Source organism: Hemiscyllium ocellatum, chromosome 6 (assembly GCF_020745735.1).
Source record: "Hemiscyllium ocellatum isolate sHemOce1 chromosome 6, sHemOce1.pat.X.cur, whole genome shotgun sequence".
NCBI lineage: Eukaryota > Metazoa > Chordata > Chondrichthyes > Orectolobiformes > Hemiscylliidae > Hemiscyllium > Hemiscyllium ocellatum.
This window is the reverse complement of record NC_083406.1, coordinates 123,945,778-124,234,135: the sequence shown is the minus strand read 5'-3', so window position 1 is coordinate 124,234,135 and position 288,358 is coordinate 123,945,778. Positions and strand designations below refer to the sequence as shown.

General features: G+C 47.1%; 3 protein-coding genes across 9 annotated transcripts; all 3 read right to left on the bottom strand.

Annotated features, from left to right (window-relative positions):
- Positions 1–35,133: 35,133 nt before the first annotated feature.
- On the bottom strand, positions 35,134–71,462 carry LOC132816913 (cholecystokinin receptor-like). The gene is made up of 6 exons (XM_060826934.1): positions 71,424–71,462; positions 47,874–48,125; positions 43,121–43,382; positions 38,617–38,744; positions 36,584–36,592; positions 35,134–35,740 (listed from the first exon to the last, which is right to left on the bottom strand). Exons 1-6 carry the CDS (start codon positions 71,431–71,433, stop codon positions 35,217–35,219), a joined length of 1,185 nt encoding a protein of 394 aa, XP_060682917.1. The 5' UTR covers positions 71,434–71,462; the 3' UTR covers positions 35,134–35,216.
- A 32,699-nt stretch (positions 71,463–104,161) lies between these two features.
- On the bottom strand, positions 104,162–236,344 carry stim1b (stromal interaction molecule 1b). 4 transcript variants are annotated; one of them, XM_060826389.1, is made up of 13 exons: positions 236,160–236,344; positions 185,699–185,829; positions 163,056–163,170; positions 161,210–161,321; positions 155,241–155,356; positions 145,214–145,391; positions 142,562–142,739; positions 141,789–141,956; positions 135,476–135,576; positions 134,176–134,411; positions 130,118–130,198; positions 124,579–124,900; positions 104,162–104,747 (listed from the first exon to the last, which is right to left on the bottom strand). In XM_060826389.1, the coding sequence occupies exons 1-13, from the start codon at positions 236,248–236,250 to the stop codon at positions 104,162–104,164; spliced, it is 2,415 nt and encodes an 804-aa protein (XP_060682372.1). In that variant the 5' UTR covers positions 236,251–236,344. The 4 variants fall into 4 exon arrangements, with proteins under 4 accessions (XP_060682372.1, XP_060682374.1, XP_060682373.1 ...); XM_060826391.1 differs by having other exon boundaries at positions 124,831–124,900; XM_060826390.1 differs by lacking the exon at positions 130,118–130,198.
- A 3,728-nt stretch (positions 236,345–240,072) lies between these two features.
- On the bottom strand, positions 240,073–275,631 carry rrm1 (ribonucleotide reductase M1 polypeptide). Of its 4 annotated transcripts, none has more exons than XM_060826385.1 (19): positions 275,493–275,631; positions 270,089–270,177; positions 263,892–264,069; positions 262,449–262,549; positions 261,995–262,054; positions 261,877–261,916; positions 260,240–260,402; positions 258,409–258,550; positions 256,083–256,166; positions 253,440–253,601; positions 252,888–252,967; positions 251,907–252,108; positions 249,918–250,067; positions 249,233–249,454; positions 246,130–246,206; positions 243,711–243,846; positions 243,505–243,600; positions 241,537–241,725; positions 240,073–240,800 (listed from the first exon to the last, which is right to left on the bottom strand). In XM_060826385.1, the coding sequence occupies exons 1-19, from the start codon at positions 275,509–275,511 to the stop codon at positions 240,618–240,620; spliced, it is 2,373 nt and encodes a 790-aa protein (XP_060682368.1). In that variant the 5' UTR covers positions 275,512–275,631; the 3' UTR covers positions 240,073–240,617. The 4 variants fall into 4 exon arrangements, with proteins under 4 accessions (XP_060682368.1, XP_060682371.1, XP_060682369.1 ...); XM_060826388.1 differs by lacking the exon at positions 275,493–275,631 and adding an exon at positions 274,574–274,591; XM_060826386.1 differs by lacking the exon at positions 275,493–275,631 and adding an exon at positions 273,643–273,904.
- Positions 275,632–288,358: the final 12,727 nt, after the last annotated feature.

The window sequence follows — 288,358 nt, the reverse complement described above, 5'->3', positions numbered from 1 at the left end:
CACACAACACTAGGCTATAGTCCAACAGGTTTATTTGTAAGAACTAGCTTTCAGAGCATTGCTCCTTCATCAGTTAGCTGACCAATAAAGGAAAGCATACTAAACGCCTTCTTCACTATCCTATCTACCTACGACTCCACTTTCAAGGAGCTATGAACCTGCACTCCAAGGTCTCTTTGTTCAGCAACACTCCCTAGGAGCTTACCATTAAGTGTATACGTCCTGCTATGATTTGCTTTCCCAAAATGCCGCACCTCACATTTGACTGAATTAAACTCCACCAACCACTTCTCAGCCCACTGGCCCATCTGGTCAAGATCCTGTTGTGATCTGAGGTAACCTTCTTCGCTGTCCACTACACGTCCAATGTTGGTGTTATCTGCAAACTTACTAACTCTACCTCTTATGGTCATGTCCTAATCATTTATGTAAATGACAAAAAGTACTGGACCCAGCACCAATCCTCGGGCACTCCACTGGTCACAGGCCTCCAAGTCTGAAAAACAACCCTCCACCACCACCCTCTGTCTTCTACCTTTGAGCCAGTTCTGTATCCAAATGGCTAGCTGTCCCTATATTCCATGTGATTTAACCTTGGTAACCAGTTTCCCATGGGGAACCTTGTTGAACACCTTACTGGTCACATCTGGCCTCATCAATCCTCTTTGTTACTTCTTCAAAAAACTCAATCAAGTTTGTGAGACATGATTTCCCACGCATAAAGCCATGTTGACTATCCCAAATCAGTTCTTGCCTTTCCAAATACATGTACATCCTGTCCCTCAGGATTCCCTCCAACAACTTGCCCACCATGAGGTCAGGCTCACTAGTCTATAGTTCCCTGGCTTGTCCTTACCACCCTTCTTAAACAGTGGCACCACGTTAGCCAACCTCCAGTTTTCTGGCACCTCACCTGTGACTATCGATGATACAAATATCTCAGTAAGAGGCCCAGCAATCACTTCCCTCACTCTCTACACTAAGAAACTAAGTGAGAGAAAAAGCGAGAGAAAGAGACCGAGAAAGTGTGAGAGAGAAAACGAGAGTGAGTGGGTGCTAGAGAGAGTGAGTAAGTATGAGAGACAGTGAGAGAGAGAGAGACCAAAACAGTGAGAGAGGGAGAAGAAGAGAGAGTGAGAGAGAGAGAGAGAGCAAGAGGGAGCGAGAGAAGGTGAGAAAGAGAGTGAGAGAGTGAAAGTTAGGGAGAGAGAATGCGAGAGGGAGCAAGAAATGAGAGAGGATGGAGAGAGAGACTGAGACAGCAGAAAGAGAGAGCAGGGAGAGGGGAGAGAGAGAGAGAGAGAGAGAGCAGGAAGTTTCTGGAAGGGGGTTATTGAGCTTTGTGCAGGGAGCAGGGTCATTGATGGTGCAGGAATAAATGTTGGGAATAAATGTTGCGAATGAGATTGCGAAGGGCAGGGGGGAGAGATGTTTCCAGAGATTGAGACAAACTGGTTCTATAATTTACAACAGACTCATGTTCCTCTGAGACTCTGATATCCAATGAAACAGTGAATCCCCCGGGGGCTAATGACAGAAGATAACAGCTGAACCAGATCAAAAACAGAAATCCACTCCCTCCTGCACCCGACGCTCAGTAACAGCAGTGTGTAGCATCTATAAGGTGCTCTGCAGAAATTCATCAAAGATCCTCAGACAGCACCTTCAAGACCCACGACCCATTTCCATCAGGAAGGACAAGGGCAGCAGATACAGGGGAACACCACTCCCTGCAAGCTCCCCTCCAAACCACACAACATCCTGACTTGGAAATATATCGCCGTTCCTTCAGTGTCTCTGTGTTAAATCCTGGCATTCCCTCCCTAAAGGCATTGGGGGTCAACACACATCACATGGACTGCAATGGTTCAAGAAGGCAGCTCACCCCCACCTTCTCTAGGAGGGCAACTAGGGACGGGGTGATGAATGGTAATGAAATGAACACTGACAGTGATTGTTGTTAGAGCCTAGCAAACATAACACCGAATGAGATTCTTCACATAAGTAAACCATTTGGCCCATCAGAGCTATGCTAGCTTTGGTTGAGCTATCCCATAATCCCACTCCCTCTACTCTTTCCCACACATTTCTGGAAATGTCTCGACCTCAGTTTTGTCATAGTTCCCTTTTGGAATGTTCCTCTCAAATCCACCCCTTCAGGCAGCATGTTCCAGGTCACAATCACTCACTATGGGGAAAGCATTCACTCCTCCCCCCAATCCCTGAACCCCACACCCAGCCTCAACCCCCCTGAATTACCCCCCCACTCCCAATCCCACACTCCACCCACTGACAACCACTCACTGACCCCACACCCACCCTCCTAACCCCACACTCCACCCACCCACCTAATCACTGACCCTACACCCACCCTCCCAACCCCACACTCCACCCACTGACACCCACCCACCCACTCACTGACCCCACGCCACCCTCCTAACCCCACACTCCACCCATTGACACCCACCCACCTAATCAATGACCCTACACCCACCCTCCCAACCCCACACTCCACCCACTGACCCCACACCCACCCACTCACTGACCCCACACCCACCCTCCCAACCCCACACTCCACCCACTGACACCCACCTACCCACCCAATCCCTGACCCTGACCCTCACACCCCCCTCACTTTGGGGCTTTTCCTGACTCCCCTCAAACTGTCAAACCCCTTCCTGATGTTGACCCCTTTGATTAAATCTCCCGCTGAATCTCCTGCAGGAGGGCAATCCCAGAGACCCTCCGTTTCATAGATACCCCTCATCCCCACGAGCACGCCTGGGGAAGTCTCTATATAAATGGAGGCTGTTGCCAATGGAAAATGCTCCTTATTTGCCAGGTTGTGAGGGAGGTCCCTACAATCAGTAACTGGAACTTGGTTCTTTCTCACTCTGTGACCCACCCCTCCCACACCCCAGGAGAGAGTCAGAGAGCTCCCAGCACTGACTGTGTTCCAGGGAGGGGCTGCTGGCTGGGACTGGGGGCAGGAGCATTCTCCAGAAGATTCCTGACCTCATCGTTTCCTCATTAGGGGAATCCAGAGTGAGGACTCGAACAAACTGTCTCTGAGGAACCCACACTGACCTCATTATACCCATGGCATCGACAAAGAGACATGTGAAATGAAGCAAAGTGTCTTCATCACCCACCGAAAGCAAGTTTGGAATGTAAAAATATCATCAAGCTCTGTTTTCTATCAGCTTCTATTTATCCTTTTTCACTGACAGGAAGCTTGTGGGAGTCACTGTGTCAGTGTCAGCTCAGTGTGCTTTGATCAGGTAAGTGCTAGGACACAGTGACAGGCTGTAATTCAATAAAACAAACACTCAGCCCAGATTGACTGTGAGGACACTCAAGACAGACTCAATAGACACTGAGCTCGAAACACAATGCTCGATCACAGACACTCCGTCAGGATCACTGCATTCTGAGAGAAGGCAGGCTTTATATTTCAACTACACCTGCGAGAATTCAGCTCATTACCCCACGTCCACCATTCTGCCCTCATCAATCCTCTTTGTTACTTCTTCAAAAAAACTCAATCAAGTTTGTGAGTCATGATTTCCCACGCACAAAGCCATGTTGACTATTCCTAATCAGTCCTTGCCTTTCCAAATACACGTACATCTTGTCCATCAGGATTCCCTCCAACAACTTGCCCACCACCGACGTCAGGCTCACTGGTCTGTAGTTCTCTGGCTCGTCCTTACCACCTTTTTTCAACAGTGGCACCACGTTTGCCAACCTCCAGTCTTCCGGCACCTCACCTGTGACTAACAATTATCTCAGTAAGAGGTCCAGCAATCACTTCCCTAGCTTCCCACAGGTTCTAGGGTACACCTGATCAGGCCCTAGGGATTTATTTATCTTTATGTGTTTTAAGACATCTGTAATATAGACATTTTTCAAGATGTCACCATCTATTTCCCTACATTGTATATCTTCCATATCCTTTTCCACAGTAAATACTGATGCAAAATACTTGTTTAATGTATCCCCCATTTTCTGTGGCTCCACACAAAGGCTGCCTTGTTGATCTTAGAGGGACCCACTCTCTCCCTATTTACCCTTTTGTCCTTAATATAATTATAAAATCCTTTTGGATTCTCCTTAACCCTATTTGCTAAAGCTATCTCATGTCCCCTGCCTTTACACTCTCCGAAAGATTCACTCAATCTATCCTGTCTGTACCTGACACATGCTTCCTTCTTTTTCTTAACCAAGCCCTCAATTTCTTTAATCAACCAGCTTTCCCTATACCTACCAGCCTTCCCTTTCACCCTGACATAATATACTTTCTCTGGATTCTCATTATCTCATTTCTGAAGGCTTCCCATTTTCCAGCCATCCCTTTACCTGTGAACATCTGTCTCCAATCAGCTTTTGAAAGTTCTTGCCTAATACTGTCAAAATTGGCCTTTCTCCAATTTAGAACTTCAACTTTTAAATTTGGTCTATCCTTTTCTGTCATTATTTTAAATCTAATAGAATTATGGTCGCTGGCCCCAAAGTGCTCCCCCACTGACACCTCATTCACCTGCCCTGCCTTATTTCCCATCAAATACTAGTTTGTGGTCTGAGATGAGTTAAAATGATTTTGCTCAGAGGATTATGAATGTTAGGAGATGTCTTCCTCAGAGGGCTGTAGGAGCTCAGTTTAAGGCAGAGATTAATCGATTTCTGATGACCCGTGAGGATGTAGGGTTATCGAGATGAGATGGATTAGTGGCTTGCAGTGTTTGATCAGCATTGATCGAATAGGGTCAGAAGTCAGGCAACACCAGGTTATAGTCTAACAGGTTTATCTGAAATCACCAGCTTTCAGAGCACTGCTCCTTCCTCAGGTAAAGTGAAAAGAAGCATACAGACACAGAATTTATAATCAGAGAGATCAAAATGGAGTGAGTGGAGTGTCCGCAGGCTGAGTAATAGGTCTCTGCAGATGATCAAGAGTGTTAGATGGTGTGAGTAAAGTGTCAACACTGAATAACAAGCAAAAGATGACCTATAATCCGATTAATTGAGGCAGAGGGATAATTATAAAACGTTAAAAATAAGGTGGAGCTGAAGACAAACCAAATGAGTGGAATAACAGAATAGGTATAAGAGTCACATGTCAAGGGTCCAACCAAAGTAACGAGTTATCCAAGACTGTGAAATAGCAGGGGCAATGGTCAGAGGGGTTGAATGGCCTCATCCTGTTCCTAGGTTCCTGAGAGCTAGCAGATTCTCAATGGGCTGAGTGACCCCTTCAGGACTTTGTATTTTGTATTTCTGTTCACAAGCTGCTACATTAGCTGTATCGTGGCGGTGACTGGTCAGCTGTTAACTGTCATCGTCCCCTTGCTATGAAACATCTCTGTCCATTTTCAGCTTCTGGTCATAAAGCTGGTGGATCAGGCTGCTCTGTCATTGAAGCAGGGGCCTGTGTGCTCAGTCCGATCCCAGGGAACATGCTCATTCTAACCTGGACAGGAGATATTTTGAGAGTCACAACCCAGCATCATGGAAAGATTCGCTGTAAATCCCTGAGCTCAGGAACAATGTCAGCCAGAATTACTGCTCATGGTCAGAGTACTCACATCTCCATTTGTCAGCTGCATTGGCAACTTCATTTTTTTTTAGAAGATTTGTTTACCAAGGAACCTTTTAAACCGATTGAAATGAAAGCACATGCTTTCTACCCTGATGGTGAGTAAACAGTTTCATTTCCCCAAGGGTCAGTAAACCTGGCTGTCAGTCTGTACTGAAAGGACACTCACGCTCTGATTCAAACATGCCAACAGGAGTAGGCCATTCAGCCCTTCGACTCTGCTCTGCCTTTCAATGAGATTCAAATAAATCCCAGAGGCCGGTATTCCATCACCTAGTCCTTCTTTCTTGAAGAAGGGCTTATGCCCGAAACGTCAAATCTCCTGTTCCTTGGATGCTGCCTGACCTGCTGCGCTTTTCCAGCAACACTTTTTCAGCAGCATCACCTAGTCCTCCTTTACTTATACATGGAGAGTCCTTGATACTGATCTAGCTCCCTCAGAGCCAGCTCTCAGAGTGAACAGAGCCCCTGACCGTCCTGTTTGTATCTGTCAGCCAGGGCTCCCTGATTGGACCAGGTTAACAGCCCCAATCAGGGAACCCAGAGTCTCTGAGGTCCACTTGGCTGACATTGTTATAATCAGTACAGGGGCGATGTCTGAGCTGTTGTCTAACTCCATATTCCTGTCGTTGACTCATTTCCCATAATACCTTGCTTAAAGAAACTTTATCGATTACAAACTTAAAAATTAACAACTGATCCAGCACCAACTGCCATTTAAGAAGAGGCATTGCTTTAGTCTCAGTCAATTTTTGTTTTAAAACTTTCACTGAGTGTGAGCTGTGAGCGTGAGCAAGGGCAGTGTGAGCAGGGTGAGTGTGGTGAGTGTGAGCAGGGTGAGTGTGGTGAGTGTGAGCAGGGTGAGTGTGAGAGAGATCAGTATGACCGGGGTGTGTGTGAGCGGGCTCGGTGTGAGGGGGGCAATGTGAACTGGGTGAGTGTGAGCTGGGTGAGTGTGAGTTGGGGTAATGTGAGCTGGGTGAGTGTGAAGGGGAGCAGTGTGAGCTGGGTTAGTCTGAGTTGGGGTAGTGTGAGCTGGGTGAGTGTGAAGGGGAAATGTGAGTTGGGTGGGTGTGAGTGGGGCAGTGTGAACTGGGTGAGTGTGAGCGGGGCAGTGTGAGCTGGGCGAGTGTGAGCTGGGGCAGTGAGGGTGGGATGAGTGTGAGCTGGGGCAGTGTGAGCTGGGCGAGTGTGAGCGGGTCAGTGTGAGTTGGGTGAGTGTGAGTAGGGCAGTGCGAGCTGGGCGAGTGTGAGCTGGGTGAGTGTGAGCGGGGCAGTGTGAGCTGGGTGAGTGTGAGCTGTGTGAGTGGGATGAGTGTGAGCTTTGTGAGTGTGAGCAGAGGGGTAGTGATTGTTGATCTGTGTCACTAACGTTCTTTCCCTGGTCTGACGTACACGTGACTCCAGACCCACAGTGATGTGGCTGACGCTCACCTGCCCCCTGGCTCATTAATGGACGGTTAATAAACATTCTCATCCAGTGAAATTAAAAAAAAACTGTTTCCAATTTGTTTTCAATTTTCTTCCAGTGTTTCTGAGAGGGACCCTCTCTGCTCTTGGTGCTTTGAGGGACACTCTCTACACTGTTTAATGTCCTGATTTAAAATCCTAGTCACAGTCATCAACTGCTGAGGGTCTAGTGGTTTGTCAGCAAAGTACCTGTTGATTAAAAATCCGACCATTTGGGGATTGCTGAGGAATTAATTCAGGAAAAAACAAGGTCCTGACTTTGCACAGAAATGGTTTCACTAATAGGACACAATTTCTTGAAAGCACTCTGTTCATTTGTAGAGAATCTGGTGATGAATCACCCAGTTATCATCACATTCCTGAACTCAGTGCCAGTGTGACAGCATGTCACACATAGAGAGTGATGGAGACAGACATATTATTCCTTAAAAATCTCCTTTCATCTTTAAGATGTAGGTCCAACTCACCCCAGACTGAGACAAACAAAACGAATGCTGAGGAAAGAGATTGGAAAAGTTTTAGCTTAATGGAGATTTCCTCAGCTCCCCATTTTCACCCACGTCCTGTTTACACACATCCAGAAAGAAAACAATCATTTCCCTTCAGGAAGCAAGGTGCAAGGTCACCTCACCCTCTTTCTGACTAAAGCAAATCTTCTCCCTTTCCTCAGTGAGTGGCATGATCCCAAAAGGTGAGCTGCTGAGGATAGAGAAATGCATTGAATTGAATTTATTGTCATGTGTCCCGAGGCACAGTGAAAAGCTTTGTCTTGGAGCAACACAGGCAGATCACAGAGTTAAGTAGCATCGATAGTAAATACTAGGGAAACAGCAGCAAGAGCAAAACACAGGGACAGGTGAATGTTGAGAGTTTGTGAGTCCATTCAGTATTCTAACAACAGTAGGGTAGAAACTGTTTTGAAACCGGCTGGTGTGTGTGTTCAGGCTTCTGTACCTTCTCCCCGATGGTAGAGGTTGTAGAAAAGCATTGCCAGGGTGGGATGGATCTTTGAGAATGCTGGCGGCCTTTCCTTGACAGCAGGGCCTGGGAGATGGATTCTATAGATGGGAGGTTGGCCTTTGTGACTGTCCAGGCCGAGTTCACCACTCTCTGTAACTGTCCCCGATCCTGAATGGTACAGTTGCCATACCAGGGAGTGATATATCCAGACAGAATGCTCTCGATGGCGCACCTGTAAAAGTTGGCACGGGTTATGCCAAATTTCCTCAGCTGTCTGAGGAAGAAGAGACGTTGTTGGGCCTTTGTAACCAGTGCGTCCACATGGAGAGTCCAAGAAAGCTTGTTGTGGATGACCACTCCCAGGAACCTCACACTCTCCACTGTTCCACCTCTGTGCTGTTAATGTGTAGGGGGACATGAGTAACATCCCGCTAAATGTCACACACACACACACACACACACACCCTCCCTCACACACACTTACACTCTCCCTTACACACACACTATCACACACACACACACACACACACACACACACACTCACTCTCTGGAATGGGTCTGGATGGTTTATTCTTCAGAGGGTCAGTGTGAACTTGCTGGGCCGAAGGGCCTGTTTCCACACTGTAGGGAATCTAAAAAAATTCCTCTCAGCCGCGTTCTCTCTGAGGAGCTCACTCCCAACTCCTTCAATCTCTCTCCATCACTGAAGTGTCTCATCCCTGGGACTGTTCTTGTAAATTGTCTCTGCACCCTCTCCAATGAATTCACATCTTCCCTGTAAAGTGGGGCCTACACCTGGACACACTCCTCCAGCTGAGGTTGAACAGGGGGCTTGTACAAGTTTACTATCACCTCCTTGTTCATGTACTCCTTGTCCCTATTAATAAAGCCGAGGATACTGTCTGCTGTATTAACCACACTCTCCCTCCTGTTCTACCTCCTGCACATATACGCCCAGCTCCCTCTGCTCCTGTACCCTCTTTCAGAGTTTCTAACTCTTTCAAGGGATATGGGTGTCACTGGTTGGACCAGCAAGTAATGCCCATCCCTGATTGCCTTAAACTGTGGGCTGGTTTACCCATTTCAGGGAGCAGTTAAGAGTTGGTCACATTGCTGTGGGTCTGAAGTCTCCTGTAAAGATCAGGTAAATCTGAAATTCCTTCCCGAAAGGACCTTAGTGACCCAGGTGGTTTTACCATACTCACTAATAGTTTCACAGTCACTATCACCGAGTCTCACTCCAATCCCACATTTTCTTCATGAACATTCTTTGCTGGGGGAGGACGTCCCAGGTCATTCAGCTGTCTCTGGATTGTGAGTGCACTGACACTCCTTTCATTAGAGCTACAACTCTCCTGAATTGTATCGTTTATGTTACACAGACTCCCACATCCTTTCCACAAACTAAATCTTTTCCTGACAGCAGTTTCTCACTGACCTGGAGATTCTCACTGACCTCCCAGGGCACACGCAATCCTTGCTGTCGGTGGAGTTTGAGATTAGGAGTTGAAAACATGTTCCTGCGTCGCAGAGCAGGGCTGGGAGGAGAGCGGGAACTCTGCCTGATATTGAGGTGGTGCTGAAAGGCCTGGCTGTCAGATATACAAAGAGCATAAACTCTCAGAGGGTCATAAATAAAACAAGGCTGTTAGTGAGCCAAGGTTCTGTGGAAAGTTTTTGATCCATTTTCTCCGGCTGCCTGCTGGATGGCACCTTCCCCACTGACTGAGGGACTGAACTTTCTGTGATTGACATCCCCAGCTGGGAAAATACACAGGGTCTGCAGGGACTGGGATTGTTTGTCGGGGGTTTGGACGAGGCTGAGCTGATTGGATGGTGGTGTGAGAGGCTGCTGCTGGCCCACAGGAGAAACCCAGGGCACAGGCTCACTGAGTGAGAGAAGCCTGGACCAGCTCAGATCAGCACACTACCCCCTCGTGTCATGTCCCAACCTGGATCCAGAGACAGGGGGAGTCGGGGGGAAGGTGGGACTGGGGGAGACTGGGGGAAGATGAGACTGGGGGAAGATGAGACTGGGGGGAGTCTGGGGGAAGGTGGGACTGGGGGAGTCGGGGGGAAGGTGGAACTGGGGGGAGTCTGGGGGAAGGTGGGACTGGGGGAGTCTGGGGGGAGGTGGGACTGGGGGAGTCTGGGGGAAACTTGGAACTGAGGGAGACTGGGATAAAGTTGGCAATGACTATTATCAATAAGAGACATTCAGTGGTATTAACATCACTAAATCCCTCACTATCAACATCCTGGGGCTTATCATTGACCAGAAACTCCACTGGACGTGCCATATAAACACAATAGCTGGTCAGAGGCTGGGAATCCTGCAGCAAGTAACTCTCCTCTTGACTCCCCAAAGCCAGTCCACCATCTACAAGGCACAAGTCAGGAGTGTGAGGGAATACTCCCCACTTGCCCCTGGATGGGGGCAGCTCCAACAACTCTCCAGAAGCTCAACACCATCCAGGACAAAGCAGCCGCTTGACTGGCAACAAATCCACAAATATCCCCTCCCTCCCCCCACCGACGCTCAGTAGCAGCAGTGTGTACCGTCTACAAGATTCACTGCAGAAACTCACCAAAGATCCTCAGGCAGCTCCTTCACAGCCACTTCCATCCAGCAGGACAGGAGCAGCAGGTACATGGGAACACCACCCCCTGCAGGTTCCCTCCAAACCACTCCCCATCACGACTTGGAAATATATCACTGTTCCCTCACTGTCACTGGGTCAGAATCCTGGGAATCCCTCCCTGAGGGCATTGTGGGTCAACCTACAGCAGCAGCTCAATAAGGCAGCTCACCCCCACCCTCTCGAGGGGCAATTAGGGACGGGCAATAAACACTGGGCCCAGACAGTGGTCCCCATGTCCCACAAATGAATTTAAAGGGAAGGTGGGTCTGGGGGGACACGGGGAACGAGCGGGACTGGGGGAAATGTGGTCTGGTGGGTTTGGATTTTGGAGAGGGAGCTGTGTTTGTAATCACTCAGTGCTGTTGGCTGTGTTACTGAGTCAGCGCTCAGGGCTTTGATGAGTTCCATGATCTAACTGCAGCCGACAGTACCCTGTAAATAAAAATAAATTATTGAGGAAGATGGGCTTTGGGACCAGAGCACGTGTCACGGACAATCGACTCAGTCTTTGTGATGATTTTCTCTGTGTCCCATTTGATCAATAATTGTTTGAATTTTATAAATGACCATCTGCTGCGTATTGACGTGAGTTTCAGATCAAATCCAGTTACCTGCAGCGTCTTGAGGATGGAATGATCTGATGGAATGATCCTGTAAATCACTGACACATCGTGTTGCAGCAGGATCTCTCTCTGGCCACAATCGAATACACTGTCCCCGAGCAACACGGCGGGTTTGCCAGAGACATACCAAGGTCCTGCATTAACCACGTCCTACAGTCATTCCGTGTCCACACCCCCACCCCCCACACCCACACACCCCCACACCCACACACACCCACACCCACACACCCCACACCCACACACCCCCACACCCCCACACACCCCCACACCCACACACCCCACACCCACACACCCCCACACCCCCACACCCCCACACCCACACACCCCCACACCCCCACACCCACACACCCACACACCCCCACACCCCCACACCCCCACCCACACCCACACACCCCCCCCCACACACCCCCACCCCCACACCCCCACACCCAACACACACACCCCCACCCCACACACCACACCCCCACACCCCCCACCCCCCACACCCAACACACACACCCCACACCCAACACACCACACCCCACACACCCACACACCACACACCACACCCCCACACCCCCACACCCCACACCCCCACACCCCCCCACACCCGCACACCCCCACACCACACACACACACACCCCACACCCCACACCCCACACCCCACACCCCACACTCCCACACCCCACACCCACACACCACACCCCACCCCACACCCCCACCCCCACCCCCACCCCCACACCCCACACCCCACACCCCACACCCAACACACCCCACACCCCACACACCCCCACACCCCCACACCCCCACACCCCGACACCCCACACCCCACACCTCCACACACCACACACCTCACACCTCCACACCCCACACATCTCCACACCCCACACACCCCACACCCCACACCCCCACACACCCCCACACCCCCACACCCCCACACCCCCACACCCCCACACCCCCACACCCCACACCCCCCACACCCCCACACCCCACACCCCCCACACCACCACACCCCACACCCCACACCCCACACACACCCCCACACCCCACCCCCACACCCCACACCCCACACACCCACCCACACCCCCACACACACCCCACACCCCACACCCCACCCCCACACACCCCACACCCCCACACTCCCCCACACCACACACCTCACATCCCGCACCCCACATACCCCCACACCCCAACACCCCCACACCCCACACCCCCACCCCCACACCCCAACACCCCCACACCCCACCCCCCCACCCCCACACCCCCACACCCCCACACCGCCACCCCCACACCCCCACACCCTTTCCCACCACCACCACCCCCACACCCCCCACCCCTACACCCCCACACCCCCACACCCCACACCCCGACACCCCACACACTCCCACACCCCCACACCCAACCACCCCCACACCCCACATCCCACACCCCCACCACTCCACACCCATACACCCCACTGCCCCACACTCCACCACCCCACACCCCCACATCCCACCATCCCACACCCCCACACTCCACCACCCCACACCCCACTTCCCACACCCCCACCCACACCACCCCACATCCCACACCCCCACCACCCCACAACCCCTCATCCCACACCATCACCCCACATCCCCACCATTCCACACCCCTACACCTCACCTCCCTACAGCCCACCACCTCCACACCCCAACATCCCACTCCCCCACCACCCCACACCCCCACACCCCTACACCCCACCACCCACACTCCCATACTCCCACATCCCACACCCCACACCCCTACACCTACCACCCCATTACTCCACAACCCCATACCCCCATCACCCCACCTCTATGTCATTACAGAAGAACATCGGAAACAGGAACAGGAGGCCATTCCACCCGTTGAACCTGCTGATCCATCCTCCATTCCAGATTCTGGTCTCTACCCAAGAAGCCAATACAGAGACTCACTGGAATGACCCGGGGTTTGGGGAGGGGGAGTTTGGGGCTCAGTTGGAAGGAAACGCAAGGGAGCCCTGTGCCCTGTAACAGTGCAGGATGTTGAGTATGTTTAGAGCAATGTGGATGGGTCATTGACAGGGGCTGACTGGGAATGGGGAAGTGAAACACAATCAGATTGGGGCTCCTCGGGGATATCTCCAGGGGTCTTCAGGGACAGGCTGTCCCGAGAGGAATGGTGCGGTTCTTGAAGGGTCATTGGAGGGGAAGGGGGGGGGTCTCCTAGAGGTGGGGAACCTCACCAAGACTCATCACTGCCCTCTGAGGACCCTTACCCTGGGACTCACACCCGCCCACCCCCTGGACCCTTACCCTGGGGGCACACACCCACCCACCCCCTGGACCCTTACCCTGGGGGCACACACCCACCCACCCCCTGGACCCTTACCCTGGGAGCACACACCCACCCACCCCCTGGACCCTTACCCTGGGGGCACACACCTACCCACCCCCTGGACCCTTACCCTGGGGGCACACACCCACCCACCCCCTGGACCCTTACCCTGGGGGCACACACCCACCCACCCCCTGGGGACACACACCCATCCACCCCCTGGACCCTTACCCTGGGGGCACACACCCGCCCACCCCCTGGGAACACACACCCATCCATCCCCTGGGGACACACACCCATCCATCCCCTGGACCCTTATTCTGGGGGCACACACCCACCCACCCCCTGTACCCTTACCCTGGGAGCACACACCCACCCACCCCCTGGACCCTTACCCTGGGGGCACACACCTACCCACCCCCTGGACCCTTACCCTGGGGGCACACACCCACCCACCCCCTGGACCCTTACCCTGGGGGCACACACCCACCCACCCCCTGGGGACACACACCCATCCACCCCCTGGACCCTTACCCTGGGGGCACACACCCGCCCACCCCCTGGGAACACACACCCACCCACCCCCTGGGGACACACACCCATCCACCCCCTGGACCCTTACCCTGGGGGCACACACCCGCCCACCCCCTGGGAGCACACACCCATCCATCCCCTGGGGACACACACCCATCCATCCCCTGGACCCTTAACCTGGGGGCACACACCCACCCACCCCCTGCACCCTTACCCTGGGGGCACACACCCACCCACCCCCTGGACCCTTACCCTGGGGGCACACACCCGCCCACCCCCTGGACCCTTACCCTGGGGGCACACACCCATCCACCCCCTGGACCCTTAACCTGGGGGCACACACCCATGCCCAACTACACCCCCCCCCAGGTGTTGTCTGAGTGAACACCCCACCCCCAGTCCCACAGGACCTTGTGAGCACCTCCCCAAGGACACTGCCTCTGATTGGAAAGCAGCTCTGACCAGACGGAGAGCTGACAGTGCCTCCCTTTGGCATGGGTTCTGAAAGGGTTAATACTGAGGAGCGTCTTTAGCACCGCCCACTGTCGTGGCATCCGACTGATATTGGGCTGGGGTGGGTTGGGGAGGGTGGGGAGAGGTGTGTAGAGCAGCCTGGGGTCCTGAGGGAGTGGGACAGAATATTGAGCCCCTCCTCAATGTTTCTGTTCCAGAATCAGTCATATCCATGTCACAGGGATCTGCCATTCAGCCCTTCAGGCCTGCTCCCCCATTTGGTATGATCACTGCCCCTACACCCACTCCCTATCTCTGTAACACCCTCCAGTCCCTACACCCCCTCCCTCTCTCTGTAACCCCCTCCAGACACAACAACCCCTCTTTATCTCTGTAACCCCCTCCAGCCCCTACACCTCCTCCCTCTCTCTGTAAACCCCTCCAGCCCCTACAACCCCTCCCTATCTCTGTCAGCCCCTCCAGCCCCTACACCCGCTCCCTATCTCTGTAACCCCTCTCCAGCCCCTACACCCGCGCTCTATCCCTGTGACCCCCTCCAGTCCTTACACCCCCTCCCTATCCCTGTGACTCCCTCCAGCCCCTACATCTCCTCCCTCTCTCTGTAATCCCCTCCAGCCCCTACACCCGCTCCCTATCTCTATAACCCCTTCCAGTTCCTACATCCCTCCCAATCTCTGTGACCCCCTCCAGCCCCTATACCCCCTCACTATCTCTGTCACGTCCTGTGGTCACTCTCTCCCCACACCCTCTCCAGCCCCCTTCCCACCTCCATGATGCTGCCCACTCCTTGATCACTGTCCTTGTGGAGGGAGCTCTGTCTTTGTACAGAGAGTGATCCCTTCTGGGCTATACCGACAGCAGTGCGGGGAGGGGTCTGGGTGCACTCTCCTGGGGTTCGGCACTGACGTCAGGGATGTGTGTTCACTGGTGACAGTTCCATTATTATTCACTAATGTCCCCCCGAAACAGCGGGGTGACTGATGGACAGGAAATGTCTGTCCTTGTCCTGTATGTGACCCCAAACCCACAGAAATGTGGTCGATCATTCACTGCCCTCTGAAATGGGCAAAGGAGCCTCATCCGTTTCATCAAATCAGGGTCTCGATTGTTTTGGGAGATTCTGCTGACATTGAGCCGCACAGTTGGCTGAGTCTCCACAAACAGCAGCATGTCACTGAGTCACGAACCCACCCAATGCAGCTGCCACTCTGACCAAGGCCAAGAAACAGTGTCACTGGGCTCCTGTCATTAACAAGTCAAGAACCACAGTTTTTATTGTAACCAAACTGATTTTCTCAACCAATGACTGAAACAAGGAAACATTCATTCCAATTTTATTACTGGCCAACTGAAACTTTACTCCTGTACAAATGTCCAACCCCAACACACAAACACACACACTCACACTCACACTCACACACACTCACACTCACACTCAAGTCACCCACTTTCTCTGTCACACAGTCACACATACACACTCACTCGCGCACACATACACACGTACTCACATATACACACACACACACACACTCACTCACTCACACATACATATACACACCTACACACACAGACACACACTCATTCACTCACACACACACTCTCACACACACACACTCACCCATTCACTCATACACACATACATATACACACACATACTCACACACTTGCACACACACATACATACACATACCTACACACGTGCACACTCATTCTCACACACATACTCACTTGCTCACATACACACACACATACACATTTATACTGAGTGGAGAAACAACAATTCAGGGTGACACAGTTCTGTCTCTCCTGCCCCAGATCACAGACTCTGATCAGTTGATCCTGTGATGACACTTTGGCAGGAACTGCTCAGTGACGGTGAGTGTTCAATTCATTGGTTGATTGGACCTGGGGCCATTCTTTCTGATGTGGGATTTCAAATGACTTTTTTTATTGTGTCTGAATGTATTTGACCTTTTCTCTGACAGAGAATTAAAGAAAGCAATTTTACAAAGAAACTGGGAGCGAGAGAGTGTGTGAAAGAGAGAGAGGAAAACAAAGGGCAGAGATTTCTGGAGACATTCAGCAGGTCTGGCAGCATCTGTGGAGACAGGAACAGAGTTATTGTTTTGAGTCAATATGTCTCTTTTTCACAACAAGGGGGTCATACCAGATTTGAAACATTCCCTCTGTTTCTTTCCCCACAGAAACTGCCAGACCTGTTGTGTTTCCCCAGAGTTCTCTGTTTCTGTTTCAGATTTCCAGCATCAGCATCTCCCACTCCTGTTTGTCTGTCCCTGAGCTAACCGGGAGTTTGGCCAATCAGAGGGTTGTTACTATGCTGAGTCCCCCCAGGCTCCACAAGAAATGATGAGTCAAGATTAGAGTGTTGCTGGAAAAGCACAGCAGTCCAGGCAGCATCCAAGAAGTAGGAAAATCGACGTTTCGGGCAAAAGCCCTTCATCAGGAATAGTCCTCACTTTTGCCTAGTCCACAAGAAATGAGGCCAGTTTACCTGTATTCAGTGACACCATCTTGTAGGCATGATGAACAGTCATCGAGGCGCGAAACATTATCCTGCTCTCTCTCTCTCTGCGCGGATGCTGACTGACCCGCTGTGATCTCCAGCATTTGGTTGTTTTCTGTACAGATTCCAGCCTCTGCAGTGACTTGCTGCTGCATTAGATTCATTCGTTGCTGCAAACAACTGCTCCCAAATTCTCCCCTTCGGAAAAATAATGATCCCGACACACAATGATATGGACCTTACATCAGAATACAGCTGCTCAGTACTAACCATCACTGTCACTGAAGGAATATAAAAGGGGAACCCAGGAGAAGGAGATGACTGATACTGAGGTCAGGGATGAGTCTGGGAATACTCGAGAGAATATCAATACATTCATGGAGGAAGTTTTGGGAATCCTATACTGATTAAACTTGATCTATTCCAGGTTACTGCGAGAGGCATGGGGAAGAAATAGCTGGGCCATTAGCAAATATCTTCACATCCTCTTTGATCACAGGAAAGGTTCTAGAGGTCTGGAGATTAGCCAGTGTTATTCATTGTTTAAGAAAGGAACCAGGGAGAATCCAGGAATTTATAAGCTGGTGAGCCTGACTCCTGTGACCAGGCCAGGTTTGTATCTATGGGGAGAAAGTGAGGTCTGCAGATGCTGGAGATCGGAGCTGAAAATGTGTTGCTGGAAAAGCGCAGCACGTCAGGCAGCATCCAAGGAACAGGAAATTCGACGTTTCGGGCATAAGCCCTTTCCTGAAGAAAGGCTTATGCCCGAAATGCCGAATTTCCTGTTCCTTGGATGCTGCCTGACCTGCTGCACTTTTCCAGCAACACATTTTCAGGTTTGTATCTAGTCAGCCCAACTTGAATCCCATGTGATTTTAGTTTTTGTATCTAATATCTTTGTCACCTCTTTGAAAAATTAAATCAGGTAGTGAGACATGACCTTCCCCGTATAAAACCAGCTGCCTGTCAGTAACTTGTCCATTTCCTTTCACATGTCATATACCTTGCCCCTTGGTATCGTCTCCAAGAGCTTCCCCACCAACCTGACTGAACTTTTTGAAGAGGTGACAAAGAACATAAGCGCAGAATCGTGGATGTAGTTTCTATGGACATTCAGTAAGGCATTTGATAAAGTCCCACATAACAGATTGGTACAAAAACTAAAATCACATGGGATTCAAGGTGGGCTAGCTAGATACAAACCTGGCTTGGTCACAGAAGATGACCAAGCGGTAGAAGGGTGTTTTTCAGAATGGAGACTCCCAAACGCCATCATGAATATGGCGTTTCACAGAGATGGGTCTTAGGTTCTCTGTTGTTTGTAGGGTATATAAATGATCTGGAACAAAATATGGGTGGTCTGATTAGTAAGTTTGCCAATGATACAAAGATTGGTAGAGTTGCTGATAATGCTGACGATTGTGAAAGGATACAACAGGATATAGATAGTTTGGAGACTTGGCCACAGAAATGGCAAATGAGTTTAATCCAGACAAATGCAAGATGATGCATTATGGAGGATCAAATTTAGGTGTGAATTATACTGTAAAAGGTACAACCCTTAAGGCCGTTAACATATAGACAGATCTGGGCATGCAGGTCCACAGTTCCCTCAAACTGGGAACGCAGGTGGCCAAGGTGATTAAGTGGGCAAATGGCATGCTTGCCTTCATCAGCTGGGCATGGAGTACAAGAGTTGGTGAGCCATGTTGCAGCTATATAAAACCCTTGTTTGGAGTACTGTGCGCAGTTTTGGTCGCCTCACTACCAGGAACACGTGGAAGCTTTGGAGAGAGTGCAGAGAAGGCTCTCAAGGATGTTGCCTGATCAAGGTTATTAGCTATGAGGAAAGGTTAAAAAGACTAGGATTGCTTTTTACTGGAAAGACAGCAGCTGAGAGGAGACCTCATAGAGGTTTACAGAATTACAAGGCATCAACAGGGTGGATAGTCAGAGGCTTTTTCTCAGGGTTGAAGTTTCAATTACAAGGGGGGCACAAGTTCAATGTGAGAGGGGGAATGTTCAAGGGAGATTGCGAGGGATGTTTTTCATGCAGAGAGTGGTAGGAGCCTGGAATGCACTGCCAGAATAGGTGGTACAGACAGGCACTTTGGTGACATTTAAGAGGCATCTGGATGACTCCATGATCAGGGAGGGAGTAGAGGGATACGGAATGAATAAGGGCAGGTTTGTTTTTTAGTTTAGTTAGGGCATGATGATCAATACAGGCTTGGAGGGCCAAAGGGCCTGATCCTAAACAGTACTTCTGTTCTTTGGGAGGAGATGAAAGTTGCGATCCTCAGGAATGCTCTTCAATCCTGCACAACGCAGGACGATGGTCCCGCCAGCTGGATTGTCTATGTTTGGATTCAATGCTGTATCATTTCAGGGTCTGTCTCCCTCTCTCTGATCAGCACTTGGGAAAGAGCTCTCTCCCAACCCATCAAGCACACTGTCACATTTTACAATGCTTTTCTCAAATGCAATACCATTTAAAACAACATAGAAGGTGGGAAGATCAAAGAATAAATAGCAGCTCAGTGAGATCACAGCTATTACTCTGTCTGTGTATCACAGGCCTGTGAAAATTATGATGGTTTCAGCTAAAAGCAGTTGAGGAGGTTTATCATTGCTGAGTAGGATGTGGGCAGTCCTCTTGATGAGCTTTTTAATGAGCAGTCAGCAGGAACAGTGAGAGTGGAAGCTGAACATGGCTTCACCTAGAGTCAGGTTCACTGGAGAAAACCAGGCAAACTGCTTCCCCGCGTATTATCCACAAAACACCAGCCACAGGCTGCTCTGTTTCCCACAGGATCCTGAATGTGGAAAAGATTTTTTTCTCTTGTGGGAGAGTCGAGAACGAGGGGTGACTCTTTAAACAGAAGCGGGCGAACATTCAAAACAGAAAAGGAGAGAAATTCTCTCTCTCTCTGAAAGGTTGGTGAGTGTCTGGAGACCCTGATCTGAAACGATGGTGAAAGCAGAGACTTGGAGTATGTTTAAGGTGGAGGTGGATAGGACCTTATTGAAGGATTGAGGGTGAAAGGTTTTTTGGGAGTATGTGGGAATGTGGAGTAATCAGATCAATGACGATCTTAGAGGATAACACAGCAGGTTCAAGGGGCTGAATGGCCTCCTTTAATCCAGATTTTTGTATAATCAGGCCAGCACTTGGCCTTCCTTTCATTAGACAATAGGAACCCCAGCCTGTCCGCGCTCTCCTGCCCCCAGCCTGTCCGCGTTCTCCTGTCCCCAGCCTGTCCTCTCTCTACTGTCCCCAGCCTGTCCTCTCTCTCCTGGCCCCAGCCTGTCCTCTCTCTCCTGTCCCCAGCCTGTCCTCTCTCTACTGTCCCCAGCCTGTCCTCTCTCTCCTGTCCCCAGCCTGTCCGCGCTCTCCTGTCCCCAGCCTGTCCCCAGCCTGTCCCCAGCCTGTCCCCAGCCTGTCCGCTCTCTCCTGTCCCCAGCCTGTCCGCTCTCTCCTGTCCCCAGCCTGTCCTCTCTCTCCTGTCCCCAGCCTGTCCGCTCTCTCCTGTCCCCAGCCTGTCCGCGCTCTCCTGTCCCCAGCCTGTCCGCGTTCTCCTGTCCCCAGCCTGTCCGCTCTCTCCTCTCCCCAGCCTGTCCGCTCTCTCCTCTCCCCAGCCTGTCCGCTCTCTCCTGTCCCCAGCCTGTCCGCGCTCTCCTGTCCCCAGCCTGTCCGCGTTCTCCTGTCCCCAGCCTGTCCGCTCTCTCCTGTCCCCTGCCTGTCCGCGCTCTCCTGTCCCCAGCCTGTCCGCTCTCTCCTGTCCCCAGCCTGTCCGCTCTCTCCTGTCCCCAGCCTTTCCGCGCTCTCCTGATGGTTATAGACTCTTGGCTGCTGTCAATGGAACAGAGTAAGGCCAGGTTCTGGGCAGTTGGATTGAGTCGTTGGTTGTGCGTTGCCATGTCCAATCTGAGGAAACCTGAAGCATTCTGATCCAGCCATTGAGGCTGATCACTGGGCTCCCGAATAAACTGGAATTCCCATTGTCCAATTATTGTTTCCTCATTCCCAAGAAAGACCTTGATGCAAATAAACATTCTGTCAAAGATCTTCCTGCTCCATCATGGCGAATCCCTCCCGCTTTGAATGAACCTCAGGATAATTCCTAATGAACCAATCCATTGAAACATGGAGCCCCAAGGGTTTATTGTGTAAATCAGAGAGAACAGCAAACACCAGACCATCACAGAGCTCAACCTGGGATTGTTATCCCAACAGCAGAGAGACGCTGGAGAACACGGCATCATGGGAACTTCATCAGAGGCCTTCACTCTGAGGCATCTCACCGGGTTGGTCATGAGACCCTGTGTTCAGGGGTAGGAGATCCCATGTCAGGGACAGGGCTGTTGCTGAGGCAGGACTAGACAATGTCTCAGCTCCTGTTTAGGTCTCATTATCTCAGTTGGAGTAGAATCAGGAAATACTCACTACCCCCACCCACCCCCTACATACCCCTACCCCACACACTCCCCACCTCCCACACTCCTACCACACCCCACACACACCTACCCCACATCCCACACAACCCCACACACCCCACCCCATACACCCCACACCTCCACACACACACACACCACCTACACACCCCCACCTATACACACACATCCACTACTCAATCCCCACACCCCAGCCACAACCCCACCCACACTCTCTATACACGCAGCCCCACCCTCAGTCTCCCAGAATCCTCAGGGGCTGGGCTGAGATCACCATGGATGTTCCTGTCCAATCTACTGACAGTTTAGTTTCCAGCCTGGCCTGCACTGATTGGTCAATATTGCTGCTGTCCAGTCTGTCACTTCATTGGAATTGTTTGTGTGGATTGTAAATAATTCATATAGATTGTGAATAATTTGTGTAGATTATAAGCAATTGTGGTCCCAACACTGATCCCTGTGGACCTTTATCCTGAGGCCCTGCTTTCTATGAGCTAAACCATCCTCTACCTGTGCTGTGACATTGCCCCCACCCCTGGGCAGTGACTGGCAATGTAAGACCATGTCAAACCTCTTACAGCACGTCCACAGCTTCTTCTTCATCCGGGGGACCACTAACTCCTTCAAAGAATGTGAATCAATTAGTTACAGACAATTTCCCTTTCACAACACCATGGAGGCTCGGCCTGATTACATGTGGATTGTTTGTGGGGTCCTTTGGGTCAGGGTGGGGTCAGGAGTGATGTAGATGTAATGAAAGAGAGCGAGGTTGATAGGAGATTTCAGAGGAGACTGAGGTTTGGAATGAGTGGAGAATATTCCTGGTGTATTGTCCCTGCTCCCTCCTGTGTCCCCATCCTACCCTGTGCCTGAGAGGTGACTCACTTACAAGAAACAGTTACTGAGACCAAAGGTATGAACTGTTCCAATAAACGCCCAACAGTGACTCAGCTCAAAACACTGGGAGATAAATTTAAAACATGCAATCATGACTGTGTCCGAATCCTAATGAGCAGGTTCAAGACAGTAAGAGGCAGTGAATTCTAGTGACTTATAGTCTCGGCGGTAAGTGGCTGCAGTTTGATGTGGATTAGATTCAGTGTGATGCTGATGGACAGTCTGAATGAGGCACAGGCAGAGCACCCCGCTCCAATTACTGACACAGAGCTCCCGACCACCAGCTCAGACACACCGCACTCATACAGCTACCACAGCCCAACCTTCATCACCACCTATCAAACCCATCACAGCTACAAGGCAGTGAAAAGAGCAGCAAGATCCCACAAACAACATGCCATAAAGACCCAGACAATCTGCTTCAGGGACACTGACCGACGGATAATATCCACCAGGTTGAGGTGGGAAAGGACCAGTCACCTTGTTGGTAACTGGGGGGAGGTGAGGACTGCAGATGCTGGAGCTTAGAGTCGGGAGTGTGCGTTACTGAAAAAGCACAGCAGGTCAGGCAGCATGAAACGTCGATTCTCCTGCTCCTCGGATGCTGACTGACCTGCTGCGCTTTTCCAGCACCACACTCACAACCTTCTGGTAACAGTTCTATTCCAAAATGGATTGGAGTTCAGGGTGGGGTGCGGGTGTTGGGGGGCATTCCCCCAGTCCATTTCCTTCTGTGACACAGGAACCAGAGGAGACCATTCAGCCTCCTGCCTGTTTGCCCCCATTCAGGTCAATCCTGGTGGAATCTGGATGTGAGGGTGATCTCCATTCCTGATGATCCTAACCCTCACTATCCCGTACCCAATCAAACCGCACCAGCCTCAGACTCAGAAACCACCAACATGACCCCAGTCTGCTCCAGGTCCCCACTCACCCCCAAACCCCCTGACCCCCACAATATGGTGTGACGAGGAGCTTCCTGACAGCAGTCCCTCCCCCAGCACTCACACACACCAACACCTACACACTCAAACACACTCACACTCACACAGACTCACATAATCACACACACCAACACCCACTCTCACATACACACACTCACACTCACACCCACTCTCTCTCACACACACACTCACACCCACTCTCTCATACACACACACTCACACCCACTCTCACATACACACACACTCACACTTACACACTCAAACACACTCACAATCACACAGACTCACATAATCACACACACCAACACCCACTCTCACATATACACACACACTCACACCCACTCTCTCATACACACACACTCACACTTACACACTCAAACACACTCACAATCACACAGACTCACATAATCACACACACCAACACCCACTCTCACATATACACACACACTCACACCCACTCTCTCATACACACACACTCACACCCACTCTCTCACACACACACACACACTCACACCCACACACACAAACACTCACACACACACTTACACACTCAAACACACTCACAATCACACAGACTCACACATAATCACACACACCCACACCCACACACACACAAACACAAACACACCCATACTGACATGTACCCACTCACAAGCGCACACACACACCCATACAGACTCACACACACACACACACTCACACACATGCACAAACATGGTGATGAGGAGAGATTGAAGAGTTTGGGACTGTTCTCCTTAAGCAGAATGCTGAGAGGTGATCTAACCAAGGTTTCAAACTCACTCACCGTTCAGGACAGGGTGAAGCTGTCCCTGCTTATAAAAGGGACCAGAATGGGAGGGACATAGATTTAAAGTGAAGTGTAATGGGCACAGGGGTGAGGATACACAGTTTCACCCAGCGAGTGGGTAGGGTTTGGAATTCACTGCCTGGAAATGTGGTGGGGGTGAGTTTAATTGGAGCATTCAAAAGGAGCATTGGACCAGTTATTTGAATCAAAGTGATGTGCAGAGATATGGGGAACAGGCAGGGGATTGGCACAAGGTGATAGAACTGTGTAGACACAATGGACCAAATGGCCTCTTTCTGGACTGTAACAATTCAGGGATTCCGTGGAGTCAGTGCGAGTGGAGTCATGTATCAGTGTGAGGTTAGGGTGAGGACAGTGGAATTTCAGCTTCTGTCATCAGGTCATCGTAGCTAGCACCTGACGTGGGAGAACATTGTGGAATAGATAATGCCGTCTGCTCTGAAAACGCCATTCTGAGGTTCTTGTGGGGTGGTGATAGTCACTATGTCTGGATTCAGGCTCCGTCTCTTCCCGAACACAATGAATCAGAAATCTCTAAAAATGACCATTTTTTCAAAACACACTGAAATCGGATCAGGGTGGGGAATTTCACACATGGACAACAATTTGCCAGCTCAGGAGATGAAAGGTTGACCTGCCAGTTCCCCAGTTTAGAAAGACAATGGAACTGCACTCAGGAATATTAACTGGATATTTTTATTTGCAAGGAAGTGGCTATAGAGACAATCAATACATTGGCAATAACCTCCAATATTCCATAGATTCCGGAATAGTTCCTGTGGAGTGTTAGCAAGCAAAGGTCATGTACAATGTAAGAAGGGATTGAGAGACAAAACAGGGAACTTCTGTAGATGGTGGGTTAGTAAGTTTGCAGATGATACAAAGATTGGTGGAGTTGTGGATAGTGTAGAAGGTTGTCAAAGGCTATCGCAGGATATAGATCAGTTACAGGCATGAGCAGAGAAATGGCAGATGGATTTTAAACTAGGTAAGTGTGAGGTGCTGCACTTTGGGAGATCAAATGTTAAGTAAAAGTATACAGTAAATGGCAGCACCCTGAACAGCATTAATGTTCAGAGGGATCTTGGGCTTCAAGTCCATAGCTCCCTGAAAGCGGCCACACAAGTGGATAGGGTGGTAAAGAAGTTGTATAGCATGCTTGCCTTTATTGGTCAGGGAATTGAGTACAGGAGTCAGGATGTCATGCTGCTGCTTTATAAGACTTTGGTTAGGCCTCTCTTAGAGAATTGCGTTCAGTTCTGGTTGCCTCATTACAAGAATATGTGGAGTCTTTGGAGAGGGTGCAGGAGAGGTTTACCAGGATGATGTCAGGATAAGAGGGTATGAGCGATAAAGAGAGGCCAGAAAAACTCATGTTGTTTTCTCTGGAGCAGTGAAGGCTGAAGAGAGACTTGATAAAGGTAATAAAATTATGAGATGCACAGATGGTGTTGATGTTCAGAATCTGTTTCCCTGAGTTGGAATGTCTGGTACTAGGTGGCATGTGTTTAAGGTTAGAGGGGGAAAGTTCAAGGGAGATTGAGAGGCAAGTCTTTTACCCAGAGAGCGCTGAGGGGGTGCGGCACTGTCAGAGGGTCAGTGCTGAGGGAGCGCCGCACTGTCGGAGGGTCAGTACTGAGGGAGTGTTGCACTGTCGGAGGGTCAGTGCTGAGGGAGTGCTGCACTGTCAGAGGATCAGCACTGAGGGAGTGCCGCACTGTCAGAGGATCAGCACTGAGGGAGTGCCGCACTGTCAGAGGTCCACCTTCCATCCCATCCCCCAACCCTCACCTGTCATCCTCCCACCCTCCCAGTGGACCCATCTTTGACCTTCCTGCCTGTGAATGTGAAGGAATTGGCCTCAGTCCCAGGCTGATTCGAATCTCATGGATATTCAGGAATTGCCCAGAATTTGGTTTCCTGATCCCAGAATCCAATCCAAACAGAGATCCTCAAAGAGTTTAGAATAAGGAGGAATTGTTTCTTTGTCCCCTTGGCCTCCAACACTGACTTTTATGAGGCAAGATTTGTGCTGAACCATTTTCAGGATGATATCAGGGAATAATATTTAACTTTCGGAGGTTTTATTGCAGTGCTGAGTTTAAACAGGGTTTTATTGCTGTGTGAAAGGATCAGGGCAAATGTGAGGCACATTTGATCAAGAGAATGAAATCCCCCAGTCTCAGAGGGAACATTACCCTCAATCATTGAATCACAAGCTGATCCAGGAACTGAGAGTGAGAGAGCGGGATCAATGAGAGCGGGGGATGGGATGAGAGCAATTGCAGCAGAAGTAATTCTCAATTCAAGACTCATCGGAACATATTAACAGGAGGAGGCCATCAGCCCCTTGAGCTTGTTCCACCATTTAAGGGGCTCATGGCTGACCTGTCGTCTACCTCCATATATCTGACTTTCACCCATATCCCTAATGGCTTAACATAAATACATCTGTCTCAGATTTAAAATGAACAGCTGATCCAGCATCCACTGCTGTTTGTGGAAGCGAGTTCCAAACCACCCCACCCTTTGTGTGTCAAAGTGCTTCCTAATGTCTCCGGATCGCTCTAGGCCCTCATTCTCAGACTCTGCTCCCTCTCGTTCTAGAATCTCCTCACAATGGGGGTCATTTATTTTTCTCTGTCTTTGGGTCTGGTGACCCTCTCTGAGAACGTTCTGAGAAAGGATTACTCACCCTGATTTCTCTCTGCAGATGCTGCCAGACCTGCTGAGCTTTTCCAGCAATTTCGGCTTTTGTGTCTGAATTCCAACATCTGCAGTTCTTTCAGATTTTATTTTGCATAATCTCACCACATAACGTAACCCCTGAAGTTCAGGTATCGTCCTTGTAAACCCATGTTGTACTCTTTCCACGACCAATCTGTCCCTCTGAAGGTGTGGATCCCAGACCTGCTCACAGTGCTCCAAGTGATAGGGGTCTCACCAGGGGTTTGTATAACTGCAACATAACATCTGCGTCCTTATATTCCAGTCCTCTCAATATAAAGGCCAGTTTTCCATTAGCCTTCCTGATTAATTTCTGCTTTCCATTTTAAAGATTTGCATTTAAGTGAGTGGGCTGAAACTCAGAGTGAGGATTGGAAATAATCGTGGAGCCCGCTGTGGTGTGTCTCACTGCTCCCATGTTGTTCCCTCCAGTCCAGATCAGACCAGACCAGAACAGGCCAGACCCCCTCAAAATATTTTCAGAAGGTAGTCTAGATCCTAAAATTTCCTTATTTTAAAGGTAGTGTTGTGCTTCGATGTGATTGGTCCAACTATTCAATGTTAAGCGAAGGACAATTTATTCTAACACTACAGTTAAAATACAACAGGAAAAACTCGGTATAACGTAACTCTATTGTAAAACTTAACAGAATAATAGATACATTAAGCATTACCAATTGACTGTTCCAATGCAGTAACATGTCATAAACACACAAACACACCCCTTGGCAAAAAGGCAAATTCAGACACAGATTGTCTCACATGCTGTTCTCCAATCCAAGAGAGAGAGAGAGAGAGAGAGAGAGAGAGAGAGACGGGCACGGTGGTACAGTGGTTAGCACTGCTGCCTCGCAGCACCAGAGACCTGTCTGTGTGGAGGTTGCACATTCTCCCCGTGTCTGCGTGGGTTTCCTCCGGGTGCTCTGGTTTCCTCCCACAGTCCAAAAATGTGCAGGTCAGGGTGAATTGGCCATGCTAAATTGCCCATAGTGTTAGGTGAAGGGGTAAATGTAGGGGAATGGGTCTGGGTGGGTTGCGCTTTGGCGGGTCGGTGTGGACTTGTTGGGCCGAAGGGCCTGTTTCCACACTGTAAGTAATCTAATCTAATCTTAGAAGCTGGGGGTTTCACTGCTTTCAGAGTGTGCAGAGTACCCAGCACCAACTGCTGAAAGCTAAACCCCAATTCTGGGATCTGTGACAGCTTGACCCACCCATTCAGGCTGCTTCTATTGTTCTAACTTTTAATAAAACACACCCAAGGCCTCACAAGGTGTTTATCTTTTCATGGACTGCTCGCTACCTTCCCCCAATCTCTCTGTAAACGAAACTTGGACAGAACACACTTCTTACATCGACAGCACCATCATAGAGTCACGGCAGACTCCTGCCCCCTCACTCCATCCCTGCCCTCCCTGACCTTCAGTGACTCCTGAGTGACCTTACAATTCTCATCATGCTTTTCAAATCCCTTCATATCCCCCTCTGGCCCAACAACCTGCCCCCACCCTGTAACCTCCTCCCCTCCGATAATGCACCACCTCCTCACAGCTTCTTCCCTGCCCACAACCCACCCCCATAACCTCCTCCCTCCCCACAACCCACCCCCATAACCTGCTCCCTCCCCACAACCTGACCCCCCCACCCCCTGTAACCTCATCCCCACTACAACCCTCCAAGGTCTCTGTGCTCCTCAAACTCCTTCATTCCTGGGGCTAAAGGGAGTACAGGGATTGGGATGACATCAGAAACAGGGCACTGAGTTGGTTGATTGGATTGGGTGGGGAGCAGGCCTGATGGGCCCAATGGCCTATTTGCTTGTATTTCTCAGGAAGTCTATGCTTCCTGGTCACCATCTCCCATTTTAATCCCCACACCTTCAATGGCCATGTTTTTAGCTTCCCGAGTTGGAGTTTTGGAATTCCCTCCGCTCCTGTCAGTGTCTGTGCCACTGGATTCAGTGTTCCCAGGGTCTGAGTGCTAAACCCTGTCCTATAATGGTGCCCTGATGCACCTGTCCTCTGATACATTGGAAATATTGGATACAATATGTTGGATTAAAGGTGCTACTCAGATCGAAGTTGTTGTTGTTGTTGATGAACAGAGCCTCGGAGTGAGGTGTCAAGGAGTGATTCCAGTGTGGACAAATGAGAAATCCTCAATGTGCAGCTGTTTGATCAGACCCTCGGTTTCTCTCAGTCATTGTTGAAGGAAATCCACCTGATCCTCCACCCTCAGGAATGGAGGACTCTAAGCATCAGTGGGCTGAATGGCCTCAAATACTGTATCAATTCTGTACATTTGCACCAAGTTTCTTGAGTGTTGTTGGAGCTGCCCTCATCCAGGAAAGGGAGGTGTATTCCATGTGCCTTGTAGATGGTGGGGAGAGTCAGGAGGGGAGTTACTCGCTGCAGTATTTACCTACTGACCTGCTCTTGTAGCCACTGTGTTCATGTGGGGAGTTCAGTTGAGTTTCTGGTCAATGGTAAACCCCAGGATGTTGATAGTGAGCGACTCAGTGATGGTAACACCATTGAATATCAAGGGGCAGTGATTAGATATTCTTTCATTGCCTGGCATTGGTGTGGTGTGAATGTAATTTGCCACTTGTTGGCCCAAGCCTGGATATTGTCCGGATCTTCATGCATTTGAACACACGCTGCTTCACAATCTGAGGAGTGACAGATGGTGCTGAACATTGTGCGATTAATGGCAAACATCCTCACTTCTGACCTTATGATAGAGGGAAAATCTCCAGGGGAATTGATGGAGGGGGAATGTTGGAAAAATTCCTGGAGGACACCATCCAGCCTCGAGGGATATGTTAAAATAAACAGGGTGGATACAGGGGAGCAGGATGATGTAGTCTATAGGGATTTCCAAAGGGCATTTGATAAGGAATCAGATGGACGGTTCAGGCATAGAGTAAAAGCACAAGGTCTCAGCATGGATAGAGAGTAGGGCAGCATGTAGGAAAACAGCAGAGCCAGGATAAATGGCTGACAATGCCCAATGAGTGGAAGGCCACAAAGACTAGTGCTGGGGTTCTGACTAGCTCCAGACTGGAGCAATGATTTGTATAAAGGCTCTGAATGTGTTGTAGCTCCAGTTGAAACACAGTCATTTATAGTTCAACTGGTTGTGAGGATGATAGATCCTGCAGAGAAATAGTGACAGGTTCAGCAAGTGGGTAAACGGTTGGTAAATGAACAGCGATAGTGTCGAACTCTGACATTCCAACAGCTCTGGGTCCGACATCATGACTCAGTTAAAGCAGGTGATCAGGAAGAGGAATGGAGCTTATCGCAATGGGGATTGTATCTATAAACGGGGAGGACTTGTACAGTGCCTTGTGAGACTGCATTTAGAGAACAGTTTTAACTTCCAGACTTAAGGAGGTGGATACTGACATTGGGAGCAATTAAGAGGTGATTCCTTCCGTTGGCATTTTCTGAGGGAATGTTGGGCAGGTTGAGTCCGTATCCTGTGGAATTTGATGGATGAGGGGCTGATGTCACTATAACGTCTATGCTCTGTGATCCTGAGCTAATTGGGAGCACTGCTTTCTCTAGGTTCACTGGTCCCAGGAAAATAGGGTGGCACATTATCAGCCAGAATCTTATTGAGTGACAGAGCAGGCTTGATGGGCTGAGTAGCCTCCTCCTGCTCCAGTTGCTTCTGGTAACACACAGGGAGTTAGAAGGGGTTATGTCCCTGAGTCCATGATAATCCACCCAATCCACACAGAATTCCCACTGTCAGCCCTGAGCCTCAGCTCCAGGGTATATGTTCCCAATCCCACCTTCCCTGACTCCCCTCTGTCCTGAACCAGCCCGATGCAGAACTCAAACTCCCTCCCTCTTCATCCCCCACCCCCCTAATACCCCACCATGACCCTGTGACCCTAACCCCTGTATCTACCTCACCCTTACACACATATACACACCCACTCCCCCACACACACGCAGACACATACATACCCACCCCCACACACGCACCCACCCCCCATCCCCACACATGCACACACATACAAACCCTCACACACACCCACACACCGACACACCCACCCACATATATCCACCCGTACACACACACACGCACACCGACATACCCACCCATATACACAAACACACCCATATACACAAACACACCCACCTACATAGACACCCACACATACACACACACACATACACACCCTGAGATTGACCCCTGACCCCCAGGTTCCAGAAAGAAGTCAATTGATGATGACTCATTGATGAAATTGAGAAGCAACATTCTTTGACCCAGAGAGAATCATTGCAACACAAGGCAGCTGCGTGTTCACACTGATCTGTTTAATAGGCATCACACCAGCACGGGGCACAAAGTGATTCCACAATGTTCACAAACATCAAAACATCCCAAAACTTCAACTGTTCAAGGACAGGAACAACAGGAGGGGATCAGAGGCTGAGAGTCTGACAGGAACCAAACATTGGGTACTGACCTTCTGAACAGAGACAGCACCCATCATCCCCCACTCACCCCCCACCCACCCATCACTAACGAAACACTGGATAATTACTTTCTGAACAGAGACAGCACCCATTCACCTGAGGGCAAATTCCTTCTGCAACTGACTCCCCCACTACCCAATACTGCGCCCCCATTATCTGATATTCCATCCTCATTATCTGATACACTGTCCCAATTATCTGACGCTCTGCCCCCATTATCTGACAAGCCAGTGGAATTATCTGACAGTGTCCCCAATTTCCCCATTATCCGATACTCCATTCCCCATTATCCAATACCTCATCCCCTTTATCCAATATCCCGTCCCCATTATCCAATACAATTCCAATTATCCGATACTTCATCCCTAACATCCGTTACCCTCTACCCATTATCCGATTTTCTGTTCCAATTATCCAATACTCCACCCTCACTATCCGATACCCTGTTCCCATTATCCAATCCTCATCTCCATTATCTAATAACCTTTCCCGATTACCCAATACCCCGTCCCCATTATCCGATACCCCGTCCCCATTATCCCCATTATCCGATACCCTGTCCCCATTATCCCCATTATCCGATACCCTGTCCCCATTATCCCCATTACCCGATACCCCATCCCCATTATCCGATTACCCGTCCCCATTATCCCCATTATCCGATACCCTGTCCCCATTACCCGATACCCCATCCCCATTATCCGATTACCCGTCCCCATTATCCCCATTATCCGATACCCTGTCCCCATTACCCGATGCTCCATGCCTGTTGTTATATTTCAGTTGCTTTGTGTATATTTTATCAATGCTTCCCCCCCATCCCCAAGTTGGCCTGCTCTGGCAGCTGGTAGTGCCCAGATCACCAAGGGACAGGCTGCCCACTGCCCAGTTACTGGAGCATGGATATATCCTGTGAGTGAAGTGGGGTGTGTTGAGCTGGGGGCATGGTCAGACCCTGAGGCTCCGACTGGTCAGGTGAAACACACTGGGCTCTGTCTCCATGGTGCAGACATTGGGAAAGGGGCCTGGCAGCGGCTATAAACACGGGTCTGTGCGTTGGAGCATGAGGGAAGCACAAAGGCCAAGATAGTAAACCCCCTCAGAATGACTGAGGCCAGCTACACCACACAATGACCAGCAGCACATTGCAGGACAGCGCTGTACAATATCGAAAAACCCACGAGCATCGAGACCATCTGACATGAGCAAGAGGCTTGTAGTATCCATAGAAACACAGCAGCAACCAGCAGAATGCATCAACCACAGAGCACACTGCACTGTCACCATGACAACAACAAGTTAACTTGGTAAAGAGGGAGATTTCTGTGAATGGGGAGATTAATGACAGTCAACTCAGCCAGGAACTGGCTAACTGCCCCTAGCAAAGGTCAGAGAGACTCACACCTCGCCCTCTCTATGGTCAGGTTTGACTGGAGGTACTGTGTGCGGGGGGGGGGGGGGGTGAAAGGTCACAGTCTTGGTGAGTATGATCCACAGGAGATCCCCAGGGGAGGGGAAGGGGGAATGAGAGCAACGTCTCTGAACTGTCTTCACCCCACACAGCAATATCGGGGAAAATGATTGACTTTACTCTGGGGAGAGCGAGCCAGGCACAGCTTTGGGAATGGGGAATGGGAATGGGGAATGGGAGAATTCAGCACTTTGACCATCGGCAATTAGTGTTCCCCTTCCTCCTCCTTCACTGAGGGAGCGCCGCATTGTCGGAGGGTCAGTGCTGAGAGAGTGCTGCACTGTCAGAGGGTCCATGCTGATAGAGAGCTGCACTGTCAGAGGGTCAGTGCTCAGGGAGTGCTGCACTGTCAGATGGTCAGTGCTGAGGGAGAGCTGCTCTGTCAGAGGGTCAGTACTGAAGGAGTGCTGCACTGTCAGAGGGTCAGTGCTGAGAGAGCGCCGCACTGTCAGAGGGTCAGTGCTCAGGGAGTGCCGCACTGTCAGAGGGTCAGTGCTGAGGGAGCGCCGCACTGTTGGAGGATCAGTGCTGAGGGAGTGCCGCACTGTCGGAGGGTCAGTGCTGAGGGAGCGCCGCACTGTCAGAGGGTCAGTGCTGAGGGAGTGCTGCACTGTTGGAGGGTCAGTGCTGAGGGAGTGCCGCACTGTCGGAGGGTCAGTGCTGAGAGAGTGTTGCACTGTTGGAGGGTCAGTGCTGAGAGAGTGCTGCACTGTCGGAGGGTCAGTGCTGAGGGAGAGCTGCACTATCAGAGGGTCAGTGCTGAGGGAGTACGCACTGTCAGAGGGTCACTGCTGAGGGAGTGCTGCACTGTTGGAGGGTCAGTGCTGAGGGAGCGCCGCACTGTCGGAGGGTCAGTGCTGAGGGAGTGCTGCACTGTTGGAGGGTCAGTGCTGAGAGAGTGCTGCACTATCAGAGGGTCAGTGCTGAGGGAGTACGCACTGTCAGAGGGTCACTGCTGAGGGAGTGCTGCACTGTTGGAGGGTCAGTGCTGAGGGACCGCCGCACTGTCGGAGGGTCAGTGCTGAGAGAGTGCTGCACTGTTGGAGGGTCAGTGCTGAGGGAGTGGGCACTGTCGGAGGGTCAGTGCTGAGGGGGTTAAACTGAGGCTCTTTTAATCTACTCAGTTGCACTTATATGTTCCTGCTGATCCTCCAAGGAAATGTGTGGGGTCAGGGGGCTATCTCCCTGTTGTCCAGGTGAACGTTTGACTTTGGTCTAGAACAATCGAGAAGATTGTCTTTAACGGTGATGACGTTTGTGTGATCTTGCTGTGCATTTAGTGGTGGAGAGGGCTCAGTAGGGAGCACAGTTGGAGGTTTCCTGAGGTTGGAAAGGACTCTGCTGGAAACCAAAACCTCTCCAACCCTCAACCCCAACTTGGGCTGGAGTCCAACCCCTCAGACTCCCTCGCTGTCCAGGATGGGGTGGAGATCGGCAGGGTGGGGGAAGTGGTCAGTCAATGGTGGCCCTTCCCACTGCCCTCCCCAGATCACTCTGCTCAGCCAGACCCTCACCCACAAACTGGCCCACTGTGGGAGGGTGGGGGTGGTGAGAAACGCCACACTCAGTGAAATGAGCCACAGATTGGGGTTCAGTCGGGGTGGGGGTTGAAGGTCACAACACTCGATATAACAATCAGATCTTCAACCCCCTCACCCTCAATATCCTTGTGATGATGGACAAAGGGGGAGGGAATGACAGAGAAAAACAAGAGTGCAGCGATCAGGCTAAATGGATGTACGTGGGGGGAGGGGGTGGTGAGGCTGGGGGAGTAGTGAGGGAACGGTGGGTGGAGGGGCAGGAGGTGAGGAGGTGAGTGAGGGGCGAGGCAAGGTGGGGGAGGGCAATGTGAGGGGGCAGTAGCAGGGAGAAGAAGGGGGGTAGTGAGGTTCCAGTGAGGGGGGTGGGGGTTTGAGAGCAGAGGTCGGTGAGGGGCGTGGGGGATGGGAGCAGGGGTCGGTGGGGGGGGGGTGTGAGAGCAGGGGTCAACGAGGGGGTAGGGGTGAGAGCAGGGGTCAGTGAGGGGGTGGGGGGTGAGAGCAGGGGTCGGTGAGGGGGGGTGGGGATGTGAGAGCAGGGGTCAGTGAGGGGGGTGGAGGTGAGAGCAGGGTTCAGTGAGGGGGGGTGGGGGTGTGAGAGCAGGGGTCAGTGAGGGGGGTTGGGGTGAGAGCAGGGGTCGGAGAGGGGGGTGGGGTGTGAGAGCGGGGGTCGGTGAGGAGGTGGGGATTGAGAGCAGGGGTCAGTGAGGGGGTGGAGGTGTGAGAGCAGGGACCCGGCGTTTACGGGGGTCCCACGGTGCTGACGGTAGTGTAACTGAACTTGGACAGGGAGGTGCCCGTGGCTCCAGGTTCCTCATCGTGCTGTCGGAGGTGGGTGAAGGGGCGCAGGCAGTGGGCAAAGGTGCTGAGGAAAGCCTTACGGAACCTCTTGTTCATGAAGCAATAGACCAGCGGATTCACACAGGACGAGGTGTACGACAGCAGGTGGATGAAGGAGATGGGAGCTCCTGACAGGCGCCTGATGGCATTCTGATTGTCAAAGGCGCGCCACGTGTTGACGGTGTAGATGGGCATCCAGCAGATAAAGAACATGACCACGATGACAATCAGCATCCGGATCACCCGCTTCTTCGCCACCAGCTTGGACTCAGAGGCGTTGCTGCGAGCCCGGTCCAGTTTCGCACTGGAGCTGGGTGTCAGGGTCACCATCTCCATGGTATTCCTACGCTTCCCCACCTGCAGGTAGCAGCCGTCACTGTCCTCACTGTGTTCGAGGCAGGAGCCGGTGTCACCATTCACCTGGACTGCACACGGCAAATTCCCATCGGTTAGTGCAGACAATAACACAGGAGTCAGCAACATTCCTATCTCATTATTACTCAGAACAAAGGATGACTATCTCAATCAGCCATCAACTAGGAGCAGGAAGAGGCCATTCAGCCCATCAAGGCTAAAGTGAAGATGAGGGAGATTAGAGTGGTGCTGGAAAATTTACTGTATCCGTTTCTCCCGATGCTGTCTCCTCTACTTTGGGGAGACTGAACACCATCTCCGGGACACCTGCACCAGCCAACCACACCACATTTCAACTCCCCCTCCCACTCTGCCGAGGACATGGAGGTCCTGGGCCTCCTTCACCGCTGCTCCCTCACCACCCGACGCCTGGAGGAAGAACGCCTCATCTTCCGCCTCGGAACACTTCAACCTCAGGGCATCAATGTGGACTTCATCAGTTTCCTCATCTCCCCTCCCCCCACCTCACCTCAGTTCCAATCTTCCAGCTCTGCACCATCCTCATGACCTGTCCCACCTATCCATCTTCCTTCCCACCTATCCGCTCCACCCTCCCCTCTGACCTATCACCTTTATCCCCACCTCCATTCACATATTGCACTCTGAGCTGCCTTCTCCCCAGGCCCAGTCCCATTTATCTCTCCACCCCCGAGGCTCTCAGCCTCATTCCTGATGAAGGACTTTTGCCCGAAACGTCGATTTTCCTGCTCCTTGGTTGCTGCCTGACCTGCTGCGCTTTCCCAGCAACACTCTAATCTTGACGTCTGGCTCCTCAAGCCTGCTCCACCATTCAATAAGATCATGGCTGAACCTTTCATGGACTCAGCTCCACTTACCCATCCTCTCGCCATAACCCTTGATTCCTTTATTGTTTGAAACATTATCTATCTTAGCCTTAATAACATTTACTGAGGAAGCCTCAACTGCTTCCCTGGGCAGGGAATTCCACAGATTCCCAGCCATCTGGGTGAAGAAGTTCCCCCTCGGTCCAAGATCTGCTCCCCCTTATTTTGAGGCTATGCCCCCTAATTCTAGTCTCACCCGACAGTGGAAATATCCTCTCGCTGTGCCCTACTCAATGTCCCGTATAGTTCCAGCGTTGCTCTTGTAGACAATATCCTCTGCAGTGAGGGGAAGCTTCCATGTTCCTCCTTTACCACCTTTGCCAGCCATTCTGCCACTTTCTGGGATATTCACTGTGATGGTCTTCAACTCCTCGATCCCTCTCGATGTACTCCTGCCCCTGGCTTTGATTTCCCTCCCCAATTACATAACCCCCTTCTGCTCCCAACTGAATTGCATTTCCCACTTTTCTGTCCATTTCACGGAACCCCATCCCAATGATATTTTCCTGTAGTTCCCAGTTCCCTCTCCATGGTTAACTGCCCTGCCAGTTTCTGGACCATCTGTAAGATTCCTGATCATGTGTCCCACATTAAAGTCTAAATTATTAACAGATCCCATAAACAGCACAGCACCCAACAATGAGCCCAGTCAGAACCCACTCAAACTGTGTTCCGTTTGCAAACTGTCCACTGACTGTTACCCTGTGTTTCCTGTCACTGACCCAATGTTTTTTATTCATTCACAGGACGAGGGCATCGCTGGCCTACCCAGCGTTTATTGCCCATCCCTAATTACCCAGAGGGCACCCACATTGCTATGGGTCAGGAGTCACATGTAGACCAGAGCAGATAAGGATGGCAGTTTCCTTCCCTAAAGGACATTAGTGACCCACATGGGTTTTCCCAACAATCGATAATGGATTCGTGGTCACCAATTTTCTCTTAATTCCAGAATTGTTGAATTCAAGTTCCACTATCTGCTGTGGTGGGATATGAACCCAGGTCCCCAGAACGTTACCTGGGTCTCTGGATTAACAGTCCAGTGACAACACCACTGAGCCCATTTCCTTCCAATGTTGGATCCATCTGGTCCCTTTCCCCTGATTCTCAGACACGTTCATTTCTCTTCAGAATCTGCCATTTGAAACTTTGTCAAAAGCCTTCCTGAAGTCCATACAGACAACAGCACAAACCTCATCAATCCCCATTGCCACCCCCTCAAAAGACTCAACCAAATTAGACAGCGCAGGAGGGTAAAAACAATGTCTGCAGATGCTGGAAATCAGATTCTGGATTAGAGTGGTGCTGGAAAAGCACAGCAGGTCAGGCAGCATCCGAGGAGCAGGAAAATTGACATTTCGGGCAAAAGCCCTTCATCAGGATTCGGGACTGAATGGCCTTCTCTTGTTACTCCTCAAGTCAATGAGAGCTTTTTGAAAACAGCCTCAAATTATTCCCATTGCCTCAGCCGTCCCCACAGCCCTCTGCGAAATTTGCTGCAAATTATCAATACAATTCACTTTGAAAAAGTTCTGTTTGAGTCTGATTGCACCCCCCTCTTGGGCGATTCTGGGGAATTGTGTTGGCTGAATGGGTAGGATTGGTTTTAAGGCACATGGGAACTTGGTCAGGATTTAGGACTGAGATACACCCTTCAGCTCCTTCAACCCCACTCCCTGACCAATATCCCCCTGTAAGTCAGCCTCCTCATTCACTGTCCTCTCTCAGTGAAGAGACAACCCTCTTGAACTGAGATGAGGAGGAATTTCTTCAGCCAAGAGGGTGGAGAATCTGTGGAACTCATTGCCACAGAGGGCTGTGGAGGTCAAGTGATTGAGTGTGTGTGAGACAGAGACAGGTTCTTGATAGGTAAAGGGGGTCAAGGGTCACAGGGAGAAGGCAAGAGAATGGGGTTGAGAAACTTATCAGCCGTGATCGAATGGTGGAGCAAACTTAATGGGCTGAATGGCCTCTCTCTGCACCTGAGATCTTATTTTATAAAGTTCTGCCTCATGTCGCTTCAGTAAAAAGGAGATTCAAACCTTTGGTTTCCTTTCTTTGGTCCATCTCAAACTGGATTCCCCTGTAGAGCTCCCTGGAGATCAGTCCATACGCGGTAGCCATGACCACTCCCGGCAGGAAGAAGAGGATAAATAACAGGAACACGTACCTGGAATAGAGAGTGAGGAATTAGCATCGTCAGTCCCCCAGGAAGCAGTTCAGCAGTCACCCTGATTTCCTCTGAAGCAGCAACTCTTGAGGGCACATGTTAATGAGGGAGACGGAGAGGGTTAGGGAGGGAATTCCATAGCTCGGAACCCCAGCAGCTCAGGGCTTGGCACCCAGGTTGACATTTTATTTATTCACAGGATGTGGGCATCAGTGAAGTGAGCAGGATTGATGTTGGGCTGGGCTAGGCTGGACAAACACTAGGTTATTTGAAATCACAAGCTTTCGGAGTACTTCCCCTTCATCAGTGACAACAGCAGCATCCACTCCCCATCGGATTTCCTTTGACTGGAGTGCCTTGCTAGCTTATTCCCAAGGGGTCACCCATATTGCTGTGGTCTGGAGTCACGTGTAGGTCAGATCGGGTAAGGACGGCCGATTTCCCTCCCTAAAGGGGTGGCACGATGGGTCAGTGGTTAGCACTGCTGCCTCACAGGTTCAATTCCCGCCTCAGGCGACTGTCTGGGTGGAGTTTGCACATTCTCCCCGTGTCTGCGTGGGTGTCCTCCGGGCGCTCCAGTTTCCACCCACAATCCAACCTAAAGAGAGAGCTCAGAAGAGCCAGGAGGAGACATGAGAAGATGTTGGCAGAAAGGATCAGGATAAACCCTAAGGCTTTCTATAGGTACTTAAGGAATAAAAGAATGACGAGAGTAAGATTAGGGCCAATCAAGGATAGTAGTGGGAAGTTGTGTGTGGAGTCAGAGGAGATAGGGGAAGCACTTAATGAATATTTTTCAACAGTACTCACTCTAGAAAATGACAATTTTGTTGAGGAGAATACGGAGATACAGGCTACTAGACTAGGTGGGATTGAGGTTCACAAGGAAGAGGTATTAGAAATCCTGCAGAGTGTGAAAATAGATAAGTCCCCTGGGCTGGATGGGATTTATCCTGGGATCCTCTGGGAAGCCAGGGAGGAGATTGCCGTGCCTTTGGCATTGATCTTTAAATCATCATTGTCTACAGGAATAGTGCCCGAGGACTGGAGGATAGCAAATGTGGTTCCCCTGTTCAAGAAGGGGAGCAGAGACAACCCTGATAATTATAGACCAGTGAGCCTTACTTCAGTTGTTGGTAAAGTGTTGGAAAAGGTTATAAGAGATAGGATTTATAATCATCTAAAAAAGAATAATTAGATTAGGGATAGTCAGCACGGTTTTGTGAAGGGTAGGTCGTGTCTCACAAATCTTATTGAGTTCTTTGAGAAGGTGACCAAACAGGTAGATGAGAGTAAAGTGTTTGATGTGGTGTATATGGATTTCAGCAAGGCGTTCGATAAGGTTCCCCACAGCAGGCTATTGTACAAAATGCAGAGAAATAGGATTGTGGGAGATATAGCAGTTTGGATCAGTAATTGGCTTGCTGAAAGATGACAGAAGGTGGTGGTTGATGGGAAATGTTCATTCTGGAGTCCAGTTAACAGGGTGTACCAAAAGGGTCAGTGTTGAGTCCACTGCTGTTCGTCATTTTTATAAACGACCTGGATGAGGGCGTAGAATGCTGGGTTAGTAAATTTGCAGATGACACTAAGGTCGGTGGAGTTGTGGATAGTGACGAAGGATGTTGTAGGTAACAGAGAGACATAGATAAGCTGCAGAGCTGGGCTGAGAGGTGGCAAATGGAGTTTAATGTGGACAAGTGTGAGGTGATTCACTTTGGTCGGAGTAATCAGAATGCAAAGTACTGGGCTAATGGTAAGATTCTTGGCAGTGTAGATGAGCAGAGAGATCTCAGGTCCAGGTACACAGATCCTTGAAAGCTGCCACTCAGGTTGACAGGGTTGTTAAGAAGGCATACAGTGTTTTAGCTTTTATTAATAGAGGGATTGAGTTCCGGAACCATGAGGTTATGCTGCAGCTGTACAAAACTCTGGTGCGGCCGCACTTGGAGTATTGTGTACAGTTCTGGTCACTGCATTATAAGAAGGATGTGGAAGCTTTGGAAAGGGTGCAGAGGAGATTTACTAGGATGTTGCCTGGTATGGAGGGAAGGGCTTACGAGGAAAGGCTGAGGGACTTGAGGCTGTTCTTGTTAGAGAGAAGAAGGTTGGGAGGTGACTTAATAGAGACATACAAGATAATCAGAGGGTTAGATAGGGTGGACAGGGAGAGCCTTTTTCCAAGTATGGGGACGGTGAGCATGAGGGGGCATAGCTTTAAATTGAGGGGTGATAGATAAAGGACAGATGTCAGAGGTAGTTTCTTTACTAGAGTAGTAAGGGTATGGAATGCTTTGCCTGCAAAGGTAGTAGATTTGCCAAGTTTAAGTACATTTAAGTCGTCATTGGACAGGCAAATGGACGTACATGGAATAGTGTAGGTGGGATGGGCTTCAGATTGGTATGACAGGGCAGCGCAACATCGAGGGCCGAAGGGCTTGTACTGCGCTGTAATGTACTATGTTCTATGATGTGCAGGTTTGGTGAATTGGCCATGGGAAATTGCGAATGTGTTCAGGGATGTGCAGGTTAGGTGCATTAGTCAGGGGTAAATGTAGGGTACTCTTCAGAGGGTCGGTGTGGACTTGATGGGCCAAAGGGCCTGTTTCCATACTGTAGGGAATCTAATCTAATCTAAAGGACATCAGTGAACAACCACAATCATGTAAATCCAGATTCTTGTTGAATTTAAACTCCCCCATCCTGCCATCATGGGATTTGAACCCAGGTCCCCAAAACATCCAGGCTTCAGTGAAATTATCAACGGGTAACCAGCCCTCTCGGGACAGGTTTAAAATCAGGGAAGGCGTGAGAGAGGCTGGAACTGTGCCTGGCCTGGAGTGATTCAGCTCGGAAGAGACACTCGATATACTGGAACTGTTCCCTTACCAGCAGCGAAGGCGAAGGGGGTGGGAATTGAAGTGTACCAAGTTAGGAAGGGCCTGGATAGGGGGAGAAACATTCCCCAGAGCAGGATGTTCAATAGCCAGGGGGCACTGTTTTAGGGTAAGGAGTAGGAGATTTAGAGGAAATTTAAGGAAAGTTATTTTCACCCAGAGGATAGTGGGTATCTAGAACTAACTGCCCAAAAAGGTTGGAGAGGCAGGAACCATCAAGATATTCAAAAATATTTCAGTGAGCCACAGGGTAATGGCCAATTGTAGGAAAATGGGATTGGGTGGATGTTGATTGACTGACATGGACACAATGGGTCAAAGGGGGTCTTCAATTAGCAATAGAGAGACACGGAATCAGACAGCAGAAATAGACCTTTCTGTCCAACTCTTCCACGCTGACCAAGTTTCCCAAACTAATCTAAACTAAACTGGTCCATATCCCTCTAAACCTGTCCAAATGTCTTTAAACACTGTAACTATACTCACATGCACCACTTCCTCTGGCAGTTCATTCCACATATAACCCACATTCTGTGTGAAAATGTTGCCCCTCAGGTCCCTTTTAAATCTTTCTCCACTCACTGTAAAATTATGCCCCTCCCTTATCCTGGGGAAAACATCTTTGCTAGTCATCTTATCAATGACGCTCATGATTTTATAAATCTCTATAAGGTCACCTCTCAACCTCCTACACTCTGTGTAAAAGTCTCAGCCTATCCAGCCTCTCCCTATAACTCAAACCCTCCAGTCCTGGTAACATCCTGGTAAATTGTTTCAGAACCCTCTCCAATTTAATAATATCCTTCCTGCAGCAGGGTAACCAGAACTGTACACAGTACTCCAGAAGATGCCTCACCAATGTCCTGTACAACCTCAACGTGACATCCCAACAACTAGACTCAATGTCTGAGCAATGAAGGCTAGTGTGCTAAATGCCTTCTTAACCATCCTGTCTCCCTGTGATGCAACTTTCAGAGAATTATGTACTGAACCTCTAGCTCTCTCTGTTCAACAGCACTACCCTAGGCCTCACCGTTAATTATATAAGCCGTGCTCCTGTCTGTTTCATCAAAATGCAGCACCTTACATTTATCCAAATTCAACTCCATCTGCCCCTCCTCAGCCCATTGGCCCAATTAATCAAGGTCATGTCGTAATCTTTGATAACCTTCTTCACTGCCCCCATCCTGCCAATTTTGGTGTCATCTGTAAACTTAATAACCGTGCTGCCTAAATTTTCATCCAAATCATTTACATAAACGACATAAAAGAGGACCCAGAACCCATCCCTGTGGAACACTTCTGGTCACAGCCTCCACCCTGTGCAGGGGGTGGGGATGGCGGGTGCGAAGGAAACTGGATTAGGAGTGCATTAGGAAAGGGGGCTGCTGGGTTTGGGATGACTGAGAGTTCGGAGGGTGGACTGTGAGAGATTCATGGGGTTGGACAGTAGCAGCTCCCTGTCTCAAAGTTCCTTACCAGGCTTGTTGCACGTGTTTGCTTGGCCAGGTCAGTCGGCAGTTGTGAGCTCTGCTCCTGTCGGCCTTGAGGAAGGGGTGCAGCAGATTGTAGACGGGATATGGGATCATGATGACAATGGACAAAAGCCAGGTGATGGCGATGACACGGTAAGCGTGGGAGCGAGTCTGCCAGACGCGGGATTTCAGTGGGTTACAGATAGCACTGTATCGCTCAATAGCGATAGCCACCAGACTGAAGGTGGAGACACTGACCGAGATTCCTGTAAAAAGACACTCAGCGTCAACCTCTGGGAAAATGAAACCTCGAACAGCGACCAGATTCCAAGGCAACACTGCCCACACCACACCCACAGGCAGAGTACTTAATCTCGCCTCCACTTCACACCCCCTCTCCCTCCCACTCCCCATCCCATTCCACCCCCAACCCTATCCACACCCCATCCTCCCTCTCCTCCTGCTGTCCCTGTCCTGGGGGGGGGGGCGGGGAGGACAGTGTAGAGGGAGCTTTACTCTGTATCTAACCCCATGCTGTCCCTGTCCTGGGAGTGTTTGATGGGGGACAGTGTTTAGCAATGTAAGTATTTATTGAGGGGGATTGAGGCTGTTATTGAGCCAGGGTTAGGTTGTTATTGAGGGAGTTTGAGGCTGTTATTGAGGGTGGTTGAGGCTGTTATTGAGGGGAGTTTGAGGCTGTTATTGAGGGGAGTTTGAGGCTGTTATTGAGGGGAGTTTGAGGCTGTTACTGAGGGGTTTGGGGCTCAATAACAGCCTCAATTCCCTCAATAACAGCCTCAAACTCCCCTCAATAACAGCCTCAAACTCCCTCAATAACAGCCTCAAATTCCCTCAAGGGGCATTTGAGGCTGTTATTGAGGGTGGTTTGAGGCTGTTATTGAGGGAGTTTGAGGCTGTTGTTGAGGTGGTTTGAGGCTGTTATTGAGGGTGGCTGAGGCTGTTATTGAGGGGAGTTTGAGGCTGTTATTGAGGGTGGTTGAGGCTGTTATTGAGGGGAGTTTGAGGCTGTTATTGAGGGGAGTTTGAGGCTGTTATTGAGGGTGGTTGAGGCTGTTATTGAGGGTGGTTGAGGCTGTTATTGAGGGGGTTTGAGGCTGTTATTGAGAGGAGTTTGAGGCTGTTATTGAGGAGGTTTGAGGCTGTTATTGAGGGAGTTTGAGGCTGTTATTCAGGAAGTTTGAGGCTGTTATTGAGGGTGGTTGAGGCTGTTATTGAGGGAGTTTGAGGCTGTTATTGAGGGTGGTTGAGGCTGTTATTGAGGGGGTTTGAGGCTGTTATTGAGGGAGTTTGAGGCTGTTATTGAGGGAGTTTGAGGCTGTTATTGAGGAAGTTTGAGGCTGTTATTGAGGGAGTTTGAGGCTGTTATTGAGGAGATTTGAGGCTGTTATTGAGGGAGTTTGAGGCTGTTACTGAGGGAGTTTGAGGCTGTTATTGAGGGTGGTTGAGGCTGTTATTGAGGGGAGTTTGAGGCTGTTATTGAGGGTGGTTGAGGCTGTTATTGAGGGAGTTTGAGGCTGTTATTGAGGGAGTTGTTAATTTGAGGAAGGTGTTGATCATTAAGGAAAGCTCATGAAGTTGTTGAACTGTCAGAAGTTGATTGGTTCCTCTATATTCCAGAGAGAAGGAAATCTGCCAGTTCTGTGTGGTCTGGCCCAGATCCCATTCCTGAGACTCAGCACGGGCTTTAATTCAACACAACCCCCATGGAATCACTGACCTTCACCCAAGTCAAAACACACACACACCCGCACAGAGACACACACACACTTACACTCACACACACTTAGAGACAGACACACACACAGAGGCTCCGACTGGTCAGGTGAAACACACTGGGCTCTGTCTCCATGGTGCAGACATTGGGAAAGGGGCCTGGCAGCGGCTATAAACACGGGTCTGTGCGTTGGAGCATGAGGGAAGCACAAAGGCCAAGATAGTAAACCCCCTCAGAATGACTGAGGCCAGCTACACCACACAATGACCAGCAGCACATTGCAGGACAGCGCTGTACAATATCGAAAAACCCACGAGCATCGAGACCATCTGACATGAGCAAGAGGCTTGTAGTATCCATAGAAACACAGCAGCAACCAGCAGAATGCATCAACCACAGAGCACACTGCACTGTCACCATGACAACAACAAGTTAACTTGGTAAAGAGGGAGATTTCTGTGAATGGGGAGATTAATGACAGTCAACTCAGCCAGGAACTGGCTAACTGCCCCTAGCAAAGGTCAGAGAGACTCACACCTCGCCCTCTCTATGGTCAGGTTTGACTGGAGGTACTGTGTGCGGGGGGGGGGGGGGGGGTGAAAGGTCACAGTCTTGGTGAGTATGATCCACAGGAGATCCCCAGGGGAGGGGAAGGGGGAATGAGAGCAACGTCTCTGAACTGTCTTCACCCCACACAGCAATATCGGGGAAAATGATTGACTTTACTCTGGGGAGAGCGAGCCAGGCACAGCTTTGGGAATGGGGAATGGGAATGGGGAATGGGAATGGGGAATGGGAATGGGGAATGGGAATGGAGAATGGGAGAATTCAGCACTTTGACCATCGGCAATTAGTGTTCCCCTTCCTCCTCCTTCACTGAGGGAGCGCCGCATTGTCAGAGGGTCAGTGCTGAGAGAGTGCTGCACTGGCAGAGGGTCAGTGCTGAGGGAGTGCCGCACTATCGGAGAGTCAGTGCTGAGGGAGTGCCGCACTGTCAGAGGGTCCATGCTGATAGAGAGCTGCACTGTCAGAGGGTCAGTGCTCAGGGAGTGCTGCACTGTCAGATGGTCAGTGCTGAGGGAGAGCTGCACAGAGACACACACACACTTACACTCACACACACTTAGAGACAGACACACACACAGAGACACACACACACACATAGACATACACACACAAATGCCCACGCATATAGAGACACATACACACTCCCCACACACAGGTGAACACACACACACAGACACAAATACTCACATATACTCTCAGAGACACACATAAACACTCCCCACACACAGGAACACACACACACACACACACACAAATACTCACACATACTCACAGAGACACACACACTCCCCACACACAGGCACACACACACACACACACACACACAGACACAAATACTCACACATACTCACAGAGACACACACACACACTCCCCACACACAGGCACACACACACACACAGACACAAATACTCACACATACTCACAGAGACACACACACACACTCCCCACACACAGACACACAGACACAAATACTCACACATACTCACAGAGACACACACACACACTCCCCACACACAGGCACACACACACACACACAGACACAAATACTCACACATACTCACAGAGACACACATAAACACTCCCCACACACAGGCACACACACACACACACACACACAATCACAGCTCGGCAGAATTTCTGAAACCATTTTTTTTAAGCAGAGTGAAAGTTCCTGCAGCGACGATGGAGCTTGTTTGCACTGGAACAGCATTTACTTGCTTTTCATTTGGAAATTCAGGAATTGATTTTTTTTGGCTTCAGGCAGACACCCATAAACTGGAAAGGTGTTGGGTTCAGTTCACCAAAGTCCTGGTTGAAGTTCAGAGTAATAACAATATGTTGGAAAAATTTGGAGCAGTCTGCAGGGGAGCTTCCTCAGATCAGATGTAAGGACAGACCATCCTGGTGAAAGCAGTTAGTTCAGAACAATTGATCAACTCAGTAAAAGAGTTTGAGTTATAAATTCAAGACCAGAGGTGTTTGGTTAGAACCATGAAAAAGTTATTTGAAGCTAAGAAGATTTAAGCTCTAAGGAAGGGTCACTCATCCGGAAATGTTAACTTTTATCTCTCTCCACATGTGTTGCCAGACCTGCTGAGCTTTTCCAGCACAATCTTTTTATTTGAGTGTGTAAAGGTTAAATTTGGTTGTGTGAATAATCAAAGAAGAGGATATCAAGCTCTCAAGACCAGGAATTGAATGAAACCATGAATTAAAACTGATAGATATGATAGGGAAGGTATCTCTCTGGTATCCGAATATTGTAGAATGACGGGTATTGGTTAGATGATTTTGTTCTGCCAACTGTTTCAAAATATTTCAAATTCTTTTATATGTAAATGGTTTGTTTTTTTTTAATCTTCATTTCTTTTGTGAAATAAACTTCTGTTTTATTGTGAAAAACACATTGTGTATTTGTGTTTCAGGGAGGGACCAGCACGTTAATATAAAGGCAAACAAAATATGATCCAGTAAGCAAGGTTTCAATCTGACCATCATGACACACACTCACACACACACACACACACACACACACACTCACTCTCTCTCTCACACACACACACCACATACACACACACACACACACACACTCACTCTCTCTCACACACACACACACCACATACACTCACACACACAGAGCACACACACACAGACACACATACATACAGAGATACACAGACACACAGAGCACACACACACACATAGCACACAGACAGACACACATACACACAGAGACAGACAGACACACAGAGCACACACACAGACATGCACACAGACACAAACACACACACACAGACACACACACACACACACAAACACAGTGACACAGAGTGATGTATACAAACTGACATACACAGACACACACACACACACACACACACACAAAGAAACACATTCCCCGTGAGTCTATATTCCTGCTCCCACACTCAGGTTGAGAGGTGAGCTGTCGCTTACCCATGAAATACGCGGTGATCTTACACATGGCCTGCCCAAAGATGAAGTCTCCCAGCAGGTTGGGGATGAGAGTGAATGGCATACAGAAAACTGCCACCATCAGATCACTCAGGGCCAGTGAGAGCAGGAAAGAGTTGGTGACTGTCCGCAATCTCTTGTTGAGAATCAGCACCAAAATAACCATCATATTGCCGAAAACACTCAGGAGGAAGATGATCGAGTAGAGCAGGATTCGGACGGTGTAATCAAGGTCTGCAAAGACAAACAAGAACCAGGAATCAAACAGCTCATTCGAAACAGAAGACAGTGACAGGAAGCTAACAGAGCCTCCTCAGCCCAATGGGATAATTCACCATCAAACACCAAACCCACTACCTCCCAGCTGCTGCAGCTACCCCGTGAACACAACCCTGACCTTGACCCTCACTTGCAGAAACCAACTGCAAGCACAGCAAGATCCCAGGCATAGTGCTGCTTTCCCCATTGTCAGCGGTAACCATTGACCAACTCTTCCTCAATCATTGCCGCAGGAACCTGAGACCAGAGACCATTCAGCCCCTTGAGACTGCTGTGCCGTTCCAGTTCATGGCAGAATGCCAACATGAACACCACATTGCCACCTGAAACCCACACCGACTTCATCTGTCCTTCCCACTGGCTGAGAAAGGCAGCCAACCAAATTAAAGAGCCGTTACACTCTGTCCCACCCACTTCTGTCGGGCAGAAGATATAAAACTCTGAATACAGGTACAAACAGATGCGAGAGCTACTTCTTCCCTGTTGTTATCAGAGTTTTGAATGGCCCTCTTATAGGTTAATTCTGATCTCTCTCTGCACCTTCTCGACAGCTAGAACACGGTTTTCCTCACTTGGCCACACTCTGATGCACTCTTACAGGACAGTCTGCCTGTGTAGCACGTACCTCGGGACATGTGAATAAATCAATCCCTATCAAACTAAAGTATCAGACTGAAACCCATCAACATTAGGCTTATTAATGTTGAAGGACTGAGCTTTCACAGCAAGAGGTCATTGGAAACATTCACCCCCCTCTCAGTGAAGATGTTCCTCCACATCCCAGTTACACATGGTCCATCCCTTAATCAACACTGACCTTCCAGCAGTGTGGCACTCCCTCAGCACAGAGTCTCCGACAGTGCAGCACTCCCTCAGCACTGACCCTCCGACAGTGCGGCACTCCCTCAGTACTGACCCTACGACAGTGCGTCACTCCCTCAGCACTGACCCACCAACAGTGCGGCACTCCCTCAGCACTGACCCTCTGACAGTGCGGCACTCCCTCAGCACTGACCCTACGACAGTGTAGCACTCCCTCAGCACTGACCCTCTGACAATGCGGCGCTCCCTCAGCACTGACCTGCCGACAGTGCGGCACTCCCTCAATACTGACCCTCCGACAGTGCAGCACTCCCTCAGCACTGACCCTCCAACAGTGCGGCACTCCCTCAACACTGACCCTCCAACAGTGTGGCACTCCCTCAAACTGACCCTCCAACAGTGCGGCATTCCCTCAGCACTGACCCTCTGACAGTGCGGCACTCCCTCAGCACTGACCCTACAACAGTGCGGCACTCCCTCAGCACTGACCCTACGACAGTGCAGCACTCCCTCAGCACTGACCCTCTGACAATGTGGCGCTCCCTCAGCACTGACCTGCCGACAGTGCGGCACTCCCTCAATACTGACCCTCCGACAGTGCAGCACTCCCTCAGCACTGACCCTCCGACAGTGCGGCACTCTCTCAATACTGATCTTCCGACAGTGCGGCACTCTCTCAGCACTGACCCTATGACAGTGCGGCACTCCCTCAGCACTGACCCTCTGACAGTGCGGCACTCCCTCAACACTGACGCTCTGACAGTACGACGCTCCCTCAGCACTGACCCTCTGACAGCGCGGCACTCCCTCAGCACTGACCCTCTGACAGTGCGGCACTCCCTCAGCACTGACCCTCTGACAGTGCGGCACTTCCTCAATACTGACGCTCCGACAGTGCGACGCTCCCTCAGCACTGACCCTCTGACAGCGCGGCGCTCCCTCAGCACTGACACTCTAACAGTGTGGTGTGAATCTGACACAGTGGGATTTGAACCCAGGCCCCCAGGACATTAACTGTGTCTGTGGACTGAAAGGCCTGTGATTTACCCAGTAGGGCATCGCGTCCCTATCCTGCTCACATGAGTGTCACCTCTTGATGACTTTATGAAAGGAATATCATTCCGCACTCTCCACATGATCAGGACATGCTGAGAACCCCAATCAGGCAGAATCTTACTGAATGGGGGATCAGGCCTGAGGGGCCGAATGGCCTGCTCCTGTTCCTTGTCTGTTTGTTTATTTCACTCAGTTGGCAGAGACACGATCTGATCAAAGATCACATCAATGCAGAGCTGTAGGACCCTCTGTCAAGCATCTTTGTGAGGGATATGAGGCCATTCAGCCCATTCTGTCTGTGACAGTCAGAACTGTAGAATGGCCTCTCTTTGTACATTTGTCATGGGAACAGCAATTGGCCATTCAGCCCATCAAGCCTGTCCCACCATTCAATACCATTGTGGCTGATCAAACACTTCAATCGGTTTTACTCAGCCCATCCCCATAACCCTTTATCCCACCAATAATCAGAAATCTACAATCTCAATCTTAATCATTCTCAGGGATAGAGAATTGCAAAGGTTCACAACCCTCTGGGTAAAAACAATTCTTATCGCCTTCCGAAATGGCATCCCCTTATTTTTAAGCTGTGCTCTCTCATCTCGATTCTGAACCGGGGGAACATGCTACCTGCATATCGATAAGTATTTTGAAGGTTTCAATGAAATCATCTCTCATTCTCTGAAACTCTGGAGAATACGGCCCCAGTTCACCCAATTCCTCTTCTTTGGACAATTCCATGATCCCAGGAACAAGGCTGGTGAACTTCTATCGCATTTCCTCTATGGCAATCATATCTTTCCTGAGAAAAGGAACCAGAACTGCACAAAGTACTCCAGGTACAGTCTAATCCAGCTCCTGGACAGTTACAGCAAGACTTCGGGGTACTCCTGCCTGACTTGGGGAACCCTTCAGGAGCTTGGGATGAATCTACTGGGATTGAGAAGAATATGAAATGTTGTTATTAAAATATCTAAGATCCTGAGGGATGGGACAAAGTTGGAGAGTCTGCCAATCTGGGAGGGTTCCTTGGGTAGTGGGGAGGGGTAGCCTAGAAATGGAGTGGGGGGGCAGAGTTTAAGAAAAAAAAGAGTTTCCCTTTAAAGACACGGATGAGGGAACTTCTTTTCCGTCCGAATCTGGAATTCTGAAGCTCGTCCAGGAATATATTAACCGAGTGCTGACAGTTAATCCAGTGAAAGCTTCTGGGAAAACACAGAGAAATGGAATTGAAATCACAATCAGGTCAGCCACCATCATGTTAAATGGTGCAGCACGATCGAGGGGCAGAGTGGCCTTATCCTGCTCCCGAATCCAATGTTCTGATGTCCTGTTCCTCAGAGCTGGTCTTACTGATCTCCCTCTGCCAGCAGACGGTGAGGCCAGCAGATGCTGGAGATCAGAGCTGAGAGTGTGGTGCTGGAAAAGCACAGCAGGTCAGGCAGCATCTGAGGAGCAGGAGATGTTCATTCCTGATTAAGGGCTTTTGCCCGAAATGTCGATTCTCCTGCCCTTCACATGCTGCCTGACCTGCTGTACTTTTCCAGCACCACACTCCCAACTCTGATCTCCCTCTGCCCACCACCTACCCACTGTACTCAGCACCAGGCACATCGCCAGCTCACTCCCCATCGAACAGCCTCTACCTCCTGCTTTGAGAATTCACTCCAACTCTCTCGGGTTAAAGCACACCAGCCCATGGCAGTGGGACCAGTGCACACAAACCATCAGGCTCTGAGAAGCATCTCGCTTTATATTCATTCAGTCACTGTGCAGGTCAACACCACATGGAACAGCTGAAGCCAAAACATTGTGTATTTTCTCAAAGCAGGTAGGCACAGCTCTTGGAGCTAAGGGAGTATGGGGGGAGAGGGTGGGGTTAACTATGATGATCAGTCATGACCACATTAAATAGCAAGGCAGGTTTGAGGGCCGAATGGCCCACTGCTGCTCCTAGCTCCTCTGTTTCTATGATTGAGCAGAGGCCAGACAAGAGTCCCCCACACTGCTGTGTGTCTGGAGTTACATGGAGAGTCATAGAGATGTACAGCACGGAAACAGACCCTTCTGTCCAACCCGACCATGCCGACCAGATATCCCAACCCAATCTAGTCCCACCTGCCAGCATCCGGCCCATATCCCTCCAAACCCTTCCTATTCATATACCCATCCAAATGCCTCTTAAATTTTGCAATTGTACCAGCCTCCGCCACTTCCTCTGGCAGCTCATTCCATACACGTACCACCCTCTGTGTGAAAAAGTTGCCCCTTAGGTCCCTTTTAAATCTTTCCCCTCTCACCCTAAACCTATGCCCCCTAGTTCTGGACTCACCTATCCAAGGGAAAAAAAACTTTGTGTATTCACCCTATCCACCCACCCCTCATGAATTTATTAAACCTCTGTAAGATCACCTCTCAATATCCGATGCTCCAGGGGAAATAGCCCGGACTGGACTGGGTAAGGATGGCAGATTTCCCTCCCTAAGGAACATTAGTGACCCAGATGGGTTTTCTGGCAATTGACAATAGTTCTTATTAATTCTTTTAAACCCATATTTCCACTGAATTGAAATGTCCCCATCTAGATGTTGGAATCTAACCCATGTCACCAGGACAGATGAATAGACAATTTTTTTTCCCTGAAGTGGGGGAGTCCAGAACTAGGGGGCATAGGTTTAGGGTGAGAGGGGAAAGATATAAAAGAGACCTAAGGGGCAACTTTTTCACGCAGAGGGTGGTATGTGTATGGAATGAGCTACCAGAGGATGTGGTGGAGGCTGGTACAATTGCAACATTTAAGAGGCATTTGGATGGGTGTATGAATAGGAAGGGTTTGGAGGGATAGGGGCCGGGTGCTGGCAGGTGGGACTAGATTGGGATGGGATATCTGGTCGGTGTGGACGAGTTGGACAGAAGGATCTGTTTCCATGCTGTACATCTCTATGACTCCATGACATTATCCTGGGGCTCAGGATGACTTGCCCAGTGTCACTTACCCCTCCCCCTGGCACATCACCAGGGCACTGGGAAACACTCAGAAAACAAGCCTCTTGAACAATGCCAGATCAATCCCAATATTCCACTGAACAATGACCAAGGGCCCAACATGCTCTCAGTGTTTCAGTTTAACACTGATCCTGGGAAACAAACAGTCAGAAAAATGGCAAAGAAGTTTTGAATATTTCTCTGATGTACAGAGCACTGAAAGATAAAGGATTCTGACATCACTGATTGTTCTCGTATCAGTTATGAATATCTCCGCAGCTCCATCCATCAGGCCAACGACAGTTTAATTACACACCGAGTGCCTCCACTAACTGGATGAATCACAACTAAAAGCATTCCTGCAAATAGCTGCTGGGCCGGGGGAGTGAAATCAACAGGAGTCACTGACAGAGAGGGATGTTGTTTTCAATTTATTCAACGTGTGTGGGTAGCATTGGGCTACCTGCACTAAGAGACAGAAAAAGCTGCAAAATACTCAGCAGCTCAGGTAGCAGCTGTGAAGCGACAGAAACTACAGTCATGTTCAAAAGGAGGGCTCAGATTAGATTCCCTACAGTGTGGAAACAGGCCCTTCGGCCCAACTAGTCCACACCGACCCTCTGAAGAGTAACCCACCCGGACCCATTTCTGTCTGACTAATGCACCTTACACTATGGGTAATTTCCCCATCTGGTCAGGCAGGTCAGGCAGGTCAGGCAGTATCCAAGGAACAGGAAATTCGACATTTTGGGCATAAGCCCTTCATCAATTTCCCATGGCCAATTCACCGGACCTGCACATCTTTGGAATGTGGAAAGAAACACACGCAGACACGGGGAGAACATGCAAACTCCACACAGACAGTCGCATGAGACTGGAATCCAACGTGGGACCCTGGTGCTGCAACGCAGTAGTGCTAACCACTGAGCCACCCGCCAAGTGAAAACAGGCTGAAGATGCTGGGATTGTCTCCTGGGAGGGCAGAAGGATGAGGGGAGATTTAATCAAGGTTTTCAGATTCATGAGGGGTCTGGACAGAAGGAACAGGAGAAATAGTCCCCAATGGGGTGGGGGAGAGGCCAAAGAATTAGAGAATGCGGATTGAAGGGGATTGATCAAAGAGTTGATGGAGACAAAGGGAGATCCAGACGGAGAGGGAGTCAAGATGGTGGAACCATAGCCCGTTTGAACCTGACAGGAGGAACTCACTCAATTAGATCAGAGGATTTGGAGCAATGAAGGGAGAGGATGGGACATAATAAATCACTCCTTCTGAAAGTCAGCACTGACACATAAAAATTAACCTTAAAATAATTCACATCCACTCTCTGCACTGAAGGAGTGGGCACTGTCAGAGGGTCAGTGCTGAGGGAGGGATGCATTGTCGAAGGGTCAGTGCTGAGGGAGTGCCGCACTGTCGGAGGGTCAGTGCTGAGGGAGTGCCGCACTGTCGGAGGGTCAGTGCTGAGGGAGCGCCGCACTGTCGGAGGGTCAGTGCTGAGGGAGTGCCGCACTGTCAGAGGGTCAGTGCTGAGGGAGTGGGCACTGTCAGAGGGTCAGTGCTGAGGGATGGCCGCACTGTCAGAGGGTCAGTGCTGACGGAGGGATGCATTGTCGAAGGGTCAGTGATGAGGGACGGCCCCATTGTCAGAGGGTCAGTGCTGAGGGAGCACCGCACTGTTGGAGAGTCAGTGCTGAGGGTGGGATGCATTGTCGAAGGGTCAGTGCTGAGGGAGCATCTCACTGTCGGAAGGTCAGTGCTGAGGAAGGGCCGCACTGTCAGAAGGTCAGTGCTGAGAGAGTGCCGCACTGTCGGTGGGTCAGTGCTGAGGGAGCACCGCACTTTCAGAGAGTCAGTATTGTGGTGCTGTACCAATTCTATCTCGGAGGACAAGGTCTGCAGGTACATGGGATCCCAATGCCCTGCAAGTTCCCCTCCCTAAGGGCATTGTGGGTCTACCTACAGCACATGGACTGCAGCGGTTCAAGAAGGCAGCTCACCCCCACCTTCTCTAGGGGCAACTAGGGACAAGCAATAAATGCTGGACCCAGACAGTGACACCCACGTCCAGGGAATGAATAATAATGATAAATGCCAGCCCATTACAGATGGAGATGGGAGAGTTTATAAAATACAACTGTAATAATAAAAAAGCTGAATAAATACATTGTGGCTATCTTCATTGAGGATGTCTCAAATGCTCTCTCTGAAATAATTAATTCTCAACATGGTAAAAATAAAGATGGAATTGAATATTAGTGAAAAGGTCACCTTGGATAAAATTAATGGGACTGAAAATCGATAAATCCCAGGCGCGCGTAGGTTCAGAGAATTCGGAACTAACCACCTGCCAACAGTCACTTCATTCTGTGAAAGTGTTGTCAGATTGTAAAGGCCAGGAGCAGGAGGAGGCCATTCGGCCCATCGAGCCTGCTCCGCTATTCAGTAAGATCATGGCTGATCTTTTTGTGCCCTCAGCTCCACTTACCATAATCCTTAATTCCTTAACTGTTTAAAAGTCTCTGTCTTTGCTTTAAAAACATTCAGCGAGGTAGTCTGAACTGGGCAGGGAATCCCACAGATTCACAACCCTACGGGTGAAGAAGTTCCTCCTCAGCTCAGGCCAAAATCTGCTCCCCGATATTTCCAGGCAATGCCGCCCCCGCCCCCCCCCCAACGCCCCCCCAACCCGCCCCCCAAGCTCTAGTCGAGTACTCGAGTCTCTCAAGTGCAAGGTTGGAAATGTCACAGCATTGTTTAAGAAAGGACGGAGAGTGACGCCTGGCACCGGCAGACCTGTTAGCCTGAACACAGGAAAACAGAAACTACTGGAATCTATTGTTGAAGGAGATTTGTGATCTTTCAACTGTCATTGTCTGACTGAACCCAGGCAGGGTTGCAGCTGGAGGATTGTGGGAAGGTTTGGTCATCCTGCTTAAAGAGAGATAGACTTACCATGGAGGGGGTGCAGAGGAGGTGCACCAGGCTGAGATGGTGAGAGTGTCCTCTGAGGAGAGACTTTGGAGAATAGACCATCTCTCGAGTTTAGAAGAATAAGGATTTCATAGAAACTTATAAAGTTTTTACGCCCAACAGGATAAGTTTTCCCTGACTGTGGGGTGTGTAACCAGGGGGCACGGTCCCACATAAGCAGTGGGTCATGTTGGACTCCAGTGAGGAGGAACATCTTCAGTCAGACAGAGGGGAGTGTTAGATTTCCCGACCCCAGAGACTGTGGAAGCTCCTTCACTGGGAAGGTTCAGGCTGAGATTGACAGGTTTCCAGCTACTCACAGGAACGAGCGAGTTCCTCTTGTAACACAGGCGTATGGTGTGGAGTGAGGTGATCAGGTGTAATCTAGACTAGCAGAGCTGGCTCGATGGGCTGAATGGCCTGTTCCTGCATTCCTGAGACAATCATCAATAAATCAATCGGCGGTTCAGGGGAAATGATTTCACCCAGACAGCGAAGAAAAGGAAGATCCCACTCACATCAGGAGTGGTCAAGGAGAATAATGTCAGTGTGTTGAAGGTGAAGCTGTATAAAGCCATGGGATGAAAGGATTGGAAGGAGATGGTGATGGAGGGATGTGAGAGCCAGGAGCTGGCAGGAGCCTCACGAGGAGCAGAAACAGAAACATGGAATCGAGGGGCTGAATGGTAGGTTCCTGTGTTACAGTCATAGAGATCTACAGCACAGGAAAATACCCTTCAGCACAAAGAGTCCGTGCCAGTCAGAAGGCTGTTTCCCCACACTTCACCCCCCCATGACCTTGTCATCACAAACCTACATCTCAATACGTTGTAAATGCTCAGGGTTTCTGCTTCCTCTCCCCCCCACCACAGGCAGGATGGTCCAGATTCCCACCACCCTCTGGATGAACACCTCCTGCCCTTTAGCTTAAACCTCAGTCCCTGGTCACTGAGTCCTCCCTCAAGGGGAAATGTTTCCTCCCGGCTATTTTATAAATCTCAATCATGTCCCCCTCAATCTCCTATACTCTAAGGAAAACAACCCCAATCTAGATTCGCCACCTTTAAGTGCATTTAAGTCATCATTGGACAAGCATATGGACGTCCATGGAATAGTGTAGGTGGGATGGGCTTCAGATTGGTATGACAGGTCAGTGCAACATCGAGGGCCGAAGGGCCTGTACTGTGCTGTGATGTTCTATCCAATCTCTTCATCAGTGAAACTCTCCAGCCCAGGCCACATCCCGGTAAACCTCCCCCTGCACCTTCCCCAGGGCACCCACACCCCTCCTGGAATGTTAATTCCAGAACTGCACACAGTACACTCACTGTGCTCTGACTACAGTTTTATACAGTTCCAGCATCACCTCCCTGCTCTTAAACACCACACCTTGACTAACAAAGACCAATCTTTCCAAATGCCTTCTTGACCACTGCATCCACCAGCCCCATGACCTGAAGTGTCCATTGGACATACACACCAAGGTCCCTCTGATCCTCAGTGCTCCCCAAGGTGCTGCCATTTGTTATATATTCCCGTGTGTTGCTTGAGCTGTCTAAATGCATCACCTCACATTTACTTGGATTGAAGTCCATTTGTCATTGATCAGACCATCTACATCCTTCTGTCCATCTTCACTATTTACCAACCCAATAATTACTCAGTATTCAAATCACAATGGTACTGCTGTGAATCGATTAACCCTTGCTGTGAAACTCATTCACCTGACCAAGGCTCATCGACCTGAAATGTGAACTCAGTTTCTCTCTCCGCAGACACAGTCAGACACTGAGTTTCTCCGGGAGTTCCTGCTTTTGTTCAGTTCAGTGCTGCTGTCATCTCTCTGGACAGCTGTCTCCCCATCTGAGTCTACCTTCAGGATGGAACGCACCTTCACTCTGAACATCCTCACTCTGCCAGGGCTAGTATCTCATCAGCTGAGCTCAGGACCAGCAACACTGCACCATCGACAAGCTGCTGGGGAAGTGGGAGAGTCTAGGTCCGGAGGAACATCAGCTCAGAGGAAGGAGTCACCGACTGAAGACAGGGATGAGGAGAAATGTCTTCTGTCAGGGTCGGGGGGGTGAACCTGTGAAATTCTTCACTGCAGAGGGCTGTCGGGACTGGGTCATTGAGTATATTCAAGGCTGAGAGAGACAGAGTTCTAATCAGAAAGGGAATCAAGGGTTATTGGGAAAACGCGGGAAAGTTGAGTTGAGGATGAACCAAATCAGCCATGATCTCATTGAATGGCAGAGCAGAGTTGATGGGTTGAATGGCCTACTTCTGTTCCTGGAGATGGAGATGGTTCACTTATTCTCTGAGTGAGGGAAACCTGACGAGCCTCCCCAGTCTAGCGTCCAAGTGACTCCAGTCCCAGAGCAATGGCGCTGACCCTGAAATGGACCAGTGATTGACTCAGTTCAAAGGGCAAATGGGCAACAATATTGGCCTTGCTAGAGAAGGCCACATCCTGGGAACAATATCAACAAGGCCGCTATATAAATGTATAAGTTAAACAGGTTGGGACTCGACTCACAGGAGTTTAGTGTCAGACGTCACAGACACCGGGTTATATCCAACAGGAGTATTCGAGCAGTCGGAGCATGGACACTGGCCGGAGTTGTGTGACTTCTGACCTTGTCCACCCCAGTCCAACACTGGCACCTCCACATCATCACTGGGGTTGAGAAGAATGGGAGGTGACCTTCAAACATGCATCAGATTCTGAACGGGGCAAGAGGATGTTTCCCCTCACAGGGGAATCTAGGAGCAGAGGGCACAGTCTCAGAATAAAGGGGCACCAATTTCAGACTGAGATGGGGAGGAATTTCTCCTCTCTGTGAGGGTTGAGTGTCTTTGGAATTCCTTATCACAGAGAGCTGTAGGGGCAGAGTCCGTGTGGATATTTAAGGCTGAGAGAGATTCTTGATCAGTCGGGGAATAGAGGGTGAAAGGGCAGGAAGATGGACATGAGGAATGTGGGATCAGCCAGGATACTATTGAATAGGGGAGCAGGCTAAAGGGGCTGAATGGCCTCCTTCTGTCTCTATTTCTGATAGTCTCATGGTCAGAAGTGTGAGAACTTTTGTGGTAAAGTGGCAGCATCTCACCTCTAGACCAGGAGGGCTTGGGTTTAAGTCCCAGGTGCTCCAAGGTGTTATCAATCCTCAACTGAAATATGAAAGCACTTATGATGAAATCACCCAGAAACCAGCTGGAGCAGGAGGCTGGCACTGTGCCCGTCACCCTCCCCTCACACAGACATCACCGATGGACAATCCCACCATCTGTTCGTTTATAAACAAGGCCATTGGCTCCAGAATGCCAGTGAGGGGAAACTCCCTGCACCAAGACAGAGCCTGGAATGTTACACCAACAGGTAACACAGACATTTAAACACAGATATGCCTTTCCAAGCGGAACTGGAATCTTAATGAGACTATTTCACAAAATGAACAACAGCTGTGAGGGCCTCCCTCAGCACTGACCCTCCGACAGTGCAGCACTCCCTCAGCACTGACCCTCCGACAGTGCGGCGCTCCCTCAGCACTGACCCTCCGACAGTGCAGCACTCCCTCAGCACTGACCCTCCGACAGTGCAGCACTCCCTCAGCACTGACCCTCCGACAGTGCGGCGCTCCCTCAGCACTGACCCTCCGACAGTGCAGCACTCCCTCAGCACTGACCCTCCGACAGTGCGGCGCTCCCTCAGCACTGACCCTCCGACAGTGCGGCGCTCCCTCAGCACTGACCCTCCGACAGTGCGGCGCTCCCTCAGCACTGACCCTCCGACAGTGCGGCGCTCCCTCAGCACTGACCCTCCGACAGTGCGGCGCTCCCTCAGCACTGACCCTCCGACAGTGCGGCACTCCCTCAGCACTGATCCTCCGACAGTGCGGCACTCCCTCAGCACTGACCCTCCGACAGTGCGGCACTCCCTCAGCACTGACCCTCCGACAGTGCGGCACTCCCTCAGCACTGATCCTCCGACAGTGCGGCACTCCCTCAGCACTGACCCTCCGACAGTGCGGCACTCCCTCAGCACTGACCGTCCTACAGTACGGCCCTCCCTCAGTACTGACACTCTGACAATGAGATCCTCCCTCGGTAGTAACCCTCCGACAGTGCGGCACTCCCTCAGCACTGACTGTCCGACAGTGCAGCATTCCCTCAGCACTTACCCTCCAACAGTGCGGCACTCCCTCAGCACTGACCCTCTGACAGTGCGGCACCCCCTCAGCACTGACCCTCCGACAGTGCGGCACTACCTCAGCACTGACCCTACGACCGAGCCCACTCCCTCAGCACTGACCCTCCGTCAGTGCGGCACTCCCTCAGCACTGACCCTCCGACAGTGCGGCACTCCCTCAACACTGATCCTCCGACAGTGCGGCACTCCCTCAGCACTGACCCTCCGACAGTGCGGCACTCTCTCAGCACTGACCCTCCAACAGTGCAGCATTCCCTCAGCACTGACCCTCCGGCCGTGCGGCCCTTCCTCAGCACCGACCCTCTGACAGTGCAGCACTACCACAGTACTCAGTGAGGAGTCTGATCCACACCCACAGTTTCTGTGCTGATTCGGTGAGCAGCTGTGGGTGTGGGTGACTGGGTCTCTCGTGTGTGTCTCTCGTTGTCCTGGTGAAGGTGGTGGTCAGTTTGGTTCCTTGTTGAGATTTTCACCAGTTCACTGGCCCTGGTATCTCACTGTGACATTAATCACACTCAGACCTCATTCCCTGTCGTCATGGAACTCTCTCTTTCATGAATGTTTTCCCAATTCCCTTTGGAAATTCTGATTGAATATGGTTGCTCTCCTTCAGGCAGTGTGTTCCCAACTGTACCATCTTGTCTTCGGTAGTTTAAACATGATCTGACATCCGATGATAAATCTCCAGCATCTCTGTGGAAAACAATCCTGCCATTCCTGGTGGATTTATTCATCTTGCTGTCTTACATCCTGTCTGTCGTGTCACCTCAGGTTGACTGCACCTCCCTGTGACTGCGCAGCGTGCGTTTGAACGTAGTGTACCGTTCATTCCAATATCCGTGAGACCTCGGGGCTGACTCTGTCACACTCTGTAACAACGGCCTTCAGTCCCACAGTGACTCAGGCTCATTCTGTGGTTTCTCTGGGATCCCACCCTGGCCTTGGTGCTAACCTCCTTCATTCACTTGACGGACATGGGCATCATTGGTTATGCCAGTGTTTACTGCCCATCCCTAATTGCCCCTTGAGAAGGTGGGGGTGAGCCTTGAACCGCTGATGTCCATGTGCTGTGGGTTGACCCACAATGCCCTTAGGGATGGAATTCCAGGATTCTGACCCAGTGACGTTGGAGGAATGGTGATATATTTCCAAATCAGGATGGGGATTGGTATGGACAGGAACTTGCAGGGGGGGTGCTGGTGTTCCAGTGTATCTGCTCCCCTTGTCCTTCTAGATGGAAGCGGTTATCGGTGTAGAAGGTGCTGCCTGAGGATCTTTGGTGAATTGTGGAGGGACTTCAGATACGGGGAAAGGTTAGAGAAGTTGTGACTGTGCTCCAAAAACTCATGAGGGGTCTGGACAGAGGGAATAGGGAGGGGGAAGAGGGAGGGGGGAGATGGAGATGCAGAGGCTGAGGGTTGAGGGTATTGAGCAGCAATGGAGACACAGGGAGGTTCACACAGAGAGAGGGAGTTAGGATCCAGAATTTCCTGCCTCAGGGAGTGAGGGAGACAGTGTCCATCGAAACAGGAATGGGATCAATATCCGAACAGGGAGAACGTGCAGGGTAATGGCAGGAAAATTCCACCAGCTCATTCAGAGAGCCAGTATTGGCACACTGGGCTGAATGGCCTGGTGCTGTGCTGGAACCGTTCTGCAAGGTTCAGATCAATGCTGAGGAAGTAGGTGACAGGAAGGCGAAGACAGGCCTGAGGGGTCCCCACAACCACCAGAGATAAACAGAGGCGGGGGGGGGGGGGGGGCGGAATAAAGACCCTCTGTGAATTGTGGAGTGACTGTCACCCCAGAGAGAGAGAGAGGGAGAGAGAGAGAGAGGGAGAGAGAGGGGGAGGGGGAGAGAGAGATAGAGGGAGGGAGAGGGGTGGGAGGGAGAGAGAGTGGGGGAGGGGAGGGAGAGATAGAGAGGGAGGGAGAGAGAGGGGGAGTGGGAGGGGGCAGAGGGAGAGAGGGAGTGAGAGAGAGAGAGAGAGTGGGGAGGGAGAGGGGGAGGGGGAGTGTGTGTGAAAGAGAGAGGGAGAGGGGGAGGGGGAGAGAGGGAGGGGGGGAGAGGGAGTGGGAGAGGGGCAGAGGGAGAGAGGGAGTGAGAGAGAGAGAGGGAGGGGAGAGAGAGGGAGATAGGGAGAGGGAGAAGGAGAGAGAGAATTGGGGAGAGAGCGAGGGAGAGAGAGGGAGAAGGAAAGAGAGAGGGAGAGAGGGGAGAGAAAAAGGGAAGAGAGAGAGGGGGAGATGGAGAGGGAGACAGAGTGGGAGAGGGACAGAGAAAGAGAGAGAGAGGGAGAGGGAGAGAGAGATGGGGGGAGAGAGAGATGGAGAGAGAGAGGGAGAGAGAGAGGGGGAGAGAGAGGGAGAGAGAGAGGGAGAGAGAGAGGGGGAGAGAGCAAAGGCCTGAGGTGAGAGTTCTGATGGAGGTGCAGAGTTCTGGGCTGTATGTATTACCCCGTGTTGGGGTATTGGGAATGGATTAGGTGGGGGTGTGAGGGTGCCCCTGCAGTGATGGGAGACTCACTCTAGAATCAAGATGGCAGTTGTGTTTTTCTCTCTCTCCACCAGACCTGCTGAGTTTCTCCAGTACATTCTGTTTTGGTTTCGATTTCCAGAATCTGTAGGATTTTGGTGTTTTTGAACATGCCCAGGTTGTTGTCCTTTAAGTGGCCTCCCCCCACCCACCCCGTGTCTGACACCCAGCGAGGACAGAGAGTGGGAGACGCAGACAGTGAGTCAGAGAGAGAGCTGGTGATTGTCATCTCCTGCTTTGACTGACTGTCTCCTTACACAGTCTGTCAGAACTGACACCATTTAACAGAAAACATCAGAGCAGCAGTGAGGAATTAAAGGGAGGTAATGGTGCGCGGTGATAATGCCATAGGGGTTAATGACCCGGAACTACAGTCTAACACAGACCGAGTCACAGATCAAATCTCACCCTGTCTGCTGGCAGAGACATAACCAGCAATTTTAACAAGTCTAGTCTATTGGCCATCACATTAAAAACCCATTGGGTTCACTATGTCCACCCTTACCTGATCGGGCCTACATGTAACTCCAAGCCCACAGCAACGGGAGGTAATGCTGAAATGAAGTCAGTCAGGTTTATCAAAGCAGCAGGAAGGAATGTAACTGGAAGGACCACCATCGAGTGAAGGACCAAGACATCCCCCTCACCGGGAACAGCAGAGAGATGGCCTGAGCCAAGGAGGAATGTCTTCACCCACACGGTTGCGAACCTGTGAAACTGCCTGCCCAGTTGGGGCTACCTCATTGAATAGTTTTAAGGCAAAGGTTGAGTTTTGAACAGTAAAGGAATGAAAGGTTATGGTGAGAGGGATTATGGGTAAGTGGAGCTGAGGCCACAAAATCATCAGCCATGATCTTATTGAATGGTGGGGCAGGGTCGAAGGGCCGAATGGCCTCCTTGTGCTCCTGGCCCTTACATTCTTATGTTCTGAGAGAAGTCAGGGACTCAATGCTGGGACTAACAGCTGATTGCAATCTGCCAGTGGGGCTGGAACCAATGAGGAATTCCTGATATTGGGATCTCATTGATGGATCAACAGAGCAGTCTCCTTGACCTTTAGATGCTGCCACTGACCCCTGGGATAGTTCAGCACAGAGATACCCATGTGGATTCAGGGACCATCACAGATCAGCCACTTGGATAGAAGCAAGAATATTCTACAGCCAGGCACAGACCCCTGGAAGGGTATTCACTGATCTCAAAGAGTCAGAGACTCATCCAGATGCACAGCACAGAGAAAGGCCTTTCTGCCCATCAAGTCTGGACCAGCTTACTGCTCTCTCATCCTTTCCCCTATACTTGGCCCATTGCATTGACGTGACCAGAGCCCATCTAAACACTTCGTCAATGTTTGAGGGTTTCTGCCTCTCCCACCCTCACAGGCAGTAGGTTCCACATTCCCACCACCCTCTGGGTGAACAAACGTTTGTTCTCACATCCCCCCAAAATCTCTTGCCTCTTACTTTAAATCCATGCCCCCCCTGGTCACTGACCTCTCCCTCAAGGGGAAACGTTCACCCTATCTCCCCTATCTATGTCCCTCATTATTTTATACATCTCAGTCACATCTCCACTCCTCCTCTGCTCTAAATAAAACATGATGTGGAGGTGTCAGGGTTGACCTGGGGTGGACTGGGATCAGACTGGGGTGGACTAGGGTGGACAAGCTCAGGGGTCACATGAGACCAGGCCGACAGGTTTATCGGGGAAGTCTGCTCCTTTATCGGGGAAGTGAGAGGGAAGCACACACGCACAAACCTTACAGGCAGAGAGCTCAGACGGCTGTAGTAATGGAGTGAGTGCAGTGTTGATAAGGTGAACAATCCCTGCAGCTGATCGAGAGTGTCAGACCGTGTGAGTAAAGTGTCAACAGCTGATTAGCGGGTGAAGGGATGACCTATAATCCAACTAATTGAGGCAGAGAGATAATTACACAAGATTAAAAATAAGATGGTGCTGGAGATAAATTAAATGACTGGAATAACACATTAGGTGTAAGAGTCACAGGTTGAGGGTCTAACCAAACGGTGTCTTCATGGGTACAGCCTCACCTGTGACCTGGAGTTCATGTCACACTACGTACTGTTCTGTATCTGTAACATCTTCCTTACCATCCTGTTTTGAAACCATCACCTTTGATAAATGGTTATGATCTCTCTACCTTAATTAGTTTGTACGGTTACTCGTTATTTTGATTAGACCCTCAGTCTGTGACTCTTATACCTGTCATGTTATTCCAGTCACTTAGTTTAGCTCCAGCACCACCTTATTTTTTATGTTTTGTAATGATCTCTCTGCCTCAATTAATCAGTTTCTCGGTCATCCCTTCACCGGTTAATCAGCTGTTGACACTTTACTCACACGGTCTGACACTCTCGATCAGCTGCAGGGATTGTTCACCTTATCAACACTCACTCACTCCATTTGCACTCTGTAGATGCTGTGGCTGGGTTCTTCCCTCTCACTTCACCCGATGAGGGGCAGTGCTCCGAAAGCTTGTGACTTCAAATAAACTTATTGGACTCTAACCTGGTGTTGTGTGACCTCTGACCCCAGTCTGTCCACTCTGTCTCCATTAGCTGAAACTCTGCAGCTCAGGTGACATCCTGGAAAACCGCCCCTCAGCCCGCGGGAGGACCGGAGAATGCTGGACAGTCAGAGTCAGAGTCAAGAAAAGGCACAGCAGCACATCAGGATTCCTGATGAAGGGTTTATACCCGAAACGTCAACTCTCCTGCTCCTCGGATGCTGCCTAACAGGCTGTGCTTTTCCAACACTTTTCAACTCTCCCTTTGACCCTCCGACAGTGCGGCACTCCCTCAGCACTGACCCTCTGACAGTGTGGCACTCTCTCATCACTGACCCTCCAACAGTGTGGCACTCCCTCAGCACTGACCCTCTGACAGTGTGGCACTCTCTCAGCACTGACCCTCCGACAGTGCAGCACTCCCTCAGTACTGACCCTCCGACAGTGCAGCACTCCCTCAGCACTGACCCTCCGACAGTGCAGCACTCCCTCAGTACTGACCCATGACAGTGTGGCACTCCCTCAGTACTGACCCTATGACAGTGCGGCACTCCCTCAGTACTGACCCTATGACAGTGCGGCATTCCCTCAGCACTGACCCTCTGACAGTGCGGCCATCCCTCAGCACTGATCCTGTGACAGTGCCCACTCCCTCAGCACTGACCCTCCGACAGTGCGGCACTCCCTCAGTACTAACCCTATGACAGTGCGGCACTCCCTCAGTACCGACCCTATGACAGTGCGGCACTCCCTCAGCACTGACCCTCTGACAGTGCGGCGCTCCCTCAGCACTGACCCTATGACAGGGTATGTGAACTAAACCCTGTGACACCCCACTCATTGTCTTGCCAGCCAGAAAAAGTTTTATCCCAACGTTGCTTTTTAATGTTTCCTCTTTCCAAGCTAATATTACCCCTAATCCCATGTGATCTTTCCTTGTGTATTATTCTTTTATGCAATACCTTATCAAATGTTTCAAGATGTCTAGATATGCTGCTTCTACAGGATCCTTATTAATTGGCACATTTTCAAAGAGCTCAGCAAATTAGTTAAATTTGATTTACCTTTCACACAACCACGCTGACCCAGATACTTTGTATTTTGACTCTTGAAATCTTCACTTTTCAATAAAGTCATAGAGTTATAGAGATGTACAGCACGGAAATGGACCCTTCGGTCCAACTTGTCCATGCTGACCAGATAACCCAACCAGGTCACCTTTCATTCTTCTAAACTCCAACAAGCACAGGCCCAAACTACTCAACCCCTCCCCATCAGACAATCCCTCATACCTGGGATCAATCTGGTGAACATTTACAACAGGATCTGGACCAGATGGGCCAATGGGCTGAGAAGTGGCAGATGGAGTTTAATTCAGATAAATGCGAGGTGCTGCACTTTGGGAAAGCAAATCTTAGCAGGACTTATACACTTAATGGTAAGGTCCTAGGGAGTGTTGCTGAACAAAGAGACCTTTCAGTGCAGGTTCATAGCTCCTTGAAAGTGGAGTTGCAGGTAGATAGGATAGTGAAGAAGGCGTTTGGTTTGCTTTCCTTTATTGGTCAGAGTATTGAGTACAGGAGTTGGGAGGTCATGTTGCGGCTGTACAGGGCATTGGTTAGGCCACTGTTGGAATATTGCGTGCAATTCTGGTCTCCTTCCTATCGGAAAGATGTTGTGAAACTTGAAAGGATTCAGAAAAGATTTACAAGGATGTTGCCAAGGTTGGAGGATTTGAGCTACAGGGAGAGGCTGAACAGGCTGGGGCTGTTTTCCCTGGAGCGTCGGAGGCTGAGGGGTGACTATGGAGGTTTATAAAATCATGAGGGGCATGGATAGGGTAAATAGACAAGGTCTTTTGCCCAGGGTAGGGAAGTCCAAATCTAGAAGCATCAGTTTGAGATGAGAGGGGAAAGATTTAAAAGGGACGTAAGGGACAACTTTTTCACACAGAGGGTGGTGTGTTTGTGGAATGAGCTGCCAGAGGACGTGGTGGAGGCTGGTACAATTACAACATTTAAGATTCCTGGTCACCATGGACGACTTGGACTGAAGGGTCTGTCCATGCTGTACAGCTCCATGACTCTGTGACCATCTCTGGACTGCCTCCAATGCCAGTACATCTTTCCTTAGTTAAAGGGCCCAAGAGTGTTCTCAATATTCCAGCTGTGGTCTGACCAGCACTTGAATAGGTTTTGACAAAACTCCCTAGTTTTATGCAAAGGCCAACATTCCATCCCATCGGATAGACCCAATGACCAGGGAGTTCAAAACCAGGAGCACAGTCTGGGAATACAGGGTGGGCCATTTCAGACTGAGATGGGGAAGAAGGTCTTCATCCAGAGAGTAGGAGAGCCTGTGGAACTAACTCTCTCCCACAGGAAGTGGTTGAGGCTGAAACACATTGAATGTTTTGAGAAGGAGTTTGATACAGTTCCAGGGCAAAAGTGAGGATTGCAGATGGGGATCAGAGTCTAGGTTAGAGTGGTTGATGCTGGAAAAGCACAGCAGGTCAGGCAGCATCCGAGGAGCAGGAAAATCGATGTTTCAGGCAAAAGCCCTTCTTCAGGAATGTGTTCTAGGGACTAAAGGGATCAAATAGTCGGGGAGAGAAAGCAGGAACAGGATCCTCAGTTGGATGATCAGCCATGATCATACTGAGTGGTGAGACACACTTGAAGGGCTGAATGGCCTCCTCCTGTCCCAATGTTCTTTGTTTGCCCTCCCTATTCCCGATGATACCTGGACGAGGATTCCCAAATCCTTCAATGCTGTGGGAATCTGCAGTCTCTCTCCGGAACAATGACCATCAGGTCCTGAAGGAGTTAGCAAGGAGTAAAGATGGAAGAAACTCTCACTAAACCACGCCCGGGGGTAAGGTCAGGGGCAACTAGGGTAAACCAGCAATCAGAGAGGGCGGGCGGGAGAACAAAAAGCAAGGGATAGAAATAACAGAAGTCAAAAGGGGCAAGAGAGATGGGAGGGCAATAAGAGAGGGAGGGCAGAGAGGCAGTGAGATTCTGTGATGGTGAGGTCTTTCTGTTGAGTCACTTTATCATCCCTTGGTTCCAGGATTTCTCCTCAATATGAGCCGGTTTGTGGAGTGTTTCCCAAAGCTGGTTACTGGGACGGGGTGGGGGGAGATGGGGTGGTATTTGTTGCCTACAGAGGGGTAACTGAACTGCCCCTCCTTCACACCTGATGCCTGGAGTGTGAGGGAGAGAGGAGATTGAACATTACTGATTCAGCAGACACCGCTCTCACTGCGCAACCCCCAGTCTGAAACCCTCAACCCCCTCCCTCTGTCTCTCTCTCTCTGCCTCTCTGTCTTTCTCCCTTTTTTTTAAGATCCCCTACAGTGTGGAAACAGGCCCTTCGGCCCCACAAGTCCACACCGACCCTCCGAAGTGTAACCCACCCAGACCCATTTCCCTCTGACTAATGCACCTAACAATTTAGCATGGCCAAATCCCCTGACCCGCACACCTTTGGATTGTGGGAGGAAACCGGAGCACCCGGAGGAAACCCACGCAGACACGGGGAGAATGTGCAAACTCCACACAGACAGTCACCCGAGGCTGGGATCGAACCGGGATCCTGGCGCTGTGAGGCAGCAGTGCTAACTTCTCTGTCTCTCTGTCTCTTACTCAATCTGTCTCTGTCTCGCTGACTTTCTCTCTGTCTTTTTGTCTCTCTACTGCTCTCTCTCCATCTCTCTCTCTCACTCTATCTGTCTTCCTCTCTCACTCTATCCCTCTGTCTGCCTGTCTCTCTGCATCTCTCTGTCTCTGTCTCTCTGTCTCTTTCTCTCTCACTGTCTCTGTCTGTCTCTCTCTTTGTCTCTCTGCCTTTCTCTCTCTCTGTTTGTCTGTCGGTCTCTCTCTCTCTCTGTCTGCCTGTCTCTCTGCATTTCTCTCTGTCTCTGTCTCTCTGTCTCTTTCTCTCTCACTGTCTCTGTCTGTCTCTCTCTTTGTCTCTCTGCCTTTCTCTCTCTCTGTTTGTCTGTCGGTCTCTCTCTCTCTCTGTCTGCCTGTCTCTCTGCATTTCTCTCTGTCTCTGTCTCTCTGTCTCTGTCTCTCTGTCTCTTTCTCTCTCACTGTCTTTGTCTCTCTGTCTCTCTGTCTGTCTCTCTCTCTCTCTCTCTACCCCTGTCTTCCTCTATTATCCAGTGGGTAACGCACTCAGGATGGTGCAGGGTATAACAGTGCCATTTCACTGTCAGGGGAATACAATATTAAAACATTCCGTGAACTCTCTGTGAGAGAAGAATGGAGTTTCTCCAGGTTTTCTGGTCAAGATTCCCTGTAAATTAGGTTCAGGAGTTGGGGATGTGACAGATCGGGGAACGTGGTAAACGTTGAGGAGGATAGTAACAGATTCCATCAGCATTGAGACCCACTGCTGAGAGGGACTGGGACATGACAAGTGTAATGTAATTCAGAAAAGTGATGCATTATCATTCTGTTGGGTGGGGGGTTAAAATAAAACAGGAGAAACTCAAGGTCACAATTGTAAGGGGGGGGGAGGTGAATGTGGTGACATTACACTCAGTCACAGTGTGGTTAGAGAGGCTGTGTGGGGCTGTGTGGTGCTGTGTGGGGCTGTGTGGGGCTGTGTGGGGCTGGGCCACAGCAGGCTGTTGTGATCAGGAACCCACTCCCTCGAATGACAGTGGAAACAGTGACAGAATAGTTCCAGCACAGCACCAGGCCATTCGGCCCACTGTGCCGATACTGGCTCTCTGAATGAGCTGGTGGAATTCTCCTGCCCTGTAACCCTGCATCTTCCCCCCGTTCAGATATTGATCCCATTCCTGTTTGAAAGCCTCGATGGACACTGTCTCCCCCCACTCCCTGAGGCAGGGGATTCTGGATCCTAACCCCCTCTCTCTGTGTGAACCTCCCCGTGTCTCCATCACTGCTTTCATCAATCCCCCTCAACCCTCAGCCTCTCCTTCTCCATCTCCTTCCAGACCCCTCATGAATCTGAAAACCTCGATCAAACCTCCCCTCAACCTTCTCCCTCTGAGGAGACAATCCCAGCATCTTCCAACTGTTCTTGGGACTGAAGGTTCTCATCCCTGGAACTATACACACTCCTGCAAATGTGTTGCTGGTCAAAGCACAGCAGGTTAGGCAGCATCTCAGGAATAGAGAATTCTATTCCTGAGATGCTGCCTAACCTGCTGTGCTTTGACCAGCAACACATTTGCAGCTGTGATCTCCAGCATCTGCAGACCTCATTTTTTACTATACACACTCCTCCAGCTGAGGTCGAACAGGGGGCCTGTACAAGTTCACTATCACCTGCTCGCTCGTGTACTCTATGTCCCTATTAATAAAGCCGAGGACACTGCCTGCTGTATTAGCCGTGCTCTCCACCTGTCCTGCCACCTTCAACAGAAACTCTCCAAAGGAAATTAAAAGAGGAATATTTTGGGGGGGGGGGTGCTTTGGGATGTGGAACAGTGGGCTAGCATTGACTGGGTCAATCTTTCAGAAGGTCAGTCTGGGCACAATGGCCTCCATTCATCATTGTATGACCATTGCTGTCTGTGGGAGCATACTGTGTACAAATTGACTACTGCGCTTCCCTTGGCTGTGAAAAACCTCAGGATGTGCTAGGTGCTACAGAAAGGTAAATATATCTTTTACATTCACTCCCTCTGTCTTTGCTGGAATATGTTTGTGGTTAAATAGTGGTTTGTGTCGAAATGTTTTGTTGGTGTGTCTCACTCTGTCTGATTGCCTTGATGGAGGCAATGTAAGGAATGTGGGGGTAAGAGAGCTGTGCCCCCCCTTTGGGCAGGGAGTCAGCGTGGGGAGGGGGGAGTGGACCCTGCCATTGAGGGAGATCAAAACTTCGAATCGAAAACGGATCCTGCAGATGCCACTGGGTCTAGCCCTCAGTTAATTGGCCAATTCTCACTGAGACACAATTGTTGGGAAAACATTCAGAATAAATGAGGACTTCAAGAGGGTCCTGAGGGAATCAAGAGGGTATTGTCAGGAAATACCTGGGAGTGGGAGTGTGGGGGTGGGGTGGGGTTACTAAAGGAGCAGTGGGTTAGCTGTGGGGGGAGAGGGGCATGAAAGAGGGGAGTGCAGTCTATTCCAAAAGCCCTGGTTCCAATGCCTTACCTTCTCCCATTTACTGATTCAGTCTGTCCTTTCCTCTATCACTGTCTCCATCTCTCTCCCTCACGCTCCTTCTGGAGTCTGTATTTTATGATTTTCTCTCCCTCTTTGTCCCTCTCAGTCAGGGGAGAAATTATTTGCCTCAAATCCCATTCAGAGCAGGTTTAACCCTTACCCAGAAAAAAATTTTCTCCTTCCCTCTATCTCCCTGTCGCTCTCTATCTGTCTCCTTCATTCCATCTCTCACCCTCCCTCTGTCTCATCTCTGTCTCCTTCCCTCCCTCCCTCTCTGCATCTCTCCCTCCCTTTCCTTCTCCCTCCCTTCTTCCCTCTCTCCCTCCTTCCCTCTGTCTCCTTCCCTCTCTCTCTCTCTCTCTCTCTCTGTCAGCAGCTTCCACACTCACCTTTTCTCCCGGTGAGGACAGCTCCCCCTGTTCCCGTTTCCCCGCACGATCGGTTCAGGATTCCGCTCTCGCTCCGGTTCTGACATTCCAGCAGCGGCCACAGGCTCCGGTTCCCGTCCATCCGCCCGGCTCCCGGCTCCCGGCTCCCGGCGGAGAGGCAGAGTGAGGGAGGGAGTGTGACAGAGACACGGAGGAGAGATGGAGAGAGGGAGGGGGAGGAAAGAGGGAGGGGAAGAGAATCTCAAACAAAAACAGGAATCGCTGGAGAAGCTCAGCAGGTCTGGCCGCATCTGTGCAGAGAGAGATCAGAGCTAACATTTCAGGTCCAGTGACCCTTCTTCATAACTGACTGGTTCCCTCCCTCTCTCCTCCCTCTCTCCTCCCTCTCCCCGATCTGTGTATGGGACAGACTCTCAGAGTCAGACCATTCAACCCATTGAGAGTGTGCTAGCTCTCTCCAGTCGGTCCCTCTCTGCTGTTTTGTAACTGATTCCTTTCCCAGTTTGTCTTTTTGGGAAGTTCCCACAGCCCAGTCAGCCAGCAGGATCTTTTAATAAAAATATTCTCTTCATCCCAGGAGCCCCCCTCTGGCTATTTTAGTGAGTCCCCTGATCCTGTGAGTCTCCCCTGAAGACTGACCCTCCTTGTCCCCTCCTGACCCTCAACCTCACAGTTCAAGGACAGACCAACCCTCTCTGTTCTGATCTGAACCCTGCCAGCTTCCCCCGTCTGTCCAAACTCTCCCCCCATCCCTGCTCCCATTCCGAGAAATCTCCTTCCCCAAGGCGTTCCCTACTTCCTAAAGAGCTGTCTCCCCCCACCCCCCACCCCACCCCACCCCCATGAGAAACAATGGTCTCCTGAAGTTCTGCTGAGGCTCTGAGGAATTATCGTACAAAGATTCATGAACCTTCCAATGTCTGTGTCCTGGCACAGACCCCACCACAAGCTGGTGCAGTCTCTAACACTGTTCCCTTGACCTCGTCATCATCGTCATCATCACTCGTTCTTTGCAAAATGCTACAAATCCGCATTTCTCTGCTGTGGTGAAACGTTGCAGCGTGCTGCTGTGCAGAGGGACCTGGGTGCCCTTGTGTGTGAGTCACAGAGGGTCGGTCTGCAGGTACAACAGGTCATTAGGAAGGCAAATGGAATCTTGTCCTTCGTTGCTAAAGGGATTGAGTTGAAGAGCAGGGAGGTTATGCTGCAGCTGTACAGGGTCCTGGTGAGGCCACACCAGGAGAACTGGGTGCAGCTTTGGTCTCCTTACTTGAGAAAGGATGTACTGGCCCTGGAGGGGGTGCAGAGGGGGTTCACTGGGATAATTCCAGAGTTGAGGGGCTTGGCTTATGAGGAGAGGCTGAGTAGATCGAGACAATACACATTGGAATTTAGAAGAATGTGGGGGGGGGGGGGGGTGGGGGGGGGGGATCTATAGAAACGTCTAAAATTCTGAAGGGAATAGATACGATAGAAGTAGAGAGGATGTTTCCACTGGCGAGTGAGACTAGAACAAGAGGACATAGCCTCAAGGTTAGGGGAAGCAGATTTAGGACCGAATTGAGAAGGAACGTGGTCACCCAGAGGGTTGAGAATCTGTACAAGCAGTTACAGTGGTTGAGGCTTCCTCTGTAAATGTTTTTAAAGCTAAGATAGATAATTGTTTGAACAATAAAGGAATTAAGGGTAATGGTGAGCGGGTGAGTAAGTGGAGTTGAGTTGAGTGGTGGAGCAGGCTTGAGGGGGCAGATGGCCGACTCCTGCTACTTTCGGCTGTGATTTTGTGTTTTCTGAGAGTAACTCACCCAGATTCTGTGCCGGTATAACACTCCCTTCCTTGACCTGACCCTGACTGTCCACTCACCACATGTTCAGAAACAATGTCTGGCTTCCCTGTAGCTGTGAATCTATTGTCCAACTCTCTGCCTCACTGGCTGCTGTTTCCAGAGAATCCTCCTGCTACCTACACTCTCTGGTCACCCTCCTGGAACTTCAATGTATCTGCTCCTCTCTGCCACTTCACCCTAATCTCCAGGAACTCAAGCTTGAGATTCCATCTTTAAGGAAATCTGTTGGGATCTAAAATCACCTTCACCCAAGATCTCCAATTCTTCTCTAATTTCTTCAAAGCTGTGACTCTATATCAGTCCGACTGGATTTCAGTTTAACTCACACAAATGTATCCTCCTCCAGTGCAGTATTTTCACATTTGATGTTACCTTGATTTTTTCCAGCATTATTCAAACTCCAATTGAACTTCAACTCCACCTTCCTGCATTTTCCCCATAACCCTTGATTCTCTTCCTGATTAAAAACCTCAGCTTTCACCAGCTCTCTGTGATTCACTCCCCTTGGAGAGAGGGAATCCTTCCTACCTCCATCTTCAATGGGTTACCCCTTACTCTGAGATTGCACCCTCTGGCCCTGGGGTCTATCACAAGCAGAAACAATCTCTGCCCATTTCCCTGTCGAGTCCCCTCAGAATCTCGTCTTTGTCAATCAGGCCGCCTCTCATTCTTGGACAATCTGACACCGCGATTCTTCACACAATAGATTCTGTTACCCGAGACTGCGCAGACCAGGTGTCCAACACTCACGGATACAGGAAATGACTGACTACAGTTACACTGAAATGGGAAAGGCATGAACTTCTGCAATACCTTTCCTGACCTTGTATCATCCAAAACCGATCATAGAGTCATCGAGATGTACAACATGGAAACAGACCCTTCGGTCCAACCCGTCCATGCCGACCAGATATCCCAACCCAATCTAGTCCCACCTGCCAGCACCCGGCCCATATCCCTCCAAACCCTTCCTATTCATATACCCATCCAAATGCCTTTTAAATGTTGCAATTGTACCAGCGTCCACCACATCCTCTGGCAGCTCATTCCATACACGTACCACCCTCTGTGTGAAAAAAATTGCCCCTCAGGTCTCTTTTATATCTTTCCCCTCTCACCCTAAACCTATGCCCTCTAGTTCAGGACTCCCCTGCCCCAGGGAAAAGACTGTCTATTTATCCTATCCATGCCTCCATAATTTTGTAAACCTCTATACATTCACCCCTCAGCCTCCGACGCTCCAGGGAAAACAGCCCCAGCCTGTTCAGCCTCTCCCTGTAGCTCAGATCCTCCAACCCTGGCAACATCCTTGTAAATCTTCTCTGAACCCTCTCAAGTTTCACAACATCTTTCCGATAGGAAGGAGACCAGAATTGCACGCAATATTCCAACAGTGGCCTAACCAGTGTCCTGTACAGCCACAACATGACCTCCCAACTCCTGTACTCAATACTCTGACCAATAAAGGAAAGCATACCAAACGCCTTCCTCACTATTCTGTCTACCTGCGACTCCACTTCCAAGGGGACAAGTGGTCACAGCCAATAAAACACAGATAATGTGCAGCTCCTGCTGAAGGACTCTGAACAGCCAATTTACACTCAAACAGACACCTCACATCACCAACAGCTTTATCGGTTTGTTCACATCGTTGGAGACTGACCACATGGACAACTCATTTCCATAATACAGAGGCCGAACACAAAATTGATTTAATATCATCCCAAAATCGAGCACTCCCTCAATACTGACCCTCTGACAGTGCGGCGTTCCTTCAGCACTGACCCTCTGACAGTGCAGCGTTCCTTCAGCGCTGACCCTCTGACGTGCAGCACTCCCTCAGCACTGACCCTCTGACAGTGCGGCACTCCCTTAGCACTGACCCTCTGACAGTGTGGCACTCCATTAGTATCTGGAAGACTGAGAGTTTGGATGAGGGGGACATTTTCAGGATGGCATCGTGTAATTAGTGATGTGCCGCAGACATCAGTGGTGGGGCTATAATTAATTACAATATATTAATGACTTGGATGAGGAAAGTGAATGAACAATCTCCAGTTTGTGGATGACACACAAACAGGGGGGAGGGTTAGGGGGGAGGGTAAGGGGTGAGGGACTTTGACAGGGTGACGGGAGTAGGCAGAAATATGGTGAATGGAATATCATGTTGGTAAACGTGAGGTCATTCACTTTGATAGGAAGAATAGAGGAGCTGAATGTTATTTAAATGGCAGGGTCACTCGAGGGGTTAGGGTCTGGGGTGTACTGTCTGAGGGTGTGGGGAGGGAGGTTCACTCGAGGGGTTAGGGTCTGGGGTGTACTGTCTGAGGGTGTGGGGAGGGAGGTTCACTCGAGGGGTTAGGGTCTGGGGTGTACTGTCTGAGGGTGTGGGGAGGGAGGTTCACTTGAGGGGTTAGGGTCTGGGGTGTACTGTCTGAGGGTGTGGGGAGGGAGGTTCACTCGAGGGGTTAGGGTCTGGGGTGTACTGTCTGAGGGTGTGGGGAGGGAGGTTTACTTGAGGGGTTAGGGTCTGGGTGTACTGTCTGAGGGTGTGGGGAGGGAGGTTCACTCGAGGGGTTAGGGTCTGGGGTGTACTGTCTGAGGGTGTGGGGAGGGAGGTTCACTCGAGGGGTTAGGGTCTAGGGTGTACTGTCTGAGAGTGTGGGGAGGGAGGTTCACTCGAGGGGTTAGGGTCTGGGGTGTACTGTCTGAGGGTGTGGGGAGGGAGGTTCACTCGAGTTTTGAAAGGGGAATTAGTTAATGAAAAGGGACTTTGTGCAGGGTACAGGGAGGGGGTATGGCAATGGGTGAATTGTTCAGTTGGAGAGAGTTGGTGAAGACCTGATGGGCTGAACGGTCTCCTGCTGTACTGTAATAATCCTGAGAATGAGTGAAGACTCCCCAACCTGAGGCCAGTCTGCTCTGTCAGCTATGACTGACCCTCTGTGTCTCTCTGACCCCCTGTGTCTCTCTGACTCCCTGTGTCTCTCTGACCCCCTGTGTCTCCCTGACCCCCTGTGTATCTCTGAACCCCTGTGTCTCTCTGACCCTCTGTGTCTCCCTGACCCCCTGTGTCTCTCTGACCCCCTGTGTCTCTCTGACTCCCTGTGTCTCTCTGACCCCCTGTGTCTCCCTGACCCACCATGATAAAGTCTTTCCCTGTTTTTTGTAAATCTGTCCTGACTGTGACAGCACAGGGACCCAGAATCCCAAACTGGGGACTGGGTCTGGTAGAGATCAGAAGTTGATGGTGAACTGACATCAGAAATACAACTAACTCCTACACTCAGACATTCCGGATCAGAAAAACAAAACACATCGCAGAAAGTTTCAAGTGATGGTCTCAGCGGGATATACAATCACCCAAACAGAATCCCCACAGTGTGAAGAGACCATTTGGCCCATTGAGTTCACACTGATCTCCTGATGAGCATCCCAGTCCCCTACACTATCCCTGTATTCCTGCATTTCCTATGGCTAATCCACTCTAAACTGCACATTTTGGGATTGTGGAAATTGAACCCAGGTCCCTGGCACTCACACATGACCTCACACCCATTTACTCTTGCACTCACTAATTCTCTCTCTCTCTCTGTCTCTCTGTCTCTCTCTGTCTCTCTCTCTCTGTCTCTCTGTCTCTCTCTGTCTCTCTCTCTCTATGTCTGTCTCTCTGTCTCTCTCTGTCTGTCTCTGTCTGTCTCTCTGTCTCTCTCTGTCTCTCTCTGTCTGTCTTTGTCTGTCTCTCTGTCTCTCTCTGTCTCTCTCTCTGTCTCTCTGTCTCTCTCTGTCTCTCTCTCTCTCTGTCTCTCTCTCTCTGTCTCTCTCTATCTCTCTCTCTGTCTCTCTCTCTCTGTCTGTCTCTCTCTCTCTCTCTCTCTGTCTCTCTCTCTCTGTCTCTCTCTGTCTGTCTCTGTCTCTCTCTGTCTGTCTCTCTCTGTCTGTCTGTCTGTCTCTCTCTCTCTCTCACTAACATCAGGGGGCTAGTGCCAACACTGGGAGAGCTGTCGCACACATTAGTCAAGCAACAACCTGACAGAGTCATACTCACGGTATCATACCTTACAGACCCCACCATCACCATCCCTGGATGTGTCCTGTCCCACCAGCAGAACAGACCCAGCAGAGGGGGCGGCACAGTGGGATACAGTCAGGAGGGAATTGCATGAGAGTCCTTAAATATGATCCCAGCCCCATGAAGTCTCATGGCTTCAGGTTAAACATGAGGAAGGAAACCTCCTGCTGATTACCCCGTACAGTCCTTCCTCAGCTGATGATTCAGTACTCCTCCATATTGAACAACACTTCGAGGAAGCAGTGAGGATGGTAAGGGCACAGAATGTTCTCTGGGTGGGTTGGGGGGTGTGGTGGGGTTCAGTATCCCCCCGCAAGAATGGCTCAGTCGCAGCACTACTGATAGAGCTGCTCAGGTACCTGGCACATAGGAAGATGGTTGTGGTTGTTGGAGGTCAGTCACCTCAGCTCCAGGACATCTCTGCAGGAGTTCCTCAGGATAGTGACCTGGGCCCAACCATCTTCAGCTGCTTCATCAATGACCTTCCCTCCATCATAAGGTCAGGAGTGGGGATGGTCACCACCGTGGGGATGCACAATGTTCAGCACCATTCATCACTCCTCAGGGACTGAAACAGTCTGTGTTCAAATGCAACAAGATCTGGACAGTATCCAGGCTTGGGCTGACAAAGTGGTAATTGTCATAAACGATGCAGGGTGAGGGCCGAGGGTCAGAGCCTCTGGAATATGGACAAGTCTGCCACCATGTGGCCAGTGCTTGCCATTTCATTGGGAAACTGCGAGGTCTTCATGAACATTACGTTCCGCATCTGAGGCTTCGGCTGTTACACCGCGGAGGGGGATTATAATTATCCTCAGTACACCCAGGCACAAGAAGCTCTGAGAAAAAACAGAGACAGCCCCTGTCAGGAATTGTCAGGCCACTTGGCCTACAGGTAGTACCTGAAGAGGTTTCCATTAATCTCCACCAGCCCCCTCTCTCCCGGAGAACCTTCTCCTTTTCGAATATTTACCCAACTTCATTTTGAAAGTTACTACTGAATCTGCTTCCTGTGTCTGACATCCAGATAAATCAGAACCCAGTCACCTCACTGCACTGCATTGTAGACAGTCCACACTGTTGCTACTGAGCGTCAGTGCTGGAAGGAAGGTCATTGATGAAGCAGCTGAAGATGGTTGGGCCCAGGTCACTATCCTGAGGAACTCCTGCAGAGATGTCCTGGAGCTGAGATGACTGACCTCCAACAACCACAACCATCTCCTTAATGTGTCGGGTATGACTCCAACCGCGGAGAGTTTGTCCCCCGATACCCACTGATTCCAGTGTTGCCAGGGCTCCTTGATGCCACACTCGGTTGAATGCAGCCTTGATGTCAAGGGCTGTCCCTCTCCCCTCCCCTCTGGAATTCAGCTCTTTAGTCCATGTTTGACCCAAGGCTGGAATGAGATCAGGAGCTGGGTGGCCCTGGGGGAACCCAAACTGGGCGTCACTGAGCAGGTTATTACTGAGCAGGTGCTGCTGGATAGCTCTGTTGGTGGCACCTTCCGTCACTTTACTCATGATTGGGAAGAGACTGATGGGGTGGAAATGGGTTGGATTTTTCCGGCTTCTTGTGTAAGGGACACACCTGGGCAATTTTCCACATTGTCAGGTAGATGTCAGCGTGTATTGAAATGTAAAAGAACTAGCTGACAGACAGAGATGCTGAAAGGATGTTCTGTATCAGGTGATGAAAACCAGGGATGATTGTTCACGATTAGGGGCTGTTCTTTGAAGACAGAGAAAGGGTGAATGTTCATTTCTCAGAAGGTTGTGTGTCCTTGAAACTCTCTTCCTGAAAAGCTGGTGGATTCCGAGTCCCCGCTGTCTGTAATGCAGCGCTGGGTAGATTCTGTAAACCAAAGGGTGGAAGATTATCAGGGGATAGACAGGAATCGTCGGAGTGAATGGCACAGCAGGCTCAAGGGGCCGAATGGCCTCTTCCTGTTCCAAATATATTTGATCAGAAAGTCAAACTCTATCTGCATGTGTGAGAGTGTATAAAGAGAGTGAGAACGTGTGTGTGTGCCTGCAGAGTGGGGGGAGTGAGTGTGTGTGAGAATGAAACTGTGTGAGTGTGAATATGCGTGAGTGTGAATATGGGAGAGTGGGATTAGAATCCCCTGATAAAATGTTCAGGAGCTGACAATCTCGTGGTGCTTACCACTGTTGTGAGATCTTCCTGTGCACATATGGGTTGTGGGTCAGAATGGGAATGATACTTCCAGAATTACTCTCCCGTGTGGAACTCCTGAGACTGGGAAAGGGGGCCACATCAAAGGAAGTGATTTATAAAGATGTCAGAGATCATGGTAACCTGGAGGATCGGTAGCAGAAAATGTACCAAATCTGATCAGGAAAGTGAGAAGCAAATCTGAAGTTTGTGAATAAGCTAAACACAGCTGTAAGCTTTGTGAAAGGGGAATGGTTAGAAGGATAAAAGTCGACCCATTGTAGGTGGGAAATGGCAGAGAAATGGAACTGTTCCTTTCTGTCTGTTTCATTGAAAGAGGTTCCAGGAAATCCCACCAAAATACCAGGAGACTAAGGGACTAAAAACCTGGAGAACCGACAGGAAACAGTTTCAGGAAAGAGATAATGACCATGATTGAGGGTTGATAAATCTGCTGGACCAGGTGATGATCATTTCAGAATATTGAACAAAGTAACAACAGAATAAGTGGATTCATTGGTGATTATCTTTCGTGATTCTCTCAGTTCTGGGAAGGTTGCTGCTGGTTGGTTGAGTCCTGGTGCATGAGGCACAGCAGGGGCTGGCTGTAATGGGGACACAGTGGCTCAGTGGTTAGCACTGCTGCCTCCCAGTCCCAGGGACCAGAGTTTGATCCCTCTGTGTGGGTTTCCTCTGGGTGCTCCAGTTTCCTTCCCACATTCCAAAGATGTGTGTGTTAGCCATGGGAAATGCAGGGCAACAGGAATAGGGTAAGGTGGAGGTCATGGTAGGATGCTCTTCAGAGGGCCAGTGTGGACTCAATGGGCTGAATGGCCTGTTTCCTCATTGTAGAGATTCTATGATTGGAGGGAAGCAGAGTGGGAAAACTACCCATTAGTAAGATATCAGCTGTTGGGAAAGTATTGTTATTAAGGATGGGATAACTGGGCAGAGTCAACACGGATTATTAAAGGGAAATGATGTTTGACAAATTTGTTAGATCGTTTTCTGGACAGTATTTGGAACATTGACAAAAAGGATCTAGTGTGGGTACTAGATTTGGATTTTCAGGCTTTTGGTAAGGTCCTACACAGGAGGTTAATCAATAAAATTACAGCAGGGCGTTGAGAATTGGGGAATGGGCAGAAAGTGTTGGAATAAACAGAGACCGGGCTGGTATTAGCAGCAAACACAGGGTCTGTATGTCTGTCTGTTCATCCATCTGTCAGTCTGTCAGGATCATAAGATGGATAGACAGACAGACAGATGGATGGACAGATTGACAGACAGAGAGTGGTATTGGGTAATGTTTGGGCTGGGGAATGATTGTAATGGAGCTCCCCAGTGGTCAGTATTGGGTCAGTATGGGGATCTTGCTTTTCCTGATTAATATTAACTAAGGACAGCAAAGATGATCCTCGATAGGAGTGAGAGTAACAAGGTCGTTGGTATGGGGGCCTTTAACTTTCCAAATATTGACTGAAAATACAATAGTTCAAGTAAATTTTAGAGTCATAGAGATGTACAGCACGGAAACAGACCCTTCGGTCCAACCCTTCCATTCAACCAGATATCCCAACCCAATCTAGTCCCACCTGCCAGCACCCGGCCCATATCTCGCCAAACCCTTCCTATTTATATACTCATCCAAATGCCTCTTAAATATTGTAATTGTACCAGCCTCCATCACTTCCTCTGGCAGCTCATCCCGTACATGTACCACCCATGAAACAATTGCCCCTTAGGTCCCTTTTATATCTCACCCTAAACCTATGCCCTCTAGTTCTGGACTCCCCCACCCCAGGGAAAAGACTTTGTCTATTTACCCTATCCATGCCCCTCATAATTTTATAAACCTCTATAAGGTCACCCCTCAGCCTCCGACACTCCAGGGAAAACAGCCCCAGCCTGTTCAGCCTCTCCCTGTAGCTCAAATCCTCCAACTCTGGCAATATCCTTATAAATCTTTTCTGAACCCTTTCAAGTTTCACAACATCTTTTCGATAGGAAGGAGACCATAAATGCACACAATATTCCAACAGTGGCCTAACCAATGTCCTGTACAGCCGCAACATGACCTCCCAACTCCTGTACACAATACTCTTGACTAATAAAGGAAACCATACCAAACACCTTCTTCACTATCCTATCTACCTGCGACTCCACTTTCAAGGAGCTATGAACCTGCACTCCAAGGTCTCTTTGTTCAGCAACACTCCCTAGGACCTTACCATTAAGTGTATACGTCCTGCTAAGATTTGCTTTCCCAAAATGCAGCACCTCACATTTATCTAAATTAAACTCCATCTACCACTTCTCAGTCCATTGGCCCATCTGGTCCAGATCCTGTTGTAATCTGAGGTAACCCTCTTCGCTGTCCACTACACCTCCAATTTTAGTGTCATCTGCAAACTTACTAACTGTACCTCTTATGCTCACATCCAAATCATTTATGTAAATGACAAAAAGTAGAGGACCCAGCCCCGATCTTTGTGGCACTCCACTGGTCACAGGCCTCCAGTCTGAAAAACAACCCTCCACCACTACCCTCTGTCTTCTACCTTTGAACGAGTTCTGTATCCAAATGGCTAGTTCTCCCTGTATTCCATGAGATCTAATCTTGCTAATCAGTCTCCCATGGGGAACCTTGTTGAATGCCTTGTTGAAGTCCATGTAGATCACATCTACTGCTCTGTCCTCATCAATCTTCTTTGTCAGTTCTTCAAAAAACTGAATCAAGTTTGTGAGACATGATTTCCCACACACAAAGCCATGTTGACTATCCCTAATCAGTCCTTGCCTTTACAAATACATGTACATCCTGTCCCTCAGGATTCCCTCCAACAACTTGCCGACCACCGACGTCAGGCTCACTGGTCTATAGTTCCCTGGCTTGTCCTTACCGCCCTTCTTAAACAGTGGCACCACATTGGCCACATTCCAATCTTCCAGCACCTCACCTGTTACTATCATTGATACAAATATCTCAGCATGAGACCCAGCATTCACTTCTCTAGCTTCCCACAGAGTTCTCGGGTACACCTGATCAGGTCCTGGGGATTTATCCACCTTTAACCGTTTCAAGACATCCAGCACTTCCTCCTCTGTAATCTGGACATTTTGCAAAACGTCACCATCTATTTCCCCACATTCTATATCTTCCATATCCTTTTCCACAGTAAATATTGATGCAAAATACTCGTTTAGTATCTCCCCCATTTTCTGTGGCTCCACACAAAGGCCGCCTTGCTGATCTTTGAGGGGCCCTATTCTCTCCCTAGTTACCCTTTTGTCCTTAATATATTTGTAAAAATCCTTTGGATTCTCCTTAATTCTATTTGCCAAAGCTATCTCATGTCCCCTTTTTGCCCTCCTGATTTCCCTCTTAAGTATACTCCTACTGCCTTTATACTCTTCTAAGGATTCACTCGATCTATCCTGTCTGTACCTGACATATGCTTCCTTCTTTTTCTTAACCAAACCCTCATTTCTTTCGTCGTCCAGCATTCCCTAAACCTACCAGCCTTCCCTTTCACCCTGACAGGAATATACTTTCTCTGGATTCTTGTTATCTCATTCCTGAAGGCTTCCCATTTTCCAGCCGTCCCTTTACCTGTGAACATCTACCCCCAGCCAGTTTTTGAAAGTTCTTGCCTAATACCGTCAACGTTGGCCTTTCTCCAATTTAGAATTTCAACTTTTAGATCTGCTCTATCCTTTTCCATCACTATTTTAAATCTAATAGAATTATGATTGTTGGCCCCAAAGTGCTCCCCCACTGACACCTCAGTCACCTGCCCTGCCTTATTTCCCAAGAGTAGGTCAAGTTTTGCACCTTCTCTAGTAGGTACATCCACATACTGAATCAGAAAATTGTCTTGTACACACTTAACAAATTCCTCTCCATCTAAACCCTTAACACTATGGCAGTCCCAGTCAATGTTTGGAAAGTTAAAATTCCCTACCATAACCACCCTATTATTCTTACAGATAGCTGAGATCTCCTTCCAAGTTTGTTTCTCAATTTCCCTCTGACTATTGGGTGGGTCTATAATACAATCCCAATAAGGTGATCATCCCTTTCTTATTTCTCAGTTCCACCCAAATAACTTCCCTGGATGTATTTCCGGGAATATCCTCCCTCAGCACAGCTGTAATGCAATCCCTTATCAAAAAATGTCACTCCCCCTCCTCTCTTGCCTCCCTTTCTATCCTTCCTGTAGCATTTGTATCCTGGAACATTAAGCTGCCAGTCCTGCCCATCCCTGAGCCATGTTTCTGTAATTGCTATGATATCCCAGTCCCATGTTCCTAACCATGCCCTGAGTTCATCTGCCTTCCCTGTTAGGCCCCTGGCATTGAAACAAATGGAGTTTAATTTATTAGTCCTACCTTGTCCCTGCCTGCCCTGACTGTTTGACTCACTTCTGTTCTCAGTTGTACCCGTCTCAGATCGATCTCTTTCCTCACTATCTCCCTGGGTCCCACCCCCCACCTTACTAGTTTAAATGCTCCCGAGCAGTTCTAGCAAATTTCCCTGCCAGTATATTAGTCCCCTTCCAATTTAGGTGCAATCTGTCCTTCTTGTACAGGTCACTTATACCCCAAAAGAGATTCTAATGATCCACAAATGTGAATCCTTCTCCAGCTCCTCAGCCATGCATTCATCTGCTCTATCCTCCTATTCCTGCCCTCACTAGCTCGTAGCACCAGGAGTATTCTAGGTATTACTACCCTTGAGGACCTCCTTTTTAAATTCCTGCCTAACTCTCTATATTATCCCCTCAGAATCTCATCCTTTTCCCTTCCAACGTCGTTGGTTCCAATGTGGACAATGACCTCCTGCTGGCCCCTCTCCCCTGTGAGAACATTCTGCACCCTCTCTGAGACATCCTTGATCTTGGCACCCGGGAAATAACACACCATTCTGCTTTTTCTCTGCTGGCCACAGAAACGTCTGTCTGTCCCTCTGACTACAGAATCCCCTAACATAACTGATCTCTTGGAACCCGACATACACTTTGTTGCATTAGAGCGAGTCTCAATACCAGAAATTGGCTGTTCGTGCTACGTATCCCTGAGAATCCATCACCTCCTACATTTTCCAAAACAGCATACCTGTTTGAAATGGGGATAGCCACAGAAGACTCCTGCACTACCTGCCTACCTCTTTTATCCTTCCCTGGAGTTAACCCATCTATGTGACTGTATCTGAGACTTCCCCCCTTCCTATAACTGCCATCCATCACATACTGTTGCTGTTGCAAATTCCTCATTGCATCTAACTGTCTCTCCAACTGATCCATTCGATTTGATAAGATTTGCAACCAACAGCATTTATTGCAGATATAATCTGCAGTAACCCTTAAACTCTCTTTAAACTCCCACATCTGACAAGAAGTACATATCACTGCAAAGGCCATTTTTGCTCCTTCACAATCTACAGACCCAGAAAATAACACCGTCTTATTCCTCTACAAACACTGCCCCTGGTTAGATTAATAGTTATGGCTTATATTTTAAGGTTAATCAAGAGACATATCTCAAAAAACATATAATCAAGAAAGAACCCACACTACTCATTACTGCAGACTTTCTGTAGGCCACTTAAAACAATTCACTTATCTGCTTCTGTACTGCGAACTTCTCCCCAACAGGTTCCTCCAAGATCAGTCGTGAATTTCACTGTTTGATAATTTTCCCAGACATGAATTCAAACAGCTTTAGATGGGTCAGTTTTTGTCTAACGTGTGCAGGAGGGTTTCCTGACACAGTATGTAGACAGGCCGACAAAGGGCGAGGCCACATTAAATTTATGTTGGGGTGGGGTGCCCACAGTTTGTGCTCTGTTTTGGGATGGTACCCACCGTGTGTATCCTGTGTTGGGGGCGGTGCCCACCGTGTGTGTCCCGTGTTGGGGGCGGTGCCCACTGTGTGTGTCCCGTGTTGGGGGTGGTGCCCACCGTGTGTGTTCCGTGTTGGGGGTGGTACCCACCGTGTGTGTCCTGTGTTGGGGGCGGTGCCCGTGTGTGTCCTGTGTTTGGGGTGGTACCCGTGTGTGTCAAGTGTTGGGGGCGGTACCCACCGTGTGTGTCGTGTGTTGGGGGTGGTGCCCACCGTGTGTGTCGTGTGTTGGGGGTGGTACCCACCGTGTGTGTCCTGTGTTGGGGCGGTGCCCATGTGTGTCCCGTGTTGGGGGTGGTACCCACTGTGTGTGTCCCATGTTGGGGGCTGTACCCACCGTGTGTGTCGTGTGTTGGGGGCGGTGCCCACCGTGTGTATCCTGTGTTGGGGGCGGTGCCCACCATGTGTGTCGTGTGTTGGGGGCGGTGCCCACCGTGTGTGTCATGTTTTGGGGCGGTGCCCACCGTGTGTGTCCTGTGTTGGGGGTGGTACCCAGCGTGTGTGTCCCGTGTTGGGGGCGGTGCCCACCGTGTGTGTTGTGTGTTGGGGGCGGTACCCACTGTGTGTATCCTGTGTTGGGGGTGGTACCCACCGTGTGTGTCCCGTGTTGGGGGCGGTACCCACCGTGTGTGTCCCGTGTTGGGGGCGGTGCCCACCGTGTGTGTTGTGTGTTGGGGGCGGTACCCACCGTGTGTATCCTGTGTTGGGGGTGGTACCCACCGTGTGTGTCCCGTGTTGGGGGCGGTACCCACCGTGTGTGTCGTGTGTTGGGGGCGGTGCCCGCAGGTTACTGGGAACCGTGTCTGTGTTGGTGAGACTCTCCTTGCCCCCACCCCCATCTGTCTCTGTCTCTGTGTCTGTCTGTCTCCGGGTGGTTGAGAGGTCAGGGACAGTGACCGATGCTGCCTGCTCTCACTGCCCCCCGCTCTGGGACCCCCCTCCCTGTCATGGCGTCAGTGTTAAAGCTGTCAGTGATGACTCCACCACAGTCACTGTCCACGTGACCCCAGCACCACGTGACACAGTCAGTCCCAGCACCTTCACCTGCCTCAGTCACCAAGGTCAGGCAGATTCAAACACAACCTCAGGTAAACAGGACCTTGGACAGCTTGCAATGACCTGTCCCACTCACTCTACCTTTCCTCGTGCACCTGCTCTCATTAATCCGCCCAATCAGTCATAAAATTCTTAAAGTTTACCCACTACAGGAGCACCCAAGACCCAATCCCCAGAAACCCCCACCCCCAGACCCTTAGGACTAGATACAGAGTAAAGCTCCCTCTACACTGTCCCCATCAAACACTCCCAGGGACAGGGACAGCACGGGGTTAGATACAGAGTAAAGCTCCCTCCACACTGTCCCCATCAAACACTCCCAGGGACAGGGACAGCATGGGGTTAGATACAGAGTAAAGCTCCCTCTACACTGTCCCCATCAAACACTCCCAGGACAGGGACAGCACGGGGTTAGATACAGAGTAAAGCTCCCTCTACACTGACCCTATCAAACACTCCCAGAGACAGGGGCAGCACTGGGTTAGATACAGAGTAAAGCTCCCTCTACACTGTCCCCCATCAAACATTCCCAGGGACAGGGACAGCACAGGGTTAGATACAGAGTAAAGCTCCCCCTACGCAGTTCCCCCATCAAACGCTCCCAGGACAGGGACAGCACGGGGTTAGATACAGAGTAAAGCTCCCTCTACCCTGTCCCCATCAAACACTCCCAGGACAGAGACAGCACAGGGTGAGATACAGAATAAAGCTCCTTCTACACTGTCCCCAACAAACATGCAGGGGTGGGGGCAGAGGGGCGATTCTCCTCCGTGGAATAGATTCTCCAGCCTCCCTCCCTCCCCCCCCTCCCGCCCCCGCAACTGTCATTTGTGTATTTGAAGGTGGAAGTTACTTACTTGTGTCTCCTGAACAAAGGTTGGAAAACTGGCTTTGATGACTTAAAAGCAGCCAATTACTGGTTTAAGAGAAAGCTCTCACCCTGTCCTTTACCGAAATGGAAAAGAGCGAGTTCAACACATTTCTCACACAGTTGAATGGTTTTCTGTTTTGAACAGTGCAGGACCAGGCAGAGAGACTGGCCGTGTCTCTCCGAGACCCTTGGACCTGCTTCATATCCCACTCCCTTGGAAACTGCAGCTTGTCTGAACCCAGTTGCCTTTATCCCAGTTCATACCAAGTCCCAGTTCCATCCCAGTTCATCTCGGACTCACCTCTTTGGCTCCTCGGAACTGGATTCATTTCAATCCTACAACACTTTCATCCAACTCGAGAAACATCGGTGAGTTCACATTCGGTACTCAACAGATAATCCTCCGGCTCTGCTCTATATATTAAACGAGGCTTTTGCCTGAAACGTCGATTTCGCTGCACTTTGGATGCTGCCTGAACTGCTGTGCTCTTCCAGCACCACTGATCCAGAATCTGGTTTCCAGCATCTGCAGTCATTGTTTTTACCTCTATATATTAAACCACAACAATGATAACACCGAGAAACCATCACGTTGTGAATCCCTGGGATACCGGTGTTGCTGACTGAGCGAGCGTGTTTTTTATTGCCCGTCCCGAATTGCCCCTTGAGAAGGTGGGGGTGAGCTGCTTCTGGAACCGCTGCAGTCCATGCGCAGGGGGTTGACCCACAATGCCCTTAGGGAGGGAATTCCAGAATTTTGACCCAGCAACGCTGAAGGAACAGTGCTGGGGAATGGCAGATGAAGTTTAATTTGGATAAATACATTCTTTTTGGGAAGACAAACCAGCGCAGGACTTACACAGCTTGTGTTAGGATCCTGTGGAGTGTTGTTGAACATAGAGTTAGAGGCCACAGGTACATTGCTCCTTGAATGTGGCATCACAGGTAGGCAGGGTGGTGGAGTAGGCGTTTATCATGCTTGTCTCCATTGGTCAGAGCATCGAGTACAGGGGTTAGGACGTCACGTTACAGCTGTACAGGATGTTGGTAAGGCAACTTCTGGAGTACGGTGGCCAATTCTGGTTGCCCTGCTATACGAAGGATATTATTAAACTGAAGAGGGTTCAGGAAATATTTACAAGGATGTTACTAGGACTGGAGGGTTTCGGTTACCAGGAGAGGCTGGTGCTTTTCCCTGGATCATAGGAGGCTGACGGGTAATCTTATAGAGGTTTATAAAATCCCGAGGGGCATAGATAGGGTGAGAATCCCCAGGGTGGGGGATTTCAAAACTAGGGATATAGTTTTAAGGTGAGAAAAGAAAGATTTAAAAAGGACCTGAGGGATGTTTTCACACAGAGGATGCTGCGTGTATGAAATAACTGCCAGGGGAAGATTTCAAAGACATTTGGGTAGGTACATGGACAGGAAAGGTTTAGAGGGATATGGCCTAAAAACAGACAAATGGGACTAGTTTAGTTTGGGACACCTGGTCAGCATGGACTGGTTGGGCTGAAGGGTCTGTTTCCATTCTGTGTTATATTTTCAAGTCAGGATGGTGAGTGGGTTTGGGGGGAACCTGCAGGGGGTGGTGTTCCCATGTATCTGCTGCCCTTGTCCTTCTAGATGGAAGTGGTCATGGGTTTGGAAGATACTGCCTGAGGATCTTTGGTGAATTTCTGCAGTGCATCTTGTAGATGGTACACACTGCTGCTACTGAGGGTCGGTGGTGGGTGGGTGGGAGGGGGATGTTTGTGGATGTGGTGTTGATCAAGTGGCTGTTTTGTCCTAACGGGGAGTATTTCATCCCACCCCTGACTTGTGCCTTGTAGATCACGGACAGGCTTTGGGGAGGCAGGAGGTGAATTACTTGCTGCAGGATTCCCAGCCTTTGACCTGGTCTTGTAGCCGCTGTGTGTATGTGGTGAGCCCAGTTGAGTTTCTGGTCAATGGTAACTCCAGGATGTTGACAGTGGGGGATTCAGTGATGGTGACACCATTGAATGTCAAGAGACAGTGATTAAATTGTCTCTTATTGGAGATGGTCATAGACTGGCATTTGTGTGGCGTGAAAGTTACTTGTGACCCGTCAGCACAACCCTGGACATTAAGTGGATCTTGTTACATTTGGCCATGTACTGCTTCAGTATCTGCACAGTCCAGAATGGAGACCATTGGTGACCATCCCCACTCCTGACCTTCTGTTGGAAGGAAGGTCATTGATAAAGCAGCTGAAGATGGTTGGGCCCAGGTCACTATCCTGAGGAACTCCTGCAGCGATGTCCTGGAGCTGAGATGACTGACCTCCAACAATCACAACCATCTCCTTAATGTGTCGGATATGACTCTAACCAGCGGAGAGCTTGCCCCCGATACCCACTGATTCCAGTTTTGCCAGGGCTCCTTGATGCCACACTCGGTTGAATGCAGCCTTGATGTCAAGGGCTGTCCCTCTCCCCTCCCCTCTGGAATTCAGCTCTTTTGTCCATGTTTGACCCAAGGCTGGAATGAGATCAGGAGCTGAGTGGCCCTGGGGGAATCCAAACTGGGCATCACTGAGCAGGTTATTACTGAGCAGGTGCTGCTGGATAGCTCTGTTGGTGGCACCTTCCATCACTTTACTCATGATCGAGAGGAGACTGATGGGGTGGTAATGGGTTGGATTTGTCCCGCTATTTATGTACAGGACATACCTGGATAATTGTCCACATTGTCATGTAGATGCGGGTGTTGTAACTGTCCTGGAACAGCTTGGCTAGGGGAGCGGCAGGTTCTGGGACACAAGCCTTCAGTCCCATTGCTGGAATAGGGGCCGTAAGCTTTGCAGTATCCAGTGACTCCAGCCATTTCTTGATGTCATTTAGAGTGAATTTGAATTGGCTGGAGACTGGGGTCTGTGATGCTGGGGACCACTGGAGGAGGCTGAGATGGATCATCCACTCGGCATTTCTGACTGAAGATTGTTGTGAAAGCTTCAGCCTCATCCTTTTACCCTGATGTGCTGGGCTCCTCCATACTCTCTCTCATTCCTGATGAAGGGCTTATGCTCGAAACGTCGAATTCCCTATTCCTGAGATGCTGCCTGGCCTGCTGTGCTTTAGCCAGCAACACATTTTCAGCTCTGATCTCCAGCATCTGCAGACCTCATTTTTTACTCGAAGATTTTAACCTACTGCGAATCCTCTTGCAAGGATGCCTTCCTTGAAGAAGCTCTCTTCCTCCCTCTACAAGGATTTCAGTGAGTCTCTCTCTCACTGCACCCCCCCAGGTCACCTCCTCTGCACAGAAACTCTTCAGCCACGTTCAATCTCCTTCCTGACCTCCCCGCTCCCACCCCACTCCGGCCTATCACCCTCACCTTGACCTCCTTCCACCTATCCCACCTCCATCACCCCTCCCCCAAGTCCCTCCTCCCTACCTTTTATCTTAGCCTGCCTGGCACCCTCTCCTCATTCCTGATGAAGGGCTTATGCTCGAAACGTCGAATTCCCTATTCCTGAGATGCTGCCTAACCTGCTGTGCTTTAACCAGCAACACATTTTCAGCTGTGATCTCCAGCATCTGCAGACCTCATTTTTTACTCCTCCATCATTGAGGACGGGGATATGTGTGGAACCACCTCCTCCTCCTCCATTGAGCTGTTTAATTGTCCACCACCATTCCCAACTGGATGTGGCAGGACTGCAGAGCTTAGGTCTGATCCTTTGGTTGTGGGATCACTGAGCTCTGTCTATCACTTGCTGCTTGTGTCGTTTGGCAAGTAATTGTCCTGTCTGGTGGCCTCACCAGGTTGACCTCTCATCTTCGGGTCTGCCTGGCACTGCTCCTGGTATGCCCTCCTGCCTGCCCATGAGGTTACAGACTGTGCTGGAGCACAATTGGTAAAGAGTAAGGTCAGGGTATGTTTTTTCCTCTTATTGGTTCCCTCACCATCTGCCGCACACCCCGTCCAGCAGCGATGTCCTTTAGGACCAGACCAGCTCCATCAGTAGTGCTACTACGGAGCCACTCTTGGTGGGATATTGAACCCTGCCCCACCCCACCTAGAGGACATTCTGTGCCCTTGCCATCCTCAGTGCTTCCTCTAAGTGTTGTTCAATATGGAGGAGTACTGAATCATCAGCTGAGGAAGGACTGTACGGGGTAATCAGCAGGAGGTTTCCTTCCTCATGTTCAACCTGAAGCCATGAGACTTCATGGGTCTGGGGTCAATGTTGAGGACTCCTGGGGAAACTCCCTCCTGACTGTACCCCACTGTGCTGCCCCCTGGGACAGGAGGTATCCAGGGATGGTGATGGTGGGATCTGGGACATTGTCTCTAAGGTATGATTCCACGAGTATGAATATGTCAGGCTGCTCACCCCACCAGCCTTCACATGCAAAGTCCAACACAACACCGCCCCTCAACTCCTCTTCCCTTCCCTCCCCCGTCTGCATTCCGCAGAGATCGTTCCCTCCAGGACAACCTAGTGCACTCCTCCATCACACACGGCACCTTCCCATCACACGAACACCTCTCCCATCACAGCAAACACCTCCCCATCACACTAGGCACCTTCCCATCACACCTAACACCCCTCCCATCACACTAACACCTCTCCCATCACACCTAACACCCCTCCCATCACACTAACACCCCTCCCATCACACTAACACCTCTCCCATCACACCTAACACCCCTCCCATCACACTAACACCTCTCCCATCACACCTAACACCCCTCCCATCACACTAACACCCCTCCCATCACACCTAACACCTCTCCCATCACACCTAACACCTCTCCCATCACACTAACACCCCTCCCATCACACTAACACCCCTCCCATCACACCTAACACCTCTCCCATCACACTAACACCCCTCCCATCACACCTAACACCCCTCCCATCACACCTAACACCTCTCCCATCACACTAACACCCCTCCCATCACACCTAACACCCCTCCCATCACACTAACACCTCTCCCATCACACCTAACACCCCTCCCATCACACTAACACCCCTCCCATCACACCTAACACCTCTCCCATCACACTAACACCCCTCCCATCACACTAACACCTCTCCCATCACACTAACACCTCTCCCATCACACCTAACACCTCTCCCATCACACTAACACCTCTTCCATCACACTAACACCTCTCCCATCACACACGGCACCTTCCCATACATCGCAGAAGGTGCAACTCCTGCCCCTTTCCCTCTTCCCCTGGAGAACTAGCAGCTGATAGGAGTGAGCTGGAAGTGATTCCTCAGATCCCAGCTCCTTTGGTGCTGAAGCTGCTAACAGCCAGAGATGATGACGGCGACTCCTCCCCACCCCGAGGGTCAGTGTTGAGGGATTGCGACATTGTCGGAGGCTCAGTATACAGTATCAGGCAGATAGGAGTGAGTGATTTGTTGCTGTATTACTTGTCTCTGGTGAGTTTTTGTAGCCACAATACTGTATTTCTAGGACTAGCCTTCAAGTCAGACAGCACAGAAACAGACCCTTTGGTCTAACCCGTCCGTGCTAAGGTTCCCAAAACCGGTCCCATTTGCCTGCAGCCCTCTCGACCTTTCCTATCCATGTTCCTGTCCAATGGTCTTTTAAACCATGTAAGTTCCTGCATCTACCAGTTCATCCCACACATGAACCACCCTCTGAGAAAGTTGCCTCTCAGGTCCCATTAAAATCTTTTTCCTTCTATAATCTTACAATCTATTCAGAATGTGGCCAACGAGAAACTTCCCCTCGAGTTGCTGCTGGTCAAAGTGTCTAAATCAATTTCTGGGCTATGGCAGCTTCCAGGATGTTGATAGTGGGGGATTCAGTGAATACTGATGCCAGTGAACATCGCGTGGCAGTGGTTAGATTGTATTGTTAATGATGTCCATTGCCTGGCATTTGTTTAGTGTGAACATTACTTACCACATTTTGGATTAGTGGATACTTCCCACATGTTACCCAAGCCTGGATCTTGATGCTGTTGCATTTGAATATAGACTGCTTTGGTATCTGAGGAGGTGGGAGTGGTGCTGAATGTTGTGCAGTCTCTTATTTCAAAGAGAATGGAGTATAAAAACAGCGAGGTTTTTCAAAAACTATATAAGGCACAAGTCAGAGCACAGTTGCAATACCGTAAACAGTCATGGGCACCGTATCGAAAGACAGACAGACTGGCATCATCGGCATTTCAGAGAAGGTTCCCTCGGCCGATCCCAGGTACGGAAGGGACTGTCTGATGAGCATGTGCTCGTTGGAGTTTGGAAGAATGAGGTGACATTATTGAAAGATACAAAATTCTTCGGGGAATTGTCAGGGTAGGTGTGGAAAAGCTGCTTCCTCTTGGAGGACAGCCTAGGAAGAGAAATCATCTCAGAATAAGGGGTCACCCACTGAAGGCAGAGAGGAGTTGGAATTTGTCAGAGGGCAGTGAATCTGTGAAATTCTTTAATGCAAAGGGCTGTTGGGGCCGGGTCATTACCTGTGTTATTGAGGAATGAGAGTGTGGGAAGGATTTGTAAGGCTTTGGGGACACCACGCCTGTAGGTACTGCAATACAATACTGATCCCCTTACTTGGGGAGGGATGTAATTGTATTGGAAATCATTCAGAGGAGGTTCACTCGATCAATTCCAGAGACGAGGGACTTGTCTTGTGAAGAGACATTGAGCAGCTAAAACCCATACTCTCTGGCGTTTAGAAGAATGAGGGGAGAGGTTTTTTTGAGGTCCATGTTAAAGAAGATTGACAAACTTGATAGAGAAAGGAGAGTCCTCCTGGGGTGAGGGGTGAGGCAGTCTAAAATAAGAGGCCACAGAATTAGGATTTAAAACATGAGGAATATCTTCTCAGTGTAATGAATCTTTCACCACAAAATGCTGTCAAGGCTGGGTCATTAAGGAAATTCAGGGCTGAGACAGACAGATTTTTACTCCGTAAGGGAATTGAGATTCATGGGAAAAGGCAGGAGAGTGAATTTTGGGATGATCAGATCAGCCCGTGATCTCTTTGAATGGTGGGGTGGACTTGATGGGCTGAATGGCCTACTCCTGTTCCCACGTTTTATAATCTTCAGCAAAAATTCCCACTTCTGACCTCAAGGAGGAGAGCTCACTGTTCACAGACTGAATAACGCAGCCCTCCTCACTCACTGCTCTTTCTGACAAAACGTGATAAACTGTCCCCTTCCTCAGCTATCCCCACCCAATACTGACATTTCATGTTTTCATTCCAGCAGCCATAACTTCACATTTGGGACGCAGTAGTACTCTTAGTAATAGAGAGAGAACAAATCACAAAAGGAGGAAAGGTGTAATACCAAATATTGATAACTGGACAGGGACGAGATTAAAACACGTAACAGGTTGTGAGGCACAGATTAGTAGGTGGAGTCATTTTAATGGAGAAAGTGAGGTCTGCAGATGCTGGAGATCAGAGCTGAAAATGTGTTGCTGGAAAAGCGCAGCAGGTCAGGCAACATCCAAGGAACAGGATATTCGACGTTTCGGGCATAAGCCCTTCATCATTCCTGATGAAGGGCTTATGCCCGAAACGTCGAATTTCCTGTTCCTTGGATGTTGCCTGACCTGCTGCGCTTTTCCAGCAACACATTTTCAGCAGGAGTCATTTTAATGTTTTGGTGAGGGAGCGATCCTGAGAAATTATTTGAATTGATTGTCTCAGGATCTGCAGGAACTGGGAGCTACCAGAAGTTGCCACTCTGTGTCTGTCGGGTGGGTGGGAGCAGCCAGGAACACAGCACTCTGGCAAACAGGACCAAAAGGGACAGACAGGAAACGCCAGATATAGAGGGGTCACTCCGACCCAGAGAATGAGGGTACAGAGGGGTCACTCTAACCCTACTGGGGATACAGAGGGGTCACAATGGGTCACTCTGACCCAGACTGGAGATAGAGGGGTCACTGTGGGTCACTCTGACCCAGATTGGGGATACAAAGGGGTCACTGTGGGTCACTCTGACCCAGACTGGGGATACAGAGAGGTCACTGTGGGTCACTGACCCAGACTGGGGATACAGAGGGGTCACTGTGGGTCACTCTGACCCAGACTGGGGATATAGAGGGGTCACTGTGGGTCACTGACCAAGACTGGGGATACAGAGGGGTCACTGTGAGTCACTCTGATCCAGACTGGGGATATAGAGGAGTCACTCTGACCCAGAGACCATGAAAGGAAGATAATGGTGAATGAACATCCCGACGGAACAAAACACAGCCAGTCAACCAGGAGCAGCTTCACATTTGATCAATTTATTGCTTCCATGCATTTGCTGCCAATAAAGTGAAAGATTTTGTACATTATACTTGTATTTCATTTTACAAAGACTTTCCTTTCTCTTCATAACAAAGCACAAGGGAAATTGAACACAGATATGAAGATTGGGTGACAATGCAGCAAAAACTGGTGGTGATTGAGCTCGGCTGGCCCAAAGGCACCATCACATGTAATCCTCAGAAACAGGCCCCTAGCAGCCCCCAGAGTTCACCCAGCCGGAGGTAAGATCCCCAGCCTTGCCTTGCAGCCAGGGACCTGGAGAAGCCCCTGCAGGAGAACAGTGCTGAGAGAAATCACAGTCCCTGGACTGTGCAAACGCCCCTGTGGCATCTCCACAATCCAGTCATTCATCAGTTCCTCATTCAGCTCTGGCATACTCCTGAGTAACTGGCTGCCCTTTGCCAGTGTACACAGCCTTCCATGTCATCATCACATCGTCCTGACAGCCAGGAACAGCACAGGGAGCCAAGCCGCACACAGCAGGGAGGAAGCAACAGCAGGACCATACTGAGGTGGGCATGCTCCCCAAACATGCAATACCGAAAGGGGTTTGGGAGGGCGAAGGGGACAGATAGGCTGATACAGCGTGCATCACAGAGATATTAACAGAAACACTTGGAGCCTCAGTAAATACTGGCTTCACTTACCCAACACACACCAGAAAACAGCAGAATCACCCCCAATGGTTGCTCCGAAGCCAGATCTGTGGAAGGTTCTCAGGTGAGACAGCCTGAGAGTATACGTTCAAGACCCAAGGACCTTTGACCTGTGCTGTAAGGTAGCCTCAAACAGGGACAGCATGGGGTTAGAAATGGAGTAAAGCTCCCTCTACACTGTCCCCATCAAACACTCCCAGGACAGGGACAACATGGCGTTAGATACAGAGTAAAGCTCCCTCTACACTGTCCCCATCAAACACTCCCAGGACTGGGACAGCATGGGGTTAGATACAGAGTAAAGCTCCCTCTACACTGTCCCCCCATCAAACACTCCCAGGACAGGGACAACATGGCGTTAGATACAGAGTAAAGCTCCCTCTACACTGTCCCCATCAAACACTCCCAGGACAGGGACAACACAGGGTTAGATACAGAGTAAAGCTTCCTCTATTTGTTAAACTGAAAGTTATGTTCCCTCTACACTATCCCCCATCAAACCTTCCCAGGGTGGGTCAGATGAAAAGCATCTGAACCTAACTACACACTGGAGTGAGTGAGTGCAAGAGAGAGTATGTGTGCGCGTCTGAGTGAGAGAGAGAGAGTGCGAGAGAGAGAGAGTGCGAGAGAGAGAGAGAGAGAGCACGAGAGAGTGCGAGCGAGTGAGAGAGTGCAAGAGAGAGAGAGCGTGCGCGAGAGCTGTGTTAGATGGTGCCAGTACCTACAGGGAAAATGGTCTTTGCTGACAGCTACATACTTAAGCTGGCCAGACCATTTCAACCCAATGCACATGAAATGCTCACAGCATCCTTTTATCCAACACTGAACCCAGAATCAAATTCATCATTATCTACAAAAAAACCTACATTCTCATTATATAAAAAATAGAAAGTTGTTTGTTGAGAAGCTGATCAGCCTATAACATGACACACGGTATCACTGCATTAAAAGGCAGGTCCCTGGAGCCATAAGCATGCCACACACACAGAGCACAGACACGAGATATCAATGATCAGTTTGTAATGGGGGAAGGGTTCACAGGAAAATCACGGCCAGGAGCTCCCTGTCACTAACGCCATTTCCGAGCAGTAACCATCTTCCCCAATGGCACAGACACACAGGGAGAACTGGACAGGAAACGAACAGACCTCTCCTAACCCCAAGGAGAGTCTCTGCATCTCTCTAACATCACTGAGCAAGCCAGGACCAGGGGCAATGGTGGGGGCGGGGGAGCCTGAGAGGGGGAGGGAGCTGGAAACAGGGACAGGGGTAGGTGGGGAGTACTGCCTGTGGGAGGGAGAGAGGAGAGACCAACACAGTGGGGGAGAGATGGACAGTCTGCATGGGGGGGCAGGCACGGCAGATGGAGAGTGGGGATGTTGGGGAATGGAGGGCGGACATTGGGAAGATCATGTGAAGGATGGAGAAGGGTTATCGCTGCCCTTGCTACTTCATCAAATACTGAGTAAAGGAAAAGGGGAGGACTGGGCAGCACTGGGGCAGGAGGTACAGGGTGGGGGTGGGGCAGGAGGTACAGGGTGGGGGTGGGGCAGGAGGTACAGGGTGGGGGTGGGGCAGGAGGTACAGGGTGGGGGTGGGGCTTACACAGATGCTAGGAAAGTACTTACTGTTATCAAGAGCGGTACGTGCAGAGTCACCACCTGCAGCATACACTGACACACAGTTAACAGGCCACAACTGAGGGTGACCACCCCGGAATTATCAATCACCTATCGAGGGCTTGAGGGAGGGAGGGTGTGAGGGAGGGAGTGCAAGTGTGTGTGTGAGACAGAGAGGGAGGCAGGGGAGGGGGGACTGGGGCTGATTGGTGAACACAGCAGTGCAAATACTCCCATCCATAAAAGCTGAATGTCTTTTACAAAGTTACACTTCCTAACACTGAACAGGTTTGGCACAAAGATCAAATACTGATCGAGCATTTTTGGGCACTGACTGACCAACAGCCAATTGATGGTCATTACTCAGGATATATTCCCAGCAACATCGCCAGAATTAACATCAGCGAGAGCCGGACACTGCACTGACCGATTCCCAGAGCGCGGCCTGAGCCGGACACTGCACTGACCGACTCCCAGAGCGCGGCCTGAGCCGGACACTGCACTGACCGATTCCCAGAGCGCGGCCTGAGCCGGACACTGCACTGACCGATTCCCAGAGCGCGGCCTGAGCTGGACACTGCACTGACCAATTCCCAGAGTGTGGTCTAGGCCGACACCAGGGTTTCTTAAAGAATAAGTTTGACAAAACTCAGCAAAACGCACAGGATGTATTAGGTGAACTCCATTATCCACAGGCGCACACGCACGCACTCAGACACACGCGCCCACGCACGCACAGACACAGACACACGCGCCCATGCACGCACACACAGACACACGCGCCCACGTACGCGCGCACACACAGACACATGCGCCCACGCACGTGCCCACAGACACATGCGCCCACGCACGCGCACACACAGACACATGCGCCCACGCACGCACACACAGACACACGCGGCCACGCACACACAGACACAAGCGCCCACACAGATACATGCGCCCACGCACACAGACACACGCGCCCACGCACACAAAGACACACGCGCTCACGCACGCACAGACGTGCACACACACGCGCCCACGCACGCACACAGACACACGCGCCCACGCACGTACACACGCGCCCACACAGACACATGCGCCCACGCACGCGCACACAGACACATGCGCTCACGCACGCCCACACAGACACACGCGCCCACACAGACACACGCGCCCACACACGCGCACACAGACACACGCCCCCACGCACGCGCACAGACACACGCCCCCACGCACGCGCACACAGACACACGCCCCCACGCACGCGCACACAGACACATGCGCCCACGCACGCGCACACATGCGCCCAGACACATGCGCCCACGCACGCGCACACACGCGCCCACAGACACATGCGCCCACGCACGCACACACAGACACACGCGCCCACGCACGCAGACACACGCGCCCACGCACGCGCACACACAGACACACGCGCCCACGCACGCGCACACACAGACACACGCGCCCACGCACGCGCACACAGACACACGCGCCCACACACGAGCACAGACACATGCGCCCACACATGCGCACACACAGACACACGCGCCCACACAGACACATGCGCCCACGCACGCACACACAGACACACGCGGCCACGCACACACAGACACAAGCGCCCACACAGATACACGCGCCCACGCACACAAAGACACACGCGCTCACGCACGCACAGACAGACGTGCACACACACGCGCCCACGCACGCGCACAGACACATGCGCCCACGCACGTACACACACGCGCCCACACAGACACATGCGCCCACGTACGCGCACACAGACACACGCGCCCACTCGCGCCCGCACAGACACACGCCCCCACGCACGCGCACAGACACATGCGCCCACGCACGCGCACACACGCGCCCAGACTCATGCGCCCACGCACGCGCACACAGACACACGCGCCCACACAGACACATGCGCCCACGCACGCACAGACACACGCGCCCACGCACGCGCACACACAGACACACGCGCCCACGCACACAGACACACGCGCCCACGCACGCGCACACAGACACACGCGCCCACGCACGCGCACACAGACACACGCGCCCACACACGCGCACACACAGACACACGCGCCCACACAGACACACGCGCCCACACAGACACATGCGCCCACGCACGCGCACATGCGCCCACGCACACACACAGACACATGCGCCCACGCACGCAGACACACACATGCGCCCACGCACGCACACAGACACATGCGTCCACGCATGCGCGCACACAGACACACGCGCCCACGCACGCACACACAGACACACGCGCCTATGCGCGCACACAGACACACGCCCTCATGTGCACACGCACATAAACACGTGTGCCTACGCGCACGCACGCAGACACATGCGCCTACGCGGCAGACACAGCCACATGCGCCTACGCGCGCACACAGACACATGCGCCTACGTGCACGCGCGCACAGACACATGCGCCGACGCGCACACAGACACATGCGCCTACGTGCACACACAGACACACAGACACATGCGCCTACGCGCACACGCACACACAGACACATGCGCCTACGCGCACGAACACACACAGACACATGCGCCTACGCGCACGCACACAGACACGCACGGCCACATGCGCCCACGCACGCACACAGACACACGCGCCCAGACACGCTCGCCCATGCACGTAGACACACGCGCCCACGCACGCACACACCCGCTCACGTGCGCAAACACAGACACACGAGCACACAGACACGTGCACCTATGCACACAGACATGTGCGCCCACGCACACAGACACGCGCGCCCACGCACACACACAGACACGCGCGCCCACGCACGCACACAGACACGCGCGCCCATGCGTGCAAATACAGACACACGCGCCCACGCACGCAAACACTTGCCCACCGTACACACAGACACACGCCCACTGTACACACAGACACACATGCCCACCGTACACAGATGCACGCGCCCACCGTGTACACAGACACACGCCCCACACGCACACACACAGACACACACGCCCAGACACATACACGCCTACGCGCGCGCACACAGACACGCACGCCCAGGCACACAGGCATGCGCCCACACAGACACACGCACACCCGCACGCGCACAGACACACACGCATGCAAACACAGACACACCTGCCCACGCATGCACAGACACACGCACGCGCACACAGCCACACGCGCCCACGCATGCACACACACTCACCTGCCCACCGTACACACAGACACACACGCCCATGTACACAGACACACCTCCCACACGCGTGCACACACAGACACACCCACCCACACTCTCACACACAGACATACGCGCCTACGCGCGCACACACAGACACACGCGTCCACGCACACACACTTGCCCACGCACCTACGCGCGCAAACACACGCTCGCACGCACCTACGCGCACAGACACATGCACCTATGCGCACACGCACACAGACACACGCGCACGCGCATAGACACATGCATGCAGACACATGCGCGCACGCGCACGCACAGACACATGCGCGCACGCGCAGACTGACACATGCCTACGTACGTGCACGCACAGACACGCGCCTACGCGCACGCACAGACATGCACCAACATGCACACCCACGCGCGCAGACACGCACACACACAGACACGCACACCCACGCGCGCAGACACGCACACAGATGCACGCGTCCACGCACACACAGATGCATGCGCCCACACAGACGCGCACGCCCATGCGCACCACAGACGCGCACGCCTACGTGCACGCCCACGCACGCACAAACGCGCCCACGCACACACAAACACGCACGCCCACACACACAGACGCGGACACGCACGCCCATGCACACACAGACACACATGTCTACGGGCCCATGCATACACACGTGCCCCCATACACACACAGGTGCCCACACAGACACACGTGCCCACGCACAGTTTTTTCAGTTTGCACACTCAGAGCTGAATGCAGTTCTACTCCATTTTCTCACACTACACTACACTGAGTCTGTCTGACTCACTCTCTGTCCAAAGGCATCCTGTGCACACAATTTAAAGTCAAAGTTCTTGATACATGATTAGAAACACCTAGTTCTAAGTCAGGCTTTAGCCCAAACCAACCTTATGGCCGGCTCTCTGAATGTGGAGACTTTCAGAAGCTGAAAGCCAGTTTTCAGCTCATTGATGAGCACAGCCTCAATAACAGAACAATCCCCAAACACAGCTCAGGAATGATTGTGTACACCCATTACAGGGGTACTGTGTACACTGACATACTCTGTGGCTGGTGTAGCCCCGGTAGTATAACACACACAGATGCACAGACAGACACAGGGATACAGGCGCACACACCAGGGTTAACACTATCAACCTAGCCCCAGGAAACCAAAGGCTCATATCAAAGACAAATTTTGATAAAAGTGAGTACCGCTCGTGGGTTTATGTCCAGCTAGGAGTGCTGGAGATTGTAATGTCACAGTGAGACATGAGTACAGTCTACACCTCCTCGACTGAGAATCTCGACAGGAACCAGAATCTCCCAACTACCGACTGAGTTCAGGATAACAATGTTCACATTCTGAATGCAGGTCAGTCACAACAGAATCATTTTAAATTAATGAGTACAGTCTCAGGAGGAGAAACTAATTCTATGACAGAACTTGGAGATCTGGGACACAACCAATGACAGTCAGCTGTTAAGAATCCAGCAGCCACTAGGAAGAGGGAGTAGCACACATAACCCACAGTCTGTGTATATCAGGAATAGTCACAAATGAGGGATATTCAAGAGAGTCACTCAGATAATATCTTCAAAGTGCTTAAATTAACAAGTCAGGGAGAAAGGGTCAGAGATTATTAGCACAGCAGCAGCAGCAGCAGAGTAACAGTGACAGCATTGAGGGTTAAAGTGAGATTAACATGGAGGGTTTGAGAGAGTCATCCCACTCAGGGATTAACATGGGGAGAGGGGGGATGGAGTAAGATTAACAATAGAGTGAGGATTAGAGAGGGAGTAGCAAGGGCTGGAAAGAGTGAAGGCACTGCTTGTCTCGTTTTCAGGCTGGGCCTAAGGTTTCTCAGAGTGGGCCATCAGTGCGGTGGTGGTGGAGAGGTGGGAAGGTCATGGAAGGGGGTGTGCTCTGTAAATGCAGCAGACTGGGTCAGTCACTTCTCCCTGGACTCTGCTTGGGCAAGTCAACCTGCTTCGAAGTACGGTGCACAATGATCAGCCCCAGCATCCCGGACTGGACACATCCACTTTTAATCAGAGACCGACTATTCAACCAAGTGTGACTGCACACAGCCACAGCATGTGCACGCCACTCACTGGCAAACCAACATTAGCAAATGGACAGAAAGGAAAGCACTGGTCTCTGTGATAGATGAGACTCCCATCCCCGGTCACGTATTAAAGGTACAGTCATACTGAGTCATTTACAAGCTTTGTAACTCAGACTTTTGGAGAAGATGCATCAAACTTCTCGACATCTTCAAACCTTAAGGTTTTTAAACCTTCCACAGAAACCTTTTGAAAATATTTAATTTTTTTTTGCAGAAGCAATGCGAGTGCATGCTGCCCTGATACAGTTCAGGCACTGAGAAACAACGCATGCAGCAGGATAGAGAGAGATGTCCCAAACAGCAGGAAGGTCCTCAACAGTTCCCCTTCGTCATCAACTTGGGAGAAGCTTAGAAACGAGGAACACCAGTCTGTAAAATAAATAAGATTAAATAAAATCCACTCCCTGGGGACAAAGAGCTCTAGTAAAAAGCTTGACCAAAGGATAAACTGAGTCCCTGAAGTGCTGGGTGTCTACATGTTTTCTCAGTTCAGTTCAGTTGTGTGCAGACCTCCTGCTTGGAAAAGGCCAGCTCCCCAGGCCAACTCGAATTATTTGTTCTTTTTCTTGAACAGCTTAAATCCTGGTTTCTTTTTGCCGGGGTTGGGCTCAGTCTCCTCACCTGTTGATGTGCTGTCCTCCTCCACTGGAGACTTTTTTGAGGATAGCTGAGGGATTTTGGTTCCCTTAATGCCATTTTTGGTGTCGGTGACGGTGGGCTCAGGGTCGGTGGAGGTGGGGCTGAGCGAGCGCGAGGATTCAGAGGGGCTGAGGACCAAGCCCTCCGTGCCGCGGTGGATCTCGCTCAGACTAGCCGACTTCTCCAGGCCCCGGCTGGGGTAAGCTTTCCTGCTGGCCACAGGACTATCCGATATGCTCTCCGAACACATGCTGCTGAGCGAGTCAGCCTGTTTACTGCTGCTGCTGCCATTCGGGCTGGGGATGTTGGAGTCTGACACCACACTCGCGCTCGGGGTGCTCTCTTCTGTCAGTTTGAGGAGGGAGGAAGGCTTGGATGGTGCAGACCTGGATCCAGAGCTGTGCAGGAGGGCACTGGGAGATCCCGAAGGGTTGGCAAGACGTTGCTGATCACTGGACTGAGAAATGGAGGATTCGGAATCAGAGCGGTTTAACTCCCTGAGGGAGAAGAGAGGAAATGACATCAGCTCGGTTTTATAAAACTCATACCCTAAAACAAAGCGGAGGACAGGCTAAATAACGTGATTTACACTCCAAAGGATACAGTCATACAGATGTACAGCACAGAAACAGGCCCTTCGGTCCAACTCAGCTATGCCAACTAGATATTCTAAATTTTTCTAGTCCCATTTGCCAGCACCCGGCCCATATCCCTCCAAACCCTTCCGATTCATACTCCCATCCCAACGCCTCTTAAGTGTTGTAATTGTACCAGCCTCCACCACTTCCTCTGGCAGCTCATTCCATACACATACCACCCTCTGTGTGAAAAAGTTGCCCCTTAGGTCTCTTTTATATCTTTCCCCTCTCACCCTAAACCGATGCCCTCTAGTTCTGGACTCACCCACCCCAGCGGAAAGACTTTGTCTATTTATCCTATCTATGCCCTTCATGATTTTATAAACCTCTATAAGGTCACCCTTCAGCCTCCGACGCTCCAGGGAAAACAGCCCCAGCCTGTCCAGCCTCTCCCTGTAGCTCAAAAGCTCCAACCCTGGCAACATCCTTGTAAATTTTTTCTGAACTCTTTCAAGTTTCACAACGTACTTGTGATAACAAGAAGACTAGAACTGAACGTAATATTCGATAGGTGGCCTAACCAACGTCCTGTATAGCTGCAACATGACCTCCCAACTCCTGTACTCAATACTCTGACCAATAAAGGAAAGCATACCAAACGCCGCCTTCACTATCCTATCTACCTGCAACTCCACTTTCAAGGAGCTATGAACCTGCACTCCAAGGTCTCTTTGTTCAGCAACTCCCCCCCAGGACCTTTTCATTAAGTGTATAAGTCCTGCTATGATTTGCCTTTTCAAAATGCAGTACCTCATGTTTATCTAAATTAAACTTCATCTGCAACTCCTTAGCCCAGTTGCTCATCTCATTAAGATCCTGTTGTAATCTGAGGTAACCTTTGTCTGTCCTCAATTACACCTCCAATTTTGCTGTCATCTGCAAACTTACTAACTATACCTCCTATGTTCACATCCAAATCATTTATATAAATGACAAAAAGAGAGGGCCCAGCACCGATCCTTGTGGCACTCCACTGGTCACAGGCCTCCAGTCTGAAAAACAACCCTCTACCACCACCCTCTGTCTTCTACCTTTGAGCCAGTTCTGTATCCAAATGGCTAGTTCTCCCTGTATTCCATGAGATCTAACCTTGCTAACCAGTCTATCATGAGGAACCTTGTCAAATGCCTTCCTGAAGTTCATATCAACAACATCCACTGCTCTGCCTTCATCAATCTTAAAAATCACACAACACCAGATTCTAGTCCAATAGGTTTATTTGGGAGCACTAGCTTTCGGAGCGCTGCTCTTCATGAGTAGCTAGTGGGCAGGATCAAAGGACACAGAATTTATAGCAAAAGATCAAAGTGTCATACAACCGATGCGATGTATTGAACAAACCTAGATTGTTGTTAAGTTGGAGTCACTTAGAAAGGGGTTGCAGATTTCAATTCATTCCTATTTAAATCCCAGAACTTGATGTTATGTGATTTTCAACTTTGTCCACCCCAGTCCAACACCAGCTCCTCCACATCATGTTCATCAATCTTTTCTGTCACCTCTTCAAAAAACTCAATCAAGTTAGTGAGACACAATTTCCCATATACAAAGCCATGTTGACTCTCCCTACTCAGTCCTTGCCTTTCCAAATGCATGTACATCCTGTCCCTCAGGATTCCCTCCAACAACTTGCCCATCACCGAGGTCAGGCTCACTGCTCTATCGTTCCCTGGTTTTTCCTTACCACCCTTCTTAAACAGTGGCACCACGTTAGCCCTCCACAACCAGCAGTGCTTTGGACTGCCATAGTGTTAAAAGGTTTAGATGGAGAGGAACTTTGTTAAGTGCGTACAAGACAATTTCTGATTCCGGCACCTCATCTGTGACTATCGATGATACAAATATCTCAGCAAGAGGCCCAGCAATCACTTCTCTAGCTTCCCACAGAGTTCTCGGGTACAGCTGATCAGGTCCTGGGGATTTATCCAGCTTTATGCATTTTAAGACATCTTGCACCACTTCCTCTGTAATAGGGACATTCTTCAAGAGGTCAGTATCTATTTCTCCAATTTCTCTAGCTTCCATACCCTTCTCCACAGTGACTACTGACAGGAAATATGCGTTTAGTACCTCACCCATCTCCTGGGATCCCACACACAGTTGTTGATCTTTAAGGGGTCCTAATTACTCTTTTGTCTTTAATGTATTTGTAGAATCTCTTCGGATCCTCCTTAACCCTATTTGCCAAAGCTTCCTCATGTCACTTTTTCTCCCTCCTGATTTCCCTCGGGTATACTCCTACTGCCTTTATATTCTTTGAGGGATTCACTTGATTCTGTCTAAACATGCCTCGTTTTTCTAGACCAGAGGCTTAATACGTCAGCTTTAAACATTATTAAAAATGATTAAAAATTACACGCTGGCAGCAGGTTCTAACAGGGCATTGCAAGAGCCAGTGGTCAGGTCCCTCAGCGAGATACATTCACAATTAATAGCTTTGACAAAATGTAATCATTCCAGTGTTGCTAACAATGTCAGCTCCATGCAAATGAAAGCTGTTAGGAGGACACCGAGACTGCCCAGAGGTGTAGATAGGTTCAGTGCATGCACAACAAATGCGGTATAATGTGTGAAGCTGTGAGGTTATTTACTTCGCTCATAACAACAGAAAAGCCTATGCCCTCTAGTGCTGGACTCCCCCACCCCAGCGAAAAGACCTAGTCTATTTACCCTATCCATGCCCCTCATGATTTTATAAACCTCTATAAGGTCACCCCTCAGCCTCCGATGCTCCAGGGAAAACAGTCCTAGCCTGTTCAGCCTCTCTCAGATCCTCCAACCCTGGCAACATCCTTGCAAATCTTTTCTGAATCCTTTCAAGTTTCACAACATACTTGCTATAACAAGGAGATCAGAACTGAACATAATATTCGAAAGGTGGCCTAACCAATGTCCTGTACAACTGCAACATGACCTCCCAACTCCTGTACTCAATACTCTGACCAATAAAGGAAAACATAACAAACTTTTTAGAAAAAACCACTTGACACTCACAGATGTGGATCACAAAACAATGACAGCACAGGGAGATCATCATTCAGTCTGTACTAGTCCTGCTCAGAGACTCAGAGGGTACTCTGACAAGCAACATTAGGGTTCAGCACACAGGAACAGCAAACAACCAGGAAGGAAGGTACTGATTAACAGGTGAGGTAGAGTGAGACGGTAAGCTTGTGGGGAACATACAAACTGACTGTAAAAGTTTCTCTTGGTATGTGAAGAGAAAAAGGAAAACAACTCGAGCACTGTACATTGGAGATTTACTCCGTGTGGAGGCGGCCTTCGTGTGGAGCCACAGAAAATGGGGGAGATACTAAATGAATATTTTGCATCAATATTTATTGTGGAAAAGGATATGGAAAATATAGACAGTAGGGAAATAGATGGTGACATCTTGCAAAATGTCCATATTACAGAGGAGGAAGCGCTGGATGTCTTGAAATGGTTAAAAGTGGATAAATCCCCAGGACCTGATCAGGTGTACCCGAGAACTCTGTGGGAAGCTAGAGAAGTGATTGCTGGGCCCCTTGCTGAGATATTTGTATCATCGATAGTTACAGGTGAGGTGCTGGAAGACTGGGGGTTGGCTAACGTGGTGCCACTGTTTAAGAAGGGTGGTAAGGACAAGCCAGGGAACTATAGACTAGTGAGCCTGACCTCGGTGGTGGGCAAGTTGTTGGGGGTAATCCTGACGGACAGGATGTACATGTATTTGGAAAGCAAGGACTGATTAGGGATAGTCAACATGCGTGGGAAATCATGTCTCACACAAATTTGATTTGAGTTTTTTGAAGAAGTAACAAAGAGGATTGATGAGGGCAGAGCAGTAGATGATCTATATGGTCTTCAGTAAGGAGTTCGACAAGGTTCCCCATGGGAGACTGGTTAGCAAGGTTAGATCAATTGGAATACAAGAAGAACTAGCCATTTGGATATGGAACTGGCTCAAAGGTAGAAGACAGAGGGTGGTGGTGGAGGGTTGTTTTTCAGACTGGAGGCCTGTGACCAGTGGAGTGCCACAAGGATCAGTGCTGGGTCCTCTACTTTTTGTCATTTACATAAATGATTTGGATATGAGCATACGAGGTATAGTTAGTAAGTTTGCAGATGACACAAAATTGGAGGGGCAGTGGACTGCAAAGAGGGTTACCTCAGATTAAAACAGGATCTGGACCAGATGGGCCAATGGGCTGAGAAGTGGCAGATGGAGTTTAATTCAGATAAATGCGAGGTACTGCATTTTGGGAAAGCAAATCTTAGCAGGACTTATACACTTAATGGTAAGGTCCTAGGGAGTGTTGCTGAACAAAGAGACCTTGGAGTGCAGGTTCATAGCTCCTTGAAAGTGGAGTCGCAGGTAGATGGCATAGTGAAGAAGGCATTTGGTATGCTTTCCTTTATTGGTCAGAGTATTCAGTACAGGAGTTGGGAGGTCATGTTGCAGCTGCATTGGTTAGGCCACTGTTGGAATATTGCGTGCAATTTTGGTCTCCTTCCTATCGCAAAGGTGTTGTGAAACTTGAAAGGGTTCAGAAAAGATTTACAAGGATGTTGCCAGGGTTGGAGGATCTGAGCTACAGGGAGCATCTGAACAGGCTGGGGCTGTTTTCCTTGGAGCGTTGGAGGCTGAGGGGGGACCCTATAGAGGTTTATAAAATTACGAGGGGCATGGATAGGATGAATAGTCAAAGTCTTTTCCCTGGGGTTGGGGAGTCCAGAACCAGAGGACATAGGTTTAGGGTGAGGGGGGAAAAATTTAAAAGAGATTTAAGGGGCAACGTTTCCACACAGAGGGTGGTACGTGTATGGAATGAGCTGCCAGAGGATGTGGTGGAGGCTGGTACAATTGCAACATTTAAGGGGCATTTGGATGGGTATATGAATAGGAAGGGTTTGGAGGGATATGGGCTGGGTGCTGGTAGGTGGGACTAGATTGAGTTGGGATATCTGGTCGGCATGGACAGGTTGGACCGAAGGGTCTGTTTCCATGCTGTACATCTCTATGACTACAATTGTTTTGGTGAGACTACATCAGGAGTACTGAGTGAAGGTACTTCCATACTGAAGGAAGAATATATTTCTACTGGACACAGTTCAGTGAAGGCTCACTGGGACTGATCCCTGGGTTGGGGTGGCTCTCTGGTGAGAGGCTGAGTAAACTGGGTGTGTAACCTCTGCTGAGCACATTCAATCCCTCAAGATTCTTCTCCATGGCCAAGACACTGTTTCCCCAGGGCCACGGCCCAGGCAGCCCATGGTATAGGACAGAGATAAGGAACTGTTTACGTTTTGGTCAAATGTGGCAAATCATTGTCCCAGACAGTAGCAGCTGCTCCATTGTGGACTACCTTAAGGATGAGACCGAGTTTTGCTATGTCAGGGAATCGAGGGAGATGAGGAGCAGGCAGCAAAGCTAATGATTAGACTAGATTAGATTCCCTACAGTGTGGAAACAGGCCCTTCGGCCCCACAACTCCACACTGACCCTCCAAAAAGTAACCCACTCAGACCCATTTCCCTCTGACTAATGCACTAACACTAATGCAATCTCCCAAGGCCAATCCACCTGACCTGCACATCTTTGGATTGTGGGAGGAAACCCACACAGACAAGGGGAGAATGTTCAAACTCCACACAGACAATCGCCTGAGACTGGAATCGAACCCAGGTCCCTGCTGCTGTAAGTGTTAACCACTGAGCCACCGTGTCACTCCAAAGGTCAGCCACGACCGGACTGAGGGGGTGGGGGAACAGGCTTGGATGGGCTCCTGCTCTTATTTCCTATCTCCACACTCATCTCTCCAAATTAACTTGTTATAGGAAACTCAAGTCAAATGAACCATTTTTAATCCAGGACAACGTGCACAGACTTCTTCACTTTCAGAAAAATACCCAGTGATGAGACTGGACCAGATTTATACAATTACCGTTATCGGAGGTTGCACAATACCACCCTGAGTAACACAGCAAACTCCTCACCCCCATTCCCACCAACAATTTATTGGGAGTTTTGGGGAAAAGACAGCCTGTGCAAGGAGCAGTGGGGACAGGAGACATTGGGACTGCCTTCCTTCACAACCCCAGGCTGGAACCTGCTCCCTCCATAAAGCGGCCAATCAGTAGCACAGAAGGTCAAACTGCAGCCAGAAAACTGACAGACCTCAGGAATGGGAGCAGCTTAGGGTTCAGCGAATGAGGAGAACAGGAGTGATTAAGAGGGAGTAAATAAGTAATAGAGTTTGTTCTCCACAGGCTTACTGAGTGTAAAAGTTTCTACAGGCATGTGAAGAGAAAACAATTGATGAAGACAAATGTAGATCCCTTACAATAAGAAACAGGAGAATTTGCATTTTATAAGAAATATACTGAGTGGAGGATGAGGTAACCCTGGCTGACAGGGGAAGTCAGGCTCAGCATGAAAGCAACAAAAAAGCATACAATGTGGTGAAAATTAGTGGAAAGCCTCTAAAAACCAGCAGAGGATAACTGAAAAAGGATGAAAGATGAGAAGCTAGCTAGTAATATAAAAGAAGATTGTAAGAGTTATTTTTAGATATCTAAAAGGTAAGAGAGAGGGGCAAGAGTGGTCATTGGACCACTGAAAACAAATCTGGAGAAGTAGTAATGGGGAACAAAGAAATGGCGCTGGAATCGAAATATGTGTTTTGCATCGGTCTTCATGATGGAAGACACCAGCAGCACACCGGAGCTTCAAAAGAGTCAGGGAGCAGAGGTGAGTGTAGTGGCCATCACTAAGGAGATGGTGCTGGAGGAGCTGATAGGGTTGAAGGTGGATAAATCACCTGGAGTAGATGGACTACACCTCAGAGTTCAGAAGGAGATAGCTGAGGAGATTGTGGAAGCATTGATGATGATCTTTCAGGAATCACTGGAGTCAGGAAGGCTCCCAGAGAACTGGAAAATGGTTCACGTAACACCCGTTTGAGAAGTGAGAGAGGAAGCAGACAGGAGATTATAGGTCAGTTAGACTGACCTCAGTTATAGTTAAGATTCTAGAGTCCATTATTAAGGATGAGATTGCAGAGTACTTGGACATGCACGGTAAATAGGGCAGGGTCAGCACAGCTTTGTCAAGGGGTAGTCACGGGTTAGAATGCTTTGAACAAGTTACAGAGAGAGAGCCAGTGGATGTGATTTATTTGGATTTCCAGAAGGTGGTGCACAGGAGGCTGCTGAATAAGAGCCCATAGTGTTCGGGGTAAGGTCCAGGCGTGGATAGAGGATTGGCTGACTGGCAGAAAGCAGAGAATGGGGATAAAGGAGTCTTTTCAGGATGGCAGCCAGTGACTACTGAAGTTTATGGCCTAGATAGGATAAATAGAAAAAGTCTTTTCCCTGGGGTGGGGGAGTCAGAACTAGAGGGCATAAGTTCAGGGTGAGAGGGGAAAGATACAAAAGAGACCTAAGGGGCAACTTTTTCACACAGAGGGTGGTGCGTATATGGAATGAGCTGCCAGAGGAAGTGGTGGAGGATGGTACAATGACAACATTTAAAAGGCATTTGGATGGGTATATGAATAGGAAGGGTTTGGAGGGATATGGGCCGGGTGCTGGCAGGTGGGACTGAATTGGGTTGGGATATCTGGTCGGTGTGGCCGGGTTGGACCGAAGGGTCTGTTTCAGTGCTGTACATCTCTATGACTCTAAGTGTTGGGACCACAATTATTTACCTTATACATTAACGAGCTGGACAGAGGGGTTAACTGAGGGCACTTTTGCAAAATTTGCAGATGCCACAGAGACAGGTGCAGGGAAAGATAATGTTGAGGAAATGGAGTGGCTGCAGGCTTTGGACAGGCTAGCAGAGTGGGCAAAGAAGTGGCAGATGAAATACAGTGTGGGAAAGTGAGAGGTTATACACTTTGGTAGGAAAAAGAGAGGCATGGACTGTTGTCTCAACAGGAAGACTTTAGAAATCTGAAGCACAAAGGAAGTTGGGAGTTTTATTCAGGATTCTCTTAAGGTTAACATGCAGGCTCAGTTGGCAGTTAGGAAGGCAAATATACTGTTAGCATTCATTTCAAGGAGGCTAGAATACAAGAGCAGGGATGTACTGCTGAGGCAGCATAAGGCTCTGGTCAGACCACATTTGGAATACTGTGATCAGCTTTGGGCTCTCTATCAATGGAAGGATGTGCTGGCCTTGGAGTGGATCCAGAGGAAGTTTAAAAGAATGATCCCGGAGTGAAGGGCTTGTCATGTGAGGAGCAGTTGAAGTCTCTGGGTCGGGATTCAATGGAACTTATGAGGATGGCTGGGGGCTGGGAAATCTGACTGACACTTTCGGAATACTGAGAGGCCTGGATAGAGTCGAGATGGAGAAGAGTAGAGTTGATGTGAGGGGCCAGTGGATGTGGTTTATTTGGTCTTTCAGAAGGCCAAATAACTGGAGGACTGGAGGATAGCGAATGTGGTCCCATTGTTCAAGAAAGGGAGTAGGGATAGCCCTAGTAACTATAGGCCAGTGAGTCTGACTTCAGTGGTGGGCAAAGTCTTAGAGAGAATGGTAAGGGATAAGATTTATGAACATCTGGGTAGGAATAACGTGATCAGGGATAGCCAGCATGGTTTTGTGAAGGGCAGGTCGTGCCTCACAAACCTTATTGAGTTCTTTGAGAAGGTGAGTAAGGAAGTGGATGAGGGTAAAGCAGTAGATGTTGTGTATATGGATTTTAGTAAGGCGTTCGATAAGGTTCCCCATGGTAGGCTAATGCTAAAACTTCGGAGGTATGGCATTGAGGATACATTAGAGGTTTGGATTAGGAATTGGCTGGCTGGAAGGAGACAGAGGGTAGTAGTTGATGGATTATGTTCATCTTGGAGCGCAGTTACTAGCGGTGTACCACAAGGATCTGTTTTGGGACCATTGCTTTTTGTTATCTTTATAAATGATCTAGAGGAAGGACTTGAAAGCTGGGTAAGCAAGTTTGCGGATGACACAAAAGTCGGTGGAGTTGTGGATAGTGAGGAAGGAAGTGGTAGGTTACAGCGGGATATAGATAAGTTGCAGAGCTGGGCGGAAATGTGGCAAATGGAATTCAATGTAGCTAAGTGCGAAGTCGTTCACTTTGGTAGGAATAACAAGATGATGGATTACTGGGCTAATGGTAGGCTACTTGGTAGTGTGGATGAGCAGAGGGATCTTGGTGTCTATGTACACAGATCTCTGAAAGTTGCCACCCAGGTAAATAGTGCTGTGAGGAAGGCATATGGTGTACTGGGCTTTATTGGCAGAGGAATTGAGTTCCGGAGTCCTGAGGTCATGTTGCAGTTGTATAAGACTCTGGTGAGGCCTCATCTGGAGTATTGTGTGCAGTTTTGGTCGCCATACTATAGGAAGGATGTGGAAGCTTTAGAACGAGTGCAGAGGAGGTTTACCAGGATGTTGCCTGGAATGGTAGGAAAATCTTATGAGGAAAGGCTGAGGCACTTGGGGCTGTTCTCATTGGAGAAGAGAAGGTTTAGGGGAGATCTGATAGAAGTGTATAAGATGATTAGGGGTTTAGATAGGGTAGATACTAAGAACCTTTTACCGCTAATGGAGTCAGGTGTTACTAGGGGACATAGCTTTAAATTAAGGGGTGGTAGGTATAGGACAGATGTTAGGGGTAGATTCTTCACACAGCGGGTTGTGAGTTCATGGAATGCCCTGCCCGTATCAGTGGTGAACTCTCCTTCTTTATGGTCATTTAAGCGGGCATTGGATAGGCATTTGGAAGTTATTGGGCTAGTATAGGTTAGGTAGGATTCGGTCGGCGCAACATCGAGGGCCGAAGGGCCTGTACTGCGCTGTATCCTTCTATGTTCTATGTAAGGCTTTCAGCAAAGTTCCACATTGGAGATTAATGTTTCTAATTAAAGCCCATGGGATTGAGGACAGAGTCTTCAGGTGGATAGAAAACTAGTCGGCAGACAGGAAATGACTATAAATAAACGGGTCTTTTACTGAGTGGCAGGCAGTGTCGAGTGTAGTACTGCAGGACCCATTATTCACAAAATATATCAATTACTTAGATGAGTGAACTAAATATAATGTTTCTAGATTTTCAGATGACACAAAGTTGGATTGGAGGGTGAACTCTGGGCTGGGTGGGAGGGTGAGCTATGGGCTGGGTGGGAGGGGGAGCTCTGGGCTGGATGCAGAGATGTTGCAGTGTCATACAAACATGCTGATAAGAAAAACAGGAAGGCAGAATATCTCAAATATCTATAAACTGAGAGGGGAAAATGTGCAGCAAGTCCTGCGTGTCCTTGTACACCAGTCGCTGAAGGTGAGCACGCAGGTACAGCAGACTGTAAAGAAAACAAATAGTTTATTGGCCTTCATAGCAGGAGGATTTGACAACAGAAGCAGCATGTGTTGCTGCAGTTGTACAGGGCCTTGGTGAGACCACACCTGAAATATTGTGTGCAGTTATTGTCTCTCTCTGAGGAAGAATGTTCTTGTTCCAGAGGGCAGGCAGTGAAGGTTTACCAGACTGATCCCTGAGATGGCAGCACTGACGCATGAGGACATGATGAATCAGTGAGGATTACATTCAATGCAGATTCAAAAAATGAGGGGAATCTCAAGTGAATGTCAAGAGATGCTGGACAGATTCTCTCTTGTAGGGGTTAATCATTCCCTGACATTTGTATTGTGTGAATGTTGCATGCCGCAGTGACCAGCTCCACCATTCACTGTACTTTGTGGAGGAAAGCCTGATAAGAACAAGCTGCCCAGCTGAGATTTCCCATATCTTCTCTTTGTTGAGGTCAGGGTAAGGCTTGTTTTCTTCTGGAACAGAAATTGAAAGAACTTATCAAGTTTGTATATCCTGAGCAAGCTGTGTCCATAAGAATCAGATTCTTGTTACAATGAGAAGGTGACCATTCAGCCCAACTGACTGCATCAACCCTATCATCAGTTTCAGATTTTAGAGACAGCTGCCCATGTCAGAGTATCACAGCAATAGATGTTGCAACATTCCATCTTTTATCCTTTTGCCTTTAAGAATAAGCCATTAGCCTCTATGTGTTGATGGGTTTTCCTTCAGAAAGTCAAATGGTGCTGAGAAATATTTCCTATTCTCTTTTCTTAAATTACTGCATTTTCATCGAATCCCTACACCGGGGAAGCAGGCCATTCAGCTCATCGAGTCCACACCAACCCACTAAACAGCACCCCACCAAGACCCAACTCCCCCTACCTTATCCCTGTAACCCTGCATTTCTTCATGGCCAATCCACCTAGCCTACACATCTTTGGACTGTGGGAGGAAACCGGAGCACCCAGAGAAATCCTTGGAGACACAGGGAGAATGTGCAAACTCCACATAGAGTCACCGAGGCTGGAATCAAACCCGGGTCCCTGGCACTGCGAGGCAGCAGTGCTAATCACTGAGCCACCGTGCCATTTTGGGTTATAAAAAAGTACCATTTACATTTCTGTAACACTGACTGTGTATTTTATCCAGGTATTGTATCTTCATTGAATAATCGTTGATAATGAATCAACAATCGCTTTATGAAGAAAGCTGGTCGATGGAACTTGTTATTTAACATCTGATGGAGAGAGGGGATTGAAATGATCATCTTGGTAACTGGAAAACAGGGTTATTTTGTGATCCATGAAGGAGTGCACCAATAGTGACAGTGCATTCCTCCAGCCTCCATACCCTTAATAAAGCCCAACATCCCATCAACTTCGCCAATCATACACTCTCGCTTTCCCTTTCAATCTTACCTTCCCCTTCACCTTGTCTCTCAAACTTATTTTAATTGGCCTGGTTCTCACTTGAAGAATTCATCTCAGGTGCATCACACATCCTCCTTTCCTGGTTTTACCATAATCTTTATTTCCCTCTTCGAACTCTCCGTGAATCAAAGAGGAGCATTGGGGTGGGGTGGACACACAGCGAGGGGTTGAGAAAAGACAGATCAAGTGGCCAAGTGAGTGACAGAGGGACAGAAGGAACAAGGCAGGAACTGCCAACCATTATAAGACATTATAAGTTCAAATCCTTAAATTCTGAGACTAGAGAAATAGTGAGGAGATGGCAGCGCTGAAGCTAGTAAACAGTCACCCCGAGATGTATCAGAGATCGGAGCACTGTGAAAACATGCTCCACTCACACATCAGAAAACCAACCCACTTGATGCTTCAAGCAAAAACAGGAAAAAAGATCAGCCACTCAGGAATAACTACAGTAATATGTACACGCACTCAGAGTGGGGATTAGCAGTTACCACATACTCTGGATTCACTCCCAACAACAGAATATGTCCCGTTCCCATCCAATTCACCCCTAGGATTCCAGACTTATCATCAAAGACCCCAAGGTGATAAATGCAGTGGTCTTGCTCCTTCAGCAGTGATTCAATACAGTTGTTCTGCTCACCTCCACCTCCTGCTCCCTGACCTTCAGAGGCCAAGTCTCCTGCCCAGCTCCAGAAGACTAGTCGCTACCTAAGCAACCACCGTGGCATTCAACTGCAGCAGCATCACGTTTGTGCACCGTTCCCTCCCCACCTGATATGGTACAACAACAACACTCCCTGAGGTGAGGCTACAAACCTGAAGGAGTACCCTGGTGGGCCCCAAAACAAAATTCATTCCTTAGACATCACACAGCAACTTCCAGGTCCAAAAATAAATTGTACAACCATTTGTACAATAAATTGTCCCATGACAATAATACGAATAACAAGGACTGGTTCAGGTGGGCTGATCAATGACAAGGAATTCTGTTCAATCACAGTTGTCAAACAGATTTCTGGGAAGGCTCAATGGATCACAAGCTGCTCATTGGGAACCAAAGCTAATTCTCTCACCAATCTCAATCCCAAAGGTTACGGAGGCCAATTGTGACACCGCGACCCTCAGGTTAGCCAGCCCAGCACTGAACAGCATCAGGGGACACTCTGTTCCAAAAGGCGTGGCCACATGTTAACATTACACAGAACACATTATACATCTAACAGTGAGGTGACTCCCTGCCACCACTCACTAAGGATGGTAGCTGCAGTGGATCCTCTGGCTACACTGCTACCTGCTGGTGTTCAGACCCAAGTGCTGCGATTCCCTTCAGCTCTGGAGTGTGAAGCTTGTTGTTTTGAGGTGTTGCTGCTGGACAGGTGTAATCCTGAAGGTTCCACCTGGTGTCTCACAGTCAGCCATCATGGTTCCACCTGATAGCCCCACCATCAGAACAACCCATCCCTCGCACTTTGAACAGATACAAGTCTCATCATGACAACTGGATAATCCATCTATTTCCCTTCTCCATATCCAATATTTAATTAACCAACAATCTGACTTTTGTTTTACTAAAATCACAGGTTTTTTGCAATGCCCCTCTGATGTTCCTCCCCAGTTACTGGCAGCCATTTGTAATGTTTTCGTTGGCTCCTGAAAGGGAGGAGACTTCAAACTGAAAGCAGAGACTTCATGGTGTGCTGGGGGTGAATGCATAAGCAGCTTAATCAAGAAGCATGGGGAACAGGCCAATGAAATGAAGACAAAGTAGGGCAATAAAAAGGCTGAAGCAAGGATTGAAATTAAAACAGAGGCTGCAGGAAACTGAAGGATAGGCTCACCATTAAAACAGAAACCAGACAGCAGCCAATGCCAATACACAGCTCAGTTCATATTTCTAACCGTTAGGAGGTGGCACACACAGTACAGACGACACACAAAGACAGACAGAGTCAGGGAGCAACCCATCGCTGACACAATCCGCATCACTAATGCCAACACAAAGGAGACCATTTGGCCCATCATGGCTGTGCCTGTTGAAAGAACACAACTAGACTAATCTCACTTTCTAGCTCTTTAATAATAATAATTATCCAGTAGATTACAGCATTTCAAGTCCATATCCAAGTGACCTTTTTCAATATGAGGAGGGATTCTGCCTATACCACTCTTTCAGATCACACGGTGAAGAGTTTCTTAGTTCCTTTCTAATCCTACCAATTACTATATTTCCTTTTTCCCATTGACTTGGTTGGTAATGGTAATGAAAACAGGTCCATCAATCCTCTCTACTGCAGTTCCTCATAATTTTACACACCTCAATTAAATCTCTCCTCATGCTCCTCTCTTCACAGAATTGTTACAGAATAAATGGGGACCTTTTGGCCCGTTGTGTCTGAACCACCCAATATGCCATTCTCCAGTCTTCGCCCTGGAACACAGCACGTACCAGCACAATCCAGACCCTAACCACACACTGTGTGAAACTGTTTGCTCTCAACCTGCTTTCGCTTCTTTTATTAATTAGTTTAAATCTGTGCTCTCTTGTTCTCAATCTTTCTAAACACTCCACGCTGGCAGCAGCATCTTAAATCTCCTCTTTACCCTCTCTGCTGTGATCACTCTCTGCCTCCAATGTGGTAACCAGAACTATATGCAGGACTGTCGCTATGATCTTTTACAGAGTTCTAACATAAACCTCCCTGTGGTTGCTTCACTTCAGCAGACACAAGTCACATTCATGTGGTATCTTTGACTTAACGACATGTCAGAAGGTGTGTCACAGCATCACAGAACCAAAAGTCTCTGATCCAGGGATGGCAGGTCGCTGGGAGATATTAGGTCAGTTGACCCAGAGGTTGGTTTTGAGGAGTATCTCAAAAGGAGGAAAATAAGGCGGACAGATGTAGGGAGGAAATTCCAAATAGACAGGCCAAAACAACTGAAAGCATCAAACTCCAGGGTGTTCAACGGTGCACAATGAAGAGGAGTGCAGAGATCTTGGACATGGGTCTGGGCAAGATCATGGAAAAAGGGAGGGACATAAGGCAATAATTATACTATTCTCAACCTTACGTTCAAGTAAGATAATACGGCAGTTGACTAAGAGCCAGTGAAACTGAGCGGATATGGGGTCATGGGGTGAAGGGGATTTGATGACAGTTAGACCATGGATAACACCAGGTTGAGAGGGTAGAAGGTGGGAGACTAGCCAAGAGTGTACTAGAACAGCCAGGAGACCAGCCAGGAGTGTACTAGAACAGCCAGGAGACCAGCCAAGAGTGTACTAGAACAACCAGGAGACCAGCCAGGAGTGTACTAAAACAGCCAGGAGACCAGCCAAGAGTGTACTAGAACAACCAGGAGACCAGCCAGGAGTGTACTAGAACAGTCGAGTCCAGAGGTAACAAAGAAATAAATGAAGGTTTCAGCAGCAGATAAACTGAGTGAGGACACAGAGTCAACATTGCAAAGATCGGAATACGTAGTTGTAATGGTGCCATAAATAAAGAGTTTGGGAACTGATCTCAAAGGTTAAATGTAACAACAAGACTATGAGCAGAAGGGTTTAATGTCAGACTGCTACTGAGGAGAGGAATGAAGTCAGTTTGGAGCAGAGAGCAAAAATGTTGGCTTCAGTCTTTCCAATATTTAATGGTAGGAAATTTCTTGGGATGTTGGGCAATTATTACAGTAATTTAGCAACAGCAGAGAAGTTAAGGGAGGTGCTGCGGAGGTGGAGCTCAGTGCTGTCAGTGGGCATGGGAAAACTACTGCTGGGTTTGGATGGTGTCAACAAGGGGCAGTGTGCAGATGAGCAATTGGAGAGGCCAAGCCCAGATTCCTAGGTCCATCAGAGGGAAAAGTGCAGGAAGAAATCATTACTGATGATTCTTCGGCTACAGTGAGACAGATCCAAATGGAACCAAGTGAGAGGAGTCCCACCAGCCGATAACAATGGAGAAGGGTTGGAGGAGGAAGAGACTGTCACCATGTCAACACTTTGAAAAGAGCTATTTCAGTACTGGGGCATGAACCCGATAGAATCTCTCCCAACAGGTGTTCTGGGAATGATAGGAACTCATGTAGGTGATGACTACTCAGTCATGAGGTTTAGGGGAAAAGGGAGGTTGGAGATAGGGTGGAGGAGTCGAATGCTGTTTTTTTTGAGGAGAAGGTGATGATGGCAGATTTAAAGGAGAGGGGGACATCAACCTGAAGAGAGAGGACTGTTAATGTTAACAACTAATATGGAACAGGACAGTAAACAGTTCAGAAGGAGAGTTGTCTCCCCTCGACAAGCTTACCTCAGAGGGTACAAGATGAAATGGAACAGAAACCAGAGGAATCATGAACCTTCCCATTGTAGGGAATACATATTTATAGATTAGATTAGATTAGATTAGACTTACAGTGTGGAAACAGGCCCTTCGGCCCAACAAGTCCACACCGACCCGCCGAAGCGAAACCCACCCATACCCCTACATTTACCCCTTACCTAACACTACGGGCAATTTAGCATGGCCAATTCACCTGACCCGCACATCTTTGGACTGTGGGAGGAAACCGGAGCACCCGGAGGAAACCCACGCAGACACGGGGAGAACGTGCAAACTCCACACAGTCAGTCGCCTGAGTCGGGAATTGAACCCGGGTCTTCAGGCGCTGTGAGGCAGCAGTGCTAACCACTGTGCCACCGTGCCGCCCAGGTGAAAAACTGAAAGATATTCAACTGTTTGGATATTATCTGAATTTTAACCGTGTGGGTTCTTGGAAATGATCTGAGAGACAGGGTTTTAAAGGAAAAGTGTTTCAGGTTCTTAATTGCTGGAAAATCTGGCTTTGAATGTCTATGGGCTCTCTGTGCTGCTGGATGGATTGTAACTCTTTCTGCGTTTAATTTCAGCAATTACCAGGAAGGACAGCCCCAGGGTCTCTCTCTTTCTCTCTCTCTGTTGTATTCTTGGGAACCTGATAAAATTTCACTGTATCATTATTTCTGGCCACCTTATAACCTTGTAAAGATGGGCTGTGGACACTTTTCCGACACTTGGATCTAGTTGAGTTCAATCTAAACTGAAGATCTTTGATCAGTCTACAGCTCTTAGCACTTCGACTTAGTCAATAAGAAACTCAGTGGACTGTGAGAATTCATCAAATTCTATCTTTATTTTTGGACCCTTGGCTCACAGGGCTGTTTCTTATGTATTTTGCAAAGAAGATATCACCCCTGCAGAGTCTGTTATCTGTTGTGCTGTGCAAGTATCCCTGGGATTAAAAGGGTGATTTAATATGGAAATTATAGTTCACGTGGTAACCAATGTATGACATTTATTGTTCAGGATGATTTTGTTTTATTACAAAAGGCGTTCTTTTTAGCACAAGAAAGAAAGCTGGTGAAAGTCTCTTTTACTCTGGATAGCAGTACAAGGCCATTTTACTGATCTGTGATTCGGGAGAGCCAATGGCAGAGTGGTATTGTCACTAGAGGGACCTGGGTTTGAATCCCAGTACAGCAGATGACGATGAAACCATTGCTGATTGCCATTAAGGCCTATTTGGAAATCCCAACCTCCTCTTTGAAGGAACATAACTTACTCTCCCTCTCTCTTCAATACCACCCATTGCTCTGACACTGACCATCTGCAGCTCAGTGCTTCTAGCCCACCTTCACCAACTCATCGCTGAGACATAATGCAGGCCTTTGCCCCAATGAAGCATGTTTAATCCTGGCTCATCTTGATCTTCTTCATATTTACACTATGTAACAATGATGACATTTATAAGATGATAATACTTTGGAACAATAGCTTTAAACCTATGGTAAAGTTTTGGGGTCATGTGGCCTATTTGGAAGTATATAATGAGGACAGTGAACCTTGGGGTTAGTAATAGCTAATTAGCATTTAGCCTTCAATGCAAGATTAACATACTCCATGTTGCTACAGAAGCCATTTTTGAGATCAGGTTACACGTTTCCCTAGAGTAATAAATATGACAGACTAACAGCAGTTTGTGTGGGGAGCAAAGACTGCTTGTTTTGTGAGCTATCACAGCTGGGTATGGGAGATGGAGTTCTCTAACAAAGCAACACATGCTGCAGTCACCAAAGGATTCTGTCCAGGCACAGCCAGGGGGCAACACAACAAGCTTTACTGCTGATGGTGGGTTTAGGAATACCCAGAAAATCAGAAAGTGACTGGAAACTCTTCAAATTTATTATCCAGCACATCAGGTCTACAAAAAACACGATGGAAGCTGGGAACAATTGTGGACTATTTGTGCTATGGGAAACTTGTTGTGTGACAGTATCTGATGAAGGAGCTCCGAAAACTAGTGCTTCCAAATAAACCTGTTGGTCTATAACCTGGTGTTGTGTGATTGCTAACTTTTGTAGACCCCAGTCCAAAACCAAAATCTCCTAATCAAGAATACAATAGGAATGTTTCTGCCTGTAGTTTAGAAGCATAGATAACTACTAGAAGAAAATTGCATTTAGTCATTAGTACTTTTCGTCATTGGTTGTGATAAAAGCTTTAAAACTTGGAAATCTTGTTGTCGCAGCCTTTTCAGCAATTAACTGGAATTTCTGAATTTCCAGTTCTGAAGAAGGGTCACTGGACCCAAAACACTGACTCTGCTTTCTCTCCACAAATAGGAGTTAGACAGCATAGAAACAGACCCTTCGATCCAATCAGTCCACGCCAAACATAATGCTAATCTAAACGAGTGACACTTGCCTGTTCTTGGCCCATATGCCTCCAAACCTTGCCGATTCACGAACTTATCCAAATGTCTTTTAAACGTTGTAACTGTACCTGCATCCACCACTTCCTCTGGAAGTTCATTCCACACACAAACCACTCTCTGTTTAGCTTTAAACTGAGGGGTGATAGATACAGGACAGATGTCAGAGGTAGTTTCTTTACTCAGAGAGTAGTAAGGGTGTGGAATGCTTTGCCTGGATTGGTAGTAGATTCACCAACTTTAAGTACATTTACGTCGTCATTGGACAAGCAAATGGACGTACATGGAATAGTGTAGGTTAGATGGGCTTCAGATTAGTATGACAGGGCGGCGCAACATCGAGGGCCGAAGGACCTGTACTGCGCTGTAATGTTCTTGTTCTGTGTAAAGAAACTGCAGCCCCCACCCGCCCCCCCCCCCCCCCCCCCAAGTCTTTTTTCAATATTTCCCCTTTCACCTTAAAAATATGCTCCACAGACTTGAAATTCCCCACCTGAGGGAAAAAAACACCTGCCATTCACCTTATCTTTACCCTTGAGGATTTTATAAACCTTGATAAGGTCACTTCCCAACCTCCTACGCTCCATTGTAAATACTCCCAGCCTATCCAGCCAATGCTTACAACTCAAACCCTCCATTCCCAGCAACCTCCTGTTAAATCTCTTTTGAATTCTTTCCAGCTTAATAATATCCTTCCTATAACAGAGAGAGCAGAAGTGGACACAATACTCCAGAATAGGCCTCACCAACAGCAGATTTCTTTCAATTTCTCCAGCAATTTGTTCTTCTTTCACATTGTAAATGGTACCGTTCACTATAGAGACTGTAACAACTAAATCTAACTGAATTATGGTGACTACCCATGGAGACATACTCATTCACTGATGCAGCAACCCAGACACACACAGGTCTAAGCACTGCATCCTACACAAAGGAGAGCCTGATAGCAGGGGTTGTACAAACAGAACTGTGCACACTACCCCAAACACAATCTTGGGATAAGACACAAACACATCAGGATTGTTCAGAACACACCATGCAGCGTGGAGCTGGGTTGGCACACATGCCCCTGGCACCTTGATGAATGCACAGCTACACAGAGAAACACACTCTCAGAGTCAGCAACAAGCTGCAAGTCAGAACAAGCTAGTCCGGCAGGCAGGAACAAAAGGAAAAGTGCAGTACCCATGACTTCTAGTCCGCACACGGATCCCAGTGGAGACATCAAGGACATCAGGAGGGGGAAGGTCAGGAATGGTTTCCAGATGGTGAGAGGGATGATGGAAGCAGTGAGAATGAGTGCAGGAGGAGGATAAGGCAGATCCAAACACATCAGAGCAGGGACAGATATAGGAAAGACTTTGCATACGGCGGAGAGATGCCCTGTTGCTCCATGGGAGAGATTCACTTTGCCCAGGAATAAAACCTTCTACCAACCTCTGGGAGCCAGCAGCGTGCTGAGAGTCAACCTGACGCTGACGAACAGATGGGTGCACGCTGAGGGAAGCTGTGAGGAGAGAAAATAGAACAAAACACTCAGTGCACAGGAAACATCATTATCTGCCCAAGGCCCCAAATGCCCACCCCAGTCTGCCCCCCCAGTGCCAGTCCCATGCTGTCATATGTCTGCCTACATCCATTACCCTGTGGCATTTGCCCATCCCCAATGCACCAATCCAAATTCAACACTAAATCCCCAATGGACCTGGCACCAGTGCCACCTAATGGAGGACTGATGCATCACAGGGGCCAGTGTCTCCCACCAGCTGTGCCACTGGGCAGGTGCAGAAACACCAGACCCACTGCCACCCAAGAGAGGCACAGCCTCTACTCTTGTCACTTCACAAATGGGCAGCACGTACACACAGAGCTCAAGGCTGGTGGGATAACCTCCTCAGCTCCTGCTCATGAAATAACACAGAAATGGCCCTTCACAGTGATGGTGCTGCAGCTACTGGTCAGAGTCCAGCCTTTACAGTGAACAGACTAGTGTCACTCAGACCATAGACAGGGCTGTGGGAGAAAGGGAAACTCTACCAGGAACCTTCGTCACACCTTCCTCCTGTCACTATACAAATACTGTAGACATACAGTGACCAGACCAGAGCTAACGTGCTGTTAGAGGCAGATTATTGCGCAAAAGCTTCAACATGACAGGCCCCGGTGGAAAAGGCTTTGTTAGTGACAAAAATAAAGCACCATTGGATCAGCTTAATTCTAAACCATGAAAAGACACCATTCACCTCACTTTAGGAAGGGGGTTTCTCGGTTTGTGACTTGGAATGAGGGTCAGCAGGGGAGGAAAAAGTGACGACAGAGCGAGAGCCAGCAAAACAGTGAAGAGAACAAAGTGGTGGCGAGAGCTCACAGAGAGTGAGGCAGACAGAGAGAGAAAACTGGTGACCCCTACAGAAGACTCTTCAGCAAAGGGAAAACAACCTGTCCACATTGAGCCTGTCCAGTCCCTCCCAATCTGGTCTGTTTCAATCAGGTAATAATAACCAATCCTCTAAATTCCCATCAGTACCTGCCCAACATACTCAACCTCACCTGGGACCAAGTTAGCCTCCAGACTACCTCCAATACCCTTCCTAAGATAACAGGCCCAAAACCGTTCACAGTATTCCAGCTGTAGTCTGACACTGCCTTCCACAACTTTCGCAAGATTTCCTTATTTTTATATTTTACTCCCTTTGAAATAAAATGCTAACATTTCACTTGCTTTCCCTGTTATCTGCTGCATTTGGATGCTAGCTTTTTGTGACATATGAAGAAGGGCTCCCAAACTGCTCTATACTGCAGTTCTTCCTGACAAAGTGCAAAACCTCTCATTTCCACACATTATATTCCATCTGCCAAGTCCTTGCCCACTCCTTGTGCCATCCTCACCACTTGCCTTCCCATCTATTTTTGTGATATCTGAAAAGTTGGTGATATTCTATTGACTTTCCTCATCAAGTCATGAACATACATTCTAAATAATTGTGCCCCAGCACTGATCCCTGGGGCACTCCACTGGTTTAAGGTTTCCATCCTTATCCCAACTCTGTCTTCTATTAGTTAACCAATCCTCTATCCATGGTAATACAATACCTCTAACACCATGAGTCTGTATCTTATTAAGTACACTAATGTGTGGTTATCTTATTAAACGATTTTTGGAAATACCAATATATTACATCAACTGATTCTCCATTATCTATCTTGCTAACAAATTCTAATGAATTTAGTCAGGTGGAACTGCCCTTCATGAAGCCATGCTGACTCTGCTTAAATCAGTCGGTATTTCTAAACGCTCGGCTATTAAATCCTCTATAATGAATGCTAACATCTTTCCAATGACAGATGTTGCTAGAGTTCTGTCAGCATTAACCTGCTCATTGACATTTAGTTTGGTTTCTGTCAGAGTCACTCAGTTCCTGACTTTGATCCCAGCATGGATAATACAGCTGATCCCAAAAGATGAAGTGGGAGTGACTGCCCTCAACGGCAAGTGTGGTATCAAGGAGCCAACGCAAGATTGGAATCTTTGGGAATTGGGTGGGAGTTCAACTGAAACATAACGGGACGAGCTTACAAATACTGTAGCCCCAAGAACAGGTCAGAGCCTGGGAATTCTGTGGCAAGCAACTCAGCTAATGTTTCCAATGCCTGCTCACTATATTTTTCTGTAGTCATTCATGAGAAATTGGTTTGGATTAGATTAGATTCCACACAGTGGCCCTTTGGCCCAACAAATAAACACCGACCCTACGAAGAGCAACCCATCCAGACCCATTCCCCTACATTTACCCCTGACTATGGGCTGACATTTACCACCCATCCTAGTTCCCCTTGAAGGTGGTAGTGGCTGGGGGGGCTTCTTGATAGTTGACATGCCTATAGATAGCCCCACGATGCCCTTAGGGAGGGAATTCCAAGACTTTGACCCAGTGACACTGAAGGAACGGTGATATATTTCCACGTCAGGATGGAGGGGAACTTGCAGGGGGTGGTGTTCCCATGTATCTGCTGTCTGTGTCCTTCTCGATGGAATGGGTCATGGGTTGGAAGGTGCTGGCTAAAGACCTTCGGTGAATTTCTGCAATGCATCTTGTAAATGATACGCACTGCTGCCTTTCAGAACCACTGGACCATGTAGATGTTGGACAGGCTTTGGTGAATTAGGAGGGGAGTTACTCACTGCAGTATTCCCAGCCTCTGACTTGCACTTGCAGCCACAGGGTTTCTATGGCTGGTCCAGTTTCTGATTAATAATAACCCCTGAGTTGCTGGGTGTTATAAGGCCAAAGTCAGGTGTGATTGAATATTCCCCACTTGCCTGGATGGGTACAATTCCTATAGCAGGTGCTCCATCGCTAACGGCATTCTGAGGGACCCTACACAGACTGAAGCAGTACAGCTCGACAGCTCACAACCACCTGCTCCTGGCCATTTGGAGTTGGTCAGAAATGGCTCACATCTGGCAGTGCCAAAAATCATTGCCAATTGATCAGTGCCTGGAGAAGGTGAAACAACTTTGGGATGACGACCCTCCTGGGCCACTTCAGAGGACAGCTAACAATCAGCAAACCACTTTAGCAGTGGGAATGGAGTCAAAGACAGAACCAGACTGAGTAAGGATGACTGACTGACTGACTGGCTTCCTTCAATCGAAGGCCTCAAATCAAGTGGTTGGAATTTTGCAACAATTTGAAATCGGTGCAGTTCCTTTCACTTTGATATTTTGTGGTGGGATTTTTGCTCTCTATCTGGATCGCTGCTCCAGTGCTAGGTTGCACAGTGACGTCATGCAGAATTAACCCCAGCAAAGAGGCAGTGCTGTTGGTGTGGCAACATAGCTGGCCTACTAATCCAGAGGACCAGGCAAATGTTTGGGGACACAGACTCAAACCCCAGTGTGGCAGCTGGTGATAATTTAAATTTAATCCATTAATTTAAAAACCCTGGAATTGAAAACTATTCTCAATAATGGTGCCATCAGTTGTCATAAAAGCTCATCTGGGTCATAGAGGGCCTTGACAAGGGGAAAGCTGCTGTGTTTCAGCTAACTCAATGAAAGGACGAAGAACAAAGAAAATGTACAGCCCAGGAACAGCCCTTCGGCCCTCCAAGCCGGAACCGACCCAAATCTACTGTCTAAACCTGCCGCCCAATTCCTAAGCGCCTGTATCCTCCTGCTCCCCGCCTACTCATGCATCTGTCCAGGCACACCTTAACTGAAATTACCGTGCCTGCCTCTACCACCCCTGCTGGCAACATGTTCCAGACACCCACCACCCTCTGTGTGAAGTACTTGCCGCGTGTATCCCCCTTAAACTTTTCACCTCTCACCTTGAAAGCGTGACCTCTCATTACTGAATCCCTCACCCTGGGAAAAAGCTTATTTCTATCTACTCTGTCTATACCCTTCATGATTGTGTAAACCTCAATCAGGTCCCCCCTCAATCTCCTTTTTTCTAATAAACCAATCCTAACCTACACAACCTCTCTTCATAGCTAGCACCTTCCATACCAGGCAACATCCTCGTAAACCTTCTCTGCACCCCCTCCAAAGCGTCCACATCCTTTTGGTAATGTGGCGACCAGAACTGTACACAGTATCCCAAATGCGGCTGAACCAAAGTTTTGTACAATTTTAATATGACCTGCCTGCTCTTATACTCAATATCTTGTCCAATGAAGGCAAGTATACCATATGCCTTCCTGACCACTCGATCCACCTGTGCAGCCACCTTCAGGGAACAATGGGCCTGAACTTCCCGATCTCTCTGCTCATCAACTTTTCCCACAGTGGCCCCAGCACTGATTCCTGTGGGACACCACTGGTCACCTTTCTCCATTTTGAGAAACTCCCTTCAACTACTACTCTCTGTCTCCTGCTGCTCAACCAGTTCTTTATCCACCTAGCTAGAACATCCTGCACACCATGTGACTTCAATTTCTCCATTAGTCTACCATGGGAAACCTTATCAAACGCCTTACTAAAGTCCATGTGTATGACATCTACAACTCTTCCTTCATCTATCAACTTGGTCACTTCCTCAAAGAATGCTATTAAGTTGGTACGGCACGACCCCCCCCCAAAACAAAAACCACGTGCCTATCACTGATAAGCCCATTCTTTTCTGAATATAAATAGATTTTATCCCTCAGTAACTTCTCCAGCAACTTTCCCACCACTGACGTCAGGCTCACTGGTTTGTAGTCAGCCAGAATATCCCTAGTACCCTTTTTGTACAGGGGGACAACATGAGCAACCCTCCAGTCCTCACCTGTGTCACCCAGTAAAGACGACATCTCCTTTGTCTTCTACATAGATCTCTGAGGTCCTTGTACGAACCACAAGCAAATGCATGTTGTCTCGCCAACCTCAAAGCAACTACACCCATCATAGCCGAGAGGGAAAACTGGTCCTTACCTGGTCTGGCCTACACATGACTCCAGACCTCTGGTAACGCTGGTGATTACCCTCTGAAATGGCCAAGCTGGCCACTCAGTTCTAGGGCAATTAGGGTTGAGCAATAACTGCTGGCCTTGCCAGTGACACCCACATCCCATGAAAGACTGAAAATGAGAAAGTAAGTTGTTTCATCCAGAAGTTTTCTGCAAAGATAGAGCTCAAAGGTCACAACCTGCAGAGAGTCAGGAAGCACAGCATGCCTGGTTTTGTGAGCAGAAGTGATGATTAAGAAACGAAAGAGAGATATATATAATCTCAAACCAGTGGAGTTCCATGTTGAAAGATTATCCAGGGGTGTCCTGGAGCGATCAGTGACTCTTTGATCCATTAACCATGCCATATCTGGTCCAATGCCAATCCCAGTAAAGAAAAAAGGAACATATTCACATACTGCACACAATACAGTCAGCAATTTGGCCACCCCTTAAATCATGACACCCCTTAAGTCTACTACCCAAACCTAGCAAACATGTTCATGCATGAAGTGTGACTGGGACATTAAATCAGGTGTAAGAACTGAGCTGTGTGATACAGGATTACTTGATAGACAACATCCATGTGCTAAAGAGCATTTGTAAGGAAATGTGGGCCAGTACGGAGTGTGCTTGGCTTGCATTATCTCACCACTGCTCTGGAAACAAGTGTATCTGTGGACAGATGCACTTAATGAATGACAAATCCAGTGATTAAATAAGGCCTCTGAAGTCTCAGTTTTTTTTTAAGCAGTATTTAGGGATCAGTTTGAGTAATTCTAAACATGTTTTTTAAATGGAGATCACGAGTGGATTGTGCTGTTTAAATTGCTCTCCTTAGATACAATCTTCAGTTTGCAAGGCAGAGTATATAATATAGAAATAGGTGATGGTCAGGGCTTTCCACATTCTACAACTGGCTGAAGTCACCACAAAGACATGGATGTGCAACAGAAAAACAATGTCAATGAACTGGTCCCTGGTGACAGCCAGACAGGAGATGGCAGAATGCAGGAGGCTAAATAATTAGCCAGCCATTTACTTTACTGACACATAACCTGATTGAGAATGAGCTTTGGAGCAGAAACAGAGAATAAAACAGACTCTACCAAATAATGGAAAATCACTCTACAAAGAAAGGGATTAGTGAATGTCTTTGTCAGAGCAACAAAATCACTTGTAACAATTACTCAGACATTACTAAGCTCTGCTGCATACATAGGGATGTTAAGGGACAGTCCCCAGTGCTTCACTGGACCAACTACTCACAACAACACGGAGTCACGACAGAGACAGAGTGCAGACAAAGTAACCTTAAACACTGCTAACACCCACCCAAACGCTCTGGTTTAGAACCTCGTGGAGAGGAAGATCAACATCAATCTGGATTAAAAAACAGCTGAAGACAGCGAGTCTTGATAAATAGCTACGTTCCAGACTGGACCATAATGGAGAGCATTGCTCCCCAAGGGTCAGTACTGAATTACTATCTTTATGGTGCATATAAACTACTTGAACATTGGAAAACAAGAGTAAAATCTTATAATCTGACCATGAAATCAAACTTTGTAAAGTTACAGATGGGGAGGATAATACCAAGAGGCTGAGCAATTGGCCAGGCAAGTGACAGATGGAATTTAGAACAGGGAAGTGAGATGTGTTGCATTTTGGCAGATGAGATAGGGAGAAGTGTCAGAGAGCAAATGGCCCAGATCTAAGGAGTATGCAGGGACAAAGGGATATGGGATCGATCTTAGGAGGACATTCCGAGAGATGAATATTTTTCCTATTTGTTCGTGGGGTACAGGCACTGTTGGTTAGGTCAGCATTCAGGGCTCATACCTAACTGCCCTTGAGTTAGCAAAGTGTATGGGATCTCAGATGCACTGAGCACAAAAGTGGGAGTATTTATAAGACTGATCAGACCATAACTAGAGTACCGTGTTCAGTCCTGGTCACCACACTCTAGGAAGCAACCGGGAGAAGCTGAGGGGAGGTTTAGGAAATGGTTCCAGGGATGAGCAGACTTAATGACAAGGTTAGGTTGGAAAAGCTCAGGTTGATGAGGTGACTAGGAGCAATGGTGACGGTGGAATGTGAGTGCTAATGGCCTGATACTCGCTTTCATCCACGCTCTCAAAAGGGAATTGGATCAGTATCTGAAAAGGAAGCATGTGCAGGGTTTACAGAGAGAAGGTATTTCATGATCGGGGTGTAAGGCTGGAAATGGAAGAGATACTGGCTAGGCCAGAGCTGGGCTTGTGTATTCGGGCCACCACGTTGTAGGAAGGACAGAATTGATGTGGATAAGGGACAAAGGAGGAAAGATCAGAAACACTGGGACTGCTTTCCTTACAGCAGAGAAGGCTGAGGGCTGAATTAAGTGAGGTGTTCAAAATAATAAGGGGCTTGAAGACCTGTTCCACCGAGAGGAGAGGTCAGCTACTGGGGGCAAAGGAGGCTGCTTGAAAGGAGGAGACATAGGGTGGGGGGGTTCCCAGAATCCGTTGCACTGTTCAGTGGTTGAGAAGGAAACTCTCCACCAATTTGGATCTGCACCTGAAGCAGTGTAACCTGTAGGGCTGTGCACCAGGTGTTGACCAATGGGATCAGGGGAGTTGGCTCGTTTATTCACCCAACAAAGACAAGACAGGCCGCACGGCCTCTTTCTATGCTGGGCAGTGACACCAGGTGAACTGATAAAGTCAGCACAGAAATAACCAGGTTGTGAATACATGGATAATCACATCCCCCACTGGCCACAGCAAGTGAGAACACAAGGAGGAGGCTTGGCCGAAGTCTTTGGTGTAGAAGTGATGGATGGTGGGAGGAAGCGAGTCCGACAACGTGAAGCCTTCTCTAACTGAGTGCTGTGTCCAAAGTCAGAGTGAAAATAGCGGACACCGCTTTACACTGAGGAATGCTCATTGCTCCACCTCCAACTGGAAGCACTTTGGAGGAGGTTTACCTGACTAATACCTGGAATAAGCAGATTGCCTTATAAGGAAAGATTAGACAGACTAGGCCTGTATCCTCTGGAGTTTCAAAGAGTCAGAAGTGACTCAACTGAAACATTTAAGACGGGGGTTTAGATCAGAGTGGTACTGGAAAAGCACAGCAGGTCAGGCAGCATCCGAGGGGCAGGAAAATCAACGTTTCAGGCAAAACCCTTCATCAGAACATGTAAGACCCTGAGGGAACTTAACTGGGTGGTTGTGGAGGGAGAACTGTGGGAGAATTTTGAACTAGGGGTCAAAATATAGGTTTGCTGACTGAAGACAGAGCTGAGAGAATATTTTTCTCTCAAGCAGTTGAGAGTCTTTGGAATTCCCATCCTGAAAAGGTAGTGGATACAAAATCTTCAAATAGTTAGATAGTATTTTGGTTCCCAAGGGGATGAAAGCTAAACATGGGATGCAGGAATGTCGTGCTGAGGTTTCAATCAGATCTTACTGAATGGCAGTGCCGGGCTGAAGGACTGAGTATCCTCATGTTGCTCCTTATTCTTAGATACTAGTTCAGGCAAGAACCAGTGTGCCTGGTAAGGGAGGAGTAGATAAATATTCCAAATGTAAATGAGAAACATGACCATATGGAGGAAGGAAGAATGGGAAAGAAGAAAGAATTCATGTTTGCATGATTAATTTTCTTAGCAGGGAGGCCCACACCAGGGCAAAAGGTGAAATCACAGTTTCTTCAACTGCAACTCACTCTTCAATCAAAACACTGCTCTTATTGGAAGAGATAAGAGCCTCACACAGTCCAGACAATAACCTGCATTAATCCAGCATCTTTACTAGTGCTTTCCAGGAAAAATCTGGACAACAGAGAGCCACCAAGGGAGGAAGAGAGACTGGACAGGATTCCTGAGGTTTAGATGGAGTGGTTAGCTTCACGTAAGGGGAGGTGAAGAGATCGAAGGGTTTAAGGACAAAGACTCCTGTCAAAAATGTTAGGATAGAAAGAGTGGAAACTGCCGAGAAGGGTAGACCAGGATTAGAATTTTCCTCCATTACAATCCTGTGCCAAATTGGAGCCCATCACAAACCATCCAGTCAACACCTGTCAGTTACTGTCTTTACAGAGTAAATTGTGAATAGATATCAAAGCAGTTAAATGGAATGCGGCTGACTAAATACACGTGTTTCTGGAGTTAATGAAGAGACCAACCAAAAACATGAGACAGTGGGATTCAGTGGCTGAGGGAGTTGGTGGGATGGTAAGTTAGAGGGATGTTGGGGTGTTGAGGGAGATGGTGGGATAGTAAGTTAGAGGGAGATGGTGGGATGGGTCAAATGGCCTTTTGCTAACGGCTGTTGCAGTAAGTAAGGTGGTCCTGTTACTTACATTGGAGAGTGACTGGAGTTACCAACTCCTCCTCCATATCGTCAAGATCATCAGTCAGGATGAAGTGTGTGGGAGTGGACCGCGCCTGTCCAAGCCAGCTTGGATCCACGTTCAGCACCGAGTGCAGGGCACTGATGCCAGGATTATTGACAATTTGGAATTTGCACAGCACCTCAATCTGCTGCCATCGATGAAGGCGCTCCCGTAAAGCTGCTGTAACCTCACTCAGAGACTGCCTGCAAAGAGAAACAGCAACTAATATACAACCACATACTCCCAGTGAGAACACCACCCTCAACCTGCCCATGTATACACAGGTCACTATCACCCACAGCTACTTCCATACAGCCTGGAGATCCTCAGGTGCATCAACTCTCCAACGACCCACATCCTACAGCTCAGTGGGAAACTCCCCCTCCTCATCTCCTGAACATGTTCCTCCTGGATAGCACACTATTGTCAGGCGGCGGCACACGCAGCGGCACACCTCTGGTTTTACTGTGCTTCAGGAGCAGGAAATTCACTTCCAATCCTGACAGGTTACCCCAGGCAACATCAACCGGGATAATTAAAGGGTCACCTCTGAAACTCAAGCAGCATGCTGCTGAGTTATGGGAACTTCTCACAGTTGACACTGTGAAAGCCCAGCTTAGAGTGGCTAAGATCCACTAGTGATGATCCTCACGGAACTGGGTACTACACTCATTAACCACTAATGCGGCCAGAGCTGCTGCAGATTCCCCTTATATCAAACCGCCCAACACCAACTACCATGCTTACATACTAATGCTGTAGAGACACAGGGAGATCTGAATCATGGGGTTAGCTCTCTATCTCAGTATTCCTGCTGACTTGTGGTCACTGTCTGTAGACACTTTTATTATATTAGATTAGATTACTTACAGTGTGGAAACAGGCCCTTCGGCCCAACAAGTCCACACCGACCCGCCGAAGCGCAACCCACCCATTCCCCTACATTTACCCCTTTACCTAACACTAGGGGCAATTTAACATGGCCAATTCACCTAACCTGCACATCTTTGGACTGTGGGAGGATACCAGAGCACCCGGAGGAAACCCACGCAGACACGGGGAGAATGTGCAAACTCCACACAGTCAGTCACCCGGGTCTCTGGCGCTGTGAGGCAGCAGTGCTAACCACTGTGCCACCGTGCCACCCACATTGCTGCCCAGATTGTCTCCACTGAATACTTCACAAAACTGTTCAATACAATGCCATACTCTTGGAATCCTGTCACCACCAGCAGCACCTCCTCTCCCTCCGCTGGTCCATACTCACTTTGCCGATAGTATTTTATGATCAACATCATCCAGCGAAGAACTGTGTGCCACATGAAAGGTTCCAAACAATGTGTTTCTCTTCTTCTTTATTTTCTCTGCCTGTTGGGACAGAGAAGGGGGTTGAGGGTGGGCAAGGCAAAGAGATGTGGGTAACCCTTGGCTCAGAACCACACCCAGCAAAGAGCAGCCTGAGAAACTCAGCTGGTAACCTGCAGGGTAGGGTAGGGTAGGGCCACGCCTGATACAAGTGACTGGTTGCGGGGGGGGGGGGGAATGGGATGGGACTGAGGACATCATTCCACCGGTCTGTAGGATGGGAAAGGAAGGAGACAGGGGAATCAGGGAATCACAGATCAGGCGCGAGGGAGACAGGGGATCAGGCGCGAGGGAGACAGGGGATCAGGCGCGAGGGGGACAGGGGATCAGGCGCGAGGGGGACAGGGGATCAGGCGCGAGGGGGACAGGGGATCAGGCGCGAGGGGGACAGGGGATCAGGCGCGAGGGGGACAGGGGATCAGGCGCGAGGGGGACAGGGGATCAGGCGCGAGGGGGACAGGGGATCAGGCGCGAGGGGGACAGGGGATCAGGCGCGAGGGAGACAGGGGATCAGGCGCGAGGGAGACAGGGGATCAGGCGCGAGGGAGACAGGGGATCAGGCGCGAGGGAGACAGGGGATCAGGCGCGAGGGAGACAGGGGATCAGGCGCGAGGGAGACAGGGGATCAGGCGCGAGGGAGACAGGGGATCAGGCGCGAGGGAGACAGGGGATCAGGCGCGAGGGAGACAGGGGATCAGGCGCGAGGGAGACAGGGGATCAGGCGCGAGGGAGACAGGGGATCAGGCGCGAGGGAGACAGGGGATCAGGCGCGAGGGAGACAGGGGATCAGGCGCGAGGGAGACAGGGGATCAGGCGCGAGGGAGACAGGGGATCAGGCGCGAGGGAGACAGGGGATCAGGCGCGAGGGAGACAGGGGATCAGGCGCGAGGGAGACAGGGGATCAGGCGCGAGGGAGACAGGGGATCAGGCGCGAGGGAGACAGGGGATCAGGCGCGAGGGAGACAGGGGATCAGGCGCGAGGGAGACAGGGGATCAGGCTCGAGGGAGACAGGGGATCAGGCTCGAGGGAGACAGGGGATCAGGCTCGAGGGAGACAGGGGATCAGGCTCGAGGGAGGCAGGGGATCAGGCTCGAGGGAGGCAGGGGATCAGGCTCGAGGGAGGCAGGGGATCAGGCTCGAGGGAGGCAGGGGATCAGGCTCAAGGGAGACGGGGATCAGGCACGAGAGAGACAGGGGATCAGGCACGAGAGAGACAGGGGATCAGGAGCGAGGGAGACAGGGGATCAGGCTCAAGGGAGACAGGGGATCAGGCTCAAGGGAGACAGGGGATCAGGCACGAGGGAGACAGGGGATCAGGCACGAGGGAGACAGGGGATCAGGCTCAAGGGAGACAGGGGATCAGGCTCAAGGGAGACAGGGGATCAGGCTCAAGGGAGACAAGGGATCAGGCTCAAGGGAGACAGGGGATCAGGCTCAAGGGAGACAGGGGATCAGGCTCAAGGGAGGCAGGGGATCAGGCTCAAGGGAGGCAGGGGATCAGGCTCAAGGGAGACAGGGGATCAGGCACGAGAGAGACAGGGGATCAGGCACGAGAGAGACAGGGGATCAGGCACGAGAGAGACAGGGGATCAGGCACGAGAGAGACAGGGGATCAGGCACGAGAGAGACAGGGGATCAGGCACGAGAGAGACAGGGGATCAGGCGCGAGGGAGACAGGGGATCAGAGTGTCACTGATCAGGATCGAGACTGGACTATCAAAAGGCTGAAGCTGTCAGAATTATAGACCAGTCAGTCTGACATCGACAGTGCGGTAAACTGTGGAGAGAAGTGGATAAATTCCATTCTCAAAGATTTAATAACACAGCATCTGGAAAACAGTGGCAGGATTGGACATAGTCAGTGTGGTTTCACATAAGGGAAATCGTTTTTGACAAATCTATGGAAATTCTCAATGTTGTAATGAATAAAGTTGACCAGAAGGAGCCAATGGATGTGGTTCATTGAGACTTCCAGAAGACTTTCGACAAATCCCACATAAGGAGATAGCATGAAAATTACAGCACATGGGATTTTTAAAAATTTACCCAGGGGATGTGGGGGTTGCTGGCCAGTCAGCATTAGTGCCCATCCCGAGCTGCCCTTAAGGTGGTGAGTGGGGGTTGAGTATGGAGATGGATTAATGACTGGTTGGGAGAAGGGAACACAAGGTCGGAATAAATGGATCTTTTCAAGAAAGGTAAGCCATGTCCAATGGTGTACCTCAAAAATCTGCTGGAACCCCAGCTGTATGAGGAAAAGCTGAGGCACTTGGGGCTGTTCTCATTGGAGAAAAGAAGGTTTAGGGGTGACTTGATAGAGGTGTACAAGATGATTAGGGCTTTAGATAGGGTTGACCATGAGAACCTTTATCCACGTATGGAGTCAGATATTACGAGGGGCCATAGCTTTAAATTAAGGGGTGGTAGGTATAGGACAGATGTTAGGGGTAGATTCTTTACTCAGCGAGTCATGAGTTCATGGAATGCCCTGCCAGTAACAGTGGTGGACTCTCCCTCTTTATGGGCATTTAAACGGGCATTGGATAGGCATATGGAGGAAAGTGGGTTAGTGTAGGTTAGGTGGGCTTGGATCGGCGCAACATCGAGGGCCACAGGGCCTGTACTGCGCTGTATGTTTCTATATTCTATTTAGATGAAGGAACTAAATTGATATCTCCCAATTTGCAGATGACACAAAAGGAGTTTGCCGATATGCTCCAGTGTGATTTGAGTGAGTGGGCAAATACAAGGCAGATGTAGTATAATGTGAATAACCATGAGGGTATACATTTTGGGAGTAAAAACAGGAACAGATATCAAACTACGCTGAGTCAGAGTACAGAAAGGAGATAGAGGACTTGGTGAGGTGGTGCAATGAGAACATCGACAAAACTAAAGAACTGATCGTTAACTTCAGGAAGAAAGGAGGACACACCCCCATCTACATCGACAGAGCTGAGGTGGACAGGCGCGAATGCCTCACGTGCCTAGCAGTGACGATAACTGACGATCTGTCCTGGACTTCCCATGTAGATGTGACAGTCAAGAAGGCACAACACCACCTCATTTTCCTCAGGCAGCTCAGGAAATTCAGCATGTCCATCAGGACGCTCACCGACTTTTACAGAGGCACCATTAGAGCACACTGCCTGGGTGGATAATGGCCTGGTGTGGCAACTGCTCCACCCAGGACTGAGAGAAACTACAGAAGGTTGTGCGCACAGCTCAGACCATCACAGAAGCCAACCTTCCATCCATGGACTCCAGTTGCACATCTTGTTGCCAGGGAAAGGCTGCCAACATCATCAAAGACCCCTCCCACCTGACAACGATTTTCTACAACCTCTTCCATCAGGCAGAAGATAGAGCAGCTTGAACACACACACCGACAGGTTCAGGAACAGTTCCTTCCCTGCTGTTATTAGACTGATCAATGGACTCTCTAACTCCAGATAATGCTGATCTTGCTGGGTGTGTCTCCTGTGCAGTGTAACCCTGTGTGCCTCCCTCTGTCCCAGCACCCTCTGACCTGTATGTCCTTGGTTGTGGTGATCTGCCTGTACTGCTCACAAACAAAACTTTTCACTGTACTCAGGTACATGTGACTACAATAAATCAAATCAAACATCTATCTGAATGGTTATAAACTGGGAGAGGGGGAAGATGCAATGCGATCTGGATTGTCCTTGTACACCAGTCACTGAAGGTAAGCATTGCAGGTGCAGCAGGCAGTGAAGAAGGTAAATGCTACGATGGCCTTCATTGCAAGAGGTTTCGAGTACAGCAGCACGGATATCTTGCTACAATGATACAGGGAATTGGTGAGACCACACCTGGAATAATGTGCAGTTTTGGCCTCCTTCTCTGAGGAAGGTTACAGAGAGAGTGCAGCCAAGGTTTACCAGACTGATCCCTGGGATGGCTGCACTGACAAATGAGGAGAGTTTGAATCGATTCGGATTATTTTCACTGAAGCTCAGAAGAACGAGAGGAAATTCAATAGAAACCTATAAAATTCTAACAGGACTAGGCAGGGTAGATGAAGGAGGAATGTTCCCAGTGATGGGCAGGTCCAAAACCAGGGATCACGGTCTAAGGAAACAGGGTAAACCATTTAAGGGTTAAGAGAAGGAGAAAGAGAGTCATAGAGATGTACAGCACGGAAACAGACCCTTCGGTCCAATCAGTCCCCACTAACCACATATCCCAACCCAATCTAGTCCCATCTACCAGCACCTGGCCCATATCCCTCCAAACCCTTCCTAGTCATACCCTGATCCAGATGCCTTTTAAATGTTGTAATTGTACCAGCCTCCACCATTTCCTCTGGCAGTTCATTCCATACACGTATCACCCTCTGTGTGAAAAGGTTACCCCTTAGGTCCCTTTTATATCTTTCCCCTCTCACCCTAAACCCATGCCCTCTAGTTCTGGACTCCCGGACCCCAGGGAAAAGACTTTGCCTATTTACCCTATCCATGCCCCTCATAATTTTGTAAACCTCTGTCACCCCTCATCCTCCAATGTTCCCAGCCTATTCAACCTCTCCCTGTAGCTCAAATCCTCCAACCCTGGCAACATTCTTGTAAATCTTTTCCGAACCCTTTCAAGTTTCACAACATCTTTCCGATAGGAAGGAGACCAGAAATGCACACGATATTCCAACAGTGGCCTAACCAATGTCCTGTACAGCCGCAACATGACCTCCCAACTCCTGTACTCAAAACTCTCACCAATAAAGGAAAGCATACCAAACGCCTTCTGCACTATCCTATCTAACTGTGACTTCACTTTCAAGGAGCTATGAACCTGCACTCCAAGGTGTCTTTGTTCAGCAACACTCCCTAGGACCTTACCATTAAGTGTATAAGTCTTGCTAAGATTTGCTTTCCCAAAATGCAGCACCTCGCATTTATCTGAATTAAACTCCATCTGCCACTTCTCAGCCCATTGGCCCATCTGGTCCAGATCATGTTGTAATCTGAGGTAACCCTCTTCGCTGTCCACTACACATCCAACTTGGGTGTCATCTGCTAACTTACTAACTGTACCTCTTATGCTCGCATCCAAATCATTTATGTAAACGACAAAAAGTAGAGGGCCCAACACCGATCCTTGTGGCACTCCACTGGACACAGGCCTCCAGTCTGAAAAACAACCCTCCATCACCACCCTCTGTCTTCTACCTTTGAGCCAATTCTATATCCAAATGGCTAGTTCTCCCTGTGTTCCGTGAGATCTAACCTTGCTAATCAGTCTCCCATGGGGAACCTTGTCGAACGCCTTACTGAAGTCCATATGGATCACATCTACTGCTCTGCCCTCATCAATCCTCTTTGTTACTTCTTCAAAAAACTCAATCAAGTTTGTGAGACATGATTTACCACGCATAAAGCCATGTTGACTATCCCTAATCAGTCCTTGCCTTTCCAAATACATGTACATCCTGTCCCTCAGGATTACCCCCAACAACTTGCCCACCACCGACATCAGGCTCACTGGTCTATAGTTCCCTGGCTTGTCCTTACCACCCTTCTTAAACAGTGGCACCACGTTAGCCAACCTCCAGTCTTCTGGCACCTCACTTGTGACTATCAATGATACAAATATCTCAGTAAGAGGCCTAGCAATCACTTCTCTAGCTTCCTGGGGATTTATCCACCTTCATGCGTGTGTTGTGCATGTGAAATTCACTACCACAGAATGTGGCTGAAGCCAAAACATTATATAATTTGAAGGAGGAGTCGGATGTAGTACTTGGAGCAAATGGGATAAAAGGATGTGGGGGAAAAGCAGGATCCTGCTATTCAGTTGGATAATCAGCCATGATCATAATGAATAGGGGAAGCAGGCTTGAAGTGCCATTTGGCCCAACAAGTTCACACCAACCCTCCAGACCGAACACCCTCCTCCATCCCTGCATTTCCCCTGGCTAACCCAGCTAACCTGCAGATCCCGGCACACCACGGGCAATTTAGCATGGCCAACCAACCTAAACTGCACATCTTTGGACTGTGGGAGGAAACCAGAGCACCCAGAGGAGACCCACACAGACACGGGGGGAATGTGCAAACTCCACACAGATAGTCAACCGAAGCAGGAATCGAACCCGGGTCCTTGGTGCTAGGAGGCAGCAGTGCAGCCCCCTAAACTGCCTGGATTTAACTGTTTCTCCCCTCTCACCTGACACTGACTTTTCACAAACAGCACTTACCCCTTCTTTAGCAATGTTCAGCTGCCTCTCAGCGCTCTGCTTCTTGATATTGTAATACTGCACTTCCACCTCATGAGTCAGCTGCAGCCACTTCTGGAGGGTTTCAGGTGGGGACCAGCTCCCACGTGATTCCAATTCCTTTTCTGCTTTCTTCAGGGCCATCCGTACCTGAGGGTGACAGATACAGAGCATTTCATTTTACATTATCACATTCTAGTTACCCCAAGTAAAGTGGGCATGGGCACAAGGGACAAAGCTAACACCTTCTTACACAGAGAGTAGGAACAGGAGGTGGCCATTCAGTCCGTTGAATCTGCTCTGTCATTTGCTGTGTTCACAGCCAATCATTCAACTCAGTTCCTCTCGGTGCCTTCTCCCTGTTGGCCTCAATCGCTTCCTGTGGTAGTGAACTCCACAGGCTCAGCACTCTCGGGGTGAAGACATTTGTTCTGATCTCAGTCCTAAACATTTCTTACACCAATTCTGTGATCCCTCACCACAGTTCCATGCAGTAGGTGAGACGGAATGTAAATGCCAGGCATACATTCACAGATCCAATACCGCCAAGTGCCAAGCCCAAAGCCTGATCTTATCTGTGCCCAACGTCCTGACTACCACAACCAATGGTCCCATCTGACCCACAACCACACCCCCAGTCCTGGCCCGTCCCCATCCCAATCCGCTTCTAATGTTACACTTGCAGTTGTTTCAGTCCACTGACAGGGAGCACACATCGCACTGTATCTGATCCTAGAGAAACGTACAACTCCTACCTGTTCCAACTCCTCCTCCGCATATTTCTGCCGACTCAGATCGTTCTCCGTGCCTTCCCGCAGTCCCCGTAGTCGCTGGGCTTCCTGCTTTGCTGCATTGATCTCATCCCGTAGCTTCTGCTCAAGATTAACTTTCTCCACCTCGACTGACCGATGCTCCTCCTGGGCCTTCTGCAGCCTGCAGGGGCCGAGAGTTCAAAACCTCCTCAATACCAAAACATCACCAACATCACCAACACCAGTGTGTGTGTGTGTCTGTCTGTGTGGGGGGTGTGTGGTGGGGGGGGGTGTGGTGGGGGGGGTGAGGTGAGTGGTGGGAGTGGTGGGAGTGGTGGGTGTGATGTGAGTGGTGAGAGTGTGTGGGGGATGGGTGTGGGGGGTGTGGTGTGGTGGGGGGGGTGTGGGGTGGGGGGTGTGGTGTGGGGGGTGTGGTGTGGGGGGTGGGGTGTGGGTGGTGTGGGTGGGGTGGGGTGGGTGTGGGGTGGTGGGGTGTGGTGTGGGTGTGGTGGGGGGGTGTGGTGTGGGGGGTGTGGTGTGGGGGGGTGGTGTGGGGGGGTGGATTGGGGGGGTGGATTGGGGGGGTGGATTGGGGGGGTGGATTGGGGGGGTGGATTGGGGGGGTGGATTGGGGGGGTGGATTGGGGGGGTGGATTGGGGGGGGATGGGGAGTGGGTGTGAGGGGTGTGTGGTGTGTGGTGTGAGGGGTGGGTGTGGTGTGAGGGGTGGGTGTGGTGTGAGTGGGTGGGGTGGGTGGGGTGTGCGTGGCATGAGGGGCGTGAGGGGCGTGAGGGGTGTGAGTGGTGTGGGGGGTGTGGAGGGTGTGGGGGGTGTGGGGGGTGTGAGGGGTGTGAGGGGTGTGAGGGGTGGGTGGGGTGTGCGTGGCGTGAGGGGCGTGAGTGGGGGGTGTGGGGGGTGTGGGGGGTGTGAGGGGTGTGAGGGGTGTGAGGGGTGTGAGGGGTGTGAGGGGTGGGGTGGTGTGAGTGGTGGTGTGAGTGGTGTGTGTGGGGTGTGTGGGGTGTGTGTGTAGTGGAACAGGAATCTGCTGGATTTATATTCTGCTCTGATTTAACTTTGAGGTGGGTAACATGCCAGAAGGGATACAAAAGTGCTGAGTGTTACATGTGTGAAATTAGTATTTTGCCTTCAGTTTACAGCATGGATTTGAAGGTAATTCTGTCATTCAACAGATGGCAGTATGGCTGTTGCTTCATTCAGGAAGTCTTTTTCTGAATGGTTCATTCCCAGATCGTGGGAACTGCTGATAAGGCCAGTAGTTATCAACTGTCTCTAGGGGCTTTGTAAAGGTGGTGGTCTAGCTTTCCCCCGGGCCCTGGGGAATTGGATATGACTGGGTGGCTTTCTGGGCCATTTCAGAGAGCAGGGAAGAGTCCATGATGCTGGACCTTGGAGCCAGATATACATCCAGACTGGATGAGGAAGGCCGTTTCCATTCCCTGTCAGGATATTCATGACCAGATTGTGACCCCATGACCCAAGGCACTTCAGCAGCTCATGGTCACCCCTCTGGAGCAACTCTGATGTTAGTCTGTCTGTCAAAGGGAATGTGGAAGCAGAGACCCAGAGCAGGAACATTACCTTATGGAATGAAAACGTTTTCTTCATTAGTTCTTGGTTTGGGGTTGGGTAGTGGCTTCACACTGGCAAGTCAGCATTGACTCCCCATTCCCAGTCACTGTGAAGGTTCAACCACAATTAGTGTAGGACTGGAGTCACGTACAGATAGAACTGGGTAAGACTAGTCACATTCCCTTTCCCGCAGGACAATCATAAAATGGTGAATCGTAACTTTCAGATTCCAGTCCAACAAGGTAATTATTTTAAACTCTCAGAGGCCTACAGCCCCTTAGCCCAACTTTCCTGTACCGCCCAACTGTCACAATTATCCCAGTCCGATTTGCAATATCCCTCCTTCTCCATCCCAAACAAGCACATGTCGAAATGTTTCTTTTCTTTTACCAGTTGACCAGTGATCAGGTATATTCAAATGTGTCCTGGTGGGGATTTGAACTAACGGAAGTCCAGTTTGGTAATCTTCACATACCATTGGCTCCATAGTATTACTCCCAACATTCTTCCCTGGCAGAATTATACGAGAGCTGTGCAAGAACGTGTGGGATATATCCTACACAAAAAACTACTTACCAGGCAACTTCACAGCATCAAAACCCCTCAGCTCTCAGTATAAGTGAGTATTAATCTGTCAGACTGGAGTAATAACAATGTACTGGCTCGTCCTGAGATCACATTCGCTGATGTCTCCCACTCTGGGCCAGTACGGGACTCCAAAGCCATACAGTGTGGTTATCCATGAACAATTCATCAAAGTGACTCTGTAACCCAGTTCCAGCAGCTCAAGGAGACTCTCAAACCCATCTTCTCAGGATAACTAGGGTTGGGAAATCCTCAGAATGGATAATAGGAGTGATATGGGCCAAATACCTGATCCAGAAAGGTGCAGTGCCAATATGCCTAAGCAGCTTTGTCAAGATCAGCCACTTTCATTGTAACTCCCTTTTCTCCACAAACCTCATACTCAACAGGAGAATGTCCCAGCTCCCGACATTCTGCAATGAAGCGAGACTTGGAGGAAAGCTCATCAGGGATTCTTCCTCCTGACTACACAATCCTCACCTTTCCTGCAGGTCATGGAGACTCTGCTCTGCTTTCTGCAACCCCTCCAGATCTTTCATCATTTTCTTCATGTGCTCTTTGGAGTAACGGTTCTGGATGTAGGCAAACCAGCAGCCACCAACACCAATCACGATGGAAACCACCAACATGAAATCCTTGAGGTGGTTGTGACGAGTCACTGAAAATTCAAGGGGAATGATATCACAGTGGTTACTACAGGGGCAAGATATCACAGCGGTTACAGCACAGGGGCACGATATCACAGCGGTTACAGCACAGGGGAATGATATCACAGCGGTTACAGCACAGGGGAATGATATCACAGCGGTTATAGCACAGGGGCAAGATATCACAGCGGTTATAGCACAGGGGCAAGATATCACAGCGGTTACAGCACAGGGGAATGATATCACAGCGGTTACAGCACAGGGGTAAGATATCACAGCGGTTACAGCACAGGGGTAAGATATCACAGCGGTTACAGCACAGGGGAATGATATCACAGCAGTTACAGCACAGGGGAATGATATCACAGCAGTTACAGCACAGGGGCACGATATCACAACGGTTACAGCACAGGGGCAAGATATCAGAGTGGTTACAGCACAGGGGAATGATATCACAGCGGTTACAGCACAGGGGCAAGATATCACAGCGGTTACAGCACAGGGGCACGATATCACAGCGGTTACAGCACAGGGGCACGATATCACAGCGGTTACAGCACAGGGGCAAGATATCAGAGTGGTTACAGCACAGGGGAATGATATCACAGCGGTTATAGCACAGGGGCAAGATATCACAGCGGTTACAGCACAGGGGAATGATATCACAGCGGTTACAGCACAGGGGCAAGATATCACAGCGGTTACAGCACAGGGGCACGATATCACAGCGGTTACAGCACAGGGGCACGATATCACAGCGGTTACAGCACAGGGGCACGATATCACAGCGGTTACAGCACAGGGGAATGATATCACAGCGGTTATAGCACAGGGGCAAGATATCACAGCGGTTACAGCACAGGGGAATGATATCACAGCGGTTACAGCACAGGGGCAAGATATCACAGTGGTTACAGCACAGGGGAATGATATCACTGCGGTTACAGCACAGGGGAATGATATCACAGCGGTTACAGCACAGGGGCACGATATCACAGCGGTTACAGCACAGGGGCACGATATCACAGCGGTTACAGCACAGGGGCAAGATATCAGAGTGGTTACAGCACAGGGGAATGATATCACAGCGGTTATAGCACAGGGGCAAGATATCACAGCGGTTACAGCACAGGGGAATGATATCACAGCGGTTACAGCACAGGGGCAAGATATCACAGTGGTTACAGCACAGGGGAATGATATCACTGCGGTTACAGCACAGGGGCACGATATCACAGCGGTTACAGCACAGGGGCACGATATCACTGCGGTTACAGCACAGGGGAATGATATCACAGCAGTTACAGCACAGGGGCACGATATCACTGCGGTTACAGCACAGGGGAATGATATCACAGCGGTTACAGCACAGGGGAATGATATCACAGCGGTTACAGCACAGGGGAATGATATCACAGCAGTTACAGCACAGGGGCACGATATCACAACGGTTACAGCACAGGGGCAAGATATCACAGCGGTTACAGCACAGGGGCAAGATATCAGAGTGGTTACAGCACAGGGGAATGATATCACAGCGGTTATAGCACAGGGGAATGATATCACAGCGGTTACAGCACAGGGGAATGATATCACAGCGGTTACAGCACAGGGGCAAGATATCACAGCGGTTACAGCACAGGGGCAAGATATCACAGTGGTTACAGCACAGGGGAATGATATCACAGCGGTTACAGCACAGGGGAATGATATCACAGCAGTTACAGCACAGGGGCACGATATCACAACGGTTACAGCACAGGGGCAAGATATCAGAGTGGTTACAGCACAGGGGAATGATATCACAGCGGTTACAGCACAGGGGCACGATATCACTGCGGTTACAGCACAGGGGCACGATATCACAGCGGTTACAGCACAGGGGCACGATATCACAGCGGTTACAGCACAGGGGCACGATATCACTGCGGTTACAGCACAGGGGAATGATATCACAGCGGTTATAGCACAGGGGCACGATATCACAGCGGTTACAGCACAGGGGAATGATATCACAGCGGTTATAGCACAGGGGCAAGATATCACAGCGGTTATAGCACAGGGGCAAGATATCACAGCGGTTACAGCACAGGGGAATGATATCACAGCGGTTACAGCACAGGGGTAAGATATCACAGCGGTCACAGCACAGGGGTAAGATATCACAGCGGTTACAGCACAGGGGAATGATATCACAGCAGTTACAGCACAGGGGCACGATATCACAACGGTTACAGCACAGGGGCAAGATATCAGAGCGGTTACAGCACAGGGGAATGATATCACAGCGGTTACAGCACAGGGGCAAGATATCACAGCGGTTACAGCACAGGGGCACGATATCACAGCGGTTACAGCACAGGGGCACGATATCACTGCGGTTACAGCACAGGGGCACGTTATCACTGCGGTTACAGCACAGGGGCACGATATCACAGCGGTTACAACACAGGGGAATGATATCACAGCGATTACAGCACAGGGGCAAGATATCAGAGTGGTTACAGCACAGGGGAATGATATCACAGCGGTTACAGCACAGGGGCACGATATCACAGCGGTTACAGCACAGGGGAATGATATCACAGCGGTTACAGCACAGGGGAATGATATCACAGCGGTTACAACACAGGGGCACGATATCACTGCGGTTACAGCAAAGGGGCACGTTATCACTGCGGTTACAGCACAGGGGCACGATATCACAGCGGTTACAACACAGGGGAATGATATCACAGCGATTACAGCACAGGGGCAAGATATCAGAGTGGTTACAGCACAGGGGAATGATATCACAGCGGTTACAGCACAGGGGCACGATATCACTGCGGTTACAGCACAGGGGCACGATATCACAGCGGTTACAGCACAGGGGCACGATATCACAGCGGTTACAGCACAGGGGCACGATATCACTGCGGTTACAGCACAGGGGAATGATATCACAGCGGTTATAGCACAGGGGCACGATATCACAGCGGTTACAGCACAGGGGAATGATATCACAGCGGTTATAGCACAGGGGCAAGATATCACAGCGGTTATAGCACAGGGGCAAGATATCACAGCGGTTACAGCACAGGGGAATGATATCACAGCGGTTACAGCACAGGGGTAAGATATCACAGCGGTCACAGCACAGGGGTAAGATATCACAGCGGTTACAGCACAGGGGAATGATATCACAGCAGTTACAGCACAGGGGCACGATATCACAACGGTTACAGCACAGGGGCAAGATATCAGAGTGGTTACAGCACAGGGGAATGATATCACAGCGGTTACAGCACAGGGGCAAGATATCACAGCGGTTACAGCACAGGGGCACGATATCACAGCGGTTACAGCACAGGGGCACGATATCACTGCGGTTACAGCACAGGGGCACGATATCACAGCGGTTACAACACAGTGGAATGATATCACAGCGATTACAGCACAGGGGCAAGATATCAGAGTGGTTACAGCACAGGGGAATGATATCACAGCGGTTACAGCACAGGGGCACGATATCACAGCGGTTACAGCACAGGGGAATGATATCACAGCGGTTACAGCACAGGGGAATGATATCACAGCGGTTACAACACAGGGGCACGATATCACTGCGGTTACAGCAAAGGGGCACGTTATCACTGCGGTTACAGCACAGGGGCACGATATCACAGCGGTTACAACACAGGGGAATGATATCACAGCGATTACAGCACAGGGGCAAGATATCAGAGTGGTTACAGCACAGGGGCAAGATATCACAGCGGTTACAACACAGGGGCAAGATATCACAGCGGTTACAGCATAGGGGAATGATATCACAGCAATTACAGCACAGGGGCAAGATATCACAGCGGTTACAACACAGGGGCACGATATCACAGCGGTTACAGCACAGGGGCACGATATCACTGCGGTTACAGCACAGGGGCACGATATCACAGCGGTTACAACACAGGGGAATGATATCACAGCGGTTATAGCACAGGGGAAAGATATCAGAGTGGTTACAACACAGGGGAATAATATCACTGCGGTTACAGCATAGGGGAATGATATCACAGTGGTTATAGCACAGGGGAATGATATCACAGCGGTTACAGCACAGGGGAATGATATCACAATGGTTACAACACAGGGGCAAGATATCACAGCGGTTACAGCACAGGGGCACGATATCACAGCGGTTACAACACAGGGGAATAATATCACAGCGGTTACAGCACAGGGGAATGATATCACAGCAGTTACAGCACAGGGGAATAATATCACAGCGGTTACAGCACAGGGGAATAATATCACAGCGGTTACAGCACAGGGGCAAGATATCGCAGTGGTTACAGCACAGGGGAATGATATCACAGCGGTTACAGCACAGGGGCACGATATCACAGCGGTTACAGCACAGGGGAATAATATCACAGCGGTTACAACACAGGGGAATGATATCACAGCGGTTACAACACAGGGGCAAGATATCACAGCAGTTACAGCACAGGGGCAAGATATCACAGTGGTTACAGCACACCCTTAGACAGTACATTCCAGACCCTAACCATTTAGTGCCTGAACATCTTGTGTTCTTGTCTGTATTGCTTGTGTTATCAATCCCACAATAAATCCGTTCCCTGGATAGGAACAGCTTCTCATCTCCTCTGCCCAGACATCTCAGGATTCTGAAAATCTCCATCAAATCTCTCAAAAACCATCACAACTTCTCCAATTTATGTAACTTAGGTCCTTGGCCCTGGACTCATTCCAGTGAATCTTTTCACCGCCCTCGAATAGCCTTCCTGTGGTTCCCTCGATATAGTGCCCAGAACAGGTCATGAATCCCGATGGGTGTAGTAATGCAGGCAGTTAGCAAGGAGGAAGAGCAGGAAGAGAAGCACTGTGATTTCTGATAGTCACCATCAGCAGCAGTCATGAGTAGGCACAGCACTGCCAAAAGAAAAGTAAAGCTCCCTCTACATTGTCCCCATCAACACTACCAGGACAGGGACAGCACGGGGTCAGATACAGAGTAAAGCTCCCTCTACACTGTCCCCCATCAAACACTCCCAGGGACAGGGATAGCACAGGGTTAGATACAGAGTAAAGCTCCCACTACACTGTCCCCCATCAAACACTCCCAGGGACAGGGACAGCATGGGGTTAGATACAGAGTAAAGCTCCCTCTACACTGTCCCCCATCAAACACTCCCAGGGACAGGGATAGCACGGGGTTAGATACAGAGTAAAGCTCCCTCTACACTGTCCCCCATCAAACACTCCCAGGAAAGGGACAGCACGGGGTTAGATACAGAGTAAAGCTCCCTCTACACTGTCCCCATCAAACACTCCCAGCACAGGGTTAGATACAGAGTTAAGCTCCCTCTACACTGTCCCCCATCAAACACTCCCAGGGACAGGGACAGCACGGGGTTAGATACAGAGTAAAGCTCCCTCTACACTGTCCCCCATCAAACACTCCCAGGAAAGGGACTGCACGGGGTGGTGAGCTACAGGACTGTGGATAGGGGATAGGGGTTTTAGAATCCTGGCTGAGCTGGGTGGGTGGGTGAGCAGGGTCTGTTTTTGTTAAAATGATACCATCAGGTTTGTGCTGTCCCCACCTCAGCGTTATTGAATAACTTCTCTAAATGAAACACCGATAGAGCTAACGTTGTGCTCCACAGTATGGGAATGAAGCTGGTGCCTTCACACTGACAGTGTTCCAGAAGCCAGGCAATGATGGAGAAGTGTGTAAGTAACTTCATCTCACCTGCTCACTGCCTGGTTTCTGCAGGATAGCACACCCCCAGCAATGGAAATATTAAACAGCTGACTGAAACTCAGATTATCACTTCCTATTTTCGAAGCAGCACTGAGATTAGGCATTGTATTTTTAGCCCACGGACTGTTATTTGTCGGAGGTGACATCTGTTCTTTTATAAGACCTTTCTGACTTGGTTCAAGGATTTAGGGAAATGTTTAAACAGCCCTCCTCTCCTGAAGGTGGAATTAGACCAGCTTGGCTCTCGCTCACAATGGCCCGGTTATTGGCAGCTGCCCAACCCTCTCTTCTCTAGCTCTCTAACCTTACTGTGTTCACCATTCCAGAATGATTACCATTCAATCCTAAACTAGCAATAATCTGTACTATTTGCTCTAACGCCTCCCTGAATCCTCACCATGTGGAAATCAAGACTCTCTACATCACCTCCACTATTTACTACTCTCCTGGGATTTCAGACTGTGCAACTCCTTCAGTAGCATCTCCCCTTCCTACAATAACCACTTTCATTTATATGGCACCTTCCACACAGTAACCAAGCTGAGATGCTTCACGTGAGTGTGGCAGAGGTCAGTCCTGGTGCCACGACTATGTACATAATATTAATGATCTCACAAAGAGACCAACAATAACACATCTCAGTTTGCTGACATTACAAATTTCAGTTTGAATGTAAGAGTTATGGAGAAATCAGAGACTTTAAAGTGATAAAGTGATAAAGACTGAGAAGGCAACAAGGCGACAGATAGAAGTTAGAAAGGCCTATGGCACACTTGCCTTCATTGGAAGGGGCATTGAGTGTAAGGATGACAAGTTATGCTGCAGTGTTACAGAACTTTAGTTAGGTCACACTTGGAATATTGTGTACAGTTCTGGTCAGCACACTACCAGAAGGTTGTGGATGCTTTGGAGAGGGTACAGAAAAGGCTTACCAGGATGTTGCCGGGTCTAGGGGATTTTAGTTATGAAGAAAGGTTGGATAGACTGGGTTTGTTTTCACTGAAACACAGGAGGTTGATGATAGAAGTTTATAAGATTGTGAATGACATGGATAGAGTGGAAAATATGAGACTTTTTGCCAGGGTGGAGGGGTCAGTTACTAGGGGATACAAGTTCAAGGTGAGGGGAGGGAAGGGGGCGGAGTTTAAGAGATGTGCGAAGTAAGTTTTCCACATAAAGGTGGTGAGTGCCTGGAACATGTTGCCAGAGGACATGCTGGAAGCAGACACAACAGCAGCATTCAATGGACAAATACAGGAATAGGAAGGGAATAGAGGGATATCGATCCTATAAGTGAAGGCAGTTTTAGTATGAACAAAGAAAATTGCAGCACAGGTACAGGCCCTTTGGCCCACCAACCTGCACCAATCCAGATCTGCGATCTAAACCTGTCACCAATTTTCTAAGAATCTGTATCCCTCTGCTCCCTGCCCATTTGTGTATCTGTCTAGGTACATCTTAAATGGTGCTATTCTTTCTGAGCCTACCACCTCCGCTGGCAAAATATGGAAGGGCAAAATGTGGCAGCACAGACTTGGAGGGCCGAAGGGGTTGTTCTTGGGCTGTACTGTTCTTTGTTCTAAGCTCAGAAAGTGAGAGGTTATTCACTTGGGTTGGAAGAATAGAAAAGTGAACATGTTTTCAAGATGTGGATGTGCACACACACAGAATACAAACAATTAGCATTAACAGAAAGCAATCAGGAAGGCAAGTAGCAAGCTGGCTTTCATTACAACAGGATTGAAGTATAGACTGGGACATTGGCTCAGTGGTTAGCACTGCTGCCTCACAGCGCCAAGGACCCAGGTTCAATTCCTGCCCCAGTCTGTGTGGAGTTTGCACATTCTCCCTGTGTCTGTGTGGGTTTCCTCCCACAGTCCAAAGATGTGCAGGTCAGGGTGAATTGGCCATGGGAAATTGCCCGTAGTGATAGGTGCATTAGTCAGGGGTATATAGGAATGTAGGGGAATGGGTCTGGGTGGGTCAATTTTTGGAGGGTTGGTGTGGACTTGCTGGGCTGAAGGACCTAATCTAAAAGATGATGTTTGGCTATAACTGCACAGCTCTTTGGTGAAGCCACATAATGGAGAAAGACCACGGAAAACTACAGCACAGAATGATTTTAGAGTCCTCACACATAAATTTTAACAAGGTAGTAAATATTTAATAAATGGAAATCACGCTTGGCAAATCTACTGGAATTTTGCAAATTTTCAGTAGAGTTGACATGGGTGAACCAGCGGATTTAGATTATTTGAACTTGCAGACGGCTCTTGACATGTCAGGGATTAATGTGAAATATTAAGGGGCATGAGTTGAGGTGGAGAGAAAATTGGTTGGCAGACAGAAAACAAAGAGCAGACTGTGACTGCTAGGACCCCAGCTATCCACAACATATGTTAATGATTTAGATGGTGGACAGATTTTGGGGAGTCAGAAAGGGAGTAATGTGCCTTAGAACCAGGCATCACAGTTGAAAGCTACATGATAGACCATTGAGGACTGAAATGGGGAAAAATGTCTTCACCCAGAGAATGGTGAGCCTATAGAATTCGCTACCACAGGAAGCAGCCAAGGCCAAAGCATTGTATGATTTCATGAAGGAGTTGGATATCGCCCTTGTGGCTAAAGGTATGAAAGGAGGTGGAGGAGAAACAGGAACCGGCTATTGAGCTGGATGATCAGCCAAGATCATAATGAATGGGGGAAGCAGGCTCAAAGGGCAGAATGGCCTACTCCTGCTCCTAGTTTCTATGTAAGTTTAATGGGTATCAGGAAGGCAATGGCCTTTATTTCAAGGGAATGGAGTATAAAAGCAGAAGGTCTTGCTAAAACTATACAAGGCACTAGGCAAAAGTGAGGACTGCAGATGCTGGAGATTAGAGTCTAGATGAGAGTGGTGCTGGAAAAGCACAGCAGGTCAGGCAGCATCTGAGGGAGATTCTTGATGAAGGGCTCCTGCCCAAAACATCGATTTTCCTGCTCCTCAGGTGCTGTCTGACCTGCTGTGCTTTTCCAACACCACTCTAATCTACACTCTGATTTCCAGCATCTGCAGTCCTCACTTTTGTCTATAAAAGCAGGAAGGTTTTGCTAAAACTATTCAAAGCACTAGTCAGCCCACTGCTGGAACACTGTGAAGAGTTTTGGTTCTCTTATCTAAGGAAAGATATACTGGTACTGGACCAGTCCAGAGAAGGTGCACCAGGTTGATATTGGGTGTGGAGGGACAGTCTCATGAGGGAAGGTTGAACAGGTTGGGCCTGTATGCAATGGAACATAGAAGGATGGGAGGTGACCTTACTGAAATGGATAAGATCCTGAAGGGATTTGGCAAGGTAGATGCAGAAAGGCTGTTTCCTCTTGTGGGAGTGTGCAGGACCAGAGGACATAATCTCAGAGTACGGGATCGAAAATTTAAGACAGAGATAGGAGGAATTTCTTCACTCAAAGGGTAGTGAATCTCCGCTTTAATGAAACGGGCAGGACAGGCTGGGCCATTAAGTATATTCAAGGATGAGATAGAAGATTTTTAATCAATAAGAGAACCAACAGCAATAGGAAAAGGGCAAAGCAGTTGAGGATTACCAGATCAGCCTGAATCTCAATGAACGGTGGGACAGACTCGATGGGCTGAATGGCCTATTTCTGCTCCTGTGTATGATGGTCTTACTGTGTGCAGTTTTGGTCTCCATTTTTAAAGAAGGATATACTAGTGTAGGAGGTGGCAGTAGAGTGGTCTCTGGGATGACAGGGCTCTCCTGTGAGGGAAGGCTTAGTTTAGTGGGCTCATATTTTTCAGAGATTAAGATCTCACAAAAACATCCAAGATTCTGAAGGCACACTCTTAAGATAAGGACTTATCCACCTAAGACTGAGATGTCAAGAAATATCCTCACTCGAAGACTCATGGATTTGGCTATCATTCTGGCGTCCTGGGAATCAAAGACATTTGGACAGCAGGCAGTAAGATCGAGCTGAAGCCCAAGACCAGGCAGCATCCTGGCCCCTGAGTAGCAATCATGTGTGACAGGTTTAACTGGCACAGAACAACAGGGAAGGAAACAAAAGAGATCAGACAATAACTTACACAGGGGTGGTCCGAACAGCACAGTGTCCAGAGCCTTCAGCTGTAACTTCTGGCGATGACTGCGATCGTTCACTTTGAGCAAGGAGCATGCCAGGGTGAGGTTATTCACAGCCAACCTACCAACACAAGGACAATTCAAACCAGAGTCAAGGAGGGCAGCTGCGAAGGCTAATTCCAACACAATAAGATTTTATCTCTCAATATGGAACATCACCACTAACAAAACTAAGAAATGTTAAAACATACATTCATTCTCACAGTCCAATCATCATTGGCAAGACTGTATTTATAACCCATGACTGAACCATTCAGGAGGTTAAGAAAGAATCGGTGCTGGGGGGGGGGGGGGGGGGGGGGGGGGGGGGGGGGGTGGTGTGGATGGAACCAGAACCAGGGCAAGGCTGCTGCAGCTTTCTGCACTAATCACAGAATTGTTACAGTGCAGAAGGAGACCATTCAGCCCATCATGTCTGCACCAGTTCTATTGCCCAGTGCCAATTTCCTGCCTTTTCTCCATATCACTGCACACCTTTTCAATCCAAATAACCATCCAATGCCCCTCTTGAATACCTCAATTGAATCTGCCTCCACACATTTTCGACAATGCATCCAGAAACTAACTGCTCGCTGTGTGAAAACATTTCTCACATCACCTTTGCTTCTTTTGTATATCACAAAGTAGTTTTGTATACTTCATGTGTGGGATATGGGCCTTGCTCTGACAGCTGATGATAGTGGGTAAAAACAATGCCTGCAGATGCTGGAAACCAGATTCTGGATTAGTGGTGCTGGAAGAGCACAGCAGTTCAGGCAGCATCCGAGGTGCAGTAAAATCAACGTTTCGGGCAAAAGCCCTTCATCAGGAATCAATTAACCAAGGGAATGGTCAATATTCCCGATGAAGGGCTTTTGCCCGAAACGTCAATTTTACTGCTCCTCGGATGCTGCCTGAACTGCTGTGCTCTTCCAGTACCACTGATCCAAAAGCTGACGGTAGTGGGTCACCTCCTTCACCTATTGATACCAATTCGGATGCAATTCAATGTCTATTCCAGAGGATAAACCCTGTTTATTTGAGATAGGAGTCTCATACGGGCCAGGAACTGTGAATGTCAGTGAAATATTGACCGTACCCTTGGTTAATTGAGGTGGTGGTTGTGCAGCTGCCTTCATTAACTCCTGAAATCCATTTGGTGTATGTGTGTCCACAATGGTGTTAGGAAGTTCCAAGATTTTAACTCAGCTATAATCAAGAAAGAGCAACATAGTTCCAGGTGAGGATGTCTTATGGTTGGAGGGGAACATGCACAGGGGGATGATGTTCCCATCTATCTGCTCCAGTGATGGTGTGGATTGTGGGCTTGGAGAGTAGTGTCAAAGGAGCCTTCATGATTTGCTGCAGTACATTTTATAGACAGAACACACTTCTGCTACGGAGCACTGGTGGTGGAAGGGGTGAATGGTGAAAGTGGTAGACATTGTGCCAGTAACACCAGCTGCTTTGTCCTGGAATGTGCTGAGCCTCTTGAGTGTTTGTTGGAGCTACACCCATCCAGGGCACGTGGGGAGTATTCCATCCCACTCCTGACTTGTGCCTTGGCGATGGTGGACAGGCTCTGTGCAGTCAGAAGGGGCGTATTGTGCCTTAGACCTTCCTGAGAGTAATAGTAACTCCCAGGATGTTTATGGTGGAGGATTCAGTGATGGTAATACCATCGAATGCCAAGGGGTGATGGGTGCCCTATCTGTTACTGGAGATGGGCATTGCCTGGCATTTGTGTGTCACAAGTGTAACATGCCACTGGTTCAGGAAAAACCTGGATATTGTACAGGAGTTGCTGCATGTGAACACACACTGCTTCAGTATCTGCGAAGCTGTGAATGATGCTGAACATTGTGCAATCAGCAAACATCCCCACTTCAGACTTTATGATGGAGGGAAGGTCACTGATGAAGCAGCTGAACATGGTTGGCCCTAAGACCTGAGGATAACCTTGGTTATTATCTTTCTAAGAGATATCAATGAGGAGGTAGGGCAATCTAATCGTTTCAGAATCACTTTTACCAAATGTATATTTCCATTCAGTCATTTGCCAAGGTTTCGCCAGTTCTGTGGTTTTGGCCCACACTTGTGAATTAAACAGAGACAGACAATAGACAATAGGTGCAGGAGGAGGCCATCCTGCCTTTCGAGCCTGCACTACCATTCAATATGATCATGGCTGATCATCCTTAATCAGTACCCTGTTCCTGCTTATCTCCATAACCCTTGATTCCACTATCCTTGAGAGCTCTATCCAACTCTTTCTTAAATGAATCCAGAGACTGGGCCTCCACTGCCCTCTGGGGCAGAGCATTCCACACAGTCACCGCTCTCTGGTGGTGCCTAAAGAGGCAGACACAGGGGCTGTCACTATCAATCAGAACTGGCATTAAAGGCAGATCCATGACATGGGAGATCAATGTAACCAATCACTGTACAGACCAATGCTCTACAAAAAAATTCCCATTGTACAGCATCTACACAGACTGTACCTCAGACATGTTAACTTCAGAGCTCAGGGGGAAACACTAAAACACAAAATTATTTTGAAGCCTTTCACAACCTTTTCATGAGGACTGAGATGAACCAGGCTCCTCCATCAAAAAAGTCAAAACAGAAATAAAAGCTTTGGAAGGTGGAGCGAGCAAATTGGATAATGAACAGGCTGAGATTGAGCAAGAAAATGATGGTGATTAATTACAGTGATAATTGTACAGTTGGAACGACTGGAAACCAGAGGCTGGTTGCAAGCATGCTTCAGAATCCCGGCTCTGAAGCTGCTTTCACCAATATCTGAGTAGACATGTAACACCGACTTGTATTGAAAGACAAATTACTGCACAGAGCTCAACAAATCTTAATCAAACTGTCAATAAACATATGAAATACGACTAGCTGTACGTCACAGCAAAAAAAACCCAAAATCGATTCATCGATGATTCATCAATCGTTGTTTCATCGATGGTAAAGGTACATTTAAGGGAAACACAAGAAATGTGGCTGTGTCCTTGGATTGAACTCTGAAATAAGGAAATAGAACACGGAAGAGCAAGGATGCCCCCTCAGCTGTTCTTCTCTGAGATGGACAGCAAACACAGAGTGATCCTCATCCTCCACCATCAGCCCAAGGCCTCACTGTTCAAATGAAAGTAATAGCTCACATTGACACATCCCGCTTTCAGTAAAAATTCTCCTTAGAGGCAAAAATAGACACAAAGTAAGAAGCAAAGAGTTAGTTTTGTTGATTGCAGACATGAGAGAGAGAAGGAGTGTCACGCTGTTCTCAGTGAGCAGATATCATTCTCACATACTGAGTATAGACAACACGACACATGTAGACTACACAATATCCCAGAGCAATTCTGACAGACCAGGGCCCAATCACACTGTCTGTTTACCGACTGAGATTCTCTGAACAGGAGCTCACACACTTTCCAAGTCTGATTGTCAATCAGCTGCGAGTGTTGTGTACTGAACTCTCACTGCTGCTTGCAGTGTAGTGCTGTGCACACAATCACACTGCCTTTACCTCAGGCCACAGCAGTTTATGATTTACAGTTTCGAGATGCCACTGCTCTATGGCACTAATTACACATTCCCGATCCTGAGTGATTCTGCTGGGAAAAGGGAAGAGCCCAGCTGGTTTCCCCCAGCTACCTTCCCATCCTCTCCTTTGACAGTCAGATTACTCGCAGTTTTTGTTTCAACTCTTCGAGGCTGTTCTTTACATTCAATATGTACTTGAGTTCAGCAAAACAGTCAAACAACTGCACAACGATGGGCACGTCTGACAGCAAGACAGGGTCTGAAATAAATGACACATGGTCGGTGGCAGAAACGCACAGATACTTTGGCCGTGCAAACAGCGAATACACAACCAGGCCTTGCAAAGCGGTCAGCAGGACTGGAATGTAGGAAGTCTAAGATTTAGGCTGTCCTGTGAGAGGACAGAATTGGAGACACTTTAAGAATTCAGATCATCCGAGGTAAAGGAACAGGACTGATTTATTCAGAGAGTAAACTCCAAACCAAACTCCCAAATCTACTCTGTCATCCAAATCCAGCTGTTGGTTTCTCCAGTCATCATATTCCAAAACAGGCAAAGGACAGAAATAAAACCATCAGAGACACTCTGCCTACAGCTAGAAGTAGCTAACAAATAAGGCCTACTGTAAATAATAGGCAATCATTTCTACCAGTGTACAGAGGGCGCCGCACTGTCAGAGAGTCAGTGCTGAGGGAGTGCCGCACTGTTGTAGGGTCAGTGCTGAGGGGGCGCCGCACTGTCAGAGGGTCAGTGCCGAGGGGGCGCCGCACTGTCGGAGGGTCAGTGCCGAGGGGGCGCCGCACTGTCGGAGGGTCAGTGCCGAGGGGGCGCCGCACTGTCGGAGGGTCAGTGCCGAGGGGGCGCCGCACTGTCGGAGGGTCAGTGCCGAGGGGGCGCCGCACTGTCGGAGGGTCAGTGCCGAGGGGGCGCCGCACTGTCGGAGGGTCAGTGCTGAGGGGGCGCCGCACTGTCGGAGGGTCAGTGCTGAGGGGGCGCCGCACTGTCGGAGGGTCAGTGCTGAGGGGGCGCCGCACTGTCGGAGGGTCAGTGCTGAGGGGGCGCCGCACTGTCGGAGGGTCAGTGCTGAGGGAGCGCCGCACTGTCAGAAGGTCAGTGCTGAGGGAGCGCCGCACTGTCAGAAGGTCAGTGCTGAGGGAGCGCCGCACTGTCAGAAGGTCAGTGCTGAGGGAGCGCCGCACTGTCAGAAGGTCAGTGCTGAGGGAGCGCCATGCATCCCAAGGAGCAACATAAAACAAAATTAGGAACTTGGGTACAGAATGTGATGTTGATCACTGAAGCTTGGACAGAAAGGCAGGTATAACAAAGTGCAGAGCAGAGAGTAGGGAAGGTTTAGAAAGGCAACTCCATAGCTTGGCACCTAGGCAACGAACAGCACAGCTCCTGATGGGACAAATCCATCCAATCCCAAGACCATGGACAGTTACTTGGAGCATGAAACATATTACCAGAGGGCCACTCTCTCAACAGAGAGAGATGACAGGTGGTGGTTTAACCTGAGGGTTATCAGACCACAGGGCAAGGGGAAATCCTGAGATGGAGAATCGTTCATAGTAACCTTAGATGGTGCAGGAATTGAACCCATGCTGTTGGTATCACTCTGCATGGCAAACCAGCCATCCAGCCAACTGAGCTAACCAATGACTTCCATAGAGTATGGAATAAACCACAGATGTAGAATTTATCGGACAATGACAATCGTGGTTTCTGCTTTAGCACTTCAGTATTTGGTATTAGAATTGAGAAATGTTCTGCATGAGGACATCATTCAGCTCATCGACTCTGTGCTGGCCAATGATCTTCAAAGCAAGCAATCTGTTCCAATCCCATTACCCCAGAGGGCCCCATAATCAGCTGGTTCAAAACTATGTGGATAAAAAAAACAGGAACAAGCTGGGTCTGACAGAGACTGGCATTGAGCCATTGTAGGTGGGCAATATGTATCTGACATCGATAAGGCAAACAGCAAAGGTCTTGCCGGCAGGGTACGAGAACTCAAAACCAGAAGGCATGGGTTTAAGGTGAGAGGGGAAAGATTTAAAAGAAACCTGAGGGGCAATCTTTCCACATGGAAGGTAGTGCGTATTTGGAATGTACTGCCAGAGAAAGTGGTTCAGTCAGGTATAGCTACAACATTTGGGAGACATTTGGATGGTACATGGGTAGGAAACGTTTAGAAGGATACGGACCAAACGCAGGCAAACAGGACGAGTTCAGTTTGGAAAACTGGTCGGTATGGACAAGTTGGATGAAAGGATCTGCTTCCCTGCTGTCTGACTGTGTGGTGGGTGCAGGAGAGGGTCTATGTGACCTGCAGTCGGTGTGCCTCAACAATACGGTATGGGGCTGTGATATACAAACCTCGGCATATCATGTCCATTTATGTGCAGCTTTCTGAAGTGCTCTTCGTACTGCGGTAACTCAACATAGTTGATGAGCCACTCGATCACCTCCTCGCCTGTCCAGTTAAATACTGCACAAAGAAAACAGGAAGATACAATGAGTTCCTGACAGGGGTTACTCACAGAGGAGCTGTACAGGCCATTCAACAGGAAACACAGCAATCACACACCAGGCCGAACTGCCAGCACCATCTGAGCTACAAGGCTGTACCCAGACCATTGATGAGTCGCGCAAAACCCACCTGGGTCCTTTAGGAAAGGGTACTGCCATCCTTACCTGGCCTGGCCCACACGTGACACCAGACCCACTGTCATGTGGTTGACTCTGGACAATTAGGATTGGGGATTAATGTGGGATTTCTATATGTAACTGACCCCAAGGAGTGCAGTGTGATAATGTGGGGATTCTATATGTAACTGACTCCAGGGCATGCAGTATGATAATGTGGGGATTCTATATGTCACTGACTCCAGGGAGTGCAGTGTGATAAGGTGGGGATTCTATATGTCACTGACTCCAGGGAGTGCAATGTGATAATGTGGGGATTCTATATGTCACTGACTCCAGGGCATGCAGTATGATAATGTGCGGATTCTATATGTCACTGACTCCAGGGAGTGCAGTGTGATAAGGTGGGGATTCTATATGTCACTGACTCCAGGGAGTGCAGCATGATAATATGGAGATTCTATATGTCACTGACTCCAGGGAGTGCAGTGTGATAAGGTGGGGATTCTATATATCAATGACCTCAGGGAGTGTGGTATGATAATGTGGGGATTCTATATGTAACTAACTCCAGGGAGTGCAATGTGATAATGTGGGGATTCTGTATGTAACTAACTCCAGGGAGTGCAATGTGATAATGTGGGGATTCTGTATGTAACTAACTCCAGGGAGTGCAATGTGATAATGTGGGGATTCTGTATGTCGCTGACCCCAAAGAGTGCTGTGTGATAATGTGGGGATTCTATATGTAACTAACTCCAGGAAGTGCAATGTGATAATGTGGGGATTCTATATGTCGCTGACCCCAAAGAGTGCAGTGTGATAATATGGGGATTCTATATGTAACTGACCCCAAAGAGTGCTGTGTGATAATGTGGGGATTCTATATGTAACTAACTCCAGGGAGTGCAGTGTGATAATGTGGGGATTCTATGTGTAACTGACCCCAAAGAGTGCAGTGTGATAATGTGGGGATTCCATATGTAACTGACCCCAAAGAGTGCTGTGTGATAATGTGGGGATTCTATATGTCACTGACTCCAGGGAGTGCAGTGTGATAATGTGCGGATTCTATATGTAACTGACTCCAGGGAGTGCAGTGTGATAATGTGCGGATTCTATGTGTAACTGACCCCTGGGAGTGCAGTGTGATAATGTAGGGATTCTATATGTCAATGACACCAAAGAGTGCAGTGTGATAATGTGGGGATTCTATATGTAACTGACACCAAGGAGTGCAGTGTGATAAGGTGGGGATTCTATACGTCACTGACTCCAGGGAGTGCAGTGTGATAATGTGGGGATCCCAGGTATCTGGCCCTTTGGCGTGCGGATTCGATGCATATCTGACCCTGGAGTGTTCTGTGTGATAATGTGGAGATTCTGTACATCTTTGGTTGTGACGTGTATGCTGTGATAACGTCAGTGGAGGAATGGGCAATGCAGTGGTGCTAAGGAAGCTCTGAAGCGTCTGCACCCACAGCATAAACAGGATATTGGCACATCAAGTTGCTGAGTGTTGACCAGAGCCCTGCAGTCAGAGCTCTCCAGCTGTAGCTGCAATGTCTGCATTTACCTTCTGAACTTTTCCATGATTTCCACAGGTCCTCCACGCTGATCAGTTTGTCACCTCCGTGAAACGTGCTGTGCTTTGCTGCTGCATCTTGGTAGTTGAGATCTTCTCGCAAAAACTACCAAATTAAAAAAAAGAACAAATAGACGCATTAACAATGGACAAGGCAGCAGAGTTACTTGCCCACGATAACTGGCAACAGTCACACGACACCAGGTTGTAGTCCAACAGGTTAGTTTGAAATCACAAGTTTTCGGAGCGTAGTCCCTTTGTCAGGCGCTCTGAAAGCTACTGATTTCAAATAAACCTGTTGGACTATAACCTGGTGTCATGTGATTTCTGACTTTGCCCACCCTAGTCCAACAGTGACACCTCCACATCAAGGTATGTGTGTCAGAGAATGGTCTTGTGACTGTAATCACCAATGCCTGATCTCACTGTGAGAACTAATCAGCTCAATGATGAAACATTAAAGCAGCTGATTGTACTGTCCCACAACCGAAAGGCAATTAAGCCATCCTCGTTAACTGCTTTGGAATTAGCTGGATGGACATAGTCAAAACCTAGAGTGAGATTTCAGAATCTCTCTCACCACCGATCCCCAACAACTTCCTCTACAGCATACTGATGCTGAAGGATCTATTACATTTCACAATAAATGACAGGAGCCAACAGCCTCTCAGAGATTTTCCAAGTCATTCAGAGTCAGTCGTACCTCAGCATACAATACAAGCTAAGGAACAGCACAGATCTGCCAGACTTTCCGATCATTATCCATCAAGGCAAGCAACTCCGAAACCAGCTTGCTGACATAACCCTGTGGCCAGGATGAATGTGTTTGAAGCTTAATTCCAGCTTCAGTCAAATACAATTTATAATAGCAGGGAATTTTTCAAGAACACCACAGGGACAAAAACAGATGCAAGACATTCCTAACCGTAACGCTATTGGGAATACCTAATGTTTTATAGACCATGTGCAAACTGCAAGATATGGAACTGTTTGAATAGTTCTGGATTGAGAAAGGGCTCCCATGTTTTTATTGGAAATTAAATCAACAATATGTGCGTGTGCTGTCATTTACCCTTTGGAGTGAAGGACAAGAGAGACTTCTGGGACATTAAAAATGGAGTTAATGGCACTTAATTGGTGAAAATATAAGCTTTGAAAAAAACAATGAGGTCCTCTGCGCCAATGCATCAGTTTTCCATTTCAAAGCCCAATGTAACCATAGGGAAGAATCCCCAGGAGCTGCAAGTCGGGATCAATTCCCGCCTCAGGCGACTAACTGTGTGGAGTTTGCACATTCTCCCCGTGTCTGCGTGGGTTTCCTCCGGGTGCTCCGGTTTCCTCCCACAGTTCAAAGATGTGCAGATTAGGTGAATTGGCCATGCTAAATTGCCCACAGTGTTAGGTGAAGGGGTAAATGTAGGGGAATGGGTCTGGGTGGGTTGTGCTTCGGTGGGTCGGTGTGGACTTGTTGGGCTGAAGGGCCTGTTTCCACACTGTAAGTAATCTAATCTAGAAAAAAAAAGTCTCCCCCTCATCCTCAGTAGGAATTCTGAAAACCTGACAATGCCTCCAAATATCAGTATTGCTGATTATTTTGTTAACTCTGAAGAGCTGAACTGCAGCCACTTCCCGAAGACTGGGACTCAGCCTGAATTCCATCAGTCCACCATCGTCAGCATTCCAACTTCTTCAATCAGAAACCTAGGAAACTATGAGAAGTCATCAAATTCCAGCTCCTGCTTTCAGACTTTTGGCCAAGAGAGACGTTTTTCCTCTTTTTAATGTTTGTCTTTTTGTTGATGTGGAAGTGTGAGGATTGGGGGGCACAGCTCTAATTCTGGAGAGTACCTGAGATATTAAACAGTGTTTGCCATTTTTTTAAAGAATAAGCTAGTGTTATAATAAAAAAATTGCAGTTCATTAAAGAAGCCTTGTGAAAGTCTCTTATTCCACATAGCACTTCACTTGCCATTTTGGTGATTGAAACCAAGCAATTATACTGCTGGTGCGACTCATGGAGTGCAACACATTCCTCTTCCCACAGTCATAACCGAAGCCAATGCTTTGGAAATTGATCAACTGTCTTCTAACTTAACTGAATGCAAGTCAAGGACCTAACCAATAAACCAGGGATTGAAATGATCAGATGGAGCATGACTGGGTCACTCAGCACCATAACTCTGTTCCACCATGCAGTTAGACCATGGCGAGTTTGATTACCTCTTGAAGTTATGCCTCACTGAAGTTGCACGCTGAAAATCAATCCCCAGAGGGGATTCCCAGGGGCATCACAAAAGGTAAAGATTTTACAATACGCAGAATTCCCAATTTACCTGACCTTCATATCCTGGCTGAAGGAACGCAGGTTTCTGTACTGAACAAGCATCATTACTTATTACAACTATATAGATGCAATAAATAAATTTGAACGATGGAAAAACAATAATGAATGATCGACAAATAACTATTAGTTAAAACTCTAATCTCCTTATAAAACGCGCCTACACATACACACACAGATGCAATGGAACACGCACACACACACACGAAATGGGACACGCACATACATGCAGAGGGAAAAGTTCCCATCCGTTGAGTTTGTGGGGATGATTTTCCTGCTGATCAGAGCACTGGGAGTCTATGGGATTCTTTGCCACACGAGGCCAAAATATTGAACATTTTCAAGGAGTCAGGCATAGTCCATGAGCTAAAGAGATTGAACAGGGTGGTGGTGGAGTGTGGTTTTTCGTACTGGAGGCCTGTGACCAGCTATGTTCCACAGGGATCAATGCTGGGTCCACTTTCGTTTATCAAACTAACAATATGGATTAGAATTTAGGCGATATGGTTAATATGTTTGCAGGTGACACCAAAATTGGTCATATAGTCGATAGTGAAGGAGGTCATCAAAGATTCCAAAGGGATCTTGATTAATTGGGTCAATGGGCTGAGAAGTGACGGATAGAGCTTAACTTGGATAAATGTGAGGTGCTGCATTTTGATGAAACAGACAGGGGCACGGCTTATATAATTAACGGTGAGGCTTAGGGTAGTGCTATTGAACAGAGAGAGCTAGAGGTTCAGTACATAATTCTCTGAAAGTTGCATCACAGGGAGACAGGATGGTTAAGAAGGCATTTAGCACACTAGCCTTCATTGCTCAGACATTGAGTCTAGTTGTTGGGATGTCACGTTGAGGTTGTACAGGACATTGCTGAGGCATCTTCTGGAATACTGTGTACAATTCTGGTTACCCTGCTGCAGGAAGGATATTATTAAATTGGAGAGGGTTCTGAAACAATTTACCAGGATGTTACCAGGACTGGAGGGTTTGAGTTATAGGGAGAGGCTGGATAGGCTGAGACTTTTACACAGAGCGTAGGAGGTTGAGAGGTGACCTTATAGAGATTTATAAAATCATGAGCGTCATCGATAAGATGAAGGCAAACGTCATATCCCCAGGGCGTGGGAGGGGCATAATTTTACAGTGAGTGGAGAAAGATTTAAAAGGGACCTGAGGGGCAACATTTTCACACAGAGGATGGTTCACATGTGGAATGAACTGCCAGAGGAAGTGGTAGGCGCAGATACAATTACAACATTAAAAAGACTTTTGAACAGGCACATGAATAGGAAACAATGAGAGGGATAAGATTTGGATGCGAGCATATGAGGTACAGTTAGTAAGTTTGCAGATGACACCAAAATTGGAGGTGTAGTGGACAGCAAAGAAGGTTACCTCAAATTACAACAGGTTCTTGACCAGATGGGCCAATGGGCTGAGAAGTGACAGATCAAGTTTAATTCAGATAAATGCGAGATGCTGCACTTTGGAAAAGCAAATCTTCGCAGGACTGAAACACTTAATGGTAAGGTCCTAGGGAGTGTTGCTGAACAAAGAGACCTTGGAGTGCAGGTTCATAGCTCCTTGAAAGTGGAGTCGCAGGTAGGTAGGATAATGAAGGCGGTGTTTGGTATGCTTTCTTTTATTGGTCAGAGTATTGAGTACAGGAGTTGGGAGGTCACGTTGCGGCTGTACAGGACATTGGTTAGGCCACTGTTGGAATATTGCATGTAATTCTGGTCTCCTTCCTATCGGAAAGATGTAGTGAAACTTGAAAGGGTTCAGAAAAGATTTACAAGGATGTTGCCAGGGTTGGGGGATTTGAGCTACAGGGAGAGGCTGAACAAGCTGGGGCTGTTTTCCCTGGAGCGTCGGAGGCTGATGGGTGACTTCAGAGGTTTACAAAATTATGAGGGGCATGAATAGGGTAAATAGGCAAAGTCTTTTCCCTGGGGTCGTGGAGTCCAGAACTAGAGGACATAGGTTTAGGGTGAGACGGGAAAGATATAAAAGAGACCTAAGTGGCAACTTTTTCACACACAGCGTGGTACGGGTGTATGGAATGAGATGCCAGAGGAAGTGGTGGAGGCTGGTACAACTGCAACATTTAAGAGACATTTGGATGGGTATATGAATAGGAAGGGTTTGGAGGGATATGGACTGGGTGCTGGCAGGTGAGACTAGACTGGGTTGGGATACCTGGTCGGCATGGACGGGTTGGACCGAAGGGTCTGTTTCCATGCTGTACATCTCTATGACTCTATATGGGCCAAACACAGGCAAGTGGGACTAGCTTAGTTTGAGAAACTTGGTCGACATGGACGAGTTGGACCAAAGGGTTTGATTCCATGCTGTGTGACTCTATGAGAAAGCATGATACTGAGCGGAATGGTCAGTGGATGGTAGAACAGGCTGGAAGGGCTGAATGGCCTACCCCTACTCTTATTTTCTATGTTTTTTTTATTTCTACGTTTACAGAAGAAAAAAAAGATATGGTCTTTACATAATTTCTGCCTGTAAGAATCTATCTCCCTCTACCTTAGAAGTAATCACACGGTCAGCTGCCACCATTTTTTCAAAATCTTATGATCTCAGAGAAACAAAATCTCATCTCCATTTTAAGTAAGCCACCCCTTATTTTTAAAGCAATCCCTAGTTCACGATTCTCCCACAGCCTCTCCATACCCACTCTGTCCAAACCCCTCAGGAGTGTGCGTTTCAATCAAGTCCCTCTTCTAAACTCCACTGGATACAGGCTGAGTCGGTGCAGCCCTCTCTCATTGCAGGGACCAGAGTAGCAACACTTCTCTGAGCTGCTTCTAACACTTACATTCATCCTTCAGTCAGGTGATCAGTACTCTGCACCGTATGCCAGATGCTTCCTTATCAAAGTCCTGATAAACTGAATCAGAACCTCCCTACTTCTGTAAACAATCCTCTTTCTTCCCCAGCAGCTAGCCCAGGCCCGAGCACTAAGCAGCTTCTTCCCCAGCAGCTAGCCCAGGCCCGAGCACTAAGCAGCTTCTTCCCCAGCAGCTAGCCCAGGCCCGAGCACTAAGCAGCTTCTTCCCCAGCAGCTAGCCCAGGCCCGAGCACTAAGCAGCTTCTTCCCCAGCAGCTAGCCCAGGCCCGAGCACTAAGCAGCTTCTTCCCCAGCAGCTAGCCCAGGCCCGAGCACTAAGCAGCTTCTTCCCCAGCAGCTAGCCCAGGCCCGAGCACTAAGCAGCTTCTTCCCCAGCAGCTAGCCCAGGCCCGAGCACTAAGCAGGTTCTCTGGACTCTTGCTCTTTGATGCAGAGAACAGTGTGTATCTCTGTCACATGATCCCACAAGCCCACTACCTCCATTTTTGTTCCTTTCCCTTTTCTGACACAGAGTCAGAGAGTCATAGAGATGTACAGCATGGAAACAGACCCCTCGGTCCAACTCAGCAATGCTGACCAGATATCCCAACCCAATCTAGTCCCACCTGCCAGCATCTGGCCCATATCCCTCCAAACCCTTCCTATTCATATACCCATCCAAATGCCTTTTAAATGTTACAATTGTACCAGCCTCCACCACTTCCTCGGCAGCTTATTCCATACACGTACCTTCCGCTGCGTAAAAACGTTGCCCCTTAGGTCTCTTTTATATCTTTCCCCTCTCACCCTAAACCTATGCCCTCTAGTTCTGGACTCCCTGATCCCAGGGAAAAGACTTTGCCTATTTACCCTATCCATGCCCTTCATAATTTTATAAACCTCTTTAAGGTCACCCATCAGCCTCCGACGCTCCAGGGAAAACAACCCCAGCCTGTTCAGCCTCTCCCTGTAGCTCAAATCCTCCAACCCTGGCAACATCCTTGTAAATCTTTTCTGAACCCTTGCAAGTTTCACAACATCTTTCCGATAAGAAGGAGACCAGAATTGCATGCAATACTCCAACAGCGGCCTAACCAATGTCCTGTACAGTCGCAACATGACCTCCCAACTCCTGTACTCAATACTCTGACCAATAAAGGAAAGCATACCAAACGCCTTCTTCACTATCCTATCTACCTGCGACTCCACTTTCAAGGAGATATGAACCTGCACTCCAAGGTCTCTTTGTTCAGCAACACTCCCAAGTGTATTAAGTGTATAAGTCCTGCTAAGATTTGCTTTCCCAAAGTGCAGCATCTCGCATTTATCTGAATTAAACTCCATCTGCCACTTCTCAGCCCATTGGCCCATCTGGTCCAGATCCTGTTGTAATCTGAGGTAACCCACTTTGTGTCCACTACACCTCCAATTTTGGTGTCATCTGCAAACTTACTAACTGTACCTCTTATGCTCGCATCCAAATCATTTATGTAAATGACGAAAAGTAGAGGACTCCGTACCGAACCTTGTGGCACTCCACTGGTCACAGGCCTCCAGTCTGAAAAACAACCCTCCACCACCACCCTCTGCCTTCTACCTTTGAACCAGTTCTGTATCCAAATGGCTAGTTCTCCCTATATTCCGTGAGATCTAACCTTGCTAACCAATCTCCCATGGGGAATCTTGTTGAACGCCTTAAGTCCATATGGATCACATCCACCGCTCTGCCCTCATCAATCCTCTTTGTTACTTCTTCAAAAAACTCAATCAAGTTTGTGAAACATGATTTCCCACACACAAAGCCATGTTGACTATCCTAATCAGTCCTTGCCTTTCCAAATACATGTACATCCTGTCCCTCAGGATTCCCTCCAACAACTTGCCCACCACCGACATCAGACTCACTGGTCTATAGTTCCCTGGGTTGTCTTTACCACCCTTCTTAAACAGTGTCACCACGTTAGCCAACTTCCAGTCTCCTGACACCTCACCTGTGACTATCGATGATGCAAATATCTCAGCAAGAGGCCCAACAATTACTTCTCTAGCTTCCCACAGAGTTCTCGGGTACACCTGATCAGATTCTGGGCATTTATCCACCTTAATGAGTTTCAAGACATCCAGTACTTCCTCCTATGTAATATGGACATTTTGCAAGATGTCACCATCTATTTCCCTACAGTCTATGTTTTCCATATCCTTATCCACAGTAAATACTGATGTAAAATATTCATTTAGTATCTCCCCCATTTTCTGCGGCTCCACACAAAGGCTGCCTTGCTGATCTTTGAGGCGCCCTATTCTCTCCCTAGTTGCCCTTTTGTCCTTAATATATTTGTAAAATCTCTTTGGATTCTCCTTAATTCTATTTGTCAAAGCTATCTCATGTCCCTGTTTTGCCCTCCTGATTTCCCTTTTGAGTATATTCCTACTGCCTTTATACTCTTGTAAGGATTCACTCGATCTATCCTGTCTATTCCTGACATATGCTTCCTTCTTTTTCTTAACCAAACCCTCAATTTCTTTAGTTATCCAGCATTCCCTATACCTACCAGCCTTCCCTTTCACCCTGACAGGAATATACTTTCTCTGGATTCTCGTTATCTCATTTCTGAAGGCTTCCCATTTTCCAGCCGTCCCTTTACCTACGAACATCTGCCCCCAATAAGTTTTTGAAAGTTCTTGCCTAATACCGTCAAAATTGGCCTTTCTCCAAGTTAAAACTTCAACTTTTCGATCTGATCTATCCTTTTCCATCACTATTTTAAATCTAACGGAATTATGGTTGCTGGCCCCAAAGTGCTCCCCCACTGACACCTCAGTCACCTGCCCTGCCTTATTTCCCAAGGGTAGGTCAAGTTTTGCACCTTCTCTAGTAGGTACATCCACATACTGAATCAGAAAATTTTCTTGTGCACACCTAACAAATTCCTCTCCATCTAAACCCTTAACACTATGGCAGTCCCAGTCTATGTCTGGAAAGTTAAAATCCCCGGCCATAACCACCCTATTATTCTTACAGATAGCTGAGATTTCCTCATAAATTTGTTTCTCAATTTCCCTCTGACTATTGGGGGGTCTATAATACAATCCATTTCCTATTTCTCAGTTCCACCTGAATAACTTCCCTGGATGTATTTCCAGGAATATCCTCCCTCAGCACAGCTGTAATGCTATCCCTTATCAAAAATGTCACTCCCTCCTCCTCTCTCGCCTCCCTTTCTATCCTTCCTGTAGCATTTGTATCCTGCCAGTCCTGCCCATCCCTGAGCCATGTTTCTGTAATTGCTAAGATATCCCAGTTCCATATTCCTAATCATGCCCTGAGTTCATCTGCCTTCTCTGTAAGGCCCCTTGCATTGAAATAAATGCAGATTAATTTATTCGTCCTACCTTGCCCCTGCCTGCCCTGACTGTTTGACTCACTTCTGTTCTCAATTGTACCAGTCTTTTGTATCCTGTCAGAGAGCTCCCCCAGCCTGCAGTCCTCACCTGCCTCCAGGCACGTTGAAAGAACCTCACACTTGTTGGAAAACGGACTGACAACTTGGAGGATTTCCAAATGCACAAGGACTTGGGAAAGACAATCAGAGAAGATCACTTTGCTTCACCCATGAGGATGCAGCACACAGGATGAGAGACACTAATTATTGTCTTTGGAACTGTGCCACCGAGTGGTGAGGCAGAGTCCTCATGTATATTAGAGGCTGAAACAGATAGACGCTTGATCAGTTGGGGAATCAAGCATTATGGAAAAAGGGCAGGAAAACGAATGTGAGGAATGCAGGATCAACCATGATCCTATGGAATGGCAGAGCAGGCTCGAGGGGCTGAATGATATACTCCTGTTTCTATTTCTTATGGTCATATGGGATGGGACAAGAGCCTTTGGAGATTTACAGGAAGCACAGACCCTTGTAGCAACAGAAGGAAGTCTGCAGCCTTTGAATCTGTGACAGTTCTTCCTGAGCTTTTAAATGTTTATGCACTTGACTATTAACAAAATTAATTGTTCTCTGCTTTAACACTATCAGATTTGATCAACCTTCTGTTAAAAAATTGAGCCATCTCCACAACAAAAACAAAGTGGTCTTACCCTGCCACAGAAGACGCAGAGAGAGAGAGAGAGAGAGAGAGAGAGAGAGAGAGAGAGAGAGAGAAAGAAAAAAACACAGAGACAGAGAGAGAGACACAGAGACAGAGACAGAGAGACAAAGGTCCAAATGATGGCTGTGGCAATGAGAGGGCCAAGAGTATTGTGATCACATACAAGACAACACAACTAAGCCTGCAGTGAAGGATGTGTACGGGGTCTGCCTGGCACCCTGCGTTGCATGTTACTGTCAATGTGCAAGGTTAAAACATGCTGTAAAATGGGAGAAAATTACTTGGAGTTCCTATAGAAACGGAGGACTCATGCTTAAAAGCTGCATTGTTAACAAGTATTTTGGAATCAGTAAACAACAGGAAAAGCATCACTTCAGGCAATAAATGTTTCATTGTGCGTCATTTAAAATTACCTTATTTCAGCTCAGAATTATTCACTGTTTAATCCACGTCAAAAACAAGCTTGAAATCTACAGAACTCAACAGATAACTGGCTGAATTTAACGCCCCCATATTTTAACTCTGAACTAAGTATATCTCGGGATTAGATTTCACTTGGAGTGACCCCACCAGTGCTGTACACCACAGAACATTACAGCGCATACAGGCCCTTTGGCCCTCAATGCTGCGCTGAGCTGTGAAACTAATAGACAATAGGTGCAGGAGTAGGCCGTTTGGCCCTTCGAGCCAGCACCACCATTCAACATGATCATCCTCAATCAGTATCCTGTTCCAGCCTTATTGCTGTAACCCTTGATTCCATTATCTCTAAGAGCTCTATCCATCTCTTTCTTGAAAGTATCTAGAGACTTGGCCTCCACTACCTTCTGGGGTAAAGCATTCCATATATCCACCACTCTCTGGGTGAAGAGGTTTCTCCTCAACTCTGTTCTAAACAGCCTGCCCCTTACTTTAAACTGTGTCCTCTGGCTCTGGACTCACCCATCAGCGGAAACATGCGTCCTGCCTCCAGAGTGTCCAATCCTTTAATAATCTTAGACGTCTCAATCAGATCCCCTCTCATCCTTCTAAACTCAAGTGCATACAAGCCCAGCTGCTCCAATCTTTCAACATATGATAGCCCCACCATTCCAGGAATTGACCGCTGCACTCCCTCAATAGCCAGAATGTCCTTCCTCAAATTTGGAGACCAAAACTGCACACAGTACTCCAGGTGTGGTCTCACCCCAGGGCCCTATACAGCTGCAGAAGGACCTCTTTGCTCCTATACACAATTCCTCTTGTTATGATGACCAGCATGCCATTAGCTTTCTTCACTACCTGCTGTACCTTCATGCTTGCTTTCATTGACTGATGTACAAGAACACCTCAATCTCATTGTACTTCCCCTTTACCTAACTTGACTCCAATCTGAAGCCTATCTATCCTACACTATTCCATTGTCATCCATAGGTTTATCCAATGACCATTTAAATGCCCTTAAAGTTGGCGAGTCTACTACTGTTGGAGGCAGTGCATTCCACACTCCTACTGCTCTGAGTAAAGAAACTATCTTTGACATCTGTCTTATATCTATCGCTCCTCAATTTAAAGCTATGTCCCCTCGTGCTAGCCATCACCATCCAAGGAAAAAGGCTCTCACTGTCCACCCTATCTAACATTATCTAATATGTCTCAATTAAGTCAGCTCTCAACCTTCTTCTCTCTAATAAAAACAGCCTCAGTTCCCTCAGCCTTTCCTCATGAGACCTTCCTTCCAGACCAGGCAACATCCTGGTAAATCTCCTCTGAACCCTTTCCAAAGCTTCCACATCCTTTCTATAATGTGGTGATCAGAGCTGCACGCAATACTCTAAGTGCAGCTGCACCAGAGTTTTGTACAGCTGCAGCATGACCTCGTGGCTCCGAAACTCAATTCCTCTACCAATAAAAGCTAACATACCGTATGCCTTCTTAACAACCCTATCAACCTGGGTGGCAACTTTCAGGGATCTATGTACATGGACACCGAGATCTCTCTGCTCATCTACACTACCAAGAATCTTACCATTACCCCAGTGCTCTGTATTCCTGTTGCTCCTTCCAAAGTGAATCACCTCACACTTTTCCACATTAAACTCCATTTGCCACCTCCCAGCCCAGCTCTGCAGCTTATCTATGTCTCTCTATAACCTACAACATTCTTCAGCACTGTCCACAACTCCACCAACCTTAGTGTCATCCGCAAATTTACTAACCCATCCTTCTACGCCCTCATCCGAGTCAGTTATATAAATGACAAACAACAGTGGACCCAAAACAGATCCTTGCAGTACACCACTAGTAACTGAGCTCCAGGATGAAAATTTCCCATCAGCCACCATCCTCTGTCTTCTTTCAGCTAGCCAATTTCTGATCCAAACACTAAATCACCCTCAATCCCATGCCTTCATTTTTTGTGCAATAGCCTACCGTGGGGAACCTTATCAAACGCCTTACTGAAATCCATATACACCACATCAACTACTTTACCCCCATCCACCTGTTTGGTCACCTTCTCAAAGAACTCAATAAAGGTTTGTGAGGCACAACCTACCCTTCACAAAACCATGTTGACTATCCCTAATCAACATGTTCCTCTCCAGATGATCATAAATCCTCTCTCTCATAATCCTTTCCAACACTTTACCAACAACCGAAGTAAAACTCACTGGTCTATAATTACCAGGGTTGTCTCTACTCCTCTACAACATTTGCCACCCTCCTGTCTTCTGGCACTATTCCAGTGGACAATGATGACATAAAGATCAAAGCCAAAGGCTCGACAATCTTCTCCCTGGCTTCCCAGAGAATCCTGGGATAAAACCCATCTGGCCCAGGGGACTTGGCTATTTTCAGAATTGCTAACACCTTCTCCTTATACACCTCAATCCTATCTAGTCTAGTAGCCTGTATCTCTGTATTCTCGACAACATTGTTTTTATCTAGTGCGAACACTGATGAAAAGTATTCATTTAGCATTACCCCTATTTCCTCTGCCTCACGCACAACTTCCCACTACAATGCTTGATTGGCCCTAATCTTACTCTAGTCATTCTTTGATTCCTGATATACCTACAGAAAGCCTTAGGGCTTTCCTTGATCCTATCCACCAACGACTTCTCACATCCCCTCCTGGCTCTCCTTAGCTCTCTCTTTAGGTCCTTCCTGGCTAACCTGTAACTCTCAAGCACCCTAACTGAGCCATCACATCTCGTCCTAACATAAATCTTCTCCATCCTCTTGACAAGAGATTCGACATCTTTTATAAACCACGGCTCACTCACTTGACCACTTCCTCCCTGCCTGACCAGTACATACATCCCAAGGACCCGCAGTAGTTGGTCCTTGAATAAGCTCCACATTTCAACTGTGCCCATCCCCTGCAGTTTCCTTCCCACCAGCGTTATAAAGTGACAGACCAGTCCTCACCAGTGCTGTACCCCAGTGTTATACAGTGACACACCTGTCCCCACCAGTACTGTACCCCAGGGTTATACACTGACAGACCTGTCCCCACCAGTACTGTACCGCAGTGTTATACAGGGACAGACCTGTCCCCACCAGTACTGTATCCCAGTGTAAGACAGTGACAGACCTGTCCCCACCAGTACTGTATCCCAGTGCTATACACTGACAGACCTGTCCCCACCAGTACTATACCCCAGGGTTATACAGTGACAGACCTGTCCCCGCCAGTACTGTACCGCAGTGTTATACAGGGACAGACCTGTCCCCGCCAGTACTGTACCCCAGTGTTATACAGTGACACACCTGTCCCCACCAGTACTGTACCCCAGTGTTATACAGTGACAGACCTGTCCCCGCCAGTACTGTACCGCAGTGTTATACAGGGACAGACCTGTCCCCGCCAGTACTGTACCCCAGTGTTATACAGTGACACACCTGTCCCCACCAGTACTGTACCCCAGTGTTATACAGGGACAGACCTGTCCCCACCAGTACTGTACCCTAGTGTTATACAGTGACAGACCTGTCCTCACCAGTACTGTACCCTAGTGTTATACAGTGACAGACCTGTCCCCACCAGTACTGTACCGCAGTGTTATACAGGGACAGACCTGTCCCCGCCAGTACTGTACCGCAGTGTTATACAGGGACAGACCTGTCCCCACCAGTACTGTACCCCAGTGTTATACAGGGACAGACATGTCCCCACCAGTACTGTACCCCAGTGTTATACAGGGACAGACCTGTCCCCACCAGTACTGTACCCCAGTGTTATACAGTGACAGACCTGTCCCCACCAGTACTATACCCCAGGGTTATACAGTGACAGACCTGTCCCCGCCAGTACTGTACCGCAGTGTTATACAGGGACAGACCTGTCCCCGCCAGTACTGTACCCCAGTGTTATACAGTGACACACCTGTCCCCACCAGTACTGTACCCCAGTGTTATACAGGGACAGACCTGTCCCCACCAGTACTGTACCCTAGTGTTATACAGTGACAGACCTGTCCTCACCAGTACTGTACCCTAGTGTTATACAGTGACAGACCTGTCCCCACCAGTACTGTACCCCAGTGTTATACAGTGACACACCTGTCCCCACCAGTACTGCACCCCAGTGTTATAGTGACACATCTGTCCCCACCAGTACTGCACCCCAGTGTTATACAGGGACGGACCTGTCCCCACCAGTACTGTACCCCAGTGTTATACAGTGACAGACATGTCCCTTTACCCCAGTGCTACACAGTGATAGACGCACTCTTCCCCATACCCAATGAGAATTTCTCATTTCACCACTGTGCTCGAATGAATTACAAGCAATACCGATCTTATTATTCAAGCAGAACTCATGTTTTTGAAGCTTAAGTCCAAAGATCCAGAAAAAGTTCAAGAAAAAAAAGTGGTGAGGTGTTTGGCACTGGGTGGGGTTATGGCTCATGGTGTTGGTGTGGAGAAAATGAGAGAGTCATGCGAAGGCAGTGTCCCTGCTGCCCTTGTCCCCCTCTCTGGTAAATGTCATGGTCTGGATGATCCTGATGGAGAAGGTTCGGTGGGTCGTTGCTGCAATGTTAATGAGCATCAACGATGGACAGAGTGAATGTGGTTCCAATCAAGAGGGATGCTTTGGATGATGTTGAGCTGCAAGCTGTGAAGTACTTTCTTAAACGTCTGCCATTGTTCCTCAACAGACTTTGCTGCTAACCTAGTGCTAAAAGGTGCCGATGGCTTGGTGGTATTAGTGCTGAGACCCAGGTGATTTTCTGGGAACACAGGTTCAAATCCCTCCTTGGCAGATAGTGGAATCTGAATATAATAAAGATCTGGAATTAAGAGTCCAATGATGACCATGAACTTGTTGCTGAGTGTAATAAAACCCCATCTGGTTTAGTAATGCCCTTGAGGCAGGGAAATGCCATAATTACCGGCCTACATGTGACTCCAGACCACAGCAATGTGGCTGACTCTTAACTGCTGGTTTTTATACCTCAAGGTTTGACTACATGGATGCAGATGTTATGTTGCAGTTATACAAAAACCTGGTTGGAGCCTACTTGGAGTCATGTGAGCAGATCGGGCACACACACCTTGAGAAGGAAACATTGGCCTTGGAGGGAATACAACACAGATTTACCAGAATGATTCTTGGGCTTCACGGGTTACATTTCGAGGAGAAATTATGCAAATTAGGCCTGGTTTCTCAAGAATTTAGCAGATTAAGGGTGATCTAGATGAAGTTTTCATGATATTAATAGGAAAACAGGGTAGATAAACTATTTCCATTGGTTGGGAATTTTAGAACTAAGCCAGACCATTCAGGAGAGAGTTTAGGAAGCACTTCTACACACAAAGCATGATAGATGTTGGGAACTCTGGTCCAATAATGGCAGTGGATGCTAGTTAGTTGTTAATTTTAAATCTGAGATCAATAATATCTTTGCTTCACAAACATTTAATGGATAAGGGCCAAAAGCAGGTATAAGGAGTTAGGTCATAGGTCTGCCATGATCTCATCAAATGGGAGAACAGGCTCAAAGGGCTGAATGGCCTACTCTTGTTCCTCTGAGCAGTTAGGGATAGGTAATGACTGTTGGCCTAGCCAGTGACTCTACATCCTGTGAAAGAAAGCTCTGAGTTTCAGAATTCTGCATCATTAGAGAGACCAATCCTTTGAGGAAAAAGTGAGGTCTGCAGATGCTGGAGATCAGAGCTGAAAATGTGTTGCTGGAAAAGCGCAGCAGGTCAGGCAGCATCCAAGGAGCAGGAAATTCGACGTTTCGGGCATAAACCCGATGAAGGGCTTATGCCCAAAACGTCGAATTTCTTATTCCTTGGATGCTGCCTGACCTGCTGCGCTTTTCCAGCAACACATTTTCAGACCAATCCTTTGATCAAGATTTTAATCCAGTGATCCAACCATCCTGTTCCAATGGTTCAGGGAGAGATCCTTTGTCAACATTCCTTCCCCAGTAACAATAGATTAACTGGCTGCTTATAACCAGTCATAACACTTGCAAAGTAACAACACAACAGTCACAACATTTCAAAGGAATGACTCACAAAGAAGTCTGAAGATTGCAATAAGGTCAAACGAAGATACTAACAGAACATGGAGTTTTGAGCATTCTCAAAGCTATGACCAAAAACCATTCTCTCTTCAATTTTCTTCTTACACGATGGTTTTTCTGCATGCTCTTTTCCTTTTCCTTTCTAACCTTCAACTGAATGGATTAATCTTTACTTCAATAAGAAGCCAACATACAAAAACGCCATAGAATGGTCTAGGAGATTGCTAAGCAAACAGAAAATACTACTGCCTCTTCCAGTTATCCTGTACCTGAAAATGACATCAAGCAGCAACCAGGCTTGTAAAGGGACGGGACAATACAGTGCCATTTGACAAGGGTGTGAATCATTGTTGGTTTGTCACAAGCTGAAAGTACCTACAGCATCGAAGCCTATCAGCAGCAAAGGGCCATAGCTGAGGCAATCCACAAAGAGCTCCTCTTCCCTACACTGACTCTCCTTGGTCACAGCACAACGTGACCAACACACTCCTGGGCAGGAATTCTGAGTGAAAACAAACAAACATACTGTGGGACTGCAAGAGAGATGGGAAAGGGGTAGGGGTGGAGGAGAGAGAGAGAGAGAGAGAGAGAGAGACTGAGATTTATGGTAGTTGTTTTGTTCTTGCATTGTATAGAACTCTCTCTTTGAATGTTTGGAATTATTAACAACCACTGGGGTACCAAAACATTCCATATCCAAAAACAGAGGTACTAGACAATATAATGGCTTGAGTTGAAAAGTGGCATGTGATATTGCACCACACAAGTGCCAGGCAATGACAAACTCCAACATGAGGGAGTCTGATCATTGTCTCTTAACAGCCAATGGTATCACTGAATCCCCAGCTCTCAACAACCTGAGGCTTACCAGGACCACCTTATGAGTATATTGGATACATGAGCAGGACAGAGGCGAGGACACTGTAGTGAGTAACTCCCCTCCTGACTCCCCAAAGCCTGTCCACCATCAGGAGTGTGATGGAGTACTCCCCACTTGCCTGGACGGGGGCAGCTCCAACAACACTCCAGACGCTTGGACACCACCCAGGACAAAGCAACCCCCCACTTGGTTGGCACCACATCCACAAACATCCACTCCCTCCACCATTGATGCTCAGTAACAGCAGTGTGTGCTACCGACAAGATGCACTGCAGAAATTCACCAAAGACCCTTAAACAGAACCTTCCAAACCCACACCCACTTCCATCTAGATGGACAATGGCAGCAGATACATGGGAACACCATCAACTGCAAGCTCCCCTCTAATCGCCCTGACTTGGAAACATATCACCATTCCTTCAGTGTCCCTATGTCAAAATCCTGGTATTCCTCCCAGACAGCATTGTGGTTCCAGCAGGCAGCTCATCCCCACCTTCTCAAGGACAACTAGGCAGGAATAGGCAGGCAGCAATCCCACATCACACAATTGAATGCAACAAATGACTCTAAACCCATTTGCCTGCACGTCCCGTTGCCTTGTGTGCCTTGGTAATGCTAATGCACTCCTTCTTCAATGTGAGGACCGTTTCTGCTTCTCCCATCCGGACAGTTCCAGACTCCCACAACCCTCTGGGTGAAAAAGGCTTTCCTTCACATCTCCTGTAAACCTCCTGCCCTTTCCCTTCAATCTCTGCCCTGGGTCATTGATCCCTCCATCAAAGTGGAATGCTTCTTCCTGTCTCCCCTATGTCCCTCATTATTTTATACTTCCCATTCATGGTCCTACTCAATCGCCTCTGCTCCAAGGAAAACAACCCCAGTCTGTCCAATCTCTCTTCAAAACTGAAACTCTCCAGTCCAGGCAACATCCCGGTAAATCTCCCTCTGCATCCTCTCCAGTGTACTCACGTCCCTCTTATGATATGTGTTCCAGGACTACAAACAATACTCTAGCTGCAACCTAGCCAATGTTTTGTTTATTTCCAGCATAATCCCCAGCTCTTAAACTCTAAGCCTCAACTAATAAAAAGGTAAGTATCCCATAGGCTTTTTTAAGCCACTTTATCCACCTATCCTGATACATTAAGGCAATGTTGGACATGCATACCAAAGTGCCTCTGCTCTTGGGCACTTCCCAGGATCCGGCCATTAATTCCCTTATTTTGTCCTTCCCAAGATTGCCATCTCTTATTTATCTGGAATAAATTCCATTGCCATTGATCAATCCATCTGACTAGGTTGCTTATATCTTGTTGTAGTCTAAGGCTATCCTCTTTAGGTACCACCCCTTGACTCTCACCCTCTGATTCCTGCCACTGCAGATCCAATTTTACCAACGTCCTCGAATCCCACGTGCTCTTTCCAATGCTATCAGTTTCCCATGTGGGACCTTAGTGTCATAGAGCTATACAACATGGAAACACAACTCACCCATGCTGACCAGATATCCTAAATTAATCTAGTCCCATTTGCCAGCGTTTGACCCATATCCCTCTCAACCCTTCCTGTATCCATCTAGATGCTTTTTAAATGCTGTAATTGTACCAACCTCCTCTGGCAGCTCATTCCATGCACACGCCACTGACTGCATGTAAAATTGCCCCTTTGGCCCCTTTTAAATCTTTCCTTGCTCCCTTTAAATCTATGCTGTCTAGTTTTGGACTCCCCTACCCTAGGAAAAATATCCTCATCTATTTATCCTATCCACGTCCCTCATGATTTTTATAAACTTTTATACGGTCACCTCTTCAGCCTCCGATGCTCCAGGGAAAACAGCATCAGCCTATTCAGCCTCTGCCTATAGCTCAAACCCCCCAAACGTGGCAATATCCTTGTAAATCTTTTCTGAAAACTTTCAAGTTTCACAACATCCTTCCTATTGCAGGTAAACCAGAACTGAGCACAGTATTTCAAAAGTGGTCTAAGCAATGTCCTGTATAGCCGCAACATCACATCCCAACTCCTGTACTCAATGTACTGACCAATAAAGGCAACTGGACCAAATGTCTTCTTCATTATCTGCCTACCTGGGACTTCACTTTCAAGGAGCTATGAACCTGTTCCCCAAGGTCCCTGTTTGACAATGCTCCCCAAACGTAATAGAAAGCCTTGCTGTAGTTCAAGTAGACTACCTCAAAAGCATTGTCCTCATCTAGACATCTGGTCACCGCTCTGAAAAACTCAACTAAGTTGATCAGACATAGCACTCCTTAATAAAACCATACAGACTGTTCTTGGTTAATCCCGGTCTCTTCAAATGCAGATTAATCCTGCCCCTCAGAACAGCTTCCAATAGTTCCCCACCACTGGCCTGCAGTCTCCTGGGGTATTCTGTGCTCCCTTCTTGACTAACTGTACCACATCAGTCATCCTCCAGCCTCTGGCTCCTCTCCTGGCAGAGAGGAATTGAAATTCATTGGCAGTGCCCCTGCCATTTCCTCCATTGTCTCACTCCAACAACCTGGGATACATTTCATTTGTCCCTGGAGATTTATTCATTTTTAAACCTGCCTGACCTCTTCTCTGTCTGTGCTAATTTCTTTAATTGTATCACAAAAATTCTCTCTGATTTCTAAACCCATATCATTCCTCTCACTAGTGAATGGGATTTAGAACCCTGCCCACATTCTCTGGCTCCACACACAGAGGAACTGCAGCGGTTCACGAATACAGCTCACTACCACCTTCTCCAGATTCAGTCAGTGACACACACACACACTCACTCAAAAACACATTTTTAAAAACAGAGACAGAGAGACACACACAGACAGACAGACATGGGGGGGAGGAAAAATGGGGGTGGGGTGGGAAGAAGACAAGATAGTGGGTAAGAGAAAGCAGGGGGGCCAAAGAGCTGGGAGAGGGAGGGATGAAGGAGAGACGTGTAGAAAGAGACAGAGAGCTCAACTTACAAAGAAACAGAGAGACATAGAGAGGGTGTCAGAGGTGGGGGGGGGATGAGAGAGAGAGAGAGACAGACAGACAGACAGACAGAAAGGGGAGAAGAGGTGGAAAAGAGAATGGAGAAAGAGAGAGAGAGTGTAAGAAAGGGTAAGCGAGAGAGGGACAGTGAATGTGAGAGAGGAGGGAGGGACAATGGAGAGACATGGGGGGAGCGAGCTAAAGAAAGTCACATAGTCAGGAAGAGAGTGTATACTATAGAGAGATTCAGATAAAGAGAGTGAGATAGACAAAAAGAAAAAGAGACACACACACACACAGGGGGTAGTGAGGGAGGAAAGGAGGGAGAGACAGGGAAGACAGGAGGACTGACAATCCGAGAGGCAGAGTTCTGTCGATAACATCTCTCCAAAAGTGCTGGCCCCCCCTAAACCCACCCCCAGTATTAACCAGGAATATGTGCTCCAATGACAGCAATAAAGCCTGAATCCATAACTGAAATGAGTGGAAGCAGGTGGATCTCACTGAATATAAGATCCTTGATTGGGGTTGTTAACCTAGGCTAATCAGGGAGCCGCAGCTGACAGATATAAACTGAGGAGGGATTGGAGGTTTGTCCTCATCTCCCTGAAAACCGGTTGAATGTCAGGGTTTGGGGCCATTCCTTTCCCATGTAAAATTGCTGTTTCTCTGTATACAGCTGTAAATGTTAATTGTTTTGTAAACTGTGAATTGTTTAATAAAATATTTAAAAACAGGGGATTTGATTTAACTGTTGGTCTAGCTAGTGTGGCCCTCATTCTGTGCACGAATACACATGTGCCCATATATTTGCTGCCCTTGTACTTCTTGATGTAAGTGGTGGTGAGTTTGGAAGGTGCTGTCATCCTGTAGATGTTACACACTGCTCTTATTGAGCATCAATGACGGAGGGAGCGAATGTTTAAATTTGCAGATGGGGCCAATGTTTGTCCTGGATGGAGTCAAGTTTCTTGGGTACTGCTGGAACTGCACCCGCACCTCATCCAGGCAAGTGAGGAGTATTCTAATATATTCCTGACTTGGACCTTGTAGATGGTGGATAGTCTTTTGGGGAGTAAACAAGTGAGCTACTTGTTGCAAGATTCCTTATCTCTGATCTGATTTTATAGTCACTGTGTTTATATGGCTAGTCCTGATCAGCTTCTGGTCAATGGTAACCTCCAGAATATTGATAGTTGGAGATGCAGTGATGAATCAAATTTCAAGGGGTGGTCGTTTGATAACCCCGGGTCTACACAGCAAAATATCTGCTTAGATAGCACAGCCTCTTGTCAAAGTGGGTGCCTATTCCCACCTGGCCTGCCTGCAATAGCTGAATTGAACTGAATTGAATTTATTGTCACGTGTCCCGAGGCACAGTGAAAAGCTTTGTCTTGTGAGCAATACAGGCAGATCACAGAGTTAAGGAGCATCGATAGTAAATAATAGGGAAGCAGCGGCAAAAACAAAAACACAGGTACAGGCGAATGTTGAGAGTTTGTGAGTCCATTCAGTATTCTAACAACAGTAGGGTAGAAACTGTTTTGAAACCGGCTGGTGTGTGTGTTCAGGCTTCTGTACCTTCTCCCCGATGGTAGAGGTTGTAGAAAAGCATTGCCAGGGTGGGATGGATCTTTGAGAATGCTGGCGGCCTTTCCTTGACAGCGGGCCTGGTAGATGGATTCTGTAGGTGGGAGGTTGGCCTTTGTGACTGTCCAGGCCGAGTTCACCACTCTCTGTAACTGTCTCCGATCCTGAATGGTACAGGTGCCATACCAGGGAGTGATACATCCAGACAGAATGCTCTCGATGGCACACCTATAAAAGTTGGCACGGGTATTCGCCGTCATGCCAAATTTCCTCAGAAGAGGAGACATTGTTGGGCCTTTGTAACCAGTGCGTCCACATGGAGAGTCCAAGAAAGCTTGTTGTGGATGACCGCTCCCAGGAGCCTGACACTCTCCAATTGTTCCACCTCCGTGCTGTTAATGTGTAGGGGCCATGAGTAACATCCTGCCGCAAGTCAATAACGAGTTCCTTGGTTTTACTGGCATTGAGAGCTAGGTTGTTCTCAGTGCACCATTTTCCCAGGTCTCCCACCTCCCATCTATAGTCTGTTTCAACGCCATCTGAGATTCAACCAACTATGGTGGTGCCATCAGCAAACTTATAAATGGCATTAGTCTGGTATTTGGCAACGCATCATGGGTATACAGTGACTACAGTAGGGGGTTGAGTACACACGCCTAGGGGGACTCCCGTGTTGAGTGGTAGTGACAATGAAATATTGTCCCTAACCTTCACTGACTGTGGCCTGTGGGTCAGAAAACTGAGGATCCAGTTTTAGAGAGTGGGGCTTAGTCTGAGATCACTAAGCTTAGTAATCAGTCTCGCAGGGATAACAGTGTTGAAGGCTGAACTGTCAAGTACTTGCCATTCTGAAGTTACATTGCCTTGAAACAGCAGAACACAACACACAGTTGTACCAACCCAAAACTCAGAATCAAAATGCTGCAAAGGGGACAGTTGTAACGAGCACTTCTGCTCCTTCAGTCTGACTATACACTGCCAGCAGTGACCTACGGACTGAGCTGAGGAGGTAATGGTTGCAACAGTTCCACTGGCCGTCCAAATAAGACTTTCAAATGAAATTTCATTAAGGGATGACCACTGGATTAAACTTTTAAAATACACCTGTTATTAATCTTTCACAATATAGATAAAGGGACAGCCATTCCTCAAGGAGGCAAGGTAGATAACCACATCATCAACATCAATCTGTTTTATTCTTTCCTGGAACTCGGAGTTTTACTGTTTTGGATCTTATCAGCATGGGCAGGGGGAAGGGTAAGGGCTGAATTACAGTTGTGTGTGTGTTCGGGTGTTGATATGTACCGTTCGGGTGTTGATATGTACCATTCTATGTTTTATGACAGTTGTAATTGTACTTTTACTGACCTCATCACTCTCCTCCACATCGACATTTCCATTTGCATCGTCATCCATCTGTTTATGAATACTCATGATGGCTTCAAAACGGAGCACTTCCTCCTCGATGTGGCACGAGGCTTCATCAATCCTGCACAGGTCTGAAAGGAGGGACACAATTAGAGTGTCAATCAACAGCACCTTCTGAAGAAAATTCATACAACATTAACACCCATTTCTGGGGGGGACGCGCGCACACACACACACACACACGCACACACACACACGTTATGGAGATGCTAGTTTGCTCCTCCAAACCTGTAAGATACCCATGGAATTGATTCCCAATCTCTAAAGATGTCAGCTTTATGTGCTTTGTAAAAGGATCTGAAATAATTCTTCCCGCTCCTGCAGCAAATATTTTTGAAATAAGAATGTAAAGGGCAGGGTGACATTATACATCCTGATCCTTGGCAGTTAAGCGTTTGAAGTATTAAAACCAGAGACTCACTACACTGCAGCCTGTGAAGTAGCACAGAATGACAGAGCCAGGCCAAAAGCCAAGTTACGGAGGTTCAAATGCTCTGTGGTTGCAGAGTATAGCCTTTTAATGAAGGCCTGTCTACACAGTTCCCTCACTGGGATTTCACTAAAGACCGATGTAGAGAGCAGGGGAACAAAACTTGACTCTCGGTTGCTTTGTGGTTTGTGAAGCTGCTCTGGTGCACTTTTCCTGCTCATAAATGTGAACCACGATCAACCTTGTAAACTATTTCAGAAGTTGAATTTAGCTTCAGTATCAGTGCTGCCTGTAGCGGTAAGGTACACAGGCTTTTACACCAGCTCTTCATTTTGCAAATTTTGTCAGAATCTGAAGTGAAAAAAAAGTCATAAATATTCAACAGGTCTGGTAGCAACTGTAGAGAGGAAAACAGAATTAATGTTTCAGAGCTTATTCCAGTGAAAGATCAGAGACTTGAACATTAACTCTGCTTCTCTCTGCATAGACACCACCAGGCCTGCTGAGGATTTCCACCATGTCCATTTTTATTTTGCAAACTGGCTGCTTATAGAAAGATCTTTAACTCACACTATTCCAATGCGGAGCATCAGCCAGGACCAGAAACCTGAACAGATGTAGGGAAACAGCTCGATACAACAGCGGAGAATGTTGATAGGGACTGACGATGCAATGTCATCCATTGCAGTGGTTCCCACACTCTTGCAAGATCCATGACTGCACTCAAACAATAGGTGTGCTCTTTTATGATGGTTCTACTCTCCTGCAAGATGATCTCCCAACTGCTATTCAATTTAAGGCTAAAGATACTCACAGGAATTATACAGAGGTAAAACCTCATGGATGCTGCATAGGATCAAAGATGTCACAAAGTTAAGGACAAGGGGATACCCTGAGGGATTAAGGGTGGGGGAAGTCATGAGTCTGAAGGGGATAAAGGATAAAAGAGGAGTTGGAGGGGTTAAGAATGTACCAAACACCGTTATTTCTTGGTCCTTGTACACACAGCTCAGGGTCTGTACAGCCTCATGTAGGTAACTGGACTGAGGGAAACAAGCTCCTGTGGCAGCGTACCCAGCTGAGGTCTGAACCTGTGGAGGTCTCCGGCTGGATCGCTGTCTGAGATACCAACCAACGGGACAAGCTCCCACCAACAGGACTAGCTCAGAGTGACTGCCCTGATTGGGTGGCATCAGGTGGAGAAATGGGGTAGGAGTTGGAGGCAACAATATAAGACAGATTACTGGCTCAATGATCAAGAGTCTATCTTGATTCTGCATCACATATTAGGTACTTTACAGGAGCACTGTTCAGATCCATGGAATTAGCTCAGTTGGCTGGATGGCTGGCTTTATGTTCAAAACACCAACAGCATCAGTTTGATTCCCACCCTAACTAAGGCAGAAAAGGACCTGTCCCCTCACTTAATCTGGACAATGCAATGCACTGACAAAGGTTACCAAGAGAACAACTCCAGCTGAAGAATGAGTGAACAATGAGCATGGACTTACCTCCAAGCAGGGCACACTAACAAGATAACCTCGTCTGATAGGACAATGCCGAGCCATCATCACTCCATGTTCAGGTCACCTTTTAAGCTGAGCACTTTGGCGATTTTACTTTCTCTCCACCTTTTGTTCAACTCTCACATGTGACACATTTTATGATGGCTAGGTAATGGAGCATCTGTGTAGTGGCTATAGTATTGGATTGGGATTTTAATAACCTGAGTTCATATCTTACCATTTTTAGACTTTTAAAATTTGAATTTAATTTTAAACACCGGAGATAAAAATGGCTGCCCAATTTTAGTTAAAAACGTAACCTTGTTTTCTGCAGACAAGGAAGGCAGCTGTTAACAGTCTGATCCCAGTGAGACTCCAATCCTGCAGTAACCAACGTGTTTAAAATCATAATCACTCTTACAAACCACTCAACTGCATCAAACCACTCAAGGCAGGCTAGTAACACATGCAACATCCACATCTTGAGAAAAAATAATGAAGGAAAACCTTTTCCACTTTGTGGTGATGTAGTGAACATGGGAAAAGGTTGTGCAGTGTTTAAACAGAGCACACAGCATTGTAATGGCTGAGCAATGAGGTAATGCAATTGTTTGCTTTCCTCATTTTCCTGAGTAACCCGTGACTGACGTCCACAGCAGGAAAACGGAAAGGAACACTTATGACAGAACATCCTCAAATCTCACTGCCAAAGGCTTTTTAGTGGAACAGTAAATGCCAGGCATGTTTTGTAGATAGGCTGGTGTAAACCATCCCTATTTTTATATCCAGTAATTCCTTCAACAGGTGTTTATGGAGGCCGGTACCAAGCGCTGTGTTTATTCCTTTCAGAGAATTGGATGATCGAGATTGTCATGTTTCTAACAGACTGACAAGGGTTTATTTCGATAGCAGCCTGTCTTAGCTCTTGACTGTTCTGACATTCTCTAGGCTGACATCCCAACTTCTGCCCTCCACAGACTAAAGTTCAAACACAACACTGGTGCCTGTAATTTACCTCACACCCAGCAGCCGTGTCAGTGACCTATATCTGTTCCTGGCTTAGCAACAGCTTGATTTTAAAATTCTTGGGCTTTCTTTTCGGGTCCCTTTAATGTCTCACGCTCCTATCTGGTTCGCACCGGCTGAGATCTCTGTACTCTCCTCATGCTGGTCCTCCTGAAATCTGTGATCTTAGTTGCTCCATATCAACAGCCGGGCCTCCGCTGTCTGCATACACAGCTCCAGAATTCTCTCCCTAAACTTATTACTCATTCCTACTTTCAGGTACTCCTTGAAATCTACCTTGACCTAGCTTTTGGTCACCTGTCCTGATACGCCCTTGTTTGGTGTCAAAATATGTTGGACTCTTGGAATGTTTCATGGTGTTAAAATGTGCTGGAGAAACGTAAATGACATTTGTAGCCATTAAATCACAGTGAGAGTGAAGCAGGACCAACGTGAGAAGCTGTAAAGAGACATGTGCTCCTGACTTTCTCAGTTTTACATGCTTTTTCAAACAACATTTCTTCCCTGCAGCCTTTCCCTCTCACCACTCCGTTATGAAAATCAGATTCAACATTAGAACTCTGGCCTAGAAGAATGATCAGTGGGAAAATGAGGATTAATGACTATTGACATGCTGGGTTTTTTTTAATCTCAAGAGTTGAAACTTAAACGTGAGGAAGGGATGCTTCAGTTAAATGGAGCTGGGACAGAGCCTGCATGGAGCAATTGGGATATCAGTTCTGGACGGAGATATCAGCCTCAGAGGTAGCTCCACAGGGTCACCACACTGACTCCAGGGATAAACAGGCTACAGTAGAAGGACAGATTGCACAGGCTTGTATCCGCTTGAGGTGAGAAGGCCGAGGGGGAACCTGATCACGGTGTTTAAGGTGATGAAAGGCCAGATGTGCACAGTATGAAATTCTATTTCTCCTGATTTTTCATACATCATCTTAAAAAGGTAGAAGGTTCCTGGTGACAATTTCTTCCAATAGGAAAACCCAGAAAATAAGGATGATGTGGTAGTGCTGGATTGCTGAGGGGTGAGATCAGGAAGTTCTTTTTCACATAAATAGTAGTGGAAAACCGGAACATGCTTCCCCAAAAGCCTGGGGATAGGGAAAGTCTAATGAAATTTTGAAACAGAGAGCAACAGACATTTGTGAGGGATGCAGAATAAAGCAGAAGAAATTAAGTTGGGGTACAGATCAGTCATAATCTAATAGAACAGCAGACTGAGCTCAAGGGGCCGAATGGCATTTTCCTGTATCATATTTAGAATTATCAGCCACGATCAAACAGTGAGCAGAATAAATGGGCCGAATGCCCTCATTCTGCTCCTCTGTCTTTTTTTAAAGATTAGATTCCCTACAGTGTGAAAACAGGCCCTTTGGCCCAACCAGTCCACACTGACCCTCCGGAGAGTCACCCACTCAGACCCAATTCCCTCTGACTAATGCACCTAACACTATGGGCAATTTCTCATGGCCAATTCACCTAACCTGCACATCTTTGTGATTGCGGGAGGAAATCCACACAGACACAGAGAGAATGTGCAAACTCCACACAGTCAGTCACCCGAGGCTGGAATCGAACCTGGGTCCCTTGCGCTGAGAGGCAGCAGTGCTAACCACTGAGCCACCATGCCACCCCTTATGGTCTTAATAAACACTGATTAGTGAATAGATTGGGAATGAGGACAAATATAATAATAAACACCTACCTAAAGCAGACAGTTTTACATTCCAAATGCTCTTTTGATGAAATGTGTTGAACAGTTCGGGCTAATAGAACTGAATTTGTGGTTGAAGCACTTAAACAAGTGCAACTTGGTAAATTAGGCAACAATTTTCCAGATTAGCCAGCAGCATCAGAATACTGGATGGTTTAAATCACTCATTTGATTTGATTGGGAATTAGCTTTGAAACTATTTAAGAAGATAACCGACGGATCACTTATAATTCTGAAAAACTAGCAGCTTTTATTTGATCAGTGTCCCCCCTGGTGTACCAATCACTGGGGATGTATTAAAGAGAGAGGACCTCCATTCTCAGCCACGTTAGAGTCTCAGTCCCGTTCTTTATCATTTGTGGGCCGAAATGAGGCAGGTGGTCACAATACCAGCCAGCGTGTCGTTAACAAGGTTAGGGTCACACCCAGTGAGCCGGCCATACAGCGGCCAGCCCGTAAGAACCGCAAGGACTTTGCCAGAGATAATTGGACTATGGCAGCCTAAAGAACGAGAGAGGATGTTAGCGCAGTTGCAAAGGTGAGAGAACTGATTTTTTGGTGAGAACAGATACTTGGGATCAACAGCAACACTCCTCAGTCACGGGACCACTTCATGTTGGAGGGAATGAAAAACCTCCAGATAGCAAATGGGACTGGATTAATTTAGGATATCTGGTCAGCATGAACGAGTTGGACCAAAGGGTCTGTTACTGTGCTGTACATCTCTATGACTCTTATGCTGACTGCATGCCAAATACAATCAGATTGTTTGTATTTTCATTCTCAATCAAAGGATGGCTTTGCTTCAGGTGGACAGGACACTAGTACGATCACATCCAGAGTACTGTGCACAGGAGTGCTCCCTGATTTCAGGAACCATATAAATGCATTGAAGGCATTTCAGTGAAGGCTGACCAGACTAGCACCAGGAATGGGCAGGTTGTTTTATGAGGAAAGGTTAGACAGACTTGGTTTGTCTCCACTGGAGTTTGGAAGGATAAGGTCCCTAATGACATGTGGACTTGAAGAGGATGTTTCCTCTTATGGAGAATCTAAAACTGGGGCACGGTTTAAAAATTACAGGTTGCCCATGTAATGTAGATATTAAGCAAAATCTTCTCTGAGCATTTTGAGTCTTTAGAATTCTCTTCCTGAAAGGGTGATGGAAACAAGTGTCCTTGATTATCTTGGGGGCAGAGATGGATAGATTCTTGTTGAGGAAGGGTTTGGAAGGCTATCTGACGGGCATGTGGATTTAATGATTGATCCTATTGAATGATGGTCCGGGTAAGAGGGGCTGAGTGGCCAACTCCTACTCCGAATTCGTATGTCCATATAAAGAATTGAAACACTGTTCAGATTGAGGCTTTCTATTACGGTATAGGCTAAACACGGTCTTAATCAATCTATTAGCTCATCTTAAACGTAGTGAACTGGCATCATGCTTAAGGCATGTACAAGCATCACAAAATACTTCAGACATTCTTTACTATGGAGTTGCAATCTGCAGGCATTTTTAACAAGCCAAAGAGAAAGGGCCTAGTGTTGTTCATACAACCCATGCTGTGGGAGTTTGACATTATGATTGGTGCACAAGCAACTTTCAAAACCTGTTGATATTTGTTTTAGATTAGTCAACTCTGAGGAGGGGCGAGAAGACAACTGAGCAGCATGACTGGAATGTAGTAAAGAGCTGTGGGTGCTGGAGATAGGAAACTAAAACAGAAATTGCTGGAGCAGGTCTGGCAACATCCATGGAGAGAGAAACCAAGTTAATGTTTCGAGTTGAGTGACCCTTCTTCAGAACAGCATAACTAAATGTTTTAATCACCCATGTCTGCAGACCTCAAATATCAAACTAAAACTGTGGTCTTAATCCATTTGAGCTGACTCTAAGTGTGAAAGAGTTGACTGGCAGATACTGCATCAGTTGGGAGCAGCTGCTTCACTTTTTCAAAAGGTTCAATTATTGAGGTGAACTGTTCAGTTGCTATTCCTTTTCAAGATAACAAAGGCGACTGGAATCCAGACAAACAGCTGTCAAATGCAGAGTGTAAGACTTAATACTTTCTAGAGATCATCATGGTCAGCCAGTCTCCTGAAGTGTGCAATATCTAGGGTGGCATTGAGACCGTTACCAGAAACTCCCAAAGTGGCTATCTATGACCACTGCCGGCCCATCCTGGCTCCAGTCAAGGTTTAATGAAAAGACTGCTGCCAAAATCCAGAGCTTAGGGGAATGCCAACCTTGAGGTCTCCTAACATGAGGATCTAAAGAACGCACCATCTAGATAAAAAGATACAAATTTTTGGGGTTAATTCTGGTGCTGAATTACAGCTAATGCAGGAATCTCTTGCCATTAGGAACAACTGCATCCAAAGAGAGAGAAAGCGCAGAGAGAGAGAGAGAGAGAGAAAGCGCGGAGAGAGAGAGAGAGAGAAAACGCGGGGAGAGAGAGAGAGAGAGAAAGCGCGGAGAGAGAGAGATGGGGGGGGGGGGGAGAGAGAGAGAGAGAGAGAGAGAGAGAGAGAGAGAGATGTTTTGTAATTAGACTCAGTCACAGGCATCACTGGCAATGCAGATTTCTGCTTCCCATCAGTAGTTGCCTATGAGATGGGGATTGGTGGGAAGACTTCCTCCTGAGCCACTGTAGTTGTGTGGGGAAGGTGCTCTCATGTGCTCCATATTACAGAAAGCTGGTTTACAAGGTTGATACCTGGGCTTCAGGAGTTAAAGTACAAGGACAGTATAGACAAATTGGGCCTTTATTATCTAGAATTTAGACAATTAAGGGGTGATCTTATCAAGGTCCCCAGGATATTATGGAGTCATAGAACCATTTAGAACAGATATTAACACAGAAAGACAGGGTAGATAAAGATAAACTATTTCCACTGGTTGTGGATTCTAGAATTAGGGAGCATAGTCTGAGAATTAGGGTCAGACTATTCAGGAGAGATGTTTGAAAGCACTTCTAAATGTAAAGAGTAGTGAGGTTTGGAGCTCTATTCCACAAATGGTGGTCGATGCTAATTTATTAGTTAAACTTCAGGCTGAGAGAAACACATTTTCATTAAAGCAAAAGTATCAAGGGATATGGGCCCAAGACAGGCATAGAGAGTTAGGTCACAGAACAGGCAGGATCTTACTGAATAGCTGAGCAGGGTTGAGGGCTGAATGGCCTCTGCCTCTTCCTAAGTTCCTATCTCAACAGTCTCCAATTGACTTCAAAATTCTCATCCAAAATATACAAGGATAGGTCCTTCATTGTTCCCTTCGCCAAGGATCAGGATGATAAAAACGATGTCCCTCCAGCTAGGAGATGAATGATCAGATCAACATGATACTCATGGGTTGGGAGGGTCATGCTGCTTCAGGAATATATTCATTTGTTAGATCTTGAATCAGTAAAGGGTTGTGGGTTAATGGGGAGCAGTTAAGGACATGGAAGATATAGATGCAGAGAAATAGATGGTGACATCTTGAAAAGTGTCCATGTTACAGAGGAGGAGATGCTTGATGTCTTGAAACACATACAAGTGGATAAACCCCCAGGACCTGATCAGGTGTACCCTAGAACTCTGTGGGAAGCTAGGGAAGTGATTGCAGGGCCTTTTACTGAAATATTTGTATCATCGATAGTCACAGGTGAGGTGGCGAAGACTGGAGGTTGGTTAACATGATGCCACTATTTTAAAAAGGTGGTAAGGACAAGCCAGGAATCTATAGATCGGTGAGCCTGATGTTGGTGGTGGGCAAGTTGTTGGAGGGAATCCTGAGGGACAGGATGTACATGTATTTGGAAAGACAAGGACTGATTCAGGATAGTCAATATGGGTTTGTGCGTGGGAAATCATGTCTCACAAACTTGACTGCATTTTTTTCAAGTAACAAAGAGGATTGATGAGGCCAGAGCAGTAGATGTGATCTACATAGACTTCAGTAAGGCGTTCGACAAGGTTCCCCATGGGAGACTGATTAGCAAGGTTAGATCTCATGGAATACAGGGAGAACTAGCCATTTGGATACAGAAGTGGCTCAAAGGTAGAAGACAGAGGGTGGTGGTGGAGGGTTGTTTTTCAGACTGGAGGCCTGTGACCAGTGGAGTGCCACAAGGTTCGGTGCTGGGTCCACAACTTTTCGTCATTTACATAAATGATTTGGATGTGAGCATGAGGTACAGTTAGTAAGTTTGCAGATGACACCAAAATTGGAGGTGTAGTGGACAGCAAAGAAGGTTACCTCAGATTACAACAGGATCTTGAACAGATGGATCAATGAACTGAGAAGTGGCAGATGGAGTTTAATTCAGATAAATGCGAGGTGCTGCATTTTGGGAAAGCAAATCTTAGCAGGACTTATACACTTAATGGTAAGGTCCTAGGGAGTGTTGCTGAACAAAGAGACCTTGGAGTGCAGGTTCATAGCTCCTTGAAAGTAGAGTCGCAGATAGAAGGTGTTTGGTATGCTTTCCTTTATGGTCAGAGTATTGACTACAGGAGTTGGGAGGTATGTTGCAGCTATACAGGACGTTGTTTCGGCCATTGTTGGAATATTGCATGCAGTTCTGGTCACCTTCCTATCGGAAGAATTTTGTGAAACTTGAAAGGGTACATGAAAGATTTATAAGGATGTTGCCAGGGTTGGAGGATTTGAGTTACAGGGAGAAGCTGAATAGGCTGGGGCTGTTTTCCCTGGAGCATTGGAGGCTGAGGGGTGACTTTAGAAAGGTTTATAAAATCATGAGGAGCATGGATAGGATAAATAGACAAAGACTTTTCCCTGGGGTGGATAAGTCCAGAACTAGAGGGCATAGGTTTAGGGAAAGATATAAAAGAGACATAATGGGCAACTTGTTCACGCAGAGTGTAGTACATGTATGGAATGAGCTGCCAGAGGAAGTGGTGGGGGCTGGTACAACTGCAACATTTAAGAGGCAGCTGGATGGGTATATGAATAGGAAGGGTTTGGAGGGATATGGGCCGGGTGCTGGCAGGTGGGACTAAATTGGGTTGGGATATCTGGTCGGCATGGTCGGGTTGGACCAAAGGGTCTGTTTCATCTCTATGACTAACTGGAGCTGAGGCTGAGATGATATCGTATTAAATGGCACAGCAGGCTTGAAGGGCTGAATGGCTTCTTCCTGCTCCTACTTCTAATGTAATGCGACTCAGACAGAATCATTGCAGCACCACATGCCAAACCACCAAAGCAAACATTTGCAAAACCTTTGGGAAAATGCAGAGCCATAACAGGCAGGGTGAGCCGAGTTACCTCCTCCTGCGTTATATCCTTCTATAATTCCGTAGTGATCAGCCTGAGGAAATGGATTGGCCAATAGATGCATCAGTATATTCCCCATTGTAGATCCGCCCCACCTGCAGGGGAGTGCAGCTCCAAAGGCACTGCACAAGTTTCCACTAAACATCCTGCTTGAACAGTATTCCATTGTTTACTTCTTCTGCCAACACCACACAGTGACAACCACAGAAGGTTCTTTTGACAGCACTTTCCAAAATGCTGATATCGACCATCTCAAAGGACTAGGGCAGTTCCCCTCCAAGCCGTGCACCATTCTGATTTGGAAAAATATCACAGTTCCTTCAGTGTCAAAATCCAATCCCTGAAATGAGTCTCAAACCCACAGCTTTCCAACTAAATGTTAACAATTAAAAATGTGAATGATAATTGAGACAGGACCTTCAGTGAGGGGAAGTGAAGCTCTGAGTTCTGAGAGTCACTGATTCCAACATTCACTCTAGATTTATTACAGGGCTAGTACTGACAAGTACATTGAGAGTAATTGTCCTCTCTAGTGCAGTCAGCGCCAGCAATTTTAAGCGAGGAACTTGAGGCAAGTTTGCCATAAACACTGGACTAATAAATGCCCAAGGTATTTGGCTCGACTGTCAGTAATAGTAAACACCCTCACAGTATTCCACATACCAATGAAGTACAAACATACAAATTAGGAGCAGGCAAAAGAATAGGTTCCTCGGCCCCTCAGGCATGCTCCACCATTAGATCGGATCATGGCTGATGTGATTACACCACATTCCTGAGCAAGCACCTATGTCCGCCTTAAAAACATTCACTACTTTCGGAGCATATATTTCTGAGTTCCAAAGACACTCACCCTTCTGTGGGGAAAAAAATTTCTCATCTGTGTATTAAATGGGGAGTCAATTATTTTGAAACAGTGGCTTGTGGTTCTCTCTACATCCATCCTGTCATGGCATCTCACAGTCTGATACTTATTCTTTGCAAGTCCAGCATATATATAAGGTCAGCTGGTCCAATCTTTCCTCATAAGACACCCATTCCAGGTAGGAGTCTGGAAAACCTCATCACATCATCCTTAGTCGAACGTGAGACTTGGATCTTTGACAGGACTGACAAACCCCACATCCTCAAAGTCTCCTCAGTGAGTGGGCAAAGATGTGGCATGGGGTGTATATTGGGAAAGTGTGAACTTGTCCAGTTTTGCAGAAAGAATTAAAAAAAGCAGATTATCCAAATAGTGAGAAAGTGCAGAACTCTGAGATACAGAGGGATCTGGGTGACCTTGTGCATGAACCACAGGAGGAGAGTGTGCAGGTACAGCAAGTCTTCAGGAAACCGAATGGAATGTTATCACTTAGTGTGAGGGGAATGGAATACGGGAATAGGGAGATGAGGCTTCAGTTATACAGGGCACTGGGGAGACCACATCTAGGGTACTGTGTCCACGACTGGTCACCATACTTACGGAAGGATGTTAATGTGTGGGAAGCAATTGAAAGGAGGCCTATGTTGAAATGACTGTGTAACCTTTTGAGGGAAGACCAGACAAGGTAGGCCTGTATCCTCTGGAGTTTAGAAGACTCAGAGATCATTTAATTGAAACACAAAAGATCCTGAGGGACTGGACTGGACTTCTGGGGGGAATGTGGAAAATCTAGAACTTAATAAAAAAGGGGTCAGCCATTTAAAACAGAGATGAGGGGGAGAGAAACTTCTGAGGGTTGTCTCTCTTTGGAATTTCCTTCCTCAAAAGGCACTGGATGTAAAATCTTTAAATATTTGTGAGGAAGAGATCGATAGATTCTTGGTTACCATGGGGATGAAAGATTATCAGGCTATGCAGGAATGTAGATTGAGGTTAAAATCACATCGGTCATATCTTACTGAATGGTGGTGCAGGCTTGAGAGGCCAAGGGACCTATTCTTGTTCGCTTTGTACACTGACTCTTCATGAATGTCAACACCTCTTAAATCTCACCAGAATGGCACCAGAACCTGGTAACCATTTACAGTGTCAAAACTGGAAAATGAGACAGGATTCAAATTAAATGAAAATGTCTGAGACTGATTTCATAACACCTTCAACTAATGACTCCAAACTCCTAAACACTGCCCAGTGAAATATAAACTGAAGGCTAGAAGAGGAGCACGTACCAGAATTCGATCAGGAGAAACACAGAACTAAAGAGACACTAATTTTATACAGAAACGGATGACTCCAATTACATAAAGTGGAAACTGCTTCCACTGATAGACGGACAGATTTCAGTTATCTAGCACAAAACTAGACATCCTGCTCTGCTACTGTGCATAATACAAACAGGGATGCACACTTTAATGCGGAGCACATACAACACATCCCAATCAAACGCAGTGCACAGAACTTTAGATTCCATACAGATTCTTCTGCACTACAGACACAGGAATCTGCATTCCCACTGCACCAGAGGTACTGACATGCCAGGGGAAGACAAGTTGTGTGGGCAAAGAAGCTTGTATCAGATTTTAGTTATCGACACTCTCAATATCATACATATGGCAAACCGTTTCTGTACAAACATGCATAAGTTAAACCTCCCAGATGAGTGCTCAAGGACAAAACCATAACATAGGATGCCAAAAAGGAGTTTAACCTCAGTCTTCAAGAGGGTACAGAAAACATTTACAGGGATGTTGCCAGGTTTGGAGGGTTTGAGCTACAGGGAGAGGTTAAACAGGCTGGGACTAGTTTCCCTGGAGATCAGAGGCTGATGGGTGACCTTAGAGGTTTATAAAACCATGAAGAGCATGGATAGGGTGAACAGACCGGGCCTTTTTCCTAAGATGGGGGACTCCAAAACTAGAGGGCATAGGTTTAAGATGAGAGAAGAAAGATTTAAAAAGGACCTAAAGTGGCAATTTTCTTTCCATGCAGAGGGTGGTACGTGTATGGAATGAGCTGCCAGAGGAAGTGGTGGAGGCTGGTACAATTACAGCATTTAAAAGGCATCTGGATGGGTTTATGAAGATGAAAGGTTTAGAGGGATATGGGCCAAGTGCTGGCAAATGGGACTAGGTCAGATTGCAACATCTGGTTGGCATGGACGAGTTGTACCGAAGGGTCTATTTCCGTACAGTGTGAATCTATGACTCTGCGGCGCTGTCTAGTTACACAATTCAAGTGACAAGCCCGAAATTCATCTGGAAACTGTTGCATTTATTGGAACAATCTTTAATACTGGAGAGACATCAAGGCAGACTGACGTGAGTCTCTCAGCCTGAAAATATCAACAGTAGTAATTTAATGTATAAATTACATGCAAGTTTTACATTTGAATATGTACTTTTATTTGGTAACTTTTCTCTTGGTCACTTTGTTAAAGAGAATAATACAACACTTGGATATAGCAACTTCAACATGAACTCAATGAGCATTTCTGCAGCCTGGATAGCTCGCCCAGTTAAACGATCTCTCTCTCAAGGTGCAGGTTTACAACTTGGCAACTCTGAATCAGAGACCTGTGACGCTGCACACTGCTCAAGAGCTGAGAAACTTTGTCCGGGTCAATGAAGCCTGGCACAGGAAGTCAGTACAAAGTGAGCAGAGGACATTCAATCCCCCAAGAGACGCTCAGAAAGGTCACTAGTTCACTGTATGGTCACAGGGTCTAGTTACAGATAACCTATACTCCCTGTTTGCATATTCGGAAGAACATTTTCAAAAATTATATTACATGCACAAAGCTGGCTCCTGAAATAGCCAGTTTGTTAATCTCTGACGTCCATTCACTAACATTTTGTGGAAAAAAATCTTTCTGAAAGTTGATTTTGAATTATCAAAATTGTCCATAAAGCTGATAGCACAGGGAGGTTGGTATATAAACTTTAAAATGTTAACAAACTGTTCTGTTCTCTACACAAACAATACCAATTGGTCCTAGCTTTCCTTGACCTGATCACTGGCTCTGAGAAATATAAGAGTAGCTAGCCATTTGCAAAGAAGGAAAGGCAATGTTCAAAACAAAAGGAATTGTTATGGAATACCCATGATAGTGAAGCTAACGTCACTAACCACTAAGATGATAGAACAGTACCAATCCTAAAACAAAGCAATTAAGAAATATTAGATGCAGGGCAACAGTTTTGAGAACCATACAATCACAGAATCCCTATAATGTGAGAGCAGGACCACACCGACCCTCCAAAGAGCATCCCACCCAGACCCACCCCATTGCTGTAACCCTACTTTTACCCTGACTAGCCCACCTAGTCTGCACACTATGGGTAAGTTAGCATGGCCAATCCACCTAACCTGTACCTCACAGATCAATCAGTATGGCTACTGTGCCAACGTCTGGTCTTAGAGGTATCAATTGTCCCTTCACAGCCAACCCTTGGATTCTGCTAAGTAGTGACAGAGGAGAATGCCCTCTAATACATGCGCACTAGGAAGAATCCATTGCTTCCAACACCCTCTCTTGGGTGACCTGGTCTCTCGATGGGTACCACACTCACCTCTACATCAGATATACACGGGCTTTCTTCTTATTAAAGGTATCACGGGTTATGAGGATGAGGCAGAAAAATGGAGTTGAGGATTATCAGATCAGCTGAGATCTCACTGAATAGTGGACTCCAAGGGCCAAATGGCCTATGTCTGTTTCTAAGTCTTGTGATTCAAATTCCAGCAAAATAATCTAGAATGTCACTCCAGGTAGTGTGAAGGAGTGCTGCACTGTCAACGGTGTAAGTCTTTCAGCTCAGACATTAAACCGAGGGGCTGATTCCCCTTTCCAAGTTTCCACCCAAAAGATGACAAAACACACTTCTCACAGAGAGCTGGGAGCTCTCCCTGGAGAACTGACCAAGGTTTATCCCTCAACCAACCTTAAAGAGCTCAAAAGCAATTTCTCATCTTTCAATTAAAAGATCTTTTAATTTCACAGCCTTATTTCGAGCATCCACACTATTCTGCTTTTCATCTTAAAGCTGGTTATCTGGTTGACCTCAATATTGCTGGTTGTGGGATGTGCACAAATTGGTTGACATGTTTCCTTCTTCACAACAGTGAAGATACCTCAAAACTGCTTAGCCATCTCCAAAAAGCTCTGGGACCTTCAAGACCATGGAAGTCCTGCAGAAATGCAAGTGTTCTTAATGTTCAATAGGAGTAATGCCACTCATTTGCAAAGTTGTGAAATACAGTCCCAAATCTTTAGTAAACAAACATTCAGGAATTCAAAATAATAACAAAATAAATTAAATCCATTCAGATACAGTTTAACCCGCCCAATTGCCTTGGATAGGATATGATGAGAAAGACACTTGAAATATGCCATCATATTACATTACCCTGACAATACCACATAGTGACTACACATCTGAAGTGGCTGTGTGTTGTTTTGGTGTCCTGAAGACATGACAGGCACATTCAAAAATCAATTTTTTTTTCAAATTTACACAGCAGTCATGCACCCAAACAACGTGGAGATAAGAGAGGTTTGAACATAATGTTCGTAAAGAATTGAGAGAATGCCAGTGGGTGTGCAAGCGTGCAGGAAACACAAGGTCACTAGATAATGAAATGGCTGAGATGAGATTGTAAGCACTTCCCAGAGTCATGGGCTGTCACAGTTACAGTGCAGCCTGACTTACATCAGTGTGGGCAAAGTCAAAAACCACATGACGCCTGGTTAGTCCAACAGGTTCATTAGAAACTGCAAGCTCTCAGAGTTGATCCTCCCTCAGGCAGCTGGTGAGAGACAATACATTGGACACAGACTTTATAAGTAAAAGGTCTTTTAAAAACTAACAAATTCTGTGTCCAATATATTCTCTCAACAGCTGCCTGGGGAAGGAGCAGGGGCTCCGAAAATGGCGGTTTCAAATAAACCTGTTGGACTATAACCCGGAGTTGTGCAATTTTTAACTTTGTCCACCTCAGTCCAACATCAGCACCACCACATCATGGCTACATCGGTATGGAGGAAGGGGGGGGGGGATGAGAAATAAAAAAAATCACATACAATATGAACCCTCCAACAAAATCATGAAACCTGTGTTACCCTGGAAAAGGAATCTGTAGGGAACAGGAACTCTAGATCCAGAGTCCAAAACTTTTTCCAAAGAGAAATCAGTTGCTGGCCGAATCAATGAACTTTCCAAAGTACAGTCTACTAGATAGTGATTCTCCAATAACTACATCCAATGCTAACCCCCTCAGTCAGACATGGTAAGATGGTGCAACTACCAAAACATTGCTCGGACCAGGGCTGTCCAAACATTCTGCTTGGAGGGAGGACATGAACCAAATCCAACTGGACATGGCAATCATTTAACTGAATGTTTAATAAACCTACACCCATTAAAACAGGCTGAGCAGAGATAACCCAAAATATTTTACTGCTTTTTTGTTTAAGAAACAGAGCTAGAGAGACACTCAGCTTTCAGTCCTGACCCTGACCAGGAAAACGGGTGGGACCTGGGACTGAACTAAGCTGCTGGGGGGGGGGGGGGGTTTACTAACTCCTTTCTCTCTGGTGGGCACACTCTGAGCTGGTCTCAGTGGAATTTACACAAAAGCAGGGTTAGAGGCAGCACGTTTGCAGAGTATCAGCCTGCTTGCTGGATTGGTTGGTGGGGAGGTAGGTGTGGGAGGGAGAAGGGTTAGGGTGGCTGCATGAGCAGCTGAGAGACACTCACCCATCCACACGGTTGCATGCAACCACCCTGACAGGGAACCGATCATTCACTCGCTGTCACTGAATCACCCACCCAGTCATTCACATAGGTCCAGACTGTTAGCTTATTACCGACACTGCGCAGCATATAGGATGTCTGTAAAGTTGCCAACACGTGTCCCATTTAACATTCCTGACAAGCCTGCCTGCCTGACCCTCGCCAAACACTTGCCTGACATTTATTCCCTTTTCCCCAGCCACACTCTCATTCCCCCTTCCCCCACTCATTGCCGCACTCTCAGAGTCATAGAGTCATACAGCACAGAAACAGACCCTTCGGTCCAACCAGTCCATGCTGAATATAATCCCAAACTAAACTAGCCCCACCTGCCTGCTCCTGGCTCATATCCCTCCTAACATTTCCTATTCATTTTCATATTCAAATGTCTTTTAAACATTGTAACTGCACCCAGATCCACCACTTCCTCAGGAAGTTTATTCCATGCATGAACCACTCCTGTGTAAAATATTTGCTCTTCATGTTTTTATTAAATCCTTCTCTTCTCATCTTAAAAATATTCTCCCTCGACTTGAAATCCTCCACCCTAGGGAAAACATACCTGCCATTCACCTTATCTACACCCATCATGATTTTCTCAACCTCTAAGGTAATCTCTCAACTTCCAATGCATTAGTGAAAGAAGTCCCAGCCTATCCAGCCTCTCCCCTAACTCAAATCCTCTATTCCCAGCAACATCCAGGTAAATCTCTTCCAAATCCTCTCCAGCTTAATAATAATCTTCCTATAAAAGGGCAAACTGGACACAATTCTGCAGAAGAGACCTCCCTAACGTACAAATTCAACACAACATCCCAACTCCTATATTCAAAGGTGTAGGCAATGAAGGCAAGCATGCTAAATGCCTTAACAACCCCATCTATATGTGTCCTAAACTTCAAAGACTTCTGTCCTCAAACCCTTAGTCTCTCTGCTCTACAATACTACCCAAGGTCCTACTTTTAATTACATAAATCCTGCTCATTTGTTTTACCAAACTGCATTTATCCAATTAAACTCCAAATGCCACTCTTCAGCCCAATGAACTCATTGATCAAGATCCCTTTGCAGTCTTGGATAACCTTCTTCACTGTCCACCAGACCACCAATCTTGGTGTCAGCCACAAATATACTAACCAGGTTTTCTATATTGTCATCTAAATCATTTATATAAATGACAAACAAAAGTGGGCTCAGCACTGATTCCTGTGGAACACAGCTGGTCACAGGCCTCCAGTCCTCCAGCATTACTCTGTCTCCTGCCAGCGAGCCAATTCTGTATCCAATTGGAAAACTCACCCTGAATCCCATGTGGAACCTTGTCAAAGGCTTTACTAAAGTTCACTTCAACAAGTCACTGCCACTCTGGCTTCATCAATCTTCTTGGTTAATTCCTCAAAAAACTCAATCAAGTTTGAGAGACACAATTTCCCTCACATAAAACCATGCTGATTATTCCTAATCATTCCTTGTCTCTCCAAATGCATATAAACGCTATAATTCAGATTCACCTCCAACAACTTACCCACCACCAGAGTCAGACGCACACGTCTATAGTTCCCAGGCTTCTCCTTACATCCATTCTAAAACAAAGCCACTCTCCTGTCATCTGGCACCTCACCCTTGATTATAGATGATACAAATATTTCTGCAAAGAGTCCTGCAATTTCCTCCCTAGTTTCCCACAACATCCTCGGATACATTAGATCAGGTCCTGTATTCCCCTTTCCCCTACTCACAGCCAGAATCTCATTCCCCCTCCTGCCGCTCACAAACTTGACTGAGTTTTTTTGAGGAACTGATACAGAAGATTCATGAGGGCAGAGAGGTGGATGTTGTCTATAGGAACTTTACCAAGGACTAACACAAAATGTGAAGTAACATAGGATCCACAGTGGGCTGGTAAGATGTATACAGAACTAGCTTAATCACAGAAGATGTTTTATTTTCTGACTGAAGATCTGTAACCAGTGGTCACAGGGTCAGTGCTGGGACCCCGGGTGTTTGTAATATACATAGCGAGGAGGATTGCCAGAGGATGCAGCAGAGTAATGGTCGGTGGAGATTAATCTGGACAAATTAGTTTGCAAATATGAGGCAAAGCACAACTGGAAGACTGCGACCAGCTGTGTCCCACAGGAACTGGTGCTAGGACCCTGCTGGTTACTATGTGCATGAATGACATGGAAATGAACGCAGAAGGTACGATTAGTAAATTTGCAGATGACACAAACATTAGTGCTGTCGATTACAGTGTGATATTGATCAGCTGGATAACTGGGTAGACCAAGGACAGATGGAATTTAATCCTGGTAAGTGCAAGGTGATTGTCGGTGCAGACTCGATGGGCACAAGGGCCTTTTCTATGCTTTATGACTCTAAATGTGAGGTGATGCATTTTGGAAGATCAAATGTAGGAGGGAAGCATCAACATACAGAAGGATCTAGGCACATATTGCAAAATATAGATCCAAAGTTCCCTGAACATGGCAGTATAAGCAGATGGTGGTCAAGAAGAGCTGACTTGCCTTCATTGGTCAAGGCACTGAGCATAAAAACTGGCAAGTCATGTTGCAGCTATATAAAGCCTTGGTTAGCCCCACATTTGGAATATTGTGTACTGTTCTGGTTGTCACATTACCAGCAGGCTGTAGAGAGGGTACAGAAATACCTCACAGGATGTGGCCAGGTTTGCAGGGTATTAACTTAGCGGTAGGGTTCGGAAAAACTTGATTTATTTTCACTTGCATGGCAAAAATGAGGTGGGACCTGACAAAAGTTTACAAAATTATGAGAGTCATGGATAGAATGGATAGTCAGTCAGAGTCTTTCTTCCCAATTACATGGGGATATAGGTTGAAGTTAAAAGGTGCCAAGTTTAAAGAACGGGTGAGAGACTTTTCTTTGTACACAGAGGGTAGGAAATGCCTGGAATACACTGCCAAAGGTGGTGGTGGAGGCAGATACAACAACAACAGGCATCTTGACAGCTATATGAACAGACAGAGAATGGAGGATACAAACCACATTAAGAGGAAAAAGGCTTTTAGCTTAGAAAGGCATCATTGATGCGTCCGTGAGGCTTGGTGGGTCAAAGGGCCTGTTCCTGTGGTATATTGTTCTTTGATTCTTATGGGGCTATATAGGGTAAATGCTGAGAGGATGCTCTCCGTCATGGAAGTGTCCTGGACCAGAGGGAATAGCCTCAGAACAAAGGATAGCCAATTTAGTGAGGGAGAATTTCTTCTGAGGATTGAGACTCCTTCGAATTCCTCGTCACAGAGAGATGGAGGGTAAGCAACAACCTCGTGATATTATTGCTAGACCAGTACTCCAAAGACTCAGGGAATACTCTAGGGCACACCAGAATTCAATAAAAATCTGGAATTTAAGAGTCTAATGAGGTCTTTGTTGATTGTCAGAAAAACCTGTTTGGTCCATTATGCCCATTAGGGAAGGGAACTGCCATCCTTACCTTGTAAGGCCTACACGTGACTCCAGAGCTACAGCAATGTGGTTAACACAGAACTGCCCCTGGGGCAATTAGGGATGGGCGATTATTGCTGGCCCCTCACCTCTCAGGGACACCTCATCCCAGGAATGAATAAAAACAAGCTATGGGACATATACATAAAAACTATCTAAGGCAGAGATCGACAGATTCTTGATCAGTTGGGGAATCGAGGGTTACAGGAAAAGGGCAGGAAAGTGGCCGTGAGGAATGTGGGATCAGCCGTGATCCTAGTGAATGGGGAGCAGGCTCAAAGGGGCTGAGCAATCCTTTCCTGCTCCTTTTTCTGACAGTCTAACTGATCCAATAGGTCTATAAATCAGTCTTTCCATCTGATGAAACAACCTGGTAAATCTTTATCACATTCCCTCCATAGCCTGAACATCCTTGCTCAGTTAAGGAGACCAGAACTGCAAAAATATTCCAGGTGCAGTCTTACAAGTACCCTAGGCAAAAGTGAGGACTGCAGATGCTGGAAACCAGAGTTTAGATCAGAGTGGTGCTGGAAAAGCACAGCAGGTCAGGCAGCATCTGAGGAGCAGGAAAATCGATGTTTTGGGCAAAAGCCTTTCATTGAATGCTACCTGAACCTGCTGTGCTTTCCCAGCACCACTCTGATCTAAACCCTTACAAATGCCCTGCATAATTGCAGCAAGACATACCTGCTCCTGTCTAAGGGTATGGGATAGGAGATGAAGGAGAAATTCCTTCACCCAGAGAGTGGGCAGCCTGTGGGATTCCCAAAACGTCGATTCTCCTGCTTCTCGGATGCTGCCTAACCTACTGTGCGTTTCCATCCCATTGAACAAAACAACAGGGAGGATAGCATTAGGTTAAACATAGTCAAAAGATGTGGTGCTGGAAAAGCACAGCAGGTCAGGCAGCATCCAAGGAACGGGAGAGTCGATGTTTCGGGCATAAGCCCTTCATCAGGACTATGGGCAAGGAAACCTCCTGCGGGTTTCCATGGACCACATTCCTTTGACTGAGTGTTCAACCAGTATTGAACAGCACTTGGAGGAAGCACTAAGACTGGCAACTGCACAAAATATATTCTGGGTGGGAGATTTCAATGCCCTCCATCAAGACTGGCTTGGAAGCAGCACTACTGATTGAGCTGGTTGGGTCCGAAAGGACATAACTGCTAGTCTGGACCTACGGCGGGTGGTGAATGAATGAATGAATGATTTATTGTCATGTATATTTTACAGTGCAACATACAAAACAATGGAAAGCTTTCATTCATTGCCACGATATGGTGGCATTGTAATATTTTAATAAGAGGGAAACAAAAGCTATAGTTAAAGAGAAGTCCTTCTACATTCGAGTTCTGAGCCAGCTTAGAACCACCACCACCACCACCTTGCCACCATCTATGCCAGACCCAACTAACGGTGAAGTCAATGAGCCTCAGGCACCACCTTTCTGGGCCAATTCACCTCAGCCACTGCCTCACCGCTGCCTGCACTGAACCCAAACATCAGTGAATCAAGGCTCTTACCGCAGCCCACCTCCATGTCGCTGTGATACCCCTCTGCTACCGCACTGACTTTGCCAGTGCTGGACCCAACCAACGACAAAGTCACCAATCCTCAGGCGCCATCCTGTCATTGCTGGCCCTACCTCGTCAGTGTCCCCTCTGCTGATGTGGGGTCCCATGCTCTCCCTGGGTTAGTCAATAAGGGCTCACTGTTCGCCACACACTGGGCTCCCTCTCCCTCCATGAGTCCGCTCCAGGGTACCTCACTGCCAGTGATGCTGTCCAAACTCTTCACAGTAAGTCAGCAAAGTAAAAGGTAAGTAAAAGAGAAAAAAAAAGGAAAGACATGACAACGGAACCAACAAGAGGGAAAAGCATGTACTGAAAACAACAAATGCTGGAGATCACAGCGGGGCAGGCAGCATTCATGGAGAGAGAGCAAGATAACATCCAGATGATTCTTCCTCACAGCTGACATAAACTGACGTGAAGCAGACTCAACTCCATCCCTCCCAATCTGCCGGCTGCAGATGTACCTGTCCATGACAATAGCAGGAAGAGTGACCAGCACAGAGTCCTTGTGGAGTTAAAGCCCCACCTTCACATTAAGAACAACCTCCTTCACATTGGGTGGCACTATCACTGTGCTAAATCATAGAATTCCAACAGTATGGAGGCACGCCATTGGATACCCTTCCAGGAGCAGCACCAGGAACACCTAAAGGCTGGTGAAGCCACCAAACACTTGCATGGGAGAAAGTGAGGACTGCAAATGCTGGAACTCAGACTCAAAAAGTGTGGGCGCTGGAAAGCACATCCAGTCAGGCAGCATCTGAGGAGCAGGAGAGTCAATGTTTTGAGCATAAGCTCTTTGTCATACCTGACGAAGAGGTAATGCTCGAAGTACTGATTTCTCCTGCTCCTCGAATGCTGCCTGACCGGCTGTGCTTTTCCAGCGCCCACACTTTTTGATTCAGGACGACTTGCATCCCAAACAGCGTAAGCAGCAAGTGACAGACAGGGCTAAGCAAACACGAACCAACTCACCACAGCCAGTCATGATTAGTGCTGGATAATTAAACAATTCACTGGAGAAAGAGACTCCACACATATCCCCATCCTCAATGATGAAAGAGCCCAGCACATCAGAGCAAAAGAGAAGGCTGCAGCATTTGCAACAATCTTCAGTCAGAAATGCCGAGTGGATGATCCATCTCGGCCTCCTCCAGTGGTCCCCAGCGTCACAGACACCAGTCTCCAGCCAATTCAAATTCACTCTAAATGACATCAAGAAATGGCTGGAGTCACTGGATACTGCAAAGCTTACGGCCCCTATTCCAGCAATGGGACTGAAGGCTTGTGTCCCAGAACCTGCCGCTCCCCTAGCCAAGCTGTTCCAGGACAGTTACAACACCCGCATCTACCTGACAATGTGGACAATTATCCAGGTATGTCCTGTACATAAATAGTGGGACAAATCCAACCCATTACCACCCCATCAGTCTCCTCTGGATCATGAGTAAAGTGATGGAAAGTGCCACCAACAGAGCTATCCAGCAGCACCTGCTGAGTAATACCCTGCTCAGTGACGCCCAGTTTGGATTCCCCCAGGGCCACTCAGCTCCTGATCTCATTCCAGCCTTGGGTCAAACATGGACTAAAGAGCTGAATTCCAGAGGGGAGGGGAGAGGGACAGCCCTTGACATCAAGGCTGCATTCAACCGTGTGGCATCAAGGGGCCCTGGCAAAACTGGAATCAGTGGGTATCGGGGGGCAAGCTCTCCGCTGGTTAGAGTCATACCTGACACATTAAGGAGATGGTTGTGGTTGTTGGAGGTCAGTCATCTCAGCTCCAGGACATCTCTGCAGGAGTTCCTCAGGATAGTGACCTGGGCCCAACCATCTTCAGCTGCTTCATCAATGACCTTCCCTCCAACAGAAGGTCAGAAATGGGGATGTTCGTTGATGACCACATAATGTTCAGCACCATTCTGGACTCTTCAGATACTGAAGCAGTACATGGCCAAAATGTCATAAGATCTGGACAATACCCAGACTTGGCCAACACGGTGCCTCACAGCACCAGGGACCCAGGTTCGATTCCCGCCTCGGGTGACTGACTATGTGGAGTTTGCACGTTCTCCCCGTGTCTGCGTGGGTTTCCTTCGGGTCCTCCGGTTTCCTCCCACAGTCCAAAGATGTGCAGGTCAGGTGAATTGGCCATGCTAAATTGTCCACAGTGTTCAGGGATGAGTTGGTGAGGTACATTAGTCAGGGGTAAATATAGAGTAATGGGGAATGAGTCTGGGTGGGTTACACTTCGGACAGTTGGTGTGGACTTGTTGGGTCAAAGGGCCTGTTTCCACACTGTAGGGAATCTGCGATGTTATGGAGTGGCAAAAAACATTCACAACACCCACGTCAGGCAATGACCACCTCTAATAAGCAATGATTTAACCACCACCTCTTGACATTCAATGATGTTACCATCACTGAATAGCCCACTATCAACATCATGGGAATTACCATTTACCAGAAACTCAATTGAATTCACTACATAAACATTGTGGCTACAAAAGCAGGTCAGAGGCTATGATTTGGAGATGCCGGTGTTAGACTAGGGTGTACAAAGTTAAAAAAAATCACACAACACCAGGTTATAGTCCAACAGGTTTAATTGTAAGCACACTAGCTTTCGGAGCGCCGCTCCTTCATCAGGTGGTTGTGGAGGACACAACTGTAAGGCACAGAATTTATAGGTCAAAGGTTAGGAATCCTGCAGCAAGTAACTCCCCTCCTGATTCCCCAAAGCCTGTCCACCATCTGCAAGGCACAGGTCAGGAGTGTGATGGAATACTCCCCACTTGCCTGGATGAGTGCAGCTCCAACAACACTCCCTTGGGACTGCTGCACACACTGCTTCACAGAAACTTGGCTCAACCCATCCATTCCCAACTGCGCACTTCAGGCTGATGGTTTTTCTATCCATCGTATGAACCATACAGCGTCCTCGGGTAAGACAAAGGGTGGAGGGGTTTGCTTTTTAATCAACAACTTGTGATGCATGGACACTGCAACCCTGGGCAGCCATTGCTCCCCAAACCTCAAATTCCTCACCATCAAATGCCACACCTTCTACCTATCACAGCTGCTATACTAACTGCTTTGTACAGACCGCCATAAACAAAGGCTGAGGAAGCTCTGGATGTGCTGTAGTCCACCACTAACACCCTGGAGACAGAACACCCCAAGGCCCTGTTTATTGTAACTGGCGACTTCAGTCAAGCCAATCGAAGGAAGTGTTGCCCAAGTACCACCAGAACATTATCTGCCCCACTAGAGGCCCGAATATTTTAGACCACTGCTACACCAGCGTGAAAGATGCCGATAACTCCATCCCCCGTCGTCATTTCGGGAACTCCGACCACAATGCCGTGTTTCTTCTCCCGGTTAACGGGCAAAAGCTCAAGCAGGAGACCCCCCCCCCCCCCCCCTCGGGGATACAGGCCCAGTGCTGGTCGGAGGAGGCAGAGGATCAACTCCGGGGCTGCCTGGAATCAGCTGTTTGGGCCGTGCTCAAACAGGCCACAGGTACCTTGGAAGAGTACGCCACCACCGTCACAGACTTTATCAGCAAGTGTGTGGAGGACTGCATACCGAGGGAGTCAATCCAGGTGTTCCCCAACATAAAACCCTGCATGAATCAAGACATATAGAACCTGTTAAAAACCAGGCATGAGGCCTGCAGATCAGGAGACCCACTTAAATATAAAGAATCCAAGTATGACCTTCGCAGAGCCATTAAGACAGCCAAGGACCAATACCGATCCAAACTAGAGACCCAGACAGACACCTGGTGACTATGGCAAGGACTGAATGAGATCGCAGGTTCTAAAAAGACACAGTGCAAGATAGCAGACAATGACACATTTCTCCCAGATCGTCTCAACGCCTTCTATACTCACTTTGAGCAGAATTTCGGCAGAGAGGTAACACCAATTCCAACAAGCCCAAACGAACCTATCCCAACAGTCACTGCATCATAAGTCAGATCAGTTTTCCTTCGAGTGAATCCTAGGAAAGCAATGGGAGCACGAGACAGTGCATTCAGAGCATGTGCAGATCAACCTGCAGAGCTCTTCTCAGACATCTTCAACCTCTCCCTGTAGCAGGCCACTGTCCCTGCTTGTTTCAAGAGGGCCAACATCATCCCTGTGTCTCAATGATTACCGCCCAGTGGCCCTAACTGCGGTGGTCAAGAAGTGCTTTGAAAGGCTGGTCATAGCATTAATCAACTCCAGCCTCCCCACTACTCTTGACCCACTCCAATTTGCGTATTGGACCTACGTCAGATGCCATATACATGCCTTTCACTCCTCCCTGGAACATCTTGATACCAAAAACAGCTGCGTAAGAATCCTACTCATTGACTACAGTTTAGCCTTCAACACTATTATCCCTGCGAGACTGATTACTAAACTTAGTGATCTCAGACTAAGCCCCACTCTCTACAACTGGTTCCTGTTTCCTGACCCACAGGTCACAATCAGTGAAGGTTGGGGACAATATTTCATCCTCAATGACACTCAACACTGGAGCCCACCTAGGGGTGCGTACTCAGCCCCCTAACTGTAGTCACTGTATACCCATGACTGCGTCACCAAATACCAGACTAATGACAACTGAGTTGGTTGAATCTCAGGTAGCAACGAAACAGACTATAGACGGGAGTTGGGAGACCTGGAAAACAACACTGAGAACAACCTAGCTCTCAATGCCAGTAAAACCAAGGAACTCGTTATTGACCTTCGGTGGGATGTTACTCATGTCCCCCTACACATTAACAGCACAGAGGTGGAACAAGTGGAGAGCTTCAGGTTCCTGGGAGTGGTCATCCACAACAAGCTTTCTTGGACTCTCCATGTGGACACACTGGTTACAAAGGCCCAACAACGTCACTTCTTCTGAGGAAATTTGGCATGACAGCGAATACCCTTTTACAGGTGTGCCATCGAGAGCATTCTGCCTGGATGTATCACTCCCTGGTATGGCAACTGTACCATTCAGGATCGGGGACAGTTACAGAGAGTGGTGAACTCGGCCCGGACAATCACAAAGGCCAACCTCCCATCTACAGAATCCATCTCCCAGGCCCACTGTCAAGGAAAGGCCGCCAGCATTCTCAAAGATCCATCCCACCCTGGCAATGCTTTTCTATAACCTCTACCATCGGGGAGAAGGTACAGAAGCCTGAACACACGCACCAGCCGGTTTCAAAACAGTTTCTACCCTGCTGTTGTTAGAATACTGAATGGACTCACAAACTCTCAACATTCAACTGTACCTGTGTTTTTGTTTTTGCTGCTGTTTCCCTAGTATTTACTATCGATGCTACTTAACTCTGTGATCTGCCTGTGTTGCTCACAAGACAGAGCTTTTCACTGTGCCTCGGGACACGTGACAATAAATTCAATTCAATTCAACTTGAAAAATGCTTGACACCAGGAGAAAGCAACCCGCTTGCTTAGCATCACGTTGACAAACATCCCCCTCCCTCCACCACCGACCCTCAGTAGCAGCAGTGTGTAACATCTTCAAGATGCACTGCAGAAATCCACCAAAGATCCTCAGGGAGTATCTTCCAAACCCATGACCATTTCCATCTAGAAGGACAAGGGCAGCAGGTACATGGGAACACCTCCCACTGCAAGTTCCCCTCCGAGCCACTCACCATCCTGACTTGGAAATATATTGCCGTTCCTTCAGTGTCATTGGGCCAATATCCTGGAATTCCCTCCCTAAGGGCATTGTGGGTCAACGCACAGCACATGGACTGCAGCGGTTCAATAAGGCAGCTCACCCCCAACTTCTCAAGGGGCAATTAGGGACAGGCAATAAATCATGGCCAATCAATAACGCTAATACTTCACGAGTGAATAAAGAGAAACTGAAACAAGAACAGTGTACATTCGACTGACTTCAGACCAGGTTAGGCTGAAAAGCAATGAATAATTCTTGCAAACTCCAATGACACTGGAATTGGCCTGATGCTATGAGCAGCAGCAGTAAGTGATATCATGCCGTATCTAACTAATCCAGGAAAAGGAAGACAGTATTTTTGGACCTGCCTGATAAAGGGATAGGCATCTGACTGAGGGATAGGCATCTGACTGAGATTGCTGGGTGGATAGTAGGAAGGACAAAGAATGTGGAGCTGTCTGTCTGCATCTGATCTGGCCTCCTGTATACTCCAGCAATGGGCTCGACAGGAAAGGTTCACATTCAATTCTCCAGGTCTGTCAAAGCTAGCCTTTGAGCCAGTCTGGCAGTAAATTACTTCAAAAACCTATTCTCATTATAAGATCCATCTTAAATACCTGCAATCCACAATCTTGCATGTAAAGTGTGGTAAAAGTACATACAGTTGCTCTCTTACGAGAGAAATGACTGGTGGTGGTTTAAGCTTAGGGTCACCATACCAAGGGGCGATGTCGCAAAGGCAGAACTGTCAGGGTGATCTCAGCCAGTACAGCAACAAGGTTTACTGGCAACACTTCCACTGGTGTAACTGCACTGACACACATAACCATGGTGTAGTCTCAGTCAGACAGCCAGCTATGAGGGGAGCCAATAACCTTCCCAATCCTATGGCAGTGCCAGTACTCTTTCATTCATTCAGGCGAGGTGGGCAGCGCTGGTTGGGCCAGCATTTATTGCCCATCCTTGCGCTGCTCGAGGTGGTGGTGACAAGCTGCTGTTCTTAGGCCTTAAGATGGAGGAACAGAAGTAGACCATTCAGCCCATTGAGTTTACTCCTTTATCAAATGTGACCATAGCCAATTTGACGATCTTCAACTCCACTTTCTTGTCTTTTCTTGATAACTCTCGATTCTGTTACTATTGCACCTAAAATTCGGTATCTCAGATTTGAGTCTATTTAGTGACCCATCCTCAACAGCTTTCTTCAGTGAAAAGTTTTACAGACTGACTATCCTCTTAGAGAAGAAATTCCTTTTCATCTGCCCTAAGTGGGCTAGCTCTTAGTGAGGTCACGCTCCTTAGACCTAGACATGAGAGGCAACAGGAGAACTGCTATGCCATGGGACCCAGCTGCCTCAAGCATGCGAACATCTGATTGGCACCATGCAGAGACTGGCAGCTGCCATGGAGAGCCAGAAGCAGCAACCTCAGGGTATGCTGAAAAGACACACACATCCTATTGGTTCTCAGGATCCAAAGCAGGGGACTGAGGATATGGTGTATACATCAGGAGGCCTTGCTCACAAGAGAATAGGCAGGAAGAATCCAGTCACACGATGAACCACACACACCTTAGGGCATTTAATAAGTAACCGAGCCCTCCCCGTTCTGACACTTGGGCTGGAATACAAGCACACTCACAAGGGAAGAAAATGCTTGCAATCTCACCTGGACAGGGTGAGGTAAGTGTCTCAACCTGTGAAGAAGGGCACAGAAAGCCCAACGAACGTGAGGCCCCTTCAGAGGAAACACAGTATACACAGACCCATGCACTACACAAGACCCAGCCCTGTACAGCCCTAACCTCTGCTGCATATATCCCTAACCCAGAGATCACTGACTGGCTCAGGTATACCAACATGTTTGGTCACAGAAACAAGGGAAAGAATAAGGGTGAGTCAGGATGAGGAGCAATGATGCTCACATAATCCATAGCCTACATATATCTTCTTTATCCTCTTTCCACGTGCTACAGTTGACTGTCAGTACAGAACCTATCAGTGATAAATCCTGTGTCAGCTACCGTGTTGTTACAATTACATTTGGGCCACATAGTGAATCAAGCAAACTTTCTCACACAGAGGGTGCTGTGTGTACAGAATGAGCTGCCAGAGGAAGTGGTGGATGCTGGTACAATTACAACATTTAAAAGGCATCTGGTCGGATATATGAATAGGAAGGGTTTAAGAGAGGGATATGGGCCAACTGCTGGCAAATGGGACTAAATTAATTAAGGTCATCAGAGTCGCACGGGTGAGTTGGACCGAAGGGTCTGTTTCTGTGGTGTACATCTCTATGAATTTATGAAATCTACTCTGTCAAGCCCTTTGAGAAACTTACGTGTTTGAACAGGATCACCCCAATTCTTCTCCACTCCAGTGAGTACAGGCCCAACTTACTCAACTTCTCCTCAGCAACAGTCCCTCCCATATCCAGAATGAACCTAGTGCACTTTCCCTGGACTGCCTCCAATGCCAGTAGCGGGTTCCTTCGATAAAGGGATCAATCCTGTTCACAGTATCCTAAATCAGTCTAATCAGTAGCTTCTACAGTTTTACCAAGATAATTATTAAAGTAAAGGACCAGTATCAATCTTATACTGAACAAGTTATTTTTAAGAGGGGAGAAGGAAGAAACTAGACACCGGAACACAAACTGACTAGAAAAACCCAACAGTCAACATCAACAACGGTCTCTTCAACACTCTGCTTTTGGTGCATGGACCTCCAACCTCCACGCGAGGCAGGGACTTCCAAAACCAGGAGACTCCAAATTTTGGTGGTAAACACTGCCCCTGAATGTCGTTGGTACCAATCAAACTCAGACATTAACGTGAGGAACTCCTGCAGAGATGTTCTGGAGGTGAGATGATTGATCTCCAACATCCACAACCATCTTCCTTTCTGCTAGGTGTGATTCCAATCAGAAGCAATTTTCCCTGATTGCCACTAACTCCAGTTTTGTTAGAGCTCGAAGCCACCAGGTTAAATGCTGCGTTGATATCAAGGACAATCCAGAGCGTGATGCTGGAAGAGCACAGCCGGTCAGGCAGCATCCGAGGAGCAGCAGAGTCATGTTTCAGGCAGTCACTCCCACCTCAGGAATTCGGTTCTTCTGTCCATGTTTTAACCAACTTCCAAGGCCAGTAGCTGAGTGGTCATGGCACAACCTGAACTGAACATCAGGGAGCAGGCCTGGGTGTTGCTGAATAGATGCTGCTTGATTAAAACAGCAGCTTAAAACAGGAGCAGATGTAGGCAATTCAGTCCCTCAAGCCTGCTGGCTATTCAATATCGTCATGGCTGATCACCTAACTCAGTATGGGATGAGTTGGTTACGGAGGCAGGCACTGAGGAAACAAATGTGGCTGTGGTAGCGAGTTTGTTTCACGACATGGTTGAAGAGCTTCAGGGCAGAGGAAATGACCTGGGAGTTGCAGTGGGAGAGGGACTCCCTGAGATTCTTGTAGAGAGAGGAGGAAAACTTCTTCAAGGCAGGCATCCTTGCAAGAGGATTCGCAGTAGGGTTAAAATCAACGAGGTAAAAACAATGACTGCAGATGCTGGAAACCAGATTCTGGATCAGTGGTGCTGGAAGAGCACAGCAGTTCAGGCAGCATCCAAAGTGCAGCAAAATCGATGTTTCGGGCAAAAGCCCTTCATCAGGAATTCATCAGGAATATTCTTGATGAAGGGCTTTTGCCTTAAACGTCGATTTCGCTGCTCGTTGGATGCTGCCTGAACTGCTGTGCTCTTCCAGCACCACTGATCCAGAATCTGGTTTCCAGCATCTGCGGTCATTGTTTTTACCCACCTAACTCAGTAGCCTGTTCATGCTTTCTTCCAACATGCTTTGAGCACCGTCGATGACACCTTCCATTAATTCATTGCTAATCAAAAGTAAACTGATGAGGCAGAAAGTAACCTTGTTGATTTGTCCTGCTTTGTGTGTACAGAACACACCTGGGCAATTTTCCACATTGTCAGGTAGATGTCAGTGTTGTACCTGGACTGGAACAGCTTGGCTAGAGGTGAGGCAAGATCTGGAACACAATCTTTCAGTACTATTCCTGAACTTTGTCAAGTTCAACAGTCTTTCTTGTATCCACTGCTGTTAACTGTTGAATTCACTCAATTGATCCCAGGCATGAGGGTGTATCTCATGAAGACAGACGGAGCAGTTTAGGCCTATATTCTTTGGAGTTTAGAAGAAGATCATCAAAGTGAGGTCTATAAAATGCTGAAGGAGATCAACAAAGTAGACATGGACAGGAAGTTTCCTCTTCTGGGAAATCCAGAATGAGAGGTCGCAGCTTTAGGGTAGCAGGGAGCAAATTTGATGAGGAGACATTGTTTCTTTCAAAAGGATCATGAATCTAGACCTCTCCCCTGCAAGAAGCTGTCAAGTATGGGGTCAGTTACAATTTTAAAAACTGAGTGATAGGTTTATTAGGTCCCGGTATTAAGTGAATTACAGGGTGGAGTTACAATCCAGATCAACCAAGATTGAACTGAATGGCAGAACAGGCTCAAGGTGACAAACGGCCTGCTTTCCTTCTTCTATTCACACACAGGTGGTGAGAACTCACAGGACGAAGCCTAAAGCAGACACTTAATATAAAACATGAAGTCTTCAAACTTCCCTACAATAATCTCAGCTGAAGCTTCTGCACTTAAACAATGAGGTCCAAGAATTTAGTTCAGTAGCAGAATCCAGCTCAAACAAATAAGTTATTTCACTGGCTGCCAAATTAAAGGGGTGGGACTGACCACAGGCAAAATCATTTCCATTCAAAGTGCATCGCAGCCACATAAAGGACTGCAGTTCTGAATAGGTACACACAGTACAGAGCTATTTAATGATGACAGCTTTTACAAACAGAGAGGCCCACTGAGCACATGTCAGATCTCCTCAGGGTGCAGCTCTTCAGAATTCTTTTGCATTGCACTGTGTTATTATTAACAGCTTACTGAAAACAAGGAAGCAAAGTCACAAACATAGACAACCCACACATATGTACATTCACTCTGGTGCAGAGTGTCAGTCTGCCTCTCCACCTACACCTTCACACATACACAACAGCAGCTCATCGTTAACCAGTCCCTTCTCAGTAAAATATCCTGAGGTGCTGGTGAAAGCTCAGTCAAGTCATAGATTTTAAGGAGAGTCTTAAAGGAGTAAGGAGAGGTGATGATTTTTAGGGAGTAGCTCCGTCAATGCTGTTGGAGATACATCCATCCAGAACACGGGCAGGACTCCATTTCCTGTTTGTGGCTGTTCACCCAACAAGCCTTGCTTACAACACAGGATCTTAAGAACAATCATGTTCTGTGAACATATCCAATGTATCATCTCCTATTAGATGCCAAATGGAGTCCACGGTCCCCAGACCAAGTTCATAAAGTGCTCAATGTGGGACGTGCCCTGATGACCACTCCTAGTAGCTATTTCTATTTCCCACCTCTACCAGTGCATGGCACTGGGTAAGGGTTCACTGTTACCAAGCTTCCCTTATCCTTGGTGTTTTTTGTATTCAGTCACAGGATGTGGGCATCACTGGCTAGGTCAGCATTTATTGCCCTTCCTCAATTGCCCAGAGGGCAATTAAGAGTCAATCATATGTAGGTCAGACCAGGTAAGGATGGCAGGTTCCTTCCCTAAAGGACATTAGTGACCCAGATGGGTTTTCCTGACAAACAACAATGATTTTTGGTCATCTTTTAATTCCAGATTTTTACTGACTTCAAATTCCACCATATCCTGCCATGGCAGGATGTGAACTTAGGTCCCCAGAACATTACCCAGGTCTCTAAATTAACAGTCTAGCGATAACACCACTAGCCCATCACCTCCCCTATGTCTACTGATTAGTAGCAAAGGATACACCATCATGAAATATTGACAGTAGACACACTGTAATAAGATAACAAGTTGGTTTATTGCAGGATAGCAACACGTGTAATTACATTTGGTCAGGCAAAATGACTAGGACATTAGAACCTGTACAAATACATCAGCTCCCTCCAAAATTTGAACAAAACTCCTTATCCCCATTGACAGACAGTGTGCGCCTTCAGGGGAATACATGGAGCCAGTGATAACCACTATCTACAACTCTATAACATGTTGAGAAAGAACTGCAGCTCACCACATCACGAAGAATGAGGACCCAGAACTATATCCAACCAGCAGAGCCCAAGATCACACAAGTCCCACCTGAAAGCTTCTCCATTCTGCCCCTGGAAGTTCAGCTGTAAAGGTGACCACTTTGTTTGTGCCACAGGCTGTTCAACAAGCCTCACAACCAAGACCAACCGGAACCTCCTCCACACTTACCCCTTCAGGTGGAGAGCATGACTGGGTTCTACAGTCTTCTCTCTACTATTTCTCGTTAAAAATCACACCACACCAGGTCACAATCCAACAGGTTTATTTGGAAGCATTAGCTTTCGGAGCGCTGCTCCTTCATCAGGTGATTGTGGAGTAGGACCATAAGATACAGAATTTATGGCCAAAGATTATACTGTCATGCAAGTAAAACGATATATTTAACAAACCTCGATTGTTGTTTGTTAAATATATCATTTCAGTTGTATAACACTAATCTTTTGCCATAAATTCTGTACCTTATGGTCTTACCCCACAATCACCTGAAGGAGCAGTGCTCCAAAAACTAGCGCTTCCAAATAGACCTATTGGATTGTAACTTGATGTTGTGTGATTTTTAACTTTGTCCACCCCGGTCCAACACCAGCTCCTCCACATCACGGCTATCTCTAGTGTTCCATCTTCTGATGAAAATCAGACAACACAAATCAGAGTTCTACGCAGCAACTTCTAATGACATTACAAAGAGAGGTTGAGATGTGATTACAACTTCTGGAGCAGATGGGATTTGAACGCCAGTCTCCTGGCTCCAAGGTCAGGAATGCCTTGTAATCTGTCAGGTTATGTGGCAATTCAGCACCATGTGCTTCATCTCAATTAAATAAAAGACTGCTAGTACAAGTGAACCATTTGTTAAATTGCCAAGTATGCCTGTGTTTGTATGTACTATTGCATAACAGGCAGATCAGTCACTATCACAATGACTTGCTGGTGCTCACTGTGCATTTTTAAAACTCATCCAGTTTAAAGACAGAAGCCATTGGCAGATCTCTCTTGCAAATGGCTGCTTCTGCACTGAATCATTCAGATTCTGTTCAGGCAATTGCACTAATTGGGTTCCTCTCTCAAAGAGGTGACATAGACACAATTGTTCAAACAGTCTCCTCCAGTGCTGGGTCACTGTCACCAGTTGCAGCTGCTGTGTATTTCCAGCGTTTTCTGCTTTGACTTCCTGCATTGGCTTTTGTACAGTTCCTTTTCTCTCTCTCTCTCTCTCTAATACAGTATATTAGCACCTGCAGCACATAGCAGAACCTGACACTTACATAACGAGCTTATCATGAGATGTAACTGCAAGCTGGAAAATGAGCAGTTTCTCTCTGCACTTCCAGTCAAAATACAAATGCCTCATTGCAGATGGACACTCTGCAGACATTTTACATTACAACACAGATCTGTCGCAGCAATACACACTGCCCTGGAGACTTTAGGTAATGATAGCTACACTAATACAGTAAACTGTACCATACTCCAATATCCCAAGCAATGCAAGTACTGACATACTCCCTGGGTGGGGGAGGGGGTCCTCCTGTAAATATATTCATGCACCTGTCCACAAGCCCCAAACTGACACAGATCCCTGTATCTAACAATACACTGTCTGGTGTCCTCCCAGCACGGGCACACGCCCCAGGAGCTCATCCCTCCCCAACACCAACACATTCCCCAGGGGTTCCCACCTCTCCTCCCTCCAAAACCCTGACACACTCTCCGTGCCCCTCCTCTAACACTGACACATTGATACACTCCTTAACCCTCCCGCCCCGCCCCGCCCTCCCAACAATTACTGCTTCAGGGGGTCAGGAGGTGAGTTATTCACGACAATATTCCCAGCCTCTAACCTGCGGTTGTAACCACTGTATTGTGTGGCTGGTTCATTGTATGACTGGTTCAGTCCAGTTTCGGGTCAATGGTAATTCTTAGGATGTTGATAATGGGTGATTCAGTGATAATGCCGATAAATGTAATGGGGAGGTGGTTAAGACCCCCCTGCTTGCTGCAGGTAGTCATTGCCTTGCATTTATGTAGCGCAAATGTTACTTGTCACTCACTGGCCCAAGTTTGAATGCTGTCCAGTCTTGCTGCATACAAACAGGAACTGCTTCAATATTTAGGAGCTGCAAACATTTTGTAATCATTAGCAACCAACTTTATTTCTGACCTGATGATCTTATGAGAGAGCAAAGGTCATTGATGAAGCAGCTGAAGATGGTTGGGCCCAGGACACTATCCTGAGGAACTCCTGGAGCTGAGATGACTGACCTCCAACAACCACAACCATCTTCCTTTGTTCCAGGTATGACTCTAACCAGCAGGGAGGTTTGATGAGGTGAGGAGCAGAGGGACCCCAGCTGACTCTGCATTCTGTTAACCTACTCTGCTCTAACAAGTCCAACCCCAGTGTTTGCACAATCGATTCCAACCATCAGTTTGCTTCCATTTCTGAACTTAGAATCATAGACTCCCGACAGTTTGGAAACAGGCCCTTCAGCCCAACAAGTCCACAGTAACCCACCCAGACCCACCCTCTACCCTATTACTCTACATTTATCCTTGACAAATACATTTACCTACACATCCCTGAATACTACGGGCAATTTAGCGTGGCCAATTCACCTGACCTGCACATCTTTGGATAGTGGGAAGAAACCAGAGCACCCGGAGGAAACCCACGCAGACACAGGGAGAATGTGCAAACACCACACAGGCTGGCATTGAACCGGGAGCCCTGGTACTGTGAGGCAGCAGTGCTAACCACTGAGCCACCGTGTCATCCCTAAAGGGTACAAATGCAAGAGAATGAGACTTAATTCAATCTGAACACAAATATCACAGGACTGATTTTCTAACAGCTTCTATTGATGTCACCAACAGAAACAAGCCATCAGGAAGTCACATGGAGACAGGATGGGTAAAAAGGCCTTCTGTTGAGGTTGTACAGGACCTTGGTGAGGCCTCTTCTGGAGCACAGTGACCAGTTCTGGCCGCCCCAGTTATGAGAAGGATGTTATTAAGCTGGAAAGGGTTGAGAAGAGGTTTACCTAGATGTTGCCGGGTATAGAGAGTTTGACTTATGAAGAAAGGCTGGGACTTTTTTCACTGGGGTGTAGGAAATGGAGAGATGACCTTATTAAGGTTTATAAAATCATGAGATTAGGGTATTGGTAGGTGTCTTATGCCTTGCCTGGGGCATTTCAAGACCAGGGGACATATTTTTAAAGGTGCGAGGAAAGGAGATAGATGTATTATACAAGAGAGTTGTTCGCCTGTGGAATGAACTTCCTGAGGAAGTGGTAGATGTGGACACAATAACAACTCGGCTAAGTACATGAACAGGAAAGGTTGGGAGGGATAGGAGTCAGGAGCAGGTAAGTGGGGCTGGTTTAGTTTAGGATAATGTTCAGCATGGACTGGTTAGACTGAAGGTTCTGTTTCGATGCTGTATGACTCTATGACAAAGTTGCAGAGCTGAGTCCCCTGTTAAAGGAAATGAAAAGAAACAGCAGCAACTTCCACATAATGCAATTGCTAGTCAGTTTTTTTAATTTACTGGGTGCAGCATGCACTGCGTGGGGCAGGGGGAGGGGGGAATTTTGACTACACTTATTGCCAGTGTGCTGAAGATGCCACAGGACTATTAACCCAGAGAGTCAGAGTTCAAATACACCCAGGTGATGGCTGCAAGTTTAAATACAGCTAAAATAAAACTTTTTTTAAAAATTGGTTAAAAAAGAAATCAAGTTGTCAGCTTAGTGTTTATAAGAATGACTTGAATCTTCAGTACAATGTTGGGATGGAAATCTGTTCTTACCAATCCCATGACAAACATGACTCCAGTCCTATTCCAATATGCTTCATTCTTAATTGCCCTCTGAAGGAACCCTTGCTCCTGCAAGCTCACTGTTGTACTAAAATCAGGACAACTGAAGAGAGACAACAGTTGTCAGTCTTTTCCCCCACCCTCACACTAACGCGGGTGAGTTCGCAGCACATCTCTGCCTGAACCAATCTGGTGTTATGACTAGTGGATGAGCACCAGGAGGGATGGTTACCCAGTTGTTGGTGTTATAACTAGTGGTTGAACACTCAGACGGATGGTTACCCAGTTTGTTGCTTTAAACTCCTGCAGAGGAGAAATTACTTCCGGTCCACTAGTGACTGTTGCAAACAACATTCAAATGTGCCATCCTGTCACACCCAATGTCCTGAACAGGAAAATGTATACCTACATTTCACAGAACACACTCACAGAGGTCAGGGTGAAACTACTGCTGCCCACAGATCTGAGGTTACTGAAGCCAATTAATAAAAGGTTGAATCTGGTGTTACAAAGTAAATTGTAACTCTAGGTATTGGTAGCTTTATAGGAAGTAGTAGTAACTGCCTGGATGGTGAGTCAGAGTCTTAAGGAAACCAAGTGAAAATGCAGTACAAGAGAAACCGGGCATGGGCATAACTTTTAATACAGCAGTTCAAGAGCGAGTCTCACTACCACTTTCCCAAGAGCAGTTAGGGTTGAGCAATAAATGACAGCCTAGCCAGGAATGCCAACATCGCACAAACAAATAAAAAATAATCACGAGAAGGACAGAGGAAGAAACGGTGTTTGGAACATAATAAACGAGGAAATGATGCAGTGCCAGCAGCAGACACGTTCAGTGATAACATCAGAGTGAAGTTGCAAATCCGGTCTCTATTTGCGGTATGGTTTTGGTTGGGGGGGCCAGAGCCTTGTCCTATTATCCAGGATAGGAAACACCTGGCTTCTGCTACAGCGGGGGCAGAGAAGCAGGAGGTGAGGATGCAGGTAAAGCAAATTATTAGGAAAACTCAGATTGCAAGGAGAATCGAATGCAAGGAGGTTTATACAGGGCAGTGGCAAGTCCATATCTGCAGTATTGCTCACAGTACCTGTGGAAGGATGTTAATGTGTTGGAAACAGTTCAGAGAAGGTTTACTAGACTAATCCTTGGAATAGTGGATTGTCTTATTAGCAAAGGTTAGAAAGGCTAAGCCTGTATTTGCTGGAGTTAGAAAGGTCAGAGGTGACTGAATTGAAACATACAAGATCCTGAGGGGACCTGATTGGGTGCATGTCGAAATGAGGTTTCCTCTTATGGAAAAATCATAGAGATAGGCCCATTAAACCAGAGATGAAGAAACATTAGCAGACAAGGGAACCACCCAAAACATTGGGTGGTTGGATCTTGAAGATTCAGTAGAAAAGGAGACTGAAGATTGCAACGACAACAGAGGAACAAAATTCCTCCCACATACCTTAAAGAATGCATGTAACAAATCAGAGGTTTAAACTGGGAGGTAGCAAACAGTTAGATGTGTCCTTCATTGGAATAATGCTATTGCCCATTATTAAGAAAGAAGTAGAATATTTAGAATTTTTTAACACAATGAGAGATTAAGCGTAATATAAGAAAGTGAGAAGTTATACACTTTGATCAGGAGAATTAAAAGGCATACTTAAATAAATGAAGAGAGATTTCAAAAAGGTACTATGCAGAGGGATCTGGGGTTCTTGTGCATGGAGACATTAACATGAAAATGTAGCAAATAATCAAGGTGGTAGATGGAGCTTTGGCCTTATTACTAGCACTCTGAGTTGAAGAATAGGAAAGTCTTGTTAAAACAGTGCAGGGTGTTGGTGAGGTTGCACCTGGAGTAATGTGTACAATTTTGGTCCATGGATTTAAGGAAGGACATAGTGGTATGAAGAGGCAGTTCAAAAGAGATTCACTAAACTGATTCCTGGGATGAAGGAGCTGATTAAACAGGTTGGGCCTTTGTTTATTAGGGTTTAAGAGGATGAGAGGTGATCATATTGAAACATACAAGATCCTGAGGGGGTTTGAACGGGTAGATGTTGAGAAAATGTTTCCACTGGTGTTGGATTGTAGGACATTCCAGAATAACAGGACACTCACGTAAAATTGAAATGCAAAGCATTTTTCCTCTTAAAGGCAGTGAATGTCTAGAATTTTCCCACAGTTGTAGGAACTAGATCGTGGAAATTATTTAAGCGGGGCAGGGGGATGGTAGACAGATCTACTGAAGGCTATGAGGAGTTGGCACAAAGGAGGAGTTGGGGCCTGGGACAGATCAGTCACAATTTTATACAATGTCCTGTATAGCCACAACATGACCTCCCAACCCCTGTACTCAATACTCTGACCAATAAAGGAAAGCATACCAAACGCCTTCTTCATTATCCTATATACCTGCAACTCCACTTTCAAGGAGCTATGAATCTGCACTCCAAGGTCTCTTTGTTTAGCAACACTCTCTAGGACCTTACCATTAAGTGTATAAGTCCTGCGAAGATTTGCTTTCCCAAAATGCAGCACCTCCAGCTGCCACTTCTCAGCCCATTGGCCCATCTGGTCCAGATCCTGTTGTAATCTGAGGTAACCCTCTTCGCTGTCTACCTTTGGTGTCATCTGCAAACTTACTAACTGCACCTCTTATGCTCACGTGGCAGTATCTATGGAGAAATAGCTAATGTTGAGGAGGGTCATTAGACCAGAAACGGTTACTCTGCTCCCTTCCCACAGGTGCTACCAGACCGGATGAGCTTCTCCAGCAACGTGTGCTTTTGTATCCACTGGCGTTCCAAAGAGGAAGAGGCCACTTGACTGAAACATATAAAATCCTGCGGCGCTGTGACAGGGTGCATGTGAAGAGCATGAGAAGTCATTCATTGAAAGTAGAGATGGGGACAAATGTTTTAGGTCTTTGGAACGCTCTTCCTGAAAAGCTGGTGGAAGCAGACTCTGATTATCTCTGAGGCAGAGATGGACAGATTCTGGATAGTAAGTCATGGAAATGGGTGGCTGGAATGTTGATTTGAGGTTACGATCAGATCACCTATGATCTTATTCAATGGCAGAGAAGTTCAAGGGAACCTCCTCTGCTTATAAACATAGCCCCAGTATTTACACTGAGATAATGGGGATCTTCAGAGATATTCACCTGACATCAGTCAGAGAAAACATGAGAATCTATTAAAGGATATCATAAATTACACATTAAAAATTACGATAGGATTGGAAAGAGTCAACATGGATTAATAAAAAAGAAATCAGGTTTGACGAGTCCATAGTGCTTGTATTTTAGGGTGTTACTAGTAGATGTAGATAAGGCAGTTTTTGACAAGATCCCACGCAGAATGTTAAAACATTTACACAGATGTTATTGAGACTGGAGGGTTTGTGTTATAAGAAGAGGTTGGGATTTTTTCCACTGGAGCATAGAAGATTGAGAGGTGACCTTATAGAGGCTTACAAAATCACAAGGGACAAAGATATGATGAAGAACAAAGGGTTTTTTTTCCTTAGCAGTTCAAGTAGGTAGCTCACCACCACCTTCTCAAGGGCAACTAGGGATGGGCAATAAATGCTGGCCCACCCAGCGATGCCTATAACCCATGAGTAGTGCAGACCCTGTGTCCACACAATGAATTCACACACTTGACCAACTGTCTTACACAGTGCTTTCATTCTCCAAAGTTAATGTTGATTGTACCTGCAGCTGCTTCAGCACGAAGGAAACAGAAACTGGCTGGGCATTTTTCCCCAAAGATCCTGAGACAGTTCCAAACCCATGACCCTTTCTAGTGAGAAGGACAAAGGCACCAGATATATGGGAACATCACCATCTGCCAAGTTCCCCATCAAACCACTCACCAGCCTGACTTGGAAATACGTTGCCGTCCCTGAGGTGTCACTGGGTCAACATCCTGGAACTCACCCCACCTTCTCAAAGGCAATTCAGGATAGGCAAAAATTGCTGGCCTAGCCAGTTACACCTATGTCTAATGAAGGAAAAAAAATCTCTGGCACAGTCTCAGTGGCTTACAATAAGCAGACGCAGGTGTGGACATGCTGGGAGGGCTGGGCAAGTCCATCTGTTACAATACGGAATCATAAATCAACTCCAAACTAAACAATGCAAAGTACAGAGTAGAACAATTGACAATGATGGGGTACAGTAGACAGAAGGAGATTGACTGAACATGGGATTTGAACTTTAACAGAAATAAGGAAATGTGGAATTCATGTCTACAGTTAGTGATTGGTTGGAAACTATCAATAGAAGATTAAATTCAAATCAGTAAATAAGTAAGTAGAGAGATGCGAGAACAGGACAGCTAAAGTGTGAGTGAGACTACTTGCTCACATTGCAGTTAAATACTGACTTTTGTGTGGAAAGGTATGTTTAAATGCTGCATCTTGCATTTCTTCAATGGAATAATCTGGCATTTTATTCCTAGAATAGGCATAACATTAGCAAAAGCTTGCAGATATTCATGATCAAACTTGTCCCAGTGTTGATGACTTAACTAGCAATGACCCAATGTGGTAAATGAACTCCATGAACAAATTAAAACTTCTTCCAATGTACTCACAGCTCCTCACAAAAAACAAATCCCACACTCAGTTTGCAAAATATTTGACTCAAAATATTTTCATTGCACAGTAACTGGAGCTATGTACAAGTAGATAAGAGAATTAAAGTAACACTAAGGAAATATTTTTTCACAGACAAGAAATCTAGAATATAGATACGGATATACAAAAGGATATTGTAATTGTGAATTTACCAGAGGAAGACCACATTGAGATTTGTTTACAGTTTTGGTCTCTTATGAATCAGGAAATACCAAGTTCCTCAAATGTTCTGCTGTTTCCATCTACTTAAGAATGTTATGGCAGACCTAAACATGAAATGCAACTGAGGTGTTGAGAAAAAAAAATGATAAACACGTGGATGCAACATCCATTATAGATTTACAATCAGATAGCCTAAGGCATCATTCCCCTTCCCCCCCAGTCTAATAATGGGTGAAATAACTTAAAGCTGAAAATGTGTTGCTGGTTAAAGCACAGCAGGTTAGGCAGCATCCAAGGAACAGGAAATTCGACGTTTCGGGCCAGAGCCCTTCATCAGGAATGAGGAAAATGTGCCAGGCAGGCTAAGATAAAAGGTAGGGAGGAGGGACTTGGGGGAGGGGCGATGGAGATGTGATAGGTGGAAGGAGGTTAAGGTGAGGGTGATAGGCCGGAGTGGGGTGGGGGCGGAGAGGTCGGGAAGAAGATTGCAGGTTAGGAAGGTGGTACTGAGTTGAGGGAACCGACTGAGACAAGGTGGGGGGGGAGGGGAAATGAGGAAACTGGAGAAATCTGAGTTCATTCCTTATGGTTGGAGGGTTCCCAGGCGGAAGATGAGGCGCTCCTCCTCCAGCCGTCGTGTTGTTATGTTTTGCCGGTGGAGGAGTCCAAGGACCTGCATGTCCTCGGTGGAGTGGGAGGGAGAGTTAAAGAGTTGAGCCATGGGGTGGTTGGGTTGGGTGGTCCGGGCGTCCCTAAGGTGTTCTCTGAAGCGTTCCGCAAGTAGGCGGCCCGTCTCCCCAATGTAGAGGAGGCCACATCGGGTGCAGCGGATGCAATAGATTATGTGTGTGGAGGTGCAGGTGAACTTGTGGCGGATATGGAAGGATCCCTTGGGGCCTTGGAGGGAAGTGAGGGAGGAGGTGTGGGCGCAAGTTTTACATTTCCTGCGGTTGCAGGGGAAGGTGCCGGGAGTGGAGGTTGGGTTGGTGGGGGGTGTGGACCTGACGAGGGAGTCACGGAGGGAGTGGTCTTTGCGGAACACTGATAGGGGAGGGGAGGGAAATATATCCCTGGTGGTGGGGTCCGTTTGGAGGTGGCGGAAATGACAGCGGATGATACGCTGTATACGGAGGTTGGTGGGGTGGTAGATGAGAACCAGTGGGGTTCTGTCTTGGTGGCGGTTGGAGGAGCGGGAAGTGGAGGAGATGCGGTGGAGGGCATCGTCAATCACGTCTGGGGGGAATCTGCGGTCCTTGAAGAAGGCGGCCATCTGGGTTGTACGGTATTGGAACTGGTCCTCCTGGGAGCAGATGCGGCGGAGACGAAGGAATTGGGAATATGGGATGGAGTTTTTACAGGGGGCAGGGAGGGAGGAGGTGTAGTCCAGGTAGCTGTGGGAGTCAGTTGGTTTATAGTAGATGTCTGTGTTGAGTTGGTCGCCCAAGATAGAAATGGAAAGGTCTAGGGAGGGGAGGGAGGAGTCTGAGACAGTCCAGGTGAATTTGAGGTCGGGATGGAAGGTGTTGGTAAAGTTGATGAACTGTTCAACCTCCTCGTGGGAGCACGAGGCAGCGCCGATACAGTCATCGATGTAGCGGAGGAAAAGGTGGGGGGTGGTGCCAGTGTAGTTGCGGAAGATGGACTGTTCCACATATCCTATGAAGAGACAGGCATAGCTGGGGCCCATGCGGATCCAAGACAGGTAGAGAGAGTTGGGACAGAACGTTCACACAATTAAAAAGCCACCTAGAGTCCAGAGTTGTCAATTATGTTGTGACAAGTGACATCGCAAAACTGAGTACAAAATATTGACACAGCAGTATCTAACGTCAAATACTGCCGGAAAAAAAACAGCCAAAAGGTGTCCTGACAGGAATGAGATTTGGGAACAGGAACTGCTTGCCCAGTGGTAGATCTTTTGCATAAAGAAAGAAACAACAGCTTTCTGAAAGAAAGGTGCACAATCAGATATGTTGCCCTGTCAAGTAAAAATAAAGTCTGGCTATGTAATATAAAGTGTTATACTTTAGTTAAATATTTGTCACTGAAATTAGAAGCAGTGGGAACAAATTGAAGCAGTGAGTGAGAAATTTCACACAATATGAAAGGATTTTGGCTGAAAAGTGATTTTTCTGTGGTGTACAAATGCTGTAAATAAACCAAACAACAACACTGAAATAACAACTGCAACACAGCCAAAGAGGCAATGACTTGAAGTTTTTTTGCAAACTTAATGGATGTTGAATACTTAAACATCTCATGGCAGCTAGGGGTCACGTTTACATTTCACAATCAGGAAGGGAGCTGTGCAGAGTCAGAACTGCAGCTTACATACAGCACAATCAATAGCTTGCTGGGAAAAGTTTGTCCTTAAAAAGGCAAGATATACAGGAGATTTTACAAACCTTTTAAAAGTTATGAATAGTTTTAATAAAACAAAGATGGAAAGTTTACTGGTTAATGACAAAAATGTTTCATGATAAGATCTCAGGGGTTATGGAATATTGGTGTGTAGTAGATAATAGACAGGATCCAAATGAAAGTAGCAATTGTGCTGAGGAACTGAACAACTTCCCTCGTTCCTATCGTCCTTCATCACCAATGCTTCAACTGGCTGAACAGCTGCTTTACATCCGCAAAATGATGCCAATACGGAGCTCAATTCCCACACTGACTGAGGTTGCCATCAAGGTCCCACATTCTCAACCACACCCCTTGCCTGAGTATGGTGACCCTCAGGTTAAACCACCACCAGTCGTCTCTCTCTGATGAGAAAGCAGCTCTGTTGACCTTGTGGATTATGAAAACTATTTTATTACATCAGATACCAGGCTTCAAACAAGAGTGACGCTGGGCTAGAAGTGTTCCTCTCAGCACAGATGCTGTCAGCCCTGCCGAGTTCCTCCAGCAGTTTTTATAATGACATGTTAAACAGCAGCAAGAGGAATCATAGTGATTCAACACAGAAACAGACTCCATGGTTTTACCAGTCCATGCCAAACATTATCCCAAACTAGTCCACCTGCCTGTTCCTGGCCTATATCCCTCCAAACCGGTCTTATTTGTATACTTACCCAATTATCTTGTTAAACATCTACCCACATCCACCACTTATTCAGGAAATCCATTCCACATGCAAACTAACCTCAGTAAAAATTTCCCCTCATGTCTGTTTTAAATCTCTCTCCTCTCAGCTTAAAATGTGATCCCTAGTTTTGAAATTCCCAAACTAGGGAAAAGACAAATTTATTTGCACCTCTCATTATTTTATAAACTTCTATCAGGTCACCTCCCAACTCCCTATGCTCCAGTGAAAAAAGTCCCAGCCTTTCTTTACAACTCAAATCTTCCATGTCTGGCAACATCATGATCAATCTCATCTAGACCCAGCATGTCATTTAGCCCTTTGAGCTTGGTCTGCTATTCAATGAGATTAGATTCCCTACAGTGTGGAAACAGGCCCTTTGGCCCAACCTATCCACACCGACCCTCCGAAGAATAACCCACCCAGACCCATTTCCCTCTGACTAATGCACCTCACACTACAGGCAATTTAGCATGGCCAATCCACCTAACCTGCACATCTTTGGATTGTGGGAGGAAACCCACGCAGACACGGGGAGAATGTGCAAACTCCACACAGACAGTCGCCTGAGGCGGGAATCAAACCTGGGACCCTGGTACTGTGAGGCAGTAGTGCTAACCACTGAACCACCGTGCCGCCCCAAATCACAACTAATCTTTCATTTCAACATCATTATCTCAGGCTATCCTCGATACTTTTAATATGTAGAAATTCATTATTCACTTGACCTTATTCAATGACTGAAATTTCCACAGTCTACTGCGATGAAGAAATCCAAACTACACCAACCTTTGCACATTTGAAAGCAAGATAACCTCCCCTTATTCTGCATGTGCCCCCTTGTTTTAAACCAAACCCACTTCCCTCAGCCAGGAGAGACATCCTTCCTGTCAAGCCCTGACATTACTGCTCATTCCCAATCTCTCAGCTCCAGGATCTCTCTGTAGGATATCTTCAGGATGTTTTTTGTTTAATCAACCTGTGCAGATCTTATGACACACCTCTGGAGCAGACAGATCTTGAATCCCGATCTCGTGGCTCAACGGTAGGGGCATTACTATTGTGTGACAAGACCCTTCCACATTCCTCAGTGTGGTGTCCTTGGCGCAACTTCCTTCACTAATAACCTTCCCTTCAGTGTAAGGTCTGAAGTGGGGATGTTCACCCAGAATTGTATAACGTTCAGCATCATTTGCAACTCCTCAGATTCTGAAACAGTCCATGCAGTAGTATTTGTACAACATTAGGTTTGAGCTGATGTTGGTGTGAATATTAGTTGCCAAGTACAAGTACCTACAATAAGAAAAAAATCTAACTGCTGTCCCTTGACATTCAATGATTTTACCACGACTGAACTATCCCGTCTATTAAAATCCTGAGCTAGACTAACCATTTAACCATAGTGGCTATAAAAGCAGGTTAGAGGCTAGGAATCCTACAGCAAATAACTCACCTCCTACCTGCCCAAAGCCTGTCTACCATCCACAAGCCAGTAGTGTGACGGAATACTCCCCACTTGCCTGAATGGAGGCAGCTCTAGCAACAGACAAGAAGCTTGACATCATCCGGGACAAACCAGCCACTCACTTGATTGGTGCCACATCTACAAACATTCATTCTCTACACCACTGACACTCAGTAACAATACTATATCTAGAAGAACATGGGAACACTACTCGCTGCAAGTTCCCCCTTCAAGTCACTCACCAGCCTGACTTGGAAATGTATTGCTGTTCCTTCAGGGTCACTGCGTCAAAATTCTCTTTAGGATATTGTGGATCTACCGACAGCATATGGATTGCTGTGGTTCAAGGCAACAGTTTACCACCAGCTTCTGAAGAGCAACTCAGGATGGGCCAGCCAGCAATGCCCATGTCCCGGGAATTTTTTTTTTAAAAAAAGGTAGAGAGCTGACAGACTGATGTGAGAAACTATCCTTGGGGATTGGGATCCTCACTTTTCCCTATAAAGAAAAATGATCTAGACCTTGTTGCACTATAGACAATTTACAAATTTGCAGATGACACAAAACTTTGGAGAATTGTAAACCAAGGAGGACAGTGGACATTTTGGTGCAGGGGGAGAATAGGAAACTTGGGTGGATATGTGGTCACTGAAAGGGGGTAGGGCAAGTAGTGACAATTGTTAATAAAAAATACAGCAGCCTATACTTGCCAAACAGAGGTGTCACAGTACACAATCAGGGAGGTTATGATGAACTTGTATAAGACAAGAACAATGGGAGGGGTTTAAAAAGGAAATGGGAGAGTGCTTCCTTAAGGGTGAAATCTAAGAGCAACAAACCTAGAGAACCCTGGATGGCTCGGATTATTCAGAACTGGGGAAGGGAGCCTTTTACCAGGTTTAAAGGCAGCAAATCAACAGAGGCCCTAGCAGGGTACACAAAGTGTGTGTGGTTATTAAGAAAGCAAAGAGGGGACAAGAGAAAAACACTAGCAGATAAAATTAGGGAGAATCCCAAGATTCAAGTACATCAAGGAGAAGGTAATGACCACGGAAAAGGCAGAGGCCATTTGGGACCAATGGGCAATGTGTGTGTAGAACTGGAAGACATTGGTAGTGTTAGAGTACTTCACAACCTGCCTTCACTCAGGAGAATGATGTTGATACAGATTTCAGGAAGACATGGGAGTTTGAATTGGATGTTTTGACTGGCTTCAAAATGAATAAATGCCCAGATGAGTTCTACCCCAGACTGCTGTGGGAGACAAGACCTCTAATCCAAATCTTTAATTTCTGTCTGGCACAGTGGATTGAGGACAACTAATATGCTTTAACTTATCAAGAAGGGTGGCAGAGATTAATCAGGGAATTACAGACCAGTGTGCCTCATCAGTGATAGGAAAAATTTTGAAGAGGAGTTTGAAGGAGAGAACAAATTTCAACTTGGAGAGTCAGGATATGACATGAAAAATTATTCACAAGGAAGGTCTTAGGTTACAGGAAGACAGAGGCAGTTGGTCAGATGGACAAATCAGTTGTAGATGGAATTTAACCCTGGTAAGTGTGAGGTGATGGGAGTTGAAAAGTGTGGTGCTGGAAAAGCGCAGCAGGCCAGGCAGTGCTTCAGGGCAGAGGAGATGACCCAAGGGGTGCAGTGAGAGAGGGACTCACAGATCCTTGTAGAGGAGATGCGCTTTTCCAGCACCACACTTTTCAATTCTGGTCTCCAGCATCTGCAGTGCTCACTTTCTCCAAGTGGGAGGTGATGCCTTTTAGAAGAAGTAACAAGCCAAGAGTACTCAATAAATGGCAGAACACGAGGAATCTCAGAGGAACAAAGGGGAGCTTGTCCTCCGATCCTAGAAGTTGGCAGAACATGTTAATTGGGTAGTTAAGGAGGCATTTGGGAAACTTACCTTTATCAGTCAAGGCACTGGTAGAAGAGCAGGGAGGTTGTGCTGGAGCTGTACAGGACTTTGGTTAGGCCACAGGAGTTGTGTTGGAGCTGAACAGGACTTTGGTTAGGCCACAGCTGGAGTTGTGTGCGCAGTTCTGGCATCACACTATAGGAAGGATGGGATTGTACTGGAGGGGTTACAGAAGAGATTCCCCAGGATGTTGCCTGGAATGGAGCAGTTTAGCTACAAAGAGAGGCTGGATAAGCTTGGTTTGTTTACTTTACAGCAGAGAAGTGTGATAGGGGAGGTGACTGAGGTCTGAGATTATAAGAGTCATGGACAGCAGCAGCTGTTCTTCCCTCTTAGTTGAACAGACAAAAATGGGGCATAATTTTAAAAATTAAAAAAAATCTTTCACCCAGAGGGCTGCAGGGTTCTGGAAAGCACTGTCTGGGACAGTGAGGTGGGAAACATCACAATCTTTAAAAGGTACTTGGATGAAATGCCTAACATGGTCAAGTGCTGGAAAGTGGGATTAGTCTGGATAGGTCAGCACAGTCTTTATGATCTGAAGATCCTCTTCTGCACTGTTTGATTCAACTCCACGACACCAGTTAGATTGCGACTGGAGTACTGAGTCCAGTTATGGGAATCGTACTTTAGGAAAGAATGGATTGGACAGACCACAGAAGAGGTTTATGAGAATGAGACATGCTATTTCAGTTATGGATAAAAACTGAAGAAATTGGGAGTTTTTCCGTGGATCAAAGGCTATGAGGAGCTCTGATAAACAGTTATAAAATTGATTCGGGGGATGTGGGCATCACTGGCTGGTCAATACTTATTGCCCATCCCTAGTTGCTCCTGATAAAGGTGGGGGTGAGCTACCTTTGCAGTCCATGTGCTGTAGGTGCAGTCACATGCCTTTAGCAAGGGACATTGAACAACGTGCATTGAGAATAACTGTTCCATATGGTAAGAGGTTCAGGTCTTCAATCACTGACTGGAAGAAGGTTCAATTGAGACACTGAAGAGGGCACTGGATGAGTATTAAATAAAAACAGCGTGCAGCATTGTGGGGAAAAGGCAGGAGCCAGGCACAAAGGTAAAATGCTCTGAGCCAGTGCAGACACAGATGGCTTCCTTCGACACCGTAACAATTTTGTGGTTATGCCCTGGCACATGCAAGGCCCATATCTGGGCATACACAGATTCACACCCTCAAGTATGCCCTGTCCTCCATCCATGAGCAAACACGGGACCATTACACAGAGTCAGGTCTCCCTGCTGCAGGATATACACACTTCCAGCTCCCCTCACCAGCACAACCCCCTCACTCCATCCCCAGATACACACACCCCCCACCCTGAGGTACACTTCCCCCACCCCCCCATCCTGAGGTACACCCCCCCATCCCCAGGTACACACCCCCACCCCACCCCATCCTGAGGTACACTTCCCCCACCCTGAGTACACACTCCCACCCCACCCCCATCCTGAGTACACACCCCCACCCCCTCATCCTGAGGTACACTTCCCCCACCCCCCCATGCCAAATTCACCACCCCCAGGTACACACTCTATCCCCATTCTCCCCTGACCAGGTACACGCTCCCCTCCCCTCCCCTGCGGTGCCAATCCACCCCCATCCCCACACACCCCCAAAGCCAGTGTGCAGCCGAGGCCCCGGCTCCGATGCAGTCTCCCTCCACCCCCCACCCCCGGCCAGGCCCCTCACCTGCCCCGGCCATCGCCTCCGGCGTGGCCCCGCTCCGCCTCACAATCGCTGCGCACAGCAGCCAGGCCAGGAGGGCAACCGCAGCCTCCATGGCTGCGAGTGTTGGTGTTGTTGTGCCTGGAGTGTGCGCAGATGCAGTCTGTCTGTCCGGGAGGGGGGCGGTGATCGTTCCCGCTCTCTCTCTCTCTGCCTCAGGCCGCCGCGACACCCCAATGCCGCGCCTGCGCGGGAAAGCGTGGGCACTGAGTCACACATGCGCATCCGCTCCACTGATGCCTGCCTGTGACTAACAGGACGCTGCCATCTTTAGTGCAGGCAAGATGGAATGCCAGCACATAACCTGGAGCCCTTCCAGCAGTTGCAGGCCATTCGGCTATGGCCTGCTGCTTAACCTTATCCCGCCGCCCAGGTTGTGCAGTTTTAGGTTCCTTACAATAAAACTGCAGATGCTTTGAAAAACGGAAATTACTGGACAGATAAAAAGGCTGGGTAGCATCTAAGGAAAGAGATAACGTTTCAAGTCCCCTGGCACTTCAGAACTCGATTTCTACTCAATGTTGCTGTCTTCCACCAACGAGTACAATAGTCCTCTTAAAATTTGATAAATACTGCAGCTGCTGGATATCTGTAATGATACCAAAGCACTTTTCAAGCCCAGCAGGTCTGGCAATATCCTTAAAGAGAAAAAAAAACGCTGTTTTGAAGAGGAGTCATCATCAGACACTAAACATTAACCACTTCTCTTTCCAGAAATGCTGCTAGACCCACTGAGTTTCTCCCAAGTTGACTATTGCTTCTTTTAACCTGAATTGATTTAGATTATCAGTTTGACTAACATTTGCATGAGATACTGGTTTTAGCAACAGACCTAGAGAAAAACACCAAATCAGCTTCAAACACAGCTGTGCCTTAACATTATGACTTTCCTCCACTCTGTTGTGAGCCTTGATGGGTCGAAACAATACTGGATCCACACACCTTGTCACAGATGGACCAGGTGTTACTTGAAGGGGCTGATAGATGAACGTCATAAAACACCAAAGCAGGGCCATGAAGACTGGTTCAACTTCAACCAGTCAACACCCAGTTCCAGGCACCAGAAACTGTACAGAAAGTGAAAGGATTACTTCAAACATAAATAAGGTTGGAAAGATGCATGAAAAACTGGATTTTCCTTTATTTTCCCCATCAAACACGTTATAATTAGTTAGGGCAAAAGGATAAACAGGGAAAGTGGTCCATTAGGAACCCAAGTGGCAATCTGGGTGGAGCCAGATGTAGGTAAGGTTTTAGCTGAGTACTTCACATCTGTTTTCACTATAAGAGAATTATGATCTAGGTATAAAACAAATCAGGGAAGAGGATTGAGAGGGGAGATACGAGTGGTATTAGCAGGCTTAAAATTGGGCAACTCTTCAGGCCCAGATGAGATGTATCCCAGGTTGCTGTGGGAGACAAGGGAGGAAATTGCAGGGTCCCTGACATTAGTTTTCAAATTCTCTCAGGTGGACGGTGGCTGTGGTGCTTCATAGCTCCAGGGACCCGGGTTCGATTCCAGCCTCAAGCAACTGTCTGTGTGATGTTTGCACATTCTCCCTGTGTCTGTGTGGGTTTGCTCCCACAATCCAAAGATGTGCAGGTTAGGTGAATTGGCCTTGCTAAATTAGTGTTCATGGATTTGTAGGTTACGTGGATTAGTCAGGGGTAAATGTAGGGTAGGGGAATGGGTCTCTGTGGCTAACTCTTCAGAGGGTCAGTGTGAAATTGTTGGGTTAAAGGATCTGTTTCCACGCTTTAAGGATTTAATTCTAATTCAAAGGAGGGATGGCAGATAACTGGAGGATACCTAATGTGTTGCCATTATTCAAGAAGGGAACTAAAGTCCAATGAGTTGATCAACAGAAAAATTCTGAGGGGAAAGCACTAATCTTGAAGGGAAAAGGCATAGATCAAGAATAGTCAGCATAGCTTTGTCAGGGAAGATCATGCTCACAGATGCACTTGTTTTTCCAAGAACATGAGGGTAATCCAGTTGATGTAGTCAACGTGAACCGAGTAAGGTTTGTGACAAGGTGATGCATAGAAAACTGATCGAAGAGGTAAGACCCCATGGTATCCAGAGGAAATTGGCAAATTAGATCCAATATTGGCTTTGCAGCAGAAAGCAGAGGGTGAAAGGTGTTTGTTGACACTAGTTTCTCTAGAGGGAAAATTTGATAAGAGCACACAAAATGGTGAAGGATTTTATAGAGTAGACAGAAATGGATAAATATGAATTCATTAAAAATCCATAATTATGTCTAATATTGACCATATAACATTGATAATTGTGACAAAAATCCATCTTAACTTATGTTTTAGGGGAGAAAAATCAGTTTCCTTACCTGGTTTGGCCCACACCTGTCTCCAATGTTGTTGACTGCTAACTGCGTCCTGGGCAATTAAGAATGGGAAATAAATGCTGACCAAGTCCTCATCCCACGAAGAAAATAAATACAGTGGCTATAAAGAACTGGAGTTGACTAATTCTGCTTGTCGCTCCAGTTTGTCCACAAGGTACAAATTGGGAGGGTGAAGGAAAACTTCCCAGTTGCCTGGATGAATGTAATCTCAACACAATCCAGGACAAAGTAGCCCATATTGATCAGTATCTCATCCACCACTTTTAAATTTCACTCAACACAATATTGCGGTAGTAGTTTAGCAAATATAAGATGCATTGCAGAAATTCATCAAGGCTCCTCTGACAATCATCGAAATCCACAACCTCTCCCACCTACAGGATATGGAAGCTGACTATTTAGTCCAACTTGTACAGGCAGACAAAATTAAACTAGGTAACAGATATGAGATTTGGGGTTACAAGCTTAGAGGCAACAATGGTTGTCATGGAACTTAAAATAAAGATAGATTTATGCATTCCTGGGATGTGAGCTTGGCCTCTGGGCCAGCAATTTGCTTGTGAACTGCCTTCTCAAACTATTGAAGTCCATGTGACGCAGTTTGACCCACAATGCACTTCAGAAAGGTGTTTAGGATTTTGACCCTGCATCACTGAAAGAGCAGCACATCATCCAGGGTGGTGAGTGGTTTGGAGGGGAATTTGCAAGTGGTTGTTGATCCCATGTATCTGCTGCCCTTGTCCTTTACAATGGAAATGGTAATGGGTTTCTGAGTTATGATGGTCCTTTAAAGACTTGTACTTTTCTGCTATTGAGTATAGCTTAATGTACTGCTCCAAGACCTCATTGCTTCTGCTTTGCAATGATAGGCTGTGAATAGACAGATGTTCATCTATTTTGAGAACCCTTCCTTTTCAACTAACCCCACCCAACATGCAGTCCCAGATTCTCACTCAGCTCACAAAGCCCATGACCTCAAAATAGATTCATACCAAGAAAAACGTAGGGGAAATGCTGCTCCAAGGTGAGGGACTAAAACATTTAAATTAAGAATTCCTTTTGCATCAGCCTTTATTATATAAAAGTCCTAATTATTCTATCAATTGCCACAATTTCCAAAATGCTGACAATTGTGCAAAATTGTCATTCCTGAATAGTCAACAACCTTACATAACAGTTTCCCCATGTCCTATGTTTCTATGGACCACAACTAGATCAGCTATCAGACTATAATGGTTATGAGGTGTGATCATGCTCATCCTATACTTCTTTCACCTAACTCCAGATATGTCAAAATACTTCACAACATGCCAAGTACTTTTGAAGCATTGTCACTGGACTTGTAAGGATACCTTCGGAGATTCAGAATTCAAGTACTTGACAGAGTTTCAGTTTAGAGTCTGTGTTCAAGTCTCTGAAGAGCACTTTGAAAGTATGATCTGGAAATATGCTACCACTGAGCTATATACCAAATAGATTCCAGCCCAACCTTCAGAAAGAGAAACAAAACATTTTATAGGAAAGTTTAATGATGGTTCACCATTCATAATAGTTAAGAAACTGTACAAGGAATATACACCAAGAATCATGAGCTTATAGTTGAACAATAGTCAATCCACCTACCTAATTCTTTGGCAGTGAGTGCAGGAGCACCTGGGACATACATAGTGCTCACAATCCACTGTCATTGAAACCAAACCATAACACCAGCAGCTCCTTCTCAAAGGGAACCCACTCAACAATATAGCACAGATCAAGCACTCAAACCCACATGCAGCAATTCAAAAGCTGCTCAATGGCTACACAATTGGTGCTGTGCCTTCCACAAAAGCTGCATATTGTGTATTAGGACAAAATGATCTCCTAGCAATGACCTCGTTAGTTCTGTATTTAAATCCTGGTTGTGGCAAAGATTCACATGACATTGTATCTGTTAACAGATGAGATCTGGTGAACTGAAACGGTTCCTATAATTCCATTCGATGTTGGGTTGCCAGTGATACCTACACCCAGTATTAAAAGCACACTAGCAAAGCCTCAGGTGACACTCCTGGGTTTAAGAGCCACACATCGTGCAATCTGCTCTGTTCTCCAGAGAACACACCATGGCTGCTTTGTTCTTCTCCTTAACACTTGTAGCCACTGCTGCATTTTCCTGGAGATTTTCCTTATTCAAAGTGAACTGGATAGGATTGGCTGCAGGGCGGGTCCTTAAATAATACATGCCAGTCTTCAGTCCCTGTGAAATGAAGCAGAGGGATTGTCAATGTAGCAGATTGAGTCTTTCACCTCTCAATAAATTGCAATTGTTTTAGTCTTTACAGAGTTAACTCTCCAAAATATTTTAACACAGACAAACTTGATACAGGTATTAAAGAGATATTTTAGGACAGGTTACTAAAAGTTTCATTAAAACTTTTCAGGTGTCTCAAAGAAACAGACTGCAGTCGAACGGTAAAGCATTTAGGGAAGAAATTCTAAAGTTTATTATAAAGACAGGATTCAACAGCTATCAACAGTGGAATGATTAAAATCACAACGTTCAAGATAGCAGAATTGTAGGCACAACAGGATCGCTGGGGTTTGGATAAAATGCTACTCCAGAGTACTATACAACTAATTTTTCATTCAGCTGCACTTCCCAACACCCCAAGTTTGTTTCCTTTCTGAAAACATTCACTCTTGCAGGGGAAGAGAACTTGCTATACACACCAACAGACTCAGCAAGACACTGAACAAGTGACAAGTGGGATTAGGATATTGATCCCAGAGTTCAATCAAGCTTGCACATATCCATTCTCCGATAGTTGGGAGCTTTTTAATTGCCAATTATACTCAACGACTCATCAATTTTAACTTCTATCTACTGCATACTAATACATAGAATGTATGTCACACAACCCACTGAAAGATGTCATCTCTCTGCACTTTGTACTTGCCACTTGGCATATGAAATCCATATCGTTATGATTTACCTGCTTCCAGCCGTAAAAATGCATGCTGGTCAGCTTGCCATAATTAGGCTCAGCAACGTGTATATTAAGCGATTGGCTCTGATCGATGTGTGCTCCACGGTCTGCTGCCATCTTAATCACAGTCTTTTGCGATATCTCCCAGACTGTCTTGTACAGTGACTTAAGGTCCTCAGGGATCCCCTCAATGCTCTGCCAAAGGAAACAGGTTCATAGCTCCTACAGACATCACACTCTGCCCCAGCACCCACCCCCAACCAATTAATATGCCTCAGCTCTTTCACTTTCCTCTTCATTATTCCTTTCAGTTTAGTACCAAATGATCATAACACATACAATGGCAGGATTTTGTTCAGCATAACAGCAGCCACAACAAATCAGAAATTCACCTCAATTTTGTTATTCTCTTGGCTAAAGCCTTTGCTGAATACATTCATGGCAAGAATGTACTGGATGGAATCCAATACTTTGGTGAGGTAAAGATGGTGTAGAACAAGCCTATTATCTGGAGGCAGGCCATTTAGAGGCACAGCAAGAAGTCACTACACAAGGATATTGGATATCTTGAGCTCTTTCAAAATGATTGGGAGCCAACTAAAAACATCAAAGCAGATTAATATGGGTTGTTAGGTAAGACCATTAGGGATTATAGAATCAGAGGGTAAGGATAGAGCTAATAAAAAGATCAACCGTGATTGATTAGAATGACAGAACAAAGTCAATTGCTGTTGTGTTGCAATCTTGAATTGTGATGGGCTGTGTAACGCTAGCAGAAGTATTTGGTTGTTGCACGAAGTGTAGGAACATTAGGAACAATTCAAGGCAATGTGTTAATGGGAAATGGATTTCCTTCAAGACTTGCATTTACATATTGGAAGTCTCAAAACCCTTCACAGCCAGTAAAGTTTCAGTGTAGTCACTGTTGTGATGTAGGAAACATGGCATGCAGTATATATACTGTTGGTGAGGTTTTGCAGTGATGTGATAATGACTAGACAACCTGTTTTAGTAATATTGATCAAGGAATAAATACTGGTCAGGACACGGCAAGATTTTCCTGCTCTTTTCTGAAACAATGCCATGTGTCGTTTTATCAGTGTTGGTTTTCTCATCCAAAAGACAGCAGCTCTCTCATCACTGTAGGCACCAGACTTTGACTTTTTAAAATTATGCTGAGGTCTGAGGGGGTCTGGAATCCTAAATGCTGTGATTCTAGCAGCACAAGTGAGATGTGGCTGACTCAGAAAACCTGCTGCCTCACCTGTCTTCACTGGATAACTCCTCACTCCGATTATGTCCTCTGGTCCTAAATAGATTGGTCTGAGCACTGAGTATAGCAGTTGGGATGTCATGTTGTGTCTGTATAGGACATTGGTTAGGCCACTTTTATAATATTGTGTGCAACTCTGGTCTCGCTCCGAGATAAAAGATTTACAAGGATATTGCCAGGGTTGGAGGGTTTGAGCTATAGAGAGGCGGAATAGGCTGGGGCTGTTTACTTTGGAGCCTTGGAGGCTGAGGGGTGACCTCAGAGGTTTATAAAATCATAAGGGAAACAATAGCTGTTTTGTTTCCCTCCTTCTTTGAATAAACGTTACACTGTCAGTTTTTCAAATCTCTGGGACTTTTCCAGTATCTCAGGGTATTAGGAAGATTATTACCATAGCATCTACTATTTTTTAAAATCCTAGGAGGTACCCCATTAGGTCCAAGGGACTTATCAGCTTTTAGCCCCATTAGGAAATAAGTGTTTGCAAAACTAATTACAGTTATTGCATTCATTTCCTGCACCCCCTCCCTTTACCTTCTTGATTACTTTTGGAATCAATTTTCATATTTCTAGAAAGAGGAAACAAGACACTAAAACCAGATGAGATGGATACAGGACCAATGAGAATTAAACTGAAGCTAATGACAGAATCTCTCTGAAGTGAACAAGATGAGTCACAAGAGGCATTTTTTTTTTAAAACCTGGATAGATCCATTCTGAGAAATGATCCGGTTCTTCATGTCTTCACTCCACAGTCCACGTTCAGTCAGATCTTTCAGTAAATGTGGGTTAACAATCTGTGGGGATAATATATAAAGATGCTGAACTTGCCAAGTCTCATTGTTTTAAATATTACACTGCCTATATTACTTGGTACTTTAAGCCTATTTATATGAAGGCTACTGACCTGGAACTCTCCAGACAATACTCTGCGTGTGTAGATGTTGCTGGTGTATGGTTCAATTGACTCGTTGTTACCTAGGATCTGAGCTGTTGATGCAGTAGGCATCGGAGCAATCAGGAGGCTGTTCCTAACACCATATCTAAGTGAAGTGAAAAGTGCAAAGAACAAGAAGCCTCATTATAAATTCTCAGGAAAAGACTAAAAGTTTAACAAAGCATCAATCCAAGAAAAGACAAACTTTCAATTAGAGTTTAACACATCAGGCAGTACCAAAAGAGGTCATTCAGCCCATTACAGTTGCACCCGCTCTTCGAAAACTGAAGTATACTAATTCCTCATTATCCACAGGGGATAGGGGCCAAAACTTCCAGCAGAATATAAAATGCAGATACCTTTCAAATGTAACTTTCCTATCTACTGCAAGGGACAGAACAATCAGACCAGATGAGTCAATGGGAAAATAAAAGACAAGGTCTGGTAGCAAACCAGTAGATCAAAGAATGAGTGAAGGTATGTGGATCTGCTTTCTTCAGATTCAAATTATCTTTGTTTATGGGATGTGGCTGTTACTGGGTATGCCTGAATTTAATCATATACCCCTAAACTGCCAGGGAGAAGATGCTGGGGAGTTCACTACATCATGAACCAATGCAGCTCTGAAGTGGAGACATTTTCTATACTGTCCAGGAGGGAGGTCCCGGATTATGACCCAGTGACATGAAGAAATAGCACTATATTTCCAAGTCAGATGGTCAGAGGTTTGGAAGAGAGCTTGCAGGAGGTGGTGCTCCCATGTATCTGCTACCCTTGTTCTTCTACATGGACATGGCAGTGGGTGTTAGAAGGTGCTGTCCAAGGAGCCTTGGTAAATTTTTGCAGTGTATTTTATAGGTGGTACATACTGCTACTACTAAATGTTGGTGGTGGAGTAACAATGTTTGTAGACGTGGTGCCAATCAAGAGAGCTGCTTTGACCTGGATAGTTTTGAGTTTCATGTCTGTTATTGGAGCTGCACCTATCCAGGCAAGTGGGGAGTATTCCTCATACTCATAACTTGTCTTTTGTCAATGTTAAGCAGGTTTTGGAGAGTCAGATGGTCAGTTACTGGCAGAATTCCTAACCTGACCTTTTCCTCATAGCCACAAGTACATACAGACAGTCCAGCTAAGATTCTGGTCAACTGTAACCCCCAGGATGTTAACGGGACATTCAACAATGGTAATGCCATTAAACATCATGGGGAGATGGTTAAATGCCCTCCTCTTGTTGGATATAGTCAAAAGGCCAAGTATCAAGCAAATATCACTTGCTACTGTCAGCCCAAGCCTGGATATTGTCCAGATCTTGCTGCATTTGGACAGACTGCTTCAGATTGAGTCGTCGCGAATAATACTGAACATTGTGCAACCATCAGTAAACATCCCCACTTCTGATCCAACGACAGAGGAAAGATCATTGATGAAACTGGCAATTAACAGATGTGCAATAAATGCTACCTAGCCAGTGTCGTTCTCATCCCAAGAATGAATAAAGAAAACAGCTGAAAATAGTTAGGCCAAGGGTACCTCTGAGAAATTCCTAAGGAGATGTCCAAGGGATAAAAGGATTGACCTTCAAAAGCCACAACTATCTTTCTTCATGCCAGGTAAGACTCCATCCAGAGAGCTTTCCTCCCCTGCATCGCATTGATTCTAGTTTTGCTAGGGCTCCCAGATACCAAACACAGTCAAATACCACCTTGATGTCAAATACTATCACACTTTCACCTCACCTCTGGAACTCAGCTCTTTTGTCCATGATTGAACCAAGATTAATAACATCAGGGGCTGAGTGGTCCTGCAAAACCCAGACTGAGTATCTGTTTACTTTATGGTGCAACTACTACTTGATGGCACTTGACGCCTTCCATCATTTTGATGATGACGAAGTCAGCAGGCCTTCAAGGTTCATGTGCAGCAGCAACGTTTGGATGTGGAAGTGAATGCCATCAGTGTGCCATGTGCAGAAATCAAGAGGAGCTGCAAGCTCACGCAGCTTAGAGAAAACATCGGTCATAACATATTCAAAAAGAAGAAAGGATTTAGGAGATTAAATATAAACTACTAAAGATACTAATCCTCCAGCTTAGGGTCAGGTGTACTGAAGAGGAAGGGAAATATCACAATTGAACAATGAACTGCATCATAAGTGCCACTAATGACTTTGATAAGCCCAATAAAATCCTCTTATACACTTAGCTTCATGCCCTACTACCAAGAATACATTAGACAATTTTCCAGCCCGAACAACTCAGTGTCTTAATTTTTAAAATTTAATCCAAGGAAAATTAACCAGAAATTTACAAACCCCGCCCCCTCCCCCCCACCAAATATAAATCTCCAAAATCCTCTTTGCCTTTCAAAATTATTTGTGGAAACTTACTTTGCAATCTTCTCCTTTAGCCCCTTCCAGTCCCAAAGGTCAGTGGGAGTGACATTCCACATGTCATACTGAAGGATCTGAAAGCAGAACAGTAAAATGTGATACATCTATGCGTTATGTCTTCATCAGTACAGAACAATGCAATGCAACACACAACTATGGAAATAATACCAAACATACACTGTACCTAAATCAAATTCCCCAGCCCCCCACAAAGTGTTAAGAGCACACACTGCTCAGTATCACATGGAGCAATGCAGTGGCAGGTGAAGCAATATAGAGGGAGCCATACTATCTAAATTGAGCTGCACTGATACACACAGCAGTAACTGTTCCAAACAGTCAGTCCTCCAGCAGTTAATCCAACTTGGGAGTACATATCAGCAAAAATATCAACCACACAGTGCATCAGTTAATCAGACCTCACACAAAGAATCATTGGATAGTTATCTAAGCAAGCATTTCCTGTTAGCTTACATTAGCTAATTGGGTACAGTTGCACAGTGGTTATTTCACTGAATTTGCAATCCAGAGGCCTGAAATAATGATCTGGAAAACAAATTCAGATCCTACTGAAGTCTTAAAATTTGACAAATACAAAAAAAAACACAAGTAGGGAAAGTGACCAGAAAGCTAATTAAACACAGCCGGTTCATAAACATCCTACCTATAGTTTATAGAACAGGTAATGCAGAGGTTATAAAAAGGGAGAAACAGAATAATCATGACAGGAAGAAGTACTGAGCAAACTATTAGGATTGAAGGTAGACAAATCAGGCCTGACAGCTTACATCTTAGGGTCTTAAAGGAAGTGACAGCAGAGATAGTGGATCCGTTGGTTATAATATTCCAAAATTCCCTGGATATGGGAAAAATTCCACTGGATTGGAAAAATTCTAATAAAACTCACTGATTGAAAAAAAAGGGAGACAGAGGTAGGAAACCACAGACCAGTTAGTTTTATATCTGCTGTCAGAAGAAATTAATGACAGGAAATTCAGAATGTCAAAATACACCCATCAGGTAAGCACGCTCTTATGAAGGGTAAGTTATTTAACAAATTTGCTAAAGTTCTCTGAAGATGTAGCTTGGGGTGGCAGAATGGCTCAGTGGTTAGCTGCCCCTCAGCCATAGGGACACAGGCTAAACCCCACCTCGGGCAACGTGTGGAGTCTGCACATTCGCCACCTCAGCATGGCAGCATGGGTTTCCTCTGGGAACTCCGGTCTCCTCACACAGTTCAAAGATGTGCAGGTTAGATGGATTGGCCATGGGAAATTGCTCAGTGTCGAGGGATGTGTAGGTGAGGTGGATCAACCATTGCGAATGCAGGGTTACCAGGATTTTGTGTGTGTGTGTGTGTGTGTGTGTGTGTGTGTGTGGAGAGGAGAGAGGAAAGAGAGAGGAGAAGAAGAGGAGGACGAATGTCTGGAGTGGGATGCTGTTTGACACGTTGGTGTGGATTTTAAGCCCCAAATGGCCTGCTTCCACACTTTTTGACTCTACAATGTGCCAATTATCATGGATCATGTGGATCCTGTAGAAACAGCATATGTGGATTTCTAGAAACATTTGATAAGGTACTGCATAAAAGATTAACACACAAGGTAAGATCACATAGGTTTTGGGGTAATATTCGCTTGGAAAGACGATTGGCCAACCAATAGAAAGTAAAGTTGGGATAGAACTGTCTTTTCTAGCTAGCAAGACAATGAGTGGGGTGCCACAGGGTTCAGTTCACAGGCCCCAACTACTTATAATCTATATCAAAGACTTGGATGCAAGGATAGAAAATACTATAGCCAAATTTGCAGACAACCCTAAAATGTGTGGGAAAGTAAGTTGCAAAGAACTAAGAAATTTACAAATAGATATGGACAGGTTGGGTGAAGGGGTCAAAGTTTAGCAGAAGATGTTTAATGAGGATAAGTGAGAGGTTATTTGTTTTGGTCAGAGGAATAGAAAGGAAACTTATCATTTAAATGGAGAGAAACTTCAGAATGCTTCAGTGTAGAGGGATCTGGGAGTCCTGTGCATGAATCATGCAGAAAACTAGTTTGCAGGTACAGCTGGTAATAAGGCAGGCAAATGAGATTTTGTCATTTATTGTCAAAGTAAAAGTAGGGAAGTGATGCTACAACTGTACAAGGCACGTCGTGCACCTGGAGTATTACATACAATTTTAGACACCTTGAGGAAGGATGTAGTTGAACTACAGGAAGTTCAAAGGAGGATCACTATATTGATTGCAGATCAGAAGTTCTTCTTATGAAGGGAGATTGAGCAGTTTAGATCTCTATTCTCTGGAGTTTACTACAATGAAGGGAAATTTAATCAAGGTCTAACATGCTAAGGAGATTGACGGACGTAAGAATGTTCTCCCATGATAATCTAGAAAGAGAGGTCAGTTTTAGAATAAGGTGTGGCAGACTTAAAACAGATTAAAACAAATTACTTCTCTCGGGCATCATGAATTTCACTACCCCAGAGTGTAGTGGATGCTAGGACACAGTAAATTTAACGTGGAGATAGATCTTAAATTCTTGATAGATTGAATGGTCATTGAGATTGGGAGGAAAGTAGAGTAGAGACAGAGATGAGATCAGCCATGATCTTTCAAATTTTAGAGCAGGCTCAAAGGGCTGAATTGACTATTCCAGCTCTTCATTCTTATATAAAATGAACTTGCGGTTCTTATTTGATTGGGCTTACCTATGAGTCCAACCCAATGTCAATGTTACAAATTCTCAAATTCCTCAATAGGCAGTTTTAGAAAGGCATTCAATTATTAGGCAGCTAACCACTGCCATCTCTGGGCAACTAGGGATGAGCAACAAACTGAAAGTGATTCCTGTAATGCCCAAATCAAACACAAATGAAGTAAACCCAAGGTGTCAGAAACCAGAGTGGTTACTCTATTCTCATAAAGGTAAATAGCAGGGAAACTGAAAAGCACAGACCGTAGAATGTGGATCCTCAATAAGATTATAGGTGTAGAACTTTGGTCAGTGCAGACTTGAAAGACCAAAGCGTCTTTTCTGTACTACATGATTCTTTGATACACCAGGAACTCCTTGTGCTCAGCTTCAATACAACCACTTACCCCCTTGCTGACAGGACAGCCCTGATAACTCTCATACGGGCCCAGTTCTTTGGCCAGGTCACAACTTGCATCCAGTGCTGCATAGTAAATAGTCTCAAAGATCTGAATGTTGAGTTTCTGAGCTTCTTCACTTTCAAAGGGGTAGCGCATCAGGATGAAGGCATCTGCAAGCCCCTGAACTCCAATTCCTATTGGCCGGTGCTTTTTATTAGAATATTCCGCCTAAAACAAAGTGGAAATGGTCAATAGGTTAAACACTCATCTCAAGCCATGTCATTTCTACATCAGAACTGCTCCAGATCCCAGCAGCAGCCTCAATGCTCACAAGTACAAATACTCCTGTGCTAATATCCAAGACCTAGTCAATCGTTTTATTTAAGTAAGTGGAAAATACATGCAACCCAAATACAAATCCCCTTTCATAGATCAACCTCTGAAACAATAGAAAATTTACAGATTTCAGAGGTGTCATGCCTGTGCTGTCTATATAACTATCCACTCCCAGCTTTTGATTCCTAGCCCCTTGAGGTCACAGTACTTCAGGAGCACATCTAACATGATAAGTATCTGCTTCCATTACCCTTTCATACACAGACAACCCCCCCCCACAATCCACTAAAATGTTTTGCTCCATTATTTAACCACAGACACCTCATTTATCTTGGCCCTCACCCCCAGTGCTTACCTCTGGAACTGGATAGTAGTTCACTTCAATGATTTTGTTCAGGTTTCGAACTACTACACGTGTTACCTCTGCTAGTTTGTTGAAGTCATAAGTACGATCTGCAGTGACGTACATGTTTAATGCCAGAGAAGCCAAATTACAAACTGCAACCTGCCAACAAAAAAATTACACCAAATAAATGGTGAGGGCCTCAAAGTATCACAAAACATAGAAACACATAACTTTCTCAGCAATAAAGACACTAGTAATTGTGTTTCAGATACATAAACCAGAAGTCCAATATAAGACTATTGCACCTTTGGGTGAGACCAGAAACCATTAATAATCAGGTTTTCACCAATCATTAACCATAAATTAACAGAAGTACTCTGGAGCAGACAATTAGCAAAACATGACTTCCTGTCATGGAGTTGTCATAGGCAACAGAATATCTGCAAAAATATGACCTCTAGCAATGCTGAGGAAGGGTCATTGGACCAGAAACTTTAATTCTGATTTCTCTCTACAGATGCTGCCAGACCTGCTGAGTTTTTCCAGCAATTTCTATTTTTGATACCATACTACAGTTTGCTATTGGTTGTTCATGAGATATAGGTATCACTAGCTAGGCCAGCATTTATAGTCCATGTCTAATTATCCTCAAAAGTAGCAGTGAGCTGTCTTTTGAACTTCTGCATGCCCCTGTGTTCAGTAATAATTTCTAGGATTGTGACTCAGCAACAGTGAGATATATTTCCAAGTCAGTTGGTGTGGGGGGCCTGGAGAGGAACTTACAAGTGGTATTGCATTTCATCAGCTAGCCGAACAGCTTTCTAAGTGCTGGAAGTTGCATGTTTGAAGGTGCTGTTGAAGCAGGCTTGGCAAATTGCTGCAGTGCATCTTGTAGATGGAACACACTGTCGCCACAGAGCCATCGGTGGTGGAGAGTGTGGATGTGGTGCCGATCAAGTGCTGTTTTACCTGGCTGACACCATTCCATCACTCTTGACTTGTGCCTTGCAAATGGTGGATAGGCAGTGGGGCAATCAGGAGGTGAGTTACTCACTGCCACAGCAGTGGTTAGCACTGCCTCAATTCCAGGGACCTGGATTCAATTCCAGTCTTGGGCAACTACGTGTGGAGCTTGCACATTCACCTTGTGCACGCGTGGGTTTCCTTGGGGTGCTTTGTTTTTAGAAGGGGTTAGCCATGCAGGGATACTGGAATGGGAGACAATGACCTTTGGAGGGTCAATGCACACAATGAGTTGAATGGCCTCCTTCTGCACTGTAGGATTCTATGATTCTAATTCCTGACCTGACATGCTCTTGTAGCCACAGTATTTCTGACTAGTCCACTTTAGTTTATGATCAATGATAAACTCGTATGGTGTTGACAGTAGGGAATTCAGCAAAGGTGTTGCTTTGAACATTAAGATACATTAGTTAGATTCTCTCTTGTTGGTATGTGTTTGGTGCAAGCGTTACTTGAATATTAATTGATCCCATGATTATCAGTGTGGACCAGCAGGCAACACTATAGCCCCCTAAGATTGTTTACATGGGAAGAGTGTCACTCCAGGGACTTCAATTCATAATCCAGGCTGGCACTTTAGCCGGAGTAGTGAGCAAGTGCAGTTCTACTTATACAATATTAAGGAGAGACATTGCCCACCTCATCAGCAAAAAGCAAAAGATCCCACAATTTAGATCTCAGCAGGGGAGTTCAATTGCAGATTAATATATACAACCTTCAAGTAACACTGAAAAATTACCTGGTCATTATTTTAATACTGTTTGAGAGATCTTGCTGTGCATAAATTAACTGCTATATTCTGTCAAACAGCAGAAGAATGCTGGTAATAAACATTCTAAATCTTCAATGCATCAATTAACAGAAATGCTAAATAAAGACACAATCTTGCAGTGGTGGCTTTTTACAAACTGTTCTCTGTAGCAGCTTGGTATTTCAAAAGTCATCAAGACAATATCTTCTTGTGCATTTACTTACTTCATTATTACTGGTATATTCCACAATCTCAGTGCAGAGATTGCTACATTTGATGGTACCCAGATTCTGCTGGTTACTCTTCCTGTTGCAGGCATCTTTATACAGCATATAGGGAGTTCCTGTCTCAGTCTGAGACTCAATGATTGCATACCACAACTGTTGTGCTTTCACCACCTTGCGTGCACGTCCTTCCTTCTCATATCTGCCAGAAGAGAAAGCTAGATAATAATAATGCTTGTGGGCTACAATTTGAAGGATTGCACAGAGTGGAATAGAAGAAACAGGAAATTGATGCTGGGTTCCCAGAATATTCTAACAATGGAAAGATGGTGCAATTTCAACTAATTTTATTTTTTAAAAACCCAATTGTTTCTTTTAAAATCTGGAATTAAAAATCGAATGAGCAAAAAAAAACATTGCCAATTGCCATAAAAATCCATCTGGTTCACTAACTTCCTTCAGAGAAGGAAATTGCTGTAATTACCTTGTCTGGCCTACACGTGGCCACAGACCCATAACAATGGGATTGACTCAAATGCCCACTGGGAAACTAGGGATGGACATTAAATGCTAATCCAACCAGTGATGCCCACATCCCACAAACAAATTTTTAAAATGTGACAGTCAATTTTAGAGTTTCGTTTGGAAGCTTGGGGCCATGGTGTGGAGATGTCCAAAAGTCTATTTGTTTACATTCATTCTTGCTTAGTAAACTCTTTAGTCTTCATTAGAATTCCTGAAGTATCGGCCAGTGTGCTCATTACCTGCCACAGTTTAAAAACATCAGAGTCTATAAAAAAAATCCAGGTTTCACTCTGGCATTGGGTTTGTTCAACATTAACATCAATGTTATGATGTGCATAATAGTGAAATGAGTGTAAGTCAGCACACTCCTCACATCTCAGCCATAATACAAGGTTTCAGATAGCTGCATTCTAAACCCAGGTAGCCCCATCTTTCCTACTTGAAATATCTCCTTACCTCTCATACAGAGTCTCAAACTCTTCTCCCCAAGTTTCATCGAGGCGCGGACAATCATGGGGACACATCAAAGACCAATCCTACAAGAATGAATGGTGAGTGTGAAGTGAAAATCAACTATGAAAGGAGCCCATTCACTTCAACACAAAGACAAAAGCTGTTCCAATCTACCTACTGTTTTGTCTGGTCATGCCATCTTTCACATGGCATTTAAAGCCAGGCCCCATCTGACCTTTCAGTGGATCTTGAAGGTCACAAGCTACTATTCAAGAAACTGAGGTGATGCCTTGCTGTCTAATATTGTTTTCTCAATTAAAATACCAAAATCAATTATCAGCTCACTCCCACTTTGACGTGAGGGAGCATGCTGCATAAATAGTTGTCAGTTTTCAAAACTAGTTCACAGCACATAAACCCTTGTGGTACATCCAGAGGGTAAAGTCGTCCAGGAATATGTTTTCCTTAACAGACCATTCAAGAAGTGGTCTTATCCCCTGCATCTGTACTCCCTACTTGAGGACCCTCTCCCTCAACTTATTACTAGCTTTTTACCTGGTTGTTCTCTACACGTCTCATAAAGAGATCTGGAATCCAAAGTGCATAAAATAGATCACGAGCTCGCTGCTCCTCCTTCCCAGTGTTCTTCTTCAGATCCAAGAAGTCAAAAACATCCATGTGCCAGGGTTCCAGGTAAATGGCAAAAGCCCCTGGTCTCTGCACAAGACAAGAAAGCCAATCAAACTCAGGTCAGTTGTCACTGAAAGTTTTGAAGCTACACTATACACTATTATTCAAACATTCTATAAATAAGTTTCTAGACAAAAAGTAGGCTTGAGATTTGACTTCATCTGAAGCTCCAAGAGTGGCCAACCATATGAATTTATTAAGGGTGTCAACAAGTTCTGGACTGAAATTAGTATCTTGTGGCTGTAGATTCTGATGAGTGAGTGACAACACCTTCTACAGCTGGTCAGATAAATATGTTGGTCTGAAGACAACTGATGCTTTATTCCATTCTGGGGTCAATAGTCTTCAGAAGGTTCTCCACAGAGCATTGGAGGCCAAATCATGATATGCTCCAAGTTCAAATATAATTTTGATTGAATAAATAGACTGGGGGACAGGCAGTGGAGTTTAAGAACCTCAGGCCAGCCTTGATCAAGGTGCTAAATGGCTTATTACTGCTCCTTTTTCTTGTCCATTACCTCTAAATCATACACAGGAATTAGCTTTCAGTCCCTTGAAACTGCAGTCCAACTTCATTTCCCTGCCCTTCCCCTATAACATCAAAAGGTCTGTCAACTATCTGAAAATCTCAACTGACACGCAGCATCCAAACTTTTGAAAGTTTTCTAGATTTCCACTAATATTCAAGAGAAAAATTACCTCCTATCTCACTCCTGAATTGTCCATTTTAAATACGAAGAATTTGGAAATGGACCTTCCAGCTCAGTGAGCAAACCAACATATGGCACAGCAAGGCATTCGACAAAGTTCCACTTGGGAGACTGATTAACAAGATTAGATCTCATGGAACACAGGGAGAACAAGCCATTTGGATACAGAACAAGCTCAAAGGTAGAAGGCAGAGGTTGCTGGAGGGTTGTTTTTCAGACTGAAGGCCTGTGACCAGTGGAGTGCCACAAGGATCGGTGCTGAGTCCTCTACTTTTTGTCATTTTATATAAAAGATTTGGATGCGAGCATAAAACATAGTTAGTAAGTTTGCAGGTGACACCAAAATTGGAGGTGTAGTGAACAGCGAAGAAGGTTACCTCAGACTACAACAGGATCTTGATCAGATGGGCCAATGGGCTGAGAAGTGGCAGATGGAGTTTAATTCAGATAAATGCGAGGTGCTGCATATTGAGAAAGCAAATCTTAGCAGGACTTATACACTTAATGGTAAGGTCCTAGGGAGTGTTGCTGAACAAAGACCTTGGAGAGCAAGTTCACAGTTCCTTGAAAGTGAAGTCGCAGGTAGATAGGATAGTGAAGGCAGCATTTGGCATGCTTTCCTTTATTGGTCAGAGTATAGAGTACAGGATTGGGAGGTCATATTGCTGGTGTTTAGGACATTGGTTTGGCTACTGTTGGAATATTGCATGCAAGTCTGGTCTCCTTATCAGAAAGATGTTGTGAAACTTGAAAGGGGTCAGAAAACATTTACAAGGATGTTGCCAGGGTTGGAGGATTTGAGCTATAGAGAGGCTGAACAGGCTGGGGCTATTTTTCCCAGATCATTGGAGGCTGAGGGGTGACCTTATGGAAGTTTACAAAATTGAGGGGCATGGATAGGATAAATAGGCAAAGTCTTTTCCCTGGGGTCAGGGAGTCCAGAACTAGAGGGCATAGGTTTAGGGTGAGAGGGGAAAAATATAAGAGAGACCTCAGGGGCAACCTTTTCACACAGAGGGTGTATGTGGAATGAGCTGCCAGAAGAAGTGGTGCAGGCTGGTACAATTATGGGCCGGGTGCTGGCAGGTGGGTCTAGATTGGGTTGGGATATATGTTTGGTATGGACGGGTCGGACTGAAGGGTGTGTTTCCATGTTGTATATCTCTATGACTATGACTCTAAATGGAGGATTGTCTGCTACCAATACAGACTTGTCCTTCCCTTTCCATTCTTTATAAATTTTGTACTTGCTTCTAAACTGCTTCATCTTTAAATTATTCCAGTTCTAGTGAACGGTTGCCAAGCTGAAGCTTCAACTCCATAGATACAGCCAGATCTGCAGGTGTTTCAATTTTAGTTTTTCATTCCTGATGTCTGGAATCTAGGGTATTGTATTTTCGCACTATATATCTATAGCAGGTCATTTTTTTTCTCCTTTATTTATTCATGGGATGAAGGTGTCACTGACTAGACCAGCATTTACTGCCCATCTTTAATTACTCAGAGGACAGTTAGGAGTCAACCACATTGCTGTGGGTCTAGAGTCACATGTAGGCCAGAGCAGGTAAGAATGGCAAATTCACTTCCTTGAAGCGAATCAGAAGGGTTTTTCCAACAACCAGGAATGATTCAAGGGCATCATTCAAACTCTTAATTGCAGACACTTATTGAATTCAAATTCCACCATCCGCCACAGTAGGATTCGAATGTGGGTCCCCAGAAAATTATCTGGGTTTCTGCGTTAACAGTCCATCAACAATACCAGAGGGACATCACCTCCTCCTATGTTAACAATTACCTTGTTTCCACCCTGGTCCACATAACGTGCTGTGTTATTGTAAACCCGCAACATCGGGACAAGACCATTACTGTTTCCATTGGTCTGAAATGATAAGAGGTCATTATCGATAAGTTATATTGATATAGTCCCTCTAATTTGAGAAGGCTTGAGGCACTTGACAAAGTGCTAACAAACATTTGACACCAAGTAGGAGGAACTAAGAAGTGAAACCTGAATTGATAACTTAGAGCCAAATCACCCAATGGTGGAATGATTAAAATTAAAAATTTACACAGGATTTGTGATCTCAGACAGGAAACAGGTCACCGCATTAAAAATGTCCACCTTGATTCCTTTGTGCAGATAAGTATCACTTAACTGTTACTTGAGCTTCTGACTCAACCACCTTTTCAAGCAGCGAGTTCCAGCATCCCAGTACAAGAGTTCAAAAATTCTCAACACCTCCCTCCTCCCCCACCATTGACCCCTCTACCAAAGAAAATCAGAATTATTTGGTTCAGAGCAACACTGGATGAAATTAATAGTTAAATCAACATCATACTGCCACTGGTGATTTACTGCACACGTATCCATGACCCCACCTGGTGGTAGCATTGCTCATATGCCAAGGCTTACACAAAAGACCAGAATTAGAGGGGCATAGGGACCTTAAAGGGCTCTAGGGCTAGAGGCAGTTTTTAGATTAGATTACTTACAGTATGGAAACAGGCCCTTCGGCCCAACAAGTCCACACCGACCAGCCAAAGCGCAACCCACCCAGACCCATTCCCCTACATTTTACCCCTTCACCTAACACCATGGGCAACTTAACATGGCAATTCACCTAACCTGCACATCTTTGGACTGTGGGAGGAAACCGGAGCACCCAGTGGAAACCCACGCAAACATGGGGAGAATGTGCGAACTCCACAGTCGCCTGAGCCGGGAATTGAACTCGGGTCTCTGGCACAGTGAGGCAGCATTGCTACCCACACTGCGCCACCGTGCCACCCACAAATTGGTCCAATCACTGAAATCAGCCCTCTTGGAGTTGAACACTTCCCTAATTTGCTTTGCTCCTTTTCATAACCGGCTTATGCCAAGTGATGTTGTGATGAACAGAACAGCAAGGGAGAGGAATCAGGGCAAGAGAGTGACAGATGTTTAAAGCGAGTGATCAAATTGAAGCACATTATGAAAGGGTTTAATAAATATAGATGCAGAAAAATGGTTTTTTAATTATACAGATCAAAACAAATGGCTACACATGCAAGTTACTAATATGTCCAATCAGGAATTCAGGAGAAACCCACTTTACCAAGAGGGTAGTGAGAATATTAAATTCACTACCACAGGAAATAATTGGGACAAATCTTAGCTTAATTTAAGGGGGAAGTTAAAAAATAACGAACAAAGGAGAAAGGAATAGAAGAGATAAAGAAATGAAGACGGGGTGAGAGGACGTTGAGTAAAAACACCACCAAGGAGCAGCTTAATTGCAGGTTTGTGTGGTCATTACAATGCTGAACAGATGCCTAAGAGATAGACCGAGGAACGAGGACATGCCACAACCAAAAGGACTAGCCACTCTACCATACGTCAGGAGCGTCTCAGAACTGACAGCCAGACTACTGCGACCCTTAGGAGTCATAACAGCACATAAGCCAACATCCACGCTCAGACAACAACTCACTAGAACAAAGGACCCAATACCCAGCATGAGCCAAACTAACGTAGTTTACAAAATACCATGCAAGGACTGCACAAAACACTATATAGGACAAACAGGAAGACAGCTAACAATCCGCATCCATGAACATCAGCTAGCCACAAAACGACACGACCAGCTATCTCTAGTAGCCATACACTCAGACAACCAGCAACATGAATTTGACTGGGAAAACACCACTATCATAGGACAAGCCAGACAGAGAACAGCCAGGGAATTCCTAGAAGCATGGCATTCATCCCCAAACTCCATCAGCAGACACATTGACCTGGACACCATATACAAACCACTACAGCTGAAACTGACACCCGGAAACGGCAAGAACATTCATCAACAGACACATCGACCTGGACCCCACATACAAATCACTGCAGCTGAAACTGACACCCGGAAGCGGCAAGAACAAACCACTATAAATACCGGAAGAAACATCAAAGCAGCGCTTCACACGAGGCTCCAACAGCACTGATGATGTTCCCTAGCCAGGGAACGAAACGTTTGCAGCAAAAACTTCCAGCTCGGCGAGCAGAACCACAACAGCTGAACACTTCCCCACAGCATGAATGGCCACTGCCCATTTGCTGAATGTGCAAACTGCACTCTTTCTGTACTCACGCCAGCAATGTAGCTTCCCGTCGCTCGGATACAACTCACAGCAACACCAATCCCACCGGCAGACTTGGAAATCAGAGCACATTGCTTCAAGGTGTCATAAATCCCTTCAATGCTGTCATCCTTCATGGCAAGCAGGAAACAGCTGCAAGACAAAGTCAGTTCAGTGGGTCAACAGGGAGGGGAGAGAGGCTCCATTCCTTCCTTACTAAGGATTCATTGCACAAGCCACCACTCATTCACAGGACAAGGGGGAAGTCATTGGGAAGGCCCACCTTTGTTGGGCTGGAGATGGTGGTAAACAGCAGTTCATCTAATCTAGGTATGGGACCCTGAATTTACCAACATCTGACCTGCAAACACTCCTAACTTATGAACAGCTGCTTTACATGGTCCTTCAACTTGTTCTGACTCAAAGAAATTGACTTACAAACAGATTCCAAAACAAAACCTGTTTGCAACACAGGTCTGTACACCTGCAATGCAGTCTTTTTTTTTAAGTGGTGTGATACATTTGAATGGTTTGTAAGGCCTTTCAGAGGGCAGTTAAAAGTCAACAACATTGGTGTGGGTTTGAAATCATATGTACATAGACCATGCAAGGACAGCAGCCTTCCTTTGTCGCATGAACACGTGAAACGAGTAATGTTTATGACAGTCTGGTAGTTTCACGAGCATAAACAATGAGACTGGCATTTTATTCTATATTGACTTATTGAATTTAATTTTCCCAGCTGCTGTGGCATGATTTAGAAAATTGCCTCCAGTGCATTCATCCAAGATAGTGGATTGCTTGCAGTTAAATAAACACTAAACTATCCTTCCCCAGAATGAATCAGGAATTGCTGCTGCTCAAAACTGAGCTTTGATTCAAACAGGGAAGATTGATGGAGGAAAGCGAAGTCTCCTAATAAAAGGTGTTAGAAGAAATAAGAAAAATAATCATCGCACTAGAGATGAGAGGCTGGAAGCAAGCAATGATAGTATTCACAGACAAGATAATTTACTGAATTTTTCCCAAGAGCAAACTTGTGGACAATCACTAAATGTAACTCTGAAAATAGCTTAACGAAAACTTTATTGACTGCCTTCAAGGAAGGGAAGCTGCCAACTCTATTCAAATGATCCACACAATATGTTTGACTAAGTAAGTGGCTTATTCTTATCAATCATTCTTGGGATGTGGATGTCACAGATAAAGCTATAAAGCACAGATGATTCCTAGTTTCCCTACAGTATTATTTTTTATTTTAATAATTTAGTATAATTGAGGTTTTGCCAGACCATTTCAGAAAGCAGTTAAGAGTCACATTGTCGTGGACTTGAAGTCACAAACTCAATGTGAAAGTGCAATTCCTCAATTATGTTTAACAACTGAAGGTACTCAGTAGGACGATGGGTCTGTTGAATACTGTATGACCTTTCCATAGTAATGTTTGGTCACACTAACATGTTCAATTATCTTGCAAGACTCTAAAGCATTCAAATGCTAATAATGAACTGCAGTCTCATTAAGTATTATTTGACCAAAATACCCTGGTTCAGTTCCTCTTGCAGTGGGATTAAAATCTATTGCCCAAGACACCTCAGGATTAGAAAACATCAGATTAAGTAAAACAGCATGAAGGTCACTTCAGTAAAGCTCACAGACTGGAGGAAGGGAAAGTAGAGGAACACACTGAGGAGCTTCTAAATAATTATTCTGACTCCAACCTCAGAAGTTAGTGAGGCTTGGTATCAATGATAATAAGTGCAAGGAAGAGGAGAAAGTGCCTTAAAAATAAAATTCAACCTTTAGAAGCAATGGGGAGTAAAGCTGAGGACAGCTCCTTACCTTGAGAGTTGAGGTCTGTTAGTACCAGCATTGAACAGGGTAGGAGAAGCATGAGTAAACCACTTCTCAGACAGCAGGTTGTATGTTTCAATGGCAGCATCAATATCACGTTTGTGGATTCCAACAGCAACCCTCATGAGCATGTGCTGAGGCCGTTCTGCCACTGAGAAACAAGAATCCATGTCAAGCACAACATAGCATCTTATCAGTACATATAGAATGAACCTGAATCCAACACTACTATGAGACTGCCAGGATTCTTAGAGACACAACAGGTTCAGGCTAACTCAAAACACCCTCACTTTTTAAGGGCTACTGCACTGAATTGAGTTCAGCACTTCATCGCATGATGGGGTGAGTGCGGGAAACAACTGTACTATACTAATGGACTGTATCAGCCAAACATCCTCAAGTCAATTCCTATACATAATGGATACCTGAAATGCCTATCACAAACCACGCCACAAGAAAAGTCAATCAACCAAACTAATGCTGGTCAGCATTTCATTAGAACACTGTAACCAGTTCAGAAAGGAATGAATCTATTTTCCTACCAGTTCAGGGTCAAAGATTAAATATCACTAAAAAGGAGAGAGTTAAACCACTCCATTCTCTGCTCAATGCAGAGCCAAATCCTAGGAAACAAAAGGACACTAATTAACATCCTGAGGGGCCTTGACAGGGTAGATGTGGAAAGGATATTTCTACTTGCTTAAAAATGAAGAGTCACCCATTTAAACAAAACGTGACAAGGAAAAAAGTTTCAGAGGGTTGAGCGCCTTTAGAACTTATCCTCAAAAAGCAATGGAGGCAGAGTCTTTAAGGAGAAAATGAGGACTGCAGATGCTGGAGATCAAAGCTGAAAATGAATTGCTGGAAAAGCGTAGCAGGTCAGACAGCATCCAAGGAACAGGAGAATCGACATTTCAGGCATGAGTACTTCTTCAGGAATGGGAAGAAGGGCTCATGCCCAAAACGTCAATTCTCTTGCTCCTTGGATGCTGCCTGACCTGCTGCGCTTTTCCAGCAACACATTTTAAGCAGTGTCTTTAATACTTGTAATATGGACAGAAATTCTTGATAAACAAGATGATGTTATTATCTGGGGTAAGAGAAATATGGAGTTACCCAGACATCCGTGATTTTATTGAATGGTGATTGGGGTGCAGAGAGAGATTTGACAGATCAAGTCTCTACAGTGAAGGAACAAATTACAACTCCACTCGTGGTCGAGTAGAGTTGAAATGCCCATTAGCCATGATTAAATGGTGGACTGGACTCGATGGGCCGAATAGCCTTACTTCCACTCCTATGTTTTATGGTCTAAATACAATGCGGGATAAACACAGCAGGTCTGGCAGCCTTTGAAGAGAGAGAAAAACAAGATTCCACTGTGACTTCTTCAGAACTTTCTTTCCCATCAACGCTGTCAGACCTGCTGAGTTTATCCAACATTCTCTATTTCAGATTTCCAGCATCTATGGTATTTTGTCCTTGCTCTGCCAATTAAGGACTGAAATGATGGTTATGAAGAGAATTGTTGACTCCTCTCAGCTGACATATCTTCAGCAAGGGATCCAGTGAGATATCCAATCTCCGCTATCCTACACCAAGAGTTAACAGCAAATTAAACATACCTTTCCCATTGATCTTTAAAAGATAGGAACGCTCCAGTGTCTGTGAAAAAATAATGCAAACGTAAGCCAACACAAAAGTATTAACATAAAGTGAACACCACCTCATCAACCAGCTCACCTTGAATCCAAAGTAATTATATGAGAAGTCCCGGTCATAGATAATAGCAGAATTCAGGCGCTAAGTGAAAAGAAAAGAAAAGCATCACTTTAGAAGAAATCTGTTATTCAGCTAATCCCAAAGACATCTCACCCATTCAGATAGGTCCTGAGCATCAAACATTACTAGTCAGTATTTGCCCTGCCTATCATTTGTCTTAGCCTGCTTGGCACACTTTCCTCATTCCTGAAGAAGGGTTCATGCCCAAAACATTGATTCTACTGCTCCTTGGATGCTGCCTGACCTGCTGTACTTTTCCAGCAACACATTTTCACCTAATGCAATTAGCCTAGATCCTGGATCTATCCTGGTTCTTGTCAGTCAAAACATCTTAACATTATAACATTTGCACCTTCATGGTACACAAGGGAGTTAGAATTACACCTCACCAAACCCTGAATAAGAAAGCACTTACATCTTTGTTTTCCAGTACAATCTCCAACGTTTCTTTGGAAATCATGGGTGAATGAGAGTTAGTAAGAGGGTTCAAATAGTTATACAAATCTTCCATGACGTCTGCAAAAGAAAAAAAACAAAGGTATCAAGCAAAGAGGGATGTTAACCTAATCTAAGCTCATGGCTAAAACTTCTCATTCCTGGAACCATTCTAGTAAATCACTTCTACATTCTCTCCAATGCAACGGGTGGCGACTGCCTGGACCATGCTGCCAGAGGTGGTCGAAAAAGCAGACCATAGCAGCATTCAAGAAGCACCTGGACAAATACATGATTAGGAAGGTAATAGAGGTATGCAGATTCTGTAAGTGAACACAGCATTAGTATGGAAGGGGAAGGTGCGCCTGTGCAGGCCTGGAGGGCGGAGGGGCCTGTTCCTGTATTGTATAGTCTTTTGTTCATTCATACATTTCCTATGATGTGGCACCCAAAACTTTACACAATACTCCAGGTGGGTGGATGGGCTTGCTCCTGTTCTCTATGCCTCTACTAAATCAGAGAATTCTGATGCTTCACTTGTTGTCTCTCCACTCATCCTGCTACTCTCAATCATCTGTGTACATATATATCCAGGTCCTTCTGCTCCTGCACTTCGTTTGGAATTGTATCCTTGTTTTGTATTGTTAGATTAGATTGCCTACAGTCCACACCAGCCCTCTAAAGAGAATCCACCCAGACCCATTTGCCTTTGACTAATGTACCTCTCACTATGAGCAATTTAGCATGGCCAATTCACCTAACCTGCACACCTTTGGGGTGTGGGAGGAAACCGGAGCACCCAGAGGAAACCCACGCAGGCATGGGGAGAATGTGCTAACTCCACACAGACAGTCGCCAGAGGTTGGAATTGAACCCTGGTGCTGCGAGGCAGCAGTGCTAACCACTTAGCTCAGTCTTTCAGTTGTTCCTACCAAAATGCATCACTTCATTTCTCTACTCAAATCAGAATCTGTAAAGTGTGGAAGCAAGCCATTTGGCCCACCATGTGCACATCAACCCTCTGAAGAGCATTCTACACTATCCCTATAACCTTGCATTTCCTGTGGCTAATCCACTCACTCTACACTTTGGGCAATTCAGCATGGCCAATCCACCTAGCCTGCACATGGTTGGACTATGGGAGGAAACTCATGCAGACACAGGAAGAATGTGCAAATTGCACACAGAAATGAATCAGAGTCCCTGTTACTGAGAGGCAACAGTGCTAACCACTGAACCATCTAGTCACCCTAATGCTACTTGACATTGAAATTTGTCTGCCACCTACCCACCCCACTCCACCAACTTGCCTAGATATCTGCTTGATAGAATCAAGAGTCATTACAAAATCACCTGTCAATATGACGTTGGCCTGCATATTTGGTCAATCATTCTATCGTAAGTTCTCTCAAATATTACTCACCAGAGAAAACCTTTTTGGTTTCTTTGTGGAGGTTGGAGACTGCAATCCTTGCAGCAAGAATGGCATAGTCAGGATGCTTGGTGGTCATTGTAGCAGCTGTTTCTGCTGCTAGAGTATCTAGTTCGACAGTGGTAACGCCACTGTACAGACCCTGGATCACCTTCATCGTGATCTGTGCCTGAAAGACAAGTTGATCCATCACAGCAGGAAAGCAATGCACAAATTAGTCATCAATTGGTGTACAACCTACACAGATATTTAACTTGTCCTTTCAAAATGACCAGGAGAAAGTGAGGACTGCAGATGTTGGACATCAGAGCAGAGTGTGGTGCTGGAAAAGCACAGCAGGTCAGGCTGCTTTTTCAGCACCACACTCTTGACTTTAAGTGACTGACAACATTTGCAGCAGATTATCTAAACATCTTAGTGTTCTTCTGGCACTCATTACAACAAATAACAATTCCAAATTTATTGCTAATGACTAACATGACTTTTTACTTCAGGACAGTAAGGCACCAATCGGCTGACAAGTCTACAGACTCAAATTCCTTAGAAATTCAAAAAGGGTTTGCAAGGCAAAAGCATCTGTATGACTCATTGATTTTTCAGGAAGTGCTATAAAATCTCAAGAATGGAATAAAGAACAGTATAGCAGAACAGGCCCTTTGGCCCACCAAGACTGTGCAGACAAATTATGCCTTTCTGAACTGAAAACTTTTCACCTCTACATGGTCCATAACCCTCTGTTGTCTACATTTTCACATATCAGTCAAGATACCTCCTTGAATTTTGCTCCTATATTCACCTCCATCACCTCTTCTGGCAACACATTTAAGGCACTCACATACCTCTTTAAAAAAAACGTGCCTCTCACATCTCCCTTAATCTTACCACTTTATTGCCTTTAACCTACATTCCCTAGCAATTAACATTTCTAACCTGGGAAACCATCACCTGCCTTTTCTCCATCCATTTCCTAGAGTATTCTCTGTCCTGTCATACCTTCTGGCAATCTTCATTATCCGCAGCTCCCCCAATCTGTGTCATCCACAAGCTTACTGATCAGGCCACCTTCAATATCCTCCAAGTCATTTAAGCATATTACAAACAACAGGGATCTCAGCACCGATCCCTACAGGGCAATTAGATAATTGTATAGCATTAAAGAATATTAACAACTTGTACAGTTAGAAGTAGGGCCTTGGGCAGTATTATAGAACAGAGACCTAGGGGATCAGGAGCATAATTCTTGGAAGGTTGCATCTCATGTAAATGGGGTGGTTAAGGCATTTACCATAATTGCCTTCATTACTCAGACCATTAAGTGTAGGGGTTAGGACATTACGTTGAGGTTGTATAGGACACTGATTAGACCTCTTCCACAGTAGTGTCCAGTTCTGGTCACCTAATTATAGGAAGGATATTAAAGTTGAGAGGGCTCAAAAGATTTACCAGCTCGTTGAAGTGTTTGAATTATAAAGGAGAGGCTGAATAGGCTGTGATGTTTTTCATTGGAGAGTAGGAAGCTCCAATTTTTACAGAGTGGCGAGGAGATAGGGCAGAGAGAAGCGAGGGCTGCTGGGAAGGGTAAGTTTTTTTTTAAAATAGTGGGTGAGATCTAAGCCAGAGACAGCAGGGTCTCCCTCCCACCCACCTCTTCTTTTTTTTTCTCCCTCTTCCTTGTTTAGTCCTGTGTGGGCTTTCAGATTAGTAGGGTAAGGATGATAAGGCAGTTGCATATTCCTCCAGGAGAATGTGGCAGGTGAAAGACACAACACTTCTCCACTGGCCACATCTGCGGGAAGTGCACCCAACTCCAGCTCCTCGAAAACAGTTAGGGAACTGGAGCTGGACAAACTGCAGATCATCCGGGAGGCTGAGGGAAAAATTGAGGGGATCACTCCTCAGACACAGGATAAAGACAGCTGGGTTGCTGTCAGAGGGAGGAAAGAAAACCAACACACAGAGCAGGGATCTCCTGTGGCCACTGCCCTCAGCAACAAGTATACCGTTCTGGATACTGCTGGTGGGGACAGCCTACCAAGGATACATAGTTGCCAGATCTCCGGCACTGAGGCTCAGAAGGGAAGGGGAGAAAAAATAGAAAAATGCTAGCAGTAGGGGACTCAATAGTTAGATGGATTAACAGGAGATTTTGTGGTCAGGAAAAGGAGTCCCGGAAGATTGTCACCGATGGGGTGTACAAAATTCTGAAAGGGGAGTGTAAGCAGCCAGAAACCTAATCTAATATGTAGGGGTATGGGTGGGTTGCGCTTCGGCGGGTCGGTGTGGACTTGTTGGGCCGAAGGGCCTGTTTCCACACTAAGTAATCTAAAACATGGTTCGCAGGAGGCTCCACAGCACTGATGATGTCTCCTAGCCAGGGGACGAAACGTTTGCAACAAAAACTTCCAGCTCGGCGAACAGAACCACTACAACGGTACACATTGGTACCAATGATATAGCCAGGAAAAGGATTGAGGATACGAAAAGTGACTACAGAGAGCTAGGATGGAAGCTGAAGAGCAGGACAAGTTGAGTAGTGTTCTCAGGTTTGCTATCAGTGCAACGAGATACTGAGGTGAGCAACAGGCAGCTGGTGCAGGAGGGAAAGTTTCAAATACATAGACCATTGGGATGCCTTCTGGGGAAGGTGGGACCTGCACATGAAGGACAGATTGCACCGGAACTGGAGGGGCATAAATATACTGGGTGGGAGATTTCCACATGTGGTTCAGGAGGATTTCAACTAGTTTGGTGGAGGGGGAATGTAGTAAATCTATCAGGGAGGTTTTCCATGTGATGAAACAAAAGGAATCGGTTAAGATGTATCTGCTTTAACACAAGTAGTGTCAGAAATAAAAGTGGTGAACTTACAGCATAGATCAGTACTTGGGAGTATGATGTTGTGGCCACAATGGAGACATGGGTTCCACAGGGGCAGGAATGGTTGCCAGATATTCCTGGGTTTAGAACGTTTAAAAAGAAGGGGGTGGTTGTAGCGTTGCTAATCAGAGTGTGCATCACAGCTACAGTAATGACCGTTGTCCAGGAAGGTTTGTCTTCTGAGTCAGTATGGGTAAAAGCTAGAAACATCTAGGGAACAGCCACTTCATTGGGGGTTTTCTACAGACTCCCTAATAGCAGTACAGAGACTGAAGAACTCATGGGCTGACAGATTTTGGAAAAATGCAGATGTAGCAGGGCTGTTAAGGTGATTTCAATTTTTTCACTATTGACTGGGACTTCCGTAGTGCAAATGGTTTGGATGGAGCAGTTTTTGTCAGGTGTTCAGGAGGGTTCCCTAACTCAATATGGAGATAGGCCAACGAGGGGAGAGGCCATTTTGGATTTGATGCTCGGCAATGAGCCAGAACAGGTGTCAGATTGCGCGGTAGGAGAACACTTTGGTGACAGTGACCACAACTGCCTCACATGTAATATATCCTTGGAAAGGGAAAGGAGTTGGAAATGTGTTACAGGAAAAGCGCAGCTGATCAGACAGCATCAAGGAGCAGGAGAATCGACGTTTCGGGCATGAGCCCTTCTTCAGGAAGGGCTCATGCCCGAAATGTCAATTCCCCTGCTTCTTGGATGCTGCCTGATCTGCTGCGCTTTTCCAGCAACACATTGTCAGCTCTGATCTCCAACATCTGCAGTCCTCACTTTCTCCCAAAGGGAAAGGAGTAGTTACCAAGAGAAGATATTTAATTGGGGAAAAGGATATTATGACGCTCTCTGACAGGAGTTGTGAAATTGGGAGCAATTGTTCCACAGAAAGGGCACAACAGACATGTGGAGACTATTTAAGGAACAGTTGTCATGAGTGATGCAGAAATTTGTTCTCGAGACAGGCAAGAAGGGGTAAGATTAAGGAGCCTTGGATGACAAAAACAGAAGAGCTTCTCATCAAAAGGAAGAAGGCAGTTTACGTAAGGTAGAGGAAGGAAGGATCCAGCACAGCTTTAAAGGTTACAGGCCTCCTACAAAGTAGCTCAGAAATGGACTGAGGACAGCTAGAAGGGGGCACAAAAAAGGCTTGGCGGAAAAGATTAGGAAGAACTCAAAAGCATTTTACTTATACATGAGGAATAAGAGAATGATCAGGGAGAATGTAGGGCTGGTCAGAGGTTGCGTAGGAAACTTGTACACAGTCTGAGCAGATAGGGGAAGCCCTAAATGAGTTTTTTGCTTCTGTTTTCACTAAGGGACCATGTTGTGAATGAGAACTTTTGAGGAGTGGGGAAACAGGCTTGAACATATCAAGATTGATGAATTTGATGTGCTGGAAATTTTGGCAAAAGTTAAGATTAAGAAGTCTCCAGGGCCAGACCAGATTTATCCTAGGTTGCTCCAGGAAGTGAGCAAGGAGGTTGCTAAGCCGCTGGCAAACATATTTGCTTCCTTACTGTCCACTGGAGTCATACCAGAGCATTGCAGGGAGTTGCATGTTGTTCCTCTTTTCAAGAAGGGTAGTAGGGAAACCCTAGCAATTACAGACCAGTCAGTCTATGGTCAGCAAGGTTTTGAAAGAATTTTGAGGGATAGGATTTGATTACTTGGAAAAGCATAGCGTGATTAAAAGCAGTCAACATGGCTTTGAGAGGGACAGGTCAAGCCTCACATCTCATTGAGTCCTTTGAGGAGGTGATGAGACAGGCTGACAAAGGTCAGGTGGTGAATATGGTGTGTATGGACTTCAACAAGGAATTTGATAACGTTCCCCACGATAGGCTCATTCATAAAGTCAGGAGGTATGGAATACAGAAAAAGTTGGCTCCCTGGTTTCAGGATTGGTTGGCCAACAGAAGGCAGAGATTGGTTGTAGACGGAAAATATTTTGCCTGGAGGTCAGTGGTGACCCATAGGGCTCTGTTCTTCGGCCTCTGCTCTTTGTAGTTTTTATAAATGACTGGGATGAGGAGGTTGAGGGGTGGATTAGTAAATTTGCAGACAAAAAGGTTGGAAGTGCTGTCAATAGTATTGAAGGCTATTGCAGGCTGCAACGTGACAGACAGGATGCAGAGATGGGCTGAGAAATGGTAGACAGAGTGAAAACTGGATAAATGCAAAGCGATGCATTTTGGAAGGTCAAACTTGAATCTGAATATAGCATTAAAGACAAGATTTTTGGCAGTGTATAAGAACAGCAGGATCTTGGTGTTCAAGTGCATAGATCGCTCAAAGTTACCACCCAAGTGGATAGGGTTGCTAAGAAAGCATATGGTGTTTTGGCTTTCATTAACAGGGGGATCGAGTTTAAGAGCTGTAAGGTTTTTCTGCAACTCTAAAAACACTGGTGAGACCACACTTGGAATATTGTGTCCAGTTCTGGTCACCCTATTATAAGAAAGATACAGAGGCTTTGGAGAGGGTGCAAAGAAGGTTTCCCAAGATGCTGCCAGACTTCAGGGCTTGTGTTACGAAAACAGGTTGACTAAAATCTGACTTTTCTCTTTGGAGAAGAGGAAGAGAGGTGATCTGATCAAGATGTACAAGGTAATAACAGGCATGGATAAAGTCGATAGCCAGAGACTTTTCCCCAGGGCAGGATTGACTGCGAGGAATGGTCATAGTTTTAAAATGTTAGGAGGAAGGTCTAGAGGAGACATCAGAGGTAGGCTCTTTACACAGTTGTGAACGCATGGAATGCATTGTCAGCAGAGGTGGTGGAAGCTGAGTCATTAGGGACATTTAAGCGATAGGGACAGCACTGGATTGAGGGGTGCGTAAATTAGGTTATCTTATTTTAGATAAGGATTAATCCTTGGTGCAACATCATGGGCTGAAGGGCCTGTTCTGTGTTGTACTTTCCTATGTTCTAAGTTGAGAGGTGATTTTATGGAGGCTTATCAAATAAGGTGAATGGCAGACATCACTTCCCTAGGGTGGGGATTTAAAGACTAGGGAGCTTTTTTTTTAAGGCGAGAGTGGCAATATTCGTGCTTCAATATAAAAATAAATCATTTGGTCATCGCTGTATTGCTGTTTGTGGGTTTCATTTGTATACTAAGATCTTGCATTTATTATACTGTATGTCATAAGTTGGATGTGGAGCACTTTAGGGCATCCTAAAATCACAATGCAAGCTTTTCCCTAATGGTTCTATGCTTCACCAGGGAACACACTTAGCTCAGTGAATTGCTAATGATGATTTCAGATCAGTGACAACAGAAAATCATTAAAAAGCCACTCACCGGATCCACAAAGTCAGGATTCAGGCCATAGCACAACTTCTGTATTCGGGATGTTATCTTGTCAAACATGACCCGCTCTTGGCGACCATCTGAACAGCAAAACATTACAGGTTTAAGCACTTCTTCATCCATTATGCAGTCAATATCAGCTGTAATTTAAAAAGCATCTTTAGCATAATGAAAAGTTTCTGACTGACGTAAAGGAGGGAGAGACACAGACAGAGAGGATTAGGAAAGGAATTCGTAATACACAAGAGCATCAAGACATTATCAGCAAAAGGTGAGGGAATCAGTGGTGGAGATGCAAAGTCTGTGGCTCAACTCCTTCAGACAGGAGGCCACTCAACCTTTAGCTCATGGCCAACGTAATTGTGGCTATTTTTGTACAGGTGGTTCTCCTATAGACAATAGGTGCAGGAGTAGGCCATTCTGCCCTTCAAGCCTGCACCACCATTCAATATGATCATGGCTGATCATCCTTAATCAGTACCCTGTTCCTGCCTTATCTCCATAACCCTTGATTTCACTATCCTTGAGAGTTCTATCCAACTCTTTCTTAAATGAATCCAGAGACTGGGCCTCCACTGCCCTCTGGGACAGAGCATTCCACACAGTCACCACTCTCTAGGTGAAGAAGTTTCTCCTCATCTCTGTCCAAAATGGTCTACCCCATATTTTTAAGCTGTGTCCTCTGGTTCGGCACTCACCCATCTGGGGACTCATGCTTCCTGTATCCATAGTGTCCAAATCTTTAATAATTTTATATGTCTTAATCAGATCCCCTCTCAGTCTTCTAAACTCATGGGTATACAAGCCCAGTCGCTCCAGTCTTTCAGCGTAAGGTAGTCCTGCCATTCCAGGAATTGACCTCATGAACCTACACTGCAGTCCCTCAATAGCCAGAATGTCTTTCCTCAAATTTGGAGACCAGAACTGCACACAATACTCCAGGTGTGTCTCACCAGGGCCCTGTACAGCTGGAGAAGAACCTCTTTGCCTCTATACTCAATCCCTCTTGTTATGAAGGCCAGCATGCTATTAGCCTTCTTCACTACCTGCTGTACCTGCATGCTGATCTTCATTGACTGGTGTACAAGAACACCCAGATCTCTCTGTACTGCCCCTTTACCTAAATTGATTCCATTTAGGTAGTAATCTGCCTTCCTGTTCTTGCCACCAAAGTGGATAACCATACATTTATCCACATTAAACTGCATCTGCCATGCATCTGACCACTCACCTAACCTGTCCAGGTCACCCTGTAATCTCCTAACATCCTCCACACATTTCACCCCGCTACCCAGCTTAGTATAATCAGCAAATTTGCTAATGTTATTACTAATACCATCTTCTATATCATTAACATATATTGTAAAAAGCTGCGGTCCCAGTACTGATCCCTGCGGTACCCCACTGGTCACTGCCTGCCATTCCGAAATGGAGCCGTTTATCGCTACTCTTTGTTTCCTATCAGCCAACCAACTTTCATTCCAAGTTAGTACTTTGCCCCCAATACCATGCACCCTAATTTTGCTCACTAACCTCTTATGGTGGGACTTTATCAAAAGCTTTCTGAAAGTTCAGGTACACTACATCTACTGGATCTCCCTCATCTATCTTCAGAGTTACATCCTCAAAAAATTCCAGAAGATTACTCAAGCATGATTTCCCCTTCATAAATCCATGCTGACTCTGACCTATCCTGTTACTACTATCCAGATGTGTCATAATTTCATCCTTTATAATAGACTCCAGCATCTTTCCCACCACTGAGGTCAGAATAACTGGTCTGTAATTTCCTGCTTTCTCTCTCCCGCCTTTCTTAAAAAGTGGTACAACATTAGCCACCCTCCAATCCGCAGGAACTGATCCTGAATCTACCGAAAATCTATGGAAAATAATCACCAACGTATCCACAATTTCTCGAGCCACTTCCTTCAGTACCCTGGGATGTAGACCACCAGGCACCGGGGACTTTTCAACTTTCAGACCTAACAGTCTCTCCAACACCAATTCCTGGCAAATATAAATTCCCTTAAGTTCAGGTCCTTCAGCCACTGTTATCTCAGAGATTGCTTGTGACTTCCCCAGTGAACACAGATCTGAAGTACCAATTCAACTCTTTTGCCATTTCTTTGTTCCCTGTAATATATTCCCCTGTTTCTGTCTTCAAGGGTCCAATTTTAGTCTTAACCATTATTTTGCCTTTCACATACCTAAAAAAGCTTTTACTATCCTCCTTTATATTTTTGGCCAGTTTACCTTAGTACTTCTTTTTCTCTGCGTATTTCCTTCTTAGTAATCCTCTGTTCTTTAAAAGCTTCCCAGTCCTCTGTTTTTCCACTTCTCCCAGCTTGGGAGAAAACATTTCTTCAGCTAGCTTGTATGTTTGAATGAGATCACCTCATTCTTCTAAAGCCTAGACACTACAGGTCTAGCATGGTTAATCTTTCCACAAGGACAATACCCCCATGCCAGGGCTCAGACCAGTGAACCTATGTTGCACTCTGAATGGCAAGTAATGTTTTCTTTAAATAAGGAGACAATACTGACGCAACAACATGGAGTGAGAAGATCTGTGGGTCAACAATTATGACTTTCTGGCCAGAGACAGACCCACCTACCACATGTAACATGTTTGAACAGGTTGATTAAAACTAGTTTAAAGGGGAGAACAGCTGAGTGTGTGTGAATAATGCTGCAAGACTGAGGGGTTAGTGTGTGGACTGAGTGCCTGGTTTGATACAGAAGTGGTCACACCAAGGCTCTACAAGACAACTTTTTCAGCCATTTCTATTTTGGGGATCTACATCTACTATTCAGAACCATAATTTTGAACACTTATCAAATTGTCTCAATGCTCTCTGCACTCAAGACGAGAACAGCCACCTCTGATCAATCCATACTGTTGAAACTCATTTCAAGAATGGCTGTTGTAAATAGTTTCCCTATCTTCACTAATACTAATACACTTTCTACCTTAAATGTGGTGCCAATACATGCCCCGAGATCTCCTTTAAAAATGTACATGTTATTTTATATCAACACCGTTTTCTTCAGACCAAAATTAATTATCTCAGACTTCTCTGCATTAAATTAATGCTGTCACACATCTACTTATTCCACCAGTGTGTTCAAGCTTTTTGCAAGGTTACTTCTCTCTTCCCAGTTCATAATACATGCAAGTTTTGTATCATTTCCACTGTCCTTGCAAATCCATATCGAGATCCACTCACTGAAGGTCAGAGAAAAGCCACAAGTCCACCTCTGCAGCAATCAGCAGCCTGTAAATACCAAACAGAACAAACACTTTATGGTGTCTAAACCTTAGCCAAGGTCATAGATTCTGGGACCTGCCACCCATTGCCCAACGTTACAAAGGTCCGGTCTGGCTGGTTGAAGATTGATTAACGAGCCTTGCAAAATTGTACACCCAGAGGTATAACAGAGGGTGTACCACGTTCCAATAGTCGTCCAACGATTTCTGAGAACATCTGCTGCAATCTGCAAGCATTTGTTTTATAATAACTTATCTTGAATGAGTTAAAACTAACCTTTGACATCCTCTCACTTGACATTTATAAACTTTACATTCTTCCGAAACCGTGTCCATTTCACCAGCGTCTGACTTATTTCGGTCCCCATACATTCGAAAGCTCACAACTTGTTATCGCCGGAATAGTTTCGCTTTGATACGCGGGGCGAGAGTTTGACCCGAGACCCTGCTCTCTACCCACGTCTCTCTCTCCAGTTTCCTGATCCATAGCCCAGTTTAAATTCACTTTTATATGCTGAGTTGCAGCGCGGTTCACTCAATTCCCGCCACTCTTATAACCAACTGCTTCGGCGCCAAATTCAAACTATACTCAGGCGGGAGAGGGGGGCGAGGGAACAAAGAACACTGTATATAAAGGGAAGTGGAACCGGGGGAATTACAGGGAGCTGCAAAGAATAGAAAGAAACACTGGAAAGAGGATTTTTTTTTTAAATCAGACAAAGTAATGGACAGTTATAATCAGAGGCAGGGCAATCGCACTTTAGTCCTGCATAATAGAGAAAACTAAAGCTATCAGGAGGACAGCAGGTACACAAAGCTATAGGTTGACAAAGCAGTCAGTCAGCGCCAGAACAGAACAGAAATTAAACCAACAATTACAAATTTCCTCCAGACCAGGCATGGAAAGGTTCACCATTCGTCAGCCTTGCAAGAACCTGCACCAAACACTCTAAAGAAGTCCTATTGGACTAGAAATCTCAACTCTGCCTATAGATGCTGCCAGCCCTGTTGAATTTCTCTAGCAGTTCGTGTTTTTTAACTGCAGAAAATCCCAAATATCTAGCTCACACGACCCCGAGCTAGGGTGAGGGTTTACAGTGGCACTGGACCCAGTGATTCGCTGAGCTCATCTGAAAATGTCTAATAACTACACCCCGCAGTGCTCTCGATCTGTACTGACAGGGGGCTGGCACAATGATCAAACATACCTACACACAGTCAAACATCTGCCCACATTCAAAGCTTCCCATTTCTCATGCCCCATTTATAACGGGGACAGTCCATGTAAACATGTCACACCCATGGAGAGAGCGCTCCCGCTGGCAGCAGGAGGTAACTACACGGTGACATGTTTACATTGGCAGCTCCCACTAGGAATGTGAACACATGGATTTAAAATGGATATAGTCTAAATAATTTGACAATGAAATGGGAGACTGAATGTTATACAAGGATTAAAATCAGGAGGTGGCCATTCAGCCCTGAAATCCTGCTGTTCTATTTAATAATATCATGGATGATGAATCTACACCCCCTGTCCACCTCTGATAACCCCTCATCCCTTCAACAGGAGTCTTGACAATTTCTGCATTACAAATGTTCATGGATCCTGCTTCCACCGCCTTTTCAGAGACAGACAGACACACACAGACAGACACACACACAGACAGACAGACACACACACACAGACAGACAGACACACACACAGACAGACAGACACACACACACACAGAGACAGAGGGAGAGATTCCCCTGACTTCAGTGTGAAACCAGCGAGCCCAGGGTGCGGGCTGTCCCACAACAGTGAGAGTCTCCTCTCTCCACACCCGCCCGTCCCCGTAAACACCTTCAGGGTCTCATCTTTCAGTAAAGACCTTACACACGGGGGGGGGGGGGGGGCACGGCACCCAGGGGACCAGGCCCATCGCTCCCCAACCCGGGGGTAAAGCTGCCCATCCCCAGGGGGGTGGCTGCACCCCAAATCCCACACCCTCCCAGAGGTCAGGCCCGTCCCTCACCGGGATACACTTCCTCCCCATCTCCCCTCCCGGTCTATACCACCCGCTATCCCCTCTCTGTCGTTAGGGTCGGGGTCCATGTCCCCGTCCCCACCCCCGGACTCAGTACCTCTCTTGATGACGAACATGTTGCCGAGGCCCGGAGTCTGTGTGTGTCTGAGGGCCGGGGGAGATCGGTCAGTGATCTTCTGCTGACGATCGGTTGAAGACTCTCTGGAGACCGGGATGTGGACCCGCTGCCGCTCGAACTAAAGCCGCGCGCGCCTTTCCCGCCGGAATATTAATCGGCCTCGCGGCCAATCACGACCAGCGGGGCCCGCCTTCGACCAATGGGCGGCCGGGGACGGTGCCGGGCTCCGCCAGTCGAGACGGAGCCCGCTTGGCCGCCGTTGCCATGGCAATGTGGGGCCTGCTGCTGCCGGTGAAGCCAGGGCCTCGATTAGAGAGGATCCCACCCAGTTCCAGGCCCTCCCTGTCGATAGGTCAACCGCCTTCAAACAAAGTGAAAAATCACACACAACAGGTTGTAATCCAACAGGTTTATTTGGAAGCACTAGCTTTCTGAGTGCTGCTCCTTCATCAGGTGGCAGTGCTCCGAAAGCTAGTGCTTCTAAATAAACCTGTTGGGCTATAACCTAATGTGTGTGATTTTTAATTTTGTACACGCCAGTCCAACACTGGCTCCTCCAAATCATCACCATCGAACAAGGGCTCAGACTAACAACATGAGGAATCCAGGAGCAGAAAGAGCCACTTGCCAACCTTTCCAACCAACATGCTCTGACATTTTAATTAATATCTCAGAAATTAACAGAATGTGCAAACTAATATCTGACAATATGAAGTCTAATTGCACTTCCCTGCAGGAAAATTAAGGGAGAACAAGCTGTAAAATAAATCTTGTCCCAGATCACCAGGACAGGATGCATTCTCACACTGTGCCATGGGCGACATACAGAGACACTGAGCCCACATCCCCAAAGGAAACTCATTATGAGATCTTATAAAAGGTCATTGACCTGAAACTCTGTCACATCTTACATGTTGCCTGACTTGCTGAGAAATTTAAACTATCGTGAATCCTTATGGAAATCACTGAAATGAACATTTCTATGCAGCATTACTTTATTGACAACAAATAGGTGCAGTAGCAGACCATTTGGACCTTTCAGTCTGTCTCAAACATTCATAGCTGATCTTTGACCTCAATCCCACTTGTTATAAGTGAATTCTGTCTAGGTATTCTAAATCTCCGGAGAATAGTCCCTGACACTCGGCTAACTACTCTACACTAGGGCTATGGTTCAGATCAACCGAGTTCTGCCTCCACACTCTGCCGACCGCGGACTGTCCTTTAACCCTTGACTTCAAGGGAGACTGTCCACAAGGTCCCGTCCTAGGAGGCGAACTCCAAGCTGTCAGCACCAGCCCTCATCCCCTCCGGCTACCGCTTTTCCCGTGGCAAATCGAAATGCTGCGAGACACACAAATGAGCAACGGATGTTTATTTCAAACTTGCAAGTTTGGGCGGCTTCCAAAAAATAAAGCTTCGGAAAATCGCGACGGAAGATTTTACAGCACTGATATTTATACATTATTTTTACATGTAAAAACATTAATGACAATTCCATTGGTTAAAACATTTCACGCTTTTCTCTGCCAATTCTTTGATTTATATTGTTTTTAACAATTCCATTGGTCAAAACCTTTCACACTTCTCTCTGCCAACGCTTTGATTATCTGTATGTTTCTAATATTCTGAGAGCTACTATTGTATCATGGCCACCTGTTTCTTAAACATTATTTTTCTCTATCCCAGGCCTTGGTTATCTGTATGTTTTTAATATTTTAAGAGCTTCTATTGTATTATTGCCAAGGTTACCTAGCTTCATAGCAGCCTAGTTTTAATTAACAGCTTACGTCAGTTTCATTCAAGGTTACAAACCGCCATGTTTTTGACATAACAGTTTCTCCCTGTTTCCAGGCTAACTTACATTCAGTCTCACAGTTCGCCCTTACTTATTAACCCTTAGTTAAACTGCAGAAATTACATCACCCATATCACACTTTGTCTCACTCTCTCTCAATACCAAAAAGAACTCTGTCTTGAATGTACTCACTGACTGAGAATCCATTAGTCATAGCTGATGGAGACCATATGGGTCAAATGACCTTCTGTGATGCTGTGATCTTCAACATCACTTCACCAGCTTTGAATACAAACCAGTTCCAGCAAGGTTCAAATGGTGACTGTTGAGAGCATATCCTCCCATGATCAGTAGCAGTGAACCAGAATGTGGAAAAGGCAGTTGAGAAGTTTCTCTCAACAGTCAGTGGTGTGCCATTTCTCATCATGACATCCCCATACAGCTGACTGAGTTGTAAGGTGTGTGATTTGTATATAAATTATTCGGATTGTGAACGAGAGGTGTATGGGTTTGAGCAGTCTGTCTGAAAGAGTTGAATGATTAGCCCTATTAGTTTCAGCTTGGACCAGTTTGTAGAAGTGTTGACTGACGCTGGATACATAAAACAGTTACTTCTGAGAAAGGGAGGTAGTATAGTTTGGCCCTGCACACTTTGGAGTTTAGAAGAATGAGAGGAGATCTTATTCAAACATACAGATTCTTAGGGGACTTCACAGGGTAGATGCTGAGAGGTTGTTTTCCTCTGTGATTAAGTTGAGAACCTGAGGTCAAAATCTCAGAGTAAGGGGTCACCCAGTTAGATTAGAGGTGAGGAGGACTTTTTTCTGTCAAACCTGAGGAACCCTTTACCACAGGGGGCTGGTGAGGCTGAGTCATTAAGTATATGCAAAACTCAGATTTTTAATCAGTAAGGGAATCAATTTTGTTCCGGGAAAGAAGATATTCACATTGTTACCTGTCACTGGAGAACCATTAAATGCATGGTCACCAAAGATCCTCAGACAGCATCTTCTAAACTCATGACCACTACCACCCAGATGAACAAGGGCAGCAGACACATAGGAATACCACCTTTGTTCAAGTTTTCTTCCAATGCACGTACCATCCTGACTCATAAATATATTGCATTCCTTCAGTGTTGCTAGGTCAAAAACCTGGATTTCCTGCATAAAGGCATTATGGGTCAACCTACAGCATATACATTGCAGTGGTTCCAGAGGACAGCTCACTACCATTTTCTCAAATGCAACTAGAGATGGACAAAAATATCTTGTCCCAACCAGCAATGCCCACACTCTACAAGTGAATAAAAGTAATCAAGAAATAACTCAATGATGTGAAATATGTAATGAATACTCTAAGCAGAAGAAATAATCAGTGAATATCATGTTAACATGTTGAAAATTGTTGTTGAACTGAGAGACCCAGGGAGTTTAGGTACATATCTCTTTGAAAGTTGCATCACAGGTAGACAGGATGATTAAGAAGGTGTTTAGAACACTTGCCTTCATTGCTCAGACCATTGAGTATAGGAGTTGGGACATCATATTGCGTTTTTTACAGGAGGTTAGTGAGGCCACTTTTGGAATACTGTGTACAGTTCCGATTGCCCGAGGATAAAAAGCATATTATTAAATTGAAAAGATTTACAAAGATGTTGCTGGGACTGGAAGGTTTGAGTTAACATAGAACATTACAGCACAGTACAGGCCCTTCAGCCCTCAATGTTGTGCCAACCTGTGAAATCAATCTGAAGCCCATCTAACCTAGACTATTACATTCTTGTCCATATGTCTATCCAATGACCATTTAAATGCCCTTAATGTGAATCTACTACTGTTGCAGGCAGTGTGTTCCACACCCCTACTACTCCCTGAGTAAACTACCTCTAACATCTGTCCTATGTCTATCACCCCTCAAATTCAACCTATGTTCCCTCATGCTAGCCATCACCATCTGAGGTAAGAGGCTCTCACTGTCCACCCTATCTAACCCTCTGATTGTCTTATATGTCTCAATTAAGTCACCTCTCAACCTTCTTCTCTCTCATGAAAATAGCCTCAAGTCCCTCAGCCTTTCTTTGTGAGACCTTCGCTCCATACCAGCCAACATCCTGGTAAATCTCCTCTGTATGCTTTCCAAAGCTTCCACATCCTTCCTATAATGCGGTGACCAGAACTGCACGCAATACTCCAAGTGCAGCCGCATCAGAGTTTTGTACAGCTGCAGCATGACCTCATGGTTCTGAAACTCAATCCTTCTACCAATAAAAGCCAACACACCAAATGCCTTCCTTTTTTTTCTTTTTTTTTATGACCAATTCACCTGACCCGCATATCTTTGGACTGTGGGAGGAAACCGGAGCACCCGGAGGAAACCCACGCAGACACGGGGAGAACGTGCAAACTCCACACAGTCAGTCGCCTGAGTCGGGAATTGAACCCGGGTCTCAGGCGCTGTGAGACAGCAGTGCTAACCACTGTGCCACCGTGCCGCCCTCAAATGCCTTCTTAACAATCCTATCAACCTGGGTGGTAACTTTCAGGGATCAATGTACAGTACATAGATCCTTACCATTAGCCCAGTACTCTGCATTCCTGTTACTTCTTCCAAAGTGAATCACCTCACAGTTTTCCACATTAAGCTCCATTTGCCACTCTCAGCCAGGCTCTGCAGCTTATCTTTGTCTCTGTAGCCTAAGCATCCTTCGGCATTATCCACGATTCCACCAACTTTAGTCATCATTTGGAGACACCAGTGTTGGACTGTGGTGTACAAAGTTAAACATCACACAACACCAAGTTATAGTCCAACAGGTTTATTTGGAAGCACTAACTATCAGAGTGTTGCTCCTTCACCAGGTAGTTGTGGAGAATAAGATTTTAAGACACAGAATTTATAGCAAAAGTTTACAGGGAGGGCTTTAGATTTTTGATTCATTGATTGATGGGACCTGTACAAGTTTGACTGGAATGGATCCAATATTCTTGCTAAGAGGGTTGCTCATGCTGTTGGGCTAGACTTGAACAGATTTCACTGATTTAAACAGATTTGGCAGGTGGGTAGGGCACAGAGGTGGACAGTCAGGAGCAAGGTCCAATCAGATATAGAAGAAATACGAGGACAGTCCAGTAGGCAGAGACGACATGGTTCAGATAATGCACATGGGCGGACTGGAAAACAAAATTGTATCTAATATGTTGAAAGGAAGTGGTAAGGCAGATTAACTTAGTGCATTGATCAGCACGCACAAATATGATATTGTTGCAATCACTGAGACATAACAGAAGGAAGGGCAGGACTGGCAGCTCAACATTCCAGGGTAAAGAAATTTCAGGCACAGTGGAGGGATACAGGAGAGGTGGGGGCAATGCATTACTGATAAAGGAGACCATCACCGTAGGCATGAGAGCTCTCCAAATGAGGCCATCTGGGTAAAACTTAGAATTAAAGAAGAGGCAAATACTTTGTTGGGATTTACTTCCAGGCCAGCCAACAGTCAGAGGGAGACCGAGGAACAGAAATGTAGGCAAATCACAGGCAGATGTGAGAGGAATTGGGTTATAGGATTTCACCTTTGCTAACATTACATGGAATCAGCTTAACGTGACGGGATTAGACAGAGAGGTCATTTTAAAAGGCAGGTGGAGGAGCTTTTTGTGGCAGTACATGGATCATCCGACTAGAGATAGGGCAGTGCTAGACCTAATCGTAGGGAATGAAGATTGTCAAGTGGTTGACGTTTCAGTGGGTGAGCATTTTGGGAAGGTGACTATAACTGCAACTTTCAAAGTCATTATGGAAAAGGATAAGGACAGGCAGAATTTATGTGTCTAATTTGGGGGAAAGCCAATTTCAATGTCACTAGACAGGATATGGATGACATAGACTGGAAGCAGCTACATGCAGTTAAGTCTGCGTGTGGAACATGGGGATCTTTTAAAAGTAGTATAGTGAGAATTCACAGCCAACCTGTTCCTCTAAGAGTGAAGGGCAGCAAGTTCAGGGAACTCTGAATGCCAATGGATATTATGAGTTCGATAAAGAAAAAGAAAGAAGTATATGTTGGGTACAGCACAAAACAAGCAGGGAGTGCCTTTCAAAAGTATGGAGAGTTATAGTAGATTGGTTAAAAAAGAAATTAGGAAGGAAAGATTGGCCATGAAATATCTTTGGCAGGTAGGAAAACCCCATATTTCATAAATTGATGAAGAGAAAAAGAATTGCCAAGAAAAGAGTGGGACCTATTCGAGATGAAAGGAGCAGCCTGAGAATGGAGTATGAGGACATGGGTGAGGTCTTAAATTAATATTTCTCATCTGTGTTCACAGATCAGAAAGACAATGTAGGTGGGGATTTTGGTTGGGAAGGTGGGGTTCCAGAACATGTTAAGATTAATGAGGAGGAAGTAATAGATGTTTTAGTGGGCAAAAAGGAGCATTAATCTCAGGCTACTACGGGAGCTAAGGGAGGAAATTGCTGGGGGTCTAGTGGAGACATTTAATACTTCGCTGATGTAGTGCCAGATGACCAGAGGATAGCTAATGTGTTCAAGAAGGGCAGCAGGTGTATGGCAGGTAATTACAGACCGTTTCGTTTGACATCAATGATTGGGAAATTATTGGGAAAAAAAAATCTGAGGGACAGGATTAATCAACACTTGAAAAGGCAGGGATTGATCGAGAATAGTCAGCATGGATTTGTTAAAAAGAGATCCTAATTGACAAATTTAGTTGAGTTTTTCTTTGAAAAGGTGACTCAGTATATTAATGAGGGTAGTGTAGTTGATGTGGTGAGGTCTTTGGATGTCGGTGAGGCCCTTGACAAGGTCCCACACGGAAGGCTGGTCCGCAATGAAAGAACCAATGGGATCCAAGGCATGTTGGCAAACTGGATCCAAAATTGGTTTGCATATAGGAGACAAGGGGGGGATGGTGGAAGAATGTTTTTGTGATTAGAAGCCTATGATAAACAGTGTACAAAAAAAGATCGGTGCTGGGCACTTGTTGTTTGTTACATAAATTGACAACTTGGATGTGAATGTAGAAGGTAAATTTGTAGACAACATGAAAATTGGTGGGTGTTGTAGATAGTGAGGAGGGTTGTCTCAAGATACAGTCTGATATTGATCAGCTGGTAAATTGGGCAGAGCTATGGCAGATGGAATTTAATCCTGATAAGTGTAAGGTGATGCATTTTGGGAGGTCTAATAAGAGAAGGTCCCCAGGGAGTAATGAGCAATAAAGGGACCTTAGTGTACAAGACCATAGATCCCTGAAGGTGTCAGCACAGATAGGCAGGGTGGGGAAGAAGGCATACAGGATGCTTGTCTTCATTATCCAGGGTGTACAATATCAGAGCAAGGAAGTCTTGTTACAACTCTATAAAACATTGGTTAGGCCACAGATGGAACAGATGACTCCATTTATCTCTCCACCCTGGAGGGTCCCTGCCTTCATTCCTGATGAAGGGCTTTTACCCGAAATGTCGATTTTCCTGCTCCTCAGATGCTGCCTGACCTGCTGTAATTTTTCAGCACCACTCTGATCTAGCCACAGATAGAACACTGTGTGCAATTCTGATTGCCACAACATTGGATGGAAATGATTATATTGGAGAGGGTGCAGAGGAGATTCACCAGGATGTTGCCTGGGATGGAAAGGCTCAGTTATGAGGAGAGACTGGATAGGCTGGGTTTGTTTTCCATGGAGCAGAGGAAGCTGAGGGGGAATCTGATTGATATATACAACACTATTAGAAATAGACTGAGGAGATCATGAGAATCTTTTCCCCATGGCAGATGTGTTTAAGACCAAATGGGATAAGTTTAAAACGAGGAGCAGTGGTATAGAGGAGATCTGAGAAAAACATTTTCACCCAGAGGATGGTAGAAATATGGAACACGCTGCATGAGAGAGTGGTGGAGGTAGGTATTTTTAAGAGGCATCTGGATTAGCAAAGTAGGCTATGGATCAACTGCCAGTAAATGGGTTTAGGTTAGTTTGGTGTTTGTTGGTTGGCACAGAAGGGCTGAAGGGCCTGTTTCTCTGCTGTATGACTCTAAGATTATAAAAATAAAATTAATGGTTAAATTATTTTTGTTTCAGCAGCAGGAAGAGCGGGAACATCGACCGGGGGCTGACGGGAAGGTGAATCACTGATTTAAAAACTTACCTTGCCAGTAGACGGAGCGCGCACTGAGCAGGAGCGGGCAATGGACTGCTGGGTAAATGAAGTCATATATTTGGGTGCTGGCATAAACTGAAACACTATTTAGGTAGTGTCTCCCATCCATCCTCCTCCTTGAACCAAAACAAATGGTTCTGTGCACCGGATTGGTAAGGTAACTAGTCTTTTTTATTCCATATTTTTATTTTTTTAAACATACTTTTATTAAAAAAAGGAAAACTTTTTCTTTTGAATATTACAACAAATATAAAAGCAAACAATTCAAACCAATGTTAAAAAACAAACCCACTAATTACATAAATAAATAACTAATAACTAAGCTAAAAAAGAAAAATCTTAACAATAATAATAATGATAATAATAACCATAGCAGCTCAGAAAAGCAAAGCAATAGCCTTTGATTGCATACATTTATACATATTCATATGTCCGTAGTTCCTCCTCTCTGGATACCAAACCCATTACATAGAATTACCCTGGCTACATAAAGGCTCTTACTGGTATGGTGAAAACATCTGTACCCAGGCAGTCCAAAAAGGGCTGCCACGTCTGATAGAAATTCTCAGTTTTATGGTGCACCATACTTGTCAGAAAGTCCAAGGGGATGTGCTCCATGACCAGCTTACGCCAGCCCACCAGCCCCGGGGGATTTTCAGGCACCCACCCTAACACAATGTTCTTTCTTGCACATAAAGTGAGGATACTGAAGAGCCTTTTTTGTGTGTGTGCATCTAATGGAAGTGAATTAACAAGCTAAGAAGAAGAGTTACCGGTTCCATCTCCACCTCTGTCCCCAGGGCCTTCTCTATTTCGCCTATCACAGCGTTCCAGTATGCCCGCAGTCTGTGGCAGGACCAAAGACAATGAGTAAGCGTGCCCATGCTCACTTCACATTTAAATTTAGTGAGGCTATCTGGGGCCTGATGGACCCTATGGAGACTCTTCAATTGCGAGGCGTGGGTTCTGTTGCAAATCGAGATCCTTCTTGCATTTTCCCAGATATCCTTCCAAATTTTACGAAAAAGAAAGAGCATATGTCGGGTACAGACAGGATAGATCGAGTGAATCCTTAGAAGAGTATAAAGGAAGGAGGAGTATACTTAAGAGGGAAATCAGGAGGGCAAAAAGGGGACATGAGATAGCTTTGGCAAATAGAGTTAAGGAGAATCCAAAGGGTTTTGACAAATACATTAAGGACAAAAGGGTAACTAGGGAGAGAATAGGGCCCCTCAAAGATCAGCAAGGCAGCCTTTGTGTGGCGCCGCACGAGATGGGGGAGATACAAACGAGTATTTTGCATCAGTATTTACTGTGGAAAAGGATATGGTAGATATAGAATGTAGGGAAATAGATGGTGAAGTTTTGAAAAATGTCCATTTTACAGAGAAGGAAGGGCCGGATGTCTTGAAACACATAAAAGTGGGTAAATCCCCAGGACCTGATCAGGTTTATCCTAGAACTCTGTGGGAAGCTAGAGAAGTGATTGCTGGGCCTCTTGTGAGATATTTGTATCATCGACAGTCACAGGTGAGGTACCGGAAGATTGGCGGTTGGCTAACGTGGTGCCACTGTTTAAGAAGGGCGGTAAGGACAAGCCAGAGAACTATAGACCAGTGAGCCTTACCTTGGTAGTGGGCAAGGCATTGGAGGGGATCCTGAGGGACAGGATGTACATGTATTTGGAAAGGCATGGACTGATTAGGGATAGTCAACATGGCTTTGTGCGTGGGAAATCATGTCTCACAAACTTGATTGAGTTGTTTGAAGAAGTAACAAAGAGGATTGATGAGGCCAGAGTGGTAGATTTGACTTATATGGACTTCAGTAAGGCATTCAACAAGGTTCCCCATGGGAGACTGATTAGCAAGGTTAGATCTCATGGAATACAGGGAGAACTAGCCATTTGGATACAGAACTGGCTCAAAGGTCGAAGACAGAGGGTGGTGATGGAAGGTTGTTTTTCAGACTGGAGGCACCTGTGACCAGTGGAGTGCCACAAGGATCGGTGCTGGGCCTGTGGAATTCATTGCTGCAGAGTGCAGTGGAAGCCAGGACGCTAAATGTCTTCAAGGCAGAGATTGATAAATTCTTGATATCACAAGGAATTAAGGAATCTGGGGAGAGTGCGGGTAAGTGGAGTTGAAATGCCCATCAGCCATGATTGAATGGGCCGAATGGCCTTACTTCCTTACTTCCACTCCTATGTCTTATGGTCTTAAAACTCTGGTGCAGTCGCATTTGGAGGATTGCATACAGTTTTGGTCACCACATTGTAGGAAGGATGTGGAAGTTTTGGGAAGGGTTCAGAGGAGATTTACCAGGGTGTTGCCGGGTATGGAGGGAAGGTCTCATGAGGAAAGGCTGAGAGACTATTTTTGTTGGAGAGAAGAAGATTGAGAGGTGACTTAATTGAGACATATTAAATAATGTTAGATAGTGGGGACAATGAGAGCCTTTTCCCTTGGATGGTGATGGCGAGCACGAGGGGACATAACTTTAAATTGAAGGGTGATGGATATAGGACAGATGTCAGAGGTTGAAAGTGAGGTCTGCAGATGCTGGAGATCAGAGCTGAAAATGTGTTGGTGGAAAAGCGCAGCAGGTCAGGCAGCATCCAAGGAGCAGGAGATTCGACATTTCAGGCATGAGCCCTTCTTCAGGAATTCAGAGGATGTCAGAGGTTGTTTCTTTACTCAGAGTAGTTGGGGAGAAAGTGAGGACTGCAGATGGCGGAGAGCAGAGCTGAAAATGTGTTGCTGGAAATGCGCAACAGGTCAGGCAGCATCCAAAGAGCAGGAGAATCGACGTTTCAGGCATAAGCCCTCCTGAAGAAGGGCTTATGTCCGAAACGTCGATTTTCCTGTTCCTTGGATGCTGCCTGACCTGCTGCGCATTTCCAGCAACACATTTTCAGCTCAGAGTAGTTGGGGCATGGAATGCACTGCCTGCAACATTAGTAGGCTTGCCAACTTTAAGGGAATTTAAATGGTCACTGGTTAGACCTACGGATGGAAAGGGAATCGTATAGGTTAGATGGGCTTCAGATTGGTGCCACAGGTCAGCGCAACATTGAGGAATGACGGGCCTGTACTGCGCTGGAATGTTTGTGTTCTAAAATCAAGAAGACAGAAGCTGACGATTGAAGATATAATCTCTTATCCAGCTGAGGTGTGTTTTCACCAGTGAATTCCACTGTGCTTCAGTAACATTAAGGTATGTTGATTAACAAGCTTTGTAGTAATCTATAGTAGCAGCAGGCTGTAGCTGGTGGAGAGATGATCATCAATGGTATATGAAAGCTATGGATTCGTTTGTAAAATGTGTCTTGAGTTGTTCAGGCAAATCATGTTTGATTAATCTGGTTGAGTTCTTTGATGAAGTAACCAAGGGTAATGGGTTAAAAGCAGATTTTAATCAATATTTTTTGGTTATGTTATGACAAATCTCTGTAGCTATCACAATCTGAGGTGGGATTTGAACCCGGACCTTCCAAACAAGACACAGGGACATTACCCGAAGACTCTGTCATAGAGCCCTGGAGCTGGACAGCACGGAAACAGACTCTTCAGTGCAACCTGTCCATGCCAACCAGATATCCCAACCCAATCTAGTCCCACCTGCCAGCACCCGGTCCTTATCCCTCCAAACCCTTCCTATTCATATACCCATCCAAATGCCTCTTAAATGTTGCAATTGTACCAGCCTCCACCACATCCTCTGGCAGCTCATTCCATACACGTACCACCCTCTGTGTGAAAAAGCTGCCCAGCAGGTAATGTTCAGAATGGTATGTGATTATGATAGAGTAACTAACGACCAACTGTCTTCAGTAGTGAGGGTTAGTAACCAGAGAGACACATTGACAAAGGTTCCATTGGGGAAGATAGGGGAAATTCTTTTTGCACAGTGAGCTGGTGTGATCAGGATTAGAAGCAGATTCAGAACTAACTTTCAAAATGGATTTCTGAACCTTCCTCGCTGTCTCTGCAGCTTTAACTCACTTGGCTCTTCTCCTCTTATATCTGTCACAGGCAGGGCAGCTTCAGCTCATGCTTCTCTTCCCTTTGTGTCATTACCTCTGGATACCCTCAAGGATCTGCCCTCCAGCCCACATATCCCTCATACATTGTACCGTTTTACAATGAGACCGCACTTGCACACTGATGATACACGGCTCTATCTCTGCAGCATTTCTCTTGACCCCTCACCTACATTTTGTGCTGTCATATCGCTTGTCTTCGATGAACTAAAATTTCCCTGGGAAGACAGACATTACTGACAACACTCGCCGACATATTCCATTTCCTCACAATCGATTCCATTCCATGCCCTGCCAATAGTTGGAGGCAGAAACACACAGTTCACAACCTCTGCATCCTTCTCCAACACACCACACACCATTCTAATGTCTCCATACACTGCTCTCTTTCAAAACACTTGCTGAGAGTTAGGCTCAAGCTTTTGTCACTAAGTTGACAGAATATCTGCGGCCTCAGATTATTACCCACTCCCAAAGTCACAAGCTCCTACATTACAGCACTCCCCGAGCACTGACCCTCCGACAGTGCAGCACTCCCTCAGCACTGACCCTCCGACAGTGCAGCACTCCCTCAGCACTGACCCTCTGAGAGTGTGGCACTCCCTCAGCACTGACCCTCCGACAGTGCGGCGCTCCCTTAGCCCCGACCCTCTGAGAGTGCGGCACTCCCTCAGCACTGACCCTCCGACAGTGCGGCGCTCCCTCAGCCCCGACCCTCTGAGAGTGCAGCACTCCCTCAGCACTGACCCTCCGACAGTGCAGCACTCCCTCAGCACTGACCCTCCGACAGTGCGGCGCACCCTCAGCACTGACCCTCTG

Excerpts from the sequence above, each read along its gene's own strand:
- rrm1 (XM_060826385.1), bottom strand. Across the intron at positions 250,068-251,906 it reads AATATACCAGTAATAATGAA|GTTGCAGTTTGTAATTTGGC; the intron begins GTAAGTAAATGC and ends TTTTGTTGGCAG. Across the intron at positions 246,207-249,232 it reads GCTGTCCTGTCAGCAAGGGG|ATCCTTCAGTATGACATGTG; the intron begins GTAAGTGGTTGT and ends TTCTGCTTTCAG.
- LOC132816913 (XM_060826934.1), bottom strand. Across the intron at positions 43,383-47,873 it reads GATCACCGCGTATTTCATGG|GAATCTCGGTCAGTGTCTCC; the intron begins GTAAGCGACAGC and ends GTCTTTTTACAG. Across the intron at positions 38,745-43,120 it reads AAACACGTGCAACAAGCCTG|GTACGTGTTCCTGTTATTTA; the intron begins GTAAGGAACTTT and ends TCTCTATTCCAG.
- stim1b (XM_060826389.1), bottom strand. The coding sequence starts at position 236,250 with ATGGAGGCTGCGGTTGCCCTCCTGGCCTGGCTGCTGTGCGCAGCGATT. Across the intron at positions 145,392-155,240 it reads GCTGTTCGGACCACCCCTGT|TGACTCGTCACAACCACCTC; the intron begins GTAAGTTATTGT and ends TTGAATTTTCAG. Across the intron at positions 130,199-134,175 it reads AACTCCAGTCACTCTCCAAT|ATATGGCATGGTTAATGGAT; the intron begins GTAAGTAACAGG and ends GCATTGGACCAG.